Source organism: Cyrtonyx montezumae, unplaced genomic scaffold, assembly GCF_038088225.1.
Source record: "Cyrtonyx montezumae isolate F1298 unplaced genomic scaffold, pur_monq_1.0 scaffold_3, whole genome shotgun sequence".
Taxonomy (NCBI): domain Eukaryota; kingdom Metazoa; phylum Chordata; class Aves; order Galliformes; family Odontophoridae; genus Cyrtonyx; species Cyrtonyx montezumae.
This window is the reverse complement of record NW_027072034.1, coordinates 45,339,382-45,568,950: the sequence shown is the minus strand read 5'-3', so window position 1 is coordinate 45,568,950 and position 229,569 is coordinate 45,339,382. Positions and strand designations below refer to the sequence as shown.

General features: G+C 39.5%; 2 protein-coding genes across 2 annotated transcripts; one reads left to right on the top strand and one right to left on the bottom strand.

The window, feature by feature from the left end:
• Window positions 1–6,685: 6,685 nt before the first annotated feature.
• CDKL5 (cyclin dependent kinase like 5) lies at window positions 6,686–128,322 on the bottom strand. Its single transcript, XM_065741363.1, has 19 exons — window positions 128,290–128,322; window positions 82,932–83,166; window positions 82,427–82,461; window positions 58,202–58,247; window positions 55,581–55,717; window positions 52,594–52,714; window positions 51,456–51,515; window positions 45,645–45,735; window positions 40,637–40,826; window positions 36,369–36,449; window positions 31,293–31,453; window positions 28,459–29,485; window positions 25,385–25,486; window positions 25,018–25,123; window positions 23,117–23,240; window positions 15,145–15,247; window positions 11,393–11,515; window positions 10,198–10,317; window positions 6,686–9,202 (listed from the first exon to the last, which is right to left on the bottom strand). The coding sequence occupies exons 2-19, from the start codon at window positions 82,993–82,995 to the stop codon at window positions 8,819–8,821; spliced, it is 3,075 nt and encodes a 1,024-aa protein (XP_065597435.1). The 5' UTR covers window positions 82,996–83,166; window positions 128,290–128,322; the 3' UTR covers window positions 6,686–8,818.
• A 25,197-nt stretch (window positions 128,323–153,519) lies between these two features.
• On the top strand, window positions 153,520–221,279 carry SCML2 (Scm polycomb group protein like 2). Its single transcript, XM_065741373.1, has 15 exons — window positions 153,520–153,606; window positions 164,048–164,155; window positions 168,821–168,889; window positions 175,875–175,945; window positions 181,734–181,968; window positions 186,315–186,403; window positions 187,798–188,041; window positions 201,895–202,145; window positions 206,428–206,563; window positions 208,092–208,295; window positions 212,589–212,771; window positions 213,769–213,882; window positions 218,370–218,651; window positions 219,370–219,533; window positions 221,058–221,279. The coding sequence occupies exons 2-15, from the start codon at window positions 164,134–164,136 to the stop codon at window positions 221,181–221,183; spliced, it is 2,190 nt and encodes a 729-aa protein (XP_065597445.1). The 5' UTR covers window positions 153,520–153,606; window positions 164,048–164,133; the 3' UTR covers window positions 221,184–221,279.
• Window positions 221,280–229,569: the final 8,290 nt, after the last annotated feature.

Below are 229,569 nucleotides of genomic sequence, written 5' to 3'. Positions count from 1 at the left end.
GCCTAACCCCCAGTGAATGTTGTGTGCAGGTGTGGATTCAGCTTTCGGCAGAGGGGGCCCAGGGCAGGAGCCATGGGTTTTTTTGGGGTGAACATAAGTTCTACCTTTGCCCTGACAGGAGCTTTTCCCAGGTCTTGAGAATTTTCCTTTCCTGCAACAGAAGAAAAGCAAACCCATCCCAGCAGTGGAAGGTTGGGTTTTCCAGCCATCCCTCGCTTCTCACCTTTGACATATTGCCCAGGTAGATTTTGAAGGTAACCAACATCTCACGAGGAATTTAGGGCATGTGGCACTCTGAAAACTTGTGCTCCACTGTCCTAACTATGAAGTCTGTGAGATCCTGTCTACTGAAATAATTATTATTATGTCACTGTTGCACTCATGCTTTCATCCACAGAAGATTTGTCTATCCATAAATGGGTCGAGGGACACATTTTCTTAATAAGAGTGCTCCTGAATAATTTGTTTGAGTTTTCAAGCTTCATCTGCAGCCTAAGTGGATGGCCCACATGCTCTATATACCAAGATAATTTATTTATCATCTCCTGACTAATACTATACTTGGATATGAGACTCAGAGGAAGGAAAGACTGCACAGGCAGCAAGGATCTGTGCCATCACTCTCCCTGCTCCCAGTTTCAAACAGAACACTGGAATCCTTTTCCAGGCTGCAATGTACTGTGAGAAATAGTTGGAACTATCAGGCACACACAGAATTTCACTGTTTGTGCCCTGCCTCACCCTGTCCTTTGCCTGCACCTCACCTCTCAGCCTGGATGGGAAGGGCCCCACTGCCAGCTTTTCTCTTTTATTTTTAATGCTCTAAAGTAGGCGTTTCTGCTCTCAACCGAGCTGTGCTGCTCGCCTGCTAATCGACCTTTGGAAATTCACTTAACCTCTGCTCTTATCTAAAAAGCAGGGTGCCGAGAGGCTTAATTAATTAAGTGGACCTAAAATGTTTTAAGAAGTGCACTTGACTTCCACTTCTGCATGAACACAGCATATTGAAGAAGGGTGCAACTGAGGGCGTTATGAAAGCCACCAAAACACAATTACAAAACTGCAAAGCTGTTCCTCATGAAGTCAAACTTTTCCTAGCGTAGAAATGTCATTTTAATTTTGGGGCACAGATACCTCCAGTAACCGTTATTCAAAGCAGAAACAGTGACTGAGGCATCAGGAAATAATGCAAAACAGCGATGAAAAGGCAGTATCTTCTAGGGGTGAAAAATCCTGCAGATATTTTACCTGCAGAAGTAGGGAGACCAGTGCATGGCCCTGCAACTTGTAAAATGCAACAGTTTTGAAATGGGAAGTAGGACTGAGAGCTGCCTTCAGCCTCGTGATGTGAATGAGTGCAGTGCTTACTGAGTGCTGAGTAGTCAGATGAGCTTCGAATAGTCCAAGTGACAAAAGACTGCCTCAGGCCCTCTGGTCCAGCTACATCATTTCTAAGTCTGTAGCCCCATTCTCTTAATTATTTCCCACAGAAATAACCCCTTGGCAGCTGTCAGAGTGAGAAACCCACACAGACTCTGCTCTCTGTCCCCAAGAGGGACCAGTGCTGACCGCACTGAGGTGCTTGACAAGGCCTCGTGCAAGTAGGTGCCCATCAAGGACACAAATCAAGGGCTAGAAAGTCATAGGGCCTTTCTATTTCTCCTTAGTGACTGATGAGTGCACTAGGAGGAGTTGACAATGTTCAAAAGATACAACAGCAGAGAAAGACAGAAGAAATTCCAGTGTTTGCAATGAGAGCACAGGAATGGTTGGAAATGGAGTGCTTCAGAGCTACCTTGTCTGTGACCCACAACCTGCTGTAGTGAACTTGCTTTAGCAGGGGCTTGGACTCAATGTTCTCCATAGGTCTCTTCCAGCCCCTACAGTTCTGTGATCCTGTGATGCTGCAGAAATGTCTGCCTTGCAAAGACACACACCATCTTCTCATCAGGACCTGGGTACAGAAGCTCTGTTACAGCTGTGCCACACCCAAGGGCACCAGGAGAGCTCTGTAAGCAGCGTGGCATGAATAAGAGCAGCCATCGAGCAGTGCCAGTTTTCTAGTGCAAAATCTGCATTTTTATTAAAGACATATTTTGGAAGGCCCATTCAAAAATACATTGTGCTCAGTAAAAATTAACCATTTCCATGCTGATAATTATGGTTACCACAGGATTTTTTTTTCTTTTTCTCTTTTAGAATATTTACAGCAACAATAAAAATTGTACAGAAGTTAAGAATGGAATACATGCCGAAAAAAAAAGAAAATTGGTCAGGTGTACCAACAACATGATACAAAGGGTTGTATACAAACAGTTTACAAATGGTTTATTAACTTGCATGAAGTCGTCCTTAATATTCAGCACAATTTAAAATCGATTTGTGTTCCAGGATTAAAAAGATTAACACCACAGCACATTCCTTCCACAACAGAAAGCATGGTAGATCTAAAAATCTGTGCGCTTCAGATTTCTGATAGCTGTTACAAGTATTGGGGAATCATAACCATAAACGCAGAAGTTTCGAAAGCCACCTCCCCAGTCGGATATTTTTGGAGTAGTGATTGTGAAAGAAGACCCCGTTCTTCCTAACTTAGTTCTTCCTTCTTTCCGACAAATGAAATTCAGAATTCAGCATTTCACAGTGGAGATCTAAGCAGTCCTGGAAGTCCTTATCAGAGTAACCAGATTTAAAAACACCTGCATAGAATTTCCAAGGAATTACGGTTTCGTGGAAGATTTTAGCTCACTGTTCCTTATAAACCACATATATATAGATGTTACTCTTTTTGATTAGATGCATCCTTCAGTAGTCTAAGATGTGCACTAGCTGGAAAAAAAAAATAAGAAAAGGGAAGCCAAGACAGTTAACTACACCTAAAGTTTTGCCTTACTCAACAGTTAAAAGCTCTGCCGTTGGATTTACAAGTCAAGAATTTACACCGAGAGGTTCATAAGCTACAGAAAACTTGACTAACCATCTTGTGCTATCAACATGCTTTAACTTTGCTAATGGAAAGCTCTACGAAAGCAGTTACTTCACAAAGCATTTCTACGCCTGTACAATTAAGATGCCACCTTGCATTTCTCAGAATGTACCCAGAGAAACAATGCCCTGTGAAAACAGAGACCTGGTGGAACAGAAAGCCTAGCAGGCAGTCTGTTTTGGTGGGGCACAATGAGGTAAGGTATCTCACCCAGATGAAATGGAAAACAAAAGTGAAGAAACTCCTGAGCAAGTCTAAGGATAGCTGTTTGAATAAAACAGCAAACAGGGTGGAGTAGTAGATAAGGCCTCTAACTCCCTGATAAACTGCACTAGAGAAACCACAAAGAACAAGGCAACTGCAATATCTGAGAACCACATGGGGAAGAGCAAGGGAAGACTGCAAAGCAGTGCAAAGGATGGTGTCAGGATTCTAGGAGAGCTGAGATGGCTTGGAGGTTTTAGAAGTGTGTCGGATGAAGGCCCATCAAAATTTTATTACTTGGTTGCTAACAGTACCTAGACGAAGAATTGTTTTCTACATTTCTTCAAAATTTAGAGTAGATAATAAACTCAGAATAAACAAACAAAGCCTCAACTACGTTCTGCAAGAGAGAGGAGGTAGATCGACTTGTAGAGAAGACAAGAGATGCGTAAAGTCACTCTTAGCCTTAGTCATACATTCCTTGCTCAGACTTTTCAGCCACATTTTAAGAGTCACATTCACAGGTTACATTCTAAAAAGAGCCTGAGAAATGACTTGCTGGAACAGCATCAGTGTATGTATAGAGGGCTCTTCCTCTCACACTTCCATACATCTGCTTAGATTGGCAAGAAAGCCAACTCTTGCTCCAAGCAGTTGGCTGCATGCAATGATACTCCTGGTAACAAATGAGCATCCCAGCATAACTTGGAGCAAATGAACTTCACGTGTAACCTATCCTGTCTCATGCAGTAGCTATAAAGAAAGACTGCTGAGACAACAGATGATCTATGACAGGATTTACCTTCAAATTAAAAGAGGGTCTCCTATAAAATTTGCTTTGCTTAGCTACCATTAACTGTGCTTTGTGATTGCAGAGAGAATGTCTGTTTCAGTACAACATCTGAACCAAGTGGTGTGTACAAGCCTGCACCAGCCAGGTGAGCCTGAAGCAAAGACGTTGCTGTTTGACTCAGGAACGAGCCAACAGCTAGAACTTCCAAGCTGTGTTATATTAAAAGGGTTTACTCAAACTGTTCCCTTTTTAACAAAGGCCAGAAAGTTAAATGGCTTTTCTCCTGATTTACTACAAACCCAGTTAATGAATGGTTAATATCATGACACCAGTAGGGGGAGCTGCGTGGGGAAAGGCACCTGTTCTTAAATAGTGTCCTGATTTAAAGGTCATTTAAAAACAGTTTAATAGGGCACATCACCTTTCCAAGCATCTTCTGTGACACTCCTAATCCTATTTCAAATGGTGGGCCTATGTACATGAACAACAGTCCAAATGTGTGGTTTATGATATAATCCCATTAATAACCGTATTGTGCACGACAGCTGGAACGGATAAAGGAAACATTCATTGCCACCCCACAATTTGCAGTATATTATATATGGCTATCCTTGTAATACCTTTTGCGTGACTGAGATTCAAGTATTCTCCCAGTTCTACTCTGACAGTTTTCAGCACATACGGAAGTAATTGCATGCAGATATTTTTGAAGCATGTTGCACTACCAAATTGTTCTAAGACGAGAAAGAAAAAGAAAACCAACCCAAAACATGAAGAAAAAACCCTCAGCGCTTCTAGCTCAAGGCTCCCCTGAAAAACAACTGCTTTTGTCTTAGCTAAGTAGATGTCAGCACTGCTTTCAGAGTTCCCTTCATTACAAGGAACCACAGTGCTGAACTGTGAAGAACATACAGCTTGTTCTGGGAGAACAAAAGTTGGCATGTGGCTTTTTATGCTGTTAAGATTCATCTTCTAGGAGACCTGACTGCACTAACAAGCACTGGCTGAGGGCCTGCCGCAGGACCCTACTGCTTGATGAAGCTCTCAGCTTGGCTCCCAGACATGAGCTAGCAGAAAGGCAACAAGCCTGAAGATGACATGTGAGTGTATTCTAAGCGTGGAAGTTTGTGGCCTGCACTGGTCTACAGAACCAGTACCTGCACACAGAGAGGCATCAGGACCCAAGCGTTTAAGTGGGTCTGAGTTGGTATCAGAAATGAAGGCTTGGTATCAGTCCCAAGCCCTGTGGGATGGAGAATGAAACAGAAAGACTGGACCAGATCTGGGACTACTTCCTGACACAAACTTGGCCTGGTGCCCGCTGCTGGCGGCCTCTCAGAGGAGCAATGGATCTCAGACTGCTATGACAGAGCCAAAAGCGTTGAACAGCCCCAAGGGACTGCTCTCTGTGGTCCGGTCTGCTAACAACACAAGCTGCTTTAGGTTAATGCATTTTCATGGCAGTTTACGAGGACAGCTTCTTCACATCGTTTCTCACAGTTTCAATTAAGATGAGCTTAAGGTGCTTCATGTCAGTTAACAAGAGAGATAGTGAAACATTATAGACAAGTCTAGGCAGCTTGAGTTCTGCAAAATGACCATAATTCATTTCTGAAACTTAAGTTTCTTTACTGTTCACATCATTAATGATGCCATAATAAGGCAAAGCAGTTTGCCGAGGAATAAAATGCAGTTTAACTAATATGATTTATAGTAAGTAAATCTATAGAACATATAACACAAGACCAGTGAAGAGGAAAGCTCACATTTATAAAACTGTTTGCTCTGTAATTCTCTTCTCCTTTACTAAGGCAGCAAATCTTAGCCATATAATAAGACTCCTGTGGAAGCCTCAACAGAATTACATTAGTAATATTCTAAATATTTGGAACTTAGGCCAAGTTAAAAACATAGAATTTACCCCAGCGCCAGCTGGTTCATCTGCTGTAAGAAGGAAGAAAATACTACAAATGTTCAACGCAACTTAGCATTAAACTTAAATGTGTTGTGGTTTGTTGAGAAGAAAAAGCAGTACAAAAGTAGACACAACGTTTTGTAAGTATGGGCCACCAAACACTTGAACATTCTTTAGGTCACTCTTGAAGCTTTGCTAACTACTTTAAACAGCTCTATGTACAGTCAGAGATTATCCTGATTCAACTCAATGGATACTGAGGGTAAAAAAAACAACAAAACAACCAACCCTTGGGAAACATTTTTCCTTGGTGGAAATCAGAATAGCCACACACAGCCCAGTATGATCATCCCCAGCACGAAGCTCTTATGATCAAGACAGAATTCTTGCAGGGGCAAAAGGAAATATATCCACAAGGTACAGAAGAGCTTGGTAGGAATGCTCACTTCGAGGCAGTCACATTGTACTGCTTAGAGCCCCACTCTCAGGGCAGCGCTCTCGTGAGGGATTTCTGTGGCATCAGCCCATTTCAAAGCGGACAACAGGAGTAAACTGGTTGTGATGAACTGGGGAATCCAAGGGACTTCTAAAATACAATGCTATTCCCTTGACAGTAAAGACTAGTTAATATCACAATGTCTTTCCTGGATGCCCACTAAACTTGGCAGGATCTGAGTATCCTTTCATATCTACTGTATTTATATATGATACATAAATATATTATTTATATACTACAGCATATATAAATATAGTATATACCATAAATATCTATAGAAAATCACACACACATTTCTTGCAGGCAATTGACAAAGAATTCTTATTATTCTGTAGTTTTTCTAACATATTAGACTTACTTCTTGCCCTGGACAAACCTGATGTACCATCCCTTCATGTTGTACTTTATAAGCAAGATTTTATAAAGTGGTGGTACCAAATTAGTTATTGTTAGAACTTTGGTCTGATGCAAGAGGTACCGAACATCACGTCCAATCTGCATTGTGATCAAAGTAGGAAGTTCAGCTCTTACCGTCTGGCTACTTCTGTCAACATCTATGGCTAAATCATCAAGTTTACATACAGGTTAATCTCTTCTCAGAGCAGACAACATATTTGCAGGTACACGTGTCTTATGAGGACACAATATAGAAAATGAACTATGCTGCAGAGTAATGAGGGAGCTGAACGAATGTATTTAAGAAGGAAAGATTGTATTGTTCTGACACTACAGGCCTGACCTTCCTCTTATTGCACAAAGGTTTAGACTAGCATAATTCTTTTAACTCCTAATGACTCGACTTTAGTTCATTTTGCCGGTAGCAATAGGGGAATCAGGTTATGTATTTGCTACACTTGACGTTCACCAATGTAAAGGCAGTTTTGACAACGCTGTACAGGAGACTGGAACCCAAGATCTAGTGTTTTGCTGAGACTGGTCACTGAACTGCGGATGGGAATATCAGGACGGTAAGATCTAAGGAGAAATTAAGCTGCACGGCAACCCTCTCCCTCAACATCCAAAGATCAGATGTGTGGCTTTAAATACATCCTGAAATATAATAAAAAGTGCAAGAGTACTTTTAGTTTAAATACAGTGTTTATCTTAGTAGTTAATAGATTGCTAAACAAGATGTAAAACACACATATGCACAAAAGCTCATACCATGATCTGCAGTGCCATGCTATGCATTACGTGTGAAAGTGTGGCATTTCACTTGCAATTCATGCTATGTTTCTTTGGTTTTCACCCCTACTATTAAGTGGAAAAGCACCTGCTTTAGCTTGTAGTCACGGGGCACTTTATGTCTTTAGAGGAAAAAAAAAATAACCAACACAACTCGCTCTGGGGCTCTAGTCTCTCGATGCAGATGCAGAAATCTCATCAGTATTATCAGGAAAGCGAGGGACACAGGGGAGAACATACCACATTTAGATTATTGTACAGTTCTGCAGTCTCTTACATTTAGCCAATGCTTCCAACGAAACAGCCCATAATAACACTTGGAATCGAACGCTGTCTTTCATTTGTTACCAGTAGTTCCTACACTTCTGGGCTCTCGCAGCTGAGCAAGATTCATACTGTTACAGTCACATTTATATCGACATTCAACTTCCTTTTATTAGAAGTATAATACTGCACTTTATATCACAAATGTATAAAAATATGGCAGATAGTGTCATAACAATACTTCTCTTTTAAATGAGTATATTTAAAAAACAGACAGTTATTTCCCATTTATATATATATTTATATATAGAATAAAATACTCCTGATGCAATATATAAATGTTACCATTAGTTTTTTATAGAAACTACTGTAGCTGTCGCACTGCTTCACAATGTTTCAAACAGCTCAAAATAACTTTACATTATAACGTAAAAGATATGGTTGTAACAGTACGATATTAGGTCGTCATAAATAAATATTACAAATCCTATCAAATATGGAAGTTTAAAAAACAAATTTAAGACATACAATTTAACTTTAAACCCTTAACGGGGATACACTTTTATCACATAAACCCCACTGTTTCAACTAGGCAGCAAAAAATGTAGTAAGGGCATAGGTCTACATGTGAATGTTTTCACCCTTGTGAGTGCCAACGCATACCACAAGTCTCCCGGCTTTCCAACAGAGATGTGCTCTAAGCTGGAATGTAAATGAGAGAAAATGGCAATGCACTTTTCTCCCTGAACGGCACACTCTGCCTCTCATCCAGCGACATTTCTGGTGACTAGTAATTCCTAACTTGACTCATCGTACTGTATAATCCCTGACTCCCAATGTGGTGCCAAACGGCATAGCTCCACATGTACATATTGCACACCTTTATAAAGCTGAAAATGCAGTCTTACCATCACCAGAACTACCGCCGCTCCCCTACGTTGACCACCACGTGAACTGGCCTATTTTCTGGAGCAATTACAAGGCTGTCTCTTTTAGATCGTTCAGATTTGGCATTCGTGACCGGTTGGTTCGGTTATACGTGTGCCCGTTCTGTCCACTCTTGGAAGGCAGCTGCTCGGAGTAGGGCGGCCCATCGCTGGCGCTCCTGTTGACGGGGGAGACGTGCCAGGTGGGCTCCAGCTGGCTCGGGATCTGCAGCGTTGGCCGGCTCTTGGGCTGCGCCTCTTGCCGTGCGTTGCTGCTGCCGCTGCTGGAGCTTTGACTCATGGGGTGAATTCTCACTTCAGAAAAAGCAGGTTTGGCGGGCTGACTTGGTAAGGGTTGGAAGCGAGGCTCAGCAGGGACAGGATGATTCGAAGAGAGGTGTAATAGCTTCCGCAGAGATTTTAATGGCTGGCTCTGAAAGACACGGGGAAAGCACTTGACCTTCTGCTCTCTTCTTATCATATCAGACTTCCTATAACAAAGCTGTCATATCTTAACTAAAACATCTTGAACTTCACAGGACTTCACTTCTAATACGTACTCATGTGGAATATTTCCTTGCAAGCTGAGAAAACACACTCGAGAAAAATCTTTTCTCATTATGATTCAAACCCGAGTAACTATCTGCACTGAAACAAAGGCTGGCAGAAATCAGCAGTTCGGTATTTTGCTTGCCACCAGCTCTTAACCCTCATAGCTTCTTTAGCTGGTGAGTAGGTGGAAGGAAAAGGGACACATGGGGCTACTGAAATGGGAAACAAGTGCCGGGGTAAGCCTGAGTACACACAATGGAAGGATAATGACTCCATTAAATTCCTCGGCTCACAGAAAAAATTGCTTCTTCAAACACGGCTGCTGCAATGAATTCTCTTTTTCAGTTTTCAATGTCATAATGGCACAGAAGCTGCCTCCCAGCCTCTGCCCCTCACGCTGGTTTTAGAGATGGAGAAAATAAAGCTGCATTTGTGTAGTGTGATGCTCCAGTGATCCAGCCTGCACAGTCGGCAGCCTGTGCCAGCTGAGGCACAGCGGTGAGCTCACAGGGCTCTGGAGGCCCATCAGCACTGCTGGGGTGCACCAGACCTTGCACAGTTCACTTTAGGTCCTCTCCACAGCATCTGCTCTGGATGTGCACTGAAAGGCTGTTTGCATCCAACACAAACACATAACCAATATTTCTAAAGGCTCAAAGACTGACACGAGGACATTTAGTATCATTTCTTTTCCCTGTCATTCGTGTCCAGATTTCCAAAGAAATACACAGTACTATGGGTACACGTTTTACGTTTAGAGAACAGGGACTGAGGAGAATGGAAAATACCGTCAAATGCAATTTTTCTATTGACCAGAGAATAAGTTCTTGAGGTACAACATATGTTAGAATACAGAGAAGTGATAATGCCACTTACATGAGGCTGGATTTCTGTCATCTTCTCAGGATGCCAATCCTTCTGCCTACTGCTCTGGTGATTAGAAGAATGAATGGCTTTCTGTAACGCCAGGAGATCCTGACCATCAGTGCCAGGCATCTGCAAGAAAACGTTAGATACCAGTGTCTTACTATATTCTTAAATTGTAAATCATTGTTCCCCAGTTAATTACACAACGCAAGTAAAGCTGATTACTGCAGCAGAATTGCAACATCCTTTCAATATTTACCCATAGTAAGAATAAGTGGCTGCACAGGTCATGCAGATTTGCTATACCCTTAGCCCATAAAGCATTCACATGCTGTTAGTGTTATTTGTTGTAAGAGAGAGCAGTTAAACAAGGCTTCCAAAATAATCAACAAAAAAAAAAAAGAAATTGTTGAGCCTCATCTTCATTTAAAAGCATTCCATACTGCAGTTAAGACCATGGATCAGTTCTATAAATTTGTTCCTGAGAGAAGCAGACCAAAATCATCTCTGAAGTGATGTCTGCCCAATTTTGCCATCACAAAATGAGAACTTTTCCTTTCCCCATCTTTCTGCTCCTCCACAGATATCCCAAACTAAAGTACAAATTGAAAAACTCAACAGCCCTAAGAAAACAACATGCAAATTCAAGAGAATTTACAGCTTACACAGAGACTTCAAGAATTTTAAGCAAAAAAGAAGAAAAAAGGACAATTCAATTGAACGTATTTTTAAATGGAAGCTGTCTCTTTAACACAAACAATCAGGACAAACAAAAACACAGTAAAAACAGGAGCTAAAAATGGTATTTCAGATAATCTGTTTTTAATTTTTAATTAAATTTATGTACAAAGGAGCAGTTTGCACAGAAAATGCATTTCTGATACAGATATAAAACAAACCAGGTTATTTTTTTCCTGATTGAAATGAGCAGAGAGTTTTTAGCTTTAGATGTGTGCAATTTCATTTTCTCTAGAACTGTATATACTACATTTTCAACACATCTACTAGTCAAAAACCATTTGCCTTTAGATACAGTCTAGTTCAACAGAACTGCCAATTTTACTTGAATTTATCGAACTGGCCCAAGATACTTAACTGGCATGAAGAAAAAGTGACCCCATGAAAATAAAACACATGCTGCTGTAGTCAGTAAAACGAGTTTACTGGAGCGTTTTACAGAGCTACCGTACTTAAAAATTAATACCATGGGTAGAGTGACTACAGGAAGCTTTTTCAAAGAAGAACTATGCTTTAAATTATTCTTTGAATTAAAAAGAGGAAAGAGGGATTTCTTGATGCTTGGATTCTCCCCGTTGCTTGAGTCTGTCTGTAATATAAGATACAAAATCTAAATGCATAATATTTCAACTCAAGAGCTCTGTCCTTACCATATTAATGCATTACTTTATTTTTGTAGTTCCAACGGTACATAGTATCAATCCTATGTATAATTTGCTTAAGGAGTGTATAACGATTGAATATAGAAAAATGCACGGAATAAATTCAAGGAGCTCAGTGCACATAAAGCATAGAAAAAGAGATCAGTACACCTATTCTTATGTCCGTTTCCCATTAGGAATGCAGAGTCCATTTCAAAGCCTTTTGAAAACTGCAGGTACGTCTTGCTGACTTTACTGAGTTTTGGAACATTTCTTCTGTTACCTATGATAAGGATCTGAAATTATGTGACACTTCTCATTTTTATATAGGTAAAATATCAAAGATATACTAAGAATATTATCAAACAGTTTTAGCATGAGCAGTTGATAATTACCTCTGGAAGAAATAGAAGTATTTTACTTTCTGCTTTTAAAAAGAGCTAGGGCTCTAAGATGAATTATTTCAGTTCTGACCAAAATATGACTTCAGCAACTTAATGTACAACTGTAAGAGCACTGCCTGTTTAACTTTTACTTCCCTAATGCAGTTGAAGAGCATACCAGTGGATGAAATTAATTATAATAATAATTAAATAAACTACCAAGAATTAAAGTTATGAACAAGATTTCTCCCCAGCTCAGGTACAAACAAGCATTATTTTGCCTACCAAAAGAAAACTGTACAGAACAGTCTAATAATCATACTACTAAATAGAACAATGGGTGCATCAGCAGAAGAGGAGGGTTTCAAACCACATCCTCATCTTGTAGGTTCTATGCAAGTTAACGAAAGACAAAGACACTAAGTGAAATAGCTTCTTCAGAAACTCTACAGTCAGAAGTATTTCCCGTTTGAAGTACAGCAAATTAGAAAGGAATCAGAGCACCAGTGGAAGAAATGCTCCTTTGCAATAGTTTGTTTCCAAAGGTCGTAATTTCTTCAGACCCACTGCTTGCAGTATGTGTCAAAATCTGCCAGACTCAGGTTCCTCCGAGGGCACTCTGACACCATACAGAGCATTCACAGATACCAAAACGTTATGTAAAAAAACCACTGCAATTCCAGCAATCTTCAAAACTTTTTGCTACGCTACTAAACGACTCCGAGCAAGATAAAAGGAGAATGAATAAGAACAACTTTGCAAAAACTGTATAGGAAAGAATTCCCATGGCAGATAGGAATGATTATCATCCCATGAAGAACTGCACCTGGAGAACTCTACTGAGAATGATTAATGGGAACAACTCTGCACAAGGAAGTGTCAGAAACTGGTATCAGTTGTGAGCTGGGAAGTATTTTGAGAATGGCATTATTAAGATGTCTTCAATTCAATTTCAGTCATCTTTGTGACTCTTATGACAACCAGCAGCAAAATGAGACTTTCCAAAGAATATTAGAAGTAAATGATAACTAGTGATTGTGATATGAGCACTCTCTTAAATTCCATGGCATGCTTCTCGTTATGACTGTTTTCTGGTCTAGTTTGTTTCTAGCTGCAGAAAGTTTTTATCAGAGTACATAGCTATAATTACATACTTCTAGGACTCTGTAAGAATTACAAACTTCAGAAACAAAAACGAAAGAACTCGGATAGTCACAAGCTCTACGTTACAATTTTTAACTTGAATTCATAGAAAATATTCACTTAGCTGCCAAGAGCTGTTACTAAAGCTTTAGAAGGTTTTACTACTGAAGTCAAACTTGGTGTTGAACTGAAGGCATTAGTTTTCATTTGCGCTGGAAGATCCTAACAAGTATCTCAGATGAGGATGCAAGTTTTCTCACTCTCTCAATCCAGGAATTTTATGTACCTTCTTGTGACATACTAGTTCTAACCAGACACTGCAATTTCCCTTCCTTATGTAATCCCTCTCTCTCTCCCCCTTTCTTTCTCTCTCCTTAAGAATAACTAGGAGTAAGGATATGTATATATCTGCCTTAGCTTGTAATCAGTGACATTTTCAGTAGCTGTAGGTCAAGGTGTTTGTCACTCAGTGTTTTAGAAAGTGCTGGATTTTGAGTTGCAACACAACTCAACTCATTCTCTCCTTCATTCATATGGCTTAATCTGGCAGCAGTTGCTACTTAACATATCAGCTAGGCTTTTAAAATGCCCCCTGCCACCAAGACTGAATGGCTGAAATCTGAAACAGAGCAAATTGAACATCTTTGTTTGGAAAATGCATCACGCAGTGACTTTAGGTGCATTGTCCTTTCATGGACATTTTGTTCTCATATAATCCAAGAGTCTTAATCTAGATATTTTGTTCCGTGCTGTAATGCAAATGGTTTTATCTGAACTGGGTACAAGTCTCAAGGTGAACACGTTCTGAAGGAGAGGTAGGAGTCGCTGCCCTAAAACCTGGCCAGCAGAAGACATGGTACATTTTGTGTGCCACTTAACACATGCAAGCACATGTTCCATGAAGTTCAAAGAAAATGTAACAAATAAAATTAGACCACTCTACTCCCCCAGCTTTCAACTGATTTAGCCCTAGTCTGAAATTTATCCTCTTTATTTTTACACCGAGAACACTAATATTAAAAAGCTATTGTCACTAGCAAATAAAGTCATGTTTTAGTGAAAAGGCTATCTTAGAAATAAATAAATAATAATTTAAAAAAGTAGAATTCTTCATTTTCCTACCCAGAACTCACTATGCAGAGAAATGAAATTTAAGAGTGAAGCACACTGAAAAGAACAGGTAACAGAGAGACTAAGGATTTTTTAGGACACAGTTTTGCACATGAAATGTAGCAACATACTACTATTTTAATAAAGTTATTCTTCTGATGACCTGGTTGAGAATTACAAGGCCCCAATTTTTAGATATAGTACCTGCAGTTTTATTTATTTATGTTTTTTATAAAGACTTAATGCAAATGTAATTACATTTGCAAGTATTTTACTGTTTCCAGAACTGTCATCCAAGAGTGAGATGAGACGATGTTTAGGTTTATTCTATAGAATTATCATTATGAAATTTTGTGAAATGCTAGTTTGCTACTGTGCTCTGACAAAGTTTTTTTTTCCCTTCCAAAACCTAGATGTAAATACAGAAAATATAACAGACTTACACCAGGCAACAAAAGCCACAATCACCAAAAAACAGAAAGCATTCAGAATGGTTAAGACGCATCACCCTTATTCCAGTCACAGAGTACAGCAAGATTGAAGCTGCCATCAAGACAGCTCCTTGAAAAAGATCTTAAAGAATTCTCTGTTACAGCAGTTTGATCTCCTAATGGGAGGATGAAATTTTTCAAGCTCTGAGGACAACAGTGCATTTCTACTCTTTGAATGGTGTCGCCATATACTGCAAAAGAATTTGCCTCAACATCTGCTTGAAATTTAAGTTTAAATTGGATGCTGAAGTATCCAAATGAATACAAAGACACATACAGGAAATGCATCTGACTGTCATACAGTGCATACAGAACATAAAATAATAACAAATTGATACACGCAGGTATGACCACAAATAATAGCAAGGTACTGTACTAGTCTAGCACATTAAAATAACGCCATTTAAAATTGATAAATATATTTCCTTTGATAAATAAGTGTATACTTACGGTTTGAGATTTCTTCTTTTTCTTTTTTATTGCCCTGAAAAAACCTTGCTTTTCTTTCTCCTTAAGCTGTTCAGAGTGACTGTTAAGATTTTCAGGACTTTTCCTAAACATGAGATAAGGAATTGTAAGATAGATTTTGATACTATGCAAACTCTGTGTAATAATGAGACCTTATGCCAATGAGTGAAAATTAATGATTAAAGCACTACGATTCTTAATACTTCAGCAGTCATTGGTTCAAGGGTTACTATACAAATAACGGATAAATTGCCTTATTAAGTGGAGTAAGAGGAACACAGTGTTAGGGTTAAATGATTAGCTCAAACCAGTGAATAGTTGGGGGAAAAAGCAGGCATGCATTTCTTCCTTTCTTTTTTTAAGCCAGAATTTAATATTCCAACCAAAGTATTTACACAGAAGGTCTTTTAGAAAAAATAAAATCATAATTTAGAGAACATACAAATGATGAGGAAGTATAAAAGCACCGGTCCAGTTTATCCATTGCTTGCTGGAGAGCCAGGAGTTCAAAGATGATCAGACAGAATCAATTTCAATCAAAATGCCTGACCTTTGCTGACATGGTTCCAAAGATATCAAGGAAGTCTGGGGATCTATTGTTGTCCATTTCAACTTAAATAATTCAGTTATTTTGTTATGCATGGGTGAGACAGTGCTGGCAAAAAAAGTGACCCCACAGTGGAACAGCTGACTTGCCTGAAGTTGGAATTTTATTTATTTACATTTTAGATCTTGTTTATAGCTGAATTATCCACAGCTGATAAATGGCATGTTACTTAAAGCATACACAGCAAATTACGTACGTCAAGGCCTGATATAGAGTAAAAAGATGGCTTATGTAGGACACTGGTGAGTCAGAGCTGAATGCAGATCTAGTGCCCTTTAAAATATTATGAAAACTGGAAATGGCAAAGGGAAGTTTCACAGAGATAGCAAGAACAGCCTACATGAAAAGAGTCAGAGACTTCCAAGTCTTTAGTATGTTAAAAAACAGCTAAACCAACTTCAAAATTTCTAGTTTCTTTGGTTGCAGTGCACAGGTACCTATCCAGGAAGAAATTACACATTACTCAATGGATCTTTAAAGCTGAGGGCAAAGACATAACAAGCAGGTACACGATGAGGCTACAGAACCCATATTATAAATAAGGCACTGATTTTAATAATGAGAATTACTAACCACCAGAAGTAACTCTTTAGTGAGGTAAATTTGGCATCGTTTTGATCATTTTTGAAATCTGACATTTCAAATTAGGACTGCTTAAACTTCTGCTGGGCTCACTACTGGGCTTCGACCCCAGAGAACGATGACATTTAATGGCAACTAGCACAGTGGACGTCAGACTTGGTGCTCTAATAGCCCTTTTTAGCCTTGAGGTGCATGAAAACAAAAAAGAAATTATTCTGCTGCCTTGCTGCAAAGCATGATGGACAGCCACACTTCTCAGGGCTCTGTATGACGAGGGAAAGCAGCTTTTCTTGGAGCAACTGTAATGTAGCAATACTTTGCTGTCTGCTATAGTTATCTTTGAGTTCTAAATCTGGCTTCAAGCACTACACTGCAAGCTGGTGATTCAGCTGCTACTACATGCCAAGCTGACATTTTTTTCCAAGCAAATGGGAAACACATAATTGGAGCGGGAATGACTAGAGATGCCTCCCTTATTGATAAAAGCATCTTCACTCTCAAACAGGGTTTGATTAATTCCTCGAATTCTACCCATAAACCACCTCTAAGTCAAAACGCTACCTGGTTCTATTGAAATGCATGCAGTGCTTAAACACTGTAATCAAGTGTAATTACTGAGTAAGATTAATGTGTGTAGAGGAAAGATTTAGAGGCAGAGGAAATGGTGGGAATTTTCCTAATTCAGATTACTGTAGCTTAAATCTAGATCCAAAAAACCATTCAAACATTCAATGTCATAGACAAGATGTGAACATCTGAAATTTGAATGTTGATTTGGGAAAAATTTCTACTTCAGTATATACTTAGTAGGTTATCGCGGTATATTTTAAAGATCCTGCATTGCCAAAGATTCCTGTTTATGTCATGTCCCTGGATTTGGTATCATTGCATAACAGCAGTAAGGTTTGTATTATTCATCTGAAGCATCAAGGAGAAAGCCCAAAAGTAAACACTACTGAAAGCTTTACAGAGTCTGTCAACTCAAGAATGCCTTCACACAGGCAAAAAAAAAACCCTACTGAATTATTTACTAAATGATATTTCTGGGGGGAGTTTCATCTTCCTTAACCTATTAGAAAGCCTAGAGGAAACCAAATGCCCCAAATATCTTGCTTGTACACCCACCCATAGTCATGGGGCTGAGAATTGCCCACGCCTCTCCCCAAAGGAGCTATTGTACATTCACATCTGCAGGCACACCCCAAACCGTGGCCCCAGTGCAAATTTACAACCCAGAGACTATGCTGCCTATTGAAGGACCAGTCTTACATCTGAAGTCTCAGTGTGGTTACTCTGCATTGTCCTGTAACATGTCTTGCTATGGCTATTCTGCTCCAACATCCAGCCTTCAGTGGAAACACTGTATTTTTAAAGGTGAATTTAATCTTCAGAACAAAACTTGGGACAGTTTTTTGCCACACTTTCAGAGAGATTCAGTCAAGTGTAATTCTTTTATTTGGCCCAGTGAATATGGACGTGAAAAGTGCAACCAACAGCAGATAAGTAGACAGAAGTGAAACTCTTTGCCATAGTTCCTTCATTATGACTGCAGTGACCAGACAGTGAAGAAAAGGGGCTGAGAACTCTGCTCATTTTAAATTGCTGCTTACCCAAAAGGCAGTAGTTTTACACCGATGGGTTTATGTCATTAACTCCTATGACTCATATTGCAGCACAGTTGTCTGAAAAAGCACTGACCTTGAAAAGCAACTGCTTCAAAACACATGCTCATTATATGAAGAGAGCAAACATATATAGCATTATAGCAGGAAGTTTCAACACCAGGATTTTGTAATGAGTAAAAATAGAGCAGAACATTTGGATCGATGAGATAAAACACTGGGGTATTTTAGGCATCCCAAAAGATGGTTTTCAGACAACGGATAGTACAGGGAAAAAAAAAAAAAAAAACAACCCAAAACTCTCAGAAAAAAATCTCAGGTATAGTCACACTGCAGTTCTTACAATGTAACTACCAAGTCTTGGTAATTTGAATAAAGCTATGGGACTGGAGAGCAACCACTTAAGTAAGACCAGTCCTGGAGAATAGTCCTCGCTGAATGAACTTGCCCTCAACCAAAAATTTAAAGCAAAATGTGCACTTCTCCATTTTTTACTCTCTTTTTTCACATGCATCTTTTGCATGCTTAGGACACATGATATAGATCACACCGGTTATTCTAGTCAGATATACTTGGAAAAAGACATAGAAACAAGAGAAATGCTTTGACTACCACTAGCACTAGCATTTATTGCCCTTTGGGCGGGAAAGGCATCCAACCTTGTACAGGCACACAAAGGTGTAGCAGCAAACATGCATGGGGCAGGCAAGCTGCTGTGCTTTAATATAAACTTAAAAAAACAAGTATGAAGCATGCTGCATTCATGCTGCCACAGACACACTCACACCACACACAGCTCTTTTCTGGAAGCAATTCCTCATGCTTCAGTTTAAGTTATTCTTCATTAACCTTAATCTGAGCAGGGAGCTACGTTAGAAATCCTCTAACTGCCACAAAACTACTCCCTTTAGAGAACTGCTCACAATTACATGAGTAAGATCTTGGTCTAATGGAGGAGTTACTGAAATGCCTGAAGTTTTCTTCAAAAGAAAAGTGAACCAACAGAATAAATACTGCTGGCAGTTGTACAGTTACCATAAATGAAAGCAAGATGAGACCTGAGAAGCATCTCCAATACATAGTTTACCTAAGACATCAAGCTCACAAACTGAAGCCCATATAGTAAGACTTCTTGATGTAAAAGTCTGGCACTGAAAGCTTGAAAAGCAATGTCCAGATCTGATCTCTGATAAGAGTAACTTTTATTTATTTATTTATTTATTTATTTATTTATTTCATGAGAAAAGGCAGGATTTATTAGTTGGAATAAAACCCAGATCTACCATCTTATGTACAGAATACAATGCAGGAAAAAAAGTGGAAGCACTTGGTTTCCTAAACTTGTAGTTCACCAGGCTTATTTCTCAGACAGAATATCGATGACTACAAATTGTGGAAGGCTTCTCTGCATGTAACATTACATTTCATTACCCAGTTTTAGTCCAAAACAAAACTCATTGATGACTAGGGAAGGGACAGGGAAAAGGCAGTGTTTAGTAGAAGAAAGCCTACATGCACTGGCAGGGAGGCTGAGATGCAGCCAAACAGATGAAAAAAGCAAACAGGGCAGATGATAATGCATATGCCATAGTCTTGGAAAGGAAATGTCAGAGGGAAAGTGATACCATTTGGAAGGTGAACATCTCCAGGCTACGCCGAGCAGATTCCTAAAGCCTCCACCCACACCAGTGTAACACACTGTTGATTTTTAAACTTACAATCTACACAGTTGGATTTTTTTAATATTTTTAGACAAATTCTAGGTATTTGTAAATGAACTGGAGCGAATTCGCAATGCATGAACAGTCATACTGCAGACAGCTGAACAAGCTTTCAACTGCCTTGTTCAGGTATCATAATATTCTAGTTTCAGGGAACTCACTGCAACTGTATTTTCACACAGACACTGAAACGGGTTAAATTAAAAGCCAGTTATCAAAGCCAGCTGGATCACATTCATAATGTATATAATATTTTGGATAACATATATAATGTTTTGGAGTTCTGAAGACTAACAATAGACAAGAGTAAGCCTCTGACACTTCTAGGACTAGGATGTTCCTCTCCCTGTTCTTGAATCACAGAGTGTTTGTGTGCTTATCTGTACACATCTAGAAAATAATACATGTAATCCTCATTATTATTTTTGCAGGCAGATATGACATATTCTAGAAGTTTGTCACATAAAAAACAAGCTTTAATGGACAAAAAAGATCTATGCAAAAAAGCTTTCCAAGAGTTTCCAAATATCTTGTAAGCAATCGAGCTTTTCCAGTGTGATATGTGATACTGTGAGTTGGAGTTCATTCCAAAGAGATGTTCAGAGTGATAATAATGCAAAGCTAAGGGTAACACATGTCAGCATTTTGGCACACTAGCAGAACAAGGTTAAGTATCTTGCCTATTACCTACTAGTTTTGCCCAGCTCGAGACAAAGCTTGTACAGCTTGAAAGAGAATTAAACAACTATGCTTGTTTCTAAAGATGAAACAGTAAGCAAGCTCAAGGTCATTCAGGGGAAACTAAACTCAAGCAAAAAATTTTTCTAGAAAGGTGTAAAATATATCATTTTTTCCCCCAAATCAGGTTCTTAGAAGTTCTGAAATAGTTTAGTAATATAATAGCAAAATAGTAATTTAATAGTAAAACCTGATCACAAAAGTAGAGTTTATAACATCTTTATTTTAAAGAGGCAGGACAGTGAGGACAGAGTGAAGAAATGCACACAAAGACAAGGGAACATTTGTGACAATTCAGTCTAGCAAACATTCACAAAATCTTTGACAGAAGAAAGGTAACACAGAGCAATAGTATGAGAGGAGCAATATTTTACAGCAGTGGCAAGTCCAAGTGGAATACATGTCACTCATAATTTGAGATGAATTGTCACGTACCAGTTACGTATGTCTGTCAGACATCGAATATTTAATTCATCATAAAATTGATGTAAGCAAAGTCACAATCCATTAGAGCTTTCAACATATTCATAAGCATTTGCACAACTTCTATACAGAGAATTCAGTAGAGGAACACAGACTCTACATCACTCAGGAATCTGCATTTACGGCACAGAACAATTTTTCAACATTAGACCATTGCCAGGACAGCTTGCACAGAGTCACAGGTAGAGCTGGGCAGGAAACATTTCAGGAAAACCAGGAGCAGGAAAAGCAAAGAGAAAGAGGAATGCATGCCAAAGTTTACTCGATGCTGAGGGCACTGCCGTTCTTTCCACTCCACGAGACAGAATGATTATTCTGTGGGTTTTTCTCTCAAAGGAGCTGTTCCACTTTGTGGAAATATTTGAGCATGTTAAACAGAGCAAGGACATAAATCTAACCCTCTCAAAAGTTAATCAAGGGTCTTTTTCACTAGGCTATACTCTGCATCTCTGTGGCCCTTTCATTATTTCAACAAGATGAAATTTCTGAAGGAGAATATATTTAGGGTAAAAAGAGAATGTGCTTTAACTTCTGGCTCAGGGCATTCACTCATTAGATCCAAGATCTCGGTTCAAGTCTCTGGTTTAAATAACAACTGCAGTTGAGCTCTTCACGTGCCAAAAAAATAATGCTGACCCTAGAATACTCATTATTTTGAGTATTTCTCTGGTTTTGACTGGCAATTACATCCTGCAGCTGAGGAACCTTCCCAAAAATTTTCACTTGATATTAGTCTGATCCTTTGAAGTTTTGATTTTGGTAATTTGTAATTGTAAGGAAAATAAATAGTTGGACAAAACATTCCCAACCAGCTCTAATAATATATGCTATTATTTCAGTTTACAGTTGAAATAACATTACATGTTCCTTTGTAACAGCCACATAATAAAAGGTAATATATTACTGAATGACACATAAAAGAAAACAAGATTCCAATTGTCTTGTTGTATGCAAGATTCAAATGTGAAGGTCAAGAAAAGATGTAAAAAACTTCGACAGTGGAAAGAGACCTTATTTAGCCACATAAATTACAATGTAAGTACCACCTTTTTATATAAATGACCAGATCCCCAAACTAACTTTCACAAAACTGATGTAGGTGGAGCTACTGAAGGACGGGAAGCAGATTCTAGAGAATCAAAGCAGGTGACGAGTGTTCTGGAGCAAACATCTTCTGATGCTGACAAGGGTGTAAAACCTGAACAAAAGCTGAAATACCATTTGTTTGTGTCCCTCCTCCTTTCTTTGTTAAGCGGATAATTCACAGGTTGTTCACATGAAAATACAATGTGTTAACAAACCACCGAAACAGTTTTTTAGCTAGCGTAATTTTATCCCACTTTCAGAGAGCAGTATTTCAGATAACGGTACAAAGTACACTTGAGTCATGAGAATGCATACAGTCCATTCCTTCCAAAAATCCTTTGAAACCATTTGCTTATTTTTATTCACTGTGCTTTATTGTGATCGAACAAAGTAGAACATTAAGACTACTTTAGAACTACATTAGAGCCATACAGCTCTCACAGTAAGAAAATTAAGATGTTTCTCTTTAAGTCCTGCAAAGCTACGCATATGCTGCCATTCTATTAGCATAATTAGAGTTAATTGCTCTATGTTATATAACAGAGTCACGTGATACTTTTAAATCTTTTAAAATCAATATACACCACTAAGATGTTGCTTTAGCCATTTTCCCATAGAATGTACTCAATTCCTTCTGTGATGTACGAACAAAGAAAGTAGCAGTCCCCACTGCAGGGTGAATATTATATTCTTCATTAAAACAGTCCTACTTTTTATATGGAAGCATGCATTTTGATATATATATATATATGTTTTTTATATTTGTCAGACAATTCATGCTTCTAGAAGCCACAGACAAAGCTATGGGTTTTCTATAGGCACACAAACACTTTGAATCATCTTTAACCAAAGACTGATCATGTGAAAAAAAACACAAGAAATATCAGACAAAAGAGCAGCATTTCTAATGCATTCAGTGTGATGAAGTATTCCTTGTTGCTCAAAAGGGGACAGGAAGCATGCAGTGTCACATCAGTACAGTCGGAGGGAGCAATAAAGCATGAATATACAATAGCAAACTTTGAAAAAAAATCTTGTAGGTTATCTTTGTCATCTTAAAAATCCTTTTTTTTTTTCCTGCCATTCTCTACACATCTGTGTAAATAACAACTCACCAGGTATCAAAGGTGGTTTGTCTCTTTGAGTGGTTTGCCACCGTGCTGCTGTCTGCTGGTAACACAGAGGCTCTGTTTGACACATTGTTTTCTATGTATGTGCTCTCTGGACGTGGAGATGGAACTGAACAGAGAAATAGCAAACACTGTATACCGAGCATGGCCAAAAATCACATCTTTGAGTTGTCTGATTCCTCTCTACCTCTTCTACAAAAACTCGTGAAGTGACAGTTGCACTTTAGGTAAGACACAGCGAAAAGTACTTCTTATTTTTGACAGTTCGGAAAGCCCTTGTTTTGTAATAATTGCAAGATAATATTGTAAAATGATGGCATCATTAGAACTTGGGTAAGTTGTTCTAAAGATCATCTAAAGATGCCTGCAAATGTGACTGATAGTTAAAAACAGGAAAGAGAACAGAAGGCTGGAATACTGTTATGAAAGACACAAAATACTATGGCTTACTCTTTGTCTTCACTCCAGCCTTAGATACAAAATGAAACAGTGATCTTGAAATAAATTACTTTAGATTTAATGTAACTAAGAGTAAGAGAATACTTATTAAAAATGAAGGGATCAAAATCAAGTATGCTTTCTAAACAAAAATGCTGTACTTTTGAAAGTAGTTTATACACACCTAAAATAAAAATCCACTATCAGAATTATAAATATTAACAGAAATATATGCACTGGATTAAAACCAATCAGACACTAGCTGCAACACTACTGTACTATCATGCTATTTTGTCAAAACTGAATTGTTATTTTTTGATTAAGTTGTAGTACAAAACCAGTAAGCTCTCTATGAAGTCAATACTTAAGAATAAAAATGGATTTACAGCCTTTCAGAGTAACTTTCAGTAACTTTTATCAATGGATAATTCGAATATAATACCACTTTCCCAATGATACAGTTAAGTCTTTGTATTAAAGTTGTGTCCTACATGAAGTCAGAGAATTGCAATGGGACACTGACAAGGATTGTCAGATCTGAACATGGCTAAAGCAGGTCATCTGCCAGCTGATCAACCTGAAGAGGATCAGAGGGAGACTGGTAACTCTACTTATGGTTATTAGGTGACTCATAATCAAATTTTAGCTGATTGTGACTACTTAAGGTTCAAGGGAGCCCTACAAGCCTCCTAATATTTGTAGGACAGTAATTAGCTTGTCATCCTTGTCCTCTTCAAAAGGATTACCCAGGTTTAGCCATGAGACAGCTGCTCACAAATCACTGTCTTTTTTGTACTGTACCAGAACAAAATCTATTTGTGTGTCCACATACATGCATATCCACACACACACACACACACATATATATACACTTATGTACATGAACATGCTCCTGCTTTATTATTTATTCTCAGCTGGGCTTTTACTTGCAGGAAACCCTCAACTTTAGTAAACCTGCACGGAAGATACAAATATAAGCTTCAGTGAATGAATAAATAGCACTGGAAGATCCATGTACCATATTATCTATGACAGATCAGTGTGTCAATGTGTTACAAATACAAAGGTGTTTAGATTTAATATTAGTAAGAATTTAAAATATGAATTGATGTTTAAAAAAATAATGAATTGTTTAGCAATTTTCATTTATTTTGTTCAACTTTCCCTAATAAATTATCTTCTGGTTTACAAAGAACTACACTGAATACTTTTCAATGTGAGTTACTGTTCTCAAATATGCAAAAGTACCTTTTGCACAAATTGAATATTCATGTCATTACTACATACAACTGTGTGGGTCACCCCAGTATCTGCAAGTGTTGTAACAATTTTTTTTCCACTTGTTTTTAAAAAAAATCACTTTAGTTCTTTGTACCATCTCGCACTACTTCATCTATATTCCATGCCAAAATTCTTGTTTACGTTTTAAAGATGCACCAGAAAATTACCTCTGTAAAAACTGCCAACTCTTCTTGGAACAGGGTCATTATACATAATTCTATTTTCCTTAGTAGATGCTCCATCTTCTGTGTGTGGATCATGATATGCTCCACCCTAAACAAAAGAACAGTCAGCTATTTACAATGAAAGGTTATAAGCTGATTTGCAGTGTTTTTAGCCAACATAAGTAAGCAATAAACTCTGAACTTTACTGCAGACAGTTTTCATTTCATGCTATGAATAACTGTCAATCTCCAACCACAAACCCCATACCAATAATTATTTAGTTTTTCTGTTTGTTCACTTTTTCAAAAATGGCATTAATAAAATTTTGCCTCTTAATTTTAATTTTAAGGACTTTAGCATGATCCAGACCTCAGATTTTCGCCGTGAATGAAATGCAGCTGTAACATCTCTGGAGGAATCTTTTACTGGAGGTCTTGTTAAATTTGTTTCTGATGGAATCTGGTCACTCTGCTAATGGCAAATTTTAAAAAATAAACAAGAAATGCATGTAATTTGTGATTATTGCAACACCAAAGCACTATCTCTTAACAGCTGTTATACACTAGTACCTACAGGAACCAATAGTCACAAAGTCTAAAAACTAAGAGGCAGTCCTGAAAGTAAGAAATGAGTAAGCTGAGTAGGTAAGTCAGACAGGATAGTAAAAGTACATCACCATCTCTAATTAATCTGTGTTTCTGAATAAAAACTTCCTAGAAGGTTCATCAAGCAGAAACTGAAGCATGCCCTCAGAAACCACCACATGCATGGAACTGGCCACTAAATGTGACTTAATCCCTTTCTTAAATGAAGCAGAAGCTGCACTTCTTTCTGCAGTAAGGACCAGACAAAAATCGATATTCTAAGACTCGTAGGAAACTGTAGCAAATCCCCTGATTGAATTTGGATCTAGAACATCCAAGAAGGATGAGACTTCAAAAAAAAAAAAAAAACAACCCCCAAAACAACCTACAACTGAAAACTGGGATTTCAAATCACTGAGCGATTTCCATAATTTGTTTTGCCTTTCATTAATACAGACCTGACTTCACTACCATCAATAAAATAACCCTAAAAACTGTGACAAGATGAGAAATGAAACAAAAACAATGGTTTAAATCACAGACTGCTTCAGTAAAATATGAGTTTGATAAATTTGATTAAATTATGACTTAAGGTACGTTTTGTTGGTTAGCAGTTAAGCTATAAATATGAGAAAATAACAGCAACTTATACTTGATTTCATTCTGCCTAACCCTTTGTGTACATTTAACTAAAAGAACCCTTAAGAAAATAGCATTGTAACTGAGACTTGAAAAGCCTAAAAAGTAACATCAAATGGAAGTAAACCCAGCAAACAAAGAATGATTTTCTTCAATATGACTTGGTTTTGGCTCAATAGAATCTAAAAACAGGGAAGTGAGGACATTTCACAAAATATGAGCACAAGAGAGAGAGACAATAGTAGCAAAGAAAACCAGTAGAACTGAATGGGAAAATTTAACAGGAAAATAATAAAGATTCTTTGACAACCTTTACATTATTTCTGAAGTTTTGAGTTCACTATGGCTGAAAGAAGTGAAATTTTCTCATTTTTAATACAGAGTGTGGCAAGAAAATGGTATAGGAAAGAATCAAAGAATGGCTTTTGTAAAAATGCCTGAGCCATACAAATACTGTTATTTTAATTCTTATTTGTTATCGAAAATAGTGAAAACGAAGAAAAACAGATGAAAATGCTTTGCAAATGTACAGACTTGCCATATATTTCAGAAGAGTATTTTTCCCTTCAGGCTTCTGCTGGTTGAGATATGGCTTTAAAACAATGAATTTAAGGCTTACATTTAAAAACTTAATACTGACCAGAAAAGATAAAGGTGATTTCTTCACAAATGATTAGACATTCCAAAGCAAACCACAAAAAACAAAACTATAAGTATTAGGATGTGTAACAAGTTTTTCAAGTGGTTGGCAAAAGACAAAGAATGATCTGACAATATGAAATAAAATTAAATTAGTTATCAATTTCATATCTGCTACATAATTCAGATAAAGATCCTAATACTAAAGAATACAAGGTAGCATAAGCTTTTACTATCAAAACATCAAATGTTGTTATTACTGCCCTTGAACAAAAATATTTTGAAGGACAAATAACATTTAACATGACTGAAATGAGAGAGAGAAAAAAAAGACTACGCATAAAAAATAAAATCTCATTTTGAAGCAGAGCTTCTGTAATTCCTTCTAAGTAGCTATTTTTCTTTAAATTCTCTTTTTTTATTGGATTTTTTCTTCTTACAATGAATAATTCACATAATTCTGAATGGAAGAGACACACTAAGTACAAAATCAATGTATTAGTAATGTGTTTTTAAGTAAATACAAAAAAATGCCTCATCTGTGCTTTCTTCTACTTAAGAGCCATCCAGCATATGAAAACCTCTTTTTTTCTTTATGCACACCATAAGTCCACTATGTGTATTTATTACGTAAACTAAAGAGACAGAGGTCTTTTTTAGTCTTTTTCAGTAAAGCATACTTTTTAGGCTTTCAATAATATATGTAGCTCTGACTTCCTGCAGTTTGTCAACAAATCTGAACAAGAATTTGTCTTCGACACATACATATCAAAAACTGTATAAAAAAAAAAACCCACTAATTTTATTTACTTTTATCTTTTGGATAAATGGCATAGCAATCTAAGGATATGAGGACATTCATCTTGTGCAAAACCTTAAAAAATTATTAACTATTTTATTAGGAAAGTAAATTGACACCAAAACTGTCCCTTTCTCCACACTAATGAAATAATGCTCATAACAAAATATCACTAAGTAATGACACTGATCACTATAGCAGTGCTAAGGAGTCAGTTCACTGATGGCTACTCCTAGAAAAAATCTCTAGCCTGTCCCAGTTATTAATCATATTGATCAGGAGGAATATTGCAGTTTTTTACATCCCTCTCACAAATTATGACATTACGTTAATAATGTCACGCTATAAACAAGTGAAAAAGCTCACTTCACAAGTTAGGATTGCTATTCAAAACAGAAAGACATACTAGGAAAGTTAAATAAAAACACAAATGAGAAGGTTCATTAAGGAAAACCAAAACAGTAAAAATGACATCAGAGAACATAACAGACTAGGAACTACAAATTAAACGTAAACTACACAGACATTTTTTCTGTTCTCACATTTCAGTACACGATAAAAATAGTTTTCAAAGTCCAATCATTATCAGTTTAAACATGGTCTCATTTTCTACTCCAACTAATTAACCTTTTTTTTTTTTTTGGTCTCACATTCCTTGTCTTACAACACCAAAGAATAACTAAGCAAACAAACAAATAAAAGAGAGAAAGCGGGACACTGTCCCCACATGAAATAAGGAGAGGAAGGAAAGTCTTCCGTAACAGGTGATATTTTGAACTAACCCTATTAGTATCTTCTGTACAGTCTTCTCGTGAAGAGCCAACAGACCTTGTGAGTGACTTATGCTGCACCTGTGGAGATAACAGTTGCAGGCTGTTTGCTCTGGCTGCCATCCCTTGCCCTACGCTTAAGCCACCCTCTGAGCCCTTTGACCTCACTCTGTCCCGGCTCACATACATAGAGTGTCTATGAGGGCGCTGTTGTGAAGAGAAAGGACTGGTATAACCTAGGCCATAGGAAAAAGATTCATGTGGAGCAGAGAGCGAGTGGGAATGGCTTCCATCCATGTGATCTGGCAGTTTTAATTCCTCCATTGTTTTGGAGTGTCTGGTTGAAGGTCTTCGGGTGTCCAGGGTACCCTCGCTGCGGTTATTCCTCCCAGACGGGCTGAGCAAAGTTCTGTTATCGCCATGGCGGGGAGCGGTCGGACTGGTGGGAGAGTTCAGGTCCATACAGCTGGATGGAAAATAGCGACTGCTGTTCGGTTCTGCAGCTTGAGCCCTGGCCTCAGACAGGTTGCCCACGGACTTTGAGTCTGTCAGAACCCCATGGCTCTTTGACTTTGTCCTATACGAAGGACTCTTAGAAGACTGTGGAATGGTATCAATATAGCTGTGGCGACTATGCTTGTCACCGGGCTGCAGCGTCCCAGTTTTGCTTTGAGACGTTTCCATAAATGAGTGCCGGTTCTGCTGAGATCTGGTGTTAGACTTCAGGTACTTTGTGCCTGGGCCATCAGAACTTTTTGGGTCCACATTAAAATCAAATTCTGTTTTTCCCTTCGCTTCCTTTGGACTAAGAAGATGTGGCATGTTATTGTTGGCTAGATCTTTATTGCCAGATCCAGGCTGGTTGCTTGATTTCTTTGCATGCATTGGGCTATGTGCAGCTCCAGAAAGGTTTCCATTTAAAAAGCTTTCATTTGCTGGAAGACCTTCTTCTCTTGGCCCGCCAACCCCTAGTGTCTGTATATCCTTGCTGTTTGATCTGTGGTGTGACTGCAAAGCAGAACTTTTGCTGGCTTGATTTCTACATTAAAATGCATAAAGAAACATTAATATACCAGATCATATATTCATATATTAATATCTTCAACAAAAGTGCACTCATTTTAGATGGGAGTTGCCATTTTGTAACACAAAATTAGCAGTAAGATCAAAAACTTCTGCTCATTGCAGAAACTAAGCATCAGAAGCTCCACTAGAGTAACAGATTTGCAAGCGTCAGAACGTTGTTGTTTTTTATTGGTTACATCCTAAGGGACAAACTCAATTTTGGTTAATGGATTCTGCTAGTGAAAAAAAAAAGAAACAAGAAATATATAAAATGCAATCATAAAAATTTCAACTTTCCAACATATATATTTAAACATTGACCCATTTGTAATATATGCATAATCACTAATCTAAAGCAGTAGCTGTACATCCACGGAAATAATTGTTAAACACATCTGGCATTATCAAAGTTGAAGTGGAACAATCGAATACGTCAGCACTGCCAAAAAGCCTTGTACAATCAATGCTCCAGACTACATAATGTATGTCTGAGGTGGGTGGAGGCAGAAGAGAGAAAACAGAGGCTATTGTGCTGGTCAAAGCCATCCAGATGGACTGATCTCAAGGTTTTGCAGCCTAGTAAGCCCTGTAAACAACAAATCAGGTCTACCACAGGAACACTGACTTTTGCAGGACTCAGGTTTTACAGAATAAAAGCAGTTCTGCTCATGGGCCTGTCTTGGCCCTGAAAAAGTGCAGCTGGGGCAGAGCAGAGCTGTGGCTATGCTTATTAGCCTCCTAAGCTGGCTTAAAGCTCAGGAAATTTCCTTGTTTCTAAATCAATTCTATCATAATCTGACTCAGATATATTACTGAGGGGTAAACTGAGAGCTGACTGTACCGATGAATTTGTTGATCTTGGCAGAAACCATTATCAGATAATGCTAAGGTTTTTTTCATATTTAGGATTTCTGTACTACCCATTTTCAGTGATCTAATGGTACGCTCAATTACAATTTCTAGAAATTAAGCAAGTTCAACACCCATGCAAGTACGCATGTATAGCAACAGCTAAAACATTTTATTAAACATTTCAGAAAACAAGCAGGCTATAGACATTGTGTTCTCACATCTTAAAGTGAGGATTATTTTTTTAATCTCACTGAAAGAACTAAAGAAAAACCTGGCTTGGGTTAAAAGACATTGTAGTTCTCCCTACTTCAGAAGATGACCTTTAGGAAAGTTTCTGTCAAAGGAATATGATGAGTCTCTTTGTACTAAAGTATTTCATCCACCAGTAAACCTGGCTTGTTGGTGTACTAAGATCAGGTGGCACCTCTCAAGCTATGTGGATCCAACAAAGGAGTCAGTGAGCAAATAAATCCTGTTTTGAGTTCAAGTAGATTAGATTCAGTTTGTAACCACAATCGCAGACAAAATTCTCTTTAACCTTACTGTGGAGCATAATCAACACATTTTTCTTCTTCTTGTGTGTGGTGACACCTCCAAATGACAGAGTTCTTACTACTGTTCAGGAAAGGAGCTAACTGTTTTAAGATGAGTAAGTCTAATTATTTTTTCTTTTTCTTTTTTTTTTTAATCCCAAGATGCATTCAGCCTGTTGAATACAGCTAACAAAAAAAATTCAGTTTGAATAGCTGTAATAATAAGATTGTGTCTACCTTCTTTGTTCAGTGAAGCAGCATGGAACAGCACATACATTGAAATGTACTTAAATAATCAAATAACTAGTTTTCTTGAAGATAATATTCTGTTTAAGCACTATTGCAATTTATTGGCACAGAAAATATCAGTGTTAAGGGTCAAAGGACTACGTGTACCTGTTAGATAATGTGTTGCTGTCACCATGGTAAGGCTTTCTTTTTGCTGACCGTGAAGGTGAACTTCCACACCGATCCAAGAGTCTTTGCGTTTGAAATGAAGGATGGTTCAAACATTGCTCTGTCAAGTATCTGTCTGCTGGATCTAACTTCAGTAAGTTCTTTGGAAAACAAATCCCAAAGTTTAAAAGTTAATATCTGTATTTGCATCAACAACAATATAATGAAATAAAGAACATTAATGGGATAGTTTTTTTAATCTTGAGTGTCTGTGATTAGATGCAGGTGCCAGAATAATTTCATACTGCATTAAAATACATATGATAAAAGATGAATGCTTTCAAATATATTAAATTCTACTTAAGAGATGGCAGGCATTTTTCTTGCTTATTATGAAACATACAAGCTATGTATATATATAAAATGAATATAAAAGAACATGTATATATGGTTATAAATTTGTGCTTAATATGTTTAAAATATAAAAAGAGGTAGATGAAAAAATATACATGTTTACCTATATACATATGGATGTTAAAAATACGTGGGTTTTAAACATACTTTCCAGGACATGCTACAGAATATTACTGTTTAAAACAAAAAATATCGAATTATCATTAATATGATGCTACCAATGAAACAGGCTTAACAAACAGAGCAAGCATACAGGAGCAGTATTAAATGTTCAAAAATTCCTTCAAAGTTTGTTATTTTTTAAAAAGATACACAAATATGACTTTTTTATTTCAATAAAGGTTCAAGTCCTTCATGTTTTTAAAGAATCATCTAAACTGTTTACAACATACTCAGAATAACATCTGCCATATAATTCCATCAGATCAGCTGTGACTGAACAAAGTGACTTTCTGACACAGAGAGAACACCTAATCACGAAATCAAAAAACAACTGACTGATTATTTTGTTAACTTTTAATGGTTCCTTGCATAAATAGGACCATATGTAACTCATCTTGGAATATTTGAACATGCTGACGATTTGAATGGCTACTAAATAAAAAGGACAGCTTTTTTAAGGGCTGTAATGGTTGAATAGAGAATAACTATGCATATATATGCATAAGTATGCACAAACACAATGACTATCTGCATATGCATCAATATAATATTCATCCACTTGACCACAAACTGGTTTTCTCTGCACATCAAAACAGAAAAAGTGTTTGGCATTCCTGTGCAGTTCAGTCATATAGTGACAAGCTGTGTACTGAATGATTCATTTCTTCTTTCCTTCCTTTTTTGAGGCACTCATCACTACTGTGACACAAACAGCCCACCTAAGGATGGTCATAAGGCTCACCTCAAGTGCCTTATAAGCTAACTTGCAGAAGACAGAGCACGAGCAAGGAGAACTGAAGTCCATGGGCAATCATAAACTGACTGGAATCACAGAGAAATAATGGAGAAGGCTAATGGCTGGGGCATGGTCACTGATGGGCATGGCTGGCTCCCGAACCTGGGAGGTAGGGAAGAAAAGGAGTGGCACTCTATCTCAACTAGTTCCTAAATTGTACTGAGCTGCAAGATAAGCCGGTGGGGAAGAAGACTGGTACAGATTAACAAGGAGCTTTTCCTGAGACTCCAGGAGAAAAAGAAAATCTACCTGTATGGGAACTTCTGAGTCACAGCATGAACCACTGAATGAGCACCTGAAGGAAAGATCTGGACAGCCCCAGGAGCACAGGTGAAGGAAATTCACCTGCGTGACTGGAAGGGGTGGAGCCAGGCTTCATCACTCTCAGACCTCATTTAAGGGCTGACTGCCACTGAGGAAGGATCTCTTGTTGGAGGTTCCTCCTTTGTGGAGTTTCTTCTCTGTGTGCCTAGATCTTTAGGGATGGGTGAGCACTTACTTTCCTTCTTTTTGTAACACCTCCTTGTTTCTGCTGGTCTCTATTGCCTTTAAAACCCTAGCAGTACCTCCTGTGGAAGAAGGGATGGACAACTCAGAAAGAGTACAAAGAAGTTGTTAGAATGTGCAGGGAGGAAATTAGAAAGGTAAAAGCCCAGCTTGAACTCAACTTGGTAAGTGGGGTAAAAGGGAACAAAAAACTCTTACAAATAGATCAACAGAAAGAGGAGGATCAAGGAGAATCTCTATTCTTTACTGGATGAGGCTGTGAACATGACCACTGAGGATGAGGGAAAGGCTGAGGTTCTCAATGCCTTCTTTATGTCTGTCTTTAAAAGTTATCCTCTGCTCTCTGACCAGGAAGACTCAGCTGGGGAGCAGAATAAACCCCTTATAATTCAAGAGGAAACAGTCAAGAGACCTACTATTCCAACTGGTCCCCCATAAGTCTATGGGGCCAGATGAGATACATCTGGAACTGGCTGAAGTGATAGCTGAGCTGCTTTCCAGCATCTGTCAGTACTCCTGGTTGACTGGTGAGGCTTCAGAAGGCCAGAGGCTTGTCAGTATGACTCCCATCTACAAGAAGAGTTGTAAGGAGGATCCAGGAAACTACAGGCCTGTTAGCCTGACCTTGGTGCCCAGGAGGTTTCAGGAGCAGATTGTCCCACACATGCCATTCGATCTCCCTTGAGACAACTAAGGGATCAGACCTAGCCAGCGTGGGTTTGTGAAGGGCAGGTCCTGCTTGACCAACCTGATCTCCTTCTATGATGTAGTGACCCATCTGGTAGATGAGGGAAAGGTTGTTGATGTAGTCCACCTAGACTTCAGCAAAGCCTTTGACGCTGTCTCCCAGAACGTTCTCCTGCAGAAACTGGCAGCCCGTGGCTTGGACAGGTACACTCTTTGCTGGGTAAGGAACTGTCCAGAGGGTCAGGCCCAGAAAGTGGTAGTGAATGGAGTTAAATCCAGCTGGTGACTGGTCACAAGTGGTGTTCCCCAGGGGTTGGTGTTTAGGACTATCAGGAGATTTCTAGGCTATGTTGGTAGCAATTTTCTAATTTAACTGCTGGAGAGGCAAACCAAACAAGAGTTAGGCTTCACTATACCTGACTTGCTATTCACTTCCAGTGAAGTTTTGGAGGTTAATCTGATTGCAGAAGATAGTTGGAGATATAGCAACCCTGAGAGGTTTATCATTAGGATTCAAATGAAGAGTGAGACAGTTAACCATCAGGGATAGGACACACAACTTTAAGACTGCAGACTTCGACTTCTGTAGGGCAATTCCAAGACAACCTTCTGAAAAATTGCCATCAGAAGACAGGTGTCCAAGAAACTCTGAGAGTGCAGAAACAAAGTATCTCATGGGCATAACACCACAAAACGTCAAACACGGTCAGCTTAACAAAACAGAGCTTTTAAATGAAGAAAAACTCAGAACAGGCAATAGAGGAACTTGAGCCAAGGACAGTATAGAAAGAAAGAACATAAAAGCACTGCTTTGACACGGTGGATGACATTAGGAAGTCTGAAACCTAATGACAGCTAAAACAAGTAAGAAAGATTTACAGATTATTCAGGTATTCTAGCAGCAAATGGGAACTCGGGAAGAAATGTCTGCTAATGAACAAAGGATAATGACAGATTATATGAATAAGCATGAAATAATCAACTTTTCCCAAGTCGTCATATTCAAATTTCCAAGTGCATGCTTGCAAAAGAAGATTTGTAAAGGAAGACAAGAGCAGCAATAGTAAATGAATGGCTCTTAATTAATCTAGTCCAGAAATGCTCCCTAAGTATTGATATATAAAGAACTAGAGGTACACATGTCAGTGTCGGCTGACATAAATTGAGGTGTGTGTTATTGAGTAATCTAGTAATCAGATCTCAGGTCCTTGGGAATGCAGATAACAAGAAACATAGCAACTGTGAATATTTGCTAGAATGCCCAGTGTCTGGAGAAGAGAAAGGCATACAGCAACATATGTAGAGCATTTGCAGCATGCAGCTTAACCACAGGTGTTTTCTGATCTCTTCTTTTAAGTCTTCTGCTCATTCTTGAACAATGTTCCAACTTCTCAACTATGTAATGTTGATCAAACTCGAAATATCCCCTCTAGAGGATCCCTCACCTTTGCAACCTCATAGAGTAACACGGACAAAAAAATTTAAAAGAATTACTTGAATTAAAAAACAACAACAGAACATAATTATTTAGAAATCTGTTTCCTTAACATTTGAAGTTTCATTTTGCAATTTCAACTCTGGTTATCACACCTGAAGAACCCAAAAGACACTGCTATATAACATATAAAATTCATATAAAATGAAAATGAGAGTAACCCCTCAGTATGTGTTATGACGGTCTGAGGAATCATCTTGAAATTACTGTTTGCAACATGTGCTACTACAGCTTGAGTTACAACTAATTATAATGCTGAGGGGAAAAAAGTTTGAGAACTAGAAAATAGAATATAATTATTCTAAATGTGACTTTTGTCATTGTGAATCTCTTTCACCTTACTGTGGCTGAAATAACAGAAGGATTGTAGTACAGCTCATCACAGTGAAGTTTTTACACTGTTCAGCCATTCTGAGGAAAGCCAGCTTTCCGTAGACCACTGCAAGAAATTACATCCCATCTTGGACATGGGGAACTAGCTGGTATGTTCCAAAACAGGACTGAAGAACAACTTAAATCATGTACTTAATAGAGGTGACTGATAACAACTAGATTAAGAACTCAAACAGGTAAAATTTTACTGTACATCTACTGCTTATGTCCTCATGCTCATCCAGTAATTAACAGTAATAACTCAGGTTAATCTAATCTTCAATCACTGTGGATTGATCTAAATTTCTTGCAGGTTGAGAGCTCACCATCCAGTGTTAAGGTGACCTGTACATCCAAATGGTTGTCAGTATACATGCTGACACAAACTATGGCAGTTCTTTTGTCTAGAATATATATTACTTACCAAATCAGTCAATTTCCAACAGATTTTCATGGCGTTTGCAGGGGATATTTTCCTAAGAAACATCAAGCCTGGCTATAGATCATGGTGATATCAAAATATTTCAAGAGGAAATTCACAAGTACTTTTAAAATGAACTCTATTAGGAAAGTCAAATATTTCCATATATGTTACAGACAGATGCATTCGTTTTGTAATAACAAATAAATACATTTTGTTTACCTTCATAAGATCAAGCAAAACACCACTTAAAATTCCCAAGTATCTTCTCTCTAGAGATTGTGGATGATTGACTGCAGGGAACTGTCAAAGTAATACACCATAAAAATATATTGAGAATGCAAACAAGGTACAGATTAATACAACATTTAAAAAATATATAATTTATACAGTGAATAAAAGCATGTAACCTAATGGAAGGCATATGTATTGAATTAGTTCATAATTACAGAAGCATTGAAAACACAATGAAACAAATAACTGCTGATAATGCAATATGAATCTAGTCAAGCAAAGAAAGTATTTTTGATTAGTAGGGCACTCAAGGAACCTCTCTCAAATGATAAGACATGAACTCAGATCTATAAAAGGGTTTGTGGTACTATGATTGACATGAGGTGGGTGTTTTAAAGATTCAGAAATAACGTAAGTAACATCCACCCAAGAAAAGAATTTAGAAATAGGTAATTTTGCTTTTGTGTGAATGTAGTAGTAATTAAATATCAAAGATGAATTGACAATTCCAAAATGTTTAAGTGAAAAAAAAACATCACAAGGAGAGATTGCAGTAAGGCTTGGGATTACTCCTGAGACCATGTTGCAGTATGAAAGAACTGGAAACATCATGAGAAGTAGTGCGTGCTGCTGGAGGACAGCTTTTGTCAACTACAGTCTTGACAAAACTAGATGAAGGCAGTATTTGAAGTTAGCCCTAACCAGCAGGAAAGATTCAAGGAAGAAAAAAGTACAAAGCACAGAATTTCTGTTTTGTGTTGTTTGCTTTGTAAACAAGGCTATAGTCAAATGAAATGAAAAGTCTTTTTCCTTTTAATCAAATGAAAAAAAAATCTGCTCGATATTTCTATGTTGTGATATAATGTCAAGTTCAATGAGCTTAAAAGAAACAGGCATCTGAGATCCAGTTCTAGACAATGGCATGCATGGAGCTGACGTCAAACAAATAGGCAAACTGATTTCAGTGAGGTAACTTCAAATTTAAAAGCTCATCTTATATATTCCAGTGTTTTCAGAATTAGAAATGAAGGCAGGCATTCCAAGATGAGCACACAAAAAATCTTCCATTTTTGCAACCGATGCTTGTTTTTAGAGAAAACTGAGCATTTGAATGCCACAGAAACTTCTGGAAAAATTAAACCAAACAACAGCCAGACAGCAGATTGGTATTAATTACAGTTTATCCAAAACAATGTAGCTGAGATCCACATAGCTTGTTAGCAGTTCCTGGAGTTGTAGTATTTGCTTAATAGTGTTCAAGTGCTTCAGTTTCAGCCTGGTTTAATCTCAGACACATCTTAACTATTGAGTTTTCTAAAAAGCCCTCTAAAGTTAACACATCAGAGCTAGAATACTGACAACAGGGAATATGCACTGGCAATCACGTACCTGAGACATAAAAAGCCATCGTTAAATGTCCAAATGGACTCAAGCCATGCATAAAATATACCCACATAAAATATTGAGTTATACCTAAAATCACTGAAAATGTAAGATAACTACAAAATTTAGGTCAATGATTAAGACAACAGAAAAAAAAACAAAAGAACCTCAACAAATATGAAGATTAAAAAACATTCTATGCAGAAATTTGCTGTAATACAAAAACATACAGCAACTGTATGTTTGGTCTGAACTGTCAATGAACAAGAAGTCTTAAATTACTTTTATTCCTTTACATCCATTTCTGCATTTTGAAAGGATTGTTACAGCCAGGTGCATATTATTTATATGTACCCCTTCCTTAGAGTAAATATTGACTTCAAACTTTATTTAAAGAGTAATCCAGCAGTACAAACATCAACTTCCAAAGATGTGTTTTGTTTGGAAGCAGAATGCATTGTACACTGCAAGTATGCAAATGCTAGACCACTATGAAGTGCAATCTATTGTTTGTATTGGCATTACTTTTCATAAATTACACTACGTGAGCTTTGAAGGAAAATGAAAGAACACGAGTTTGAATGTGTTTGTTTCTAAATAGTCTCTGTATATTTATTTTTACTTTACTTTCTTTTCAAGTGGTTTCTTAATGACTGAAAAGTTTATTTTAATTATTTACTTTTAAGTCCAAGTATGCCTCATTGATCTTAGATAGCAACCTCGGTGAACCAAGCCTTCCATTTTTCCTCCACTAGTTTACATAAAGAAAATAGATATTTCAGGAGGCACTAATTAGTTACAAGCGAAGTATTCTTCTAAATAAAACAAACCCTGTTCTTCAGTCTATCCAAGAGGGTAAAATATATTCAGTATAAATCAGATACAAATCAGACTTCACTTCTGAAATGAATAGAGAAACATCAAAATGCTGAATAAGCACTCAATAATACTCAATAAGCGATTGCCCTTCACTGGATTTGTTCATGTCCTCCATCTTATTTGTAACTGACTCGCAGAACAGTATTACAGCCCTGCATTACCACTCCTGTTTCCATAAAGATACCAGCCCTTAAGTTCCTTCTGTTCCTCGATTATTTTCTTGAATCTTCAGCATACCATGGATGTTCCCTCCTCAAAAGGACTTGAACAGATACAACTAAATACTAACTAATCCTCAAAATTGATGAAAACGATGTGTACGTATATGAGTGGAGGAATAAGCAGAAAGAAAACATGAAGTATGCAAATGTGGCACCTTCACACATGTCCATGTAGAGCTGGAGTGTCTGAATTAGAATTGTTTAAACTGTGTGCTACAATATAGTAGTACTTACAGTTATGACAGAGATTCATAAAGCCTACAGATAATCACATAGATAAACATTTCCATTTCATGGGCTAGTTTTTACTGTGTGAACAGCCAGTGCCAGCTTGTAGTGATTTGCATAGCTTCTATCTGCTAAACAACTGAATATCTTCCAATATTAAGTGCTACTATTAAAAAAAATGTTATTTTAATGTGGTACTTAAATGTGGAATTTGTTTTTTTCAATTAAGTAACAAAAATCATATTCTGAATAACATTTTTTGTAGTATTTTTCATGTTTAAATCATTATTCAGACTTCAGTATTTCAAAACTGCTCTCTTTTAGAAGGCATCCTGACTTTGCAGATGGGAATAAAAAGGCAGCAGTATGTCTGAGGCCAAGTAATAAAATACTGATCCTGGATAAGAACAGAGACTCATTACACTCGGCCCTGTTCTAATCATATTAGGTCCATGCTGTCTTCTTGAATTACTTTACTGTAAAGCTACATAGCAAAGATGCTTCATTGTCATCCTAAGACATTGCATAGCATTTAGCCAAGTAAAATTACAGTGCACAACTAGAATTGTTGTAAAATAATATTGAAGAGAGAGTACTTTATTTAGCTTACAGCTTCTAGCTATAGCTAATGCTTTAGCACTGCTTTAGAGGGTATAATTTTTTAAAAATAGAAAATCCTTTACAACCCTGTTCTAAACAGGATGAAATAAATATATTACCTTGGCAAGAAATGCTTGTCTTACTGTCTTATAAAAACCTCTAATGAAGGGTGTGCAAACTTCATCAAAATATCTTAGGAACTAGCTATCCTTCTAGCTAAAATAACTAACTCAAAACCTTAAGAAAGAAAAAGAAGAGATAACCAAAATGGAATTACAAGGCAACACAAGTACAATCACTGACCAGGCATTATTAAAGATAACTGAGTTATTATTTTTGTAAATATATATATATATATATATTTCATCTGGCATTTTGCCAACTGAAGCAGCTTCTGCACACTAGCAGGCTTCTGTTAATTCATGGCATTGTCAAACTCCTGGAATGGGAACAAGCAGCTTTCTTACTTATATGGCTAGCATTAAATCTCCAGGAATTCAAATAAATAGGCTAAAGCTCCTCTATCACCACAACAGCATACAAGGCCCAGATTCTGCCATCATAGAAGGCTTAAGAGAGCAGGCACAATTCTTCCACGCCTCAAACATACAAATGTTGAACTTCACAGTGCACACTTAGCACAGTAATGTTAGGTTTGGTACCTTCACTAACATTCATGACAAGAAAAGCCAGAGATCTGTTTAAAATCAGCTTTTAACAGCAAAATGAACTTATTTATACTTCCCAGTATTTGGTATAATTAGAATTTAACTTTGAATTATGAATGCTCCATGATCTAAATATCTTATAGTTGCACAGGAATGCATGCAAGAGAAAACAGAGCACACACACTAAACGAAAAGAACCTTTACAACAACACCAGTATAAATACCATGTGTGTAAATTAATACTAATAAAAAAAAAAAGAACAAAGCTATCTCTTACCCTCAATCCATGGAAGCGTGGGTTGCTGTAGAAGAGCTTCATCTGCTCAGCTGGCAGTGGGCCTAGCACCTTCTGAATGGTAAAGAGCTGGTCAATCTCGCTCTCCCCTGGGAACAAGGGCTGTCCATCACTCAGCTCACCCAGAATACAGCCCACAGACCACATATCCACAGCCTTTCCATATGGGGCTCTGAAAAGTGAATGTACAGTGTTTTTCACTCACTGACACTGCCTTCTTACTAGGCTGTTTTAATTTATTGGCTATGTCTTCCACGGCCTGCTTCCTTATAGCTCAGAAAAATAAACCTTGACATTAAAGAAGCAATCTCAAATATCAAGTCCTCTGTTTCTGCACTGGATTGCTTGACATGTTGCTGCTTGGAAAGGCAGGACAAAAATTCTTAAGTATCCCCAAGGATAATACCTCAGTTACCTTTTCTTAAAAAAAAGAAAAAAATCCCATACATACAAGAATAACCTTTCTGACCAAGATGAGTTATGTAAGTTAAAGTAACTTCTCTTTTTCTCCAGAGGTTAATGATCGTGTTGTACTTCTGCAGTACGCTGCTTTTTCCTATTGCTTTTAGTAGACTGACAGACATACTGAATCTCACCACGGAGGGGACAGAAATATAAGCAATCTTTGTTTTACCCTTCCTACAGTGAAATTTTAAGAGAGAAAACAGAAGGCCCCTGAAGCTATTCTTAAAACTATTCATGAGTTAAGAAACACAGGTCAAGACACAATTGTAAGCATCATAAAGCGACAATTTTCTTGCTTGGGAGCAAAGCCACAGGTTGGGATTTGGAGAAAAATTCGGGCAGGTGGTCTCTGTATGGGGGCAGTGTTGTGTGGTGGGGTGGATGGCCCTCTGTATTTTAAAAGGCCACTGACAAAAGAAGCTAGGTCAGCACTGAAGTGATGGTGAGAATTCAACTGAAACAGAACTCAGTGATGTTGGTGTTACACTGGAAAAGCCTATTCCAGTTTCTCAAGACTAGAGAGTATTTAAAGGAAGAACAGGCAATAAGGATGCTACAGTTGGAAGAGATGATGGGCTTGCACATGTTTTGTAAGACATACATATACACACATATATAGGCTAGAAAATACAGAGAACAGATGTTTGTGTGAGGAGTAGATAGTGGTGAACTACTGCAATCTTCAATCTAAAGGCACGAATGCTGAAGAAACAGATCCTGAGCTTCCTCAAAGTCATTTAGGATATTAAGTGAATAATTAGGCAGCTATTTCTTTCTTCTCATGAACTACAAGTGCTTGAACTTCATAAAAAAAAACCCAAAAACATCCCTGATACATTTTAAAACAAAAAATTAAAAATTTGTTTGATAAAAGATAAATGCTTAACAATTCTGGGAAGACTTTGAGATATTAGTTATGCTTACAAAGATTTGGTAAAAAGTAGGGGAAGGACATTCCCCTCTTCCCTTAAGATGATTGTGAAATAGAGCAGAATCGCCAAGAAACAGACATCAAGTTGTGTCAGAAAAATTTGGCATTAAAAACCTACACAAGCAAAGCTGAAGTCATATTCATGAAATATACATATCCCTTCCCTTCCTCTGCAAGCTAATCAAATTTAGTCAATTACACACAGAAATTATTCCTGCTACATTTCCGCTGTTAACGAAACAGCTTTGAAAACTGAGGCCAGACAGATACCATGTCAGCCAAGCTTTTCATGTCTTCCTCTAAAGTCCTAATTACTATTATAGACGAAGTGTAAAATGCTGCAGCAGTGTAAAGATCATGACTGATGCTTTCTTTCAAATTAGTATATGTGAGTGTACACATATGATAGACATGCTCTTTGCTGTAAATTTAATAGTATTAGTTTTCTCCAAAATATAAAAAAACCCAGAGCATTGTGTTTTGTGGTTTTTTTTTTATTGGCAACTTTCACATACTATTCTGCATATAACAACACAACTACATATCAATTTGATTAAGATTAGCAAAGCTCTGGGAATACTTGTATGACTTTCTTGACAGAATAGTTATTCAGTGCCTTACCTATTCATGAAATGCCTATTCTCTGGTTCAGAGTTAATCAAGGGTTCCAGCAAAGACCTGTTTCTCAGCAGCATGAAACATTTCACTTGAAGAATGTTAACAACTCATAGCAATCCTTTTCTGATTGCTCCTGTGGCTGCCAATTCCTTACTTAAAGAATACGCATATATAAATACATATATGCTATACACACAGGAACTGTATTTTACTGGAACGCTCACATAGTTTAGAGAAACACACTGGAAAACTTGATAGTAATAGAAAGATTGCAAGTAGTACATTTCCAGGTACTTCTGTCTGTTCTTCTACACTTGTGCACCCTGTGAATTTGTTCATGCAATTCAACCTTATGAAGTTGTAAAACGCTAATTTTACAGATTAATAAAAGTGAAATTAAATTGCAACTACTGCTCCCACAGGCAATGTCACACTTACTTCTGAGTACTTTATTAAAATCATTCATAGAGCTTCCTTCAGCAAATTCTTCCTGATCAGTTACAGAAACATACAATATCCCAAGGTGGAATGTACTCACAGGGATCACTGAGTCCAACTCCTGGCTCCATATAGGACCATCCAATGTCAAACCCTATGTCTGAGAGGGTTGTCCAAATGTTTCGTGAACTCCAGCAGCTCAGAGTCGTGACCACTGCCCTGGGGAGCCTGTTCCAGGACTCAGTCACCCTCTGGTTAAGAATCTTTTTCTAATCCCCAACCTGACACAGCTCCATGCCGTTCCCTCGGGCCCTGTCGCTGTCACACAGAGCAGAGCTCAGCGCTGCCTGTGAGAGCTGCAGCCGCCATCAGGCCTCCCCTCAGCTCCTCTGCTCTGTGCCCAGCAAGCACAGGGGCCTTCATAGCACCTCACACATCTTGTCCTCTAGTCACTCCAGTATCCTAGTAGCCCTCCTTTGGACACTCTCTAATGGCTTTATGTCCTTATATTGTGGTGCCCAAAACTGCACCCAGTGCTGAAGATGAGGCTGTACAGCACAGAGCAGAGGAGGACAACCCCCTCACCCAGCTGGCAGTGCTGGGCCTGGTGCATCCTAGGGTACAGTTTGCCCTCTTGGCTGCCAGGGCATGCTGCTGGCTCATGTTTAACTTGTTATTAGCCAGAACCCCCAGATCCATTTCCTCAGGGATGCTCTCCAGACTCTTGTCCTTCAGTCTGTACATCTATTCAGTTACCCAAACCCAGGTGCAGAATCCGGCACTTGCTCTTGTTAAAATTCATGCAGCTGGTGATTGCCCAGCCTTCTAGTCTTAGAAGATCTCTCTGCAAGACTGCCCCACCCTGCAGGGAATCAACAACACTACCTAATTTAATATTAGTTACAAAGTGAGTATACATTCAAGTTTTATATCCAAATAATTTATAGAAACATTAAGGAGAACTAGCTCTAAATTGGAGCCCCGGGGAATCTCTCTAGTGACTGCTTGCCAACCTGGTGCAACCAACTCCATTTACTATAATCTTTTGAGCTCAATCTATCAACCAATTGTTTATTCTTTGTATTATGTTTCTGTGTAGCTTTATGCTAGAGATTTTGTTCAAAAAGATGTTGTGAGAAACAGTATTGGAAGCTTTGCTTAAATTCAGAAAGATTACATCAATTGGTTTCCCTTGGTCAACTAGGTGGATTACTTTGTCATAAAAGAAAATCACATTAAACAGGAATTTCATCTTGTGAACCTGTGTTGGCTGCTACCCATGACCATATTGTCTTTCAAGAGCTTTTTGAAAACTCCAGAATAATCTCCATAATTTTACCAGGCACTGAAATAAGACTGACAGGCCTGCAATTACCAGGGTCTTCTTTTTCTTCCCTTCTTGAAAACTGGGACATTTGCCAGCTTCCAGCCAACCTGGACCTCTCCAGATTCCCAAGACCACTGAAAAATAATTGAGAGAGGTCTTGCAATGACAACAACCAGCTCTTTCATTACCTTGGGATGAATCCCACTGAGTCCCATACACAGCTAAAGCAATGAAGCCCACGCAAGCTTGGGGCTTGCTGGGAGTTTATCATTCCCACAAAGTCCTCCAACTCAGGGCTCCGGAGATTCCCAGAGCCCATTACTGATGTTAAAGGCAGAACTGAAGACGGCATTAAATGTTTCTGCTTTATCTACATCCCTATCAGTGAAGTAACCATCATCATCAAAGAAAGGAACAAGGCCATCTCTGGTCTTCCTTTTGCTTTTAACATTTCAAAAAGCCCTTTTTATCATTCCCTATAGTTCTGGACAACATCATCAACTCCAATTGAGCTTTAGCTGCATGAATTATCTCCCTACAGTGGAAACAGCATGTCTGTAGTCCATCCATGTTGTCTGACCTCATTTCTAGAGACCATGCACTTATTTTTTCTGTCTAAGCTCTAGAAGAAAACCCTTGTTCAGCCAAGTCAGCCTTTCATTCCACTTGCTTGACTTCTGATGCTTTTGAATTGCCCACTCCTATGCTTTCAGATGTAGTACTTCAAAAATGATAAAAAGCTAGTACCCCTCTTCTATACCATTTCAACAGTGGTGGAGAAAGGTAACTGAGAATGAAAATAAAGTCATAGTTCTGACCCAAAAGATGAAAAGAACTAGGAATGTAGCACGATGAAGATTGCACTGCAATATTCAACATTTGGCTGATGAAACGAAGACTTCAGACAGGACAGCCACAGAAACTTCTTTTGAAGGGCATGTTAAGAAGTGCATCTCAAGTACATTTGCAGTAATTCAGTTTTATTCTTTAGTCAGTCAAATACTGTTCTGCTCAAGACAGATGAATATATATCGATTTATGCTGGCTTAATAGGAAAGAATAAGCAAGTATAAATGAAAATCTGGAATTCTCTTGAAATCTTCCCTCTAAACCAACTACAGTTCTCCATTGACAAATATTACAAAAGGTGCTTGAGAAAATGCAAATAATCAGTCAAGATTTATCAAGGCCATTTTACAAACTGTACTTACCCAAGCAAGAGTTCAGGGGAGCGGTACCACCTGGTAGCCACATATTCTGTATAGTTAGCATTGCTTCCTTCAGAAAGATTACGGGCAAAGCCTGTCAAAGAAACAGCGTGTAAGATTATATTCTGTTTTAAACAAAATGTGCACATCATCACTGATTTTGGAGGTAAGAGATCGTACCTATTCAAACAGAAGTAAATTTTTTACAAACCCCAGAATGTCTACAAGGACTGTTCACCTACTGAAAAACAACCTTTCATGGATACAGCAGTCAAAGTCAGAATATCTGCTTTAACACCTACTTTACTTGTGTATCGTTCTCAGAAATCTTTGGTGTTTTACCATTAAGCTTGGTACCTCACCACAATAGAACAGATTGATGAAGTTATTTGACAGTATGCTATACAAACTATTGAACGTCAGCCACTAAATTTCCCTATGAAAAGCTACTTGCAGAAGAAGATTGATAACAATAGAAACTTATCATATGCATGGAAGGTAGACACTAGTCACTGATCTTAACTACTACAGTCTCACTGAATTCCACTTTTTTTCATCTGGTTAAGATAAGTACAGTTCTTGTGTGAGGACATTTCCTCCCTGACCCAACAAGGAATGGGGTCATCTCTGTAAACCTACAAAAGGCAGGACTCCACCAAAGATCAGCAAAACTATTTTATATCTTCATTTGTGGATGTAGTCTACCTAGACTTTATTAAAGCCTTTGACACTGCCTCCCACAGCACTGTCCTAGAGAAGCTGGTCACAAGTTGTGTTCTCCAGTGGTCAGTACTGTGGCCAGTCCTGTTTAATCTTTATTGATTATCTAGACAAGTGGATTGAGTGCATCCCCAGTAAGCTTGAAGATGATACCGAGTTGGGAGGAAGTGTCAATCTGCTAGAAGGTGGGAAGGCTTTAAACAGGGAACTGGATAGGTTGGACTGACTGGCTGGAGCTAGTGGTGTGAGGTTCAACAAGACCAAGTATTAGGCCCTGCACTTAAGTCACAACAATCCTATGCAAGCTACAGGCTTGGTGCAGAGTGGCTGGAAAGCTGTGGGGAAGAAAAGATTCTGAAGGTATTAGTTGACAGCTGCCTGAACGTGAGACAGCAGTGCACCCAGATGACCAAGAAGGTCAATGGCATCCTGGCTCATATGGGGAACAGTGTAGTCAGCAGGACTAGGGAAGTGATCACCTCCCCGTATTCAATCCTGGTGAGACAGCATCTTGAGTATGGTGTTCAGTTTTGGGCCCCTTACTACAAGACTTTAAGGCATAGAAGTATCTCCAATGAGGGGCAACAAAGCTGGTAAAGGGTCTGGAGCACGTCTTACAAGGAGCACGCGTGGGAACTGGGATTATTTAGCCTGGAGAACAGGAGGTTCAGGGGAGACTTTATAGCTCTCTACAACTGCCTGAAAGGTCAGTCTCCCCTCCCAGGTAACAAGGGACAGGACAAGAGTTAACTGCCTCAAATTGAGCCTCATATTCAGGTTGGATATTAAGAGAAAATTATTTTCAGAAAGAGTGGTGAGGCACTGGAACAGGTTACCCAGGGAAGTGGTACAGTCACCATCCCTGGAGATGTTCAAGGAACGTGTAGATGTGTACACTTAGGGATGGTTAAGCGGGCATGGTGGTGATGGGAAGATAGATGGACTACAAGACCTTAGAGGTCTTTTCCAACCTTAATGATTTTATGATTTAAGTCAACCCACAAGTGTCAGCTTCCCACCTGCTTTAGGACCATATTTGTAACAAGCTCCCAGTAAATTAGGATCAGAAAACAAGTCCAAATTCCTCCTGCACAGAACGTTGTTAAGAATCAAAAAACTGACTACTTATTTGCAGATATACCAAAACTTCTGTCTTAAAGAAGAAAAATTAATAAGATCAGCAGAGAGAAGAATGCATGTACAAGAAAATGCAGAAGAGAAGTAGGTACACACTGTATTTTGTTTTCATTCCTCATTTATCAAAAGTTAATTGAACACCAAAGTAATGACATTACTAGATTCTTCATGCAGTACTCTAGAGCAACTGCTGGCACTGTTTTCAGTAAAGTATCAAGCACCTAACTGTATCAGATAAGTAGAGACTGAGGTCCAACAGCTCTCAGCAGCACGACTGCTGTAAACCTAGAGCTCAAATTGAGATAAATGTATGGGACTGAAATGCAGAAGAAACGTTTTCAAAATGCTTCTTTATTGGAATGTGGTACTAAAAATCAGTAGAAAATTTGCTTCAGTGAAATCACCAGGAATCTCTCAATTGTTGCATGAGCAATGAAGAAAGAATGAGAAGCCCAACACCTTTCAGAGGTAGAAGGGATAACTTAATTTCCAAAACAAGTGCTACTTAAATGCAATATTATTTTTTCTTTATTCTTGAGTTCTTATGCAGAAGCTGCCAAAAATGATTTTCCCACACAGTTATGCTTGTAAAGCTGTCATTTACTTTTTGATTTATTTTTAGTATTCTGAAAGTGGCACTTGGCAGCATTAGTATGAGATATCCCAGGGCTCTGTGGTTACGCTAATTTACACCAACTTGCAGTAAATGTTTGGGTGCAGAGACTGTTTTCTCAAACCACCAGTCTAATAATAAAGTTGTTACTGATACAGGTAACAGCTGTTAACTTATTGTAAGAGACCTCTCCCTTTTACAAGTTAGTAAACGGAAAGGCATGTTCAATAAGGAAAAGATATTTCAAAGTTATCCCAAAACAAGAATAATTTTCATCTGTTCCCCTGGTTTTGCTAAAAATTACAGATCCCACTGAAAAAATTGAAATATTTTTTATTTACATAATGTGAACATTGGGATTGGATAAATTTCTAAACATTACTATATTTAGAACCTGTTTCTGTTTCAAATTATATGATCTACCTCATTAATCTTGTCAGTGAAAAATCTTTTGTTCATGATTTTAAACATGAAAAGAAAACCAAAAGCCATCCTGAAGAAATTGGACAGCCAGAACAAACCCATCCTGAACCCCATCCTGAAAAAGAGGAGAAAGACAGAAAGATACAAGTGCCACATGATACAAATGATCATATCAGAGCAGCCCATATGCTAATGTACAGCACAAGCCTGCCAGCCCAGGTACACCAGAGGAATCAAGACAAGGATGGGGCCTTGCTGCAGGCCACTGTATTGAAACTTGGTCACAGTCAGCAACTGCTGTGTCTAGGGAATCAACAGCAGCTAATGTAATCTGAGGGGAAAAAAAAAAAGGATAAGCAGGCGTCAACTTTGACAGGTTAGGTGCGGAATGGAGCTGTTATGTCAAGACATAAAAGGAAAAACCACGGGCTTCAGGGGCACCTACATATTGTCATGTGATGTAGAAAACCATTTTACAGATACACTACTGCTCTGACTCTGTTATCATGTTGAGAGATGATGGGTGGAATTGGTAATTCAAGGAAGTATAATGCTAATTTTCTGCTAATTTTGTGGCATAGCTAGCTTACTGATCCAGACCCCAATTGTGCTGAGGTAACTGGAACAATTTTTGACACAAAAATAAGAGAAGGTAACCAGGGAGAAAACTCAACCAAACTAATCAGTGAGAAGGAATAGAGCAGAACATGAAGATGGAAAGTGATTTGAGTGACAGCAACTATGAAAGCAACAAACAAGCAAAACAAGAGATTTCATGAAAGGACTTTGAACAACTCAGAAAGAGAGGATAGATGCCAAGGTTGAAGATGCGAGGGGAAAAAGAAGTTCCTAAGATTGTCTGTTACTCACAGAGAAATAAGACAAACTTAATTAGACAAAGTAAAGCATTCTAATATTAATAGAACAGTGAAGTTAAAAAGGATCTTCAAATATCATTTAGTCCAACTGTCTGATGAGATGCAAGGTCTTAAACAGGTAACTAAGAACACTAAGCAAATGCATGTCAAGAATGACACTGACAAAGTTAATCATTTCTCTGAGTGGGTGGAAGAACTGGAGAATTTCTTGAGGTCTTTTCCAGTCACATTTCATGATTTTTATGCCAATGCATCATATAAGGAAATTTTTAAAACAAGTAATTTTAAAGCCCTGGTTTTGAAAAAGCGAGCATACTAGTCAGAAAGCCTAACAATTTGCAACAGTTCAGATGCATCTGTTGTAATTGGCCTTTTGTGCTGTTCTCTTTTCCCATTTCTATTGGTAGAAATCACACCCACACAACATGTGTCCAGGCAAGCACCACACAATCTCATTTTTTCTAGTACGATATGTTCAGAACATAGCACAAGGATTATTAAGAACTATCTTGTTAAAAACTTATGAAATTCTTCTGTTCTATCTACTGTCGAGAAATTCACTATCCCAAACATGACTATATGACTTGTTTGGCTTTCAACTTTCCCTTAGAATTCCAGCAGAAAGGCTGCTGACAGGAGTCCAGGTATACAAAGGGTTGCTGGCAAATGCCAACTCTGCTGGTGAGCCTTACCCTCAGGAGGACAAAGATGGAGGGAGGAAGGGAGCATGCCAATAGGGTGTCCCTGCTCATGGCACTGTTAGTCTTGATCGAAGCACATGATGGTCACGGGCAGGCACTGTTTGCTGACTGTTTGCTAAGCTCTGTGAGAGGCAGAGGGGCCTAAAGCACATGATGCCAACCAGAGCCTGAGGCTATGGGGAACGCTGGGAGGACAGAGTTGGCAGGGGAGGGCAGCCACAGCAGGGCTAGCTGTAGGCTCCTGGCTGGAGACAGGGCCAAGGAGCCACAGGCTTTGGGCACCGGCACCATCACATGCTGTCAGATCTTTGCACTTCCTGGGGCTGCAAAATAAACAGCCCTCAATTGAAAGAACTCACATGGACTGGATGTTCTAAGGCTTTTCCTGGAATGCTTGCTGATTCTGAATGTTTAAACAAAAATGCCTTTAGGATTGAAAGAAATAAGCAGCACTGTAAGATACAAATGCTTGTTCCGCTTTCCCAAAAACCTACTGCAATTTATTTACTTATTTTTTGAATGGTTCCTCTTTTCATTGCACAAATTACAGGGGTATGAAATGACAGCTTTCAAAGTGCCCTTGGGCAGTCATGTGGACTTGGATTTTATTTTACCAAGCCAAACTGTAAGTTTTTTAGAGTATTATATTCTGCGTTTACGTAGTATTTAGAAGAAAAATAGAGATTGTTGGAACAGTGTATATGCCACCCTGCTGTCTCCTGGGGATTACTCACATAGGCAATTTTGTCTTATTCTTGGGTGCTGCTTGTTCAATGCCTTAAAGATGAGATTAAACACTTACTGATAAGTCAGGAAATATCAAAATTAACAGCATGTGTACAACTCTGACTCTACACTTCCAGCCATTCAGTCATTAATCATATGTTGACACAATCGTCTTTGTTTAAGACAACAGATGATGATCTGTAACTGTACACCTAACAGTGTAAGAAGTATATTGACATATAAGTGTTAAGTGCCTTTATGAAATGAGAATCATCTTCTCTTAAATATGTAAGCTAGTTAAATCTACAACTCTGCCAGACTTCTGATCAGTTCATCTGTGCTGTTCTCATGTGAGTGCCAGTAACAGTGCTAGTAAATCCTTGTTCAACACAAGACGAGACAACAAGTGCAGCATTTCTCTTGACTTGGTAAGATGGTATTTCACAAAGTATATAAATTAAGAGCCTAGATATTTCAAATTAAAGTAATACCCATAAACCTGAATAAGTCATCAATTCTGTCCATGAGAAAAGGTTTTCAACAGTAAGCAGTGAGGTGAAATTCCATTCCAAGAGATTTTCTTTAAAAAGGTAATTAGTCTATCTACTGAACTTACCAAAGTCACACAATTTCAGAACATCATTGTGGCTTATTAAAAGATTCTCTGGTTTGATATCTAAAGTATCAAGTAACAAAGAAAGAAAAAAAAAGATAGCTGTTAACTTCTCTTTTTAATCTTGAGCATTGTCAACAACATATTTAGATATATTCATACAACCATAAACAAAGCATTACAAGACCAGTTGCTCAAAAGGCTTCCAGCAGTTCTATTTGTGGATATGCTAAATTTATTTTCTGCCACATGAAGTCTTTTGAAGTGTTTCCCTATAAAACAGAGGAAGATAATAGGTGCTTACAGACATTCTGAGAGAGTAAAGAATATGCAGAATAGTGCATACTGCATGATAATACAATAACCTGTCATTTAATCACCCAGTTAACCAGCAAAATGTGTTGTGCTTTTCTGTCATTGCTATAAAAAGTGTGTTTTCTAGTTCTAAGCCTGTTTCTTATTCCTATATGGATATTGTGGTATCTGTGTATGGAATACTTTTTCAAACTGCTTTACAAAATACATCAAACCCATGCCTGTATTTTTATCAGTCTCTATTATAAGTGGCATATTATATGAGAATTCTAATTTATTGGAAGCATTAGAAATGTTACTCCTGCAAAGCCATAAAGCAAAATACAATTTTATTAAGTAAGGGTGATATACATAAAACCAGATTAAAAAAACAAAGCAAGTACTGTAATTGCTTAAAATTTAAAGGGAGCTAAACTCATGGAAATATATGACTTAAGCAGAAGAAAAACACAGAGAACCAAGCTTTGAGTTCTCTGTGAGTTATTTTTCTAACTAATATTTTGTTATCAGATGCAGAAGTGAAATAACTGAATTCCCAGAAATGTTTAAAAATTCCTTTTCCTTTGGCAACATTTGTACTGCAGTTTTACTTCACCGTGCATTTAATGCAATCTCTACTTGTATGCCAATGACAGTGGACAGCAAGCTTTATATGGAGATGAACCTAGTTTAATACTCAGCCAAATTTATTGATTGTTTCGCTGTTGACAAAGAGTAATAGCTTATATTTATGTTAAATGCAAATTCCGTCAAGCTGTAATGTCTTTCCCTGTAGAAAGTGAACTGCTTCCGGGGCTTATTTCCATGTGCAGAACTATGCACTCACCTCTGTGAACGATATCATTCTTATGACACCAATGAATTGCTTTAATTAGCTGGTAGATATAACTCTTCACTTTTTCTGGTGGAACTCCATTTGGCATTTCTTCTAGCAATTCAAGCATATTCTAAATGTTTAAGAGACATTATTTAAAAGAGTTATATTTTAGTAGCTTGAACATAACTCATTTTCAGCCTTCTGAAGCAATGGAGTTACACCACTGAGTCTGGCTAGGAAAAAAAATGTAGTTTAGCATTTACCATAAACATAGTATTAGCTAATTTCATTCTAGAAAAGGCATTTTTGAACTGACAATTAAAGATGAACTGAAATTATATCACAGTTCCTTAAAAAGTTGTCATCAAAACACTTAAAAAATTCTGAACAGACATTGACAAACAAAAAGTTGCCCAAAAAAATACCAGTTTAGTAGGGTTGTGTGAAAAATTAATGAAGTACAGTATCTTTTCAAATATCCTACTACACTTTAACATACTGCTTTCTTAATTATGCTAGTTCTATGTCTTCTGCATACCAGGCTGTGATTAATCACAAACTATGTCAAGGTATGAATGCGTATACCTAAAGCAACTTATTCCTGCTAATGACAATGAGGTAACAGATGTAAAAATGCCTCACAGAGACATAAACAGTCATCTACAGAATACCCTACAGACGCACATTTGCTGTATAAACCTTATTTATCTTAGTTACATTAGTGCTATGTCCACATTAACTTATCATGGGTACACTTAGCTAAAAATTAAATGGATTATTTTAGCTGGTGATAAACAGTTAAAACTGGTTAATTTCCTCTTTGATAAAGGACTTTAGGTTTTCATTATGTTAACTGAATGAATAATGGGCAGCAGCAGCCAACCTGAAGAAAAAAAGAATCTTATTTACTGAATACTGAAATGGAAATTAGTATTTTGGCTATATCATCTTACACCACTCACTTTATTAAGAATTTAAGCATTTGAACAGATTTTTCATTTAAAATAAATTCTTACTTGAAAAATATTTTCTTTAGCTGTATATCAACATTTGAGATTTCTCTTGGAAGATACTGTAATGAACACAAACACAAGACAAAACAACTGGAGACTTTAAAAATATTTGAAAATGTTTCCGAGTTTTGAAATGTAAAAATAAATACTGGAACTTATGTGCCTGCAAGCAAGTTTCCTTAGAAATGCACTTCAGATCTCGGAAAAGGAATTTTCTGTTAAGGAACTGTGTTGATTTTAGTTAAGACTTTTGTCCACACAGTGGCCTGCAGTTCTGGATAAATTGAGAAGTTAGTGTTATAAATATGAAGGAAAACAGTAGCATTAACACAGTGAGACCCTATATGAAAATATTAACTAAGGGTAATAGATAAAGATTAGACTCAATGTGAATTTCAGTAATCTGGAATGGAGCATTGCAGGGCTAAGATTCCATAAAGAATACATTGTTCATCATCAATTACAATAAAAATTAGCCTACTGCACCGTATTTTATTTAAATCTTCTACTCTTCCTCATTTGAAAATATAGAAATCGTCCTGGTCTTTAGATTTGACCAACATACATCGAGGACAGCCTGTGGAAATTATCTGACAGACCTGAAAACAGAACACTCACGAACAGCAAAGTTTAAATGAAAGATCACCTTTATAATGTAGAAATGGCAGTATAACAGAAATGACCTTTAACATTATATTCCTTTGCTCTAATTTAATAATATAAGATACTGCAGCAGTGGTATATTTACCAGTATTAATATTTTTTGAAATATGCTCTTATTATGCATTTTGATGTCTATTATTGTTGCTCCTTCAATCCATTACTATAATTCAACAACAGCACTAAATTAAATATATGTCCTAGTTTGTGAGTGATCAAACACTTGTCCTGTAAATGGATCACAAGGAATACAAATGAAACAAGTCATGCTTTGGATGTGACAGCCAAATAGGGTCTACCACGTCAGGAGTTGCTAATCTGGTGGAACACGAAATTGACTACTGCCAAACTGTGGCCTAAAACAGGTCAGTGAAGTTATGCCACACAATACATTGTAATGCAGTTAGGGGAAAGAACCTTCTATACAAGACTGAAATGAACTGACTGAAAAGGAATAACATTCATCTGTAGTACAAAATCACACTGGCAGGATATTAAATGAAAATTTGGATCAAGGGAACAACGCCTCCTGAAAACTACATAAATACACATATTTGAGGCCATGTTTACTTTTACTTTCTGTATCTGAATACGCCATCAAATTATTTCCTTGATAGTCAGGATACAAGGGTAAGGTTTACCATCATCACAAGGATTGCAAAACTATTGTAAGGCTAATCTGTTCTAGGTTGTTTCTCCCTAGAAACAGGCCAGGAAGCTTGGCAATAGTAGGCCAATCCAAGAACGTTCTGGGATGACCTCAAATGAGGTCAGGATTGGAAACAATTACAGTGATCCTTGCCAAATCCCTCTAAGCAACTATTGATAGTGGACTTGTTACAGAAATATACAAACAGAAATTCTATTTTTAACAAGCAGAGACTGAGAAAGTTGCCACAGATTCGAAGCTCAAAAATCTATGATCTTGTTTTGAAAGATGATGTTTGAATTCATTACACAACACAACACATGACAGTGAATCAACTTTACAGTTCAGATGAAGTATTTGGATGGAGCACTTTCATCACATGAAGAACTAAAACAGAGTGTCCCAGCGTATGTTATTTGAACATATTTCTGCTCATACATGGAATAACCTTTTTTTTTAAGACCAACAAATGCTGTAAAAACAATAATAAAGTTACCAGTCCTGTTTTCTCATTGTAAATGCCTAATTACAACAATTCAGACTGCATTATAGTTTTTCTGCTGTTCCTCTCTATAGATGAAAATAGTCTCATATTTAAAACTATAGTCATTTTACAGACTTTTCCATTAAGCTGATGTTCTAACTGTGGTAAAGACAGTACAAACTCAACTTACTTTTTCCACATATTCAAAAACTAAATATAATTTTCCTCTTCTTCTGAAGGCTTCCTTCAGCTCCACTATGTTCTCCTGTTTTAAAGTCCGAAGCATTTTAAGCTCTCGTAATGTGGTTTCTTTGACTTCTTCATTTTCTAGAGTGCAAAAATAAAGAAAATAAAATTCATTAAAACAAATGAGTAATACAGTGTTAGGGATATTTATTTTAAACCACTGATTAAAATCTCTTTATCTGGGTACTATGGGGAAAAAGACATTTTTTATGCTGCCTGGATGTTTCTGCTCCGGAAAGGAAGTAGCTGAAGACTGTCCAGCCATTATGTAACCTTCATAGCCACCATGGTTTTCAGTGGAAGAAAAAACTGCTTTACAAGAAGCAATAATTTGCATTTATCTTTTTCATTGCAAAGCACACAACATACCTTCAAAAACATACATATATGTGTACAGACTTATCTTCCACCTCATGTATACCTATGCATGAAGCCCTGGCAAATTATGCTCTCAGCAGAGACACTGCAATGCTCATTTTTGAACAGCCTTAACTAGATCTGTTTGATTCCAAAGCAATTTTTATTCTCTAAAATCTATGAGAAATTAAGACAGAAGAATTATTTTAAATTTCCATACTAGGCTTTTAATACAAATTCAGCAATGCAGACTACTGTAGTAGCCAAAGAGGGAAGGCAGTAGAGAAAACAGATGCAATGGATCTATGAATCTTTGATTCTGAGTCAAGAAACTGAACTGTTATTCTGATAATTTAGTTGTTTTAAAGTGTTTTACCAAAACTTTGCAGAGTGCTTATCATGTTTATCATTAGCAGCCCTGAACTGGCTGGGGCTCAGAGGATAGTATCAACAAAATGTGAAGTAAAATGAAGTCTTTGTATTATGTGAAGTAAAATGAAGTATTTGAAGCTTTTGTTCTTAACTTAGTCAAATGAAATCCATTAACTCAGTGAAATTGCCCATGCACACTTTGAAGCTGGGTTCTTAATCTCCTAGTGCTGTTATCCACAACAGAAGAATATTAAATGGGATGTGAATTCAAAATTAAATCCCACTCGCATGTCACATACTCTAGAGACATAGGAATAAGACACAAGGAAGAGAAATTGCTTTTCCAAGAAAGCAAAAGGCAAAAACGATTTTGCTGTGGAGAGAGAATAACACAGGTCATGTCAGTGGAAGACAGAAAAAAACCTGAATTGCAGCAAGAGAGAGAAGGAAATAAAATACTATCACTACAAATGTTTTTAGTAAAACTATGTAATTTAGGGTAATCTAAATCATTTTATTTTAAAACTGAGTGCTCAGTGCTGGCTTGCATCGGTCTGATTACATTATTTCTTCTGAAACCAGACACTTTCTAGAGCATTTAGCGTGCGTATGTCAAACAGGAATAATTCAGTGAAACAAAAATGGCAATAGAAATAATTACTGTATATTCAGATTTGTAATGAACTACCACATTAGCAAGACAGATGTAAAATAGGCTGAATCAAATCCATCAAAGGAAGTTCTGTCACATTTCCAGAAACTTGTAAACTGCTAGAACTCTGAATAGCAGTCATCAATCATGTACACTGATGTAAAGTGAAAGCTAATGGCACTGTTGCATTTTTTGTTTTCATTTGTATATTGTCTAAGATAATAATCCTGTTTGGGGCTTAAAAAAATAACTGCAATGAAAACTTTCATTGTGTGAAAACAGAGAAATTTGAATTCGTTGTGTCTAACTCTGAAAATTACATTATAATTTTGTAACCAACAACAGCTCCAGGACCTTCCACAATTCTATAATAATACAAAAAGATGTGTAGTTTGCTAAAATAAAGTTGCTGCTATTCCTTTAAACCTTTAAACCACATAATTAGACGGTTGAGCTTTCTATTACAGCTTCAGTACATGGCAGATAACCACTGCATCATCACTTCAGACCTGGATTACTCTTCATATTACTTCATACTTGGCCTCTCCTTCTGTTTGTCTCCCATGTGTCTTCAAGGGATTCCAACTAATTGTTGATGTGTGCAAGGCAGACAGTATACAGAGGCTGCTGTGAAAGTGGACAAGAAGCAAGTTCCCTCGTGGAAAGTGAAGCATGCTGAAGGGAGAGCAGTACTGCTGTCTCCTCACTCAGCTTCCATGGGTCCCCAACAGCTCCTCAACTCCTCCTTGCCCCACAGAGCTTCTAATTGACCTCTCTTCTGTCTCCTTCATTTACCCGTTCAAGACCACCGACATTTAAGATCCCTTCCCCTTTCTTGGGTGAGGGGTGATAAAGCTCAAAAACTCTATAAACTAGTGCTACAAGAGAAGTTTTTCTGTCCTCTGATCACATCTAGTCTCCAAGGGATAAGTTATTACCATGCGTGGCACCACAATTGAAGCAGTATTAAAAAGGAGGCATCAAGAAGGAAAGGTAGGTCTCAAGTTTGAATGTATAATGCAGTTCCTAGAAGCAAATAAGTCGAAGTGCCTTGAACATCTACAGATCTAATAAATCATAAACATTTTAAAATCATGTATTGATACAAGAAACTTCTTATTTTAACTGGAAAGATATAAGCAGAGTAGTTATTGACATGAAAGGCTGCGAACAGAAAAGGTTACCTTCACTGTCTTTGAATTTCTTGATAGCCACAATTTCATGTGTCTCCTGTAAAACGAAAGTGAAGAAAGCAAAATTAGCAAGATCTGTTTTGTCTTTTTTCCTGCTAGTTTCCCTCTGCTCCCCAAGTGTGAGGGAAAAAAGAAAACAGAAAAAAAAAAAAAGAGAAAAAAAACATCTCGGGAAATTTGACAACAGAAACCGTTGTTATTTTGGTAAATATCTCAGTGATCAAGCCAATTGCAGTGCAAAATCCCATGTAGCAGACATGCTACAATTAGGAATTGCAGTATGAAAAAGAAAGAAGTTAAATGACAGAAATTCATCTTTAAATACCTTGTACTAGGTATGAATTACATTCTCAAGAGGTGTTACTTTGACTTTTGTCACTAAGTTATTCTGAAAAATGAACAATTTTTATCTGTTCAATGTATGAGTGTGAACTGAAATAAGTGCATCTATCACTTGGACAAAATGATTATGCCTGTTCTTATGATCAGGCAGGACCTGAATTCTCGTAACAAGATAGAGAGGCCTTAAGGTTGCAGAGTATGGGGATGTGAAAAGATAGGTGGTAGACTGCTTCGGTTATTTGATAAATCAGATCTACATTACACATCTTTTCAAACTTATAGCGGTATCCCATTATTAACAGCACACAGAGGCTGTTAAAAACTGAACTGAAAAACAGAACTGAAAAACAGCAGTGAAAGTTAAGCCCCCTTGGAATGTCTAAATGACACACATACTGAACAGCATAAACATCTACTTCATTCTTAATTTCAAATTGTCGCAAAATATGAACCTGTAAAACATCAGATCCCACTTAAAATAACACATGGAAAAACTGCTGTTGTTATGGAAAAGGGCATCTAGATGAAAATCAATACTAATCCAAATTTAAACACGTTGGAAAAAAAATACGGGATCTACTGCTCTCTTAGTCACAGATGAAAAGTAAGTACACTGACAAGAGCTGATCAATTTCCAGAGCTCTTCTGTTTTGCACCCAGAGATCTCTCTCCTGGGTTTCAACACACCATTGTACTGCCTGCAATTTCCTGCCACCAGAAACAATCTACAAGAGCTCCCTGATTCAAAAGCACTTTGCTTTATTTTATTTACAGGATACACATCCCCTATTTTCCCATGGTGTCTACAAAATACAGATGACAAGACAGTGCTTTTCCACAACAGTAAAGTGATACATCTTTACTGACTTCTGGAAAATTCTTGATGTTAACAGTGGGAGTATTCAAGCTGAAAGATGCTGCTCAACATAACTGGATATGAGAATCACAACCAGGCTTCTCTGGAAAAAGAAACTTCCTACCTAACATGGTATTCTTGAAAATATATGACAGAAAAAATCTCTTAACAAGAAAAGCGTTTGTGTCTAAGTTATCTCAATGATTTTTGTGACTGATTTTTTTTCTTTTGCATATCAAGGAAAATTCTGACACGATGTATAGTTACACAAAAAGATCACTGACAAACAGATAAGGTCACATCCTTCAGAAAGTGACACCATTCAGCTACAATTCTATAGGCTCACCCTATACTCCTGTAAGAATTTATTCCTTTTCCAAGCAACAGAAAGACTAGAAGCATTAATAAAAATCAATGAATGCGAGTAGAGACAGTGGTAATACTGACTGCATGCCCTGGAGTAGCAGTACATTACTATCATTCCTCAGGCAGTGCCATTGGTGCATTGCATCGGGGGTTTATGGTGATAAATGGTGATAAATCAAATAGCAAATGGTGATATGGCACTTCTGTGATTGACTTATGCAGAGTCCTGCACCTAGGGAGGAATGACCGCATACATCAGTAAAGGTTAGGGGCTGACCTGCTGGAGAGGAGGTCTGTGGAGAAAGACACGGGTGCCCTGGTGGACAGCAGGATGACTACAAGCCAGCAGTGTGCCCCTGTGTCCAAGAAGGCCAATGGTATCGTGGGATGCATTAAAAAGTGTGGCCAGCAGATCAAGGAAGGTGATTCTCCCCCTCCACTCTGCCCTGGTGGGGCCACAGGCCACATCTGAAACGCTGTGTCCAGTTCTAGGCTCCTCAGTTTGAGAAAAACAGGGAACATCAAGAGGCAGCCCAGCGAAGAGCCACAGGGATGATGAGGGGCCTGGAGCATCTCCTGTACCAGGAAAGGCTGAGAGACCTGGGGCCGTTCAGCCTGGAGAAGAGAAGGCTGAGAGGGAATCTTATCCATGTTTTAAATATCTACAGAGTGGGAGTCAAATAGATGGGGCCAGGCTCTTGCCTGTGGTGCCCAATGACAGAACAAGGGGCAGCAGACACAAACTGGAATAAACAAAGTTCCATCTGAACGTGAGGAAGAACTTCTTTACTGTGAGGGTGACAGAGCACTGGGGCAGTCTGCTCAGAGAGCTGGTGGGGTCTCTTGCTCCAGAGATATTCAAAACACACCTGGATACTTTCCTGTGTAATCTGCTGTAGGGAATGTGCTTTGGACTCAATGACCTCCAAGAGGAATTTTTCAACCACTGCAGTTGAAAAAATGTATTTCTCCAGTTTTTCAGTTTAAAAAGTAACAAAAACCCATTTGGTTTATCTGTGAAATATCACTCTTAGCACAGGAGAACCTTCAGGAAATTACATCCTAATCCGAAAAGTCTTGTTCATTTTTAGGAAGAGACAGATCTCTTGGTAAATAATGACAGAACAGTCTGTCTGAGCTTTCATAATATCTTTACTTACTGAAAAATCAATTAGAATTTCTCCAAGATTATATGAGAGTTCACTTGATAAGAAACATCTAGAATCACCAGAAATCCATTTCATATCTCCTGAAAGCAGAGTATTATTTGCTAACCAGCTAAGTGCTGGAGAGGACTCTTAACGGAACAAGGATTTATATTCTTAACATCCCCCTTTTAAAGAAAATGGCCACACTGACTCCGGGGTAAAGCAGAATAAAATGAGGAATAGAGGATGCTTAAAGCCTGGGTCCACTAGAAGTAGAGACAGTTACAAAAGCTCAGCTATTCCACTGAGGGACAAAACACAGAAAGAAAGGCTGAAACTGTTAGCTAGCAGTTTGCCAGAAAACAGCCTTAAATATGCACAAGGATGGAAAGAGACTTTCTATTTCCTTAAACACAAACAGACTGAAACAGTTTCTTTTGATTTCTGTATCTCTGTTTTTCATAAACAGTTACAAAAACTGTATTCTCAGCTTGAATATTATGAGTAAATGCTTGTGTTTCATTTAAGGAAATAACAAACAGCAACTATTTATCACCCAAGAAAAAGACAAACCTGTAAACTGAATGAGAGACCTGTCTACAATCCACAGGCCTGTGAACTGTGGGTCCCCTTAACCTGCCTCACACCTCTGAGGAATGCTGACATTTTATATTTTGCACTAGGTTGCATTCTATATTTTTTTAAAGTTGAAATCTTCTGATTTATGCCTTTTTCCCTTTACTTTCCACAAAAGTTAGGACTAATCTCAGCCTTGCAGGCTCAGCAGAGGTGCATGAAGCGATTCAGACTGAAGATGGAGGCACAAATGAGGAAAGCCTGGGGAGCTGAGCTCTATCAACTGATGCCAGCCCTGTGCAAAATTCTCCATGAGTTCTGCTGAATGCTGGGATTTCATGACATTGGAAATTAGCAGTTTCTTTAACCCAAGGTCATCATGTTAAACTTTTAAGAGTCCCACTGCCCTAAAATATTGCTTTGAAAATAATACTGGAAGGAAGTGTTTTCTGCTGACTACCAGAGCGATGATAACCGTTAGCACTGAAACTTTCATCCTTCCAAACTGTTTTTTTGTATGGTTTTCTCCAACCAAGAAAGTATGTATTCCCCAAAAAACCGTACAACAACGTAATGAAAAGGATGGAAAAGAAATGTATTGTAAATACAGTTATTTTGGCTTTATATGATAAACTAGTATTACTGAAACTATTTTTGTTTTAAATAATCTGAACTTTGTTTCATCCTACTGTAGTACCACAGTAACATTAATCCCTATCATTTTACAATTTGATGCTATTCTTTAATCTCAACCAGAGAAATGAAACAGAATTAAAAAATCATGAAGTAGCTGTATTTTTTTCTGATACTGAACAATCTGTACTCCTTTCAGTTTCACATCACAGTTTTCTTCCAACTTTATTTGACTTCTTTTTCTATAAGTCAGAAAATTGGGAAATGAAAGTAAAACTATTTAATAAATAGCATAATACTGTATTGGACAGCTACCAGCATGCTTAATTGCTTTTTATAACTTAGTTTTGACATTTGAAACATACATGATAATCAAGTAGAAAAAACAGAAAGACAACCCGTGCTTTACAATACTGCTGTTCTTTTATAAGATTACCGTAAAGAAGAAAAAAAGGGGGAAAAAAAAGTCAATCACACGATATCCTAAGTTGGAAAGGACCTATAAGGATCACGGAGTCCAGTTCCCAGGCACACACAGCACCACCTAAAATCAAACCCTATGCCTGAGTGTTGAACTCCGGCACTCGGGGCCGTGCCCCCTGCCCTGTGCATCCTGTGCCATGCCCACCGCGCTGTGGTGCAGCACTGTCCCTAACCCCCAGCCGCCCCTCCCCTGACACAGCTCCATGCCGTTCCCTCGGGCCCTGTCGCTGTCACACAGAGCAGAGCTCAGCGCTGCCCCTCCCCTCCCTGGGAGAGCTGCAGCCGCCAGCAGGCCTCCCCTCAGCAATACTCAGCTCCTCCTCCTATGTCTTGACTCTAAAAAAAAGACCCACTGTAAACCAAGACAGACTTGTCAAGCAGGTTTCTTGGGCTGAAACTCTTCAGGTGGGACTTGGTTTCAGATTAACGCATTTAACTCACATGCAGATATCTGGGTGTGCATTAGGTGCTCAAGCTACTACTACAGTCAGCAGAGCTGGAGAGCTGTGAGCTACCATTTGCTCCAGGCATTATTCTGTCCCCTTACCAATAGCATTTAAGATTCCCTAGGTACCAGCAACTCAGAAATGGCAGAGGGTTTACAAAGATGCATTTCTTGAGCAGAAAGTAGAGGTACGGTATGCTAGCCCAGGTATCACCATTAGCAGTACAAACCTATGCTTAGGCAACTCAGGTGCACCTTTCATCCTCCACAGTTATATTTATTAAACTGTCTATCCCTTGTCTAGATATCCACTGAGTGGGAGTTTAAATGTTTGTACAAGTGCATACATGCATACCTAAATTTCTATCACACCAACTTTCCATTTCCAGCACCTGCAGCGCAAATGAAAGAGGGAGGAGGGGGAAGCAACAAATTCTACTTAAGTATGCATGGGTGTCCCAGTCTCAGCTGAGATAGTTAACTTTCTTCATAGTAGATGTCATGGTGCTACATTTTAGACTGTGAAATATCTATAATAAACTGAAGTTTTCATTGCTGCTCAGCAGCACTTGAACCAAGTCAAAGACTTGCTAGCTTCTCACACAAGGCCCTGCTGGCAAGGAGCTGGAGGTGCACAAGCTGAGGGAACACAGCCAGTTCAGCTGATCCACATTGGCCTGACCATACCATGAGACATCACACTGAACAATAAAACCGAGGGAGATGGCTGGGGGGGGGGAATCGTTAGCATCTTAGCATCATTTTTACAATTTTTTTCTTCCTTCTTTTCCATTTAAACTGCCTTTATCTCAGCCCACAAATTTTTGCACTTGAATATTTTTTCAATTTTCTCCCCTCACCCTGAGGGGAGGGAGGGAGTAAACTGCTTTGTGATGCTTAGCTGACTGCTAGGTAAATGCACAGAAATCACATCTGGATTTTTCAGTCATGAGTAAAACCAGATCTTTAGAATTATTTTTGTTCTGTGTTTTTGTTTTTAAATTAAATTAAAAAAATTATAATTGTTTCCATTTATTGCTATTTAAGTTTTAAACTGAAATGTAATTTGCCTGTTCTGGACACACAAAGTAGAGTAACACTGTGTTGTCCATGCAATTTAATCTGCAAAAAGTAAATGCAACCAATGCTTTTGCTTGGTAAGCTGGTCACAACTCACTGCATGTTTGGCTACATAACATTTGTCTACAATAACTCAGAGTTTCCCATTCCATGTCCTCCTCTTCATGTAGTATCTCCTTTTTCCCCTCAAGTAGCAATGAGGCTCAGAAATACTTCTTTCATTTTTCAGATTTTTAATAACAGTATTTTCTGTTGTTTCCTAAGGAAGGGATGATTGATCAGATTATATTTTCTAGTCTTAATTCTTTGGTTACTTCTTTGATTAAGATGACTATAATGTGTGTGTGTGTGTGGGGGGGGGGGGGAGGATTCTTTTTTCCCCCCCCAACAATTCATTTTTATAAATGCCATAACATTTTTGCTCTTTCACGTTTCTCTCCTGCCCTCAGATACATTTCTGCTGACAATCTTGTGCTCTCACCAAAGCCATGCTCTAGGCCAGTATTATAACAGGAAAGTTCTATAGGTGCAAGTTGCACCTATAGAACTTTCTTTTCTTGACCTCATTTTTTAATTAGTTTTAGCATCATAATAGAGAAGCATTATTTTCCTGACTTACCACTTCTCACTTCTGACACTCTCTATCAGACTGATGGATTTTCTACATTAGTCATAAACCAACACTCTTTCCTCCTTCCCTTTCAATTCTGTTGGGTTTTCTTATTATTATTTTCAGTCTGCATACTGAAATGGGTTTTACTGGGCACCTTTACTACTTCCCAAAGTTTCTGCATTCAGATTTGTATAGAAAGGCAGATTTTTCTTCTCCAAAATCAGACAGACAGCACATTCTTTGGCCAATAAGGGAGAAATTCTTGTTTCTTAACAATACTGACATTTTGCTCTGCCAAGCATTTAAATCTGCATTCCTTTTAGAGATCTTCTCTTTGTTACAGGACAGTATTAAGGATTAAAATCCAGTTCAAACATCTTAAAATGGAAAGCTGGTAAAATTCAAACCTCAAATACACACTGTTCTGATCACTATAGCAGAAATTGGAAGAACAACAGGACTGCCTCTAAACAAGTTGTGTTGTCATTTAAATGTACAAGAGGAAATAAAAGAATCTGCACCCAACAAAGACCTCTGACACTACCAAAGAAATGAAGCAGGAAATGTTATTTCTATGAAGACGTATGGGTAAATGCATTTCTACCTCTGTGCTACATATGTGAAATTTCAGCTTTGGATCTAAATTGAGAAAATGTTTGTTGACACATTTCACATATAAGTCTTCAGATACTGCAGAAACTAAGTCAGCATGTATATTTTCTCAAAAGGGAGAAAAAAGTTTAGCCATCACTTGAGCTCCAAGAATACTTGCTAAGAACAGCTGTGCTTAGAAAAGTTACCTACACTTATATGAGTATCTTATACATCGTACAATTAGGTCTCATACAGACACACGTGCACTTTTGAGTCAGGGAAAAAAAAATGTAGACTTTATGTTCACTGTGAAAGTTTACCCAAATATGACAAAATAGTAATTCTTGGCAAAAGGGAAAGGAAAACTGTGTCTTGGTCTCACCAACTTTATTGCCACAAAGACTGGAAACAACATGTGGAAAGAGAAAGGAGAAAAAAAATTCAGAATTAAGAATGAGAATCAGAGAATATAGCAACTAAAGAGACAAGGAAGAAAAATACAGTCTGAAAACATAGTAAAAGACAGAACTGGGAAAAGGAAACAGAACTCAGAAATTAGCATTAAAAACAGCATAACAAATAAAATGCATCTGTGAATACCTACAATTTACTGGAACCCAACTCTACTGAAAGCAAAGGAATGTTGAGAATTCAAGAATAGCTGCAAGCCCACTGAAACTATCTATGAGTCTCATTCCACAGAGTCCTGGTATGCACAGCGAATGAAGGCAACAGGCTACCAGCTACCCCATATCAAATACTAGAAGCTGACAGCTGTGTGACAATTGCGTGGGTATCCATATGGTGTTAGATGATGAATTTTGTATTTGAGAAGTCTAAAAAATTATGTGCAAAAAAGTAAGCTTATCACAGTAAGCAAGGAAAAATCTGAGAGGGAAAGGTAATGTTCTTTTATTAGAACTACTGGTTTACGCAAAAAAAAACCCAACAAAAAACCTGAAGACTTTCTTCAGGTCCAAAATAGAAGCTGCAATCTCCAAAGCTAAATTTAAACTGAGGACAAGTATGTTCTGTATTTAAAAAGACTCAATACATCTAGAGCAAACCTCAAACAATTCCTAAAGTAGAGCTCATCTTGTCTGGCCTCAGGCAACTAAGAGTTATATATCCAATGCGCATTGTCAAAGCTTTCCCCATAGCTAGTAGAAGTAGGGGAGAGAGAAGATTTAGCCAGAAAGTTACCAACTTAACCCATTTTCATATGGCATAAACAGCCTTTTGGAAGTTCATTTGATTTATATAAACTAAGGAGATCAGTTATGTAAGACCCACACACTGAAACAGTGGGGAGGATTGATTCCACTCAAGTTATTTGACTTCTGTCTTTGGATGCCTTATTTTTTCACATGTGCACAAACTTGCATACATACCTGTTTTTAAAGGTACATTTTAGAAATGAAGCAATCAACATTAGGAACCTCAGATATATTACTACCTCTGTGTCAGCATTCTTTGAGTTTCACTGCTGTATTGGTATCATCATAGTCCACTGGACTGCATTTGCAGTACATAAGCAAGAAATACAAATAAAGTATTCCCAACTGTGCTACTGAAGTAAGAACAACTCTATTGCCAACGTAACTGTGCAGCATCAATTCTCACTTCCCACAGAGCAATCTGGCACAGCTAGCAGCAAGACCAGGATTTCTGAAGATCACCCATCTTCTTTAACTTGCACATTTGACAACAAAGTACATGTTCTCCAATGAGTATATGCATAAAGCTATAAATACCTCCAACAGAAGCTTTGCATTTCTTTTTCCCGCTATAATTTAAGGCACTACCTGAGATCAATAAAGCCTTAAATATCATTCTGAGAAGGCCCTATTAGAAGCAACTAGTTTTCTTATGTTAAGCTTCCAGATGAATGTTTCAGATAAGATACCTGAATAAGACCGCTAATATTTATATGAAATGTTGCCTTAAAAGTAAATAAGGATTCAGAGTGTATATTATATATCAATACCCTAGAGCTGTATTTCTCTGAATACTAAGGCACTTTGATTAATCTCAATGGACGTGGAAGAAAAAAGCATAACAATTGAAGAGCTTTTAGATTCTTTGTGGAGTAAATTTTCCAATCTTTTATTTATCTGTTAATATTTTAAAAAAATGCCGTTGCTTTAGTTTTATTATGGAGATACAAATCTTTTATTAAGATTATTAAAAAAAATGAGCTAAAACAAAAGTTTGGAGTATCACTGCATTACTTGGTCTAACCTAGATACTGAAGGCAAAGGTTCTTCAGATTTATGTTGCCTTCTGTCCTTTGTACACTGATATAGTAGCAAGCATTCTGCTTGTACGGAGCATAAAGAACAACCCTAGTAGCAGTCTGTTGACTGCTATTTGTGATTTGATTTAATTAAAGCATGGTTCTAGATGTAAGATTTTTATGTAGCCTTAAAACTACACTAGAAATTATATTTCCAAAGCTCTGGGCATACTAAATAATATAAAAGAACATTATCAAGGACCATTGAAAACAACTTAAAAAAAAAACAAATGCAAACCCAACCCTGTATCTGAGAGTGTTCTGCAGATGCTCCTTGAACTCCGGCACTCAGGGCCATGCCCCCTGCCCCATGCATCCTGTGCCATGCCCACCGCCCGAGGGGTGACAGTGCAGAGACAGTCCCTAACCCCCAGCTGCCCCTCCCCTGACACAGCTCATAACACCAGTCAGTCTCAGAAAAAGGCATGCTCTGTCACTGAAAAATTCTGTAACTTACTGATAGCTCTGTTTGTGCAGCGAACAAAGAATTTAAGTTATTCGAAATTACAAATGCTCTTCAAGCTTAACACTGCTACAAATGTCTATGTGAGAATGGAAAAAGCGGAATATGCTTTACCAGTAAGGGTCATTTTTCAGTAGTTTGCTGAAACATGATCTTAGGATGAAGAGACAAATGGTAGCCAAGAAAATCAAAAGCCAAGAAATGCACTTGCGTATGGCTGTGTACATGTACATGTGAAACTGAAGTGATGTTGACTGAGCAACAGAAGAATCTTCAGGGACATAAATGAAAAACTGTCAATTGCACTGACACCATGACAACACAAAGTAAGAAATACTATAAGCAGCCTGGTTTCCCTTCATTTGATTCTGATACTGGATTCACCTGGGTGACTTGGTGATCTGAGGGTCCTGGTGTGGAGAGATGATACATCCCAGAATTTCTAAATAGAAATACAGATTTTTATGTAGTTATTTTAAGCCTGTAGACTCCATGGAATAGATTTTGTTTGGTGTCCCTTGAGCCTTCATAAAGAACACTAGCAAAATTCCTACTGATTCCCGTTAGCTTCCCACTTAGTTCTGATTCCTTCTCACAATGGCAACATTTATAGCATGAGAAGCACAACAGACTGAGAAAGTTTGAGCAGGTTCAGAAGCCAGGCTGCAGTTTCACTAGATACTATCTTGTATACATTTCTTAACACCACTCTTCACTAGCTGATGCCTTGAGGGGGAAAAAAAAAGTATGCAACACTCCTCTGAATTCTTCACATAGTCACAGGAAATTTGATCCTGTAGAAGGAGCTAGTCAGTTTTACTCTGCAGATGGCACTGCCTGTAACATATTCCTGAGCACAAACATGGCACTACTCCATCTCTGTTGGAAATGTTAATTGATTTCACTAAGTTAGCTTGCCTCTGGGTCAAGAAGTGTACTGTCAGAAAAGGAAGTAGGTGTATAACCAACAACCAAAACTTTCTTTGATCCTAGAATTTCATCTTTATCTCTGCTCATGATTGCACTTACGACACTTACCTCATTTATACTGGAAAACTTTATGATTAATAAAAAGTCTTTTTGCATCCAAAACATAAATTGATAATGACAATAACATTGTTCAATCTAAGTATAAGGAAACTGCTATGCAGTTAATTTTCAGTACACCAGTATTCATGGTATTCTATTATTAGAAATGTAAATGACACAATATGCTTAATAACATGTCTTATAAAGACTATTTGTGGACTAGAAAACCAGTAGACACAGCAACATGCAAATGAAGCATTTTCTCTCAAAGCACTTTACGGTCAACTGATTTTATGGACAACTTAGTTCTTCAATAAAGGCAGCACAAGTCTACGCTTAAAAAATGACAAACCACGCAAACCAATATTCACATGGAGGCAGAAATGGAAGCTGCTTTATCAGAGTTCGATAGGTACAGGCAATGATAAATCAAAGACCAGTGTTGCTGTTTGTCTCCAACCAAAAATTACCTGAGCTATTCAGAAACAATGACTCACTTTGCTACACATCTTGAAAAAATAAAAACAGAATTCCAAAAAATGAGTGATTTTTCATCAAGTGTGAAGTTAAGCCACCACATTATAAGTTATGAAAATGAACTTGTATGAAGATGGGTTTCACTTACTTCTAGCTTGCATTCCAAATTCAGTGTATGTAATTAAAATACAAAGTCTATAAATCAAAAAGTAGTTTTTGGTCTTCTTTTCCCCTCTTATACTAAAAAGAAACTTAAACATATATCCTCTAAAACAGAGGAAGCAGGCTTTTGATTAAGAATAGTCCAATTATGTGCAAGAAGCAGAGGCATTGAGCTTTGTTGTCCAGCTACAGCCAAACGCAACTCACTTTTGGAATGAGAAATAAATACTGCTATACCTAAATACTGCCATAGCCAAAGAAAATAATTTCTTAGTAAACAAGAACAGAAAATGTTCTGTAGATTTTAAAAAGGCATTCCACCAATTAGGAGTTACACAAAATTAAGTAATTATGTAAAGTTACTTTAACCAGGACATTCAGAAGGACAGGTTACTCTTAAAAAATATACTGTAGTCCTTTCTGATGAAAAATAGATGCGCCAAGAAAAGCCTTTAGCAAGATAAAATGAAATACTAGGCAAGATTTCATTTCTGATAATCTTTTACCTTCACTATCAATTATTCCTTTTCCAGGACTCCTAACCTAAAACAAAAATCTTTAGATTCGTAGAAACATTTAAGAAAACAAGTTAATGTAATTGGAATATTCAAGACACTCATTTAGTACTGTAACTTTTTAGGTCAACTTGACTTCTACAAGTGATTTTTGAAAGCCAGCTTGATGATCCAAATCCATCCGCTTTCACCACGGTACATTTAATAATGATCTTCTCAAAAACTGAGCTGTGCTCTTATCAAACTATATTTAAGTACAGAGATCAATGATTAACCTAGCACTCATAGAGCCTTTTTCTTAAAGTCCGTAGAGTCCTTCATAAACAAAACAACTGACCTAAAATTTAAAAATTCCCTTTTTTTTCCAGCAGTTATGCTACACAGTACTCTGCAATTTGATGACATGAATAAACTGTAATCCCATATTCAGCCAACATCATAGTACAACAGATGTAGGAGAAGGAATGACATATGGCTAATTCTAGAACTACATGTTAATATTAATTAGCTATAAGTTACCTAGCCTACTTCATTAGTTTCCCAATGATCCAAGACCCTACATCTGATCTCAAATCCTCACCAGTTTCAATTTAGTATATAGCTTCTCAGACTCTTTAGTTCTCAGTGTAACGTTTTCAGCTTTTTGCAAGAAAGAGTAATGTGCATTAATAATTTTGCTTTGTGTGTTCATCACATGTACTTAAAATCAACTTTTCACTTATAAGAGCATTATAAGAGTCTTTTGGAAAGAGTCCAGCAGAGGGCCAAAAAGATGAAAAAGGGTGTGGAACAACTCCCTTATGAGGAGAGGCTGAGAGACCTGGGTCTGTTCAGCATTGAAAAAAGAGGACTCAGAGAGGATTTGATCCACATCTATAAATATCTAAGGAACAGGAGGCAAAGGGACTAGGCTGGACTCTTCTGAGCAGTGTGTGGCAACAGAACGAGGAGAAATGGCCTCAAACTGAAGCAAATGTGCATGGGAACTTCTTCACAGTTCAGTGACAGAACACTGGCCCATCTGCACAGAGAGGTGGTGGAGTCTCCTTCTCTGGAGACGTTCCAGACCCACCTGGACGCCTACCTGTGCAACCTGGGCTAGGGAGCTGCTTTGGCAGGGGGTTGGACTCCATGATCTCCAGAGGTCCCTTCCAGCCCCTACAGTTCTATAATTCTGTGAAAAGTTGTCATTCTGTGAAAAGTTGTCATCCCATCAGCAGTAATCTTTCACTTAAAAAAAACAGTACCCATAGCAAGAATTCATGCAGCATATTATGCACAAGTCCACTAGAAAGATGTGCAGCTTCTTAAAAAAAAAAAAGACAAAAACAGAAAAAAACCTCATAGATGTCAAGTTAATTAACAACCACTAAGGTGACAAAGAAACTGGAAAAAAAAAAAAGAAAAAAAACCCACAACAACTACCTCATCTCTTTTCTTTTTCATTATAACAAATCACTTTTCCTTGACTTAAGTCAAGAGCTACCAGTAAAGCATCTCATATATCCTTCCCAAGGTAAGATGTACTGTTCCTCCTATTTTTAACTCTCATTTATATGCCATTCGCCCTTCAGCTCCCTGCATAATTAAAGGATGATCACCTTTACTTCCCCCTCTCCCTTCTTGCTTTGAAAGTCTTCAGTAGCATCCGGTTCCTCTACACTCAGATTTGCACTCTACAAATGCCACTACCCAACGTTACCATGTCCAAGCCCACTGAAGCCATTCCAGTTTGTGGTGCTGATCATAACACTCTTACTGTATTGCTTTGAATTCAACACTCCTGAGTAAAAAATGGAAAGAAAAAAAAAAAGAAAGAATCTTAATATCTCCTCCTACGCCACATTAGTTTCTCTTCTTCAAAAACTCTCCATCTTTCCCCCACACCTTCCCAGGTCTAAATTAGGCTTTGGGGAGGAAAAAAAGAGGGAATGCCAATTGTGAATACTGCCTACTGCCCGATATCTGAGCAGGGCTCATAACATGGCCACAAAGGTGGAGGTAAAGGAATAGAATATCATACAAGGGACCTTTCATACAGCAGTCTGGGATGTTTTAAAGATTCAGAGGAAGAAATCCTTTTCTGTGAGAGTGGTAGGACACTGGAACAGGTCGCCCAGAGTCAATGTGGATGACCTTTCCCATTCAAAGGAGGCCATTCCAGCATTCGAGGCCAGACCGGTTGGGACTTCAAGCAACCTGTTCTAGAGGAAGGTATCCCTGCCTACAGCAGCACAGTTGGAACTAGATCATCTTAAAAGGTCCCTTCCAACCCAAACCATTCAATGATTCTGTGTGAAGGCAGCACCTTCCCATTGGAATGACTACAGCCTTTCTCCAGGCTGACCAACGAGCAGCATGCTGCACCTCTAACATACTTATCTTCCATGGGTGCCACTTCTGCATTCTTTTCAATCCCTGACAGTTAGCAATCTTTTCAAACCAGGGAACCTCAGCGATTTCTACCGTCCATTTAGACAGCTATCTGATATTTGTAGTGACAGTATATACATAAATCTTTCAGTTAGTTTAAAGAAGGACCAGGTCACCATTAGCAACACCATTTAAAGTCTACAATATACTGTTAATTTTATTGTTCTCCCCTGACAAAGAGAACTGAGAACTTTGGGAAAAGCTGAGGTTCAGGTATAAACAAGGCCACAGTGCACCAATTTTCATTACATTAGCATCCAACCTGCAAAGCAAGCAGTTAAAGAAGCATGCAGTATAACATTTATCTGCAAGTATTGGAAATTTGATAACTGAAATGAATTAGCGCTTATCAAGCTCACCTCTCACGGCTGCACTCAAGTGAATGGAAGTCCACAAAAGAAATACTGTGTGACTAGTATATCAAAACAGAATTCTACAAGGAATTAATAAGGTTATTCATTACCTAATACTGAAGCGAAGAGTTGATATGATTTACAGCATGACACCTTGTCTAATAGTTCTATTTTCCTCACATAGAGCTCAAAACAATAGATCTCAGCTCTAGCTACTACAAACATTTACAATTGGCACACACCGTGTATTTCAGAAGGCTGATGTTTTCACGATTGCTGTATGCGTTCCACGCAATTCCCACACAAAGAACACCTGATTATGCTTTAATCTAAGGAGCGATATTAAGTGCAATAATCCTCCACATGCACACTGCCATTACTGAAAGAAATGATACAGTGTACAGAGATTTGTGCTTTACCACAGCTGAAAACAATCAGCTTGCTACAGAACCAAAACACATTTGATTAGCGGTGAAAATTAGCAGTGTTCCTTTTAATGACACACAAAATCAAATACAAAGATCAGCATAATTTTTGAGGATTTCACAGAGGCAACAACAAAATATCACATTCTCTCGCTGCTACTACATCAGACATAAATCAGTTGGATTTTGCAACTTGTTTGTAGGTGAAGAACAGCTGTTTGTAAATTGATGGCATGCAAAAAAAAAAAAACATAAGGACAAAATACTTCATACAGCATACCAAAATAACAGTTGATATTTTAAACAATATGTATGGCCAAATAGAGGATTTAAACAACAGGTGGGACTTAGGCATGGGATAAGGCAGCAAGAAAATAACACTGCTGGCAAAATCTGTGCCAGAGCATTCCAGTAATGACTTCCCAATAGCACTGTACAAATCAGAGGCTGTGAATATCGTGGGAGTTATCACAGCACGCCTGTCCTGTTCTTATATTCTTCCCCTCAGTATCTGTTGTTTACTTCTAACAAAGTCTCTTTTTAAGAAGCTGAGCAAGCTGAACTCATCCAATTCAAAATGACAATTCTTGTGTAGATAATAAATAAGAAAACACTATGCATTAGTCTGCTTCCAACTTTACTCTGAAAGAGTAAAACATGTTCAAAAATGTTCCTGACTTAATTCAGATTTTGCTGAAAACATTTTAGTTTCGAAAATCAATTATATACGAAGAAACACTTAAAACACGCTTTGAATTGATTCATAATTATTAGCCACATAATGCTAAGTGCTCTGCAAGGTTACCTTTTGTCACTTAGCACTTCAGTGTGTTTACTGTAATTCTTAACAGTGATCATTTCACATTTACCTTCAAATCGTTTATAAAAATATTGAATAGCCATATTTTACCTAGTATCCTTCTTTGTCAAAAACAGATAAAAATACCTCCCTTATCTCCCTTACAGCTGCTTTGAGGTCTGTTGATCAGTCAGTTCTCAAATCCACTCAGCTTTAAAAGCAGAATTTACATGGAAACTCTGATTAGAATCTGGTGCAGTTCTCACTCATATAAGCAGACTGTCACATACGCAATTCCCCCCAACTCTACTTCAACTCAATATTTTGAAGGAAGAAATCTGGTTCGTCTGACAAGACCTGTTTCCCACCATTATACATATGGCTTTTTGTTCTCAACTTGTAAGCAACTTTTCCACAGCTAAGCACTGGAGTGATATGAACTTGGTATCTGCTGTCTAGATATGCTTTCTAAACGTGGGTGCAACCTTTTAGAATATTATTAAAAATATAGTGAAATAAGAACACACCAAGAAACAAACTTTTTAAATCAGCACAGTTAATATTCTAGTTAATATTCTGGGGTTAGAACATGAGGCAGTACTAGAACCTTCTCTAGCCAAGCAGCTGAAACCTGAGCCTTGAAAGACAGTAACTTCAACATACTTGAAATAAATGCAGCTTTTATGAACGCTTACCTTTTAATTCTGACACTAAAAGGGAAATTCATCAACAAAAAAAGGTCAACAGACTTCCAGTGAGAGCAGTAAGAACGTTAATAACACCAGCAGACATGAGTTAGAGAAGGGATGTTAGCATCTAATTCAGAATTTGATGGTTTATTATAAACATCAGATTAATCCCAACTTCCTTATAAACAGGAAGCACTCTCTTTCCCTCTGTGAAAAACGACTAGATCTCAGGTACCTGTACACGAATGTCAAGGGAAACAAACAGGAGGAACTCCTATCAACTCGTGTTTCTACAACTGTGCACTATCTGAACTGTTTTCCTAAGCACTGTTACCCTAGTGACATCACTCATTAAGATTTCACATTATGTGGAGAACAGCCTGCATGACTGGAATGGTGCCATGCAGACAACTTCAGAAAGGACAAGTTAAAAATGCGAGGAGGTTCTTGCAAAGGAGAAACTTGAAGGCACAGACATTTGCTTTGAAATAAATAACAAGGAAGCCTAAAGCTTTTGCCTGAGGGCTAAAGGACAGAGCACCAGTGCCATTAGGGTAGACATCTGCTTCAACACTTGCACAAAGCAAAATAGTTAAAACCTTTTTAAAGGAAGCCTTACAAAAAAAGTCCAGTTTTCAGAGAAGACTGAGCACTCCAGTGTCTGCTGAAAGGGCAAAATAGCACGACAAGCAAGAGATTTCTGGAAGATGCAGAGAAACGATTTCTCGACAACTGCTCAGTGAGCCAATGCAAAATTGAAGGCTGAGGATAGCTTGAGATACAGCGACATGTTGTCATCAGGCCCAAAGAACACTGTACATTAAGGGATTTGGGGATCTATGTCACAGTTAACTTGAGTAGGTCCATATCTGTGCTGAGCTTCATTGCAGGTGTGGCTCAATCTTAAGGTCTGGTTTTTTGTTGTTTTTTTTTGCATAAATCCCACGGTTGAAGGATAGACTCGGCCAGATCACTGTACCAAAGGAACCTGAAACCTAAGTCAGGCAGCTCTGACTTAGTAATACTGATGACAAAACTGCATGGCTTCGCCTTTATTGAAAAGCACAGCAAGAAACTTTCACACAAATATGTGTTCTGTTAGACAGTAGAAATTAACAGAGTTGTTTTAAAAGAAAATCCTACAGTAGCTCAAGTTATGCAAGGGCATAACCCTTTCTGCGGGCACAGCATGCTGCACCCTGATCAGAGGCTCATTGGATGTTGCAGCATTTGTACAGTTTGCCTTTCTAACTGAGATTATAATGGACCAACATCTCCTGATGCAAAACCCTGTGATCTGAAATGTTGGAAGGACTAAGCAAGACAAACAGTAGAATTACAATCCTGGTCCTTCAAAAGAACACATTCACCCTCGTTCAAGGATCTGCTTACAGTCAGCATTAAGGGGTAAAGGAATCTAGGAGATCTGGCTATTCTTCAAGGAAGGCTTTCTTAAAGTACAGGACCAGCCCATTTCCATAAAAAACGCTGGGAAAATTGTTTGAGTTGGTGGTGTGGTTTCACTCGGCAGGCAGCACTGGTAAGCAGGAAATTAATTCCTGACTGAGCTCAAACACAAAGAAGCAGTGCACAGAACGTGGAAGTATAGAGGCTACCTGAAGAAAAACAAAGAAACTTTGCAGCACCATGCACAAGTTGTACTTCAAAAGCCAAAGCTTTTATCACTTGAAAAATCTGTAAATGTAAATGGCAAAGTAAAGGGTTTGCATAGGCATGCAGCAGCAAAAGGGAAAACCAAGGAAACTGTGACTGTGCTGTTCAGTAGTGATGAAAGATGTGGAAAAGGTTGAGGTACTCAAGTGAAACCTAGTGGTTAAAAAAACCACAACAGCCATATTTATATGACATGAGTATACTGCGCCTTTCTTAAAAAGATCTGCAATTATTTCTGATATTCAGATAATTTATCCAAAGACAATGAAAGAGTATTAGTAAGGGCTAAAAAAGGAGAAAAATTAAATATCAGGTTAAGTAGGAAAACACCCTCAAGTATTAAACCTACTGAAAAGGTTATTCATTATTCTTCATTGCACCAAAGTAGCCAAATTATTTAAAAAAACAAAAGAAACCTTAGTTTATAGAATAAGGAAATTCAGATGTTTATCTTTAAGAAAAAATGGTCTAAAAATATCTCAAATACACTGAAGAACAACCAAAACCAGATGCACTTTATACCAGGAAAACATCAGGCAGGGGATGTTGTGCATACGAGAACTGGCATTAGATTTCTAAATCATTAAACTGCATCCCCTCAGGCTCCAAAGACTCTGGTAACTCAGCACAGAGCAAGAGTATGAACAAATTGGGAGACTTGATGAAATCCTACTATGCTTTTAGTGAATTCACATCATCTAAAAGCTATATCTAAATGCACAGGGGGGAACACAAATTCCCCTCAGCATATTTTCAGTGTTTTTTTTCCCCACTTCTGCAAACTCCATATACCAGCAGGTCTAGAAGTGGAAGACCATCAGCTACCACCACAGTTTCTTATTCACATAATGGTCAGTTTTAGGTATCTAGGTGTTTCACGTTCATTTCTTATGACACAATCTATTCCTTACATATTTCTTAGAGTGTTGCATGAATACTGATAAATCCTTGGTTAGATAAAAACAAAACAGTATGCTCGTTCTGCAGATGGGACATAAAGCAGAAATTAGAATCAATGCTTTCAAACCACACACGTCATATTAATAAAGTATTTATGATGTGACTACCTACATTTGAATCCTTCTTCATTCTGACCCTGTAGCAAGCTGTCTCACTAATGAAGACCAGTGTTCCCACCTCGTCTATCTAGACTGTTTCCACTCTTTTCAGTTGTTCAATGATGTATTAACCTAATTTCCACAACCTACTCTAGTAGATTAGCCAAGACAGCCCACTTTACTATTTCTTATTAAAATAAAATGTATGATCAGTGTTTCTGAAAGCAACACCAGTGCATTTCCTTATGAAATGGCCTCTAATTAAAAAAAAAAAAGTTCCTTAGAACATTCTCAGAACAGCAGATCTCTGCTTTATTCTTAACATTTGTATTAATTTCACATTATAAAAACAGCAGATAAACAAGTTACCTTTAGACAGAAGCAACAATAAAGAATTTGGAATAGAAATATGCTACACAATAACATAAACACAGTCATTCTACTGGAGGTACTCTTGTTTTCCTGATAACACTCTCTTAGCAAAGAAAAAAAAAATCATATAATAATGACAAGGTATTTGTTCCTTAGCAAATTCCCTCCAGTTTAAATCTAAATCACACCCTTGCATTTGCAGATAATTCTGATAAGGCTGCATGAAAGTCAATGCTTAAATGTTTTTAATACAGTTGTTCTATTTCTGTAACTACATATAGGACCTTGTAATACATTTTTCTTCCTTGATGCAAAATTCACTTGTCTTAATGCAGAATTGTGTCTGTGACCTTTTTCACAGGTGAGAACATTTTTCATAGCATTTTTCACACAAGGATATATTTCATAGCTGAGGACAAGTCTCTCCTAATACATTTTACCAAGCTACAAAAGAGAAGAAGTTAAGCTGACAAACAGCCAGAGGAAGCACAATGGAAATAGATGTATAGGTACGTTGAGTTTTCAGTCACTTATTCTTTCTTACTAAAAGTGACAGGCCCTAGAGTCATCTTAGGAGCTAGGAGGGGAGCTTGATTTAAAAATCAAGAGTCAAATCAGTAAGCTTAAAATAGCAATATACTTAAATAAATAAATAAGTAAATAACCTTAAAATATTGAATACCTCAGGTCTTAGCAAACCCCCTTGCTAGAAACTTTAATAACTACCAGTCTTTTTTGCAATCTCAATGCCACGTTTCAATTAAACTTGAAATCGCACCATTTACATTTTCCTGCAATAATTATCTTTAAAAAATTGATCCATTAAAGAAATCCAGTGTCCTTTCACTGGCTGCAGAAAGAAGCACCTCCCACTGCTGAAGGAAAGCCATTCCTGTCAGGGCATTTGTTCTACTGCAAGGTATTCCTACAGGAACTCAGACAAGCCTGCCATTACACTACACTCTTAGAGCACCAAACTCTTTCAGATTAGAACAGTGCTAATGGCACAAAGAGCTGGAAATTCACGCATCGGCACAGGAAATCCTAGAATCTCCATGTGTCTACTTCCATAAAGAAGGAGCCTGCCTAGTATAAGCTACATCATCACTGCTCAGAACTTTTACAATACACATCCAGTGTTCTTACTCTAACTACCCCAAAATATACATTTTATCAAAGCCTTTCCTCAAATGGATCTAGACTCCCCCAAAGGGGACAATGCTTCATCCTGACACAGGATCTTTACAGGTTTTATTTTTTTTTCTTCCTTTTAAAAGGGACTTTACATGTCTCTGGCCAGTGTTTAAATACTGCAGGAGTAAGAGATAAGTAACATGGAATCCAGGAGAGAAAGTAATCTAGTAACTACTATCTAGGTTAGTCATTATGCATGTGTAGAGTATCTCCAAGAGGGTGTATTCTATAGTCTTATTTGCCTCTTAGTTCTTGAAACAATGGGTCCCAAGCTAAGGCTGTCATAACATTTGCAAAAAGAAAATAACACTATATAATGTTTTTTTATCAGTCTTATCTGCTCTTCTTCTATTCTTCATTTCTCAGTAGCTCTCATCTTCGCTGTCCTTTCATTTGTGAAAACAACGTGTATATCATAAAATCATAGAATCATAGAATGGCCTGGGTTGCCCTGCCGTGCACAGTCACCAACCACTAGAGCAGGCTGCCCAGAGCCATATCCAGCCGTGCCTTGAATGCCTCCAGGGATGGGGCATCCACAGCCTCTCTGGGCAACCTGAGCCAGTGCGTCACCACTCTGAGTGAAAAACTTCCTCCTAACATCTGACCTAAATCTCCCCTCTCTTAGTTTAAAACCATTCCCCCTCGTCCTAATACTACCAATCCATGTAAACAACTGTTCCCCCTCCTGTTGACTCGCTTCAAGTACTGGAAGGCCACGATGAGGTCTCCCTGGAGTCTTCTCTTCTCCAAACTAAACAAGCTCAGTTCCCTCAACCTTTCCTCATAGGAGAAGTGCTCCAGCCTTCTTATCATTATAGTGGCCCTCCTCTGGACCCATTCCAAGAGCTCTGCATCTTTCTTGCGCTGGGGGTCCCAGGCCTGGATACAGTACTCCAGATGGACCTCACAAGAGCTGAGTAGAGGGGGACAATCCCCTCCCTCTCCCTGCTGGCCACCCCTTTTTTAATACAGCCCAGGATAAAGTTGGCTCATGTCCAGCTTCTCATCCACCAGGACCCCCACACCCTTCTCCACAGTGGTGCTCTCCAGGAATTCTTCCCCCAGTCTGTATAAATACCTGGGATTGCCCTGGCACAAGTGCAACACCTTGCACTTTGCCTTTGTTGAACCTCACTAGGTTCACACAGGCCCACTTCTCCAGCCTGCCCAGGTCCCTCTGGATGACTTCCCTTCCCTCCATTGTATCAACTGCACTGCTCAGCTTGGTGTCATCTGCAAACCTGCTGAAGGTGCACTTGCTTCCATCATCTATGTCACTGATGAAAATGCTGAAGAGCACCGGTCCCAAGACTGACCCTTGGGGGACACCACTCATGGCTGGCCTCCACCCAGACAAAGAACCATTGATCACAATCCTCTTGACTGTGAACAGCCAACCAGCTCTTAATCCATCAAACAGTCTATCCTTCAAATCCACACCTCTGCAATATAGAGAGAAGGATGTGGTGAGGGACCATGTCAAAGGCTCTGCAGAAGTCCAGGTAGATGACATCCATTGCCCTGCTCCTGTCCACTGATGCCATCACTCCATCATAGAAGGCCACCAGATTGGTCATGCAAGATCTGCCCTTGGTGAAGCCATGCTGGCCGTCTTAGATCACCTCTTTGTCTCCTATGTGCCTTAACATGGTAACCAGGAGGATCTGCTCCATGATATTTCTTTGCAGGCACAGAGGTGAGGCTCACTAGCCTGTAGTTCCCTGGGTGATTCTTTCTCCCATTCTTAAAAATCAGAGTAATGTTTCCCTTTTTCCAGTCTCTGGGGATTTCACCTGACAGACATTATTTTTCAAATATGATTGAGAGCAGCTTGGCAACCATATCAGCCATCTCTCTCAGAACCCTGGGATGCATCTGGCCCCATGGACTTACATACATGTACCTGCACAGTTCGTGTGACAAGTTAGAATACATGCAAGGAACTAAGCCAGAGGCTCTTCTACTGAAATTATTTGAAGTATATTGCCAATTTTCATACTTACTTTCAAATCACCTATATCACATCCAAAAGTGAAAACAACATTTACCTGATTAAACTTGATGGTATTAGTATTATTTCTTATAACCACTGTTAGTATACCACTAGGAAAGAAAGTAACAAGAGATATACTCTGGTTTTACTGGAGGGTAAGAGATAACTATCTTACCATGTGGTATTCTGTAATTTTCAGATATTCATGTTAAAAAAAGCTACAATTACCTCCAAAAAACAGTTCCAAACTGTAGGTAAACCTTGTTACACAGCAAGGCACCAGCTCCAAACTCTCGGTATAAGTCATTCCAAATATAGCTATGTGCCCTGTACAAAAGAACTTCTGTGTATTTGCCAAAAGCCACAATAGGAATGTAGGTCCTCTTCAGAGCAATAGTATTTTCTAGAACAAGGTATGAACTACATAAAAATAACTTTTATGTATTCTCGAGTCACTACATTCTATGACTCTGAAAGGTTTTACTTTCCTGAAGTAAAACATACTTTGTGACTACATTACAGCTTCCAAGACAGCAAACTAGGTCGGCTGATGAGCAGAAACTACAGACATTACCACCTTAAAGAGCAGACTTCCCTTTTATTTATTTATTTTTAAAAGGTTGGTCTGTTTTTCAGAGGGTTCTCAGGGCAAGGAGAGTTACTTCTTCCTCTTTTGGACTGAAAACAATAAGCATAAAAGTCAGTACTTTCTCAATGTATTTTATTAGTTCACCACAAGTGGTGGAAATTCCACAGGGACTCCTCTTCCTCCCCAAGAAAGGTAAATACTTATATGGCAGCACTGGACAATTAATTTGATATCCAAATTGAGACTGATGGAGAGTAAACTGCACTCTAAAGTAGCTTATTTATTTTCAAAAAAGGCTTTCTTGGTTGAGATTAGCCAAAAGTTAGTAATACTTTGTATTTCATACAGATAAACGCTACAAAAATCCTCGGGTTTTTGCACTAGATGTAGCTGCTTCCTTTGACAGTATTGCAGTTAAGCCCAAATAACTGACTGTGAGGAAAAGCCCTGCTCAATTACAACATATCTAATACATAACAACACCTCAGTTCTCAAGGTAAGTCATTGTACTACCCAAATACCAACATTTATCGCTAATTTAAAGCAATTTTCTCACCTTGTGTCTGCATTTAAGTACAACACCATAGGCTCCTGAAACAAATCAGAAAAAAAGCAACAAGATAAGAGTAATCCATTGTCTCCAGGGCTGCAGAATATTGTTCCCAGTATCATCCTAAACTTGCAGATATAGGCACCTTGCTAAATTTTGGTGCAGAGAAAATTAAAAAGGCTTCAAAGTAAATGGGTTTTAAAACACAGAAGTTGTTTTTTAAATCCAATAACAGAAGTTTGACAGTTTACATCTATCCTGTATCATCTAAGAGATCACTACAGTCAACTTAAACAAAACTGGTCCACTTCCTTTTCTTACCTCCCCCTCCACCCCCACCCCCTGTCATTTACTTTCATTGAAGACTGCAACTGGAAAGAGTTAAGAAATATCAGTTTATGCTCCACACGTTTTGATACAAGCAGCATTTTGTAAATGAAAACTTCTTACCAACAAGAGGACTAAGTCAAGTCTAATAAAATAAACAGATCATATAAAATATACTACTTACCTTCACCTACAACCCCAAGGATCTCAAATTTATTCATCACATTACCAATGTTAGGAATCTTCATCAAGACAAATTCTTCCTACAGTGAAAGCCACAAAACATGGCACAATGGGGAGTGTCCAAAGAGCCTGCAAAAGGCAGCTGTGGAATGGCTCTCGGGGAAAAACAAAAGTTTCCGCCTTGATCAGCTGGACTTCTCACGGCCTTTCCTAATTTCTAGGCAGTCAATAGCTTCCTGAGGAGAAAAAAAGAGGAAATAACATAATTAGCAACTTGTTTCAATTCGATGAAAATAAAAACCACAGCAGTTGATATACCTACCATGCCAGTATTGTACAACATAATGGTAGCAGACAAGGTACTTCCACTTTTCACACTCAATTCAACTTAGCAGCATGTACATGGATTGAATGTACACCTGAGAACAGTATAAGATTACAAAGGCAGCTATGTCTATTAATAACTAACGCACATCATACACATTTCTACAAGACTGAAGCAAACAAAACATGGATAAAAACTACTTCGGTGAGCATCAATACACCTTTAATTATGGATGTTCTCACTTCACTTTATGGTGACAGCTACGTATAAAAAAACGAATTGTATTTAGTCACTTTATTATTTGTTCTCAGTAAAAGCAAAAAGGTTAATGCACAAAGGACACCAAACAGTAAGCATGCTGCAATTATTTCCTACTACTGTTTAAAAAATAAAAAAGGAAATTTGTTAGATCTACTAGATGTCAGTCTTAGAAAACTGTTTCTTTTCTCAGCTTATTTAATAGAGATGTAGTAAGTGAAAAAGTTTTTCAAAGGTTTCTTTGTCCAAATTTTTCAAACATGGAAGAAGTAATCCGACAAATCAAGTAAATGGACACTGGGAAAAGAAAGATTTTTGCTGTGTTCACATTAGACTCCAATCACTTCTCCTGTATAATCTTAGAATATTAACTAACACTACTTCTGGGTTTGGCTTTAATAATTCAGAGTACTTTCCCTCTCCCTAATATTAAAGCATACATCCTATGCTCTAAAATAGGGAAGAAAAAAAAACTAGGAGTTTCACCATTAAAAGGGAATACAAGATTTCCACAGTTTAGTGATCTGAGAAGAGAAGCACTCATGTGATGGCACGATAGAGGCAAATTCATTTAATTAACTTATGTTTAATGTGCAAGCATGAACTAATGACACTGGGTTTGACTCAACCAAACAGGATGTCTCATTGTTATTTTAGCATAAGCTACAGTGCTGGCCAGAAGCCCTGCACTGACTAAGTCAACTATAATAAAGGAAGGACAATTCAAGAGCGGAGGGAAATCAACAGCACTAACCTCAACAAGTCAAAGGGAGGTGGCTTTGAAGTTACTTTTGAAATAATTAAGATCCCCAGAGTTAGCCCTTGTATTCTAGGGACTAACTTGGAAAATAAAGTAGTGTCTTCTAGATCAGAAGGGACAGCTGTTTGTTTTTTTCTTTTTTAAAAGTTACCCAGTCCTTAATTAATTACTTCAGTGTTTAATTTGCCACTTCAGTTCTTCACTTGCACATTCTATACAGTATCTTTTCCTCTGTAGATGCAGGTTCCTCTCCTCATTCACAATTTCTGAAATGATCATGAACTACGTAAAGTGACACAAGCCTACAGCTTGTGATCCACATTATCTGCTTTCCTTTTGAAAAGATTTCTGCATATGTCTTCAGTACGGATGCTAGCTTTTTCCTTGTGAATAGAGATTAGATGCACCAGCACCAGCCCCAGCCTCTCATTGCCAAGCTCAGCAGTGCACAACCTCCTTTCCCCACTGATTTCCTCTCAGTCAGTTTCCCCTCAGGGAAGAGCACGGTCCCCAGGAATCTGGCTGCTTGTTACAAGTACTCCTGGCTTAGGGTCATCTGGGTGTTACTGCCATGCAGGCCTCTAAAGGTAAGAGCCTGCCAAGTCACTTATCAATGCTCACATGCCATTGGTGATGCACTTGGACTGTCCCAGATTAACACACAAACTGGTTTCACAAATCACATACAGCAAAGGTGACAGAAATGAACATAGAGGGGACCTTCTAAAAGAAAACCACGCATCTCTGGAGGCAGCCCTGTGCACGCCTCTGCTGGGAGCACTTGACAAAATTTTGCCTCATCCTGAATGAGCAGGACAGCTGATGAAAAGATGAGACACAGCAGCGGTGGAATTCACACCCTAATGCTTGTTGCTGCAGCTCTGTCCCATCTCGAGCGAGCACCATCTCTCCTACCTTCCTCCCCCACGGCAGCAGTAGATCCAGACTGGCTGGGCTCATCAGGTCCCAGGTTTGTTCTACAGCCTCACCAAAGGCCAGAGACTGCCTGCCATACTCCGCCATCTTCTCTCAGAGAAAGAACTCCAGCTGCTTTGAGTCAAGGCTTACACATACTGACTTGCTGGACATTTTTGTCACCAAAAGTTCCTGAAAGACTGAAAATAACTGCAGCACCCAAAAGAGCATCTCAGGGAGAGGTGGTCTCAGAGCTACCACCATAATCTGCAAAACCCAGAGCCAAGTCAGCAGTCAAACACCCTGAAACGAATGAGCTCAAACTAGTTTTATGTAATGCAGATCTAAAACAAAGTGACAAGAAAGAAAACCTTAGTGCTTTTTCAGTATATTTTCTCTTCACAATTGCTAAAGAATTACCCCAAAGTATTCAATTTAACCATTCATCTCAGACCCTCAGTTCTAAGAAATGCTACTCTTTAATTCATGATCAATAATTAGAAAGAAAAAATGCACTTCAAAAAGCTTGATGTTTACTGTAAATTATAAAAACACTTTAGGTAAACATCAGTCTTCAAAAAGTTCAAGAGAAATAAAATTATTTTCAAGAAACATTATTAGATTCCACAGTATTGTTAATATCCAGTATCTGGACTGGAAAGTGTAATTTCCAGTCAGCTGAAGTGAGCAACACACTTCTAACCTCAAAGCCATCCGTGTGAGCTCCTTCTACACGAGTTTCTTGCCAACAAGCAAATGTCTCTCCTGCCCTCCTAGAAGAAGTAGTAAGCCTAATCTTTTTATTTACTATTTTCACCCACTAAGAAGATACAACCAAGAATCTCTGGACAGTTAGGTACACTTTCACCTGCTCACCAGCAAAACAAGGGGTCAGATAAACAACTACACAACGACTCACAGCAGGAAAGCATCCACCTCCAATGGACATGCATTCATCCAGACCCTGGCACACCTTCTGTGAGAATGGGTACATGCATGAAAGGAAGCACTATCTGCTTCTATTAGTCACAGTGCATCACTGCTACACCAGCTCTTCTCTCTCCTCCCCACTTTCTGTGTAGTTCAATTTTTACTATTTTCCAGGAAAAATATAATTAGAGTTATAAGTATCTTACCAAGATTACAGCAGAATATACAAGGTAGATGCTTCAGAAAATTCAGAAAAGAAAAACTTCTGGGGAGTAATTCTTACCCAATAATGTGTTAGGAGTACTACAATATATCTACCACAGATTATAAAGAATAAATTCAGCTTACAAGAAAAAAGCTGAAGAAGAGATTAAAAGCAACAAGATCCTGTAATTAAGCGAGATATTTTTAATGCTTTAAGTTTCAATCTATCCTCCTCTGCATGGAAACGAACAGCCGGTAAAAATAAATGTGAAATTAAGAAGACTGTCAAGTTGGAACAAATTATATAAAAGCAAAACGCCAAAAGTTGCTCGCCCCAGCTCAGAGGTTTTAAAGTTCAGCTTCAGCAAGCTTTTATTGACACTGCTACCACTGTAAGAACTTGACTTCACTGGTGGTGGTTTAAATTGCTGTTGAGATACTAAAAACTATCAATTAATCCAGATGAGTTACACATTAATGGAAATTATTCTCACATAAACAGACAGAAAGGCAAACGCTTGACTTCTGTGGCCTCTGACACGGCCCCCCATAAGATCCTTCTTTTCAAGGTAGAAAAATGAGGATTTGAAGGGTGAATTGTTCAATGGATGAGGAACTGCCTGCGAGTTTGTATTCAGAGCACAGTGGTCAACGACCCTATGTCCAGGAGATCAGTGACAAGTGGTGCCCCTCAGAGGTCAGTATTGGGACCAGCGCTCTTCAGCACCTTCATCAGTAACATTGACAGTGGAGACGAGTGCACCCTCAGCAAATTTGATGATGACACCAAGCTGATGCACCTGAGGGATGAGATGCCATCCAGAGAGACCTAGGCAGGCTGAGCAGTGTACCCAGGTGAATCTTGTGAGATTTAACAAAGTCAAGTGCAAAGTCTTGCACTTGGGTCATGGCAACCCCCACTATCAACACAAGCTGCAGGACAAAAAGATTGAACACAGCACTGGTGAAATGGACCTGCAGGTACCGGTGGATGGCAAGGTGGACACAAGCCAGAAATGTGCCCTCGCATCCTAGAAAGCCAACTGCATCCTGGACTGCATCAAACGAAGTGTGGCCAGCAGGGTGAGGGAGGTGATCCTGCCCCTTTACTCTGCATTGGTGAGACCTGACACTGAATACTGCATCCAAATGTGGAGTCCTCAGGACAGGAAAGACATGGGCCTGTTGAGGAGTGTCCAGACGAGGGCCACAAAAAGGATCCAAGGGATGGAACGTCTTCCTTATAAGAACAGGCTGAGAGAGCTGAGGCCATTCAGCCTGGAAAAAAGAAGCTTCCAGAGAGACCTGAGAGCGGCCTTTTCATTATCTGTTGTGATAGGACAAAGGGAAATGATTTCACTTACAGGAGATTTAGATTGGATAGAATGAAGAAGTTTGTTGTTGCTTGTTTTTATTTACAATTAGGGTGTTGAGACACTGGCACAGGTTACCCAGAGGGTAGACTCTCAAGGTCAGACTGGACTGGGCTCTGAGCACCCTCACTGAGCTGTAGGTGTCCCTGTTCGTTGCAGAGGGGTTGGACTAGAAGGCCTTGCAACTCAAACCATTCTATGACTCTAAGGCAGAAGGCTGGAAAATATGAACAATAAGGACCTGACCACAGTTAAGCACCCCATAGCAAGTGCTAAAGTGGAAAAAGAGGTAGAATCCACTCCAAGCTATTAAAGATCTGGTCAACTTTCTAAAATAAACTAAGGCTGGAGGCCAGAGCACTGATTATGATTGACTTTTTCATCTTGTTCTTTTTGTATGCAAGTACAGATCCAAATATTAGTTCAGCTCATCCTGAATATGAATAGAATTCAATTTGGAGTTAAAAATGCCAGATTTACAAGCCTCTCTTATAGCTATGGCTAACTTGAAAAGAGTGGGTCCTTCACAGTATGCTTCTAGGGCCAGAGTGACAAATAAGCAGAGTGATTTTAAGAGTACTGGACACAAAAGCAGATCCCATGAGTTGTTAATACAAGGATAGGAAAGAATGTTGCTTCCACTTTAAGATTCTAATCAGTGAGAAAGAAATCTAATACATACATTGTGGGTGCGACAACTTCTTACACGGTTCATTACCCATCCTTATGCATGCTGGGCACTTTTCACCCTACCTGTAAGCAGCTCTGGATAGGAAAAACCTATGTTCAGGTGGTAATGCTCAACAGATGCTGCTACATCTTAAGTCTTTGCTGTTCCATCTGGCACAAGGTGTCCAACATTTAAACATTCACTTCAAATGGAAACATCCAACATTTGGGGAGGGAGGGGCAATACGTATATTTAACATAAAAGATCACAGAATATGCTTCTTTGGAAGAAGTTAATGCTTTCTAATCTAGCACAATATTTATAAGTGGTCTAAGTCAAAAGTCGGTTCTCTTATTCTCATCTTTCCTTTTCTCCTCTCAGCACACTGGTCTCTGGTAATATTCCACACTCATTTGTCACGTTCCTCACTATTCAGCTCCATAATATCTTTGATTATGCCATGGACTTTAAATCCCCAGGCTATAAAATAATATTACTGGCATCACTTTTCCCATCCAGAAAAGCTACCATTTTTCAAGTGCTACTTCTTAGGACTCGCTTTGCAACTCTATTCCTGTATTTGTGTTTGAAGCTCATGTTTAGAAGAAAAAAGCATTGAGTGTAAAAACGTCACTCCTTTATCACATGTACAAAAAGGAGCACATTCAGACAAAATCTTGAGCAAAGGGAGCTCCTCCCCAAGGAAAGTGTAATATATTACCTTTAAGGAAACACGTAAGAAGCACAGAGCAGCCATTCCATTGAAGAACTGATCTAAAGCTGGAATTCATCACCTTATTTGTGGGAGAAAAGGGCTTCGAGCTCTTCCACCATAGTCCCTGGTCCCTCTATTCCCTGACAGCCCACTGGTAAGAAATGCGGTGCCCTATAGGTTCCTCTGTCTGATGGCTGCAATCACCAATTCTGCACCAGCAGTACTACAACACCATGCTGTCATCAGACAGAAACACCAGATATAGAAGACCAGGCCACTCCAATTACATCCTCCTGACACATTCCTAACTGAATCAGCCACCAAGTCTCCTACATGCACACACAAAGCACACCGGTGATTTAAAGTGACTGTCTCCTAATGCGACAAAACTGAAATTCTTTCAACCTTGCCAAATTCCTCCTCCTAATAGCTCGGTTTTGTCTTCATTGTTCTCAAAATAACTCCTGCTCACACTTAAAATGAGATGTTTCTCTGCACTGGTTTGGTCTGGGATGGAATTTTCTCATAAGAGAACAGAAAAGTAAAGGTAGATGTAAAAACGCTTACGAATACCAAACGGGCACTGAAACTAAATTCTGTGGGTTTTCTAATGCAGATCAAAATAACCACAGTGACTATACTTCCTTGTAATTTTCAAAACATATCATTAAATACAGATTACTGGTTCACTGCCTAAAGTAAGAAGAAAAAACTTAAGAAATCACTTTCTCATTTAAAAAGGGATGCCAAGCATATGGAACAAAGAAAAGGGGGGGAAGCCCCACCCAAATTCCCACACTAAATTAATAAGAAAGTACCATATAGGTTAAAGAACTGAAATACCCTGTAACTAATGCAAAATCATTTATTATTTATTCTTAACGTGTTTTCTAGTCAAGGCAGATGCATTTTATTTAAATAACACCGATCCATCTTTTACAATATTAACTGTGCAAAGAATGCCCTTGGTTTTCCAGGCAGAACAAAAGGAAACCACACAATGACTAAGTGTCCTAGCACCTACATACAGGTCACATCATTAATAAAGTCCCATTAGTACCTAAGTACACCTGCATGAAACGGCTGAAAGGTTTTTCACCATGGATTCTTCTTCAGAAAAGCCATTATAACGGATTAAGCTACACAGTGGGCAAACTGTATATACAGTGCCTGTTTGTTGGTGGTGGGTTTGTGTCATTGGTTGTTTTTGCTGTGTCTTTTTTTCCTCACTCCTCCAAGAAGAAGTTTCTGACTGTATCAATCTGAAAATATTTGTTTCAAAGGGGAAAAATCCCAAATAACGAACTACAGAAACATTTCTAAGGAACAGGACTGAATTTGAAGCTATTGCTACTAATGCAGTTTGAAAGGCCGTTACAAGAAATTTGCTCCAATTTTGCAGATTTCAGAGAGAAGAATACAATATGAGCAAGATTTTATTGTTAATTTTAACATGATAGGACTTGTATTATGATGTCTATTATCACAGTAACTGAACATAGACCACACTACTGAAAGAAGAGTGAGTCATGGGCCACTGTTGGAAAATAAGTGCCTGTTAAGTATACACCCTTGCATAAATCAATTAAGTGAAACTCAAGTTAAGAAAACTTTAGGAAGTGGTTCACACTGCATAAAGACCTTATGACCAGCATAACTGCAGAAAACGAAGTGAGAAAAAAAACCCTCTATATTCCTGATGAAGTAGAACATTCCAAATTGCTCTCATAAACTTCTTTTAAGAAGAAGATAAAAGCTTTGGGTCTTCTGGAATACAGCACCTGGAGGATGTCACAGAAGCAGCAATGCACCAGATACAAAGGGCAGTTCTAGTGAGGACACTGAGTTTCATCAAACTGAAAGTCCTGAAATAAACTTGGCATCCAGCACACATCTTCTGCAGAGAATGTGCAGTGCCAAGCAGCCCACAGGGCCCTTCTGAGAGATGCCCTCTTGCTGAGCCACCCAGAACACGCTCAGAGGTCAGGGGATTTCATTCTGCTCTGTAGCATTACTGACAGCTATCCAGAAAACACAGATGGTGACCAGTCAGTTTGCAAAAAGTATCAACAGCTTTCCAGTGGAACAAAAATACAGAACCAAAATCAAGCTATATTTAGTGATCTCATCTAAAAAGCAGCAAAAATGAGCTTGTAAATAGGGTGAGGCAAAAGCAGTGAAGACTATAATATTGGCACAGGCTGCCCAGGGAGGAGGTGGTGCAGTCACCGTCCCTGGAGGTGTTCAAGAACCACATGGATGTAGCACTGAGGGATGCGGTCAGAGGGCATGGTGTGATGGGTTGGTGGTTGGAAAAGGTCTCTAGGATCATCTAGTCCAACCTTATACTGATTCTGCGATTAACTTGTACACAAAATCAAATCCTTATCTTCACCGCTCTTAGCTGCATTAGTTAATGGATACTAATGAAGAGTTCCCCCTCTAGACAAAAAAAAACACCCAACACAGTAGGAGCTACACTCACTCACATACCATTTGTTTTACCTAAACACAAATTCTACTGAGCCATTAAAAAAAAAAAAACAGAGTGATGGCAGTACATTTAAAACTTAACTAGGAACATTAGCTAAACCACAATATTAGCTAAATTGTTATTTTTCAGGAAAAAAAAAGTGAACTTTGTGCTTCAAACTAAGATGATGGAAATGAACTGTGGTTTGGAAGATACCTACTTGTAACAGCACATATCTATACATGGGACAGTTTTAAGAGGAAGGAGGAACTACGTTCAGCAAAGATGAAAGGCAACTGAGGAACTATTACCTCAGTACAATTATAAAGGCTGACTGTCCGCTATCCCAGACAACTTATTCAGAGCTTGAGGTAGAATGCATCAAAGCTGAATGTGAACCCAGCAACCAAGCTTGGAGCACTGGAGAGACAGGCTCCTTTAAAATGAGCGTTGAAGAAAATCACAAACTCATAGCATATTTCTGCCTGCATATGCCTCATAAGTGTTCGAGCTACAGGGGAAAAATTACTTGCCATTTCTAACCTCAGTACTTCTAATTCTATACCAGCACAGACAAGATTCTGATTATTATTTTATTTCTCAAACTTAAAGCAGTCTGAAACCCTTATTATGAAAATGTGATTACAAGTTTTTATGTTTAAAAGTTCACCTTTCCCCTCCTGTTCTTTTCAGCTCTTAGATGAATTCTTGGATCTTGTCTTTAATTAGATGTTGAGCTCAGATATGGAATTTAATTTTTTTGCTACACTGAAGCCCCCTGGGTATTGTTATAAAATAATTTATAAGAACACCATCTTTAAAATCATGCTACAATATCGGTTCCTTGCATGTCGAGAGCTGCTGTGGGAAAATTCTCCCAAGCAGGCTGCGCTGTAATGGAACATCTCCATGGTATGCTGATGGTTTCTTATACTGGGGATCTCCATGGCAGCAAAAGCATGTGTGGATATGTTGCTGACCCAAAAGAGGAGCTGAAAAACAGGTCTTCAGAAAGGGAGCTGCATGTAAATGGTAATGATGTTGGCAAGGCCTACCAAAGGAATAAAACAAAATAAAAGCTTATGATTCTGATTTTCATCCTTGATACTTTCTTTGAGTCTTCTGAGTTTCATTACAGACAAAAGATAGAAAGGGAAACAAAAAAGAAAAAGAGGGAATATGACACCTGTGGCAGAGGGCAAGAATGGTGGTGAGGGAAGAAGGGAAGGGAAACTATTCCAGAGCCATGGAAGACAACAGCAAAAGGTCAGAGCACAGGGAAGTTCCTGAATGAAAGAAAAAACACCAATCTAAGGAAAAGATGCTTCAGGCACGAACAGTGAGTTCGTAATGACATTTGCATGATCGTCCTACAAAGAAAGTATAGATTTACAGCACCCAAAGTCAATATTTGCATAACTGACTTTGCTGTTTCTTGTGTATCTAGCTCTTGTGCAGCCTTGTAACATCAAGGGAAATAGGGAAGTATTTTCCAGAAATCTTGACACAACAGTTTACTCCCAGAAAGTCATTATAGGTTTTCTGTGAAAGGCAAATTAAAAAAAAAAAAAACAACAACAACTAAGTAAATCAGGACTTACAGTACAAGGCACACTGCATGTCTCAAAGGATCAGGAGAACCTTCCCAAAGCCTAGGGTGATGCAGTGCAGTGTTGCCACTGAGTTTTCATGACGGAAGATGACACAGTAGCTAACACTTGTGTACAGCAAGCAGCAGGCAGTCCAGAGCCAAGGACATACAGTCACACTAATACAGGTTGAAAAATTGGTCACTGGGAAACAAAAACTGGTAGTGCATCACTACACCCCATTAACTGTTATATCTATAGTTCCTAATGCACCAGTAATGCCAGTTTACAGTGCTGAGCACTACTGCTAGGTAGATATCTCTGTAATGCATTGGAGATTTTTCCACACATACGTACCAATGAACAGAACCAAAAGATGATGGAGTAACACAGAAATGCCCACTCGGGCCAGAATTTCAAACATTGAGCATTTTATACTCACCTCCATTTTTCAACTGAATACTCAGTAGTTTAGAACAGCTCCATCTCTCTGCTCATGTGCTCAGATTTTTTAAAAGGCAAAAACTTGGGAATTTGCACAAGTGTTTTGCAACACACTGAGGCATTTTCTCCACTGCAAGATATTTACTAGACCACAGCAACTCTCTTAGCGCTTTTAAAGCTTCAAACACACCTTCTGTTGAACGCTATGAGTCAGTTTTAATGACAGTGTTATTTGCAGCTTATGCAAGAGAATGAATTTGCATTAAGTACCCAACTTTAGAAGCCACCCTCTCCTCTCTATTGTTAGCGCTGAATAATAGTAAAAAAATAGGCTATATTCCCTGCATGCTTTCTTATTGTCTTACAAGAATAAACCTAACTAGCTGCTTGTGATGTAGGTTGTATATAAAATTTGTTATTGCCATCTTATTGATATATATTAATCTCTTCTTTTTTTTCCTCCAGAAAGACAGGATGCAGTAAAGTATAAAGACATTTTCTATACCTCATAATACAACTAAGAATTCTGAAATTTTACCTGATGGGTGCTTCTCTTCTCCCTTGTCTCTTGTGCGAGGGAATTCACAGCTCATTAACAGTTAACTTCACAAAGGGTGAAGTAGTTCAACACATTAATTCAAGGAGAAGAAAAGAGAGAGGAAAAAATGTTCAGCTAATTTATAGATTAACTTTTGAAGAGACAGTCATTGCTCTCACTGTGGGAGTATCTAATGGAATTGTCTTTTTGGAGACATTCAGCAAGGAAACATTATGATGCAACATGTGTTGCCGCAGCGGGTCTTACAGTCCAAACAATCAGCCATTCTAAGGACACCACTGCTTCAGTTCCTTTAACCCACCAATAAAAATGCCAAGCACCTACCCTACTCAGGAACTGGGAATTACATTTGTGTTACGGAAATCTTCCTGACTGAAAACTCAGTTCCACTTTGCTCACCTCACTTTGACAGAACAAAGCACTGCCCAGTTTATTCTTAGAAATACACCACTGGCAGGTCTCATGCGAACCAGTGCCCAAAAGTTCTTTCTTACTGTAAGACACACGAAGTTAATGGTTGTTGTTTTTTTCCTTTCCCTTTACTCTCCACACACACAGTGAGAAGTGTACATTAGAACTTCAGGCCTTCAGCTAAATGGTCATCTTTACCTTCTTTTTGAAAATTAATGTGAATAATTTTGACTCCTCTATTCTCCCCACCTTCTGGGAACGAATATCTAAGCCTCCCCAAATAATTAAAAAAACTCTTTTGTTCTGTTTTTAATGGTTTTAGATCCCAAGCTGTATCAACATTAGTTCATTTGAAGTTGAATGGAACAAGAGTCTGAGGGACTTCTTCACAGCTGGAACACCTGCTATAAAAGGCCATACTGTTACAATCAGCGTTACATTATCACTGCAGAAAACACATCAAAGCCAAAGCTCAGAGACAGCAGACTGGAGGATGGATACAGACAACTACTCCTGAGGGCTGTACATACACAGCTCTTGTAAAACAAAGCGATGCTTGGACTGAAGGAACTCGAACCTAGAAACCTATGTTTTCAGCTAACGAAGCAACAAAGGAACTACACCTGCATGAGGGCAGGAGAGGTATGTGGTCCTGCCACAGTCTGCTAGAACCAGAGTAGCAGGTAGGAAACCTGTACAACATATGAGAACAATATTCACTTTAATGGAGACTTAAGTCACATCTCCAGAGCTCTTAGAAGAGGCAATTTCTCGAAGTATGAAGTCTGTCATTATGCCTTGAGATGTGAAAGCATATTACCTCGCCATTTCAATTAATTTGCAATTAAAAACTGACTTTTCAGATGCAAAAATCTTGTACCACTCTCATCTTGCTTGGGGGTGTGAGGAGGAGGTATCAGCATTTTTTCTTTACTTACGTAAAAGCAAGCCTTCTCCTGTCTTGTTCTTTCCTTTGAAGAACTTCTCCTTATAGTACTTGAATCTGCTCCAATAATAAAATCTTAATTCACTCCAGAAATATATTCCAGTCCTTGAAACACTATTAATGAGGAGGAAGGTAGAGGTCAGAAACCCACCAGCACACTTTCTAACTATTAGAGGTTTGTTACTTTGCCAACTGAGAACATAAATAACTTTGCACCCTTAGCTCCAGTGGTGGTAAAATGCAATGAGCTTATTCCTAATTCAGTCCACAAGCGAGCAGCAGGGAAGTACCACTAGAAATGGAGCATGAACCACGGCTTGTCTCAGGCACTCCGAAAGATTCCTGTAGCATACACTAACACATACATCACACGAGGAAAAGGCAAGCAAAGTATTTAATCCAAGGTTCACAGATACACTGCAAACAAAAGTAACTATTGCAGGTCTATCAAAAGAAGCGCTGATGGACTTCTACATTAATTCACATTCAGTATACAGTTTTATGAGTAACATGAAAAGCTAAATATCACTATGAGGAAGACAAGTATTTGCACCCAAAAACACAAAGCAATGGGATCTTTTAGTACTCAATTCCAGAAGTATTTATCTTCTTCACCCATCACTTCTGATATGTGCTGTGCCATTCAAAGCAGTCTGCACCCTTTCCTTCTGTAGAAGACAAAGGAAATCCCCTCCTCAAACACATTATGCACAGGCAATTGTTCAGAATTTTTTTTTTTTACTTCCTCAAACCTACCAAAATGAATGTTTACTGAAGGCATTTCTTAAAGGAAGAGTTTTTAAAAGAGAGAAGTAGCACAGAATTCTGTCTCAGGCATTCAATTAGAGCAGCAAACTTACAATGTTCCAGAATTTGAGACAAATCTTAAATACAATACAATGCTTACTTCAGTTATTAGAGACTGTCAGGTGCCTGTTAGGCTAATGGAATTCATACAAAATCCCTGAGCTAATTTAACGGATGCCCTCTTGGCAGCTCACTGCCCGATTTAAATGTATCCAACCTAGTTTATGTAAACTATTTGAACACAGAGCACATCAGCTTGAATTTGGAAAGAAAAACATCCTTTTCATATATGAAATCTGATCATTTTCAAACCTAAACCAAACCCACCCTTAACAGTGAGAGTGACGGAGCAGTGGCACAGCTGCACAGAGAGGCGGTGGAGTCTCCTTCTCTGGAGACGTTCCAGACCCGCCTGGACGCCTACCTGTGCAACCTGGGCTAGGGAGCTGCTTTGGCAGGGGGCTGGACTTGATCTCTAGAGGTCCCTTCCAAACCCTGCAGTTCTGTGATTCTGTAATTAGTTCAAAGTCTTGTGTTGGTAGATTTACACTAAACTAAAAATGAAGATTTTCTCCAAAAACATTTATAAAATATACAAAAGATTGAAGAATAATTTAAGGAAAATGTGTTACTAGAAATCAATTCTGCCTAGTACTGAAACACGCTTTCCAGGAAGATTATGTAAACTACGTAGCACAAGCCTGTAAATCAAAGGCACACCAGGCACAGCAGCATCCACTGGAGTGCCCTTTTGCTTCCAGGCACACAGCTACAGCACCCCCCATGCTCTCCAGTCAATGGCCTTCTGCCACTAACAGAGCCCTCCCACCCACACTCCCCAGCTTGTGCTCATCTTTGGGTGCCTTTACTCCTCACTGACAATAAAACCTCTCAACATGACCAATTTTTCTTTTGGATTTAACCCACCATCTGGGGAGGTAATAAATGCATTTCGTTCTCAGAAAGTACCTTCTTCTGAAGCATGCAATACAAACTGTGTAGGGCATCAGCAGACTGCTAAGAACAAGCACAGCCGTGTCACTGGAGACTTGAGCAACTACTGAACACCGTGCAGAAATGAAGGCAGAGCCTTGACAGGCTTCAATTAACACAACCAATTAGCTTTCAGAGGAAACTCAAAACAACAGGAAATGAAAGCACAAGGCTCCGGTCCTCTCCACTGCCTTTTCCCAAGGTCTCAGTCCCAAGATCCTACTTGAGATCTAACCTCCTTACCAAAAAAATCTGCTACCATGCGGAAAAACAGCTTCAGAAGCCTTGCTCAGGGGTACCATACAATTGTAATTGTATCTTGTTTATTTCTTGTTGTTTTGCAAAGCTAGACAGTATTTAGGCACTACTTGGAAAGGGCCATATTCATTCCTTCCCATTAACACCAGCATAGCCCTTTTCAACTCAAAGGCACTACTACACCACTGCCCTACTGAGATGCAGCATGGAGAAAAGGACTTATGCTAAAGGACTTAATTTAGTAGTTGGGTAGAGATAGTGATAGGAGGATGGTTGGACTAGATGATCTTATAGGTCCTTTCCAACCTTATGAACTTATGAACTTATGAGAATATCTGCATTCATCCCTGGCACGGATGACAGCATACAAAATCACAGTGAGAGCCCAAGCTTTCAAGATCCAGCATAATCTAATCATGTCATCAACTGATAGCTATCGGCATCGCTGCAGTACTGCAACATGCATTTTCCTTAAGTGAACCAGGAAAGCCTTTCTGGTTCTGTGCACACACAGACATGAGAAAAGGTAAACCAGCAGTGAGATCACACCAGAGAAACACCAATTTGCAAGGAACACCTTCACTAGGTGTGAAACAAGTATCTGTGCTCACACATGTAACCACAAAACAGAGCTCCAGCAGGGAGCCTGACCTAAAAACAGAGAATAACTATGAGTTTTTACCTCTGGAAGGAAGGAAGGAATAAAAGTTTGCTGAAAGTTTGGCTTCCAGAAGAGCTACACCTACACAGAGTTTCTCTTTCAATGAGTAACTTGGAACAGAGTACTTCTCAACACTCATCTTTTTTGGCCTTAGTTTGCAAGCCAGCTACACCCAAATGTACAGCCTTAATTCAAAATTATCCTGTTTATAGCATGTAATTTAATTCACAGTAGAAGCACTCACCAATTTCCTAAGCACCTATAACTGAAGCTGCAAGTATCAACTTCCACGTAATGAACTCTTGACACCACCAAAGCTGTCAAATGGCAGAAGCAAGAAAGCAAGGAGCTCTCGATAGAAACACACCTCTTGTCTTATATATACATTATGTATTTACACGCATACACATTACACGGCATACATTGTTACTGGAATAATAACCAAAGAGAAAATGTAAAGAATCATTTGTCTTTGAGAATGTGTGACTGACTTACGAATAACCACAACCAGCCTGGAAAAACAAACTGGTTTCTAGAACCTGATCTAGGTTGGGAGGGGCCTAAGGAGATACCTGGTTCCCTCTTGCTCCAAGTCCGACAAAGACATAAACAACCAGGTAGCACAGAGCTTTGTTCACGGGCCTTGTTAGAACTGCAGAGTATCTCTGTGAAGTAAGACAAGCAGGAACAACCCCTTCACTAGGTGCCCTGACCACAGTACCTCAGGCAGAATCTCATTACAGAATGCTTATGTTAAGTAAACCAAAGTTTAATAAACTACTGCTAAGTTCCACTCTATCTCCTCCCTTTAAAAGGCTCTTAAAGGGCACCCAATTATTCTCCAAATATCTCTAATGGAAAATAAAGGTTTCTTTCTCCATAGAGAACTCAAATGGAATGCCACCTATTTCCCTCAGTGTCATTCTGGCTGATTAGCTCCTTTTTTGCAATTGGGTAAGGCTTCACTGATAAAGCAAGAAACCTTCCAAGCCTGCAAGCCAGAATGCAGAAAAGAAAGGTGCTTGACAATCCCCCAAAGGAATGTTTTGAAGCCCCTACACTTACTTGGCTTCTCCTGGTTAAATGAGTTCCATACATAAACAAGTTACAGAAGTAGATGCTAGCACCTAGACAGGTTGAATAATCAAAGCTGACCAAAGGAGACAGGCAGAATACCTGGGGAAGTTCCTCACATTGCTAGCAAGTTTTCCACAGATGGCTCAGCTCGATCGATCCAAATAAGCCACCGCACAGAAGGACTACCAGCAAATCTGCAGTTAAGTTCTCAATGCCCGTGCTTTCTCCAGGTCCAAGAAAAATAACTACTATTTTCACCTTGTCCGCATCAGGAGAGCATAAACTGACTGAGGTAAAAACATTTTCGTCTACTTAAAAAGAAATGTTTGCTCTCAACTATCTTCCTTAGAAGCTAAAGCAATAACTGTAAAGGAGTGAACACCATCAACAAAATTTGATTGGTATAGAAAGCAAAAGACACTGACAGACTCTTCCATAAAACCCACTCTGAAAGACATATGGCACTTATTTTTAGACCTTAAGTCACACAATACTACTACAGATTTTATTTTCCTTGAAAAACAACATGGCATTTCACTTTGAGGTGTTTCACTGTTTAATTTTGTGCAGCTTAGCACTTTATTACAAAAGGTTTGATAGTATTCTTCAAACCATTAACGACCCGCATGTGAGATGCGGGCAGTAGGCAGTATGCATGCAGGTATATCTGGCACACCTTCTGTAAAGGAAAAGCACCATGAAATCCAACACCAAACTCAAATGCAAAAGGGAAAAATGACCATACGCAAACTTTTTTTTTTAAATCTATTATCTTTTCAATTAAATCTCCCCAGCAATTTCATCACATACAAAACAATGGCAACAGGTAACAGGCTACGGAGTGCTGCAATCTGTGTAGTGCCAACAAAACAGCACAGATTACATCTGGACTTCAGTACATCCTTGCTGACGTCATCTACACAAGAAGTGTCACAATACTTTCTGACTTTTTAAGTATTCTAATACCTTTTCTTAAATACAAATTACTGGAAGAACATTGGTTACTCCCCAATTTCAGGTTATCCATTTTGGATAAAAAATGTGTAAACTTGAATCAATTATTTCAAAGACCTATGAGCATTTGACCACTCAAAGTAAAGGTAATTAAAGTTTAACAAAATATCCTAGCATTATTTTCCAAGTGTTTGAACAGGCATTTGGTTTAAATAAGCATTACAGAAGCCTGTACAGTGCACTACAGGCATTTCTGTATGTGTTTCTAGAAGGCCACAGAATTGAAAATAAAACTACCAAAAATGAGTGTTCAAAATATTAAGGAGACAACTACAGAACTTTTAGGATACGATCAGATCTGAAAAATCTGATCCTTGACAAACTGCCAGCCAAATCAAGCAAATCCTCCACCTTTATAGCTCAGAGCTTGAAAATCAGTTCCTTTGGTTCATGTTTTCACACTTGTTAACTTCTATAAAATACTTATATTTTCAATGATAGATGGGATCTCCAGACTTCCTGGGCTTTCCTCTTGAAATTTGATGGTAATTCCAAAAAAACTTCTGCAGTAAAGCTACTATAGGGGCCTGTATTTTTTGTAATCCATGAGATTTAATCCAGAGTCAGATAGCAGGCCCCTCTCTCCCCCAATGAAGTTTTGCTCTCCTTTCAGGCCACCATCACAGAAGGCTCAAGGTGATCCTCAGGAATAGCTCTGCCATCTGGATCCCACATTGCCAGATTAATAATGCTCTTTCACACAATGACTCTTCAGTCAGACAGACCAAAGCCTCAGAGAACTCTGCCATCACTCTCCTGTGACAGATGACAGTCTCACCTTCATGTCACCAAAGACAATTCACTGATCAAGATATCCAGAACACAAGGGTATTCTCACTCACATTCTCTTAACCCGAGCTGCGTTAGCATTTAGTATTTCAACACCACCCATTTTTATTCAAGACTGTCTTCTAACTCTGCAACTAATGGAAGTGACTCCAAGGTTCCACGTGGCTGCCACAGAGCAGTAGCATGACTGCAACAGTAAGAACAATACTACTCTGCCATCAAAAAGAAAATAATTAAGAACTGAGTGTTCATATGACTGTACAATATTGATTAGTTCAAATGAGGACCAAGAAAGTCCTGAGTACTTCTGAAAAGCAGTAGCTGAGTTACTATGCACTTGATGGCCACGGCACATACTTAGATCTGGGTGAATCACACTGTTTAATTAAACGCCTACAGACACCAAGCATAGATCATTAGGGTACAGTGATAAGGTAACTGGAGCAAGCAACAAGAAAGCCTAACAATTAATCAGGACGCCAGAAAATCTATACAAGAATAGATGTCTAAAATGTATCTATTGTGAAGAGTCTGTATCCACTTTTCCCTTCCTAAAGTAAGAGAGGACACTTCTCATGTAGGGAAGATAGAATATTCTTAAGTTCAACATTAAAAGCTTGCTTGAGGATATAAATACACTGAAGCACTGTGATTCACCCTGAGGAAATAGGTACACTTTGTTTTCTTAAAAAGCCTACAGGAGTCAAAAAGTAGAAGCTTATCTTTTTGGCATCCATGGTGAGTTACATAAGCAGCTGTATTGGGACAGCACAATTTTAAAAAAAAAAAAGCTAATACAAACAAGCTATTAAAGGGGAGCCATATTTCCTGAAAATCAGCTAAGAAAAATTAGATTGTCTTCACCTCTCATTAGTTATCCATTTCCTCTGACGAACAAACAGCACAAATAAGCCAGTCCACGGCCAGGAGGTTTCTGGAATTGTACCAAGTGCTGATGCTATACAGCCAACAAGGCACTCACAGCCCGTAAGAAAGTAAAGAACTTCACTTTCCTAACGGTGTTTGAATCCTGTCAATACCCTTTCTTTACTATTTTTTTCCACTCTGCAGAATAAGTACTTATTCATATTTCATTTTTATTAACTTCTGCTGAAATTAAAAACTTAAGAAATTATTTCATCTCTGTGACCATACCGTTATTGAAAAGAAAAAGACAACTACAGATAGAAAAAGAAAATGAAGGCTGGAAAAGACCACTAAGATTATCTTTACCAACAATCCACCTACCACCAATATTTCCCCACTAAATCATGTCCCTCAGTACCACATCTCAGCATTCCTTGTGCACCTCCATGGACTCCACCACCTCCCTGGGCAGTCCATTCCAGCACCTCACCACTCTTTCCATGATGATGTTTTTTCCAGTATCCAACCTGATCTACCCAAGCACAACCTGAAACCATTCCCTCTCATCCTAACACTGTTATATGGGAGAAAAGTCTGACCCCCACCTCACAACAACCTCCCTTTGGGAGTTTTAGAGAGCAATAAGGTCTTCCCTGAGCCTCCTCTTCTCTGGACTGAACAATCCCAGCTCCCTCAGTCACTTCCCTTAAGACTTGTGCTCCAGACTCCTCACAGTTTCACTGTCCTTCCTCTGGACACGCTCCAGGGCCTCAACGTCTTTCCTGCAGTGAGAGGCCCCAAACTGAACATGGTTCTTGAGGTGTGGCCTCACCAGAGCAGAATACAGAGGGAAGACTACTTCCCTGCTCCTGCTGGCAACAGTGTTTCTTATACAGACCATATGCATACTTCCACATAAGTATTACATGTTGTGCACAAACCTGAAGAGTGGATCTAATCATTTTGCATGATGCCTGTGTATATAGTTCAAGTCAAAATCTCAGACTGCACCAGACATATCCTCACCATTCATGTAATTACTGTTCCCACTGAAAAGCGAGCTTTACCAAGAAGCTTGTCAGTGGTGCTCTGTAAAAGGACAAAAGCCAGTGGCACAGAACAGAGCACAAGGAGACTCTTCTGAACACCAGGCATCACTTCATGAGGATGACTGAGCACTGGCCCAGTATGCTGAGGCTGTGGAGTCTCCTCCTTGGAGATCTCCAAGAGCTGCTTGGATGTGGGCTAACACCCTACTCTGGGTGTGCTGCTGGGCAGGGGTTGAACCTGATGGACACAAGTGTCTGCGAGCATCAGACATCCTGCAGCCCTGCAAAGAAAAAGCACTAAAAAATGAGAAGACAGACTTCGGCATTAGCTAAGCTTCATTGCTGGGTGCTTCCCTTCTAAATCTAGTATTCCAGACTCCAATTACTACCCTATTCTCCCAACTTTGTTTTCTTCTATACTGCCCCCACCAATCTGTCTAGTTTGTCATCAAATTTCTTCTCCTTCCATCATCACACAGTCATCCTACACCTTGAGTCATCTCCAAATCAAGCTAAAATAGTATTCTACTCTCCTCTAGCTTATTTCGTCCTTGGATCCAGTCAGCTGCTGAATTCCCTGCAGCAATAAGCACATCCAAATTGGCAGGTGGGTTTATTTTTTTTTTTTCTTATGAAAAGTATATGAAACTTCGTCAGATTTTAACCAAATCCGTGAAAATGAACATGAAAATGAAGGTGATCCTTCCATTCATTATGAAATATTGTAAAAGCACTGGAAGTGTTTAAAAGAAGCCTTTTTTTTTTTTTTTTCCTCCTGAAGTAGTTTATTTCTCAGCTAACTGTTTTGGCTTGAATAAAATAGAGAGCCAAAACTAAACCGCATTCAAATTCATAAAATAATCAGGCTGGGACAGTCATCCGGGGGGGGGAGGGGAAAAACCAAAAAAGTCAGCCAAACACATCTGGCAGAACGTAATTTAAAAATTGAGTCTTGAGGGGAAAATGTATCAAACCTTGATTATAGATAGTAGCTACAGACCAGCCTGCATAAAAAATGAATACATAAAACTACTAAGACTACAATTTTCAGTGCTGTCTTTTGTGTTTTTGGCAAAGAAACAACACTTAAAAATAATAAGAATAATGGTAGAAACTTCCATACATTTTAATGTGTACTCTAAACTACTGCAGCTCTCCTTTCATCTCCAAATCAGTGCGTGGCATATTGCAGGCTGCAACTCGTGTTATGGTATCCATTTATCAAATTAACAAGTTTTACACTGAGAAGCATGATACCGACTAAGGCTTAGTTTCATTAACAGCAGAGATCTGAGACAAAGGAAAATGAACAGATTCTGCAAAATGTGCAGCTTGGAACTGGCAAGTCTCTCCCTCCTACAGCGCGAGTTTTATCTGTCACTAAGATACCAAGAGAATGCTTTATACATACCTTTATACATACATGCTTTGATCACTATAATAAAACAGCCATCAAAATGATAAGGGCTGCAAATCATAAACAGAGTAGTGAGCGGACATTAAAAAACACACATCTACAAAAAGGTTGAAATAGTATGTGTTTGTTTCAGGGAGGGTTGCTTTCTAAATTCCTGAAACTGTCGTCTTTTCTGCCTTAAAAGGGTAACAATGGGTTTGAGTTACCCATTGCATTTCTTTCCTGCATAACAGTGCTTCAGAAGAGTGTTAGTGAGACATCAAAAGAGGTCACATCAAGAGAGCAGTTGGTGCAGCATCGTGGCTACATCAGCTTCTGCCAAGTATAACTGAGAGAGACCTGCAGCCAGGAGCAAATGAGTTGCTTCTGGTGCATCAGGGAAGGCTAAACTCAAGGAGAACACGAACAAAACAAGAGCTCACTGCAACAGAAAAAAAAAAAAGCGGAGAGGAAGATAAGAAGTCTTCTATATGCACATACTCTGGCCACTGAAGTAAAGACAATTATCCAAGTAAAGCGTTTCAGATCACACTTCCAGGGTGGGGGAAACCACTCCCTTCTGAAATGCTGCAATTCATTATTGCATAGGTATAATTTATTTTTTTTAAGCCACAAAACCTAGATCAATGAACTGATACAGACTTCTAATAGACATGGATGTAGTCTAAGTTGAACACTGCCAAGTGCTTACACACACGCAACAGTACATTTTCAAGACTACCTAGAGAGAATATAAGTTTCATTAGTAAAAATGGCATTTTCTAGATTAGGACCTGGGATAAAAATCCCCCCAAATCCTAGCCTTTTGCATTCATTTTTATTACAGCTTCTTATTAACAGAGCTCTCTAACAGGGATGATATGAATACCTTTTATCCACTACATGAAGAAGAAAACTATTTCTACTCAGTCTGTGTCAGTGTTCCAGTGTTGATCCCTATTCACTGGATGCTCAAGTATAATCTTACCAAAGCCATCAGAATTCATTTCTGGCTGATGCTTAGTTGTCATCTCAATACTATGGAAAGCATTAGCAACTTTTGGTTCTTGGATTAACACTCCAGATTAATAAAAGCTTGACATGAGCCAGCAGAGTATACTTGCAGCCCAGAAGGCTAACTTTTCCTTTTGATGCAGCCCAGGATAAACAGCCAGCACGGAGAGGGAGGTGATTGTTCTGCTCTGCCCTTATGAGTCCCCATCTGTAGTACTGTGTCCAGGCCTGGGGCCACTGGTATAGGAAGAATGCAGAGTTGATGTGGTGGGTCCAGAAGAGGGCTACAAAGATGCTCAGAGGGTCAGAGCAGCTCTCATGAAGAAAGGCTGAAAGAACTGTGCTTGTTCAGCTCAGGGAGACCTCACTGCAGCCTCCTACTACACGAAAGGAGCTTATAAACAGGATGGAGACAGACTTTTTACACAGGTAGTGAAGGACAAGGGGGAATTATTTTAGTTTAAAAGAGGGGAGCTTAGGTTTGATGTAATGAAGAAGTTCTTCACACAGAGGGCAGTGAGGTCCTGGCACAGCTGCCCAGAGAAGTTGTGGTGCCCCATCCCTGGAGGCACTGAAGGCCAGGTTGGATGGGGCCCTAGGCAGCCTGAGCTGCTGGGGGCAGAGCCCTGCCTATGGCAGGGGCTGGGGGGAAGCTCTGAAATCACTTCCAACCCAAACCATTTTGTGCTTCTATGAATACTGATAGTCATATTTATATACTTGCCCAAGAAAATCTGGTTCAGTGTTCATTCATTATATTTATTTCTAATACAGTTTAACACCAGTCACTGTATCTACATCATAGTATGGTCCATATAATAATATCATTACAGTAAACGAATATATTACAAGAAAAAAAAACCTAAATCGTGCAAACAATTTCCTAATAAAATTTGTAACTTCTACTCATGCTTTTAAAACTTGAAGTTATCAGATTCAATTTTGGAACTACTTTTGTGTTCTTGTGATTAGGGAAATGTTACACAACCAATTAAAGAATAGTATTTGAGGCCAGCAACGTCAGCAGTTTAAATATAGACCATGGAACCTGTTCTGCTGTGCTGCGGTACTGTAAGAACAAATAAAAACCTTGGAGAAAAGGAAAAGATATTTGATGATATACATTGATTAATTAGCAGCAAAACAGTATTTTTTCATATAAATTTCACATAAAATCCCAAGTTTCATCTGTATCACAATTTGTACTGCAGTGCATATCTTATCAGTTCTCATCTCCTTGGGTCCCTACAATTTGGTAGGCAAATCAGTCTGTATCTAAGCACACAAGACAGAGTGTGCTGAGTCTGCATTCCACCCAATTGTTTGTTAGCAGAAGACTCCATAGCAATCACATATTTTCATACACTGCTTTGCCCCCCAAAAAAGCAAAATCAAAAACAACCAACAAATACCTACACTAAACAGGGATTCCCAAAATCCCACATCTTCTTGAGAGTTAACTACAAACTTTTTCACTCTGGCATGATATTGACCTTTGAAACCCAGTATTTTATAACAGCTTATCAGTTCACTGCTACCAGTGCTATGAACATGCATTCTACAGGCTAACCTATAAACCTGAGAGAAGACACTAAGATCTTATCAATTCAGATACAGTTCATTGTAAGAAACCAAGTCACTTCAAAAGCTTAGATCCTCAATGGAGGCACTGAGTCTGACTGCACAGAACAGCAGCAATTTAAGAGCTTAACACAAACTTTGTGAAATACCTAGTGTGACACAATAACTGTGATCCGCACAGCACAGCAACTCTAACACAGATCCACCTATGTCACTACTTCTACACAGTATATTAAGGACCTACCCAGAATGAAATCCCTTTCCATACCATACAGCTTCACACATCCTTAACCTTCTGGTTCAACAATTACAGAAGCAGAACACTGCATATTTGAACAGATTCATAGTTCCGCATAGTATACTGAGAATGCCTTATTTCTGTATAAATAGTGACAAATGATAAATGGAGCACTTTTAATTCATACTATCCCCCAGCAACAGTGGTCACTTCAAATACAGCACAGTCTGTAGTGTCAAGCAACGCCTTGCAAGTCAGCCTCAGTACTAACAAGTGAATTGCAATAGCAACAAAAAGTTCTTAGACAACTTGCTGTGGCAACAGAAGGACACCATTTAAAATATATATATTATAATTATTATATTATATAAAATATATATATATATTCAGCTGAGTGTGATGAAATTCTTAACAACTTCTTGTGTTATATTTTCATCACTTTGCCTAAATGTACTTAGCAGGGACAGTAGAAATGTCTGTGAAATAATACATTAAAAAAAGGGACTTAAAACTCCAAATTTCAGCAATATGTCAGAAGTGTTATTATGTAAAACACTAACAGAAGCCTACTGAAGCCACCCTCATGAGTCAGACACATGTCAGCAACACCTGCAAAAGGAAGCTTACATCTGAGCTTGCAGATTGTCAGGAGTTAAGTCAGCTAGTTTCCCACTGTCAGACTGACTCTAGAGCTGCCATTCACAGGCTCATCAATAGTAGAAGATTGGCATGATGTCACAAACCTTGCCAGCTTCAGCTTATTGGGGGATCCCAGATTACTCTTTTCTCCTACGCTTGTAAACTGAACAAGTATGTCTTCACAGTGCTCCACACCCTACCTGATCATCCTTGTAACCTCATGACAAATAACAATGCTTGCTCATGAATAGGTTCTTCAGAAACTCACACCTCTGACAATAAAAATCAGCACAAAAAGCAACAAAACAGTCCATTTGCTCTTATCATTATCACCGCTTCAGTAAGATTGTGATGTTCCTCTTGTCATTTTGTTAATTCAGTAGCTTTACCCACAAATGTAGAAAATAGAGTTTACCAATGAATTACAGAGGAACTGCTTAAGAGATATTTAACCATCTGTAGGTTAAACATGTATTTGTGAGACTGAAGAGAATGTGACTGTGTCTTGCTCAGCAGCTTATAATCTGATCACAACACCGTTTGACTGCATAAGCAACATCTGTGAAGCACTGATGGCTGACAGAAAAATGCTCAGACATCCTCCTCAGTCGTTCATGGTGCTTTCAGAATACAAGTTAAATAAACAGGGTTCACCTCTCAAGATGGAGATCAGAGTTTCTGTCTCCTTTAAATTTGAATGCCAAAAGAAATGTGAAAACCAGTTCAGTGACATTTAGATGCAGATAACTTCAAGGTCATTTGATGAGAGCTATGGAAATTTATCAAGGATTAATATGCTATTTTCACAGGTATGATTAAACAAATCTTGAACTTCCACTTCTGAAAAGCTTTTCTTAGTAAATACCCTTAAACACATTCATGAAGTTTTTTAAAAACACAAAATTGTTCTAAGAAATTCAGAAGTCAAAGCTCTAAATCAAAAACCAGCACAAATTGCTGTATCACAGCGTTACATTTACAGCGTTATCACAGTATACATTTTGTATACAAATTGTTGTATCACTCTTTGGTACTTGGAGAATGCTGTCTTCCATACAGGTCTCATGCACCAACAGGCTTCGCTATCCTCCATATCCTATACATCAGGGTACCAACACAGCTGGTCACATGAGTTCACATTTTCCCTTTCTATAGTGTCTCAGTCCATGGCTAACTCCTACATTTTAGCTTCTCCTTACTTCTCCTTTGCTCCTGTCCATACTTCCTTGAGATAGCTGGTAGCTCTCTAGAGTTAGCCACTGCACCTTCTGACTTGCCTCAGCTAAGCAGGTTCTTAAAACAAAGTACTGCTCATCTCATCTCAGGCAGTTTTTCTGCACAAGGCGAATTAACAGTTTTTCCAGTGTAAACATTCTCCAGAATTATCAGGTAATGTTTTTAAAGATAGAAGGTAAAAACAAAACACCACCACTACAGAACATAGAACTTTGCTTCTCTACTCCTCGCTTCGATATTAAAGAAAACAATTTATGCTGGGTAACACAAAGCGGTTGTTACTGCTGTGCATGCCACAACAAAAAGTTGTTTTGGCAAGCATTCACAAATGGCTGAGAATTTCAGGGATGGAACAGCAATGACAATTTTTGTCTTGAAATACGGTTCTGTCATAAAATACCATGATCAAAATGCCAAGATAACAAAACTAATAGATTACTCACTTAATGATCCCTATTAGAGGCTCACAAGAATGGAATAATTTGACTGGGCTAACTTCATATACTGGAGAAGAAACAGGAGCTACACCATCTTCTTTTAGAACTGTAAAAAAAAAAAAAAGGAGAGATAAGATGAACTTACAACATCAGGTTGGAAAAGTCCTCTAAGACCATCTAATTCAAGAACCCATTTATCTATCACCAATATTTCCACACTAACCATGCTCCTCAGTGCCACATTCACACATCTCCTAAACATCTCCAGGGACAGTGACTCCACCACCTCCCTGCAGCCTGCACCAGCACCTCACCACTCTTTCCAAGAAGATATTTTCCCAGTATCCATCCTGATCCTCCCCTGGCACAAGGTGAAACCATTCCCTCTCATCATATCACTATTACCTGGGAGAAGAGGCCAACTCCCACCTCACTACAACCTCCTTTCAGGCAGTTATAGAGAGTGATGAAGTCTCCCATGAGCCTCCTCTTCTCCAGACTGAGCAATCCCAGTTCCCTCAGCTGACCTCCATAAGACTTGTGCTCCAGACCCCACAGAGACGGCTTTGTTGCCATCTCTGGACACGCTCCAGGGCCTCAACATCTTTCTTGTAGCAAGGGACCCAAAACCAAACACAGCTCAAGAAGTGCAGTCCCACCACTGATCACCTCCCTGGTCTAACTTGCTACACTATTTCTGATAGAACCTGAGTATTTCTTGGAGATGCTGCAGCCTAAAATTACTGCTCAGGACACTCCAGGTTACCAGTGTTTGCCTCTGTGTTGTATTATCCCCTCTTTGATATATTTATTTATTTAATTAATGACAGATGATTTTTTAGCTGCTTAAATACTTCATTTTATGAATAGAATACCATCAAGTCCAAAAAGCCATGAGAAAACAATATGGAGCAGAAGTCACAAAACACCGTGCGACAGAAACCTCAGCTCTACAAGCTGGATGTTGGTCAAACAGCAAACTAAAAAAAAAAAATGTTTCACTCTTCTCCTGTTCCCTTTAAGATTTTAGTTTTTCAATTTGTTGTGGGGATGCAGAAACAGGGACAATAATTTACTGTTTTGAACACTAAAAAGGAGAAAATATATCAGGGAGAAGTTCCTAGAAGGGATAAGAGAATGTACTGTCATTCTCACAGAACAGGTTTTTGCCTTTTCGTGACTTGCCCAACTCCAAGTGTATTTATGATTCCTCTGGAATATAACAACACTGACAGAATAATAGATTACTGCATTGGAAATTATGGCCTTGTACACTCAAGGAAACAGAACTGGCTTCTGGCCTCCCTCACACACCCCACACTGATTATGCACCCCAACAAGCCCTTTTTCATTTCACCCTACAAAGGCAGTCACAGACAGCTGTGTTTTGAAACTGATCCACACAGTTCTTGGCCTTTTATGTTTGCACTGCCAACATACAATTCAAGGGGCAGAAAATCTCTCTGAATCAAAGATTTTCCCCACAAATACAGCACAAGCAGAGGAAAAAGTTGAAGTAACAATATTCATGTTGTGTGCTTATTACAACATGAAATACTACAGCAAAGAAAATAAACAAGAAGAGATACCTCCTATTTGTTGTCCTTTTCTCAGGACAATACAAGTGTCTTTAAAACCATCACTTGCCTGAGGCTCTCATCGCCACAGATGTTTTAATCTACTTTGATGGGTTACAAGACCTCTTTTTCAGAGTTCCTCAAGTTTAAGTAGCCTCAAACTCTTCCATCCTGTTCACAATAGGACACAATTTACTTGTGACATCCTCTGAGTGTTGATGAAAGGATTCTGAAAGAAGCAAATGAAGTGCACACAGGTCCTACGGTCCTCCAACAATACAAAAAGTCATGCTAAGTCAGAGTCCACCAGTAAGAGTATCCTCACAAGATCACCTGCTCATGATTTACTAATCTGTCCAAACCATATTAATATGGAAGGTCAACATTATGCAATGCAGTTGTTACAGTATGAAGTGAGCAAAGCACTTTCATTAGTGAATCCTCATCTAGAATTGCTTGAGGATTCTTCTTTCAAGGCAGATACTGTAAAGGTTAGAGAGTAAAGATAAGTTTTGCACAAAACACAACACACAAGTTATTGGGTTATACTTTACAAACTAGCCTGTAGCAGACCAAGGCTGTTGATTAGAGAAGTTACTGCAAGACTTAAGAGCTACTAGAGTAAACCTGCAGTAAAAGAAAGTATAACTTTAACTGCACTCCAGAGCAGCCCAGTTTCAGGTTGCTTCCAATGAACATTGAAAATTATTTCAAGCATTGTCTGCAAGAACACAGGGACCTAGAAATTTCAGAAGTTGTTAAGTTATAGCTATAGTCATAGTTTATCTGTGTTCTCCCAGCTGCATGTAGTCATGAGTGATTATTCTCATTTTACCACAGTCAGCGCTGTTAAGTGCAGCAACTCAGCTACACTGATGAATTACAACTTCTGCTCCAAAAATGAAGATGAGCAAGGAGGGTGGAAAGGGAAAACAGCACAGTTACCACGATTTACAAACAGAATTCACTTCCTTCTCCACTGTTCCAAAATTCAACAGATTTCAAAGTTGTGATAGTCTGATTTAGGTTCTGAAAGAGAATCTGAACATCCTATATCTGCTTAAGCCTTCAAAGAACCCTTCTGCCACTTGAGTTTTGTTAGATTTATAATATCAAATCAGCAGACTCGACCCATGCCCTCTGAAATAAAGCGTTCCACCGATCCTTTAATGCATTTCTATCCATTATTGCATGGGCATGGCATCTGCAGTAGAATCCAACAATCACCACCAAATAATATACCCACGCCATGTAAAAAGAGCTGATCTGAATTAATAAACATTTTCTTTGTTTTGAATTGCTGTACTTATAGAACAGGTACTGTACAGACCCAGCTGTACCACAACACTGACAAAAGACTAACACCAAACACTGAAGACGCTGCCAGGTGGTCTTATGCAGTAAGGTAAGCCTTGAGTAGCAACTGAAGCTTTATTCTCAGGTCAGTGATAGACACCAGGAGTTCATATGTGTATGAGTTCCAATTAGGAAGTTCAGCTTTTCAAAAACCAGAGTTAAACGCATTAAAGGCTGCTGATTAATAACTTCACAATGCAGCAAGCTGTTAGTGACAGGTACATTCAGTGGAATTCAGGTAGAACTTCCATATGCATAAGATCATTAACTAAGTTCAATTTGCTACATCTAATAGCCATTAACAGAGCCAACTAAGAAATATCAATTTTATGTATAAATATCAGTCTTCTGGAGGTGAGTTCTTGCACACTTCAAAAGTACCTGAACAATGAATAATTGACAAACCTGAAACAAGAAAGCATTCATTTTTCAAGTTAACATGGGATAGACTCTCTGCACTGAACATTTACTGTTTCAGCTCCTCAGGGGGAGATGAGCAATTGCTTGTGCAACACCTTGTTATAAATTCAGATAACAAGTACATGTGTGTGTATGTATATATACATGCCATCGTCATTATGCTTTTCCTTTTCTCTATCTTCATAAATAATTTTATCCCAATTTTTTCGCAGTTCTCTCCCCCAACCCACTGGGTATGGGGGAGTAAGTGAATGACTGCGTGGTGCTCACCCATCTGCTGGGTTAAACACATCTCTGTATCTTAAAACAGAAAAGCTAGACTAGATTTTTCTGTTCCTAAATCTTCCGTTGTGTACTGTACCTATCACCTGAAGGTAACTGTCACAAAACCAGCAGGAGAAAAAAAAAAAAGACAACAATTCACTCAGTAGTTTCATTTTTTCATTCACTTTTTTTTTTAAACCAACTGATAAAAATGCAGCGTCTTCTGTAACTTATGGTGATGATCCTTGATGCTAAAAGTGAGCTCTAAAAGCATGCTTGGGGAGTAAAAACATGCAATGTATGAATAAAAAAAGACAGACAAAAAACTGATATATTGTAAAAGATTTCTTCCTTTAAGATCATGGGCTTGCATTTATAAAACATACCGAGTATCTCTGTGTCACATAAGCGGATTCTGTCAGAAAGTGTTCATCTAACTTGATAATGAGTGTTACAAAATTCAGTGCAATCCTATCTATTAAAGGCAGCCATTCGACTTCACAGGAAAACAGACAGATTAGATCAAGTTTATACAAGTATTTTCTGACCTACTGACAAAGAATGTATGTACAGCGTAGAGCACCTACCTGGCACCAAAGCATTAAGTTCTCACATTTTATTGCTAAAACAATCACAAAAGCATTGAGTTTGAAATTTCAGCAGGATTCTTCCAACCAAAACATTTTCCCCCTCCTTAACTGACTATAACATTTGCAGAATACAAAGACAAAATGTAGGCTTCTATGGTTTCAAGGAACAGAACAACCCAAACTGGAAAATTCAAGACCAGAAGTAAAGCTGCCTGTAAAACTGTACAAAGGCAGATCTCACTACAGATGCATCTCCCACTGCTGGAAAAGCAAATGAGCTTGCTGTTCCTACTTACAGTATTTATAGGGCATTTTATAGATCTATTACAGCACAAGAACTCCTTCCTCTCACCCCCATTCTCATAAGCAATGCTTCCCGCTTGCTGCTTCCACATTCTATCACATCATTAGTTAATTATTGCTTAAACTCAAACATACTCTACCTGCACGTGTTATAATGGAGACTTTGTTTTACTTTCTCATACACAAGAACACAACTGAACTACAAAGCTAGAAAGGTACAATTCAGGCAATTATAATTTAATTACTATCAGGCCTTTAGCCTTTAGGAGAACATCATCAAGATCATAGTGGGCTTTTCGCATCCTAATTAGAACAAAACTGTTAAATGTATGGCAAACACATTAGGAAGCAGAACAACTCCTACAAGACAACTGACTTCCCTTCTCCTTGAACACACGATGTAAAGGACAGCTCAGACTCTGAGGTGCTTGCAATAGCCCAAAGTCAACACTTCACTTCTTGCAGGGAGCGATGGTAAACAACTGCTACAAAACAGCACGCTGACAAAAGAAACACATTCTTGCTATGTTACACTGTTGTAACTTAATGACTGGATGAATGTAAAAGCTCCTGAACACCACATGGACTCACTACTCCAATCATAATTCAGTGCACTATTAGGGCTGCTTCTCCCTCGCAAGCCAGGAGGAGCCAGGTGATAAATCACCTAATCCTCTCCGCACACAGTGAACTTGGATACAAAAGAGCCATGAAACCTTGTTCCTAATGTTTACAACATTTGATTACTGATGCCTACTGCAAACAGAGTTGCCATTTAATATTCATCAGTAGACATCATAGTGTCTAGGGTAAAGTCTTAAAAAAAAAAAACAAAAAAAAAAACCCACTCCTTAAAACCATTTCTGCTAATAGATAAATCAACCCCCCACTTCCTAGATTTATGCACTTCAACAACTGCCCCGCATGGAAGGAAGCCTAAAATAGAATGATGACAGAAAAGGGCCATTTCTACCACTGGCTTTTCATCACACCTCCTGGAGCTCCACTAAAAGGAACACCAAGGTTTCACAAGTAAGTACAGTTGCTCAAAGCAAGTCTCAGTACAAACCTGCAATCTCCATTAAGACCCATCTGTAAGCAACTCGTCATTCATTTGAGCAATGTTTTCAAACAAGAAATGAGACCCTGCAAGATTACACAAAACTGCAAGAACGAACAAAAATACAGAGCAACTCAGGAAGTACACTACTCACAGGCAAAAACCCCTAAGCACCATCCTAAACCTTCCATCTCTTAAATATAAACTGACAAAACACCCTGGAGGAGAAATTACGGGAACATCTAAGGAGAAATGACAATTATCACTGAAAAGGGTTCCCAGCAAACTTCAGAAGCTCATCTTAAAAGCAGCATACAACGCAAGGAGCCCTTTTTGCTGTTCTGGTTCCTACTCAGTCATCTCTAATGTTCTGAGTCAAGAACCTGACAATCTCTGTAATTGCAGTAGAAAAATTAAAAGGTACTTCCAAATAGCTTCCCACGCTCAAAGATAGAGACTCTCCTGGGTCTGCTCAGAACACCCAACCTCAAGCCAATGACAAAGCTGCAAAATTTACCTAGAGAACCTCCTCAGTGTCATCCAACAGCAAAACCTAGTTCCGCTTGAGCTTTACTTTCAGGTTTCCTTAGTAGAATAGGTGAAAGACTTCCACTTTTAGCATCTTCCAGCCCTGACTCAATTACGTCATGCCTCAACTGCAAGGAACACAGTGCAGGGACAACTTACAGAATTAGCATATAAGAAGAGGCATGCAAATAGAAGCTGTTTATTTTGCAAAAGGAACCACTGTATTATTAAATTCTTCTACTAAAATAATCATTACAAGTAAACGTCAAAGAACACCTTGACCATTCTTCCATCTTAAAACTGCATGAACAGCAGTGTAAGAATAGCACGCATGAAAGAACAAAGGCAGCACTCTGACCACGGTAGAACAAAGGCAAGCAAAGGTGAAAACCACATTACAAGAGTTCAGACAGGTTGCAGATTCTACCAAAAGGGACAGGAAGGCAGGCTATACATTTTGATTTACTCAGATTTTGCTCCAATTCATATTCTTCGAACCTCTTAAACAAGAGGAGCGAAGCAATTAAATAATCCTATTCATATATATATAAAATATATAAAAATATATAATATATATATATATATATATATATGTATTTTTAATATATTATTTTTGTTTGTTTTGTTTCAGGTCATACTCAGCACAAATTCTTATACAACACAGACTTTTTTTTTTTCCAAACCACACCTATTTTTCCACTCTTCTCAAAGCTTTACTCTGCTTTTTGAACAATAGGTTATAGTCACTTACAGCATAGGTGATAAAGCAGTGCACACCAAACACCAGGAAAGCGTGAGGGCAATTTCAAAATACATACTGTATTTATTCTGCATATAATTTTGGTAGAGCAAGTTCTAAACAAAAAGCTCAAGTTTCTCGTTTGTAAAAATGGGCTCTCAACAGTGCTGACACAAGAATTTTCATCAGATGGGAAATGCAGGTCAACAATTCCCTAGTTTCTTGGTGATGTAACTGATCTGCTCCATACCATTCAAGGACCAAGTTCTCTCTTGGCCCTAATCCTTCAGTTTTGCAGCACCTTTCTGGGCCAGAAGGATGTATGGAACAACACTTCCATTTCATTTCAAGTGTGATGTGTTCACAGCATTTCAGAGCTCAGCATAAGGGTTAGTCAATGGCTGCACAGTGCCTTTCTCCACAGTGTCCAGTTGTTACCTTGGCTCATATTCCAAACATTGTAAAACTGCAATCAGCTACACCAGCACCAGTACAGGCACATTATTCTCTCATCCCACTACTGACAGCCTATCTTAGCATCAATTCGTAGATTTATTTTGTGTTTCTCCTTCAAGAGAATGACATTTGTCTCAGCTTTTGTCATGTAATCACACCAAACCAGCTTCAGACTTTTTTTTTCCCCAGAGATTTGTTTTAGCTATTAATGAAGCAGCAGTGTTACTTTTCTCAGGTGGAACTGTTATAAAGCATCTTAATGAGTAATAATAACTATAAAGCTGGCAAGCCCAGCATAGATCATTTTGCTCTGTACTGTTAAGGAAGAATGTTAGAAAAAGAATATTCATTTAATTTGATAAAGAGGAAGAAGACTTATAAAGTCTTACTTATTTCTCTTTTAACTAACTTCTGTAACTTTTTGTATGGTATTGGTCTTATTACAGCGGAAAACATCCTCCAAAGTGATTTTAAAATGATCCCTTTCATACTGTAGTATTTGTTTAAAGAGCAAAAATGTGTGCATAAGATACGGCATTTGTCAAAAAGCACATTTAATTCCTTAGAAAACAACTGAGAGGAGATGAGCTGTTTCCATGATATCGTCATCTCCTTTTCTTAAACATCCCATAGGAAAGGCAGAAAAGATATACTCTTGTATTAAAACAAAACTATCCAGTATTTTCCCAGCATGAATTCTGGAGACAGTAGCAAGACAATCCTAAGAGCTACTACTCAGCCAAACTGGATGAAGCACACTATTAATTCACATCACATTCAAATGTATTTTTGCGGGGTTTTTTTTGGCAAAGCACCTTTACCACCAGTCTGCCATACAATAAGAATACGAAAGCCACCCAATTATTTTAATCTGTTCTCAATAAAACAGTAGAGACTATCAGACAAGGAAAAGCGAGTTAGAAAAAATTCACTATCCATCTCAGACACGTAATTGGTTTCAGAGGTCCATTTTCATGTTTATCTATCATTTTGCCTTAAATAAAATCCCATTACTTCAGCTCCACAGGTGGACTGAAAAAGATACAGAGAGCTCATAAATTAACACCACCCAAATATATACGCTACATACAGAGCCGTCAAGTCCCACACGAACATTAAACTCAATCTGCAGCTCCCAAGTTATAATCTTTACCATGATGCAGCCTCTCACACATTGAGAGTGTGGCACAGACACTGCTGAGCACCACATTAGATAAAGAGGAATATGTATTCTTCACAGCAAACCCAGGCAGCTTCGTCTCCAGAAGGAGAGAAGGCCCAAGCCCAGCAGAAACCATGACACTGTGCTGGACTACATGGCTGAGAAGCCTTGAGCACGAGGCATGGACACTTCCATAGGACCCATTGCACAGTGCTTGCACATCAGCACTCCAGAGCTGATGATAAACCTGTAAGCACACCCAGCAAGGACGAGTCATATTTGTCCCTGTTTTCCATTCCACTCATGTTACACAGCCTCCCCCACCTAATTCTCAGCAGTATATTCTGAACTTCAAGGACAGGAAAAGTACCATTTTCTCTTTTATTGGTATACTCATAATTTTTCTATTTGTTTACATTTGGTAATTTACATGTACAGCATTCATTTCACAACTTGTACAGCTACTTCCATAGGCACCAATTAGGATGTGAGTCCCACTACATTACCCCTATCCCAATGGTTTTACAGTACCAACCTACATTCATTATTTTCAAGCATTACTCACCTCTACACTATCCACCTTTATACATTTTATAGTGCAAGTCAAGTGCAAGCCCAAACCTGGCGATATCTATAGTTGTTGGGTGGGTGGTAACAGCGCACAGGGCAAAACAAACCTCTGTGCTTTTTAGCAGGGGCTTCTTTTGCAGCTCTGCTGTCCTTCACGAGCTAAGGAGGGATCACAAATTATCAAAACCAGGAAGGAAGCACAAAGTTCTATTAAACCCTAAGGAACATCAGAAAAATCTCAATAAAGGTTGATAGTCACTAAGCAAAAACCACAGTGACTGTTCTCATAGTTCTGTAAAAACCTGAAAGCTTTCAAAGTGTTTGTTAGAACTAGTATTTTAAAAGTTGTTGATGCTAAAGTTGGAAAATACATTCAGTGAAATAATTTATTCCTATTTTTTGTAGTTGGAACGATCTTTTTCCACTAGCTTTGGAGCTCCATGTAGGCCAATTATTTGAAAGGACAGCATGGTTCCTCTTTGCTAATTTCTTTGAAGAAGAGCAAGTTAACGAGCCTGGTCTGCCATTTCATTTTCATTGAAAACACCCAACAATAGCTCAAACGTTATTTTAAGTGAACATAACTGGAACGGTCACACAAAAGGTCACCCATTTTACTGGTGTGGAAAAATACAGGATAGGCTTCCTGGTCTCCCAGGGTTGTTCAGTACTTTGTACAATCAAAGTCGAGTAGACTTTGGCCTTAATACAAATACTCTGCTATCTCCCCTCACCCAGACACGTTTCCAACACCGTTTTAGTCACTGCTATTTTATAATAACCTGCATAAATCAGTTTTATTTACCCCACAAGAAAAAGTCAACATCAAAAAAAAAAAAAAGACAAACATTTCTCAGTCTCCAAACTCATAGATAAAGCAATCCTGAATTTCAAATAAATTAATTACGAGTATACACGCTGTTTCCCCCCCCCCCCCGTGAGTCACAATTTGAGTCAGCAGAAGCAACTACAAAACAACTGTGTTGACAGAAGTAAGGTCATGTTTCTCAAATGTGCTTCTCATTCACAGAGCTTCAGGCAAGTAAAACATCAATATGTACACAATTACTGAAACATTTAATAATCTCCCAACAACAGGAACAGCTATTTGGTTAGGAAAAGTAGAGTCAGGGTTCGCCTTCTGAAAGTACCGTTTCGTTATTATTACTGTGTGCATCCCAACCTGCCATCTTCATACTGAAATTTGTTTCTATTTATAACGGCGTTATAATAGTTTCTAAAGGAAGTCAAGCAAACAATTTGGTGTCTGTATGTGACGTTTCAGCCCTTCATGTTTTTCAAGAAATAGTTCAGTGATTTCAACTCATGTTGCTGTGCCATAGGACCTCTCTTACCCACGCCTGTTCTACATTTGAGGCTCTAAGTTTGAAATTCCTCGTGCCTGGCTGCCACTTTTCTACTTGCATCTAGCTCATATCCTACAAAATTGGGGACAGAAATATGTATAGCCTCTTACCCACATATATCAGATGATGTTCCACCTACATTTCTCTCCTTTTTCCTGCTCTGTAGGTTTGAACTGAGCAGCCTTCCCACAATTCCTTTAAACACTGGAAACTCTTTAAAGCCTTATATTACGCTCCTGCACAAGCTACATCAGGTGATGTCAAACAGGTCTTCCACAGCTCTTAGTCTCACATCCACCCACAAGCATACCCTTACTTGCTTCCTAGAATAACATCCCCAAATTATTATCAGCTTTGAATCGTTTTCACTTTCCTTACTACCTTCACCTTGCCCAACAGCTTGGCAAAAAGCAGCAAGCAACATGAAGACGTGTTACCAGAGTCCAAGTGCAGGCCCACACTGATTCCCATTACTGGTCCCACCTCCAACTGCTTGCTGCTTCCCATCAGACCTGGGTGGCTACAGCACAGCTGGAGAACACTGCTCCTCCCCTGAGAATTGACCAAGTGGTTCAGAAGTTATTGGCAGGGTGGGAGGATGAGCTAGTGGACAGATGGATGGACAGATGGAGCAATTGCATAAGATGCTCCTCTCAAACTAAATTAAGACTTTCAAGTCCTACCTGTTCCACCAAGCACTTCATCAGCGCTGGCCACTCCCCTCTTCAAGGTTTTCCATTTGATAAAAGGCGATACTGCATAAAGTAGCAGCTTCAGTCTATAGACTTACCAGATCAATGCTGCACTGACTGTACATCACGATGTACAGCTATCACACTCCATAAATAACCATCTTGGAACACATGCTGTACCCAAACAAGGCTTCACAGTTAAGTAGAAAAATAAAGGCTGCTTAAAAACATTATAACGGTATGTAATCAAAAACATCCTTTATAATAATAATGCCAACAATAATGGAGAAAGAAAAATCCCAAACCTTGTGTTCCACAAAATACAGAAAATGTACAGAAGAAAGACTACTATCCATTAAAGGAACTGCAAAGGCGGTTAGCATTTCAGCAGCATAGGACTGTGTGAAGAGATGGAGGAGAAGCTATGCTAGATAAGCAGATGGATCAGGAACGTGTGAAAAGGTCCATAAGGTAGGATCAAGTTTTTGAAGTATGAAACTTCTCAAGTGAGCATAGACTCAGTGTAGGTGTTTTCATACAAGGATTAGTTTTGGTGACAGGCTTGTTTGGTGGTGGTTTTTTTCTTTTGCAGCTTTTCTTCCTTTTTTTAAAGCTTGATGTAGGTAGATAACTGCATTCTGGAATGGGGAGAATGGTTTGAGCTGGAAGAGATCCTTAAAGGCCATCTGGCCCACCTCCCCTGCAATGAACAGGGACACCTACAGCCACATCAAAGTACTCAGAGCCTCATCCAGCCTGAGCTTGAGGGTCTCCAGGGATGGGCATCCACCGCCTCTCTGGACAACCTGACCCAGTGCCTCATCACCCTTGTAAAAAAAACCAAAACAACAACTTCCTTATATCCAGTCTAGATCTCCTCTCTTCTAGTTGGAAGCCTTTTCTCCTTGTCCTATCACAAGGGACTCTCCTAAGCAACTGTCAACTCTATCTCCATCTTCCAAAAAGGCTGGAAATAGGTTTACAGCTTAAGCAAACAAGCAATAACAACCTTGTGAGCACCACAGATTAACAGCATGGGGAAAAAAATAAAATAGTAGGAGAGTGGAATCCAACTCAAAAAAGTTAACATGCTTGCACCCAAAACCATTGCTTCTTTTGGGCTGAAATTTTCCCTCCAAGTGCATAAAAGAAGATAGGGCAGTGCGGTCATTAAAGGAAGTAGAGTACAGTAAAAGGAAAAAAACAAGCATCATAAAGAGTGAAGAAAATCTAAAATTTACATCACTTCATCCCAGTAATAGCTCAGCAATACTTATTTTTTTTAAATGAAAACATCACTTTGGTCAGATGTAACTGGACAGCCCTGAGTTCCCTTCCAAGGGGAACTCTGTGCACAGGCACAATTAGAGAGGTCTTGAAGGAGAACCATCTTGCAGCATAGAACATATTGCCAAAAGAACAGAGTAAACCATCAGGAACGCCACTCTCTTAACCAACAACAGCTGAAAAAGCATGAAATTGGCCTCTTACATCTTGATGTCAATTCTCACAAAGAATTCTCGCAAAGCAATCAGATTGAAAACAGTAGCAAACGGTTTGGGGGGGGAGGAGGGGGCAGGGTTTAACTCGATATTTATTAGTAGATACATCCTGACTTTGGTCAACACCCATCCTGCAATCAAGAAGCATACCACTAAAAACAAGTCTACATTCTCAGATTCACAACTGAAACATTAACACCTACCCTGGCTGCTACGACAATTGCTTATTCTTTGATTGATAAAGACTTTTACTTTGGAATGAGGAGTATTATGCGTAAGTTAAACTTACTACTATTGCACTTGATAGCTAGCATAAAAAGAAAGTTACATCACAAATGCATACCCATCCCCTATATCCAGGGTATACTCTAACAATACAGAACATACCTGAGAGCTGCCAGCATGTCTGCCAACTAATTTCAAATTCATGTTTTTCAAACATCAATTAAGATGCAAGATTCAAACATTTGTCTGCTATTTGAAATGCCATGCATTTTGACAGGCCCAAGATCTCTTCAGCTCTAACTCGAGTCACACAACTGCCCCAATCCCATATGCACTTCCACATAAGCAGCATCAATGAAGCTGAGCATATGTTTAACCGATGATGTGCCCACAAATATTCACTAAAAAAAAAATCCTGTCAAGTGTTAATGATAATAAAAATAGTAGAAGAAATTTACCTTGGAATTTGTTTTGAGCTAGTATAGAGTTTTTACAGAGTGCAGCAGGTCAGCAGGAATTTAGAATGAGTATAATAGCTCTCACAAGGGCTTTGAAGAAGAGATGACTCTGTCAAATACTCATCTTACAGGCAGTTTGATTTTGCTACTACTTTTTCAGATAACAGCTGAAAATATAGCATATAGAAAATCTCAGTCTCTATAAAACAATCAGCCTTTGGAAGATGCTAAACAAACTACATTATGTTTACTCAGGGAAGATTTCTCTGATGAACCTGCAATCACAGAATCACAAAATTGTAGGAGTTGGAAGGGACCTCCAGAGATCATCAAGTCCAACCCCCTGCCAAAGCAGCTCCCTAGCCCAGGTTGCACAGGTAGGCATCCAGGTGGGTCTTGAATGTCTCCAGAGAAGGAGACTCCACCACCTCTCTGTGCAGCTGTGCCACTGCTCCATCACTGAATTGGGAAGAAGTTCCCACACACACTAGCGCAGAACTTCTATGCTTCATTCAGTTTGTGGTCATTTCCCCTCGTCCTATCACCACACACCACTGAGAAGAGCCCAGCCTTATCCTGCCTCTTAGATATTTACAGACGTGGATCAGATCCTCTCTCAGTCTTCTATTTTCAAGGCTGAACAGCCCCAGGTCTCTCAGCCTTTCCTCATAAGGGAGGTGTTCCACGCCCTCTATCATCTTTTTAGCCCTCTGCTGAACTATTTCCAGGAAATCCCTGTCTTTTTGTACTGGGGAGCCTAGAACTGAACACAGTACCCCAGGTGAGGCCTCACCAGGGCAGAGTAGAAAGGGAGGATCACCTCTCTCAACCTGCTGGCCATGCTCTTTTTAATGCACCCCAGGATCCCATTGGCCTTCTTGGCCACCAGGACACACTGCTGGCTCCTGGTCAACCTGTCGTCCACCAGGACACCCAGGTCCCTCTCCTCAGAGCTCCTCTCCAGCAGGTCACCCCCCACTCCGTACCAGTGCGTGTAGTAATTCCTCTCGAGATGCGAGACTCCACACTTGCTCTTATTAAACCTCATCTGGTTCCTTTCTGTCCAACTCTCCACCCTATCCAGGTCTCACTGAATGGCAGCACAGCCTTCCAGCGTGTCAGTCATTCCTCTCTGCTCTATATAATCAGCAATTAACATGACATGCTACAGTACTCAAGATAATCTCACCAGACATGTTGAAATTTGTTGTAAGAGCTAACACAGAGGAGTATGCACATCCCTTCAGCAAGCTGCTGAAACTTACCCACTCCAGGTCTCACACCAGCACACAGTTTCCTCTTCACCACCATCTTTGAAAAATCCACACGAAACGGGAGAGGAGAAAAAAGGCACACACACACACTGCAAGTCTGCAATGTTCAGGGCACACTCAGCACACCAATACAGTGAGGTGCACTCCAGCAGTTATTTCCTACTCCACACATGTGGAGCCCCACAGCTGAGTAGCTGCCATCTTCGTAAGTACTAAGCTCACTCCAAGTAAACCAAGCACTCAGCAGAAGTGCAAGTGATCTTGTGCCAGATGGTTATCCTAGATAATTATCAGTTTGGTAGGAACTTAGGGGGAAAAAAAAGAAGTCAATTCAGATCATAGAAAACTTCTATGAGCTTGAAAGCCAAGCTGTTAGGTGGGGAGATCAAAGAAAACATAGTTCAAATGAACCAAGCTACCTAAGAATTCTCTATTATAAAAAACATCACCATCAACTTATCTGAATTCTTTAGGAATGCAGAACGTCTGCAGTACTGTAGGGTGTCTAAACACTAACATCCACTTATGAAAAAAAGAAGTGAAAAAATTTGTTTTCCTATTCAAGCCCTGAGAAGTTTTTTGTATACTGGCTAGCTGAATTGATGTTTCGTTCTCCTGCACCCTACAGCCACATCCTCCCTCTTCCTTCAGATGCTTGAAGCAGGGTGTTACCATTCACATCTGTATTTCTATAGTCATCTCAAAAAGAAGATTAACAGAGACAGTGACACAGCTTACCAGAATAATGGAGCTCTGTGTGGCTGGCACAACTACAGCTCAGTTCAGAACTGATTCACATTCTGTTTTTTCAGAGGGTAAATTTCATGGGGTTTTCATTTGTTTATATTAAATGTTGCTAAGCAACTATTTTTTATGAATGCCACCCTTTTTTTCCCTGAAATAAACATCAGCATAAAGCTATGTTATGGTTGAAGACACACTGAATATAGGGCTAAATTTCAAAAGGGCTCAAGCAACTCATACTTGAAGTCCAAGTCTGAAACCAAGCTAGACCACACTAACATCTCTTCTGAAGTAACGTTAGAAAATAAATCTAATTGCTGGAATGCTAGAAATAAAAGCTTCTAAAAAACAAAAAACAGGAACAAAGGTAAGTGCCACGGAAAGTCATCACATTCCATACACATTTTCTTCATTTTGAGAGAAAGTGAAGAGGAAAGCAACAGGTTATTTTAACTACACAGCAACAACACGTAACTTAGGCATCAGTCCCCACACGAGCACAGAAGCAGAGCACAACTCTAATAACCTGAAAGCCCTGATGGACAAGTTGCTTTTTTTGGAAGGCTATTCTGCCTAAAGGAAACAGGCATGGAAGTTCCCCGGGAGCTTATTCCTACACGATTCAGAAAATACACACAAGAAGCATATATGTGTTAAATACACACTGTGTATAAATATGTATCTCTCCACATATGCATACAAAAATGTGTATGTAATGTTTCTATAACAGCAAACATTCAAGTGTGTAGAATTTATTACTTTTTTCCATCTTTCATGGTAACATCAAGATATTAACAGTTATGCTAAAGCATCTTATTTAATACAGTGACAAAGAAATGCATTAATATTGCATTCTAAACAATTTGAGGTTGACAAGATGGACACACCAGCATTGTGAACATTCATGAGTTCAATCAATACTTAATATTATGAAACTAGACAGACTCAGCATGAGGGCTGACGTTCCAACAATGATTTTCTCTGTTCATTTGTGCATTGTTTTAATGCTCACTTTCATTCACATCAGGAAATTAATTCTTCCTGTTTCTGATGCAGAAAACTGATATTACTACTCACAAGGAAATATCCTTCCACCTGGTACTACACCTGAACCATCTCACAAAACAAACAAGTGAGTGAAGAAGAAAGATGTGTCCTTACAGTTAGTATATAGAATTTGGAAACGGGGATTAAACTCTCTTCCTCATCACATTACCTACTCTCCTTAGCAATAGCAAATCACTGATCGTTCTCATGTCTTGACTTCCTGATGTGAATAATAATGAGCTCAAAATCTAGAGTCGCTAGGTTTAGCTCATAAACAGTGCTGAAATTTATTACGCTGCTATTTGAGAACCTATGAGAAATACATGCCATCCCAGTGCTGTTCACACAAAAAGCACACAGTTCACAACATCTTCACTCATCTTCCATGTCAATTCATTGTAAGAGCAGACCCACGTCTGTGCTCTGCTCAGAGTACAATGCTCTAACAAATTCTCATCATTAAGAACTAGCACCTTGCCCAGCTTGATACCTAAGAAGACTGTAGGTTTCTCCTCCTTTTTCCCCATGGAAGAGGGCTGTGGGTTCCAGAAAGAGCATTAATTCTTACATGCAAACAGCCTGCAAGAGCATCCATATATAGTCAGCATTATAAATAGATGTCTTTATAGTGGAAACTATCTGGCTTTTCATTATGTACACAGAGAAAGGGTGTTTTCTGCATATAGGAATGATTCCCTTGTTCTACCTTGCGCTTGTAGCCTTCACTCACTCCCCACAACCACAGGAACAGCCACTGCTGGTGTCAGAGCCCACAAGTGCTACCACTAAGCTACAACAGTGCTCCAATAGGTTTGCAACAGACTAGCTCAAACCTCCTTGTAAAAATATGCAAAAGACTGCACAGTGCTCAGCGGCCGTAAGATTTCGGATGCTATCCTGCAGCTATTTCACTATTAAAAAAGGCTTATGAAATACTCCAGGGCTTTGTTAGGAATAGAGCTACAGTAAACATTCCTACATTTGAGTCTCAAAGCGTATTTTCTCCTCGACGTTTCTGAAATAAACAAGAAGAACCCACGAGGTCGTTAAAATGGAACTGCTATTTCTTTGTTTAAACATTTCAAGGCTGGAAAACCAAGCCACTGACAGCAGGGTTAACAACAGGTTTGTTACAACTCCCAGCATGAAGTCAGACAAAATGAATCAAGCCAAATCGTTCGGATGCTGCAACAACTGTAAAATAAATAAATAAGCAAATAATCTGGATCATATCTCAGATTCACTGAGATTGTCAACATTCAGTAGCATCTGAAATTGGATGTAATAATGTGTTTTTACTTTGTTGTTGTTTTCTTTTTTTTTTTTTTTATGGGTATTTCATTTTGCTGCTGGCTGCAGGTCTCAGCACCAGCTCACATTAATCGGAAGCTTCAGTTCCAACTCGGTGGTGTAGCACTCGTGCCCTGCAGCACTCGACGGCCACTGCTTTACATTCTCCCTTCCTAACTGCTCTTTTCAGCCACCACCACATATAACGCTGCTTTGCTGCAAATCAGAAAAATCTCAAGGGCTAAATATGGCAATGAGCTCTCGGATGCAGTTGTCATTTAACCCCCCCCCCCCCAAATGCTGCAGCTTTAGGTAAATGCTGACAAATAAGGCCGTGCTCCTGAGCCACTCCATGCAAAAGCCGCTACAGACGTAGAACAGCAGATCTCACCACAAGTACAAAGAGGGGAGATCGCCAAGCGAGAGAGATCTTGCACACCCACACAACTCGAGGTAGTGTTCAAGCCCATGCAATGGAAAAAAAGCCCATACTCCTATTAACCAGCCCACCTGTTAAAATGGCGCTTTGTGCTTCTACTCCCGGCAGGTACATCTTATTAAAAGCTCTCTGCTGCTCAGCAAGAAAACACACACACACGCACACACTGAGAACACTGCTGAAGAGGGCATCATTTTAGGCGAACGCAGAAAACTACGCGCCAGGATGGCTTTAATGCCCCAGGCTGAAACGCGATGAGGGAAAAGCGAGAGCTCCACACGCTCAGAGCGGGCAAAGCGCTGCAGGCAGCGGGCTCTGCGCTCGCTAAGGAAGCTCCGCCACGAGCGCTGACAGCGGGAGCCGGGGGCGCTCAGCATCCCCCGGCAGCAGCGCGCGGCCAGCGGGGCACGGCTCACAACTTCCCTCCCGCAGCACCGCGGCACCTGAAGGCCGCCCACCGGCGGATTTCACAACCCTCCTCGGCTCCGCGTCCTCGCACAGCCGAAGCGAGAAGTTGGGCGGCTTCTGCCTGCCCGCCCCGCGGCCGCTCCCCCCCACCCCCACGCGGCAGCACCCCGGGGTGCAGCCTGCCGCAGCGGACACGGCGGGGGGCTCTGCATGGCGGGCTGCCTTCCCGGAGACTGCCCTCTCCGCCCCCGCCCACCTACCTGAGGGCAGCCGGCATCCATCCGCGCAGCCGCTTCTCGCCCTCGGACGGGAGGATCCCCCGCAGGATCTCCCCAGACGAAGGCGCAGCCGCTACCGCGAGGGACCACGCCCGCAGCCGAATCCCAGCGGCCGCGAGGAGGGGTGGGCTCGCGGTGACAGGTGAAGGCGGCCCTCGCGCCGCTCCCCTCGCGCCGCTCCCCTCGCAGCCGCCGCCGCCCCCTCACTCCGTTCCCCCGCCCTAACGCGGCGCCCAACGCAGCCCCGCTAGCCGCGAGGCCCCGCCCTTCGCCCCGCACTGACAGCTCTCTCCACCAATAGCGAATAAGAAAGGCGTTCTCCAGCCCCGCCTTCACCTCGCTCGACCAATAGGAGCTACCCGCGGTGCTGCCCCTCCGCCTTCCCGGCAGGCTCGGTTGGCTCGCGGCTGCCGAGCAACGGGCGCGGGGCTGCGGGATGAGGGCGGTGGCCGCGAGAGGCCCCGCTGCGGGCCGGGCTTGGTGCCGCGGGGCTGTCCCCGGGGCTCCTCATTCGGGATTTTTCGCCTCATGGATGAGCGTTTTTTGGTTCCGTCCTCTTTTTTTCCTCTCGGCTCAGCTCCTTCGGGAGGGTGGAAATGTCTCCCGCGTTCACAAAGCCGTAATCTCGGCTTGCAGACGATGCTGCTGGAGCCCGCGGGGCTGTGCTTCCCGCTCTGCTCACGGAAAAAATAAGCTGCTTCCAGATGCCTTGAGTATCGGATGCATCATGGCACGGTGCAGCTCTACTGCAATCGATGCTCCAAACCGGCTCCCATTTTCCTGGGTGCTACAGTGGTTGTTTAAATGAGAAAACCGTGTGGGGTCCGCTGGATGCAGCGTGCCATTGGTTGCAAATTGCCAGCCCAGCACTTCCCACAGCATCTCTATGACCTCAAACCTCAAAAACATCCACACAGGCATGGCCACCGAGTTTAGGGCATTGTGGTGAATAAAGACCAGTTCCTCATCATCATCTGCCATGGCATACAGAGCACTTCCCCGGAATTCAGTAGTAAGGTGCTTTGTGCAAGAGATGAGGTTCTGTAGTGGATGCCATCACCTCTGCTCTCAGGGCATCAACCCACAGCATGGAGTGATGGAGAGCAGGATGGATGTGGGTAGAGGCATGGTAGGTGATGGGCTGATGGTTAGATGAGATGATTTTAGAGGTCTTTTCCAACTGTAATGATTCTATGATGCTATGGCATCTCCCCTGGATGCAGCTCTGTGGGCAGAGGTGCTTAAGAGTGCAATTGATGCCTCCCAGCCAGGTGGGCACTCAGTGGAACCCAGCGAGGACAAGTCCAGTGCCAAGAATCTCTGGGATGTGGACAGCTAGGACAGCAGGCCCACGGGCCCACTGCCAGATTCTCCAAATCTCCCACCCAGCCTCATTGTCAAAGCCTCAGAGATTTGTTATTCAGAAGGAGAAGCCCTCCTGTAGCCTCCTAAAGAGATGATTTGTGTGGTTCATGGCAGGCAGTCAAACCAATCGTCTGAAACACATGCTCACAAGTCTGCCAAAATTCCCAGTTTGTGGATAGATCTTCCCACAGTACAGTGTCAGGAGTGTATCACGTCATTCTTAGACAGAAGAATAACCTGAAGGGAATTTAAGTGATGTGATGTTGTTGTCTAAAGAGCAGTAAATGTGCTACCATTGTTCATACTCCACATATGGTCTATGGCTTTTGTGGTCCTCAGTTGTTCTCCTCTTCCTGTACTGATTCCAAGACAGAATAGAATCATATAATCATTACGATTGGAAAAGACATCTAAGATTATCAAGTCCAACCATCAGCCCATCACACCATGCCCACTAACCATGTCCCTCAGAGCCACATCCACATGGTTCTTGAACACCTCCAGAGGTGGTAACAGCACTGCCTCCCTGGGCAGCCACTGCCTCACTACTCCTTTTGAGGATAAATGTTTTCTGATATCTGATGTGAAACTCTTCTGGTGGAGTGGCACAATTAATATAATGACTGTGTAATGCTTAAATGCTTAAAAATAACAAAATGAATATCCAGTAACATATGCTTGCAATTAAAATGATTTTTTTTCCATCAGCTTCTCTTGTCATTCTGATATGAGGCCAGATTGTAAGTGATGTAGTGCATCACTTGGATTCCTGTGAGAACACATAGATAGAAACATTACTGTGACAAAATCTCAGCAGAGCACTGTGGATTTTTGTTATAATTTCACAAAAAATATTCTTTTCCTACAGTGTTTCTCACAAGTAACCACAGTTTCACACTCTAACATGATGCAGTTACTATTTTTACTGAGATATGCCTTGTTTTGGATGTTTCTCATAATACACAATGTGACAGAGAAAAGAGAACATTTTATAATAAAATTTAATCTTGAGATTTGGTTTAATAAGGACAGCAGTGCATAATCTTACCTATCTGATATCAAATATCATAGCCCACTTGTCTTCTGGGTTTCTTCAATATTCACAGTAATATTGTTCTCCTTATCTTGTGGTTATAACAAGAATGTCAAAGTACAACAGATCTTTGTTTATTGTCTTCAAAAGTTTCAGGCAAATATCAGTCAGCTAAAAGGATGGAATTTTCCAAGATTAATGCTTGCAAATCAGGTATGGGTGTGGAGGTCAACCCCCTCTTTACCAACACAAGCATCATGTCTGAAATAGAGATTTTGTTCTGGGAAGCTAGGCTAGGCTCCACCAAGTCTAGCTCTTTAGATTTGATATTTATATTAGGCTAGTCTTTAGATTAGATGTTGGGGGGAATTTTTCACTCAGAGGGCAGTGAGGTCCTGGCACAGCTGCCCAGAGAAGCTGCGATGCCCCATCGCTGGAAGCACTCAAGGCCAGGTTGGATGGGGCCCTGGGCAGCCTGAGCTGCTGGGGGCAGCCCTGCCCACGGCAGGGGTTGGGGCTGGGTGGGCTTTGAGGTCCCTCCAACCTAAGCCATTCTATGATTCTATCATTCTTAGTCAATAAATTAGGAAAACATGTTTTATCAAGTAAAATAAGCATACATAACTCTGAATACAAGTAAGAATTCAGTCTCATTCAAAACAAGATATCATTTCAGGTCTTTTTCCCATAAAAAGGAATGGAACATGCCCCAGTTTGGGGAGATCTGAGTGTTATTTTTTCAGGGACTCTGAATAGAGATGTGGAGTGATCCAGGCCAGAGATGAACACGTGAAAAAGGCAGCCAGATTGTCTTGGCTTCCTTTTTTGGTACCCCAGGCACTAGCTGGCTCTGTGTCAGGTTGGCCCTCCCATGCAGATGGGAGAAGTCTGATTTGTTCTGCTGGAAACGGCATGAAGTGCCAAGTCTGACATGTGCCTCCTCTAGGAGCTGCATGAGTCAGTACCACTACAGGCATAGCAGCAACTACAGGGCTGATGGCTGACCAACATAACGGAGTTTCAGGAGTAATGAGCTGCTCACCCTCTGCATCCCTGTAGTGCCACTGACACAACCAGGTAGGAAAAAATGTGATGTGAGCATCAATGGATGTGGAGGGAGTGGCACGAGAATACTGAGTATGCGCCATTGTCCACACAGCTTAAATGGGTATAAATGTAAGTACATGGAGTAAGATCCTAGCACAGCATTTTAGAAAAGCCTTTAAACAGACAGCAGTCAATGGGAGTTTCTCATAGCTGGAAAGTACAAAAATTAGCACACAGATAGGAACAGATTTCGTTATTCTTGCTTGCAGTGACATTTCACTACATACGGAAGAAACAAAAACCACCAAGAAGTGAATAGATATTGTTTCTTTCCTAGGGTCTTAAGAGAAAACTTCAACAAAAGGGAGCAGTGCTGCCTTTGTTATTTCTCTCCACAAACCAGCTGTTGCTTTCCCATGCTCTCAGCAGAGCTAGCAGTAACTTAAAAAGAATTTTACTGCACATTTCCTATATGGCATTGCATATTTAATATGCACAATAAAAGGCTGACAGCCACAATTTTCAGGTGGCAGAGTTTGCTATAACTGCACTGACATCGTTTCACAAAGATTTTCTTAAAATATATACTTCAAATTGTAATTTGCAGGTGTTGCTCTTGAATGGGATAACATTGATTTTTTTAACACTGGGCTCACGAACAAATTGCAATGGCTTAATTCCTCTCCGTGCAGTCATTCCCATCCCAGTGCTGCACACACAATTGTTTACTCCTCCATTCAGTGGGTGCTGCAGCCATCCTCCACCAGTGTGGCAGGTGGTACCCTGCCTGGGATTTGCCTTGGGATCCAGCAGGGATGCTGCTCAGCACTTCCCAGCCAAACAGAGCCGTTCCAGAAGGCATGAAGTAACACAAGCAATGGTGCTGATCTATAAGAAATAGTTATACTGTCTTACTGAACAAGACTTGTTTAGGCTAATGAAAAGTACCAGTGGTCTGGAACTTACCTAATCTGCCTTATGGTTTATAAATAGGTTTACAGTGCTGCTCAGCCACCTGCTGTAGACTCCTCCTATGCATTTCCACTGCCCTTTCTTCTGGCTTCCTAAGCGTATGTGGGTAGATTGCAAGCTTCTGCTTCTGCAGAGATAGGACTCAGCCTAATTATAACCTGCAAGATCAGGATGTGACTGTTTTGACTTGCAGAAGCAAAGAGGAATAAATGTGTCATTGACATTTAATTTGTTTAGATATTCTGAACTCAGAACAGTTTTTTACTGTGATTTATTGTGTTTTTGAAAATTCTGATACCTGATGAAATCCTGTTTGCAAAGCATCATTTGTATTTGCTGATGGTGACCTTTAACAAAGACACTTCTGTTGTTCTTTTGTGATCCTAAAGTCAGTGTATTTTTAAACTTCTCAATGACAGAAAAATAGTACACAGAATAAAGTTAAATAATATTTCTTTCCAGACTATTGTAATTTAGACAATGTGACATTTCAAAGAACCACGCATGTTTATTTCAACAGTAATGACCAGTTATGGTTAATGGATTCCATTCACCCTATTATGTCTTACTGTGTGTAATAGGCACCTGCAGAATGCACACAGGTAGCTTTGCCTCTGAGGTGTTTCCTGCCTGAGCATAATGCATAGTTTTATATCAGCATTTGGTTGGAAGAAGAAAGGGGAGAGATGGACTGATTGCAGGGTGGCTTTCCCTTGCAGTAGTCTGAGCTTTGAGTTCTGAGGACAATTCCTGTAAATCCAGACCCATCGATGGTGCAGCTCTTGGCTCATCTCCCAGTAATGGCACACACATACATCACTGCAGCCTCACAAGCACATTATATTCTACCCCTTTGCCTCTCATGGAGCTGTGGTGTCCCTAGCAGTAGTGTCAGGATGAAAACAGATAGGATAACTCACACTTGTTTTTTTTTTAATTTTCCAGTGATTATTTTCTTAAAATCAGTTCTGTTTTCCAGACTCTCTCAACCTTTCACAAACTGTTTCCCAAAGCATGCTCTTCTCTCATTAAGTTCTAATACTCATTCTCCTCTTCTGTCTTACTTCTCCCTCATTCTTTCTCTCTTGATTGCATTTTTACATTACCTAGCTATTATCTTACTGAAGTCAGTGAGTCATTTTCACTTAAACCACAAGCATCCCTACTCAGAGCTCTTATCACCTCACAGAATTAGGATTTATTAACCGTCTCTGTGAGCTATGTCTGATGGAAAGCCCAGACTGCTACATGTAGCATCTGCTTACAGATGCTAAAATATTTTTTTATATGAAACAATAATATATGAAATGTTACCTCTAGGCTGAAATTGTCCTATTAAATATAATCATCAATTAAATCAAATACATAACTGGGTTTTAATGTATTTTTAAAAAGAGGAAAAAATCTGTATTTTTGTAGTCTATATGACATACAGAAAAGATTGTTCAAAAGTGTGAAATAAAATGCAGAAGATTATGCAACAGTATAAACACAGGGGATACATTGCAATTTCTGCCTGCTGTAGCACATTCTACCATTACTGTTGTACATAAGAGCCCTACTGCTGTATAGACTCCTTGCTGGATTAGGCATCATGAAAACCCAAAATAAGATGGTTCTAGAACCCAGAGCCTCGTACTTCTAGAGGTGACACAGTACTGGGAAAAGATAAAGTAGTTCACTTATTAAACTTATCTAAATCTATAGCATAATGGCAGAGGTGAATTTCAAATAGGGATTTTTAAGGAAAATTTTTAAGGAATTGTTTTTGTTGAAGTTTAAGAGATGTTTGTTAATGTTTAAGACAAATTCAGAAAGAGCACTTGAGCACAGTACTGGAGATAACTTGTATATGTGGATGCAAAATTTTAATAAGCAGACAGACGATGTGATGGGGATAGGTCATGAATGGACTTGGAAAAGAAGTCTCCATTTGCATGCACTGATTCTATGAAGATAAGATGAGACAAAAGATAGGATTGTTAGAGGGAAATTTAGAAGTTGGGATCTCTCTGAATTGTAATGCATTTTTATTAACACAGTGCACGGCAAGGGTAAGGAGGCAGATGTTGCAGCAGTCAGTGTTTGGCTTAATGAAAATTTGGATGAGTTTTTAGTATGTTGATGAATTCAAAATGACTTCACCCAGAAATGTTAGTCTTGTTAAAATTACAGCGTGGTTTGGCTATGAGAAAAAAGATGGAGGTGGAAGGTGCAGATAAGTGGCAGGCTAGATATGATTTGTCACAGTGACTGCAAAGAAGATGCAACCAAAGGTGTTGTTTCAAACATTCTGTTCTTAGGGTGATGTCCTGGAAGAGCAAATCTGAGCCAATTTATTCAAGAATTTCATTTGAATAAAAACAGGGAGATCTGGAGTGAAGAGATGAATATTCAAAATAATAACCAAGTCATCACAGTGGTAAGTCATCATAAATGTTGGAGGCAGGTCTTGGAAGAGCTCCAAATATCCTGCAGTGGTAATGGACAGATGCAGAGGAAAATAAAAAACACCAACACTGAAGAAAATACAGTCACAGAAGCCTATTAAGTACAAATTTTCAATGCTGTGTTTTTATTTTTGAACCTTTGTTCAGTTCAAAACTGATGAGAGACAGGTAAGAGCAGATTATGCTATGCTGAGGATGAGATGTCTAGTTTACAGAGGTTGCTGGTTGAAAGTGGAGATATCGTAAGCTTAGTGAACTTGGATATGAAAATGAGGAGCAGAGCGGTCTATGTGTGAAAAGGGGATCAGAAAAATAATGTTGGGAGTCTTTTTGTGGGAGCATGAGAACTGGAGAAGTGAGGAGGAGCTTTTTCAGGATGGAAGAGTTGGAAAAGAGAAAATCTTAATATATGTCATGGAAAAAGGAAAGGAGATACAGAATGGAAAGTGATGGAAAGCAAATGTCTTCAAATAGAATACATCAGTTGAGATCCCCATGTGGAGGGCAAAGTTGCAGGAGCAGAATAAGAGGGAGGATGATTCAGGGTAGCAAAAAACCTACTTCAGATGACAGATGTTCTCAAACTGGAGAATGGGAATTACTTAATAAAGAAATCAAAAGAACTGAAGATGGATAAAAAATGTGTAGTGGAGAAGAAAAGCTTGTCTCAGTACTAGCTCTTTTGGAGTAGAGGAGAGGCAAAAGCCTAGGGTGAAGTGTGAAGAAGGCTGAAAGTGAGCAACAATCCTTGAGATAGAAGGAGACAGGAAAGAAGAAATGCAGGGAACAGAAAAGAGACAAATACTCATTATATGGAAGTTATCAAAAGACTGACAATGACCAAGGAAAAGAAGACCATGAGTATGAAGCTGAAAGATACAGGAATACTTTTAAGAAGGAAAAACAAAGAAAACTGAGTTCTGAGAATATAGCTGATGAAATCAGTGCAGGACATTAAGCTGTGGTATAGGGTGAACTGAAGGAGGAAAGCAGCCTGAACACAGATGGCAGACTTGGAGCTATTCAGCAAAGGGATTGGATGGATCTACAAAGACTTATGAGAAATATGGTGAAAGTGAAAGAATGTTTTGAGCTGAATCAAAGGACAAGGCTGAAGAAGACTGCTGCATAGAGCATAAAAATTATAGGGAGAAATGGAAAAGGGTTGTATGTAACGTTGCTGAGAATGGAGGAAGAGGATTTAGGCAGGGAGTAGCACAGAGAGACAGAGAAAATGCCTTATATGATCACCATGAAATGAAGTTGCAGACAGAAGTGTGTGGAAAAGAGAAACCTCTGAGAGAGATGAAATGATCCAGGCCTTGGTGAGGCTGAAGGGAATGGCATATGAAGAAGTCATGGATGACAGGGTTGTTTTACAGAGACAAAGAGAGTGGGAGGAAAGAAGGGTGTGGGTGTGAAGCTTGAAGCTGCAAAACAAGTCACAGGTAGAAGCAGCAAGAAGAGAATATGTAACGTAAGGCAAGAAAAATTTTCCAACTTGAATGGTAAAAATAATGGTCCTAAATTCTGTTTAGCCATCTCAGTAGAAACTGGCTTCACAGAACAGTCCATCAAAACATTTTTTTCTCTTTCCTTTTCAGAGGTCATCTGCAAATAGTTGCTTGGATGTGTGGGATTTCCTCTGGGGAGGGTGGGGGAAATGAACTACTGATTCCTGCCTCAGAGTGCTTATTAGGCAGTCAGAGAGGCTGAAAGAAATCATATTTAATAAAGTGGTAGGTGATTGATTTAGCTGAAGGAAAGCATAGCTGTTAACAATGTCAGTCCTAAGCAAAATTAAATCTCTGTTTCATCATGCTAAGCAGATACAGTTGGCTGATATATGTACTAATGCTCAACATGGATTGGAACTCAAATGAAACGTAAATGGCTGAGATAATGTTTATTTCAGCAGCCTGCACAGAAAGGCTCTGCCACTCCATGATGGTGTTGGTTTCTGTCCCAGAGACTTTCTCCAGCTGCTTCTGCAAAGTGGTAGCAGCTGTAATTACTTGTTTCAGTGTGAGCTTTGCTTGGAGTCAGATACCTTTTCCTTCTGGATGTGCGCCTCGCCATTTTCTCCATGCTTCTTTCACGTGGAAAGCATGGCACAAACCTGTTTCCAGAGCTCGGAAGGAAGCTTCCCCAGGTGCAGGCCCAACACCCACTGGTTCCTTCCTGCCTCCCTGACAGGCAGCCTTGGCCTCTGTAAAATTCAAAGCCTCTGCCTCTACACTCAAGGCAAGGCTTTGAGAGGGGATCTGTCTCTCTTGGATGCACCTCTTGCACCTCGTGTTTCGTTCACATCACAGGCATTGCAGATGATGAGCTTCTCCTACCTGCCATGTCAAAGGTCCACAGATAGTTCCCAGCCTCAGTGCTTCTGGTGGGCACTATCTCCACCACACCAGAGCCTGAGGCTTTGCAGCCTGCCTTCAATATCAGCTTTTTCCTTCCTGTTTTTGGGAAAGGGTTTGGCTGTTCAGCTGGGGAAGTCCCAGAGGGCCACGGTTCTGGTTTGTTTTCTAGGAATGAATGAGAGGAAGGTTTTTGTGCCTCCACCTGTGCTGTGGTGCCTCTGCTAGCAGCCATGCCTCTTGGTGAAGACATGCTTTTCATCCTGTGAAACCTCCCTCATGCAACATTTCCCATGTTGCTTCTCATACACATTCTGTTATTTTCACTGTTAGGCTTCAGTTCTTCCTTGTCTGACATACAGGCATTTCCAAGAATATGTTTAAAATGGAATTTTTCAACTCAGTAAACATTTTACTTTCACATTTTTGCATTGTTGGCTAACATCAGAATATTCTTTCTTTTAAGCAAAACCCCTACACCCTGCTTAAAATCAGCATTTGGTTTTACTGTATGAGCAGACAAGCCATCTTAAAAGGAAAAGAGATCACAAAAATTAAAAACTAACGTGGCAGACATTTTCCTTTCATGTCAGAGCCAAAAATGCAGGGAGAAACATTCAAATCTTGATGAGAACACTTCATGCACAGGGTTGAAGACTTGATGGGAGCCTACATCAGAAAGAAGGCTGTCATTTGGGCCCACAGAAGCAAAATGAATGCAGTACATGTGAGTTGGTTTTGATTTAGAATGATGATTGTCCCAGATTATCTTTCCTGATCTAAATTCAACTGCAAATAGTTTCACACGTTTGATCCCAATCAGGAAAAAAATGCATATTTTATTATTTTTATTTTATTTTATTTTATTATGGGGATTGATACTTAGTGCTGCTAAAACTGCGAAGGCATAAGGCCTCAGTTCACCGTAGTGGACCACTCCCTAGTGAAGCTGGTATTACACTTTCCCCCAACCATGCTAGTGGGGTATTTTCTTGTGCTGCAGTGACACCTGCTGAAAGAAAGCATAAAACGCCTCCGGGAAGGAAGCCGTGGCCTCACCAGGGCAGTGCAATCACATCCTGAATGTGTTCTTAAATACAAAGGGGTTTCATCTTCTCCCTCTTGATTACCTCAGAGCTGCTTTTAAGTTTGTTACTCAGTACCCTCCATCAAAATGTTTTCGTACTTTAAACAAATGCAACTAATGCATTCTGAGGCTTGTTTTGTGTGCATTTATTTATTGAAAGTCTCTGGTTCGGTTTTAGTTTGCTCTCAGTTTGAAAATGAGAGTGAAGGGATTTTCCTCACTAAAGGAGTGGAGAGGTTCAAGGTGTTTGGGTAGAGATGGCTTGGCCTTGGCAGGATGAGAAGAGGTGGGAAGGGCAAGCAGCCTTGTCTTCTCTTTTCTTGAGATGAACTGCTTGTATTTGTATTACATGTATACAGGCTATTTGGTGATGTGTCCTCTTCATGCTTTCTTCATGTCAGCAAGCACTGTTCTATACCAGAAACGAAACTGAAAGAGATTTTTATTGGCCAATGGCTTAGTTGTTTTACACATACCCATAGGTGTTTGTAAAGTCTGTCCTGTTTGCTGGTGAAGGTCTGTGATCTGCTAAACCTGGATGCTTTCATCCCTTTCTTCCAGGGAATCATACTGAGAAATAAGAGGACAGGATCTGTTGTGAGCGGACAAATTTCAAACTAGAAGACAGGAAATTTAGGCTGAATATAAGGAAGAAGTTTTTTTTTTTTTTACAACAAGGGTGATGAGGCACTGGTTCAGGTTGCCCAGAGAGATGGTGAATGCCTCATCCCTGGAGACACTCAAGGTCAGGCTGGATGGGGCTCTGGGCACCCTGATATGACTGTAGGTGTCCCTGTTCATTTTAAGGGAGGTGGACCAGATGGCCTTCAAGGGTCCTTTCCAATCAAACCATCCTATGATTCTGTTTTTCTGTTCTGGGCTGTGACCTTCCTGCCACCAGCAGCAGTGGATAGGTCTCTGGATCAGGACAGCAGCTGTGATACCTGCCTGCAAAGAATGGCACCTAGCAGAAGGAATCCTGCCAGCACATACATGACCCAAGCAAGCAGGGAGCTAGAAAAAGCATAATGGTTACTAACCAAAGAATGCTATTGTTTGAAAAAGACTTGAAATACTGATGGAAGGGTTGTATGGTTCCGTTCTCTTTGGCTCTTTTTTTTCTTGCCTCCCAGAATGCCAGACTTACAGCCTATAATTAAAACAGCTTGCTGCTATTTGCATTTTCATGAAAGGAGCTTCTCTAACGTACCACTCTTAAATCTCCTATTTGATATCTAGTGAAATTTAATTTCAAGGCTTTCTTCTTTGCAGATCATTTAACTCCTAATGGCTTTTTAGCCTAAATCGTTCTCTGCTTCTGTCTGAGTTGTGTCTCTCTCTCCCTAGCTCTCTGTCTCTCTTTTTCATTACTCGTTCACCTTTAAGCCATTCCAAAGCTATTGGAAAGACAGATTGCAAAGACAGAAGCCTGAATTTTGCTTTTATGCTCAACAATTCTGGCAGGAGGCTCTTCACATTCCTATTAAAATAATACCCCTGTAGCTGAAAACCCAATGAGGGAAAAACGGGCTTAGGGCTGTTAATTAGTTAGATAGTTCTATACAGCACTATCTGCACGTGGGAGTCACATTTATAGATCCAGTTGAACAGTGAAAGAGCAGTGCTTGGTGCTATATTCTTGGAAGAGCTGAATTTGTGGGCAAATATAAATTAAAATACTGTGCATATGCTAAGCACTAGGTACTTTGTCCAATACAACCAAGCAAGGAATCTCTTAGAAAAGTATTTGATATCAGCAAAGGATGTCTAGCAAGTGGAATTTTCTGTTGATTTTCTCATTCCCCTTCCCATCGTTCCTATTCCTGACAGAAACAGATGGACTTTTATTTTCTCACAATTACTATGAACTAACAGCTCCTAAATTGGCAGTGAGGAGGTGGAATGAGGTGAAAAAAAGTAAAAACATGCAAACTCTCTGCGACAGTTTGAGCAGGAGAATGTGGAAATAAGCCCCATCATACAAAATAGCTGTGATGTTTCCTATGGATTCTTCTCTTTACAATGATGATCCACAAACTCTTCAAATAATGTGTGCACACTCCACAGCAAAACAAAGCAGTGGACCTTCTATTAATGGTCAGAACTCCCGAACTATCATATGAAATTGTGGTACTGTCGTGTTACTTCTCTGATTTTGAAGTATGTAAAGTATTTCAGCTTTGAAATTGGTGGTGAAGTGTGATCTGTACATTCAACTCATTGCTTTTTGGCACTACATACATTTGAGGAGGAGTAACATTTCATCAGAAGTCTGAGGAGTCCCTTGAGAGCTCTCTGAGAATGGTGGTCATTGCCACTGAACCACACTGATGTGTTAGTTTCACAGAAACAGGGTCACATATCCCAGTAGTTTTGTGGTGGTGGTGCTCTACTTTTTTATATGTTTTAATGAGAAAAAGAAATTAAATTTTCACTCTTATATACTACATTATATATTTTATGAAGGCTACTCTGAAAGTAATGCCTTCTATTTTATGGTGTCAGCCTACAATGTCAGAGGCAGATGTCGGTGGTATGGCAGTACGGGTTGAACCTTCCCACCAATATCCTGTTACATTTTGTTGCCGTGTGACAGATGGCAGCAGAGGGACACTCTGACAAGATGACACCTTACACAGTAGTGTGTCTGAAGAAAAGGTGTATCACTGAATTCCTCCAGGTTGAAAAAATGGCCCACATTGGCATCCATCAACACTTGTGAATGTTTACAGAGACCAACCGGTGGATGTGAGTGCAGTGAGGGATGGCTAGTGTGTTTCAGCAATGATGGCAGTAACAGTGGGTTACCTCCAATGGTGAAGATTGTTATGAGTCCAGCATGCAGGCTCTTGTTCACCACTGGCAAAAATGCAAAGCTCATGGTGGTGACTGTGCTGAAAAACAGACTTTTGTAGCTGAGAATTTGCTCTATCAAATAGAGATCTTATGCTCTTTTTATTGGTTGTTGTTTACATGGAAATAAACAGGAGGCATTATTTATGGAGCAACCTATATATGTATTTATATATATATGTGGCCCAAGACAATTTTTGTTCACCAAATGTGGCCCAGGCAAGCCAAAAAGCAGAACACCCATGAATTAGTACATGGATGTTTGAGAAGGAAAGCACTTGACTTTCTTGTGGGTGAGTTCTGAAGCTAATCTGGATATGATTGACTTATGTATGCCCTAGGAGTCATATAAGGACTTTTCCTGCCACACATTTCCCTAGAAAGAAGACCTTTTAAGCTGAATCTGTTAACTCATCCCCTGTGCAAGCTATATGGAAAGATGAGAACACTGGCACTCACACTTAGATATGTATCAGGAGGCTGCAAAAGTGCTATTTTATAAACCTTGACTGAGGTGTGAGTGCAGAGAAGGCCTGATCCAATAGTCAGTTCTGTTACTGAGGAGGATCTCAAAACAAATTCCCTTGTATTGCACCTGATCCCACTATGGGGAATGCATAGATTCTGAGTGACGGCGAAGATCCCCCTTCCTGGTGAGGAGGATGAAGAAATCCTCATGGGAGAAATCTGGATGAATAGCACAGAAAGCACATGGAAGAGATAACTGACCAAGGAAATATAATGAGGCATATGGGTTGATGGGCAGAACTAGTGTGAGACTGTTTTCAGATCCATTTCCTGCTCTGGCACATTTCTGGGCCCATGTCCCTCAGCACCATCTCCTCACTGTACCACCACCACTGAGGAAACAGTGTACTCCTACAGTGGATAAGCCTGGGGCTTGAGTTGGTGCATGGCCCTATCAGTGGATTGTGGAGTGTGCTGCCCTGAAAGGGTGGGCAGCAACTGTAAATCACAATCCTATGGCAAAGCCTGCACTTCCACAGTAACCCTAGGCTGTTGGAGAGTTACCCAAGGGAAGGCAGATTTCCCTTACTTCTGTTTGTCCTTTTCAGATATTTCTGCGATAATTTCAAATTCCAGTCACTATGAGCAAACCTGCAAATGATTTAAGGCTTGGGTTATAAAAACTGTAGAAATATATTAAAGTAACTATTCTCATAAGTACATTTTCTATTGCTCATATTAGAAGTAATAGAATTTTAAGAGTATTTCTTCACAAAACTTAAATTCACGCCCTCAACTCTCTACTTGATATATTCTGAGAACTCATACCAGCTTGAAATTTTCCATGCTATTTCAATGAACTAAAATATTTAAAACAAAGGAAAAGAGTGAAAGGGGAGAACATTTCCTATTTAATATCTCATGAGCTGCATAGTTCTAGCTCAAGGATGGGAGGACATTCAACCAATGCTTCTGCCAAAGTTTGTTGAAGTCAGCAGAAAGAGCCGTACTGACATAAAGAGGGTTAGGATACTGAGGTGACTGAACAAGTTTTAATGTGCAAGAAAAGCCTGTAGAACAGCTGGCTGCAGTGCAATATGCAGATACGTGAGCTGGCTTCACAGTAGTAAGTGCAGGAGGCAGCAAACGAAGAGCACAACATCATTGGCTGATGTCTCAGTAGACTTTTTCCTTTTCCTTTGCTTAATTCAGTCTTTGATGAAGATGCTCTGGATATTCCAGGTTCCCTAGCAGAGATACCTTGTAATTCCAACTGCTGCCTGTTGTTACTGCGCATAGGACAAGGCAGTATTGCTGAGGTTTGTGCACACTGTAACACCTCCCTCAGGGAAGGAAGAGTGCCACCTTTCCCACAAAATACCATGACCTTGAGTGTGGGGTCCTCAACAACTGTCTTCGCTTCACCACACAATAGGGGAGGGGTATTAAGGATGAGATGGCTCTTTCTTTCCATCTTGACCTCTGCTACAAGTTTTTACTTGTAGGCATTGTTACAGGAACCAAGATTATGTTGGTCCTGAGTCCTGGCCGTATGTTGCCCTAAGATCAGGAAATTCATTTCGGTGCAATGGACTTTGCAATTGATTTTGATACTGCTGGTCATAACCCGGTATTCCAAAAACTGGAGGTCTCTGTATTCTTGGTAATGCCCCATACTGATTGAAACTCTCTTCAGAATTGATTATCAGTGCCAGGTGGTAAGGATTGTTGTCTCTGGTCCAACATATGTGTTCCTTCCTCTTTGCATCCACACATGAATGATTCCAGCTCTGTCAGTTAGATTTACCTGCAGTGTGCAGCAGCAATGACAGAAGTGGTCAGTGATTCCTTCTTGTTACTGAAGAAGCTGAAATATGGAGGCTGCTGAAGGTTACACACCTTAAGTTTAAGCAGAGTTTCCAGGAAGGTGACTGTGAAGCATGGGATAAGAGATCTTGAGATTACTAAAAATCTCAAGTGAGGTATTTTATGCCAAGCAGACCCTAAAAGTTCTGGGAGAAATGCCAGAGTGATGCTTGTAGATTGTTTTGGAGCCAACTTGTCCTTGACTGCAGGAAAACAGAAGTGTTGTTGAATCAGGCTATATTTCTAAGGCTAACTTCACTGTGTTTTGCTTTTCTTCACATGGAAGAATGTGCACCAAAAATCTTAAATTCCACTTTTGGTCACATCCTTCTCCTGGAAAGCCATCGGATGAAGTTTTTAGCTAAGCAGTTTGCATAGATCACACCTTATTTATTTCACAGTTACCTCATGCCAGATTCATATACATACTCAAAGGTTTCAAAGTTTCCATTGTTTTGCTGATTCACTGCATGCAACATGCTGAGAATACCAAGTATCCTTACTAACACAGAGCAGTTCACATCCTTGCATAGCGTCCTCTATTATTTGAAGGTCCATCTTCAGCCTGCCTGAGTATATACAGATGAAGAATGTTTGGGCCAAGCCATGTATGAAACCTCCTTCCTGAGCACTTGCTCAACAGATTTCTGCACTAAATGTATTTTGGACTTTTGCACCTGTGCCTGGAGGCAGTGGCTGCTGACATTTCTGCCCTTAATGCAGATCTGGCCCCTAAAATATATTTGATTCTCACAGATTCTTTGCCTAAAAAATTAAAAACTTACTGCCAGAGTTGTATTATAGTTGTTTGAATTACAGTCTTTGCTCCTGGTAATAGTGGTGAAATTAGAATTTTTCTAGCATTGTACATTCTTTCTGTTATTACTGCTATTATTATTACTACAGTGCTAAGGCACTTCTTTTCTGTTTGGCACAGCCAAGTGGAAATTTTTCTTTTTCTGATATTGTAACAGGAGGACATCTTGCTGTTTTACTTCAGTGTCTTGCACTGATGACTGATGTTTCTGAGGCTCTCTTTCACCTCTTAAATCATAACCACAGATTCAGAGAGGCTCTCATTTCACATTGGCTTCTTGTACTCCAGAAAGATTTTGCAGTAATGTGGAAAAGTAGATCCAGTTTTCAAAGCATGCCCAAAATAAAAGTGTTTAAGATCATTTTTGAAGGGTTTTTTTTTTTCTTCTGATTTTTGACTCCTGTGTGATCTGAAATAGCCAAATCAAGTACATGCTAAAACGTAAGTATTTTTACTCTGTAATACAAGTAGAACATTTTTTTTTTTGGTAGGATTTTATTCTAAGGCTGATGCTAAACCAAAGGTGGGGTCATCATGATGTGTATGACATGGCTGATATTATATGGAAGTTCTTTAGGGAAGGGTGATTTCAAATGCAGTGTTATTGGGGGCCATGTCACCAGAGACTTGAATGTGAGAAAAAATTGTTTGGGGTTGGATCCCATTTTCTTCCTGTGAATGTATCTTTGCTGGAATATATGCATCTTTTCGATGAAATTCAGGAACTGATGTTCAGTGCAATCTTGGTTAAGTTAGGAATAAAAATAATAATAAGGTGCACAAGGCTAGAATAGTGGCTTCCCAACCTACGACATGGAAACAATAGCTTCTTTTGCTTCCACCCAGTCTGCTGTTTTTTCTTTCTGGAACTGCACCATCTCACAGAGGCACGCAGCCTAGCCTTAAGGCAGAGTGCATACATTCCCCTTTCTTGTATGCCTACTGTAGCTTTTTGGAGGAAGGCCTTTAATGTGCTCCTGCTGTTATTATTTCTATATCATTGCTTCCTTAAGCGTTGAAGCACTGGAAACGTGCACAAAAGGGTCTTTGATTACTTTAAAGGGAAGTACATGAATTCAAGTACTCATGTAACTAAAAGAAGAGAAACACTGTCACTTTTTTGTGCTATCCCTACTCAGTAGACATTTCCCCAAATGCCTTGCTCATCTTTGGACTTCGGTTTATTAAACTTGGCTCGGCCAAGAATTCTAGGGCACCACTTTGCATAGCATGTTTTATTGCAGACTTAAAATCAACAAACATTGAAAATTAAGGTTCCTGATTTTCTATATGAAAATAAACCAAGTTTACTGTCTCTTTGGCAGTGAAAACCTAGATAATTTCTTATGTATTCAAAAGAATTTCCCTGTGATCAGAACTGGATTGAGTAGTTACATTTGGATGGTGACAACTCAAATGCATAATTATTTTCCCATCCCATGACCTCAAAACCAGGTGCTACATCTCTCTCTTTGTCCTTCAAGGTACCTCCTCTAGGTAACTTCATTGTATAAAAAGAGAAGACAGCCAGACAAATCCTAGCCACCTGCTGTTCCATGATAGGCTTGTTCCAGCTGGAAGCATAAAACATTCTGCAATATGGGCTCGCATCCATGAGAAAAATCCTTTACAGTCTACATGATTTCTATAGGTTAATCTCCTGGTACACTCCCATTGCTCATTGGATTTCATATATGTATTTAAAGGGCAGTTTTTAGCTAGACTTTATGAATTGAGTACTCTAACAGCTGCTGCTATGGTGCATCTGGTTACTGCATCACCAAAACTATCTGATCATGCCTAGAAGAGCAGCAAACAACATAAATATAGCAGCAGTGCCATGACATGCGACGGTTCACTGTGAACACAAGCTGAGGCAGAGAAGGAAACACATACTTTCCAAAGGGATGCAAAAGGGTTTCTATTTTCAAATGATTTAGGTGGCCATACACATTCAGTTGTTACCATAGGGCTGATGATGAGGGGAAGAAGAGTGTTTTGTGGTATCTTTTGGAAATCCAAATTAAGAAAATTTTTCATTTTGACAAAGCAGTTGTAAGTAGGACATTACTAATCTGCTAGTTGTTCACAAGAGCAGTCTGGCAGCAAGCTAATTTTTAGCCTTGCGGAGTGAGAAAAAAACATACTCAAACAAAGTCTGTCTGTGCAACGGTATTGCACTATCTAAGTCATCCATGTCTTGTCAGTGCATTACCACAACTTGTTCTTCACTTGTCACAGTCAGTAGAAAAGATCTTTGTCTTGTGCAAATAAAAAGACATTTGAGTACCTCTAAGTACAGCTTTGAAAGACAAAAATATTTGCTTGAGACAAACAACTGTTTTGTGACAAAACTATTTCAGGTAAAAAGAATGTAAAAATCCAAGCAATGCGTCTCTGGTATATAAATAAATGCCCTGTAATTGTCTGCTAAAAGTGGAGGTAATGGTGTTGAAACAATAGACTCCATTGAAAAATGAAATCCTGTAAAGTGATAGATGTGGAAGGTCAGCTGAACTATTTAAAGGTAAATCATTTTTCTTTCCTTAGCTTCTGGCACCTCTAATCTGAAAAAGACAGCTTTTAGAAATTAACTCAATGTGTTCCACAAAGGTAGGAAAAGACCTGTATCAGGTATAAGATCACACTTTCCACTTCATTAAGGAGGAACCCCTTCACTATGCTGTTTCTTTGGGGGATTAGACCATTCCTAACACAAAAATGCCCAAGCTGTGCTCAGACATGCTCAGCTCCGGCTAAGATGGTTTCAAGCAGATGGCTGGCAAGACTGATGAGATTGACACATTTCTGACCAGCCTGCTGCCATGGGGCTAATACTTCACATTCCTTTCAAGAGGCAGGGGTCCTTTAAACAAATCAGTAAAAATCCTCTCCCATACACAAAGAAATGCTGGACAGGTGGGCCCAAATCCCAGCTGGAGCTTGGGATTGGGGAGTGCTGACCAGCAGGCAGTACATTTTACTTTCCAGCTATTCCCAGCTCTGATGTCTCTCAGCGTCCTCCAATTCTAAATTATCCTTAACATATATAAAACATTGTTTACATTATACAATATATACATATAATACATACATGTCTATACACTACTGCTGCCATACCAGGCAGCAGCAGTTTCTTGGTGTAAGGAGTTCTCCACTTCCAACACGTCACTCAGTAGAGGTGCTCAGGGTCCCCACTGCATGCACAGAAATGCTTTGCGAGTGATAGGAACACCAGCTTATGGTTATTAATAACCCAGTGCAAGTTTAGAGGGTTTCAATTGAGAGAGGTTTGCCTAAGCCTCTGTTTTCATGGCCTCTTTCACTTGGAAAACAGAAGAATTTCTCCAATAAAGCTTCGTTTGCAAAGCTATTTTGAGAATAACTTCATATGTGATTGAACAAAACGTAAATGAGAATGAAAGAATAAAGATGAGGCTGTTAATGCCAAGTGTGTCCAGAACTTGTACTCACAAAAAAGAACAGCTAGGAAAGAAAATGTTATGTTTGGATAATTCAGATTTTTGTTCTCTTCTTTTTCATACAATTCATTTTCTTTACTTTGCTAGCTTTTCCTTTAGAAATAGGGCTCTCCTTCACTACCCCCTGTTCAGCTGGTATTTTGGTCATGAAAGCTTTTCATCTTCAAGGAACAAGGGAATTTTTGTGCTTTATAAGATCAGAGGTTTATCCAGGCCCATGACTTTACTCTGACAGTGATAACTCAAACAATGGTTAAAAAAGTGCAAGCAATTGTTGTAAGCAAATAAAAAGAATTTTCCTTCATCCCTTTACCAGATGTCACCTTCAAAAGAAAAACCTAAAGGGATGTTCCCTATTTAAAATTATCACTATTATTATTATACTTCCAGGATAAGATGCTCAGGCCTATTCCTTTGTGATATCCTCTTAACTCTCCATAGCAATGTTACATTGTGTTAAGGGGTTTCAAGAATGATTCTACTTCAATTCTTCAAATTTCCTGCTATTCAAGTTCAGTGCTTGGTTTATGCTTAGAATAAAAGTCAACAGAAGCCATGCTCTGTGCTTCTTTGTTTGTTTGCTTGTTCTTCTGTATTTATATGTCGCTCCTCACTCATCTCTGTATTAAACAGTCCCATGTATATGGTCTTGCCTTCTATAAAAGTCTCCGGAGAATTTCTAATATGTTTCATTATCTGTTTCTGAAATAATTTTCTTTGCACTGTTTTGAGAAGGAGAAATAAAAGTAACCAGAACAAAGAATATACTTCTGGTTTATATAGTGATTGTACATTGTTCGTGTTGGTTTCAATACATATTTGGTAATGATCTTTTTATGTAGGTATTTCCGAACTGCTACAGAATTTGCCTTAGGGATCACTTAGGGACCATATTTGATACTTTGTAGGTGAATGTTTTAAGAGGATACCTTAGGCAGAGAAACTTTTGCAAAGAAGTTTTTGAGAATTATCTCTTTGCTTTGCCTAAGAGTAAATGCACATTATTTTGGCAGTTTGACCATTTCTTTCAAAACCCTCTAAGTGTAGCCCCAAGGACTTGTCCTTTGCTTCATCCTGCTGTTTTCAGCACCCCTTCCTTCAACACTTCAGTCTTCTTCACTACCTGAGGAAGAACAAAAGCAGTGTAGGGTTAATCTAACCATTACTTACTCTTTCACAAGTCCTTCACAACTAGGCTGCACTGTTACTTTCCCATTTTTAGCAAAGAAAATTTACATTATCTATTTTAAAAAAACATTTTGTTTGATACCAGGAAAAATCTTGTGAAAATGGAATGCTAGTTAAAATAGATAAAAAATCAGTACTTCTTCAGCCAACCACTGAAGAAAATTGAAGGTAAGGTGATATAAGTACGAGAATAGAGAAGGAGATTACTGTTATTTTTGTAAGAAATACTTCCACTGCAGTGTTTCATTTCTTATGTGCTAACAAATCAAGCATTTCTGCAAAGTAACTAACAGCAATGTTTTGATACTGGTTGGCTATCAGAAAAAATTTCTTGCCAGAAGGAGTGGTGAGGCAGTGGCACAGGCTGCCCAGGGAGGTGGTGGAGTCAGTGTCCTTGGAGGTGTTCAAGAACCGTGTGGATGTGGCCCTGAGGGACATGCTCAGTCGCATGGTGTGATGGGTTGGTGGTTGGACTAGATAGATGATCATACTGCTTTTTCCAACCTCAATGATTCTGTGATTCTGTGAAAAGAAAAACTCATTTCTTCTAGGTATTACCGATCTGAGGTTGTCTGTTATCTATGCTAGCAGTTGCTTTGGTAAAAGTGATTGGCTGCTTGCAGTGAGCTGTGCCTGGCACTGCCACACACACTGCCATTTGGGCACATGGCTATTTCTGGGAAATGTGGATGAATGCAGTATGGGAATAAATAAATGACTGAGATGCTACAAACATGAAACATCACCTTCCAAGTTCAACACAAGCTCTTCTGTTTACAAAGAACAGCCTTTTAGGGAAACAGAAGGCTCTTGTCTTTCTGAGCTACTAGCAAGTTGCCCCTGTCATCACTGCAAAACACAATGCTGACAGATCTCTGACTAGATGGTAGCACCACACAGGATGGACCACTTTAGCATCTCAAGTTTCATTGCACTTACATGGCCATAAGCGCTGTTCACACAAAGCATGGCATTTATCTCAGTATCTCTCTGTGCCTGCAGCAGCCTCTCAGAACAGACATGGTCTTGTGCATTACACCAAGCTGCATGTGGTTTAAACTGAGCTTTGCTGGTGTTACTAGCAGCAAAATTTGGGGGGGGGGGTTTGATTTATCAATTCAAACACACAGCACTTCAGCATGAATGCCTGCCAGCGAAGCAGAGTTTGAAGTTTATTCCTACTGAAAGCATTCATAAATCTGAATTAGGATCAAGTGCATTACTAAAATATTTGTTAGAATCATAGAATCATTAAGGTTGGAAAAGACCTCTATGATCACCTGCTCCAACCACCAACTCATCACACTATGCCTACTAAGCGTGTCCCTCAGTGCCATATCCACATGGTTCCTGAACACCTCCAGGCCCCTCATCACCTTAAACTCTATCTCCTTCAGTACTACGGATCTATTGCAGGTTTTTGCCCCTGGAATTTTTGGACTAGGCGGTTTTTGGATTTTTGCTTGTTTGTTTGTTTTTCTTTCTGTTTGTCAATGTGTGGGAAGCAAGCACCTGATAAAATATGTAACCAAAGAAAGCAAATTTGTTTTCCCTTGCTGGAGCAAATTTACTCACTATCCTTTTGCTGGCAAAAGATAACTGGTAGCTTAAGTCTGTCTTATCTGAAATCAGTTCCTTGCTGCTTATCCATCTACAAAGCAAATTCTAATCAATACAGCATAAGATTTCTAAAAACATGATGGCCAAGATCTCATTCTCAATTATTTCTGAATGCTTTCTGCATCTCCAGAAAGTTATTTTCAGGTTTGTAGCCAGGCAAATGAAAATAACACAGCTCCTTTTCTTTCAGTGTAACCAGCTCCCACATGCTAAACACCTAAGCTAAACATCTAAACTGCTTTAGGAGGCTTGAATTTTTTTACTTATAATAGCCACAGTGAGTGTTCTTTACACTTGTCATCTGTAATTATTCCTGTTCTTAATCTACCCCATTTAAATATTGTGAAGGAGGTGATGGCATTTCCTACATGCAAGTAGAAAAGAAAAAAATGAAAAAAAAGATGTTAATAAAAGAGTGTGTCACTGTCACACTTGAAAGACTTCTGAAGCAGTTCAGAAAAAGGTAAACTTCACTCTCAGGAAAGAACTAAAAGTTACCATCCCTTCAGAAAAGCTAACAATGATTTATGCTGAATTCACACAACCAGAGGAGAAGCCAGACCCATTTATGTCTCAACGACGACTTTCTTTAGGTAGGAAAACCATGCAATGTTTCAAATATCTGTTATACACCTATTTACAAAGGGCAATCATCCTGTGACAACTTGGAGGAGGGAGAACTTAGAAAGCATGAAGACAGTTTCTGATGGATAGAATCATAGAATGGCTTGGGTAGGAAGGGACCTCAACCAACACCCAGTTCCCAGCTCCCTGCGGTGGGCAGGGTTGCTCATCACTAAAATTCATCTTCAAAAACTTTGCTTTGGGAAGCACTCTTGGCTTACATTCATAAACCTGTACCTATAAATCCATGTTGCCATTTTTCGTTTTACCTTCTCCCCATTGTATAGTGTTGGTTGAAGAACTTCGTTGCAGTGCATACTCTACAGTTATCCATTCATCCAAATGGCTTCTCTCTGCTCTCTTCAGGCCTATGTACTTTCTGCAGACCATCAGTCCATTGCTACCGAGCTTCTCCATGGGTATGTAGAGACAGCCGCTTTGTGTGGAGTCTCTGATTCTGTTCTCACATCCTTTTATGTGGTTTGGCATTCTCACTGTGTCACTTTGATATTGTCACCTTGTGTAGTCTGACTGTGACTCATATAACCACAGACTGTTCTCTCTTCTTCTCTTTTGCACATAATTACACTTATGTTTTTTGTTTTTTTTTTCCCTGCAGAACATCTCACATTTTCCCATTTCCTATGTGTCCCTATCTGCCTGTGTTACCACCAGCCTCAGCCCAACATTTTCTCATATGTGTGGAAATCCCACTATCCTCCATCACACCATGCCCACTGACCACGTCCCTCAGCACCACATCCATCTGCTTCCTGAACACCTCCAGGGACAGTGACTCCACCACTTACCTGGGCAGCCTGTGCCACTGCCTCACCACTCTTTCTCAAAGAAACATTTCCTAATATCCAACCTGAACCTCCCCTGTGCAGCTTGAAGTGGTCACCTCTCACCCTATTGCTGCTTACCTTCGCAACTGGGCTGTACTATTGTATTGTAGAGTTACTTGACCTAACTTCTGTGTTCTGCTTACTTTCCTCCTCTTTCACTCCTGGAATTGCTTCTGACAGAGTAGTCTTGTACTACACTCCTTACCTTTTTTTTTTTTTTTTTTTTTTTTGTGCAGATAGATAGTTTACTCACACTCTTAATGCAGTTTCTTTAAGTAACTGCCAGCTCTCAATCACTTTTTCATCTGTGTCAGCCTCCTGGGACACCGTGTTGAATAGTTGCAGGGGTTCATCGGAGTCTAGTTTCATGAGATATTTTTATTTTGGCATCGTTGCTTCCTTCAAAAATGACCGAATCTCCCTGCAAAAACCTGCAAAGCCACACATACATGCATGTATTTATATACTTTTAAAATACATATGAAAGCAAGAACATATGTGTATATATAAAAACATGTATGCATGCATACATACATGTTATACATAACTCTCTCTGTTTCTAAAGAATAATGAGATTTTAAATCTTTCCTGGCTTTTGTGACCAAATAATTCAGTTTAACACCCATAAAAGTAAACGAAGGATGATGGGTGGGCCACCAGCAAACAAGCTCGTCGCACTGCTGTCAAATGGAAGCAGGCAGGACTCCTTACTCCTTTTTCTAATAATCCTGTAATTGTTTGCTTTTCATCAACTGCTGCTAGTAGGTGAAGGTGTTACAGATCCGTTTATCTTCCGAATTACAAGAGAGCTTTAGAAGTTTATGTTGTTTTGCTGTTTTTACTGGTGACAGAGGGTGATCTTGAAGACTTTCTCTTGAAGACTTTATTCTGACTGCTTCTGAGGGCGCTACTTTAAGTGCAGTAGCAAGCGCGCAGAACACTGGCAAAGCTGGATGAATTCGACGTCCAAACTGAAGAGTTCGGTGCTTTATTCGGTATTTATTTGCATTTACTCTCTTTTCCACTCTCTCCCCTTCCACATCGCTACACCCCAGCCCGCAGCCACCCGGCCCCCCGCAGGTACGGGCGAGGTCAGGCGGAAGGGGGGCGGCGGGGCCAGGCCGGGCATGCGCGGTGCCCCCGCAACATGGCGGCGGCGTGAGGCGGCCGGCGGCGGGAGCCGCTCGTGGGAGGCGGGGGTGCCTCTGCCCCCGGCTCGGTGAGTGGCGGCGGGCAGGGCTGCGGGGCGGGAGCGGCGGGGCGGGGAGCCGAGCGGGAGCGGCCGCGTCCGAGCCGCGGTGGAGGAGGCAGCGGCAGGGGTCGGGTGCGGCTGTGCCCGGTGTCCCGGCCTCCGGGGCGGGCGGCGTTTGACAGCGGGGAGCGGGCGGCGGAGCGGCTCTCGGGGAGCGGTCGTCAGGCCGGCGGGAGCCTGAGAGGGGGCTGAGCTGCCGGAGCGCGGAGGGGACGGCCGCGAGGGTGTCCGGGCGAGGGCTTAGCATGCAGGTACTCTTCAAGAGATATAAGGACGCTTCGTGTGTTTTGGCAGATGTTTTAAGTAGAGCTTAGTGCTGGGCGGTGCTGCGAGCACCCCGATGTGGCTGTCGGTGTCCTTGGTCGTTGCAGAGGAGTTGGAGCTGATGGCCTGCAATCCCCTCCAACTTAACAACTATACGGCACTATGCTGTGCAGGTTTGATGGTCTGACTTGCGAACGACTTTTCACTGCAAGCTGGGGCATGATTTTTTTTGTTTTTAATCATTCAAAGAGTAGTAGCCTTAAGTAGCAGCCTTAAATTTTCGGGTGTTTAAAGCTGTCGTGCTGCATCTTGCTCTTTGGAGGCAGCAGAGGAAAGCAGTGTGTGGGACAGCCGGTGTAGGACCAGCGGCAGTGCCCGTGCAGGTGGCAGGGTGACAGCAGGAGGGCACCCAGCAGCAGCCGTGCTGCGGCACAGCACGTTCACATCGGGTCATAACCAGGTGAGTGTGCTGCGGATTGCCATCAGCTCGGGGGCCTGGCAGTGTGCAGGGGATCTGCTGCCTGCCTGGGGCAGGGAGAGCTGGCTTTCTTCCTTAGGGCATAGTAAAACCTAAGCGCTGCTTCAGGATGATGCCACTTGAATTGATGTTAAGAAAAAACAAGTTAAAGGTGCTTTGGTTGTTACTTTATCTATGGGAAGTTTCACGGTAATGCAAGCAGGAAGACTGTAAAGTTGAAGCTGCAATCTAGATGTTGAAGTATTTGTAGGGCTGTTGAGTGTAACAACGTCTGAGTATTGAAGTAGTGTTCACTGACTTTGCTTGAGACATAGCTGACAGAGTTGATGCTCTAGTTCTCTCATTGCTCTAAATAATGCAGCAATATTTATGTAGTATCTGCCAGGTTGCTTGGTAATAAATATTTTATAGGAATGTTCAGGTTCTGCAAATAAACACATGCATGTCTGGCTCCATGTGATACACTCACAGTTAGAAGTCACGTAGGTACACAAATGCAGCTCTAATGAGGTCATTCTTAAAGTTGGGCCCTATGGTAAGTGTTAATGCAGGGAAGACTGAGAAAGAAGTGACAGTGTTCTAGAAGATATTTCTTCAGACTCCGTGTGATGCTGCTTTGAATGTGCAGGTGCCTGCTTTCTTTCCTCCCATTGGCAGATGTGCTGCTGCTGCCCTTGCTATGTGCAGTACGCTGCCCTGGTAAGACAGAGAGAGGTACAGCTTTCTGGAGTGGCCGCCTGGGTTCAAATGAGGCATCAGAGAGTGTTTCCATTACACAGCCAAGTGCAATTTGGTTTTCACTAGTGTGAAGTTTGCAGTTCTGAGAGTGCATTCATTCCTATATATGCCTAAAAGTTGCATGTATGAAATGCCAGCCCTGCTTTACTTGAGAGAACATGGAAAAGACTGAAGCAAATGCAAAGGGCAGAAGTTGCTACCTACACTTGGGTTTCCTTTTCTCACAATTTTAACTCATTGCTTTCTTAATATTCAAATTGGATTGTAAGCTGTGAGTGAGCCATGTTTGTTTGCTTTATTGTTGCAATCTGTATGTGATGAAATGGAAGACTGAGGAGAAATGGAGTCCGCAGTAGTTATTGCTTGATATTAATCAGCATTGTTGATGGGTAATGCCCATTGTCATTAGCTGTCCATGGATGCTGCAGCTGGCTGTCTTGTCAGGCTGCCTCAAGCAGGGATGGGCAAAATACATGTTCACATAATCTCTAAAAACACCACAGTGTAATGTCATATTTTCTAAGTCTAACTGTAAAACAAATGACAGGTGGTGATGGGGATAGTGCTTCAGCAAGTCTGCACAAGGGAGGCTGTTGACCAACTCATTGACCTCTGCATCTGCTGGGAATGTGAAGTTCTGTTTGTTCCCATGTGACAGAAGTAGCCTTAGGCGCGTGGTTTTAGTGCTGATTGCTTATTCCAGAGATTAACATCTTAAATGTAAAGGATGATGCTGTCAGTATTCTTCAAAATGTCAGACATGCCTTGTAAGTGGCCCAAGACTCTTGAGACTTCTGGCATGTTGGAAGAGCCAGCAAATCCTCTGTAAAGTTGTTGAGGCTTAATAGAGCAAAAGTGGAACCACAGAAATGTTAATAAAGATATTTGTACTTGAACACTGCAGATATTTTCATTGCCTATCATGGTCTTGGTATTTTTTGCAAATGCTCTTAACTTTAATTTGACTCTATGTAATTCGAAGTCCCAGAATGTTTATGTTCTGATACATGTTGATGAATGTTTGTTTTTGTGTGTGTGTTGCTGCCAGCTGACTTGCCCTATGCAGGCCATTGCTGTGGAGCAGCAAGAGAGAGCTTGGTGAGCGACCAGCTCAGCTTGCTCCTTGCACTGCCATAAGCTTGTTTCTTTTCTCTGTAGGCTCTTCGCATTGTTGTCCTGCGAGATGGGCAAGGGGCCTTGTGCCTGCTGCTGCCACTAGGGCCTGGTGCTGTGGCCTTGTCCTGTGTCAGGTTTACAAGCAGCAACCAGCTTGAGCAGCGGTGATGACCCTTGGAGGTGCTTGTATCTCTTCCCTGTTAGTACTTATGCTTGGTTAGTGAGGAGATGGCCAGGATGGATGGGGCCCTGGGCAGCCTTTTCTAGTGGTTGGCAATGCTGCCCATGGCTGGGGATTGGAACTGGATAGGCTTTAAGAGCCCTTCCAACCCAAGCTTTTTTAGGATTCAGTGATTCTTTAAAATAAATCTGGAGGAAAGTCAGGAGCTGCATTCACACTGTTGAGCATGAAGGAACTATCTTTACGAGGCTTCTTATCTCTTTTGGGTAGGCTTGCTCAGATCCTTTCTCTTGTACATGGTAGATGTGGGGCATGGGTATGTACAATGGGATTGTTTGTAGTGGAGGGGACGTGCTATCTCTTACGTTATCATGGGGTTGCTGTCACCGACAGTGACGCTTTTACTTTCTATGTCCCAGAATCACAGAATATCAAATCCAGTATTATCTTAGACATGAATGAAGAAATATGCAGTTCTTTGATATAGTAACTTGTGTGTCGTATCAGCCCTCTGGGTTCAGGACTGATCTGCAGATGACTGCTTTATAGGTAGTATTTGATTGTTTTTCATCTAAACTGATATATCATTCAGAGTGTGCTTATTGCAGTTCTCCCGTGTGGTCTCTTGCTACCTTTCTGGATTATTTGCAGGGACATTAATATCAAAGTATTTATGAAATAATTAAAACCTTTAACAGAACTTCAGTGCTCTTTCACTTGTTCTAGCAAAGGTAAAATGGTGCCTAGATATCTTATGTCCAGACTAATCTTCAAGTATATTTTCTTCTGGATTTGTTAGAATAAAGTTGTGCACAGCTCAGGTATGAGCAGTGTTTTTGGACTGTTTTTTTCCCCTGTATTTTTCTCATGTATTTTCTGCTCAGCTCCCTATTTGGTATGTTGTCGTCTAACAGCAAGTAAGATGTTACATTAAAGGTAGATATTCTGGTTTAAATAATTCGATGCTATGCTTTCAGTTTCACAAATCAGGTCAAATTCTACTTAACATACCAAGGAGATCTGGTCCTTTCACGAAAGGGATGAACTTCTTTTATGGGAATCCAAGTTTGTTGAATCTTCAATGTAATATGATATCCCTTTTTGTACAGGGCAAAGCTGAGGTTGAGGCTTTGGTCATTTGTAGCATGCATTAGTTCAGGGAGCATCTGAAGTTTATGGAACATAGAAGAGAATAGCACTGTTTTAATGGGGTACATATATGGAATGAAGCACACGCTGTTATTTATGTTCTGTATGGAATCTACCATAGATTAAGGCAGGAAGGTTCAGTGCAAGGAGTGCAATTCCTGGGGCACTTCTGAAAGCCCATTTGAAAAGAACAGCTCATAAAAGTGAGTCTTGTACGTGGAGGAATGCGAGAGGGTATCAGAGCGGATGAATTTGGTGGAGCTTGTTACTGTTGCTATCATCCTTCTGGGCTCACATTAAAAGGACTGTGCTGTCCCTGGTGGTGCTTATAGGACTGAATCTCTCATGTCTGTATCCACTTTGAAAGGTAGGCAGTGTAGGTGCACCTGCCTTGCAGGGCATTATGTTGTTTGGGTTCTCAAGCAAGGGTGAGGGAGTGGGGTAGGGGAATGAGTGACTTTTCATAGATTTCTGCATCAAACCAAAGGTGACTGTGTTTCTCTAGTTACTCTGCTGGATGAGCACAAATCTGGACCATGGAGATCAATTTTCAACTCCATGATACATGTGGGGTGCTCTTTAGTCCCACCTACACTGAGCTTCCACAGTCTCTTGGAATCAATGTAGCTGAGAGAAAGCCAGGACTGTCTAAGAGGCCTGAAGACCCTTTCCTAGCAGCTCTCTGCTTGTCTTTCCAACTCTTGTTTTCCTGTGTGCACTTGCTGTCCTACTGCTGCTTTTAAAACTACTGCTGTTGCTTTCTGTCTGCCAGAGGTGAGTGAAGAAAGTCACGTAGGGATCTCTGGCATCCCATTCTGTCCTGGGCTCCGGGCATCTTTACTATGTTTGCAATAGCAGTTTCTTTTCTCCTTTTACCTGCCGTGTTTGCATGGTGCTAGAAGTGTGCGCAGTGCCTCAGAGAGCAAACAGAGCTCTCTGCTGCCTTAGGGCAGGCTGAGCTGGTGGCAGGGGAGGTGCATTTGGGTGTCTTGAGAATTTCATGCAGCCGTTGAGCTCCTTGCCACTGTTCGTTGTGCAAGATGCTTGTGTTTTGTTTTTTTTTTATACATTGTTCAATGTGTTTGCTCCACGAAAGCAATTTGGGTTAGGAATTTGAACAAAGCCAGGTCAAAGAATGATGAGAAATGTTTGCAGGAACAGTACTCCAGGAAACCGGAAACAGCACAGAGGCTTCAGTGAGTTGAATCCACCAAAATGTTGGTGCTACTGCAAATGCGTACCAGCAAACCACTAAAGCTGACAGTCTGACTTAGATAGAAACGTAAGTGCTGCAGCTGTATTTCTGATTTATTTGTATCTAACATTAGAACGGCCTTTCATGTGGGAAGACGGGCGTTTTAAGAATATTTGAAGCTGTTAATGGGCAGTCAGCCGCTGTGCTGAACTGCTGACTTCACACATGCCATTTCCTTTTTCAGGTTTTTACAGCCCCACATCGTCTGACTTTTAAAGCAGGATGGGGGCGTGCAGAGGGGAGAAGGTATTTTTATTTTCCATCGGTAGCCGTAGAACAGCTCCTAACTTTAATATTACAGTTAGATTAGTAAATGTTGAATGTATATGATGTTGATGCTAGCTACGTTATTTACTTCTGAGACCTAACTTTTCTGTTGTTCACATTGATGAGGGTATATTTTTTGTTTCAGGAATTTGGGGGACAAATTTGTGGACTAAGTCTTGTTAATATCGCTTTTTAATGTGTACAGTGCCTGGCTCTGTGCCGAATAATATACACCTCGTATGGATTGAGAGTGTTTGATTTTTGTCTTGAAGTGTGTAATTACAGTTGCTCACATCCTGAAGCAGATCGTAAACTTACCTGCGAGGAGGGCGGAACATTTACAAACAGTATTTTACTGCTGACAGCTTCGAAGTTTGGCTGTGCCGCTCACTTCATAAATAGTGAGCAGTGCGCTGTCAGTACTTTCTGAGGAATTTTTGAAGCACAGTACGTTTCTTCTTGATGTTTTTACAAAATGATATTTGCAAAGCAGTAGTTATTTACTCTCTTCCTTTACCAGCTTAAGAAATATTCAGACTGAGTTGTATATGCGGCTGGCTAACATTTGCTCTTTTGGAAGCCTGTGGTTTTTTCCGAAGGACAGGCTCTCTGAGCTCTGCCAAGAGTGGGTTCTGGTCCCTCCATTTCTTAGAAGCTCTGCCACAGGAAAATGTGGAAGTTTAATTTCCTTTCCTGGAAAGATTCTCACTTTTTATTTATTTACTTATTGCAGAGAATGTGAAGGAAAGGAGATTCTGAGTTGGATTGAGTTTCTTGTCAGAACACCAACCGGTTATAGATGTGTGAACATAAATGAAAGGAAGCCTCATCTCTAGATTTTGTTTTGAACTCTGAAATGCACGGCACCAAGTCACATTGATATAAGCTGCACAGCTTGTGTTTTGTAATCAGACAGCGCATTTGTGCGAGTGGAAGGTTGTTTTTCCTTTTGTCTTACGAGGTACTGTTTTTCTATAACAGTGCCACAGTGTGTGCTCATGAAAGCGTTTATGGATGGCTCCTGTTGCAGAAATGGAGAGGTATATGCTACTGAGTTTTGAAGTGTGTGTGAGGCTGCTCACTGGGCAACTTGCCTGAAAGGAAATCTTCAAGGAGACTTGGAAGTATCAAATGTTACAGCAGTACTCTTTGTAGCCTTATTCTGTTTATTTGCCTCTTTGTGGCACCTCTGGGACTTGTGCACATGGTGTGAAGCAGTACTTGTGTTTAAGAGATGACAGGTGAATAGAGGAGTAGGTGAAACAAAATATTCCCAGTTCAGAAAGAGTCATTGCAGAGGACCACAGCTTGCTGTGAGGAGCTGGAGCTGCATCCTTGCTCAGGGGCTAGGAGGGCTGGTTCTGCTGCTCGGAGATCACTGTCTCCGTCTTATCTCGAGGCCGAGCTGCATGGTCCCTGACACAAGCACCATAACGTGTTTGGTGATGCTAAGCTCGCAATCCGCTGGGCGCTCAGGCTGCTTTCATGCGTTCTCTTTATCTCTGTAATCCCGCACTGTGTGTTTTTATGAGCAGGCATGCTGTCAAGATAAACCTGCACTGGGAAGCCCTAAATATGCATGGCTTTTTTTTTTTTTTCCAGGACATTCATCTCACTTGAATGCCTGGAAAGATAATGGAGATGCGGTCGAGAGAAAACTGAGAACAATTGGATATCTTCTGTAAAATACTGGCTTCTTTGCAATGCAGCAATGTGTGTCCTTAGAGTAATTCTTTCAAAATTAGAAGAGTGATGTGAGACAGAAAAATGTTTTCCTGTTTGCTGACCCCCAGCGCTGTGCAGCAGCGACACGAGGAGGGTGAGGGCTGAGGCTTGTCTGACAGTGCATGTCCCTCTGACAAAGGGCTGGCGCAGGGGGAGCTGGCTGCTGGGAGAGACTCGGGTGTTAGCATAAACACTGCAGTAAGGAATTAAAGGGAGATGAATGCTTTCCACCTTTTTTTTTTTTTGGTTTGGTTTTATTTTTTTGCTTGCTTGTTTGGTTTTTTAAAGTAGCTGGTGTGAAGGAAGCTAATCATAGAGAATAAAACTCAGCTTGCAGGATGAATTGAGGAAAAATGATGTAACTAATACAGTTGATGAATATGGAATTCTTCCCCATATTATATGATGAGTTCAGTGCTTGTGTGTTGGTTTTTTTTGTCTTTTTTTGTTCTTTTGTTTTTTAAATCTACTTGATTAATTTCTTAACCTCAGCTATCATAGAATGATTAAGGTTGGAAAAGCCATCTAAGAATGTCTACTCCAACCACCAGCTCATCACACCATGCCTACTGCACTGGCAAGGGCTGAGGTGTACCTTGGGCAGCAAAGGAGGTGACCACACGCTGTTGGCAAGTTATTGGCAGCCTCAGTGTTGTCCCTTAGCCTGCCCTCATGAAGGAGCTCATCTTTTCCTTCAGACTGACCCTACTGTTTTGGAGGTAGTTGGTTTTCTTTTGTCTGTCATTCAGAAGTTGTTAGAGACTCATAAGTACCATTCTTGGAATGTCTTCTGTGACCAATGTCTCTACCTACCAGTTACTTTAATAGAAACTGTAAGTCGAGTGCTGTATGTGTGATCAGGTTTTCAGCAGCACCTCTTCCACATGGTAATACCCTGTCTTTCTCTAGTTCAGCCCACGCTCTCAAAGCTTTCTGTTGCCTTGTATTTTTAACAGGCTGGTGGGCATGCTGTAAAACTGCCTATCTGCTGGAGCAGGGGCTAATGAAATGCTGGAATCCTTTTTATGTCCTGACAGACACTCCGGTTGTGCTAAACTTGATGACTATCACTACAGGGTTGGAATCTTTATTACTGCACCAAGTGCAATCTGGTGCTTGGAACAAAAAGATAAAAACCATGCACTGTTTTAAAGTAATCTGTAAAAACAGTTACTTTGACTCCGTATCACCTTTCACAATTTATTACTCACAGCGGAAAAGCTTTGAATTTTTGGGGGAGTCTACGAGAGCATCATGTATTTCAAATTTATTTGATGGCTTAAAAGGATTTCTGTTCTTAATCCCGATGATCACTTATGCCGTGAGTGCCATTGCGTAGCAAAACCAGCTTACTTTGTCAGTGCTCGGTTTTATTTATAACTGCTTTCAAGTCTCAGTTCCTTGAGTTTTTGTAATAAATATCCAGCGCGTTCGTGTACTGCCGACACATGAAACGCGTTCTTCAGTCATTTGACTTTCAAGAATCATACTTATTTTTAGCGACAGGACCTGCACTGTGTGAAGTTTTTGTCATGCAGTCTACCACCATAGTGTACAAGCTCCTCAAAATTTCACTGAAATTTCACAATTTCCAGGAATATAATTGTCTATATGACACACTTCTTATTATATGCAATATCGGTGTAATTCTTTTATCAATATGTGAATATAAGATTCAAGAAATTCTAAGTAGATTTCTTGCTTTTCAACTACTGTTCTTTTTTAAATAACATTGGAAAGGTATAGCTTCTAAAAATGTTACTTCTGGCAAAATTCATCTTCGAAAAGGTTCCGACTTACTTAAGTGTACAAAAAAAATCTTGAACTGCTGCTGCTGATATAAACTCTGACCTTGTGAAGCTTCCTTGAAAGGAGGTGATCAAAGAAGGGAATTCAGAAATGTGAATATACAAGGCCTGCTCTGGAAGTAATGTCTCCTATTTTATGATGTTGGCCCACAATATCTGAGGCGGATGGTGGTATGGCACTAAAGGTTGAACCTTCACCAATACACTGAGATGTGTTGTTGTTGTGTGACAGATGGCAGCAAAGATAAAATGGCTTCTGACGTGAAAGTACGTATGGAGCACAGGTGTAGAACTGAATTGCTCCATGCAGAAAAAATGGCAACCATTGACATTTATTGAGGCTTGCTGAACACTGATGGAGACCAGCCAGTGGATGTGAGCACAGTGAGGCAGTGGGTGGTGCATTTCAACAGTGGTGTCAGTGGGCCACCTCCACTGGTGCAGATTGTTATGAGCACAGCGTGAAGGCTCTTGTTCATCACTGGTGACAATACATAGCTCTTGGTGGTGACTGTTGAAAAAGTCTATTTTGTAGTTGAGAATTTGTTCTATCAAATAGTGTTATTGTGCTCTTTGTATCAGTTGTAGTGTCCATGGAAATAAACAGGAGGTGTTATATTCAGAGTGGCCTATGTATTTCTACGCATTATTACTTGAAAAATGACAAGTGAACTTGCAGATTTTGTTGCTTTAGGGATAAAAAGCTTCAAATGAGTATGTCTTGAATTGAATGCAGTCAGAATTCCCAAAACTAGATGCTGGAGTAGAACATAACAGTAACACAAACAAATGTTTTTGCTGTGTTAAATTGGTTTCACTAAGTTGTCCCCTATAGTTTCTAAAAAACTCAAGAGTGTGTAGATTGGCAGTCAGCTTCCTCTAGTGGGTTCTCCCAGCTCTGCTGTAAGTGGTAATGGCCAGCGAGCAAATGCAGTGAGCAGTTGTGCTTTTGTGTAGATTTCTTACATCCATGTTTTGTTCACCCTTCCCCTGTAGTTTGGAAGGAGTGTTTTATCCAGGGGTGCTTAAAGTGATGGTTGTTAAACTCTTTGCATGCAAGTGGTTGTTGCATAAAAGTTTTTCTTCCATTTTTCAGTAATGTTTGTGGGGAAAAGAGGGGAAAAAAAGGATGTTTTATGTCTTTCTTTGTGTTAGAAACTCACTGCAAATGCAAATCATTATACAACAAAACACCTAAACAAATGAAATAAAAGTTTGAGTTCTTATGTACCCTTGCTGCTTTGACACATCCATTGTTTATGAATGTGTCCATGCTGGTCTTCAACAAATAGCTTGTTGAATGTTTGCAACATTAAACCAGCAAGGTAATTGTAAAACAACACAAACGCACACAATCCTCCTTTCCAAAACAAGAAGACCCAAACTCTAACAACCCCCCCCTAACTTTTTGTATTATTACTCCACAGGAAACTGTTGTACTGAAAGGAAGAATTAACTGGTCTTTCAACTTCAGCCTTTTTATTGTGAGAGGGAAGATCACACAAGTGTTACCATGGGGAGAACCACAGCTAAAGGTGAGGCCTGATAGCTTTTATCCCAGAGGAAAGAAAATGGGGATCCTGCTGAACTGCCTCTTCTGAGGTGGTGGGCTATTACTTGTCAATTAGTATACTGTGAAGTTAAAGAAGAGAGGTACTGAACACAGGTAGGTTTAAACTCGACATTGTTTTAGAGTAAGTATGCTGAATTCAGGTTATCCTGGAGTTCTGTACAGTTCAACCAAGAGAATTTTGACCTGTGGCAGTCTTGAAGTCATTATACTATTCCAAAATTGAAGAACATATCTAGATGTAAATTAAATAAAATGTAGTTCTGTATTCAGTAACTTCAGAAAATGTAGCAGGATAGCTGGGTACTGCCTGGAATAATTTTTTACTACAATGAATAATAGTGTGTTAGCAGCTGTCTTCTGCAGGCTTTTGAAGATAAAATGGGCACTTTTAAAATAAATTTGTCCATGATGCAGTGTCATATGAAGGTTTGATTTGTGCTGTACTGTGTCTGCAGAAGTTACTGTGAGTTGAGTGCTAAAATGTGTGAACTCTAACAAGTGTGTTTGGGTTGATGAAACAAAGAATGTAAAGCAAGAAAGACCTACTCTTTGAAAACAGGTTGCTGCTACTTTTCAAACCTTTCAGATGGGTAGCTTTCCCCTATAAAAGATCCCTAACGTTTCTGTACTTCTCTTGAGCTTTGCACCTTCTGCCTCAACTGCTTTCAGTGCTCATGTGCTCCCTCGGTAAATAATTGTCTTTTGCTATAATAGATTTTCTGTAATGGCAGCAGTCATCTCTTTAATTGTTGCACCACTCATTTATGGAGGAAGTCTGCCCCCTTCTCTTGTAGCTTTTCTGCATGGCTGTTTTCTAAATGTCCTGAAAGAAATATTCTGTTCTGGGCAGATAAGAATCCCAGTGGGGAAGCACAAAAGGAAAGGGAAGGAGGCTTTTTAGATTTACTCCTTCTTCACAACCTCAGCTGTGTGCTCTGAGGTTTGGTGAAGGGTAGCTAAAATATACTCACAGCCCTACATGCTGGGGAGTGAAAGCTGCTTGCTGATCTGTGGTAAATCTCGGGCTTTTTTTAGCAAACTTCATATGAAGGTGACTAACTGCTTGGCATGGGCAGAGTAAATCTTTCTGCACCTCTTAGGTGTTTCCTGTCCTTCTCAAAGAGAAACATAATTTTTGTTTTTTAGAAAAGTAGTCCTGCTACGTTTTGAACACAAGCTAGAGTTGAAGACTTTAAGATGACTAAGGAAAAGCTGTGCGTATCCTGAAAGCATGACTGTGAACTTTTTTCCCCCCACTGGGCAGCAAGTGAATAGGAGGTCTTAAATGACAAATATATGCTTCCTCATGTATCATGCAACTCTGAAACATAATGCTCACAAAAATGTGGTGCTTGCTAGTGTATACACAAAAGAATCATCTTGTTTGCCAGAAAGTTAACTCTTCCCAGAAAGAAGTGTTTTGGATTTTGTTTAGTATCTCAAAGAGGAAGCTGGAGTTCAACACAGGACTTCATTAGGGGAACTGTAAATTGGCTGCCAGGGTCATCTTTACCAGACTATATTCTAAAGGTACCTTTTCTGGTTGTTGGTTGTTTTTTTTCCCCTCCCACATTTACAAGCCAGTAAAGATAACTGATTTCTTCTTTGTCTCTAACTTCTTGCATGATAGATGTGGTTACTCTTGCCTGTCTTTTGTGGAGTAATCTTATCAGCAGAAGCATTTTGTGGTTGCAGATAGGGTATAGTAATGTAAACACATGGAGTTTTGAATCAGTAAGCAGAAAGCACTGTTTTAAACTGTTATAAACTTGTTGCACATCTACTGCTTTAGTTTGTGCGTGCTGTAGAAAAAAATGTTATTTAGGTGAATAACAGAATATGTTGCTTTTTAGTTTTAGTATACCAAGAAGAAATCATTCTTTTACAGGGTTTAAAAAAAATTCATGTTTAGCCTATATATATTGTAGGCTACCTATATACATTATGTATACATATATATTACAGGCTACCTATTTGCGTAGGGAAAGTTACAGCTCTTTGTATATTTTTATGTATATATATAAATGTATGTTTAAGACTTTAGTTAAAAATGCTATCTCATTCTTTTGCTTTTTTTTTTTTAAGAAAACTGAATAGCCTATAATTAAATCCTCAGTAGCACTGTTTCATTTTTGTTTGTTTTGACGCAATGATCTGAAACATTCTGTAAAGCCAAATTAAACTCAAGTAAACTGGAAAAATAAACCCAAACTTGTTCATTGAAAATGCACTTCATGAACAGAGAAGATAGATAATGAATTAAACTGACTTGCTTTGTTCACCATGACCTTTAAGACCTTAGAACTAATATGACTCCGGTGTCTCTAACATACAAATAAAGTTCCCATTTTTGAGTCCACTTTTCTGCATTGAAGGAAATAAATCACTGAATGTAGCTAGCTGAAGGAGATGATAAGAAAATACTCATGCACACAGAAATATTAGGGACTTTCATGATCTGATTTTTGAGGATTGACCTGAAAGTTTACCCAATTAATATGCAGAGGGTATCATATTCCTTAATTCAGTTGACATTCTTCCATGTCTTAATTTTGTTTTCAGTGATCTTTTATAACTGAGTTTTCTAGAATTAGAGCTACCCAAATGATGCAAATGAATTGGTACATTTAAAGGCATTTATTTCATAGTTATAAATTTTTATTTTAATAGATCTTATATTCCTTAGTATTGCTTACAAAAATAGTCCATAAATTCTATTCTGCTTTGTCTAATGACATTGAAAGAGGCACACCAGACCAAAACATCTTAGCATCTAAGGGAAATTTTTCTGAGCTGTGGGAGGTGGTAGTGAATTCAGAATATCTCAAGTGAAAACAGGATAGCTATTCTTACAGTAAATGGCATTTCATCTCCTTAGATAAAATAACTCCAGCTTTGTAGTGATCTTTTCACCATTAAAGGCTGGGATGAATAAAAGCAGGGGGAGGCTTGAAGAACAATTTTGGTTTATTCCGAATTACTTTTTGATGCTTCTGCATGCACTGGGTATGTTTTGCTCGACCGTTTTAAAGAACAGCTTTCTGTCCATCAAAAACAAGTGATAGCGATTGTACTTTGAGTTTATTATAAATTAATACGCTTCCTGCATGGATTAAAGAGATATTTAAGGAATTCATTTCTTTCCAGTAACATCTTATAGTTTTTTTTTAATGCCTGATTTTAAGAGTAATGTGTCACTGACAATATTCCATTTCAGTGTTTCTATTTGTAAGATAGGCTGTAACTCAAACTGGTACAGGAAATAAATAATTTGTGGTAGTTGTCAGTGAAAACTCATCTGGTGTCCAGGCTGTGGTTTTTCACATTCTTTCACCTGTTGTTGATTTCTCTTTTTATGAAAGGCTGTCATCTTGTTTGAAATCTGGCACTGTAGGGGAGATGTTCTTTCATGACTGTCCTTTCAAGTTTTGGTCTTTGCAGGAAGCAGTTATTAGTTTTGTTCTTCAGTACTCTCATGTGGGACTCCATTGGATTTCCTCTTCGGAAATAAGAGGATTGGGAAGCTTTCTCTTCTGTAAGCTACAAGCCTGATGTCTGACAGTACCATGATTTTTTTATTTTTATTTTTTGAAAGCCTGAGTAACTGAACTCGTAAAACATGACAAAAGGCTTTTCTAATACTTTGTCACCACCCAGTAGAAAACTGGCTGGATTCAGTTTAATCCCAAAGAGACTGGATGGAATATATTTTGAACTGTAGGAAGAAGGCAGTGATGATGTCTTGTTGTGAGTGGTGTGAGTCCCTTGGGTTCTCACTGATAGCTGTCATGACATAGGGTGTCCACTGCTCAACAAGGACCTAGGCTAGAGCTCTGTGGGCACCATCTGCAAGTACTGCAGCAGGTGCAGCTAAGTTGCCCCCTGTAATGATTTTAATTTGGGAACCTGTCAAGTGCTTTTATCCATTTTGTACTGGTTCACGTAGAACTGGTGAAGTGTCTCACCTCTTAGTGCACTAAAATGCTTTAGAGGCTCTGACCAACCTCACCTAGGCCTCCACCACCAGTGTGCACCCTGATGTCACCATGGTACTGCCAGTGCCTTCCCCAGCAAGGTCACAGCAGGGTCAGGCTCCAGCCCTAAACAGCCCTGCTGTGCCAAGGTCAATGGCACGCTGCCAAGCCCGTGACCTGACTCAGCCTGGCCCTGTCCCCAAGGAGATTCTCATAGCTAGGCACTGGCCCTGGCTGCCTGCTCTGAACTGGGATGGTGGGGCAGGTTCTGACTGCCAGGCCCTCCCTGGGAGTCCATGGCCTGTGCTGTGGCCTGGAGAGAGTGCCACATCCTGCCCTGCACAGAGCCGACTATCTAACTTGTTTCTTCACCAAATTACAGTGGAGGATTTGGGGACTGATGAAAGAAGACTATTTTTATTCAACTCCTTCTATATCTACATCTTTTCATGCTGTATTTTTCATTATATTTTGATAGAAAACTAATGCAATCACTAAATTTGTGTTACAAATACATTTGATTATCCACTGAAATAGATAAAAGAAAGTCTTTGGAATGACAGATTGTGTTGTTTGAAAGCATTCTGTGTTATGCCGGATGTTATTATGATGGGAATATTATATTTATAATGTAATGGAATCTTGTTTTTTAGATTCAAAGGAAATTAAAAAAGAGAAAGATGGAAAGAATCAGCAGGCAAACAACCCATCTTTAAAAAGTGGTAGGTATTGCAGCTGTCAGGTTATTAGTTAAGGTACCCTAGAAGGAAAATTATATATTTGGAATGTCTGTCTCTTGAGACTATTTTTTTTCCTTCAGACTCTTTTGCTAAAGCTGATATGTCGTTAAAACATACAATTGCTTTTGTCTAACTGTTAGCAAAGTATGTTTTGGTGTAGCACATGACTGTTGAAGTTGCTTGGCTTGAATCTGATAGCTTCATTAGCTCAGACAAGTACTCATGATATATGTAATCAAAAACTAAGTAAATGTAAACACATTTTTCTTTTTTTTTTTTTATTATTTACTGATTTCTTTGTTCTTCTAACGTATTTCCCTGTTGAATGCCTCTTTTACCTCAGTTACCATCTCTTTCCTTAATGTGTTTGCTGGTGCCAAAGAAAGTTGAATTTCAGTTTAATAGTTTGAGTTGTTAATATTGCTGACTAGATTAAATTGCCTCAGATTCTAATTTTACTTTAAATTCTGTTTTCAAATCAACTGTTTAAAAATCCAACTTCTTGTCAAACTTTTACAACCTCTGTTATCCTCATAAGGTGCCACAGGGTGGTGTATAAGTTGGGCTGCTGGGAAATATATGGAACTGCTGGCAGATTCACTTTTGTGAAGTGTAGTAGGAGAGAAGCAGCATCCATATATGCTCTTCCTGCATTCGTGTTGGTTGTTTGAATTTGAGGCAATGAGAAATGTCATGGGTACTGTTGTCTTAAGTAGAATATTTCTTTACAAGTCCTTAGTTCTTGTTGAAGTATTGCTGAGTTACTTAAACTCTCACTCTTCTTACGTTGCCATACCCTCTGACTCCTAGTGGATGGTCTGGTTCAGAGGTTTTCCCAGGGAACTATGGGCTGGTGAGCTTCATCTCTGTGTCTGGGAAGATCATGGAGCAGATCCTCCTGGTGACCATGTTAAGGCATATATGAGACAAAGAGGTGATCTGAGACAGCCAGCATGGCTTCATCAAAGGCAGATCTTGCCTGACCAATCTGGTGGCCTTCTATGATAGAGTGATGACATTGGGAGACAGGGCAGGGTGATGGATGTCATCTACCTGGACTTCTGCAGGTCTCTCCACATCATTCTCTTTAAATTGAAGAGTTATGGATTTGAAGGATGGACTGTTTGATGGATTAAGACCTGGTTGGCTGTTCACAGTCAGAGGATTGTGATCAACAGTTCTGCATCTGGGTGGAGGCCAGCCATGAGTGGTGTCCCCCAAGGGTCAGTTTTGGGACTGGTACTCTTCAACATCTTCATCGGTGACATAGATGATAGAATTGAGTGCACTCTCAGCAAGTTGGCGGACAACACCAAGCTGAGTGGTGCAGTTGATACACTGGAGGAAGGGAAGTCATCCAGAGAGACCTGGACAAGCTGGAGAAATGGGCCTGTGTGAACCTAATGAGGTTCAACAAAAGCCAAGTGAAAGGTTTTGCACTTGTGCCAGGGCAATCCCAGGTATTTATACAGACCGGGGGAAGAATTCCTGGAGAGCAGCCCTGTGGAGAAGGACCTGTGGGTCCTGGTGGTCAAGAAGCTGGACATGAGTCATCAGTGTGTGCTTGCAGCCCAGAGGGCAGCTATATCCTGGGCTGCATTAAAAAAGGGGTGGCCAGCAGGGAGAGGGAGGGGATTGTCCCCCTCTACTCAGCTCTTGTGAGGCCCCATCTGGAGTACTGTATCCAGGCCTGGGACCCCCAGCAAAAGAAAGATGCAGAGCTCTTCGAATGGGTCCAGAGCAGGGCCACTGTAATGATTAGAGGGCTGGAGAACCCTTCCTATGAGGAAAGGTTGAAGGAACTGAGCTTGTTTAGTTTGGAGAAGAGAAGGCTCCAGGGAGACCTCATTGTGGTCTTCCAGTACTTGAAGGGTATGTATCAACAGGAGGGGGAACAGCTGTTTAGGTGGGTTGATAGAGATAGGACAAGGGGGAATGGTATTAAACTAAGAGAGGGGAGATTTAGGTTAGATGTTAGGAGGAAGTTTTTCACTCAGAAGGTGGTGATGCACTGGCTCAGGTTGCCCAGAGAGTTTGTGGATGCCCCATCCCTGGAGGCATTTGGATGTGGCTCTGGGCAGCCTGCTGTAGTGGTTGATGACTCTGCTCATGGCAGGGGGGTTGAAACTAGATGATCTTTGAGGTCCTTTTCAACCCAGGCCATTCTGTAGTTTTCCTTCATGCTGCCTGAGGAGTTGTGTTATTGACTATGTCAATGGCTATATCTTTGGACATAGTGGGAGACTAACAAGGTAACTGGGTAGTTGAGGTGATGACTTTTTGCGTACGGATGTGATAGCCTGGTTCCCCCAGCCATAGTACTGCTTTCTGCAGTTACATTTATCAGACTTCTTCCATTTCTTGTGAGGATGTCAGTGGTAGTTTTCTTCTCTCTTACGAATGCCCTACCTTGCATGTCTTAACGTGTCTCCTTTCCCCTCTCTGGCAGTGTAAGAGGAGCTTATACAGGAGGACTTGGATGGCATGTCTGTGTTTTAAAAAATGTTGTCTGACATGACAGATGGAACCTCATAAGACTGCACCCACCAGCTAAGTGCTGTTCTTATATGACTAAGATAACCATATTTCTGAGCCACTATAAAACTTCTTGCCTTCTGCACTAGAAAACACTATGTTGAAAAAACTTTGGGTAGGAATAGTGCTAAGCAGGCAAGCTTTATTCTGTTGTCTGTATTCTTCCACTTGAGCCTGAGTTTTTCATCTGAACAGTGAATTTGTTCATGAAATCTGGACTCAGCTCTGTTGAATACCTAGAGAAGAGCATCTTGCTCAGAATCTCTGATTATCTATAGATTAGATTATAGTTTTTATCCTGTGTTGTTGCTTGTTGGTGGCCAGAAAGAAGGAAGATACCTCTTTTGGCCTCTTCCTTATTAGATAAAGAAGGACCTGTTGGATTACCATCCAACGGATGTTCAGAATTTTCATGAGAGTGTGTGGTAAGAAAAGCTGAAGAGAAGGGGAAACAGGTGTGGAAAAAGCGTGAACGTGAAAATAAATAAATAAATAAATAAATCAAAATAATAGTCTACAGTAGGCAGGGAAAGGGAAGAATGGACTAGAAAAACTGGCTGAATGATCCCAACATAAGGAAAGATGTACAAAGTAAAAAAGAGGATGTAAAGTACCTTAGTTTACCTACTATGTTTTCAGTAGTGTGTAAAACAAAATTAAAAAGAAACTTCCTCTTTGGCAAAGAGAAATAATGGGAAGAATAATAATATAAAATATACAGATCTGGGTTAAAATTCTCAGACACGTACCAGGGGAACCTAGGGATGAGATAAGAAAGCACGGGGTGCTTCATCTGTTTAAGCAGGATTTAGACTGTGATAATACCATATTAAACTAAAAAACAAACAAACAAAAAACAACTGCAAAAAAAAAAAAAAAAACCCTGTAAACTCTTCTTGTTACACTTGAATCTTCAATTTAAAATTTGTCAAACTTTGGTTTAAACTAAACTCAAGCACTGTGTGCAGTAGAAGAAGACAGAATTAGGGAACGCTCTGAAACACTGGGCATTCACACGCTTATGGACCAGGTGGGATATCGCTGGGGGTGCTGCTGGCCTGCAGGCAGAGCGTGAGCCAGCAGTGTGCTCTTGTGGTGGCAAACGTGAACTGCATGCCTGGTCGTGTTAGCTAAGATGAAGGCTACAGGCTGAGAAGTTGGCTCCTTCTTTTGGGTGTTTGTCGGCCTGTGTCTGGAGCACCCCGTTCAGTTTTGAGCTCCCCAATGTGAAGAAGGCGTTGACGTGCTCGATGTCACCAGCAGCATGAAGGTGCTGAAGCACAAGATGTAAACAGAAGACTGACAAGAATACCAGAAGAATTACACAGCTGAAAAAAGAGGAAGCTTACAGGAGATCACTGTGCCATCTTCAACTGCCTGACAGGCACCTGTGAAGAAAACCTAGCCAGATGCATTTCTGAGACACAATGGAAGGTCATCTTGCTTGTGGGAACGTGAGACATTCCTGCTTCATGTGAGGAAAAAAATTTTCACATGAAGGGTGATCAAACCCAGGAAGAGGAACCCTGAGAGGTTACTCAAAGTTACTCAGAATTCAGCAAGCCTGCAAGCAGCCTTGCTGTGATGAGACCTGCTCTGTGCAGCCAAACTGGAAGCATCCTGGGGTCCCTTCTAGTAGCTTGTTACTTTATAATGAGTAAAGCTTCTCCAGAAGCGTGAGGGTATTGATAGAGAATTGAAAAGAACAGCAAGCATCATTAACACACAGGGTATTGACTGTAAACCAGTGCTATTGCAGGCAACTGTGACCGAAATTTATTTCCTTTTATTGTTTGTTTAATTGATGAAGCTGTTTGGGCATGCTGATGGTCTTGGATCACTGTTTAGAATTCCACTCTTGTGCTGGCTACAAACTACCTAATTTTTTACAAAATGTCCCAATTACCTTCAGGTTTGGTTTGTTGTTGTTTTGTTGTTGTTTTTTTTCTTTTCTTCGTTGCCAGTATATGCTGGTTTGTTCTTCAGCATGAAAATTCCTTTTTCTTTCTCATTTTCACTTTGCTAGTGGGTTGCAAGAGTCATGTGCTCCATAATAGTTTCTCTTAAGCTGTTTAATTCAGCCTGCAGGTTGAGTAGGAAGCAGAATGCATGTTAAATCATACAGTGTGAACTAATTTTCTCTTCAATTTCTCAGAATTTATGTTTTCAGGGGCTTTAGAATTAGAGATATTCAGAAAACAACAGCTTCTTTACTTCTTGGGTAGAGACTTTTTTTTCCCATTTTTGTCTTCCTAGATAAGCATCTTACATGTTGCGATGTTCTTTCATCTCTCTTTACTATGAGTGCAGAAACTAAATAATAATTAGAACCTTATCTGAGACATTTGCTTTACTGTAGCATATCTTCACAGATGGAGTGGTCGTAATGTAAACTTTATTTCATTTATGCTTGAGGAAGATGTTTTTAATATCCAGGATCTAAAATAAGGAATCAGGCAATATTGTTTTCTTTTTGGCTTTGTGTGCAGCTGGCTGTTGTATTACCTTATGAAGCTTTCTAGTAAATGTTTCCTGAAAAGAAAACTGTTTCTTTTCCTTTGTACTTTCTGGGCATCCCACCAAATAGAAAGTCCTGTTAGAACAACTGAGATCATTTTGGGAAATGCAGGTACGGGCTATAATATCTTCAGAGGATGTAAATGTGGTCCTTCTTTTCGAAAAGTGCTGTCTCTGAAGTGTCTACATTGCCTGGTCCTTAGCACAACAGCACTGTGGTTCATGGCTACAGTTTTGGTATCAAGTTAGAGCTGAAATAGCTGGGACATAATTAACATTTTGGTAGGGTTAATTTTATTCAACTGGGTACATTAAAGTTGACTTTAATCAGTGACTGATTAAAAAATGATTTTTCAAGGTAAATTGGTACTGACAGTTTTATTATTATATTCAAAGACTTTTTTTTTTTTTAAGGTGAAACTTAGAAAGCAGTTACTTATTATTTTTTATATTTGTGTCCTCCATGGCTTTTCAAAGAGAGGAGCAATAGATCTGGGGGTGGGTTTCTTGGGACAACTCTGATGGATCATTTCCAGAGCATACTCTCCTGAAATAGAAATACCTTAATGTATTTTAAAATGTTAATGCCTTTGTGAGTAATACAAAATCAGTGTAAGTGTATAAATGCATGAATGAGGTTTTAATTACAACATAGATGAGTTTCCAAGGTGCCCCATGAAGATGTCTTTGTTACCAGCGTAACTGCAGTTCAGTTTGCCAAATGATCAACTTTTGAAAATTGTTTTACTTGTTACTCAGTTAACAACTGCCTAATCCCTGCAGAGTCAAGGACCATTCCTTCATACCCCTTTGAAGCTGCTTTGCAAAAAAAATGAGGATCTTAGCAGGCCAGGAGTGTGGTTCTCTTCTGCTTGAGGCACAATTTTCAGTGAAATGTTGTGCTAATGCAGGCAAGCTCTGAGTTCAAACCAGCAAATATCCATTAGAGAAGCAGTGTGCAAGTGACTGAAAACACTGCCAATTTCTGTTTGTTTCTTTGTCTCTTAAAATTGTTTGACTGTGCCTGGTAGTGTTTTTACTGGCAGACGGGATGCAGTTTCTCTACCATTGTGAAGGATTTTGCTTTGTCAAGTTATTGCTGATTGAACCACTGGGTGGCATCGTTGCACTATTTTGGGGTTCACTGATGATCTCTCAATGAACCCCATCACAGGGGGTGATTCCCTGTGATGGGGTCCTATCGCAGTGAGGCTGCTTGGAGGTTTGCTGATAGACACTGCCCAAACAGAAAAATACACAAAGGAGCTTGCTTAGATGATTTAGGGACAAAAAATGTTAGCTGAGCTATGGTAGTTTTTATGTTGTAGTATTTACCTTACAGAGAGAAATCTTTGTCAGACTTCTCTTGAAAAGAAACAAAGGTGCAGTTGGGAGGCTGTGCTAATTCTTTTGATTTGTCGTGGACTGGGGATACTGGTTCTCAGTGTACGTTTCAGTAGATGCTAAGTGTCTGTGGTTTTTACTGCGCATTATTAAATTAGTACTGTGAAATTACCATACCTGTGCTACTGTTCCTATCACTGCTCTAGTGATGGGGAACTGAGATGCAGGAGTGCTGAAGTGATTTTTACAAGGATGTTTGAGAGAGCATCCTTGTGCAGGGAACTGAACCTAGGTATCCTGACTTGTATCTTTATATGTGGACCACAAAAAGGAAAACTTGTGGGTACACATATTTTCCTGTTGCACTACTCCCCTGTTGACTCTTAAAGCTACTTCAAGGGCTGTATATTTTATGAAGTTTCTATTTTATTATATAATGCTTGGGGAAAAAAAAATTCTACAAGATATTTGGGTGGGTTTTTTGCTCTCTTTCCTCAGCCTACATCTTAATTTACGTTTCCTTTCAAAACTGTCTGTATGGCCTTTTTTTTTTTTGTCTTATGTCTTCCAGAACAGTTTAGTTGGGATGATTATCTGAAAGAGACTGAATCAATAGCTGCTCCTCTTCATTGTTTTAAACAGGTATGCTAAATACTATTTTGCAAGTCTGTGTGTGTATGTTTATGTGTTACAGGGCAATCTTTATGTTTGAACTGCTTGCAGACTTTGACTTCTTTTGATTTCTGTTTATCAGTATCTTACATTTTTGGTAGATAACCAGCAACTGAAATTTTCCATTATTGGTTACTGCCTCAAGCCAGATTTTGAGGGTTTCATTAAAGCTGTAGCTTTGGACTCTCTTTTTCTTTAAAAGAGAGCAAGATAGAACAGTCTTATCAGAGTTAAAAATAAAAATAAAAAAAATAATAATTCAGTAATATTAGAGGATTACTGTGAGAATCAAAATTTGGCTGATATTGAAAGAAGCCTTTCACCAGTCCTGTAACTGTAAGAGTCCTTTCAGTTCTGGCTAGCTATTAGGTGTACAAAGTATATGTATATCAATTTTTGTGCATGTTGGAAAAATTATTTACATTTTATTTTCTGAATCTCCCAAATACTTAAATTGTGGAATCACAGAATGAATTGGTTGGGAAGGGACCCCATGGATTATCAAGTTCCAACCTTCCTGCCAAACATAGAGTTGCTGATCACTAGATCATGTACTAGATCAGGTTGCCCAGGGCGACATACAGCCTGACTTTGAACACATTCAGGGATGGGGTACCCACCCTGGGCAGACTGTTCTAGCACCTCACCACCTCTCAGTAAAAAATAAATCTATGATTCTGTGAAATATGTTGAAGTGTAACTCTTTCGGATCAGGTTGATTTTTACCAAGGTGTAATAATAGAGTCATTTGAGTTGGAAGGGTCCCTTAAAGGTCATCTGCTCCAACTCCCCTGCAGTGAATAGGGACACCTACAGCTACATCAGGGTTCTCAGAGCCCCAACCAGCCTGACCTTGTGTCTGCAGGGATGGGGCACCCACCATCTCTCTGGGCAACCTGAGCCAGTGCTTCAATACCCTTACCATAAAAAAAACCAACAAAAAAACCACCAACAACAAAAAAAACCCTTCCTTATATCCAATCTAAATCTTGCCTGTTTCAGCTTGAAATCATTTCCCCTTGTTCTGTCACAGCAGACGTTGCTTTAGAGTCTGTCCCCTTCTTTTTTTTTTTATATCAAAAGGCCTCAGTCAGGTCTCCACACAGCCTTGTCTTCTCCAGACTGAGCTGCCCAGCTCTCTGTCTCTCTCTGGACATGCTCAAACAGGTCCGCATCTGTTCTGTACTGAGGACTCTATATGTGGATGCAGTTCTCCAGGTGAGATTATCATCTCCCTCAACCTGCTGGCTGCACTTCTTTAGATGCTGCCCAGGATATGGTTGGCTTCCTCAGCTGCAAGGACACATGGATGGCTCATTTCCAGCTTATCATCTATCAGTACCCTCAGGTCCTTTTCAGCAGGGCTGCGTTCCATCGTTTTACCTCCCAGCTTGTACTGATAGTGGGGTTGCCATGACCCAGGTGAAAGATGTTGCATTTGGAATTATTTAACCTCAAGAGATTCTCCTGGGCCCACCGCTTGAGCCCTTCTAGGTCCAACTGGATTGGAAAGGTGTGCAAAAAAGAACAAAAAGGCTTCTACAGACAGATCAACCAGAAAAGCTTCTGAACAGTTTGTAGTCATCGATAGCCACATCCACCAGGTTTCAGTCACAACAACTACATGATGGTTTTCTAGTAGCATGGTGGCTTCAAAAATAGGTAGTTGTTAATAGGTACTGGAGTTTAAAAAATACATTTAAAAAATTAGAGGAAAGACTTTTTACCAGGACTTGTAGTAACAGAAGGGGCAGTGGTTTTAAACTAAAAGAGCGTTGGTTTAAATTGAATATAAGAAACAAATTCTTCCTTAAGGTGGTGGTGAGGCACTAGAATGAGCTGCCCACAGGAGGGGTGGATGATCTATTGCTGGAAGTGTTCAGGGACAGGCTGGATGGGGCTTTGGGCAACTTATTTTAATGGGAGGTATCCATGTCTGTGGCAGGGGAGTTGGAACTAGGTGACCTTTAAGGTTTCTCCAACTGAAACCATTTTGTGATAGAATATAAAGGAAATACTGGATTTATAATGAAGAAAACTATTTGCCTCTGAACTTAGCATGGAGTTTGGTTGCCAAAGCAGTACTTCAGCTAGGTCAAAGATGGAGAGTGACCAAATGTAAGCATCTCAAAGATAGGAATTAAAAAGATTGAGCTCACTGAAGGGTGTGCATGTGTCAACTACAGTCTCAAGTTACCAGAATTCAGTATTATTTGTCATTCAGGAAGAGTTGTTAAGGAGTATGTACAAAGGGTATTTAGCGTGCTGCTTTACACTGTGCTCTATGAGTTTGATTCCCTCATGCTTGATGATTTTATATGTATTTACAGATGCAGTTTAAATCTGCCATCTTGCATGAGCTAATGATTTTCAGTTATTCAGCTCTTTGGAGGATGAATCAACCTCTGAAGGCGTTTTTCTCCCTGTAGGAGCAGCTGGGGCCCAGTATGTTTCCAAGCTGAAGAGTGTCTAGCTTAACTGCATAAGATTGCATAGAATGAGTTTCAGTAGGTACACATTCCATGTATTGGATAGATAGGTGTTGAAGGAATTGGGTAGTTCAGGTTGATAGAGCTGTAATAGATGTGGGAATCAGTGTATGTGCGGTTTACTGGGTTGGATGATCTAGGCTAATAATATGAGGAGAGGAACCATCACTCTGTACATCTGAAGTCATTTGCAGGGATGAAGAACAGAGAGATATGAAAGCAGATGGTAGCATTTCTTCACATTATATCTTGAATCTCAGCTTTAACTTTAGGAAATGAGAATAAAGGACAAAATGCCCCTCTCATACTGTTTTCAAAGAGGGAGGGCTAAGAATAGAAAACTCCACAGCTCTTTTTGGATGAGTCAACTAATTTATCATTTTCAGAAACTAATTCAATGGTATGTGTTGTTTGTAGTGGATACCAGCTCAAGGCAGAGACCCCAAGGCCTGCCTTGGTAGAAACAGAGCAATAGTGTATTCCTTGCTCATTCTAAATTAATGCCATATTCATATCTTGCAGACCACAATGACCAGAGCATATGCTCTTCAGACACGTAGCTATGTCAGAAAGCTGCTCAGAAGCTTTTCCTTGTGTCTTTTGTCTGTTGACTTCTTTGCGACTGATGCTTGGGAAGCCTAAACCGTACAACAGAATAACACCCTAAATAAAGGTGGTTAAATAACACAGGCTGACTAAGATAAGTCTGAGTGACTTGGATTACTTTAGGAGTGTGTGGGTTGGAAAGAAGAGCCTTCATGTCTGTGCATAGCAAATATCAAAAAAATTTGCATATTCAGATTTCATTTCTTCTAAGATTTGACCTTTAAGTAGAAAGTGATATGCAATGTTAATTATTGCAGAGCCAGCTCTTCTTGCTAATTAATGTTTGGAGATTTTAGAAACTAAAGATCCTGAGCTTCACATAGGTCTAATTTGACTTCTGTTGGGTTACACAGGAATTGTACATGTTGTTATTGCTCTGTGTAATGAAAGAAAGACGCTGCTGTGGCCAGCCAGAAAACAAGCAGAGAGAAGACTAATTTGACAATTATATTCAGAAATTGTGACTGATGTAAACTTTTACAAAGTTTACATTTTGAGTAATTAAAAATGACTGGGGGGTCGATAGATTAAAATCTCTACCATAGATTAAGATACAAGCATAGACTGCTAATGGGAATTGATTAAAGTATTCATCTTAATTCAGAATGTATTTTATCTGTCACTATCAGTTGCTTTCAGTAACTCCTTAAAATTTTGAAGTATTCTACATCCCTTTCTCTTACCCTTAAACATCTTTTTAAGCAGTTGAAAATTTTAAATATAAAAACCTCATCCCCTTTAGGTTAGAATAGAGCTTAAAACAAGGCTCTGAAATAGCTGGTTTTGTTATTTTGCTACCTGATAAGAACTGGTATGGAGGAGATATCTTTTAAAACTGTGCCTTGAATTGTTTAAATAGGCTCACCTTTTCTACAAACAAATAAACTCCCTAATTTTTCAATTTCAATTGTCTTTTATGGTTGTAGAAAATAGCTTGACAAGCAATGTCCTGAAATTGAATTGCCCTTTAAATTTAATATGCTCAGGCTCCCCTTTCAGACAGCCTGCTGTCAAAATGCAGCATTGGCAGATGCTGCCCTCAGCGCTCACTGAGTGTTGCCTGTCTCTTTGTTTTTTGGGCCCTGGCTCCTCCAGGGCTCCTGCTGTTGATCTGTGGTCTGCTTGGAACATAGCACCTACATACTATAGAAAAGACAGAGGCAAAATATCTCTAACTTTTGTTTATGCAGCACAATTCTTCAGGCTTTTCTTCTGTACCCTGGTGTACAGGTGCACCCCATGTACTTATTATGGTTCACTTCCTGGCCTGACCAGACAGGTGTGGCAAGGGATGTGTGAATCTTATGAATGTGAATGCTCATGTTTGTGAACCCACTGCCTGCCTTCTGTGTTAGGATTAAGGTTGTGTTAGTTACAGGGGTAAAATGGCAAGTGGAAGGCAACCTATGGCTTTTGGCATCTGCAGCTTTGACCTGGTTCCGAAGCAGGCTTACAGAAGAACAGTCATCCTTTCCTATGAAAAACCTCAGTGCTTGGCTTGTTTAACTTGAGGAAAGATTGATCAGAAAAGATCAGGCTGCCACGTGGAAATACACTACAAATTTTGTTCATACTTTCAAAGATGCAGAAAGAACTGGAGGTACAGTTGGCAAAAGTTTCCATAAATAAATTCAGGCTGAAAATGAGGAGATATCTGAAGGCAAGTAGAAAGATTGTTGCAGAATCTCACTAAAGATGAGTTATGCAGTACCAATTAGTGTTGATACAAGATTGTGATCATTGTTAGATGATGGTATTGCCTGCAGAGTTACAGTAGGCAAGTAATTAGACTGTGATCCAGTTGATCTCTGCCAGTGCTGTTGTTAGGAGAGCTTTTGTGTTTTCCTAGTAACAGCTCAGTAGATATTCTCCTTTTTTAACCTTTAATTTGTAACAAAAATGTTCAGCTGAAAGACTGAATTGCATTCATCATCTCTTTTCCTTGTGCTAGCATCTTTGTCCAAAAATCTGATGCCTGCTAATTAAATTGGCATCCTGTGTGTGTATGTGAATGTATTCAGTTCTCTGTAAGTTCAAGCTGCAGTTCCTATCTTTGCACAATTTTACGTGACTGTAGGACTGTCTGTTTCTTTCCGTAAAATTCATTTGACATGAATTCCTTTTTCTGTTTTCTTTCTTTGCATTGCAAGCTTTTTTTTCTGCAGAAATTTTCTTGCCTGAAGCTTTCGCAGTACATACTGCAGTAGGGTCCAAATTTCATTATGGTTTGCAAAACGTTACTCTAATGAGAATAGTGATTTCTTATGAATTAAAAACTAACAAATCTTTGGTGCATTTATTTTGTTTTGTTTTCTTTTTTTTGAGTTGTCATGTTTCCTGATGTCGTCCTTGCTTTTCTTTCTCATTCTCTTCAAGTATTATTCATTCTTCCTCAACTTCTTATTCATATTTTTGCAATATTTTCTGCTTACCCTTCCTGGCTGTGCTTATGTTTTAAAAAATCAGTTGTGTTTATGCAGCAGAAACATCAAGTATTTGAAATTATGCTGCTGGGAGGTCATGAATGTTGAAAGTTCAAAGGCTTCTTTATATTTGCCCACTTCTATGAAATATGTAGATGAATGAAAGCTGTATATTGAACTAGCTGGGAAGTTTAGCAATGCAAACAACAATAACAAAAAGTCTTTTATCTCTTACTGTAGTCCAGAATTCCACCTACAAATGATTTCAAAGTTGGTATGAAACTGGAAGCCCGCGATCCTCGCAACGTTACCTCAGTTTGCATAGCTACAATAATTGGGATCACTGGTGCCAGGCTAAGGTTGCGACTCGATGGAAGTGACAACAAGAATGATTTTTGGAGGCTTGTGGACTCCTCAGACATACAGCCCATTGGGACGTGTGAGAAGAAGGGGGGCATGCTGCAGCCTCCACTTGGTAAGAAACAAAGTTTCTGAGCTACTGTCAATGGAGCAGAGCTATCATGTAGTCAATTTTACCTGTTTGTCTTGGCAAGTTCAGTGGTACTAACATGTCACCAAAGCATTATTTAATAGTAGAGGAGAGGTAAGTGAACTAACTTGGGGTAATTGTGACCTTTTCTTTCTTTTTTTTTTTTTTGGAGAGATTCTTTTGAAATAAGAATGAGCAGAATTATTGATTTTTTGTTTTAGTTACTCTTTAGTATTAAATTGTAGTGTCTGTCAGCTGTTCTAATGGTGAGATGCTGTCAAGTGGCCATTCTGAAACTATTCACTGACACACACCCTACTCAGTGAGTATATATGGATGCAACATTTTATTGCTTGATGTTGTTCATGCCCCTTTTAGTAGATCTTAATAAGGGCTGAGTTTTGGGTAAGGCTGAATATCCTTTTTTCCTCTTCAGTAAACCAGAGTGGCCCAGTAGAAGGTGCTTACGCCGAGCATGAAGTGGTCATTGGATTGCATAAAGTGCATACAGTTCAGGACAACCTGAACAATTTTCTTGGGCATTCTGAACAAACTGTGATCTGGGAAAGGTAAAACAATATTACATTAGGAAAGAGGCAATCCAGAGCTGCAGCAAAACGCATGTGTTTCTCATCTCCTCAAGCTGACACGAGGGGGGGATGTTTGATCAATTTGTCATGTCTGGTTTGTGAGCATGACAAATGCTCATGAACAAGGATGCAGCTATCCTACATTAAGTAGTGGTCTGCAGAATTTTTCTTGCCTTCCATGAGCAGTATGAGGCACAACAGTACATGTCTCCCCAAACTGAGAGATAGTGCTTGAGCTTAGTGAAAACTAATTGGGAAAGTTTATTAAACAGGGAGCTGTACAAAGGAATTCCTTGCTACACAATGAATTCTCAAAATTAACTTTGACCAACTACTGTGAGTAATATAATTGTGGCATCATTTTTCTCTGCTGTGATCAATCTGTATATTTAGATCTACGTTTTTGTACCATGTTTGGTACAGCTTACACTTCTGGGTACAGAAATCTTCAAAGAAAATGAGATTTCTTACTAGTTTGAAAATAGTTCTGTTTTTCAAAAGCAGGAAAAATAATGACCAACTTTAATCTTAATTCCACAGAAAAAAGCCAACAACAACAAACAAACAAACAAACTCAAACAACCCTCAGCAGCAACTCTTCCAGTTCTTTTATTCTGTTATCTTTGGTAATGTTTATAAAACACAGAAAATAATGTTCTTAATATAACAAGTGGACTATAACCAGGAGATGGTTACTGCTGTTTTCTGCTCTTAGAGTTATAAGCCTACATCTTGTTTTGGTGTCTTCTAACTGTGATGTGACAAGACAGAGATACAGGGAAGATCACAGATTTGTTAAGGTTGGAAAGGCCACTAATTTCATCTAGTCCTGCCATCAACCCATCACTGCCATGCTACCAAACCATGTCACGCAGTGTATCATCTACCCTTGTCTTGAACACCTCTAGGGATGGTGACTTCACCACCTCTGTGGACAGCCTTTGCCAACACCTCACTGTTCTTTCTGAGAGGAAATATCTCCAACCTCCTCTGATAAAATTATAGAATTATTGAGGTTGAAAAGGTTGCTATGCTTTCTCTTTCTGACCTGAGGAAACTCTTCTGCCATGTTTATTAGCAGATTCCAGATCTTATGTTAGAAAGGTGAAGTGAAAAGTGTAATTTCATTAGGGTGCAAAACTTGATTAGCTTGCAGATGAGCAAACTGATACAGCAGGAGTTTATTTAACCAGTAAGTTGCTTCATATAGATTATAAGGGTAGACATTTTTGTGCTGTTGTGCTGCTTTAGATAAACGTAAGATAAACAATGCAGCACGGGTACCATATTAGTATTATTTGAGATAGACACAGTCTGAGCTCAAGATGGCTTTTTTTTTTTTTTTTTAATCTCTTGTGAACATAGGGGTTTTGAATGACAACATTTGAATTTCTTGACACTGAAGGGAAAAGATTCTGGTTTGTTTTTGTTTTGTTTTTGAGAAATGACTATGTTTAGTCTCTCTGAAGTTCTTGGTAGAATCTTCTAGAATGAGTGCAGTAATACAAATATGAACAAGGGCTGTAAAAGAAGAAAGCATATAGATTCTTTCAGCTGCATGTGTGTATAATGCATAGCTTTTTTTCAGGAGCACAGTGCTTTTTGTTTAAATGTGTTTCTAAACTGGCCTGATAAATTAAACAACTCTGGATTCTGTGTAATGAAGACAGTTGAGCCATTAAGAAGAGAAACTTTCTGAGATCATCAGTTGAAGGGTTGATGCCTTCTCTTTGGATACTGTTTCTTACTGCTGTTGGATCAGACTGCTTGCAGAGCAGCCCCAAACAAGCAGATGTTTCCCTGCATGCTGTGATGTCAGTTTACCTGCCCTCAGAACAATTGCTGTTATTCAGAAAAGAATGAAAAGACCATTATTTTATCCCTCCTGTCTTAGATTTTTCTAGAGATAGGCTGAATTCCAGCAATCAAGCGTTCTGGCATACCTAGATAAATTTTTGAAAAAGCCTTCTTGGCAGCTTTACAGCATCCTGTTCCTGGGCAAAGCTGGGAGCTAATTGGGTGTATAATTACCTCCTGTTAGACATTTAAGCAACTGATTTTATTATTTTTCTTTTCCTGAGTGGTAGGGAACCTTCTGGATACTGATGTTCTATTTCTCTTTTAATAACAAGTTAAAATACTCCCTCCTACCTCATCTTTATATAGCTTTAATTAGGTATGTTACATAAGGTTTTTTAGAAAATGATTAACATAGGAAAGGGTTCCTGTTTTGCCTTCTGTTCTTCATAGGTGATCTTTTATGGTTTTGAGAACTTAATGTTCTCAACAAATTATGATAAAGGTAACATTTACTGGGTTTTTACCAGGACAATTTATAGGCCAAGAGAAGTTAATTGAAACTGTTGTTTCGTTGTCATTCCTCTTTCTTTGTGTGTGTCTTTTCTGTGCTAGCTGGTTAGGAGTACTGTATTTCAGTAATCACATATGTTTAGACTGTGTAAAGACTCTGGTATGAAACCAAGACTGACAATCAGCTCAGTAGTCTTCAAATTATGACAACATTTCTCAGTCATCAACTTTTTATTAATTTAGGTGTTGCATGGGTAGTTCCAGTACATAAACATTTATTCAGCTGAAGATAGCTTAAAGCTGTAATTTGAAGAACAATTAAAAAAGATAACTCACGTAATTCAATTTTAGATTACTTAATGATTTAACTGATCAAGAATTGCAAATACATTCCACCTTTCTAGTGACATTCTTCCAAGAGAACTCATGGTTCAGTTGTGAGGGAGCTCATCAGTTCCTGGCAGATTCTGGTAGTAATTGCTGTATGGAGAAATTTCCAATTCTCTCTACTATGTCTATTTTCCTGTAAAATTGTGCCCCGCACATAGACGTAAAAGATGAAGTAAAAATGTCTACTATGTTACCTTAGTATTACTTTGAAGCATCTATTTGGGTAAACAGAGTTAAGGGGATATTTTAGGTTTTGCTTTATGCTTTTTTTTTTTTTTAACTGGAAAGTAGTTGGTTCTGAAGGAAGATTGTCATTCCAGATAATGTTTTCAGCCAAACCTTTGTTCTGCTTGAATAAGGTAGTTCAGCTGAACAAATCTGATTACTGTTTGTACTTTTTATTCACTTGTTTAATGAAGGATATTAGAGTAGAAATATTTAGTTTGCTTTTTTCAATATGATATATACATCTATTAAAGCCTATTATATGTTTGTTCACTGTTACGAAATCTTTGTTGTTTAAAAATATTTGTTTATTTTAATGGTTGGGGGAGAAGAAACCAATTGGTCTTCTTGTCTGTGATTTGGTGAAACATTTAAAACAGCCTTGAAAATAAGAGTCTCTTTTCAGTAAATGAAGGAATCTGGAGCTGATGATGTTGCTTGAGAATGAGAGGTGGCTCTGAAAAGTAAGCGGAGTTATTTCTGACTTAATTCTGCTTGGAGAGTTCCACTGAGCCAGGGACTGTGTGGGATGACCGGGTCATCTCCTGTGCTAGAACTCATATGTTGGTCAGTCTTAGATGTTTATCAAATCATAAACTAACAATGACTGATTCTGCAAGCAAACTGCTCAAAATGGAAATTCAGTGCACAGCTTTCTGTACCAACACCTGTCCTATCTGAGCCATCTTGGCTACTTCTTGGTCCAGAGTAGAGGGAGTCAGGCAGTAGTAAAGTCAATTTTATCTTCTTCCTCTCATTGTATTTTACGAGGTGAACGTAGGGATGTTATACACAAGTAATTTATTTGTTACTTAGGATTCCAGATGAATGCATCTTCTTGGCCAATGTTTCTCTTAAGAACTCTGAATGGAGCTGAAATGGCGCCTGCAGCATTCTTTAAGAAGGTAAGAAGAAAAGGACTGCTAATAAACAAGTTTCTATCCATTGGTCTCTGGTTGCATTTTTTAGTGAGAACGCCAAAATATTGCCTATTGTCTGCAGCATGAGAAGGTGACTGTTATTTAAAACTACTTTTTATACCTTTGGGAAGGTACAAAAGTAGACTGGAAGTGGTCTGCTTCTAGTTCATTGGATGAGCATCTCCTTTCCTGAGCTGAGACTTTTAAATTATGCTGTGTTCTGTAGAAAAATTGCATTAGCATAGTTTTGTGTCATGGTTTGAAGATATGACGCCTTGGCTCACTTTTCTTAAAAGCATCATATCCGTGTTGTGATTATGCAGAAGAATAACTTTTTTTTTTCTGAGAAATTATTTCAATAAAATAGTGCTTGGAAACATTTTGTTAAATGTTTTAATTGGGTGCGTTACTCATCATTTAAAATGTAATGAGAAAGTTATTGACAGTCGAAAAAGCTGTTCTGCTCACTTTTTAACTATTATTTAAGTAAACTGCACTGGAACATGAAAAATTGTATATAAAACAGTAGCAATATTAAAACAATGTATTCAGGTTTTTGTTTTTTTTTTTGTTATGGTGCTGTCACAGTGAATGGCTTCATTTCTGATACTGAAGATGACATTTAAATATATGTCAGTAAATCAGAGAGTTCATTTCAGACCTGCAACCACATTACTTACGTGTTTAACTTCATGTAGTTTTCTGAGGTGCGTTGAATCAAACCTGTGCTGGCCTGTCAGCGTGACTGAGATGATTGTTTTTTGGAGGTTGAGGTTCCTAAAGGTGAGGTGGTTATTTAGGCTCACTTGTGTCACAGCCTCTGCACTGAGGGTGCGTTTTTGCTTGATTTTTTGTTGTTGACTTGATTTTTATTTCTCTTTTGTCCACTTGGAATTGGTTTGTGTCAGGTTTAGTTAATAGAGGCCTATAAATAATGTCCAATGCTAATGAATTTTTCATGGACTAATTGAGAGATGAAGCTTTTACCAGACATTTATCAGTCCCCAGAAATACCCATTCCCTGCAAACCTTCTCTTTTTTATTACCATGTGATAATTTCATGTTAGTGTCTTCGCTGTCCTGCTGCCCAGGCATAATGTATTGGGTGCAGCCTATTGCTTATGTAAATACTTTCAGCACAACCTTGCTGTCGTGGGGAATTTTGCTAATTATCCCAACTGTGTTTATGGGAACAGAATCTAGATTTTTATAATACAGAAAACGCAAATATGAGACATCAGTGAGTTTCTTTGAATATCTGTTGTAACTTTTTGATTGTACTAACATACAAGAATGTTGAAGAAAAAAGAGTTTTTTCTGACTTTTATTTTTTAAGGGATCATACAAACACAAATATTCTACCAATCTTACTTTTGTAGGAGCCACCAAAACCTGCGACCAACTGCTTTAAAGTTGGAATGAAACTTGAAGCTATAGATAGAAAGAACCCATACTTGATTTGCCCAGCAACCATTGGAGATGTTAAAGGAGATGAAGTTTTTGTTACATTTGATGGCTGGAGAGGAGCATTTGACTATTGGTGCAGATGTGATTCTCGTGATATTTTCCCAGTTGGATGGTGTAGCTTGACAGGAGATGCATTACAACCACCAGGGAACAATGGTAAGATGGTTAATAATATTGCTTAATTGTTTTTCCCTCAATTACAGCAGAATTTTAAAAACCAGCTGGCTGTGTGCAGATAAGAATGGACATTTGATTTGCGAGTAGCTGAGGAGGGTGTTAAATTTTCTTTATGTAGTTTAAAGTAAATAGGATAGTTTCTGGGAAGCAAGTTTTTGCATTTGTAGCAATCCTGGGAATGTTTTATTTAACGTTTAACTGCGAGAAGGGCTTCTGGTAATCTTCTTCTTATTATTATTTTTTTATTGCTTGTGAAAAATCTTGGACTTAAGCTATGTTTGCTGTTGGTATTACAATAGTTAAATGCTCCTTTTTAATGGCATCAATATATTCTCTGCAGCTGCACTTTGTATCAATCTAACTGCTAAGATTGTAGGTTTAAACTGTGTATTTAGGAGGTTTTTGCTTCATACTCAAAAAGTTCTGTCTCTAAGCTGCCTATTCTGAATGCTTTATCATCCTCATTTTTTTGAAGTATGGTTTTTGAGTATGTATGGTAATAGAGTTCATTTAACTCATAGCAACCTTGCTTTATAATATTCAGCCACCTATCCTGGAAAAATGGTAGATTAAATGAAGAGGAATATCCTGAGTGTAATTTCTCTTCTACTCTTTCTGTCTACTCTTTCTGTAATGCGAGTTCTTTCTGTCAAACTATTTGGACCATGCTACCCTTTCTCTCCAGATTTGACAGAAATAAAATTTTTTGAAGAGGGAAGCCATATTCAGTGCTTCAACGCTGATCATCTGAATAAGTTGTTCTAATGGTGAATGTCTTCACAGCTGGTGCTAGGTAAGGAGCAAGAAAACTGGTTCCAGCTCCCACTGGAAGTACAAAAGGAATAGATGCAGTGAGGCAAGAAATCAGTCATTCTCCCTACTTTTTTCTTTATTATTTTTTGCAGTCTTTTTCCAATGGGTCAAGAGTGTATGAAATATCTAGGTGATAAAGGGTCCCTTTCTCAGCTGCTAGTTTCCTCTGAGACCTTGCCAACACCAGCCTGCCCATAATTGCTGTCTGCAGTCATGGCCAATAGGTCACAGTAACTGTAATTTAGTTTAGTCCATGGCACCAGATTTTAAGCCAGGGAGCAATGATGTGTGTAGCTGTGCTGGCAGATCAAAGATGTACAGGTACAAATCCACAGTGAGAAGGGAGGTGGAAGTGAGGTGGAGGACAGTGTGCGTTCAATCAAAACAGCGCAGAGGGTCCCAAAGTGACTACAGCCTCAATGTGTCTGTGTTCCTGGTCTGCAAAGTACGTGCCTCAGTTTCTTCAGATGGCTGACTTTCTCTTGAGGAGTCACGAATAAAGTCTGTTTTTATGATAAGTTAATTATGTCACCTGGGGTGAAATAGAACGGCTTTCTACAAAAGGAATTGTGTGAATAAGTGATGTTTATTTTTTAGAAAGTACTTTGTGACCATTTAGATTGCTGACTTCAACTGCATCTTCTGGAAAGAAGCGTTATGAAATTGTTTAGTCTACTCCAGTTTCAGTGCTGGAAAATGAGCAGTGTTTTGAGATAATATGTATGGCGCTTCTCTTTCCTGATTAGTATTTGATAGACATCAAAGAGTAGCATTTTAGTAAGTTTGATTAAATATTCCAGTTGTTCAGATACTAAAATAAACACAATTCTTGAGTATGCTGGAATTTGGTGAAGGGTGAAAGCCCTAGCCAAGTAACTGGATTCTCTTGCTTTTTTATATAAAGAACAATAGTGCTTTAGGCATTGATAAACTCAAGGTGAGGTTTTTGCAGACATAGAGTCAAAACTGGAGAATTTTGGAGACATGGTAGAAATGGGCAGCAGGGAGATGATGGCTAGAGATTTGGTTATTTGCAGTTCTAAAAGTATGTCCAAAGTAAATGCACTGTACTTAACTGCAGGTTTATGAAAACTTCGTGCTTCTTTTTTTCCGCATTTGGAACAGGAATTGTATTCTTTAAAGTTTGCTCCATGAGCACGTTACATGCATTTGTCAAATTTACATTGCTAGATGTAATATTTTTTGCTCTCAGGTTGTTTTTCAGAGTTATTTGATTGCTTTTGAGCCATTAAAGAACTGTAATGATAGTCCTTTATTAAAATGTAAATAGTAGCTTCAAGGAAAGTGTAATCATGTCATTTCAATTCAGAAATATGATGAAGTTGTCAGGATTCTTCATTAAGTCACATTAACGTTGACTACTTCTGTTAAGGAAGGAAGTATGGCAGATAATATATTGCAGGAATTCGCTTGAAATATTACTGTATCATTCTGACCCAGACTTTTTTCCAGCTGATTATTTCAGTGTTTCTGCGTTCAATTACCACAATAAGAAGTGAAAATAATTGACTGAGTGTGGCTTAGATTTCATAGTGGATATAGTGGGAAATATTTTGTTTCTGTTTTTTTTTTTTTATAACTACCTTTTTTTCTAGAAGGCATTTAAATGTGGCAGATCACAAGTTAAAAAACTGAAAACAAAACAAATCTTAGTCACCAAGCAAAAACAATATCCTGTAATCTGAGCATGAAAATGATAAATTATGCTTAAAGTTTCATCCGTACCTATGACAACAGTTTCCTGCTGTGACTTTTATGTTTTTAGGGTCTGATTTAGCACTTTGCAAGAGAGAAAGTGCAGTAATGGAGATGATCTGAAAATTAGGGAGTATTTTAATCCAGGTTACTCTCTGAGCCATTTAGGACGCTCCGAGAGAATGTAGGACTTCTGTCATGGGAGGTTTTTAAGAGCAGTTTTAACACAGACTTCTTAGACATTGGTTAATGTATTCAAAATTAGATATCTGGTGTATTTATTCCTTTTAGTCTTGTATTCTTGTGATTTGCATTGATTTAGAAAGATAAGCTTAGGAACCAGGACACAATTAATACAGGATAAAATGGAGAAGATAAGAAGTTGTTCTGAACAACTTTTTCCAGTGTTCAGTCCTTAATCTTGTTGATGTTTTGTCTTAGTCCTTTTTGTCAAATGTGATTGAGTGGATGTAGCTTGATGTCAGTGTATATGCACAGTGGTATGAAATATAGTTGTGTAATATTTATACTAGCAGAAGCTGTGCATAGTATTGTACTTGCCTTCCTTGGAAATATCTAGGTCAGTAGTAATTTATGTAATATGTGGTTTGACAGCAGTGCTTGATGTCAGGTTGACCTGCTAGCCCAGGGTTAATATTTTAAGAACGAAGCAGCTTGTTTTTCTCCATGTTTCTCGGTCAGATAAATGTTATTACAATGACTTTTTGCACAGAAACATGAATGTGAACTATGGCACGATAGTGTCTGCTGGATGAATGTGAAGGACCTCCTGCTCTGGCAGGCTTTTTTCAGTAGTGGCTCAAAGCACATAGCTGAAGAAAAGCATAAGCACGCAGGAGAGAGGTTTTCAGAAGGATTTCTAGTATCTGGCAGCCTAGAACCTGGTATACCCTAAGCCCCAGATAATGCCTTTATACTGACTTCTTCATATCTGTCATGTTAGTGATTTTTTCTGTGTCCCCTAAACTGTTTCTACTACAAACTTATAAAAGTTTGTTCTGTTTTCTTGTGCCTTGCTCTAGGATGAGTTTAATTCTTCTGGTCACCTTTGTTATTCTGTACTGTTTGCATTTCAGCTATGTCATTTTGAGCTACTAGAGCCAAAAGTGCATGTGATGTCTAAGAGGAATTGTTCTGTTTTCTGTTTTGTTTTCTGTTTTGTTTTCTGTTCCTTTTACAATTATTCATAAATTTGCATTTGGGATTCTGGAGTGCTATTGAGCAATGAATTAACATTGCCATAGAAATGTTTATTTTAATTCCAAGATGTTATTTTTGTAACGCTTCACTGTTTGCAGAAGCTGGATTATTTTTAATTGCTTGAAACAGGATTTCATTTTTTACTTCCTCACCTGCTGAGCAGCAGCTCAGTTTTGCAAGATCTTTATTTTCTCAAAGAACTAGTTTGCATTTGTTCCTTTTCATGCTTCTCTCTTGTTCTAGATTATATATGCATCAAATGCACAAGCCCAAGCATGGATCTAATCGGGATTTCTCTAGAGTTCTCTTGGCTATAGATAGGTCCATTTCTTCCTAATCACTGCTTGGTATTTTCCAATAAATTCTTTAGAAAGGGCTATGAAGATCTTCTCTCGTATCCATTGTTAGTTAAGTTTGTTTCCTTAAGAGGCTGAGGTGTGAGATCTTGTCAAATGCAAATCCATAGACTGCATCAGCTGAATTTCAATCATCTGCATGCCTATTGATTAATTAAAAATAATATTAATACAATTCTAATGGATTTTTGAGATGTGACTTTTCTTTACAAAAGCTGTGTTTGGTTCTTCATCAATATTTTTTGTTTATCTTTGTGTTTGCTACTTCTGCTCCTATACGGTAGTTCTTAACAACTTGTCCAGTACACACATCAGGTGTCCTGTCTATACTTTTCTGTCTGGAGGATTGGCATCATGTTAGGTACGTTTATGCCTCTGGACCTGAGGCAATTTTGAAGACAAACTTCATAGCACTATCAGTAGGTCAGACATTATACTTTTTATCCTTAAAACTTCAATGGTCAGTCTGCCCTGACAGCTCTGTTCTTTGTTTCGTCTCTGATTCCTGACCTCTGCTACTGGTACTTCATGTCATGAGCTTGTTTGAAATCCTTGTGAATAAAGGAACTGATGTGAGCTTTCTTGGAGTGAACACAAATGCAAAAAGAACAGTTGGTCTTGTTGCTTTAGAGTTACCTTCTGCATTTGTTCTGAAATTTGATCATCTCTTGGTTCTCAGTAACTTCTGCTTTTGATATATATTGAAAAGACTTTAAAGTCTAATCTCTTTTGCATGTTTTTCTATCTACTCTTTTCCTGCGCCAAGCGTATTATGTTTGTCTACTTAACTGCTGTAGATTGTTATTTTATAGCTGTTACTATGCCTAAGAAGTAAACTGTTTTATCTGAGGCTTATGATTGACACAGAAGACAGGTGACTGGAGGCTGCCAGAGCAGTTTTTGTTTGCTGTTTCTGTATGACTTCATTTTTACTATTTAGTCATTACACATAAATGCCAGTTACTTAGCTAACTCATATAAGCAAAACCACTTCCATAAAAGAATGAAGAAGAGTATATGGGAAGAAGCCACGTGGGAAATAAGTAGCTTCACCCACAAAGATTGATGTCACTGTAAAGAACTGTTTATCATTTAGATCTGAAATGCATCCGCAGAGGATCAGTTCCCATAGTTCCCTGATCCTCCCCTCTTCTCCCAGTCTTCTGAAGTTTGATCTCTGACAGATTGAGGTGTTGTAAGAAGTCTTGAAGGGGGATAAGCTCACTGCACCTTGCCGGAGTGAGTTCTGGTGAACAGGGAAAGAAGATGGTGTTATCAGGGAAAAAAAATCCAAGACCTAACAGCGATGAAACACTGTAGCTTTTATCCTTCTCCCTTCTTCCTTCCCTCCTCTCTGTCTTTCCCACTCTACACTATGTGCCACCTCATTGCTTTTCCCTGTTTTCTGCTTTTATCGTCAGTGAGGACAATCTTCTTTCATTACACTAATCAGCCTGTGATGTTAAATGTCTTCTTCAAAAAGCTGTCTACTTCAGGAAGAGAAGGACAGGCCCAAGGAGAGGTTAAGGAATACCTTGTTTGTCTGTTTAATGATTATTTGGTTTTTGTTTTACTTAAATTTCAGTCATGATCTCAATGGTTTGTGCAGATTTTTTCCAAGCTAGCTACCGGAAATATGGCTCTCTGTTACTGATAATGAAATGACGTCAAGGTAACTGCTCTGGATTTTCAGCAGAGTTGTACACAAATGTGCAACATCATTGTAAACTACAGTACTGCAGTACTACTCTACAAAGGAAGCATTGAAATGACTTCAGTGAGAGCTACAGTAAGATCTATGAAAGGACTGTGTTGTTTAAAGTAGCAGAAAAAAAATCAGATAAGCACAGTAATCCTTAAGTTTCATTATAGAAAGAAACACGCTGAAATTGCACAATCTCATACTGCTGGAGATTTCATTTTACTCCCAGTGCAGCCAGCTTCTTTCTGTGAACAGGTCACAGTAGTTAGGCATCCAGTAAGTAGATATATGCTGTCTTCAGAACTATAGATGAAGAACTCCTCAGTGCTTCAGGCTAAAAGCTGATTTGCCACATTCTCTCGCTTGTTAAGCTTTTTCTTTTTATTTGGTATTAATGTTTCTTGGCTTCATGCAGCAAGGCCTGGATGGTGCTGCTACAGGGCAGAAATCACTTACTTAAAAATAAGTTTTACTTCTCCCAGAGGTGTGACCTTATTATAAAACTGGTTTTGTCACCATCTTAACATACTTATGAGGTAACTGTAATTCTCTTTCTTTTAAACTGCAAGTGCTCCATGCACATATATTTCCAGTTACATGGAATTTTTAAAAATTATTTCCTCTTAGAATAGAAGAATTCAGCTGGAGGGAACCTTCAAAGAGGACCAGGTCCAAGTCCTGTCCTTCTCAGGGCTAACCAGAATTTGGAGCGTGTTACTGAAGGCACTGTCCAAATACCCTGTGAACACTGCCAGGCATGGGGCATCTACTGCCTCTCTAGGAAGCCTCTTCCAGTGTCTGACCACCCTCATGGCAGAGAAACATCTCCTAATGCCCATTCTGACCCTTTCCTGGCAGCCCTGTGCTGTTCCCCTGCTGCTGTCAGTTCCTGGGAGCAGAGCCCAGCACCTCCCTGTGCTTCTGTTCAAGGGCACTGCAGGGAGCAGTGTTGTACCTCTTGGCCTCCTCTTCCCAGTGCCCTCAGTCTCTCCTCACAGGACATGCCTTCAGCCCTGTTCCCAATTTTGATGCCTCCTTTGGGTGCCTCCGTGGACCTTACCATTCTTTTTGTATTGTGGAGCCCAGAACTGCTTATGATACTCAGTGTGAGGCCACTCCAATGCTAATACAGCAGGAACATCACCTCCTTTGTCCAGCTGGCTGTACTGTGTTTGCCTCTTGGGTGCCAGGACACTGCTGGCTGATGCTGAGCTGCTGTCACCAGGACCCCCAGGTCCTTTCTTGCTGGGCTGCTTCCAAATCACTCTCCTCTTACCTGTGCCTGTGGCCAGCATTGCTCTGTCCCAGGTGCAGCATGCGGCACTTACCTTGGTTGAACTTTGTGAACAGTATATCTAGACCCTCATCCCTCCAGGCATTCAGCAGCACCTCCCGGTTTAGTGTCATCAGCAGACTTGCTAAGGATGCATTCCACTCCTGCATCCAGATAACTGATAAACATGTTGAACAGGACTGCATCTAGAATCGATCCATGAGGAACATTGATGGTGACCGGCTGCCAGATGTAGACCTGTGGACTGTGCAACCCTTTGAGCTCTGCCATTGAAGCAGTTCATCACCCAGCCTAGCGTGTCTGTTCGTGTCACAGTCAGACAATTTGTCCAGAAAGGTGCTGAGAAGGGTGTAGTATAAAGGGCCTTACAAAAATTCAGGAAGATTACTTTTGCTGCTTTCTGTTCATATACTTAACAGGTTACTTAGTATTATAGGGAAGTCTAGCCTTACCTATTTGATCTCCTTGTGATGAACTCATGTTGACTACACCTGTTAATAGCTTTTTTCTTTACATGCCTTTCAGTATCTCCCTGTACAGTGTTCTCTATAACTTTTCCAACTATTGACATTAAGCTGAGAGGTCTGTAGTTTCCTGGGCCTTTTCTCATGCCATTTTTTTGCAGTTGAGTGTAACATTGGCTAGCTTCCAGTCAGCAGGAACCTGCCCAGGCTGAATCGTAGTAGACACCATGGACTTAGGAACATAGAGCTGGTAACAACTGTTCCCTTTTGTTGACCACAGACTGAAAGTCACTGTTCCCTGAGCCATGGTCCAGGCACCCTAAAATCTGTGATTACTATTAAATACTGAGATTAAAAAAACACATTAAATGCTTCCACCTTTCCTTATCCTTACTTGTTAGGTGGCCATCTGCTTCAAGTATCAGTCCAGTGTTTTCCTTTTCCTCCTGCTGCTGACATACTTGAAAAAGACTTCTTTGTTGTCTAACACCACCCTGATTGCCATCAACTGTAGTGGAGCTTTAGCTTTTGTTTTCTCACTGCAGATGAGAGCTGCAGCAAACTCCCTGTGAAGTCACATATTGCTTCCAGAGGTTGTATATTTTCCATCTCCCCAAGTTGCAGGCTACCTGTTCATCTGGGACAGACTTTCACCATGCTTACTTGGCTTGTGGCACAAATCAAGGCCTCTCATCGAGGGCTCGTGAATACTAATGGCATCAGTGGTCGTGTTGCCCAGTTAGTGCATGGGATTGGGTGGATTCTTTTCTGAATCTGTGTTAGTATATATAAGCTGTATTAAGAATATCGATGCTCTCATTCAGATCCCACCCTGAAATGTAACAAATCACAGCTTTACGATAACCATGCTCTGCAATTTGTTTTGCTTCCCCTGAAGCCTACTGCATTTTACAGTCTAATTTTGAGCCTACTTTTCATCCTGCTGAGGTGATTTGGGGAGCAATAATGACATACTGTTCAGAATCAGTAATAACAAGGTCAAGAATCGGAATGCAGAAACTTCTATGCTTGATGTGTAGAGGTAGGCTTTGTCTGGCTTAACATACTGGCACACCTGAAGTGAATCTAGCTAAATCAAACTTGTACTGCTTCGAAAATTAATTGTTAACTTGGTCTCTTCCATCTGAGTTTATCAACAAAATAGAGTGTAGGGGTTTTTTTGTGTGTTGTTCGTTTTGTTCTGATTTTGGTGGGGTTGTTTGTTTGTTTTTGTTTTTTTACTAGCATAAGTAGTGGTGCTTGGTGGAACGATGAGATCCTAGAAGCTGGCTTTTCACAGTTCTTGCTTTGTAGGAGCTTAACTGTAGGGATCTTTCCAGGGGTCAGTCTTTTTCTGTTTTGCCTGTATGCCTCACTTCTGCCAGCCCCCATGTGAATGATTGAAAATGTTTGTGGTTTTTTTTTTTTAAGTGGTATATCTTTGTTTGGTGAGCAGTTGGTTTTGGTGGAGCTTATTTGTACTTTCACAGGTATCCACAAAGATCCCGGACCTGTTCCATAGGTATTGGCTTAAGTAGTTGTTGAAAACAGGGGAGACCTGGGCTGTGCCTGAGGATGGAGGTGATGAAGCAAGTGCTGCAGTACTGTTTGAGGAAGTCAGAGAAAAAGAAACATTTTGCCTCAATTCTGTCTCATATTGCTCAGAGTCTTCTGTTTCATCTTTCAGGACTCTGTAAGGCAAAGCTTGTTCACATAAGATAGCAAGATAACACGTTTATTTTTCCTTTTTTTAATATTGGCAGAAATATAAACAGGTAGCATGTATTATGAATACTTTTGTATGACTCCTTTTTTAACTGAGACGTGCATGTACATTTTAGTAATGCTTAGCAGTAAGTGGTTTTGGAAACTTGCTAATCTTTTCCACTTCCTTTCTCAGTTTGTCAAAACTATCACAATAAATATGTAATGTATTAAGGAATGCTAATTTTATAGTTAAAATTCAGGGCTAGAATTCAAGAAGTGTTTCCATTACTTCCGCTATGGGATTCTCCCATGGATTTAGGGTAAGTTGCTAAATCTTTTTGCCTCAATTTCAGTAATCCATAGATGAGAGGAGGGCAGGCTTTTACATTCTCAGAACATTCTGCTTCATTCTCAGGGAGACATATGACTAGTACTGCATTACAAACAGAATAACTCCTGTCTTGAAAGAAATGCCGGTCTGAACTCTGAATTACTGTTTTTATGTCCTGTAGGCAGCTTCACCTAAGGTAGCAATGCTGTGTTCGTATGTATGGCAAAATGGGTTCTTATCTTCCTTCATGCAGTTTTGCTTCAACTTTCTTACATCTTTTCTTGTAATTGCTGCTCTGTGACACTAAGTGAATGGTAGATCTGAAATGATTTAATATTACAAATTGGAATATTTTTTTTCCTCGGTATCAGTTGAAGGGATAGAGTGAAACTGTTGCTATGGATTATTTGAAGGAATTTTAATAATTAGAATTCCATGAAAGCTGTCATCTGTTCCATCCCTTCTCAAGTTTTGGAGCGGTTCAGTAGCTTTGGATTTCACATTTGTTTTGAACATCTGACTTATTCTGGCAAGGGATCTTGGAGGATAACATTATGGAGTCCAGTTTTGCAGTCCTGCTTGTGCCTTGTGAATTCTTTTGCTTCTACGGGCAGAAATTGATCCTAGTCTAAAATCTAATCTTTCATTTCCATTTCATGGAAGTAAACTTGGTTGACTCTAGCGGATCTGCTTGCACAAATTTCGGCTGAATGGTGGTAATGCACCTTAAGGTTATAGGCTCTGAGATATTTGGGTTTTGCACTCCTCTTAAACTCACTGGATGCGAAGTTTATAGGTTCCAGATTCTCACAGGAATTATTTTGGACAATAAATTGGTAATGTTTTGAAAGAGCAGTAGCTGAAGGTTTGAAAGCTCTTTGTGTATTGCGTGAGTGTAACCAACTATAGACTTTGCTAGCTTGACAAAGTAACAAGAACTCTTGTGGCCTTTGAAAACTCAGTTTAGTTGTTAGTGTTACTATGGTAAAGGATGCTTATGATCTCTGGTCTTCGGTTATTGAGGACACCAGTATGGTTTCTGGATATAAATAAGAGACTTGGGAAAGAATGCCATGCAATGCATCAAACTCCCGAAACTTGGGCAGTCGATATTTTTGTAGAAGAGCAGCATGAAACAAATGCTTTATTTTGTTTGTGCAAATGAGAAGACTATTGTGATGCAAAGCAGTATCCTGAAAAGGCAAATGTGCTTTTTTTTCTGTTGTAAATATTCCAGCTAAATAGTGCAGTAATTGCAAGCAGAGCTTGGCACTTTTTCTCTCTATTCTTTTCATTGATATATTTTAACAAGTTCTCATGAGACTATTAAAACATCTTAGTTTTTGGAACATGTGGTCTAGTGGGGATAACTTGGTCTGCAGATGCAGTGGGTTGGCAGCTAGCTTTTGCATGTCTTTTCATTTCCCTCCAGATCCTCTGACCCAGCATAACCTTTGGTCTCCCTCTGAAGGCCGGGGTGAAGGAAGCATGAGCAGGTGACTGATGATCACTGTCAATACAGCCTGCAGACAATATGTGAATTACTTTAGCAGTCTCCCACTGCCCCCCTCCTCTCTTAAATCAACAAATGCAAATAGCTGCCTCCTCATTTGCTGCTATCTCAGGGAGGCTGCCCAGGCAGCATGGGCTTTGTTGTAGTCCTGCGCGCTGAAAAAAGCGGCTCCAGCCTTAGTCAGAAGAAAAAATATCAAATGGGACCTGACCCCCCCCCCAGTGGTTAATGCTGCTAATGTTTGGTCCTTTGGCGTATGCAGGTAGGAAGATGCTGTGCTAAGAATACTTGCTATGTGTATTTTGACAGGGCAGCCTGAAGTGGTTAAACTGCGTTGTTACTCTTTGTCTGTAAATATCCTTCTGGAGGGGAGTAGGGATTGCTCAGAATATCAAAACTCATACCTGTGCTTGTATGACCTGTTGACGTTGTAATTAGATCTGTATTTAACACATGCTGTATTTACTGTGAAGGAGTAGAAATGCACTTGCTAGATTTCAGCAGAGGCACAAAGAGTTTGTGAACCACAAATTAGAAGTTCACGATGGTTTAACACCTAGTTGTGTAGCATGAGTAAATAAAAACAGCTGTATTTCGCATTCATGAAAGCATGACACATGTAATATGTTGTACTGTGTAGTACAGCATACTGCTCTGCTTTTCCAGAAATACTGACTAATGCAAGTTGTCACTCAGCAATTCAGAGACATGAGAGTAATGCTTTGCCAGCGATTGGATAAAATGCTCTTTGGCTCAGTTTAAACTATCATTGCATATGAGAATAAGTTTTGGTGTAGATAAATAAAAGGAAATCAATCACGTTCCAGGTTGAGAAGGTGGTACCTGGGGATGGGGATGTAACTTCTGTATTTAATGTATTTAAAGATTGCAACCAGTCATGGTGAAAAAAATTCTCCTGAACATACATTTAGGAATATTAGATTAGTAATCAAATCAGATGAATCACTGTGTTTGTAAACAGTTGTACAGCTTTAAAAATGGATGTGAGAAGAACTTGTGCTTCATAAGAAATCTGCTTGTAGTATGTAATTCATCCTTACTGTGATACTTTCTACTACATAACAGTTACTTGAATAAAAATGTAGAGTCAAAATAACAGTTGCAAAGCTAGGTACTGAACTGTTCAGGTGACTGTCACTCAAATAGCTACATGTTAAAACTATTAATTGGTAAGAATATTCTCCAGATCTTGTTTCAGGTGTATCTTTGAGTTTTATTTGCTTTCCAGAAAGTATCAATATACTAATTTTGTAGGGGAAGAATTACTATAAATTCATGAAAACCCAAGAAACCAACTATTTAGAAGTCCCCTGTGTTCCTGTTTTTGACTGCAGTAGTCCTTTGGATCGGGCACTGGTGTCTGACACAAAGCCCACTTGAACCCTAACTTGTAGCACTTCTGCATCACGTCACGTTAAGCTCGTGGTGTTTACAGTTAATGTGGATCATGGAGTTTTTCCTGTATCAGCAATCTGCAAAAAGCAAGTGGTAAAGACATTATGATACTGGAAAACCAACTAAGTTTAGTGTCAAGACTTTAAATTATTTGAAAGGTACGGTATTTTCTGCTCTTCCTTTCCCATGCTTCGCATAACAAGGGTGGTTTAGCATCACAAAAATTCCCATCATCCTCTCTTTTTACCTATCATTTAGCTGCTTCTGTATCTGTCTGCTGTCAGCACTTAGTCCAAGAAACAGCATGTAGTTCTTTCTGGACTTGGTCATTACTTTGTGTTGGCCACAAGTAGTGTGGTGCAGGAAGTCTTCTTATTGAGGATTTCTTCCATTTGACATCCTCCTGGAGTTTTAATCAGTCTGTTGCTAGGGGAATCATTACAGTAAAATCATCATTAATGCTTCAGAGAAGTGAGATGGGTGGAAATGATTGCAGACTAAGAAGTTTTATTCAATGGAATTTGATTACAGTTTGCAGCTTCTCATCAGATTATAATGCAGTCACATCTTGCATGTAGTGGATCAGGATTCTTTTTTTACTGGGATGGAAGAATCAACAGAGAACCACTCCAATAGTAAGATTAAGTAAAAATGATATTTTATTTTGGCTTCCAAAATTAAAACATAATAAGAAAAAAAAATCTGTTCCAAGTAGAAAAATCTGAGTACAGTTATCTGAACTTTAAAAAGCAACGTCTCAGACAAATGCTGATGAATGATACTTTGCCTGTCATCAGTTTCTCCTCTTAATTGGATGACTTCTTCACTGCTCAGAATCAGTTTGTAGCTTGCTAGAAGTAGTTGGCATGTCTTGTGACTATGGGAACTGCTCTGGGAGGAGAGTGGGTGTTTTATGGGCTCTATACCTTGTGAAGTATTATGAAGGCCTTCTTGATGAATGGTACTTTATCTTGTGGTAATGAAAATCATGGGAGGCATTTATAAGGTGAGTGAATTAATTCGCTTTTATTTTTATTTGAAGGGTTTTTTTGTGGGCTTTTTTTTTTTCCTTAGGAAGGTCCCTTTGAAATAATGGGTACAAAGAATTCTCTCTTTGGCTTTAATGAAATTACATAGTTTTGTGCCAACCACTGGGGTTCAAAATATCCAAATATATTTATTTTACAATGTAAATTGTGCACTACACTTTTTTTTTAAAAGCCTTTATTAGAAAAGTTGCTTTCCATCGTTCATTTTGAGGTTTTCCCCCCCTTCCCTTTTGTTTTTGTTTTTCCTCAGTTTCCATTACAAAGAGCAGTGCAAAAATCCAATCTTCCCCTTCCAAAGTGACCCGGCGTTCAATGCAGTCTCCACAGAAATCTGCTCCAGTACCAGCGCAGCGGGGCAGGAAACCAGGTCGGGGCAAACCCCCTGGACAGTCTACAGTTCCCAAGAAGGGCAGGTCTCCTAAAAATATTCCCCTGAGCAAAAGCACCTCTCATACTGAGAATCTTAAAACAAGGAAAAAAAGTTTAAAACCTGGAAAAAAGGTTAGTCCTTATCTACTACTTTACTTTGTATTGCAAAATTTTGTAGTGAGATTATTATTATTTTTTAATTAACTTTCTGGCTTCTCTTCGGCCTTCAGGGCTTTACTGTGTTCAGAAGTTGATTACAACAAAAATTCTAGAATAGCTATTCTAGAATATCTCAGGATAAACTTCTGGGATTTTCTTATTCCAGTACAGGAGTACTGATTTAGATTAATTTATCAATGTGTTGTTGGTATTGAAAAATACTATTCTGGAATAGCCATTTCCAGTAACATCCCAATAACCTTTAGGCTTTTTAGTCTGGGTTATTTTATTACTGAAGCATTTGCATGTTTTTCTTTTTCTTTTTCTCTCGCATTGAACAACACAAGATTAGGAACAGTGAGGATTTGGGTGCAAAATTTGGGCATTTTAAGCATATGGTGGGATTTGCCAAATTAATCTTTTGGATACCCCCTCATCCTGGAGATCCTGCATGAACCAGGTTGCTCCTTTTCAGGCAATGCATTTCCTCAGGCATGAGCCTGAAAGGCATGGTACTTTGCTCCCTTCAGAGCTGAGTCTGTGACATGGATGTTGGTTAGCTACCCACACACACCCTGATTTCCAAAAGTGGAAGTTTTGCTTTTTCCCTTCCTCCTGTTTGGGTCACTGTGGGCTTGTAGGAAATTGCTAGTGGTGCAAGGGAGTGGGTGAAGTAATGACACAAGTATTTTCCCTTCAGTGCTGATCAGTGTGAGATACTAGTGAAGTGTGGTATTAGAGCACACCTAAAAGGCTCTAGGACAAAACTGGAGATAATCACATTGGTTGCAGTGATGACTGCAGGGTAAGGAACAATTCTGGGGACTGCAAGTAGAAACCCTACTCTCTTCTGCTGTCTGCCCCTCCCTGTTGGGCATGCAGACCAGTAGGCTGCTGGGACAGGTGGCTCCAGCTTTATTTCCTTCTTGTTTCTGAGGCCACACAGAGGTGCAGGTTACAGAGGAGAGAGCTGCTCTCACATAGGCTGAGCTAGTGGGTTGTCTGTTTTCCATAATCCTGAGGGGCTTTAATGGAGATCATTGATCACATTTTTTTTTAATCTTAAGGATATACTCAGGCAAGACAGGATGCACACTTCTTCATAAAGGTTTTGTGCTCCTCTGTGTCTTGTGAAAAAGAAATAGATGGAAGGTAGTTGGAAGCATCTGACCTTTAGAAGAGGCTTCTGGGCTCTAAATGCTGGGTGATGGGAAGTGTATTCTCTGAGCACTGCACTTGGCACCTGGTCTGTGTGAGGTACTGAGCTTTGCTTGGGTTTGGGGGTTACTTCTGGCAGTTCTTGTGATGAGGAAGGGAATCTGGGGCACCTCTGTGCGTGTCTGATTTCCTCTGTGGGACAGTCAACTAAACGTTAGACTTTGTAGTATCTTGAGTTTGAGGTGCCTGTCTAACTTGGCATCTTACTATTGTAACTTTTGCACTGAAAACTTTACAACTGGGCTCCTTTAGAGAAGCCATGGAAAATTTTTATTGCTATGGTATGTGGTAAGTATGTGTAAGATTGCCAAGACATTACACATATCTGCACTCTTCTTTGCAGTGTTGTACCTAATACTGTAGGGGTGAAGGAAGGAGAAACTGCTTAATGAGAGTTCTGTATGTACAGGGTATACGTGATATGGAGTGCCACGCAGCTTGTGTGCTTTCCAGTAAGCACACAAATGTAGTGTTAGTGATAAGTGCTTAGATATTTCAATGCAGTTGTTTGTTTGTCTTAAGACAAATAAGAAAAAAAACCTTCCACCTTTTTCAGCCTGTGCAGTTGTCCTCCAGATGTGAACTGAGTTTGTGCTAATTCAAAACCTGTGTGTTTAGGGAGATCAGTCTGGTGTTTGATGAAGAAGAGATTTGTTTGACTTCTTAAATCTCACAGTGAAGAGTCAGGCTGGGACTCCTTGCCTTTTTAAGCTTGTTACTCTGCAGTGTTTATCATTGTGCAGGTATTAATTTTTATTATGCAGCTAGGAATGTTAAGCTGTTGTAGTTTTCTCCCTTACTTAAATATTTCCTAAGCTTCTCCATAAGGATAAGTATGTCAAGTCTTATTCCCCATTCCTACCCCCCAGTGTGCACTGAATGTTTTTTCTTTTTGCTGTCATAATTAAAAAAATCTCTTTACGTTTCTTCCATCACCTTTAAAAGTACACTTTGCAGAGCAATGCAAAGAATTTCTTCTAGCCCAACTGCTTAAGATGCATTTCTCGAGAAAGGGCCTTGGTCTGAGTGTTGGTTGCAGCCCTAAATGCGACCCCACAAGAGCAGAATCAGTGAAGGGTGGTGAGATGCCAGCCCATGTGCTAAGCTCTATGCAGACACGTGGTGCTGGTGTGCCCTCCCAGATGGCAGGGCCAGCTGGTGAAGCTGGGTGGGGGCAAATGGGGTGAGCCCAGCTGGAAGCACAGCCTGCTTCCTGACGCAGCCTGGCTGTTGGACTGCTGTGTGCTGCTCCTCACTTTGGGATTACAAAGTGAGAACCTCAGCTGAGCAAGCGGAACATGCTGTAGTTCCAAAGTATACTCTCTTTCTTCATTCTGGAGGAGAAGGTAAGAAATGGCTGGCTAGCCTCACCACAGTAATGTGTTTGTGTGAAGGGTAGACAATTCTTCTGGCTTACAGCTTAGTGTTTACATTTTGTTTTCACGCTACATTTCTCCCGTTCCCTCCTTTTTCCTCTCAACTCAACCGATGGCATTTTGCAGCATGACAACAGACAACTGGTCCCCTGGAGAGTCCCTTCTCCAGAGAGGCTTCAGGAATGCTGAGCTTCAGATCAAAAGCTCTAACTTCCTAACTGCATTGTTATTCTCTGTGTTAAGGATGGAGACCTTTCTGTTTCCCAGTGTTAAGATGCATAGGCGGTCTCTGACAAGTAATACATCATTGCTTCAGTGTTTGACCCGAGCCACCTCGTCTCATTCATGGCAGTGCCAAACATTGGCAGTCTCTCTCTTATGTTTGTGGTGATTCCATCCAGTGCCATGTTATCAAATAATTTCTCTTTTAAACGTATCTTAGCAGATCAGTAAAGAGCACAGAAATTTTATTTACCATGCCATAGACTTTAGAAGAAAAGAACTTATGTTCTCAGTAGGAGTTAGGAGAAGTTAAGTGCTACTGCTCTTTGGAAGGTGTATATTTTCATTGCTTACTGCGTGATTTGTTAATGTATTATTTAGTAAATATCCTCTTCTTCCTTCCATTACACTTTTATACCTCTATATTGAAGCTTTCCCTGGCAGCTTGGCAGATTTTTCTGTTCTCTGTAGACCAGTTTTAGATGTAAACTCTTACCATGTGAGTAGCCAGGCCTCTGCCACCTTCAGCAGTGTCAAGACCTTGGCTGATTTCTTGTATTCCTGAATTATTATTATTATTTTTTGTCAGGGTAGAAAATGGGGATGCAAGAATAAATGGTAAAGGAAGAAGTGAAGAGTTTTTTGCCAATTAATTGCTTCTTTTATTTGCATGTATTTCATAACACATCAGAAGTGCCTTTCTGCCGTATGCCTCTTTTTTAAACCCCAGACCAAACTAAATTACAGCATTTTCTTTTTCTTAGCTGGGAGGTAATACACTGATCGATTTCCACATCTTAGTGATGCAAAATCTGTCTGTCTGTTATATGATAGGCTGCAAAGAAATTTGGTTTAGGAATGGAGAAAGTTTTGGAAACCCAAGTGACTGAATTATAACTCTTGATTTATTCGATACCTTGCGAAGAGCACCAGTTCCTGAAAGTGTTTACATAAGAATTTCCAACCTCTTTGAAACAAGCTGAGGGAAAATCTAGATGCTCTGTAAAGTTGACAGCTAAATTTGCATCAGAATTGACATGAGAATATATGCACAGCCTAAATAATTTATTGGAGTTGTGATAAACCCAGGTGATTGGAAGAGTGTGAGCAGGAAAGTAATCCAAAACACCTGTTCCATGATTCCTAAAATTTAGAAGGGTCACGAATTGACTGTATATGTAGCACATTGCTCTCTTGCTTCTTTTCAACCATGAGTGGCTTCCTTTTCAAGTTGTTTGTCTTCCACTTGCTTTTACTTGCTGAAGTAACTGTAAATGCAGGCAGACAGTTTCTGATCTTCCTTTCCTGGACTTCATCTTTGCAGCATGTAGTACTTACATAATAAGGAACTACTTGCACTCAGTAGAATGATCAATGATAGTAGAAAGGTTTTGCATACTACTTGAAAAACATTACTTTTTTTTTTCTCCTCAAAACAGAAAAAAATCTTACCAGAGCAACTGACTCCTACCCCACCTTCTCCTCTTTCTTCCCCTGATGGAGACAGTGGCACTACGCAGGTACTTAAAGATGGAATTAGTTTGTCTGGTGCAACTGCTGCAGTTATATCCACAGGTAAAGGAAAAAAATTCATGACTTTTTTTGTGTGAAATGACTTCAGTTTTGAGAAAATTAGTCTTTTAATGGAAACGTGCTGCAAACTTACTCCTGTAAATTGTTATTCACCTACTGTGTTTTTTTTTAAAGTATGTTTGTAGAACAGTGTTACTTTGCAGAACTGGTATTTTGATGCCTGAATTATAACAAAAAGTACTGCGGCAATCAGGGGAAATATCTCCCTTCTTTTAAAACAAGCAAACTTAAGAGGAAATGTAATGAAATGTGTTTTTAAAAGTTGCAAAACAAAAATAAGGTACTGAATGAGCTAGCTTGTTGAGGGGCTTGTAACTCTGCAATGAGACAATTTGTAGGTTGTCAATTGAAATCTCAGATCTTTCTAAAAAAGCCCATAAATTATGTTAATTCTGTTTGGGATACTTTTGACGTTTAAAAACTGTTTTTACAATAGAAGTTGTCAGGCTCTTCTCCATCCCAACTTCAGTGATGGATGAGGGGAAAATACCTATGTGTTTCCTAGGAAAATAAACCTTTCAGAAGTCAGCTGTTATTGAGGTCAGACAGAAGATGTCATGAAAGCTCTTTTTAGCGATTTGTATCTTTGTTTATTCATTCAAAAAGGCTTCCTCCAATTTGCAGACATCAGAGACTAAGAGATAGTCATGAAGATACAAGATCATTGAAGCACTTCATAGAAACGCTTCACTTTTAAAATCTATGTTTATAAGAAAGCCAAAATGGTACTACAGCTGAGAAAATGCAGCAGTCTTTTGTATTACATATCACTTAGATTGTCTGCTTAATCACTGCAGATTTAAACTATAATAATGATTTGGGTGCATTTCTGATCATGTAACAAGTCAAGGCCAAAAAGAAGAAAGGAGAAACCCTTCAGATACAGCTTTTCCCCATATTTTTCTGCCTTACTGTTCCTTTTGAAAGACAGTTTTTCATTGTCTCTGTAAGAGGTGTTTTCAATTGTCCTATTTGATTGCTTTCATGATAAGCTTTAAGCCACTTTGCACAGTTTCCAGGTAAGTACTGTTCTTTTGTTTAGCAGAAAAAGCCAGGTTGTAGTGTGGAAATCATACGTACATTGTTGCTGAAGATAACAGATACTGACTGTTATGCATATGCACTGTTAATGCTGTGTGGGTGCTTCAGAATGGGCATCCATGGCAGGCATATGCCATAGTTTGGTTTGCTGCGTCTTCTAAAAAATGAGAAAAATAATAGGGCATTAACATAATAAGGACAGCTTTTTAGAATTGATTTTTGGTAGTTCAGAGCGTGTACTGGTAGTTCTTGCTTTACTGGGTCTAGTGTGTGAGTAGAGACGAGTTGAAAGAGGAGTGCAAGTTAAGATGGCTTTGTACATTAGCAGGGTACAGAAAGGCTTTAGAGACCAGGGGGGAGTTAATTTGGGATTGTGCAATTCTAGCACGTGAAACATCTCTATTCTGTGTGTTCCAGCTGTGAAGAAAGCAGAAGTACTCTGCAGTAAATATGGCTTGTTCCTTTTCAGTGTGTGTTTATGTCAACAAGCATGGAAATTCTGGGCCTCACCTGGATAAGAAGAAGGTTCAGCAGCTTCCAGATCACTTTGGACCAGGTCCTGTCAACGTGGTACTTCAGCAGGCTGTACAGGCTTGTGTGGATTGTGCCTATCAATCCAAAACAGTGTTTGGATTTCTGAAATCTGGCCATCATGGAGGGGAAATGATAACTGGTATGTGAAGATGTTTCTAATTTTTTTGTTTCTTCATTTGTGAACCTAGGATAGAGCAAAAGAACTGAAGTAACTGCAGTGAGATTCTATCACTTTTGTAACTCCTTAAGCCTAGTCAAGAATGTATGCTTGTGAACTCCTTTACTAAGAGACTCCTGGTGGAGTATCCTTTATATCAGTGTGAGTCCAGGATTTTCTGAACAATTCTTAAATCAGGATATGGCAGTAGCAAAGTTGAATTACATATACACTGTGTGGTTAGGTTCTTATTACTAAAGTAGAGCTTGTGCACCTCAACAGCTGTAGCTATACGTTTGTCAAGTGAGCTCAGTATGAGTGGAATATCAGCTTTATTAATTCAAGTCATTCGCATAATCTTATCCATACATAATGTTTGTGTTCTTAATGCCTTAACCAAGTGAGTGAAAAGTTTCCAACTAATCTGTTTAGCTTCCAGGCAAGTGATTCCACATGTTAAATTTGCTGCTTCTTCCTTCGCCCCATTCACCGGTCTCTTAGGTCAGCGTTCATTCTCCTATGTACTCTATTAGGGAATAGGTTTATTTCTGCTACATATTAATGCCATGCCTACAGATAAATTATCCTTATATCTCCATCTGAATAGCTGCTGCTTGACTTTTTTTTCCCCTTCTAGGCTAGGAAGTACTCTATATGGCAGTTAGCACATCAATTCATAATTCTATCACTGGCAGTAAAAAGACTTGGTGTTACTTTAATCTCCTTACATTAACACCAGGTGTGAAAGATGATTAGTGGAATACAGGTTTAATTAAATCCTTGTAAAAGGTGTTGCTATCTAACAGTATCTAAAACCTAGCACCCTGACCTGCATATAACAGGATTTCACCAGTCCTTGCTTAAGTGTCCGCATGATTTTGTTCACAAGGTAGACGCTTCTATTTTACTTAGTAATAAAAAGTTTATTAGCACTGTATAAGCATGGGTTTGAAACTTGTATTACTTTATTTTTGCAAAATATATGAAATTCTATTATACTGTTAATACCTTGCTGTGCTATGTTCCAACAAGTCATTTTTCTTCAAACAGAATATACTGAGATGTGCTTTGCCAGTGTTCTGATTGTGATGATTCTTGAAGAAGGACTAAATTGTAGGCCAGTGGTGAATCTGGGCTATTATGGAATAGCTGAAAGGAAGTATTTTACAGAGCAGATGTAAAAATATGTTTTCATTCAAAAATCATGTAGGAGCAGGAATTACTGTTGTAATTACTGCTGGATTCAAAGAAGCCAGCTCAGTAGCCCTAAGCTCACGGAGCCTGGCTTTGTGGGTTGCTCCTGAAGCAAAGTGCTGGAGCTCTCTCAGGTGTTACAGAGCTGCAAGGCCCTTGTGGGCTTCCTGTGTTTTTTAGCTCTTGTCTTCTCATCAGCTTGTTGCATAGGTTGCTGAGGTGCTAACTGAGCAATCAATCAAATCCTGAGTCACTTTATCAAAAATTTTTATGGGGTGTATTTTGAGAAGAACAAAATGTGGCTTAGGTTAATGTAACGCATTAAAACCAACTGTGCAGTTGAATAGGAAGGTAGGGTATATACAGGAAATATGCAGTGGAATGAAATGAGAAATTACAGAATGAAACTGTGAGAGTATTTTCTTGCAGAGTTTTTGTTTGAAAGTTTTTTTTGTATAGTTGGCTTTTCTTTAAGACTGGCAAGAAAAGCAATTGTCTGCATCAGAGATTAAGCAAAAAAATCTACATCTTTTGTGAAGAACTTTCATGGCAAGTATTGTATTTGCTATAGTAGAAAACTGCATGCTGGGATATGGATAAAATAATCTTGCTACAATATGTGTGAATAATTAGTGGGTTCTTTTGGTTCAGCTGCCAGAGAAAATAATTGTTTTGAATGGAGTTGAATTTAGGATTTTTTCTTACTCAAAACAAAAGCACAAACCATTTTAATTTTGCTTGATGCATAAGTTTTCAATTCAGGCAAATGTAACCGAAGGGAAATTAAAGGCTTGATTAGCAAGCCCACTCATGGTGGCGGTGTCAGCCCCTTTTTTTTGCTTGTAGGTCTGAGACTGTGGTATTTAGTGGGATGTAAAAGACTGAGGTTCAGATAAACCTTCTCAAGCAAAGAATTAAATCAGTCTCTTGGGTGATTTTCTTCACTATCAGACAGACACATTTGTCTGATAGTTTAGCTCTCAGCCTTTCTCTTGGCTCAAGCTTGCTGCTTGAAACACACCTACACAATGAAAAGTAAAGAAATGAGTACGACTCTTCATCCCAAGGGCTGGGATTGCACAAACAACCTCCGTTCCCTGTTTATTTGTCGTTAGAGGTTGAGGTTATTGCACCTCAGAAGAACTCCTTTTTATTTTCAGCCCTAGCATTTATCTTGGATGTAAGAAGCTAATGTTGTCCTCAAGCAGAGCAGAGAGTTGAGACTGTGGATTTGGATCCCACTTCCTTGCTTGGAGTTCCTATGGTTGCGCTCAGGTGTTTGGAGTACAAGGGAGCTGTGTTTGCACTGAATCCTTTTTTTGTGGATTTTTTTTCCCATAGTATGTCTTGGGGCAGTCAGATGGCCTCAGATGTTTCTTGCTTTATCCTCCTGACAGCTCTAAGATAATGTTATTCTTTTCAGTGCTTCTTTTCAAAATGAGAAATTAAGATGTGGAGAACAAGTAATTTCCCCAAGGCCATATAAGACTACCTGTGAGGCTACTATGAAGTTATTTAAATGTTTGCTGCAGCTGACAGTGCTACCTTGCAGTAAATATCAGGAGATCAGGCTGTGCTGGATCTCGCAGCCCATTTGCTCTCTAGAACTGCTTGAGTTCCAAGCAGAAATACGCCTCCAGAAACCCCTTCCCAAAACAGGAGGTAGAGAGCCCTGTGTCTGAGCCACATGTGAATCATTAGGTTTTCATTTAAACATTGGAGTCCGGAAAAAATGAATGGACCATGGAAACCCATGAGTCTAGGATTTGTCCCTGTGGTACTGACTCGTAATCTCTGGGCACCTGCCTTGGGTCACTCCACAATGAAAGCAAACGAGAGGTAGCATGTTATTGTTGATGCTAGCTCGTGTACTTCCATTAACCCTAACCGTAGGCTCACTTAACAGTATCCATCAGTCACACTTCTGATTTCCTAAGGAAGCATAAAATATGCTAGAACTGGGGCGTTTTCTTTGTTTTTGTCTGTAATATCTGTCTCTTCTGTAACACAATATGGAAATGCTTCTTATTTCAGACCTGTGAATAAAGGCTTTCTTGTCATTTTAGTGTTTTTTTGGTTTTGTTTTTTTTTTTTAAACGCATCTGCTACTAACCAAATGTGATCATTCAAAGCTCTACTTACCATTCGGAAGCTCAAAAACAGAAAGCTGCCTGAGAAGACAAATTGATGCATAAACCTGGTGTTCACACTGATTCTTTTCCAACCCTAAGCATAATTTACAAGTTTGTTCCTGTTTTTTTATAGTGACTTTCTAATCAGAAATAACCAAAGGATTCAGCTAACTTAATTGTAATTATTTACCTATGTACTAGTAGCATTTGCAATATTATTTTCTAGAATCATACAAAAAAGAAAATTGTCATTAACTACATCATTCTAAATATTTAGAGAGTAAGGAAGGAGGACAACAAGCAAATGGTGTTGGCCCATGTCCAGTCTCTTTGTAATCAATCATTTAATTCTGTTGTTGTGGTATCTCTGCCACCTAACTCCTTTAGAATTAAGTTGGAGCTTCACTACTGCACTGTCAAAAGCAGGATGGATTTCTCTAATGGTAAAATATCAAATGACAAAAATGAGTTTCTGTAGTCAGAATTTCAGTGGTAATGGATGTCAGCATGCTACCACAAATAAGCTCGGTTCAGTTAGACACTAAAAAAAAAAAAAGTTTTTTTCCTTCTAGCAAGTGCTGTAATGAAGGCTCTTTTCTTGATTATCTCCTGCAAATATGTGCTATCGAGGTACGGTTTTCTAAGTAAACAACAGAAATTGCCATAAGATGTTGATGATGAGAGAATAGATTTGTTATACTGGTTAAAATCCAGCGTTATGCTCTTAAAATCAGTTCTCATAGAGCAGCAAATCTAAAGTGGCATGGATCCAACGGAAGGTACAACCAGTTCTTTGGATATAAATGTGTTAAATACCAAAAAGATTGTTTACTCCTCTCATGTCTTGCATGGTTTAAATCAAAGCTGAATGTCTTCTCCTTTACTTGATGGTGTTTTGCTATACTTCATGATGCTCAGGGGCTGTTTGCCATCATCTTCTTATTCACAGCTTCCTTTGATGGGGAGAAGCATGCCATCAATCTTCCTTCTGTAAACAGTGCATCGTTTGTCCTACGTTTCTTGGAGAAACTCTGCCACAGTCTTCAGTGTGATAATCTTTTCAGTAGCCAGCCTTTCAGTCCTTACATGGGATGTGCACATAGTCCCACGGAGTACGATAGGAACAAGCCAGGTACTGTTAAACAACTTGTTTGCAAGTACTGATATTTTTGAGAAGTGCTGTTACTTTATGAAATTTAACATCTGAATCTGCCTTGCTGTAACTTGAATTGACTGAAATGAATACTATTCAGTTCATAGTCAATTTGTTCCAGAGCCCAAGTGCTTTGGCAGGTTGGGATAGCTCATACCACATGTGCAGAAATCATTTTGTTCGGCTAACTCTTTCTTGTGGTCAACTAGGAAACACATATATTGTACTACTGGGTTACTAAAAGAGCAGACTCAAAGCATCACATTTTGCCTGTTCGATTTATGTTCAAATCATAAAATAAGCATAAAGAAAGATGCTTAGTACCTTACGAGAAGGCATTTGCTCTGGAAGATGATTCAGTTCAGCCTATCCTACGTTAAGTAGTCTTTTCCTCTATCTTTGTCCACCTTGCTCAGTGACAGCTACAGAATTTTAAATTTTGCAGCATACAGTCTGGTAGAGAAGGTGGGTTTTGCAGCTGGCTGTTTGAAATATTTTATGTAAGTTTTGCTACTCTGGGGCTATATAGACTGAGAGGGAAATGGCATGCTCAAGGTCTCCCATCAAGTGTTCCAGTCCAAAGGTTATCAGGAGCCATAGTTGAGAAAACTTTGACATTAATGTGATTTCAGTCTTATAGGTCCTGGTTTAGAAAAGAAGGTATTGTGGTTGTTTTGTTTGTTTGTTTGTTTTTCCAGTAGAGAAATAGTATTTGTTTCCTTCCATCAGATAGGAGTCATTTGCTATAATACCTTTCAGGAAAGTAGCCCAAATGTGGAAATTTGGATGATGACAATATAAACTGAGCTGTTCGATCAGCTTTTTAAGTTTACATTGAAATGACAGAGTCCGTGTGACATTAGAAACGAGTTTGTTACCTGGTGAATGACTGATGTGTGCTTTTGCTTTTGTACTTTGACTTTCCCTATGAGCATTTTTAACCAGGATAAATAAGTGGTGACTTTCCTCTTCACAGCAAAAGAAGAAATACCTGAAAACGGAAGTGCTAAACGATATTCTCAGGACTCTCCACCATATACTGCTCCCCTTTCCCCTAAGCTTCCAAGGAGTGATGCTCATCCATCTGAAGGTGATTACCTTGTGTTGGTATTACATCAGAGGACTGCATATGATTTCAGTATTTCTAGTCAAAAGGACTGAGTGCAGTGTATGTCTCTGGTTTGTCTTTAGTCCTTGACAGGTGAGAGTTGAAGTATTTATTCATCAGTGGCATGGATTTTGTGCTTAGGAACGATGTACTGCAAGTTCAACAAGTCTTTCTCCTAAACATGTCAGTCTTCTTTGTGAAATCGTCCAGGCAGATAGATGACATTTGAAGCTTCTTGCTTCATATATAGCTATTTAGTAGAAAAGCAATTCCCTTGAAATAGATTAGGAGATAAATTTGAATAACTCTTGGCTTGGGCCAGTGTGTTCTGATGGTGCAGTTAAACTGAGCGTATGGATAGCTGCCCCTAAAAGATGTGCTGCTCCTTCTCTCCTTGCCTCCCTGTAGTGCATCCCACACCTCTCTGATGATGGGGTGGCAAGCTGACTTGGTGACCCGAAACATGGAAAACATTCTGATGAAGCTAGGAGTCATTTGCAGTTTACTTCTCAGCACTTGACTCATCGTGGACTCAGATGAGTGCAGGGATGGGTTGGATCAAATGCAGCCATGACAGGGGTGGGAGCAGAGCAGCCTCTCTGTGCAGCTGACTCCAGGACAAGGAGAGCTTTTGCCTGTGCCGTGGCTGAGCTGCAGTAGCTTGTGCCGATTTGTAGTCTGCCTCACACGTGAAGTGAAGCATGTCAGCTTAAACCTCAGAGGGAGACTTAAGGAAGCGTGGTTTTACTCTGCCTTTGCTGCTTGTCAAGCCATGGTAACTTGCTGATGTGACTCATCTCATCCGATAGATACTTTCTATTGCTTCAGTGTATTTGCATAATATTTCCAAAGGCTTTTGAGGTTAGTCATTTGTTTCTCTCTTTTTTTTTTCTTATTTCTTTTCTTTTTTGTTTTCTGTTTTTGGAGTTACTGGGGTCATTTTTGTCTGTTAGTCTCACTGTGGGTAGAAGAATGACCTTTTCTTCTATGTAGAGTCCTAGGGCCACACTTAAAGCAGAAGAAGATATCAGTGTTATTTTATATAAACACAGTGTGTTCACTTCTATGAAGTAACAGCAACAGAAATATAAAAATTATCAATGCAGAGCTTTATCTGTCTAAAGTAGACCGTGGTTTAGGTCTGCAATATCTGTGCAATTAAATCAGATATTTCTAGTAAGCAACCGCGTGAATAACTGTAAAGCACTCAATTCTATAGAAATGAAGTTGTTTAAATTAGAGATAAACAAATGTCTTAGACCTGCATTTTCTTATAAGAAATCTCCCTGTAAGTAAGTCAGCGTGCATGTTATTCCCTGTTGAGCATTGTGGTACTGGAACCTTTTTATAGATGAAGTTGAGGCATTCCTACAAATTCATTTTAATATCAGTAGTTCATTGTAAAGTGCAGTTACCTGGATTAGAAAAAAAAAGGTGGGGGGGGTGGGAGAAGAAATGTTTTACAGTGGCTTCAGAGGTCTGAGATTGTACTGTGTGTGTGTTTTAAGAGGCCAAGTATTCTCTAGTGTTGTGTGTTTCCCATTAGAGCAACGTCCTCTGCTGAGAATCTGGAGGTAATTTCATAGCGGTCAGTCATGGGCTGGTTAGCAAGAAAGATCTGCCCCTGAAAAGTTCTGGCTCCATTGAGACACAGTTGCCTTGAAAGAGTTGTTTTGAAATACCATTTGAACGCAAAATGGAATAATTGTGGGAAAGGGTCTTTCAAACTCATTTTCCTTCTGATCTACTTGTAGATATGTTTTGCAGATTTTGCTGTCTTTTCTGTTCCATAACAGTTTCTTCTTAAAGTTTTGAAAGATAAGAGAAGGGAAAGAGAAACAACTCTGTCTCCCTCCCCATGAAAACAGAGTGTTCTTTACTACTGCAGCCAGTTACATCATGTAGTTATGTATGAAGCAAAACAACTAGCTTATTCCCAGAGGAGCGTCAAGAAAACAAAACGTCCAATTCCTTCTAAGGCCTTCAGTCTTTAACTGTCTGTTGTCACCCTCAGATTTGAAACATAAGGCCTTTGACTGGCCTTTCATACATTTAACCAGAGTTCAGGTATTCTGCAGGGGAACCTCCTGTGTAACAGGAAAAAACTTGTTCTGGTTCCATCTCACTACTACTCACATCTGCTCCAAATCCTGAAGTAGGAAAGCTGTCATATCAAAGCTCCACTGATTGCAAAGCTGTATTTGTCAGACACCAGTTCTGAATCAGCTGTCATAGCTGTTGACCGTGCCTTCAACAAGACTGTGCTTGGGGTTGGTTTATAGAGAAGCTAGATGGATGGAAAGGGGATGGATTGTGAGACAGTGTAGCTGCTGGACAGTAACACCTAATATAAAAGGTAATCACCTCCGTGAAGTATGCCAGCACTCCTACCTCGTGAATGTGACCTGAGCAGTTACTTTAAGATAAGCTCAAGTGCTAGTATCTCGGGAAAGAAAGCAAAGTTTCTCTTTGCCATCCCTATTTACTGTTGCTTAACTTTGGATCTGTAGCGTCAGAAAGAAGCCTGTGATAGAATTGGAGTAAATGCAATTAAATTATTTTGTAATATGGTCAATTTTATGTCTTTAGAGATCTTATAGAAAGTTATATAAAATTATTATTTAAAGGATGTATTTGGGATCTCTGGTTTCTATGAAACGATTCCTTCTTCAGACATTGCACGGAGTTGGCTGATAGTTGCTGAAATACTCCATTTGAAACTTTCTGTTGTGGAATATTGTTTCCAGTATTTCATCATACCTTTGAAAAGGTATCTACAAGTTCAGCTTAATCTTGTGCTCCTTCATAGTGCTTTGCTGTAACCATTTGAAGTATCACTTCCTTCTGCCCTGATTCAGTCTTGCACTGAGACTTCATTTGGTGCTCTCATTCTCTGCTGATCTAATTTTCTCATTTGTTTCCTTTAATATTAATGGTGCTTATCGTTTGTTGCTTCTGTTGATATCTCTGAAATACTATAGGAAGATGGCTTTTGCTTTCATTTTGACAAGTTGCTGCATCTTCTTCAAGCCGACATATAAGAGTTTGTTTTCTCCAAAAATCTCAGTAGCCACTGCTTTGCTTTTTTGATACAGCTCAAACTAGAAAGTTTGTAGTAGTTGTCTTGGGGATTGTGTACTTGAAAGAGAAGGGCTTGCATACTTAAAAGCTCTTTTGGCCACAAGTGTTGTGTTTATTAGAAGTTGTTGTTAAGACTGCATGTCTTGCTTTACTGAGTTCACTAAATAGGGAACCAGTTCTCTGAGTGTTCCATTTTGGGATAATGTTGTCTGAAGATCATAACTGTGAAATACACTCAAAGTTCTTCACTGAACTCCAGTTTTAAACAGATTCTAATGGAACAAGTTAAACGTGCTTAAAAAGCTCTCTGTGGGCTTTTTCTTTTTTCTTGTTTGTTGGTTAGAGGAAAATACTCTTCCTTTATTTAATTCTGGTATTTTCCCAAGAAATTATTGGAACTTGTCATAGAAGAAGGGTAATAAAAAGCATATTCTAGGAACTTGTTTCACAGATTGTACCAGTTACCCCAAAGAATATGCTGCTTCACTGGCATATGTTTTATAACTTGGGTAATTTTCAAGATGGTAATGTGGAGTTTACACTTCTGTGAACCTGTTAGCTATATTTTTCAGGTCTTAACTCCCTTGCCAAAGCAGCATTTGTTTCATGCAGATTTTTGCGTCAGGCTTCCAACTTTTTCCTCAGGCTAGATGTTGGCCTAGTGCAAGCGGAGTTGAGAACATAGAGTGATGAGAGTGGAGCGGTGTTCCCGTTGATGTTTAACTTACTCGTAGAATACAGCGTTGTGGTCAGAGTGTATTGTGTTAGTGTGTGTGTGAATCTAGGATTTACAGCCTTCTGCAGCTCTGCATGTAATCTCTTCAGTTTTTAGTGATGGCTATTGTCTCTGAACATATGGAGATCTACAGATCATAATTGTCTGCCTGCTTGTGAAGATAGAGACTCCCTCTACTGTGAAAAACAACTTACACAATTGCTAGTTAACATGAGAGTTTTTATGTTAAAAAATTCTTGCAAGATAATTATAATGCACTCTTAAGCAGATTCTCAAAAAGTAACCGTTAAGAAAGACAATGAAAATGCTTGACTGAGATTGTGTATGTGTTAATACTAACATCAGACAATTTAAAAAAACAAACAAACCTTATGTCCATGCCCTGCTCATACTATTTAACAAGTACAGCTGAGATGATTTATGAAAGACTGTTTCAAACTTGACTACTAGACATTTTACTGGAATTTTTTTAATGTAGTAAAGGACCAGTGATTACTTGAAAACGACTGTTCTGCAGTAAGTCTTGTCTCACAGGAGATCTGATAACAGTCTTGGAGCTTGTTATTATCTTCGAGAGAACATAGCAAGGAATTAAATAACAAAGTTACAAAGTCCATCATTTTGAACAGATCGATGCTTTTGTTTTCTGTAGCAGAAACGTTACCTATAGAAGAAAACAGCACTTCCAAAGAGCATCGCTTTTCTGCGGACTCTATAGATTCTGCACTTAATTCAGTAAATCCTTCAAGCCCGGCCCGTCGAAATTCCACCGAATATCGTACTTCAGGGAGCACAGCATATTACAGGAATTCCTTTCAGCCAGTGACTGCTACCTCACATTCAGCCCCAGTCCTGCGCCGGCTGTCATTGAGCTCTGCTGGGAACAGCAGTTACTATGAAGTCAGTAGGAATCGAATACAGAGGAGGATTGAAGGTATGCTACATGCCTAAACTTTCCGAAGTATGTAACAGCTTTTATGAACATGCAAAGTCCGTGAGTTATGAACAAAGAAGTTCTTTGCCACAGAAAATATGTTACATATGGAGTGAGATGTTGTGCTGTTGCCAAGCACGTCAGGCTTGCTAATGTAACTTTGAATGCAGAACTGAAGCCTGCTAGAACTAACACCGTGGTGCAAGCCAGAGGAGTCTTGCCTGCTACACTTTCCTCTCATTGCTGTCACGGACTCTGCAATAGGCTGGATTGGGCAGTGCTTGCTGAACACAGCTTGCTTCCTGAGAATTTTATCAGTTATTTCTGTGTTGCTGATACACAGAGATAGGGTTTCTTCCTGTCACTCTGCACAGTTGAACTTGCATTTGCCGCTTTCCTAGATACTGGCATCTTGGGATCCAGGAACCAAACACAAGTCAAACTAATCCCTCTAGGTATGTCATAGTGCTATTTTTTATGTTGCTCTAATTCTCTGCAGTTGTATAAGGTATTTCACACAAATGGAACAGTTTGTTATTAAGGTTTGATACTTGACGAAAAATAAAACATCCTTTATTTTAACATATGACAAAGAATGAATAAGCCTGATGCTAAGAATGTCGTATGCAAAATGAAATGTGTTAGTTTACAGGCCTAGTGTACAGAATCAGTGTACAGACTAATGATACTTCTTTTCCCAATATTCTTACACCGAAAGCTGCAAGTTCCACAATTGAACCAGATCTGAATTCACTTAAAAGGGAACCTTCAAGAATGTTGAATAAGGATCCGTCCACCTGGTCAATAGAGGAAGTAATGCGTTTTGTGAAAGAAGCTGATCCGCAGGCACTAGCTCCACATGCTGAACTCTTCAGGAGACATGTATGATGCATATCCATTCTTCTCTACTAGATTTCATGTAGCTCATTAATCTTCTAGAATACACCTCTTTCATGTCGGTCGCTGTATTTGCAATTGAAGGTAGAACAGACTCTGCTCGCTTGTGTAATATAGGGAGGCTGAAAAATTATTTTTCCACCTGAAAGTCCTCCTGCAGTGTGTTTTTGCTGTGTTCCAGCCTCGTTAGACTTAAACTTAATTGCTTTCCATTGCGTTCCAGCTGATATGAGGTAGTGTAACAGTGGAACTCTCGCATTATAATGGCCAGCTCCCAGTGCACCCTGTCACTCTGGTACCTCTTGAGATGCTGACATTCTCACCTGCAATATGGAGTGCTTATCTTTTATAGGCGACACTTCTCTAAGCTAGTCTGTTTTGTGGATTGGCTGTCCCAAAGCCGAGAAACTGTTGTGCCTCATTACCTTTGCACTTGGTCATTAATACTAAAATTCAGAGGTTGAGCTGAAATATTTGTCTGTTTTGACAAAGATTATGGAGTTCTGTAGGATCTAACTAGATATTGTATTTAGGGAGGTGAGCTGTAAATGTTCATTTCTTTATGTTGTTTTTGATCTCCCTTTTCACTGTGCTTTTGTATGGCAAGTTGTTGAGCAAAGAGCTGCGTTCTTTCATTTTATATCTGGCTCTCCAAAAAGAGGCTGGCTTTCTCTTTAGTGGTATTTCGCCCCCCTTCTGCACCAGCACTTACTAACAGTTAAACTATTTCACGGTAAGCTGGATTGGAAGCAAAATTCAAAGTAACTTTTAACAAAACTTCCTGTCGTATGTGTTATTTTTAGTCATGTAACAAGGCTAAATGTCACTTGTTATGTCAGGTTTATGTTTAAAAAAACTAAGAGTAATTCTCTTTATGGTGTTTTAGGGAACTAATTGCCTGTCTGTGGTATGTAATGCTACTAAGAGCCTCAGACTGTCACATTTCAGCAGCTTTTCAACCGGGCAGTTGAAATCTGACTAAGTTGTCCTCAGTCTTTATCCTAACAATCTGTCTGCTTTAACCTGGCTGTAGATCTGTCTTATTTCACAGCTTCAGATGGTCTGTAACCCCTTCCTCTGAGTGACTGTTTGCATGCGCATGCCAGAATCCTCCCACAGCTGTGTTCAAGGTTCAATGCAAGGCCTCCGTGCTTGGATCATTTAATCTCTAACTGCACAGACCTTCCTTTTTTTGCAGCTTTTTTCTCTCCTTGACCCATTCACTTTTTTTTTTTCTCAGCTGGTACCTATTTTTGGGGGACTGTTTGTTCAGTTTCTTTTACTTACTGTAATTCCATTTAGTATCTCACAGACTTTAACCATAATGTAAAAACACTACAGTAAATTCGCTTTCAGGGGCCGTGGGTAAATATCACGTTGCACTAAGTTACAGCCTCATATATGGTAAATGCATTTTTACTACATTCTCAACAAATATAATGTACTTTTCAGTGTTAGCGTGCAGATTGTTAAAATAGTTGTGTTGTGTTTGCTCTCTTCCTTCTGCAGGAAATTGATGGAAAGGCACTACTGTTGCTGAGGAGTGACATGATCATGAAATACATGGGACTGAAGCTGGGGCCTGCCCTGAAGTTGTGCTACCACATTGAAAGACTTAAGCAAGGAAAGTACTAGCCAACGGGGCGGACACCGCAGTGAGTGTGTGTGCACCACTCTGAGCTCTCAGGTTAACTGCCATCACCTTTATTTAAAAGTCTTTTGCTGGAATAAGTTATCTGTATTTTTTGGAAGTTCTTTCAAAATGTGAAAAAAGACATCGAGGAGAAAGTATTGGGAAAAAATGTATTGCATTCTAGCCTTTAGTGAACTGTTTCAGAAAGCTTGCAGGGAGAGACAGTTGGCACTGGGCAGGTTGGGTAACAGCGCTGAAAGGCGCATTCTCTGTTGCAGACTTCAGCCAACACGTTCATATTCAGAACCAAAACAGCTGAATCCCAAAAAACAAAAACAGCATCAGATGTTAATAATTTTTACAGGGGTGGCTGTAAACTTTTACGTTGCAAGGAAAATGTAAAATAGAAGATCTCATCTCAGCAGTGAATACCGTGTCTGGTTCTCCGGCAGAATAATACTCAGCTAGATTATTCTTCATATGGATTTCCATAAAGGGAATAGCTGTATGAGCAGTTCAGGGGGGAGGGAGGTGTAGGGAGGGAAGTGTTACAGAGAAGAGGGCTTCAAACAAATCTAAGCTTTTATAAAGTGTGATTATCAGTCCTTTGGTAAGTTACGAGGACAAACGTACGCTGTGTTGTCAATTTATGCTGGCAATAATAGTTCTGTTTCATGGAAGGGCACATTGGCTGTGCAAACAGCCATTTCTAGGACAGACAGATTTGACTGGAACAACACATCCACGTTTTAAACATTCCATCTTTTTGCTAAGTTTGGCATGGATTCGTGTCCTCGTGCTTTTTATATATACACGTGTATGTGTGGGGGAAATGCACACTATATGTATTTGAAAATGTGCATACACGCTGTACATATGTATTCAGTTTTTAAAGTGTACTTTGCACTGTGCCAGAGAGAACTGTACAATTTCTTGGGTTTTGTTTTCTATTTTACCAGTTATTTTAGTCATGTACTACCTTCATTTCCGTTAGCACCTGTTTAATTTGTTGTCCATTTTTGGAGTCAGAAGGTGACAAACAATCAAAGGGTGGATCTACTCCTACAGGCAAAATCCCTGTTCTATGCAATCCTCATGGTTATTCATCACTTAACTGAGCCATGTATGCTGGTATATTTCTGGAAATACATGGTTGGTTCTGATGCTTCCAACTTGTATTTCCTTTAAGGAAGTGCCACTGTGTAATGGATAAGCCTGGTTAGGATAAAATTGGTGCTGTTTGTATAAGCTACAACAACCAGCAGTGATAATGAACCAGTTTGTTGTCACTGCCAATTGTAATATACATCAGGGACAAGAAAATATACTTCTGTGTAGGAAACTGAATGTACTGTATGCAGTAGTGCAAGTGACGAGAACTATTTGATAGGGAAGGTGTAGTCCTAAAATGGTAGGTTTTATTATATTTCCTATTGCCTTTTTTATATGAAACTATATAGTAAAAATGTATTTTTTACAAATTCATTTTCTGAAACTGCCTTGCTGTACCAATACTCTGGTACTCCTCAGGTTTCAGCAGATACTGCTGCAAAATAATGTGTTTTGTGGCTCGCCAGCATCCAAGAGCTTTGTTAGTTTAAGTGACTGCAATGCAATTTTAATTTGGGCTCTGAGGATTGTTTTTATTACTCCATTGTTAGACATTGGATGCAAAAGGTTATCTATATTGATTTGTTTTGCATATCTTTTGTGGTGCGTGTGTGCTTAGATGAATAATACGAGCATGTTCTGTATAGTAAGAAGAGGTCAGAGCATTGATTGGAAAAGCAGAATATTTTCTCTTTGTGTTTGGAAAATGCAGACTTGATCATTGATAAAAACCATATGAAAGTTAGTTATATATAAAGAAAAACATCATGCCCCGCATGTTGAGTATGTTGTTTAAACCTTACTTCTACCATGATTTATTACGTTCAAGTTCAGAGTTCTTTAGTGTAGAAAGAAGTACTGCTCGTACAATTAACTAAACAGTTTTCATTTTTCACATTGCCGTTGGCAGAGGAGAAACAAAGATGTTTAAAATTTCAGTTTGGCCTCTATGGAATGAACTTTTTATACATGGCACTATTATGGGTATAAATATTTGTTCAAGGCTTTGCGTGCACCCGTGCACGTTGGGTGGGGGGTGGGGGGGGACTGGGGGGTTACTGCGGTGTTACAGTACCAGAATTCCACCACGCGCTGTAGTGTGGGATTCAAACGTTCCATGTGTTGTAGCAGAATATATTTTTTATTCTTTATTTTCAATAGGATGCTCTTCTCCGACCACAGAAATAAAATAGTTTGTTCATTGTTGCCCGTTTCATTTTGACACCGTGCGTAAGCAGTGCCTGCGTAGGCAGGGGCAGCTCTTATCTGGCACTCTGCAGGTCTGGACAGCTCGTGTAAACATCTGACTTGAGGAAGTTTCACTCAGAAGGATAACGTGGTTCCAACACGGTTTATCCCAAGCATTTTGTATTTGAACTTTGGTTGGTCTGCGCTTTCAAAATAACGATTTAGGACTATATTCATCTCTTTAGTTTCGAATACAGCATACCGCTGTTACAGTTTACAGAATTCCCATATAGATCACCGAGGGGAGTGACAGCTGAAAACTGAGATGCTGTGCTGTGTTCAGATGAAGTGATTTAAAATAAAGCAGGCAGTGCCAGTGGGTTTGAACTTCACGTACTGTAGGTTTCATTATTTGTGTTACAGAGGAGTCTGTTATTCTGATGCCCGTTTGCAGTGATCCTCCTGCATTTGAAAAGTAACATAAATTGGGTTGATGGTAACACAAACGCTTTGCTGGTGAATCACAGAACATGGAAGTAATGGTGGTCTGGAGGCACTTTGCATCTGATCTCTCTGAGGGATGGTGAATATCTTTTTGGTGCCTATTGAATACAAAAGAATGTGTGGAGTATTCTCTTTGTTTCTCTGAGGTGCTTCTCTGTCAGCAGGGATCCACCTACTTACCCGATGAATTTGCAACTTTCAGTCCCTTGCAAGACCGTGCTATGACTCGTCTGTGTGCGGTAAGGTTTCCTCTGTTTGAAATTAAAACACTGATGCTCCAGGAGGAGCAGCACCTCTCACAACTCACATTGTGGAAGATTGAAGAGCGCTGTATGGCGTGGCGGCTGCACGCTTAATTCTAACTGATCTGCTGTGGCTGTGTAGATATTTGTGCGGGAAGAACAGCGAAAGACACCAACATTGTGTTATTAGTATTGGCTCAAAGGATGGAACGTCTTATTACAGGGTTATTCCTGCCTGTCTTTTCTTTAATCGAAGATAAAATGGAGAGAGTTGAAACACGGGCACGGTGCTGAATTAATAGGTTATCCTCCTGCTTAACTCAGAGAGTCACTTTCTCTTGTTCACATAACTTCCCAGCGAGTGAGCTTGGGATCATTTTTTCCTTTAAAAATGAGGTAGTAACGTAAATCTATTCCTATATTTGTAAATATGAATCTGTACTTCAAATAATTTTTCATTTAAATGGCCCAGCATCCACAAACAAGGCAGAAGCCCGTGTCCGGCCAGCTTGAAGCAGAGGTACTGCTTTAAGATGATTTGTGTTATACTATTTCTCCATTCTTTTTCCAGTTGGAGCTGGTTTTCCTTCTGTTCTTCATTATCACAAATTATCTTAAGCCTGCTCAGTGATTTTGTCTGTTGCATTTCATGTAACTTTTATGCCGCTTGCTCTGAACCAATTTGACTTCTAAAAGCTGTTTTTTTTCCCCATAGACTTAAAATAGTGACTGGAAGTAATGATTGTATAGAAGATTGTATTGTAGAGGAAGCAGTGCTACAGGGAAAACAGCAACACCACTCAGCACAGGCCAGAGGGTTTTCCATGTAACTACAGTGGGATCTGTACCTACAGCTTTGTGTTTCTAGCTTTGTCTCCTCTCTGCCCAGTTCTGAGTGGAGGATTGTAGTCAGTTTTATTGCAGTGTCACATGGCTGAATAGATTTTAAAGTGGATAGCAGGATTTTTTTCTTTGACTGACGAGCTGCTTACGTAATAGTTACGTGAATGTTTAATTCCAACATCAGATGTGTGAGCTTCTGCTGAATTGAAGCTATGTAGAGATAGGCATAGGTTTAATAAAACAAAACAAAATAACAACCACACAAGAGGACAAAAACGCCCCTTGAGATCAATTTTGGAGGTCGTATATTCCTCCTCTTTTTTTTTTCATTGCTTGTAAAACTATTGGAGTGAGTAGAAAGCTTGCTTGGAATTGCCTAAGAGTGATGCAGGGAGGCAGAAACTGATTCACATCTCTCTCTCTCTGGTGAAATGGTTACTGCTTTTTGCTCAAGCTTTGATTATAATCTTTCGCTCTGCAAAGCTCAGTAACCAGTCTGTAGTCCTGGGATCTTGATCCCAAACTGGCAGTGCTCCTGCTGTTTGAAAGGCCACGCAGAGCCATTTTGAGCCTTTATCTTCTTAACATCTGAAGTCCGTTGTAAGCTCTCTGTGTTCTGAGTCAGCAACAAGGAGGCATTTTATATCGTGATTAATTTATTTTTTTCCAGCAGCAACCCCAGAGATTCTTCTCTGAAAAACAACAAACACATAAATTTTAAGACTTTCTCTTCAGACCTTGGCTATGTAGACGATGGGAGCTCAGTTTGTCCTTAAAATATGCCGTTACAGCGGTCCAGCAGGCTTTTAACTCCCTCGCTTACATGAATCATCCATCCCTGTCCTAGCAGATCATTTTGATTAGCTGTAATTTGTCCCATCTGAATCAGAATTAGCTTCCTCCAGCTCCGTAATCTCCCAGCCCTGTGGTAGAAGCAAGCAGCCCTGCCTGAGCTGCTGCTCCTCCGAGCTGTGCGCACCTCTGCTGCTTTTATTTCAGCTTTCCCTGCCTGTGGTGGAACTGCTGATAGTGAAGGCTGCGCATCTCTACTTCTTTTCTTGTTAAAATACGTGAAGACATTTTCATTTTCTGAGATGGACTTTTTAGCCTCCAAAATCAAAGCCCTTCCAGGACAAATTGTTTGAGCAAACAGATGCCAACGCAAGAGGAAAGGGAGATCACATCCCGAGCTGTGTGAACAGACAAATGTGAACAGATGTACAGCTCGATGCTGGCAGAAACGCACTCCTGCCAGTGACTCCTTTCTAGTTATGACAGCTGGAAGGAAATGAATGCACCACAAAACCACCATGATAATTGCCATTACCCTGTGCTGGCAGCCTCAGCAGTGAGGTCAGGAATGGGAAAGACAAAGACTCGGCTCTCCTCCCAGGTGGAAGCTGAGGCGGGTTGGCGAGGCACTGGGAAAACCTCAACAAATGGCGGTGCACCTCAAAAGGTCTGGTGTCTGAATGCAGAAGGCTGGGATCTTACTAGATTTCTCCTTTCCTCGTGTGTAGAGTGTTTGGTGGTTTTTGCTGTTTTCATATTTTTTCCCCCTAGTTATGTAAGTACCCTGTTTCTTCAAGCACTTGTGTTAATGGGGATTTCAGACAGCTCTGAACACTTCTTCCTTCAGCTTCCTCCTCTCCAAACCAGTGCTGCCAAGCAGGTGTTCCTGCTTACTGGAGAGCCTCAATTTTGAGGGAAGGATCTTTGCACATGCTTCTTGCTCTGCGCGTTTTGAAAAGTAAGAAAAGGGCTCAGCAGCTTGCTTGCTGAATCCCTACTTGATGTACTACTGCTACTGATTTCTTTCTTTGCCTAGGAATGCTGGTGGTACTCTGGTGTGAAGAGATGTCTGAGGCTGAATTCAGGTGTGGTCCACAGAGTGCTTTCTTGTCTGTTTGTCTGTGTTTAAGTCCCTGTGCTTGTGTGAACAAAGTAGTGGGGAGGGCACAATTAATAAATCATGGCTCAGTTCAAGTGTAGCCCTGGCTTATGCTTGTGTCTAGGAGTGAGCTACTAGCTAGGTCATCATGACAAGACTTGGGATGTCTACCAACACAACTTTTTTTCCATGTCAGGATGGATGGACAGTAGTGGCTGTTTAGTCATGTGGGGTTTTATTTTTGCTTTCAATTGAATGCTGCCAGCCGTTTTCAAAGGGCCAGGGGAATGGGCTCTCAGCTCAGCCAAAAGGAGCTTATTGCTTCCGTATGTCTTTGCATTCACCGTAGTGTATTGTAAACTGTCTTAGGGTTTGGGTTTGGCTACAGGAAATGAACAGGTTGGAGAAAGTTTAAATGTTTTGAAAGAAAACAGAAATGGAAGCCTGGGATGAGTGATAGGGTTTTTGTGCAGTAATCATGGGAAGGAAAATATATGAAGAATGAAGTAATGGAAAACTGAGGAAAAGGAAAAACCAGGTGGAATGCACAGTTAAACCGTTTTGGATTTAGATGCACTGACTGCTGAGTCATAACTGATGACTTTGGGTATTGAGCTGAGATTTTAAGGAGGAAAGTTAAAGATTAGCATTTTGGGCCACATCAGGGGTGTGGGATACTTGATCTTGTGATAAAATGGACCATTTTCCCCCTTCATTTTGCTTGTCACCAATTGCAAAAAAATAAACTTGTCTCTTTAGTGCCATATTTGATTAGAGGAAAGCCCCTGGGCCTCTTGGTAACTTCAGTTGCCAAAGACTTCTTGTCATGATTTTATCTGAGAACTTGGGTTGAGTCATTCCCTGCCTGATTTTTTGGGCATCCTCTCTCTGTCATTTAACTGTTTCTTCCTCATTGAATGCGCTGCTGCCACCAATTCCCTCCTGGTGTGAATTGTTTGAAAGTCACAGCTGACAAGAAATACAACATTGGGTTTAACGTCATATAACTTCAAATCTTTATATCATAGCTGGCAGACTGTTTCTCATTGTAGACCATGTAAGTGTAGTTGGGGTGTGAGCGATCTGACCCGACAGCAGCATTGGCTTTGCAAAGAGAAATAGCTCTTTGGACTCCCTGGGTTTTGTTGGCTAGATAGCCAGCATCAGTCATGAGAGCCTCTATACCTGTATTTCTCAACTTTAACGTGTTAACTAATTCATCATCAAAACTGCTGTTTGTTGCAAGAAGGATGGAACAATCCCTTTACTTGAACTCTTAATGAAAGCCCTACCTGGCATTTAGGAGGACATACTTGCGTGTTTTACTAAGTGACGGTGCTCTGGCAAAGTCCCATGATCTACCACACAAGGAGTCTTGCTCAAAAGTCCAGATGTCCAGAGCATGTGGCCACAAAAGACTATCCCAAGACTATTTCTGTGCCCATAACCCGTTGTGTTGCACACTCTCAGCACTGTCATTTCTCCTTTGAAGTGGCAAAATGTAGACAACAGCATTTAAATATTCCCTTTTTCAGTCCCACTGTGACCCCCTTGTACATGAGTACTGGGGTATTCGGCCAGTGTGGCGTATGGTCCTCAGGCTTTGGGATCCATGGGGCAGCTCTGTGCCTGCATGGCTGAGCTGTGTGGGGTCTCCAAGGCCACGCCATCATGCCATGTATTCCTGGTACATACTTGGAAACCTTCGTGTAAAGTATCACAAATTGAGCTGGAATCTTCATAGCTTTGCATGCAGGTGAGGTGTTACTCTTTTCCCTTTGTGGTGTCAGTAGACAACTGAACAACTGGTGAAGCAGAATCCTCCACAATTAGTAACTTTCCCATACCCACTGATGGGACTTGTGGGTTTTTTTTTTAACAGTACTTAGGTCCTGGGGAGAAGGACGTCCTTGTTTCATGCTGCAGTGACGCACTCTTTTGTGGCTTTGGTTTGCGAGATGCCAGACTTGGACAGAACATTGCCTATCATCTCCGGTTCTTAAGCAGAAAAGGATGGGAATGTCGTCGATGAGGATATTGTGGGAAGGATGATATTAAAACAATGCAGAAAATGTGTCCATTTTGAGACAGCTGTGGGTTAAGGAACGTTAGTAATCCTGGGACAGAAGCGGGGGGGGGCTAGGCATGGGCTGGCAGGGCATTGGGTTCCCAGTGCTTCCGTGCAAACCTGAACTTCGTTACAGAGGAAAGTTTTCACCTGGGAACAGCACTCCATTCCAGGTACTTTTATGAGATGCCATCCTGCCCATTGCTCTTTTAATTATCTCCACTTCATTTGAAAATATCCTTATAATTTCAGTACCAGGATCTTACGCCATTCATGAAGGAGAGCTCGGGGTATGTGGGCACAAGGCACTGCTAAATACTTTAGCGGTTAGTAATTTTTCTCCCCAAACATGCAGAAATGTTTCAGGTGGTTAAACAACAAGATGGATTTTCCTAGCAGGAGGGTGATACTGGGAATGTAACAACTGTGGAAAACACGTTTTCCACACTGAAATTAAGGGATTTGCTTGTGCACGAGGGAGAGCCCCAGACTGCCCTGAATTGCGGATTTTGATGGGTATGTGATGTAGTCTCGGGGAAATG

Bases quoted from the DNA above. Each gene is read 5' to 3' on its own strand.
- CDKL5 (XM_065741363.1), bottom strand. From the start codon at position 82,995: ATGAAGATTCCTAACATTGGTAATGTGATGAATAAATTTGAGATCCTT. The intron at 45,736-51,455 runs GTAAGTTCAGTA...TTTCTTTGACAG, and splicing joins TCTGAAATTGTGTGACTTTG to GCTTTGCCCGTAATCTTTCT. The intron at 25,124-25,384 runs GTCTGGATCATG...TCTTTTGTTTAG, and splicing joins ATTCACGGCGAAAATCTGAG to GGTGGAGCATATCATGATCC.
- SCML2 (XM_065741373.1), top strand. From the start codon at position 164,134: ATGGGGAGAACCACAGCTAAAG. The intron at 208,296-212,588 runs GTATGTGAAGAT...TCTTATTCACAG, and splicing joins TGGAGGGGAAATGATAACTG to CTTCCTTTGATGGGGAGAAG. The intron at 213,883-218,369 runs GTGATTACCTTG...TGTTTTCTGTAG, and splicing joins TGATGCTCATCCATCTGAAG to CAGAAACGTTACCTATAGAA.